Source organism: Thamnophis sirtalis, unplaced genomic scaffold (assembly GCF_051295495.1).
Source record: "Thamnophis sirtalis isolate CommonGarterSnake01/CBP01778 unplaced genomic scaffold, rThaSir2_p1.2 scaffold_13, whole genome shotgun sequence".
Lineage (NCBI taxonomy): Eukaryota > Metazoa > Chordata > Lepidosauria > Squamata > Natricidae > Thamnophis > Thamnophis sirtalis.
Window position 1 is genome coordinate 12,053,683 of NW_028261393.1, and position 249,393 is coordinate 12,303,075.

At 42.0% G+C, this 249,393-nt stretch overlaps 11 protein-coding genes across 15 annotated transcripts in view; 8 read left to right on the plus strand and 3 right to left on the minus strand.

Moving 5' to 3' along the window:
* Positions 1-8,377: 8,377 nt before the first annotated feature.
* On the plus strand, positions 8,378-15,490 carry LOC106548711 (trypsin-3-like). The gene is made up of 5 exons (XM_087728303.1): positions 8,378-8,667; positions 9,577-9,757; positions 11,161-11,411; positions 13,040-13,176; positions 15,311-15,490. Exons 1-5 carry the CDS (start codon positions 8,541-8,543, stop codon positions 15,488-15,490), a joined length of 876 nt encoding a protein of 291 aa, XP_087584429.1. The 5' UTR covers positions 8,378-8,540.
* A 10,828-nt stretch (positions 15,491-26,318) lies between these two features.
* Positions 26,319-37,302, minus strand: DBR1 (debranching RNA lariats 1). The gene is made up of 8 exons (XM_087727051.1): positions 37,054-37,302; positions 35,399-35,523; positions 34,925-35,005; positions 33,782-33,867; positions 32,335-32,559; positions 31,123-31,203; positions 29,481-29,626; positions 26,319-28,046 (listed from the first exon to the last, which is right to left on the minus strand). Exons 1-8 carry the CDS (start codon positions 37,251-37,253, stop codon positions 27,326-27,328), a joined length of 1,665 nt encoding a protein of 554 aa, XP_087583177.1. The 5' UTR covers positions 37,254-37,302; the 3' UTR covers positions 26,319-27,325.
* Positions 37,303-37,703: 401 nt separating this feature from the next.
* Positions 37,704-60,410, plus strand: IL20RB (interleukin 20 receptor subunit beta). 2 transcript variants are annotated; one of them, XM_087728198.1, is made up of 7 exons: positions 37,704-38,920; positions 43,395-43,521; positions 48,531-48,721; positions 51,401-51,525; positions 54,473-54,623; positions 55,350-55,495; positions 56,082-56,105. In XM_087728198.1, exons 1-7 carry the CDS (start codon positions 38,758-38,760, stop codon positions 56,088-56,090), a joined length of 912 nt encoding a protein of 303 aa, XP_087584324.1. In that variant the 5' UTR covers positions 37,704-38,757; the 3' UTR covers positions 56,091-56,105. The 2 variants fall into 2 exon arrangements, with proteins under 2 accessions (XP_087584324.1, XP_013924218.2); XM_014068743.2 differs by lacking the exon at positions 56,082-56,105 and adding an exon at positions 57,275-60,410 and having other exon boundaries at positions 37,705-38,920.
* Positions 60,411-61,158: 748 nt separating this feature from the next.
* Positions 61,159-73,642, plus strand: FBL (fibrillarin rRNA 2'-O-methyltransferase). The gene is made up of 9 exons (XM_087727129.1): positions 61,159-61,255; positions 61,415-61,477; positions 63,887-64,084; positions 68,354-68,448; positions 69,534-69,704; positions 70,842-70,974; positions 71,976-72,088; positions 72,282-72,427; positions 73,439-73,642. Exons 1-9 carry the CDS (start codon positions 61,246-61,248, stop codon positions 73,470-73,472), a joined length of 963 nt encoding a protein of 320 aa, XP_087583255.1. The 5' UTR covers positions 61,159-61,245; the 3' UTR covers positions 73,473-73,642.
* Positions 73,643-75,759: 2,117 nt separating this feature from the next.
* On the plus strand, positions 75,760-107,888 carry LOC106544526 (dual specificity tyrosine-phosphorylation-regulated kinase 1B). Of its 2 annotated transcripts, none has more exons than XM_014060818.2 (11): positions 75,760-75,919; positions 96,731-96,876; positions 97,349-97,468; positions 97,733-97,921; positions 99,643-99,790; positions 100,906-101,192; positions 101,462-101,608; positions 102,041-102,181; positions 103,371-103,674; positions 103,819-103,925; positions 104,052-107,888. In XM_014060818.2, exons 2-11 carry the CDS (start codon positions 96,814-96,816, stop codon positions 104,445-104,447), a joined length of 1,902 nt encoding a protein of 633 aa, XP_013916293.1. In that variant the 5' UTR covers positions 75,760-75,919; positions 96,731-96,813; the 3' UTR covers positions 104,448-107,888. The 2 variants fall into 2 exon arrangements, with proteins under 2 accessions (XP_013916293.1, XP_087584187.1); XM_087728061.1 differs by lacking the exon at positions 75,760-75,919 and adding an exon at positions 87,606-87,837.
* Positions 107,889-113,645: 5,757 nt separating this feature from the next.
* LOC106544528 (beta-1,4-galactosyltransferase 3) lies at positions 113,646-146,660 on the minus strand. Its single transcript, XM_087728416.1, has 7 exons — positions 146,504-146,660; positions 123,953-124,301; positions 121,898-122,133; positions 119,657-119,844; positions 117,153-117,275; positions 116,476-116,580; positions 113,646-114,207 (listed from the first exon to the last, which is right to left on the minus strand). Exons 2-7 carry the CDS (start codon positions 124,212-124,214, stop codon positions 114,057-114,059), a joined length of 1,065 nt encoding a protein of 354 aa, XP_087584542.1. The 5' UTR covers positions 124,215-124,301; positions 146,504-146,660; the 3' UTR covers positions 113,646-114,056.
* Positions 146,661-157,860: 11,200 nt separating this feature from the next.
* CTU1 (cytosolic thiouridylase subunit 1) lies at positions 157,861-161,527 on the plus strand. Its single transcript, XM_014060813.2, has 2 exons — positions 157,861-158,500; positions 160,438-161,527. The coding sequence occupies exons 1-2, from the start codon at positions 157,996-157,998 to the stop codon at positions 160,992-160,994; spliced, it is 1,062 nt and encodes a 353-aa protein (XP_013916288.2). The 5' UTR covers positions 157,861-157,995; the 3' UTR covers positions 160,995-161,527.
* Positions 161,528-164,965: 3,438 nt separating this feature from the next.
* RLF (RLF zinc finger) lies at positions 164,966-184,423 on the plus strand. Its single transcript, XM_087728302.1, has 8 exons — positions 164,966-165,161; positions 172,350-172,504; positions 173,317-173,398; positions 174,001-174,133; positions 176,088-176,290; positions 176,959-177,095; positions 178,001-178,142; positions 179,354-184,423. The coding sequence occupies exons 1-8, from the start codon at positions 165,006-165,008 to the stop codon at positions 183,971-183,973; spliced, it is 5,628 nt and encodes a 1,875-aa protein (XP_087584428.1). The 5' UTR covers positions 164,966-165,005; the 3' UTR covers positions 183,974-184,423.
* A 4,715-nt stretch (positions 184,424-189,138) lies between these two features.
* On the plus strand, positions 189,139-205,954 carry ZMPSTE24 (zinc metallopeptidase STE24). 2 transcript variants are annotated; one of them, XM_087728291.1, is made up of 10 exons: positions 189,139-189,370; positions 191,586-191,732; positions 192,668-192,754; positions 193,932-194,048; positions 196,384-196,536; positions 197,206-197,347; positions 200,012-200,151; positions 201,039-201,143; positions 202,150-202,293; positions 205,151-205,954. In XM_087728291.1, exons 1-10 carry the CDS (start codon positions 189,248-189,250, stop codon positions 205,373-205,375), a joined length of 1,383 nt encoding a protein of 460 aa, XP_087584417.1. In that variant the 5' UTR covers positions 189,139-189,247; the 3' UTR covers positions 205,376-205,954. The 2 variants fall into 2 exon arrangements, with proteins under 2 accessions (XP_087584417.1, XP_087584416.1); XM_087728290.1 differs by having other exon boundaries at positions 189,140-189,370; positions 200,012-200,199.
* A 2,783-nt stretch (positions 205,955-208,737) lies between these two features.
* Positions 208,738-238,478, plus strand: KDM1A (lysine demethylase 1A). 2 transcript variants are annotated; one of them, XM_014056038.2, is made up of 20 exons: positions 208,743-209,123; positions 211,291-211,456; positions 217,762-217,821; positions 223,966-224,099; positions 225,952-226,030; positions 227,378-227,470; positions 228,205-228,311; positions 228,678-228,759; positions 229,383-229,477; positions 229,945-230,087; positions 230,445-230,535; positions 230,906-231,040; positions 231,182-231,255; positions 231,849-231,960; positions 232,873-233,005; positions 233,740-233,927; positions 234,151-234,265; positions 234,901-235,028; positions 236,026-236,172; positions 237,878-238,478. In XM_014056038.2, the coding sequence occupies exons 1-20, from the start codon at positions 208,779-208,781 to the stop codon at positions 238,061-238,063; spliced, it is 2,613 nt and encodes an 870-aa protein (XP_013911513.2). In that variant the 5' UTR covers positions 208,743-208,778; the 3' UTR covers positions 238,064-238,478. The 2 variants fall into 2 exon arrangements, 1 of the variants encoding a protein (XP_013911513.2); XR_015698331.1 differs by lacking the exon at positions 237,878-238,478 and having other exon boundaries at positions 208,738-209,123; positions 234,151-234,209; positions 234,913-235,028; positions 236,026-236,162.
* Positions 238,479-245,956: 7,478 nt separating this feature from the next.
* The window catches only part of LUZP1 (leucine zipper protein 1), a 69,183-nt gene continuing 65,746 nt past the window's right edge, over positions 245,957-249,393 (minus strand). The window contains exons 3-4 of the mRNA XM_014056039.2: positions 249,323-249,393; positions 245,957-246,118 (exon numbers count right to left, since the gene is read on the minus strand). The exon at positions 249,323-249,393 is cut by the window's right edge and continues 102 nt beyond it. Of these exons, the coding sequence (XP_013911514.2) occupies positions 249,334-249,393 (60 nt within the window). The 3' untranslated portion in view covers positions 245,957-246,118; positions 249,323-249,333. The remainder of the gene's footprint in view (positions 246,119-249,322) is intronic.

Sequence of the window (249,393 nt, forward strand, 5' to 3'; positions counted from 1 at the left end):
TGCCATTTCATTTTGCCTCTTTTTCTACTCCTGATCTATTCAATCTTAGTTGGAGGAAGGAAGTGGAACCACAGTAATACTAGTAACAAGGGAATGTTACACACCTACACATTGCTGATCTCTGTCAACAATGCCTCAGTTTGCAATCCTAAATGCCACACACAGTTTTTGACCTCACTGGGACTCATGCTCAACTTCTGGAGAACAATGCAGAAAAAGGTTGCTTGCTATATATTCAACACTCTATCAAGCAGCACTGAAATGAGAAGCATCTCCAGGATTGTAAAAACTAGTTTAGGTTTAGGTTTTATTCAATTTGTATGCCGTCCTATTCACAAGGGACTCAGGGCTGCTAACAAAATCAGGGGAAGGGGGGGGGGGACAATACAAAAAGGAAGGCAACAGAAACAAACAACAAAACAAAACAGTTTAAAAGGTCTCAACAAACACACCAATTCGAGTAGGGGATGGAACTCAACAGCCCCAGGCCTGCTGGAACAGCCAGGTCTTAACGGCTTTACGGAAAGCCTGAAGGGTGGTGAGATCGTTCCAGAGGGCCGGAGCAGCCACAGAGAAGGCCCTCCTCCGGGTGGTCGACAGCCGGCATTGGCCGGCAGATGGAGGAGGCCTAATCTGTGGGAGCTAATGGGTCTTTGGGAGGTAATTGGCAGGAGGCGGTCTCTCAAGTACCCAGGTCCAATACCATGCAGTGATTAATTAAATAAACAAATAGATTAAAAATGTTTTCTACAATGAAAGCTCTCAGTTGATATGACAGCCAATTGTTAAAAGTGAATTTAGTGAGCCATAATCTCTTTTTATATAAGCTGATACTTCTTCAGTCATTATCAAGCTTGACTTCTTTGAGTCAACTTCAATGATTGGTTCCGAGGTGGGTTGCTCCCGGTTTGGCCCGGATCAGACGAACCGGTAGTGGCGGCAGCAGGAGGATCCGCCCACCCGCCCGGACACGAGCAAACCAGTAGCGCCGGGATTTGCAACCCACCTCTGGATTGGTTACTTCACAGATCTACCAACAGCATCTACAAATAGTAAAGAATATTTGTAACTCAGAGTTGAATTGTGGAGTCCTTGGTGCTCTCTGAGCTTGATTGTTTTCTTGCAAATGTTTTATTACTCAGCTAGGTAACATCTTCAGTATTGTACAGTTCAGTGCAGCACTGATGATGTTATCTACTTGGGTAATGAAATGTCTGCAAGAAAACCACCAAGCTTGATATGTGTGCATATACTTTTCTTAGCAACATTGTGGAGATAGTTTGTCCTTTTAACTCATTTCTGTCCTGTATTTTAAACTTTTTAAAATGCTTTTAAACTGTTTTTATGTAAGCCGCCCGGAGTCCTTTGGGATTTGGCGGCATACAAATCTATTAAAATTGGAAAAATTGGAATTGTCATTTTATTTTAGGATTACTTTTTTTTCAACTTCTCAGTCTAGCCTAGGGCCACAGAAATTCCTGGTGATGTTCCATCCAAAAATAACTATGACTAATTTATGTTTATTTTTTGTTCAAGATCAACAAAATTGGCCTGTTTGATGTATTATATAACAAAGAGGGAGGAGAGCCAGAGTTCAAGAATAATTTAAGAATAGTCAAGGGAGATGGAGATGCTTTATATTAATCTGAAAAGTCAGATGATATAGCAAAGATGCCATTGTAACACTGTCATCTTGCAGAGGTATTCTCACATGAGCTGAGCAGAGAGAAAAGGGATAAATATTGCAGGAACTTGATTGAGATGAATGAGTACGACTACATAGTTTCTGGGTGTGGCTGGGGGTAGGAGCAAGAGTGCTTGGAAATCAAGGCATGAGGATTTTGGAGGGAAAAAAACAACAAGGGCAAAGATGAAATGCAAATATAAATACGCATCCATGGAGAATCAAAATAGGATGGGTGTGTTCTTTTCCAGTTGTTTTATACCACTCCTCTCCAGAACTCCAGATTTGAGGAACTTTGACCTTTCTGAGCCAAGTTTTTGATGGGAACTTTATTTCCATGGAGGATTGGTGGGGGGGAGTCTCAACCAAGTGTCTATGGCAGTGTTCGGCAACCTTAAACACTCAAAGAGCCACAAAGGTCCTAACCGGAAGTTCAATTCTAGAGCTGACAGGAAGTCCGGTTTCCCCACCATAGAGTCTCCTCCTAGCATCTTTTTTCCTCTATCTGTCCTAACCGAAAGCCCTATCAATTGTGGAGCTGACCGGAAAACCTGTCCCTTGCCATAGAGTCTCCTCCTGGCATGCCCTGCTCCCCTCCCCAATCAGAAGCTCCTCTCTAAATTGTGGTGCCAACTAGCGACAGAGAGTCACAGCAGAGGAAAGAAAGAGTTGCAGGTTTCTGACCCCTGGTTCATGGAGACTCTCAGTCATCCAGGTCATAGTGACTGGATGGCGGGTGGGTGGAAGGATAGTTTCTGACAGTTATGACCAGGTGGGAAGCCACCTCCCCTCCTAGAAGAATGAAATATTTTGAGGAATTTTTTTTTAAAAAAAGGCAGGATAAAATATTTCCCCTAAAAGAGAAATAAACAAATCTTAAGGGAGACAGAAACTCATAGCCCCAGCTCCCTGCCCGCAAGCAGATACTGAGCTGGGGCAGCTTTTAGAAATGCAGATTTGATCATCCATTATTCCCTGCAGCAAACTCTAAACAAAGGCAGAGTGATAGGACTAGCCCTCACTCAAGATCCAAAGCCATTAAGCCATAATAGGAATTGTCCAACACCCTTTCAGAAAACAGAAAAACAGAGTTGGGAGGGACCTTGGAAGTCTTCTAGTCCATCCCATTGCTTAGGCTCTTTCATTGCATCATCTCACAGCAGACCAAATTTCAACCAAATTTAGCTCAGGCAACCTATGGAGCCAGCTATGACCCCTCCATAACCCCTACAACAGTCAATAGAATACATGTTCTTGCACAGGAACAGGAAGCTCAAGTGCAAAGCCCAAGAGAAGGTATATAAAAAAAACCCCACTCTCAACTCCATGAGGTCAGAACCCATGTGGTTCTGCTTCATCATTAAACCATCTTTCCAATCAGCCTCCATGTTTCCAGTGTCTTTCTCCCAACTTGGAACTGAACCAGGTGAATATTTCTTCCAACAACCGGATGGGAAGGTTGCATTTCTTGTTGAGGCACAGATAAACCCACAAGTGGCCTCAACGGCTCTCAGAGAGAGTGCTAATGATCAGATGTCTGCAAGGAAATACAATCCTTCCATCCCACCCACCATCCAATCGCAACTGACTTCTTCCTCAATAAAATTAAATAAATAAAAACCAGTCAAGTTGCCTCTTGAAAAAAAAACATATTTGAGTCCCAACCAAGTGTTTTTCTATGGAAGAAAACCCTTGCAACATCACACAGGGAGGATTTCAAAACAGAGATCTGCCTCCTAAAATATGTAATCTAACACCTAATCCAGATGAAGACTCTACTGTTATGTTCTGGGCTGTAGTGCTTTTCGTTTTGGCAACAGTCTTGGAAATGATTGGCAAAATATTATCACATGTTGCTTTCAGTTCTATAGCACATACCGTACCAATGAATGGTGAAGGAACACACTTATATATTAGAGTTATTTAGTACTTGCATAAATCTTATCTAAATACGTAAACTGGAATGTGTGTGTTTCCTACGTGGTCTACAGCATATATTTATATATGGTTAGCATAGACACATAAATGCATGCACAGATATGTTATGGGACGCTCCTAATGGTTTTCCTATGAAAGCATCTTGGCTAATGTTAACAGATAATGAGTCACGATAATGTTTTTAGGGCAGGAAATTATCTCCTATTTTGCATTACTTGTGCTCCTCAGAAGTACAACGAAAGAAAAGTAGATAAGATTGCCACCTAAATCCCATTTAATTTCACGGAGCTTATTTCCCTACAGAAGGCATAGATTTCACTGTAAGAAAATGCTCAATATTGGAAGTTTTTAAACAATGGATAATTAAACAGCCCTGGGTAGGAATAATTTTCTTCCCTCCAGGCTAGCCATACCCAACAGTTCCAATTGTTCTTCATACGTTTTTCCTTCCTGGTCTTATTATTTGCAGGAATAGTGTCTGCTAGAAATTCACATTCTTACATCTCATAATGCAGGGGTGTCAAACTCGGTTTCATTGAGGGCCGCATCAGGGTTGTGTTTGACCTTGGGAGGCTGGTGGGGCGTGGCCAGGGTGGGCATGGCCAGCTCAACGTCATTCGTGTCAGGGTTGCCTGTGGTGACCCGAGTGCTCGGCCAGCGAAAACGGGTTCCTGTGCTCCGTTTTCAGCTGCAACGGCCTCCTGCAACCCTCTGCCAGTGAAAACAGAGCTCTAGAGGGCTGCTCGTGACCCTCCTGAGCTCTGTTTTCGCTGGCGGAGGCATCATGAGCCGGTCCTTCGCTGTTTCCAGGGTGACCCCATGGGCCAGATCTAAGCAACGCATGGGCCAGATCTGGCTCCTGGGCCTTGAGTTTGACACCCCTGTCCTAATGCTCCTAAATTTCTTAGATTAGTGAATCAAATATAACTGAATTCTAAGATCCTCGAAGAACACATCTCCCCTAGTAATCTTTTACTCCTTGTATGGGGAAGGAAAGCCATTGTCATCCAGATGTTCTTATATTCCAACTTCAGGCATGAGCCATGCTCAACGGAGCGTCCATGCTCAGAGAATGGCATTCTTCTGTGATCTAGAAATATCATAAAAGAAAATTTGTTTTTTTTTTTAAAAAAGAATCCATCTCTATTGCAACAATGCAAAGCTTGCAATGCTTGTCATGCTTGGAGCTAAGTTCTATTCCCTGCCCATTTTATCTGAATGTATTGCTGTTTAAAAGGCCAGGTATAGATTCCCATTCGAGGCTAATAATTCTACTTGTGTTTTGAATGTAGTCCCTGAATCAAGACAAGTAAAGAACAATACATGTGTCCGAGATGAAATAGAGGGTTTGGATCTTGCTTTCTGATAAAGAATAAACCTTAGTTTGTCCTTGGAGCTGAACTGCTGGCATTTCAGGTTCCCCAGGAGCTGTGTTTTCTTTAAATCCAAATATTGGCCATCTAGTTTCCCCATTTCTCTACCACGGATACGCAAATCATGTATTGACATTATCAGAGAAAAGTACACTCTGTGATGTGGGGGGAAGCTTATTACATTTTCTCCATTATATTCTAGGAAGATCCTCATGTTTCTTCAAGAGACGATAATATGAAGAGGCGGAGGGCGGACCCAGGAGCTGGTAGGTTGGCCCATTCAGATTTTAATGTGGGTTTCTTGCTGGAAAAGAGATTGGATGGTATGCAACCACTACTTTTGAGTCACAGTGGATGCCCTGTGATACATCATGCAAGGACTCACATCCAGGACATCCTCCTTCTCCAGCATTTAAATGTTAACTCCTCCATTAGTTACTCACTGTTCTCTTTTAGACAACAGTGTCAAGATTGTCTTCCATCTGAAGATTTGTCAAGAACCCCAGGTGAGTGAGATTCAATTCACAGTTTCACTTCGGATATTTGACTAAAAGTCTCAAATTGGAACAAGAGACCATGCTACTGTATTTACTGTAATCTTTTGGAATGGGCTAGTTTGGATGGCATCACAACGCATATCGATATTGTACCCCTTCGTGGAAAGTTATCAAATTTTAAAAAATGGTATAGAATTTGCAACTTCCTTTCCTAATAAATTGTCTTCATGGGAGAGACGGAAGGTTGCTAAAGAAATTTGTTATCAAGAGGTTTAAACTAAATTGTTTTTGTAAAAGTTTTTTTTTTTACATTTTTGGGATCTATGGAAGTAGGACTAGGGGAGACATGATAGCAGTGTTCCAATATCTCAGGGGATGCTACAAAAAAGAGGGAGTCAAGCTATTCTCCAAAGCACCCGAGGGCAGGACAAGAAGCAATGGGTGGAAACTAATCAAGGAGAAAAGCAACTTAGAACTTAGGAGAAATTTCCTGACAGTTAGAACAATTAATCAGTGGAACAACTTGCCTGCAGAAGTTGTGAATGCTCCAACACTGGAAGTTTTTAAGAAGATGTTAGATAGCCATTTGTCTGAAATGGCATAGGGTTTCCTGCCTAGGCAGGGGGTAGGACTAGAAGACCTCCAAGGTCCCTTCCAACCCTGTTATTCTGTTGTGGCCGGATCATGGATCAAAAGCATGCAAAAGAAAGAGAAGTTATAACATGATTTCAAAGAGCATAATTGCTCTTGAATAAATATGTGAGACCCACCCCCTTTTCCTTTCTCCCCCCCTACCCTTTTAGATCATGCCAGATTTTAATCATCTCATGAAACATAATGTACACAAAATGTAAAAAGTATCTTTGAGATTTGGGCCTCATCCAGTCCACTATACTTTTGGCTCTGGATATCATGCAGAGTAGTTTGCAAAGATATATTTTAACTGGGTGTACAAACACCAGTTGAAATGTATGTCTTACTTAAGTGGCTGAAAAGGAAGCTATAAACCCATTGTCTAAAGTGGAAGAAGGCCGTGTGGAATCCTATTACTGGAAAGAGTTATTTAGGTAATTGAGTCTAATCCTTTGCTCAGACCAGCAATAAAGGGACTGCCTAGAATTTTTATTGGGATTATTTATGACTGGTTATTGAATTCTTTATGTGCAAAAACTCCTCTCTCTCTCTGTCTCTCTCTGTGTGTCTCTGTCTCTCTCTCTCTCATTGGAACAGGGTTTCTTGTCAACTGTGCATTATGCATTATGGATAATAATTATAAGAGAACTTAAATGTGTAAGGACTTTTTTCTGCTTTGATACAGGAATCCTCTCTCAAATATAAGTGATCTTTTACCCCCTATCAAATTGCATCTAAAGGTTGGAGGTAGAGATGAATGAGAAACCACACACACACACACACACGCACACACATATATAATTTGTTCAGTCGAAAAATGTGGGGAAGTGTTGAGATTAATAGATACAATAGCCAAACATTCAGTTGTCTGGGTTCATCTTTTTCCTTCCCTCTATATTAATTAAATATATATCAGAGAAGTATAGCACTGTGCAAGAATACAAAATTCAACATGCCAAATATTGAAATGTTAAAAAAATTATTATGCATCTTTCAATAGGGTTTTCTCTTCCAATAGGAAAAAATTATTTATATTTTGTTGAAAATGAAATTTGTTTTAGTTAGTACTCAGATTTTCACATACCTATTTATTTAATCAATTTTTATTCCCGCCAGTTGTGTGTTTCAAATTTTTTTAGAATCTCTTCTGTAGGTGTGGCCTGCTTTGTGGGAGTGGCTTGCCGGCCATGTGACTGGGTGGGAGTGGCTTGCCGGCCATGTGATTGGGTGGGCGTGGCCAACTTGTGCAATGTGGTGAAACTCACTTAACAACACTCTTGCTTAGTAACCAAAATGTTGGCTCAGAAACTCTGGCATTTGAAGCAAGCAAGTCTTAAAGCTGTCAAGTTACAAAACCCTTGCACCCCTAACCCTTTAGAAAAAAAACCCAGGGGTGTTCAAACTTGACAGTTTTAAAATTTGTGGACTTCAACTCCCAGAATTCCTCCCTTCGCTCTTCATCTTGATGATGTGCGGACGGGCGGGGGGAGGGAGCTGTAACCGGTTCTAAATGTCACGGTAGATTTGTGGAACCTCTTCTATAGAAGAGGTTAGAACTGGCAGGAACCCACCCCTGATTCCTGTTCATCTGAGATGATTTGGTTCCAGTAATAACGTGTCTCAAAAGAAAAGTTGGAAAGAGAAACAGCTAAAACACAGTGGTAGGTTAACTACATTTTACCCCTTCCAATTTATGGAACATTGTTCTAGCACTAATCCCATAATGCGTCTGTCATACAACACTTTGAATTAGTGGTGAAATTCAAAAACATTTACTACCAGTTCTGTGGGCATGACTTGGTGGGCATGGCAGGGGAAGGATACTACAAAATCTCCATTCTCTCCCCACTCCAGGGGAAGGATATGGCAAAATCTCCATTCCCACCACACTCTGAGGTCAGCCAGAGGTGGTATTTGCCGGTTCTCTGAACTACTCAAAATTTCCGCTACCTGTTCTCCAGAACCTGCTGAATTTAACCCCTGCTTTGAATGCTAAATGTTGTACTATTGATATGCTTTCTTTTATGTGTCTCATGTTCAAAAGCAACTAAGAATCAAAATATAAATCAGCCTCCTCCTTCATTTTCTCATCATTTCTATTATTTTATTATGACCACAGACAATGAGAATTCACTGTCACTGCTGTGAGAGAGGTGGCCATATAAATAATTTAAATAAACAAATAAATAATTGGAGTAAAATTTCCAACCTTCCCTGCCCGATTAAATCTATCTATGTCTCACCCACAGGAAGTGATTGCCAACGTTTCACAGCAGGACAAAATTAATGATAATGCATTATGGATAATAATTACAGGAGAACTGTTTACATACACAGTTACCGAGGTTAATGTTGGTTGGCCTCATTACTGCCACAGAGGAGGCCAGTAACCGTGATTTCATCTGGTAGATATCCATGCATTTGTTCTTTGCAGATCTCTTGCCCTGCAGCCAATTGTCCCAAGACTTTTGGGTTCCAGTTGACCTCACAAAACCTAGGATGAAACAATTATTTTGGGGGTTACTTCTGGTGAGCTCAACAGGTAAGGAAATTAACTCCAGGTAACCAACCTTTTCTTATTGGTAAGCTTTATTCGGATCTTTGCTATCAATACCAGGAGGTAAGTAGTGGAGGAGGAGACATAGTGCAATATTCCAGTTTTGCGCTCTACATGGGGCAGCCCTTGAAGAGCATTCGGAGACTTCAGCTCGTCCAGAATGCAGCCGCGCGAGCGATTGTGGGTGCACCTCGGTACACCCACGTTACACCTATCCTCCGCGAGCTGCACTGGTTACCGATTGGTCTCCGGATACACTTTAAGGTGCTAGTCGTCACTTATAAAGCCCTTCATGGTATTGGACCTGGGTACTTGAGAGACCGCCTGCTGCCAATTACCTCCCAAAGACCCATTAGATCACACAGGTTTGGCCTCCTCCAGGTTCCATCTACCAGCCAATGCCATCTGGCTGCTACCCGGGGGAGGGCCTTCTCTGTGGCAGCGCCGGCCCTTTGGAACGAACTCCCCGCCGAGATTCGGACCCTCACCTCTCTCCAGGCCTTCCGAAAAGCTGTTAAAACCTGGCTGTGTCGGCAGGCCTGGGGTTGATGAGTTCCCTTCCCCTCTCGATTGTGTGTCTGTTGGTTATTTTAAATGCTGTATTTGTAGTTCTTGTGTTTCCCTTCCCCTCTTGGGTTTGTGAGCCGCCCTGAATCCCGCTGGGAATAGGGAGGCATATAAATAAAACGAAACCTGAAACTTGAAACCTGCTGGACGAAGTCCTTCTAAGACCTCTTAGAAGAACAATTGCAAACAATGCAATGGAATGTAGAGGGACTTCATGCTCAGGTTGGCTTTAGAAAATATCAAGTGGAGATATCCAAGCAGTGGGCTAGGTTCTTGCAAATGATGCTCCGATGACCATCTTTTCTTTTGGTGTGCTTTTATCTCAAGTCTTGGCACAGGAAAGTAATGGTGACCGAATCATAGGCGGATATGATTGCACATCAAATTCCCGTCCCTTCCAGGCAGCCATTGTAACTGGAGGTAAAGGCAACTGGAGGATTTATTGTGGAGGAAGCTTGGTGCACCCGTGTTGGGTGCTGACAGCAGCCCATTGTAGATCCAAACAAAGGTAAGCCCAAAAAGAAATTATCATGAAGCAGCAGGGAGGAATGGTAAGCATATTTATCATAGGGTAAGAGCCTTGCCTTGTGAGCTAGTTGATATAGTGGTTAAGGTGCTGAGGATGGGGAGACCCAGGGGGTGACGTTCTCTCTTGAGCGTGGAAGCTAGATGGGAAATCATGAGACAGACAGTCCTGCTTTCTTAGTCCAAATCAGCATCAAGGTGACAATAGAATGGCCGAGCTGAAGGAGGAGTCAAGTGGGAAATTAGTCTGTAATCCTTACATGGGCATAAGAGGCCTGGCCCAATTGAATGCCATTGGACCTTGTCTAGTCTGGCCCAGGTGCAAACTGCCAGTCTGGGAAGATTCCTGTGAAATAGGCATTGGGCAATGAAGTAGCTAATTAAACTCTTCACATTGTTTATGCCTGACACTGAGACTGAAAAACAAAGAAACTCTCATCATATCACCCATGGATGGTTTTGTTGTGAAAAACAAAGGAACTCTCATCATATCACCCATGGATGGTTTTGTTGTGTGAACCAGGCAAGTGCAGTGCAAAAACAAGCAGACTCTGCTACCAGGCAAGACAAACGTTAAGAAAAGGAACAAGGATCTTGCTCTTTCCCAGGGAGCACAACAAGAAGCAGCCCCCAAAGTCCACGTCGATCCCTCCACCCCCAAGATTTCACAATCAACCCCAAATGAAGAGGCTCAATATAAGCATTTTAAGAACTGTCTGCTGTCTGTTATGATCTATTCAGCCTAAAATATCAGTACAATAAGAGCCGCGGTGGCGCAGTGGTTAGAGTGCAGTACTGCAGGCTACTTCTGCTGTCTGCCGGCTGCCTGCAATTTGGCAGTTTGATCCTGACCAGGTGGCAACTCGAGAGCAGGGGAATGTGACTGATGAGACACCAGGCTCAAGGTTGACTCAGCCTTCCATCCTTCCGAGGTGGGCAAAATGAGGATCCAGATTCTTGGGGGCAATAGGATGATTCTATAAACCGCTTAGAGAGAGCTGGAAAGCACTGTGAAGTGGTATATAAATCTAAGTGCTATTTCTATAATCCACCAGAGCCAATTTGATGTAGTAGTTAAGGTGCTGGCCTAGAAACTAGAAACAGGAGACGTGGAGTTCCAGTTCCATCTTAGGCCTGAAAGCAGACTGGATGAATTCAAGCCAGTCAATCTTTCTCCACCCAACTCACCTCCAAAATTGTTGTTGTGGGGAAAATACGTAGGAGGAAGGAGTATTATGTATGCTCACTATCTTAAGTTACCCATAAAGTAATAAAGAGAGGATAAAAACCTAATAAGTAATAATTTCTAGTTTCTACAGGGTGGTGTTACTCAGCCTCGTTCATGATTTTCTTGTGACCCGTTCTATTCTGTTTCGTTTCGTACAGGGTGAAAGTGTGTTTAGGAAAGCATAATCTGAAAAAGGTTGAACCCACGGAGCAGTGCGTGGATATCGCTGAAGCTATCCCACACCCAGGTTACAATAAGAAGAAAATGGACAAGGATTACATGCTTGTTCGGCTTAAACCCTGTGTAAAAATAACCAAAGCAGTTAATGTCACGCGGCTGCCTACCAGTTGCCCAAATGATGGGAAACGATGTACTGTTTCAGGCTGGGGCACGATCAAATCACCTCAAAGTAAGGGGGCAAAAAGGGATGGGCAATTGTTGTTTTCCTTTTGTCATCATTCATGCAAATATGGCCATGGCAATTTCTTACTGCTGTTTAACGTCCCACTGCTAAATTCTGTTTGCCTTATTGTACTACTAGCTGATCACTCGGCATTGCCCGGGTATTTATTTATAGGGGAAAAATGTTTGGAACAAATGTAATTTCTAATATCAGATTTTCCCCCTTACCAGAGGGAGCTCCCGTGTGGAATACTGTGAAGCCATTACCATGGCAACTCCACTGCGCTGTACAGTAGAAACCATCTTACTGCAGTGCAGTATAAGCCATTTTAAGGCACGACAGGCTGTATCTTGACAGAACACATACCCCGAGGGATGTTAGGGGTGTCTTATATATATCTCCAGTATTTTCTATATATTTCTATCTCTATCTCTATCTCTATCTCTATCTCTATCTCTATCTCTATCTCTATCTCTATCTCTATCTCTCTATCTCTATCTCTCTATCTCTATCTATCTCTATCTATCTATCTATCTATCTCTATCTCTATCTCTATCTCTATCTCTATCATCTCTATCATCTCTATCTCTATCTATCTATCTATCTATCTATCTATCTATCTATCTATCTATCTATCTATTTATATATTTAGTGTCACAACCCCTGGTAAGCCCCAATTATGGGAGGAAGCTAACAGCTTCCATTATCTGCCCATCGGCTCGTCACAAGAGTCCATCACGACAGAAACCCAATATTTGTATGGCTAGCTGATGTCTATCTATATCTATATCTATATCTATATCTATATCTATATCTATATCTATATCTATATCTATATCTATATCTATATCTATATCTATATCTATATCTATATCTATATCTATATCTATATCTATATCTATATCTATCTATCAATCAATCAATCAATCAATCAATCAATCTATCATCTATCTATGAATGATGTGCTGAGATAGACATTTGTGAAATGGCCTGTGTACTTCTAAAAAGGATGAGCTTAAAAGAAAGGAGAAACCTAGGTAGGGTTAAGATAAGGGGTTAGGGATGGGGTTGTGGGTTAGAGTTAAGGTTAGAGCTAGGATTAGGCTTGGGGTTTGGATTGGTTTTAGAAGGCCTTTTGAGTATAATTCATAAAAACTAGAAACACTCAAGGGTCTGGTGTAACTTGAAGTAGAAGTGCAACATTGGAGCCATATGTGAGAAGACAAGGTATAAATTCAATTTTGAAGTCTCAATCTTTAGTTTCCAGTCTGTATATGAATGGAAACCTAAGAACTGGCTCAACCAAACCATTAGACAATTCAGTCAACATTCTCCAACTTCATGTTCTCCAGAACTGTTATGGTTCTGCCTCCCATAATTCCCAGTCAATGTGATCAAATTTCTGATGTCTGTTCAGACATTCTTGGTTGGTTTCTTATAACATACTATAATTGGCTCAAGTTCTGCTTGTTGGTTGAAATCTGGCAATCTGTCCCAATTAGAAGGACCAAAGGTGGAATTTGAATGAATGTCTCTCCAGGAACATCTAAAAAGCCACAGATATGCCTGATGTTCATGCACCACTTACTTTCTTTTGGTTTTTGTTACTATTGTCCAATTGGTATGTCTTGCAGACAAACTTCCGGCCAAGATGCAATGTGGAAATGTCAGCATTGTTCCGTCCAATCAGTGCAATAAAGCGTATTCTGGTAAGATCACTTCACACATGTTGTGCGCCGGAGTACCTCAAGGAGGCATTGACTCTTGCCAGGTAAGGTGAAAGCTGGTGGCAGTTTCAGCCCTGTGGTGTACAGGCTTTTAAGAACATGTGAGAGTTACCGTATTTTTTGGAGTATAAGAGGCACCTTTTCCCCCTCAAAAAAGAGGCTGAAAATCTGGATGCACCTTATACACTGAATACAGCATTTTTTGCCTCCTGAAACCCCGCCCCTTCCCCAAAATGGCCATGTATAGCCTTTAGGAGGCTTACAGAGTGCTCCTGGGGGCTGGGGAGGGCAGAAGTAAGCGAAAAACGGGCCCTTTTTTGCTCAATTTTGTTTCCCTCCCCCCAGCCCCCAGGAGCACTCTATAATCCTCCTAAAGGCTATGCATGCCCCCCTCTCTTTTTTTGACAAAAATGAGCCTGTTTTCATGAAAAACAGGCCATTTTTTGCTCGTTTTTGAGGGGGCCCACCCCCCAGGAGCACTCTACAAGCCTCCTAAAGACTATTCATGCCCTTTTTTGAAAAAAAAAAACCTGGGCCTGTTTTCGTGAAAAACGGACCATTTTGGGGAGGTCTGCAGAATGCAAAAACTTTTTTTAAAATTTACTTCTTTAAAATATTGGTGTGTCTTATATTCTGAAAAATACGGTATATTTTTATATATTTTTATTTTATCGACAAAGACATAAAGGGTCAAATTGACATTCAACACAAAAGTAGTTTGTCGCAAAAGCGATTGCTTGCAAGGAGTCCTAGATTGGGGCTGAAAGGCGAAGCAGTATGCTCCATCCCACATTTGGGTGAACCAGATTGCCCTGATAAAAAACACTTTATGTGACAGTTATAATTGTAATGACTAGAGACGTGTACAGCTAGTCCTTGACGTATGACCATAATCGGGATTAGAATCTCCTTCGCTAAGCCAGGCAGTTAAGTCAGCAGTGCCTTTTTGGCCACGGTTTTAAGCAAATCGTTGTACTTGTCAAGTGAATCGTGCCATTCTTAATGCAAATCTGGCTTCATCCATTGTCTTTGCTTGTTGAAAGCCAGCCGGGAAGGTCACAAATGATGATCCCTTTCGGTAACTCCAGAATGCTGCAACTGTCATAAATACATGCCGGTTGCCAAGCACTCAGTTTTTGATCATTGTAAGTGCTGGTAGTAAATCACTTTTTTCAGTGCAGCTGTAACTTTGAAGAGTCACCAAATGAATGGCTGTAAGTCAAGGACTACCTATATACGGTTCCATAATGTCTAGTGGCATGTATTTCACTCTGCCAAGGGTGGGCAAATGTGCTGATGCTGGGGTCTGCAGTTAGTGGTTGGGCTGGCATGATAAGATAAAAATGAATTACCGCATTTTTTGGAGTATAAGATGCACTTTCCCCCCACCCTAAAAGAGGGTGAAAATTTGGGTGTGTCTTATACACTGAATGTAGTCCCGCCCACCCACTAGCCCCCACACTTTGGCCTTTGCCGCCAGCAATTTGCCTCCTTGCAGCAAACAGCAAACAGCCTGTTTCAGTTTCAGCTTCAGCACAGCTTGATTAGCACAAGCGGCTGATTGTCGGTTGGATCGGTCTCCTGACCATCAGCTATTTCAGGCTGCAGGGATTGCCATTGCCTATTGCCGCTTCCACGCCCCCTCTTTTCGGACTCTGCGCACCCTGTTTTCCACCCATTCCGATCCCCTCTGCCCAGAACAGGTGGAAAACGAGGTGTGCAGAGACCTAAAATGGGGTGCACAGAGGCTGAAAACAGGGCGCATGGAGATTGCAACAGGCCATGGCAATCTCTGCAGCCTGAAACAGCTGATCATCCAGAGGTCAATCCAACCGACAATCAGCCGCTTGTGCTAATCAGGTTGTGCTGAAACTGAAACTGAAACATGCTGTTTGCTGCAAGGAGACAAATTGCTGGGAGGCAGAGGCAGATTTTGTTTTTCCCTGTGCTAATCAGGCAAAACTGAAACTGAAACAGACTGTTTGCTGCAAGGAGGCAAATTGCTAAAAGGCAGAGGCAGTTTTTTTCTTGTTTTCCTCCCCAAAAGCTAGGTGAGTCTTATACTTCGGAGTGTCTTATACTCCAAAAAATATGCTAGTTCTTTTTCTTAAAGTTAAACTAGGATAGGATCAATATGGGAGTGTTAAGTGACAATTTCTGCTTTTCCCCCCCTTGTAGGGTGACTCTGGGGGCCCACTCATCTGCAGTGGGCTACTTGAAGGTGTGGTTTCTTGGGGGAAGTATGTGTGTGCTCAAAAAGGGAACCCAGGGGTCTATGCCAAAGTCTGCTGCATTGTGCCATGGATTCAGAACACAATCAAGAAGTGGATACGCTCGCTCTATGAAGGATTTGAATAGAAGGAAGACCACCATTTCTGAGAAGACCTTGGAAATGAATTGGCTACCTAGCATTACATTTTATCTCCCCACATTTCCTGGATGGGTTTAGGGTTAGAGTCTGCAACTACGAGGGACGTTTTATATATCATGGTATCTGGCCAAGGGCTCTGTATAGCTGGGTCAAGTTATTCAGTTGATTTAATGCAAATTTGTTATGCTATCCATTTCTTTCTTGGGCCCCCAACCCTGTCGTTCTGTATTGTGAAAAGAGATGAGAACAATTTTGTCTTGTACAGATAGACCTCAGCTTGCAATCATTTGTTTAGTGACCATTCATAGCACCGAGGGGTGTTAGGGGTGTTAGGGATGTCTTACCCAGGACAGTATTTATTTCCAGAGAGTAAGTCATCTGTGTACGTAGTTTGGTTGAAATTGCTCGAGGTGTTCCAAAGTTATGCTGGAACACACACACACACAAAGCCATTTTTATATATGTAGATTCAGTAGGTAGAGATTTTATTAGTTTGACGTTGATGAAGGTGGTATATCTCTGTGTAACACATCCCCTACAGTGCTGGCGCTACGCTTGTAAGGATACAACTCCTTTTACCTGCAGGCAGAACTCTGCACTCTCAATTCCTCTGCTGGACGGAGCTAGCTTAGTTCGGAGAGCTGTAGCATTTGTTACCCTGTCATTACAGAATCTCAAAGCAAGCCTTTCAACACCTTGCTGGCTTGCGACATTGCATCCGCTCATCAGCTATGAACCCCGATTTCTGCATCTACAGGAGGATCGTGTCTGTGAATGTATCCTCCAGCGCCACCCTTATCCACAATAGTCAAGGATTATGCCATCAGGAAGGGGTGCATATTCTTTCATATCCACCCTGCCCATTAGAAGCTCCTCTAAGTGACTCAAAACCAAAACAATGCTTAAACTGGAGCGGATTCAGTGACCTGATCAGGGTGTAATAAATCAGAGTGATAATAACCTTCAAGAGCCATCTCTGTGCTGCATCAAGTGTCCCATTGGAATGAAGTATGATTGATACATCATAACACGTCTACCATGGTTACTAACCTTCATTTGGATTCCTAAAAACAGAATGAGGAGGAACAGAGATTATCATCCAACTATCAGATGCACACATCCCAGAATTTGACATGTCCAATTCAATCGTTATGGGCAAGTTTTCTCAACCATGGCAACTTTAAGATAGGCCAGTGGTCAGCAATCTGAGGCTCTGGAGCTGCATGTGGCTCTTTCATCCCTCTGCTGTGGCTCCCTGTCACTCAAAATATGCATCACAACCGCCAATGTGTGACATCTGTCCACACGTGATTTATTGAGCTTTTCGACTCCCAGTAAGTCAACCATGGATAAAGCCAAGAAAAGAAAAGTTTCAGAAGGAAACAGAATGTTCAATTCAACTACATACGCTAGTTTTTTGGCCGCTCAGGAAATAGTCGGGCACAGGAAGGGTTTTGTGGCTCCCAGTGTTTTCTTTTCTGTGGGAAATGGGTCCAAATGGCCCTTTGAGCATTTAAGGTTGCCGACTCCTGAGATAGGTGGACTTCAATTGCTAGAATTTAGCAGACAGTTGTGGAATTCTGGGACTTGAAGTCCACCTATTTTAAAAATGCCAAGGGTTAGAAATCCTGGTCATGGGGTTCCATAAGACCAAACTGGAAGGAATAAATATGTTGCATTTAAAAGTCTCACTGGCGTGGCCAATGAACAGGGAAGTGGGGTGTTTGTGGCATGGGGGGTAAGGATCAAGAAAATCAAATGGGGGTAATGGGTATGTGATTGATGCTCTGCTGATTGATGCTCTGCTGATTAAACTAATCAAGGAGAGAAGCAACTTAGAACTGAGGAGAAATTTCCTGACAGTTAGAACAATTAATCAGTGGAACAGAAGTTGCCTCCAGAAGTTGTGAATGCCCCAACACTGGAAGTCTTTAAGAAGATGTTGGGTAGCCATTTGTCTGAAACGGTATAGTGTTTCCTGCCTAGGCAGGGGGTTGGACTAGAAAACCCCCAAGATCCCTTCCAACTCTGCTATTGTATTTGTATTGTATTGTATTTTTACATGCAGGAAATATTCATTCTCTGTAAAATAATGTAATTATATATTTAAGATCACATATACACCACTCAGTTGCATTTCTTCTTTCTGATATTCAAGCTAGTGAGGGCAAGTTCTCTTCTGAAATTCCATAGAAGTAACAGGGACCCCAAGTTCAAGTCTACTTACAGTCATGGAATTCATTAGACAACTTTGGTCCAACTGCCTTCACTCAGCTAAGCCTACCTCACAATGTCATTGTTGTGAAGATAACATCTAAGTCCCAAAGGTGCTTTTTCCAAAAGTCAACTGGACTTTCTTGTTTTTCTTTCTTTCTTTCAAAATGTTTCGTTTCTCATCTAAGATGCTAAGAATTTAAGAAACTTTTAAAATTCTACTGAAGAACTGAAGATGCTTCTTGGATGAGAAGCGAAACTTTTCAAAGAAAATAGCACCTTTGGGACAACCATGACTTGGGTGACTGAGACTCTCCATAGACAACTTCATGTAAGGGGGCCTTGAGCTATGTGTTGATGAAGTAACTTCTTGCAATTAGCTGATGTACAACAGAAAAAATAGATTCCACCTCATCTAAATAGTTCTCTTTTATGTAATCTTCTACCAGTAATCATAGAATCAAAAATGTTGATCTTTAGGTGGCGATTGTATTTGGTCATCATGAGGTTGTAATTGTCACGTACATACAGGAACGAATTCTGCACAAGTGGTCCTTGACTTACGAACACAACGGGGACCAGAATTTCCATTCTTAAGAAACGCAGTTGTTAACTGGGTCATGCCTGATTTTACAGCCCTATAGCTGTGGTCGTTGAGTAAATCCTCAGTAGGAACAGAGAAAGTCATGACTGCAGTTGGATAAAGGCGTTTGGCATGCCAACAATCAATAGAAGGCAATCAACAAGAACTGAAACAGTAAACTAGAAATCTTTAAACCAGCATGATAAAGAATCGGGAACAGAAGCACCATTAAGATGACTCTGCAGTGAATTTTTCGACATATTGATAGATGTCACTTCCTACACAAGGAATTTCTTTTACAAAGTGAATAAAATTCTGTCTAAGAAATGGCCGTACCTTGCACCAAAGAAAACTGTCATTGTTAAAACAAAAAGGACAAAGTTATGCAAGAATAATGAAGAAACTGTTGATATTTAAGCTTACCACATCCAACTTATGCAACGTAACTCTTACACAAACCATTTTCAATGTCTCCTGCAAAACTTGGTGCATTGAAAACTATAACCCCAAATGCAACGTAATAAAATCAGATTAAACGTGCAAGCAACCCCACTTAATAAAGTTATAGACCAGCCTGTATTGTCCCTGTCCATCCTTATTTTTCTTCAGATAAAGCAGAAGATGCTCAGGAGGTTGTCTCAAGCAAACAAGGCAATTGCTTTCTTCTCGATCTCTACTGAAGGTTCTTCTGCCAAAGAGTAAGATCAAGACAGGGATGACGTTTAGCAGGTTCTGACCAGTTCTGGAGAACCAGTAGCGGAAATTTTGAGTAGTTTGGAGAACTGGCAAATACCACCTCTGGCTGGCCCCAGAGTGGGGTGGGAATGGAGATTTTGCAATAGTCTTCCCCCAGGAGTGGGGAGAGCATGAGGATTGTGCAGTATCTTCCCCTGGCATGCCCATCAAGCCATGCCCACAGAACCGGTAGTAAAAAAAATTGAATTTCACCACTGGATCAAGACCTCTCTACAGGATTTGCTTCGTTTTCCTTTCTAGGGCCAGGTATGTCTCAAGGGATTGATTGATAGGACACAGGTTGTGTGGGAGGAAAGAGGAGTCACACAACTGGATCCTTCTGGTTCCAGACAAAGGCAAGGAAGGTGGGGCCAGGGGAGATTTAAGGATGGTAAATTCTGTGGAAATAAATTGCTCTTCATCTAATAATAGCACCACTGGCAAATGGGAAGACCCAGCCAGATGACACCTATTCTCTGCAGGGATGTGTGGCTTTTCAAGTTATTTCTACTTCTACTGATACTTACAGGTAAGGAAAGGAAACCTGGAAATAATAAAGAAGTGAACAATGGAAACAGGAATAGGTCAGCATCGATATGCTTCCATAATATCTACAGTATGTTTATTTGTAATCTGATGTCTAAGATATTAACATTTTAACACCAGGAAGCAGAATATGAAGCATGGACAAGTAGGGTCCTTCTCCTTCCCCTCCCTCCTCCTCCATCTTGGTCTTGGTCTTCTGAATTACACTGTGAGATTTGTTAGAAGTCTGGCCATACCATTAATCAAATGGAAGCAGCTGTCATGGCAGTGAATTCCAGGTTGGAGATGGGGCCATGTGTTCTGACCGAGGCTTCCCAAGAACATGAAGCAAACTCCTTGTCCCGAGAAAATTCCCTTTTATTAATTGACTGTGAATTCTTCTCATTCACATCCAGCAAAGTCTTTTGAGGGAGGATTTACAGTCACAGACCTTATCAGGCTTGGAGAGCTGACAGGCTGATATCTGCAAAACTTGGCAAGGAGTTTCGGAGAGTCACTAACCAATTAAGCGAACTAATTATCTCCTACAAACTCCACTCCCCTTTTGCTCCTCTTTTATTTCCTCTGGGAGGGGCCATTCATCATCCACCTGTGGCCTTACTCCCAAGTCGACCTCTGTTCTTTAGCTGTTCCCTTTGTCTGGGAACTCTGCACATGTGCACACTGGGAACAGGCTCCAGCTGTTCGTCTGCCTCACTGATGTCTGACTCTGAAGGCAGCTGATAACTGGCATACGGCTCTGTCCCCCTCTCTGCCTCCGATGCAGAGCCCTCATCAGAGCCTTCCCCAGACTCCAGGACTGTTCTCCTCAGTGTCCGAATCTTCTGCCAGCTCCACTGGCCGCTGGCTGGCCACAACACCGTGATATTGGAAGACCATAGGCTCATCATGATGCTTAGGTAGCCAGGTTCAAATGTTCGTCAGATCAATTTGTTTTCACCTAATTATGTAGCTGTGTGGCCCTATCTACTGTAATCTGTCTTCTTTTGATAGATGGGCAGTTATGCAAATTTGTTCAATAAATTTATCATCTATCTATCTGTGACTGATTCAATATTGTAAAGATCTCAATGTGTGCTGAAATAAACCTACAGCTCTTTTCCCCAAGATTTGCCAGGAAACAAGACTTGTGCTCCCACCATGTTTTTAACTTGGATTATTAAATTAAACCTGCTTTTGGGATTCGCATACTACAATGTACTACAAATTAACCAGATAGGCAGTGACAGATGTTTCTCCATCAGGGCGCAAAGAGAAAATATCTGCTGTGAACTTTGCATAGGCATCAGGAAGGGCATCCAGCCAGTTAATTGAGAGACCGTACTTGAGAGACCGCCTACTGCCAATTACCTCCACGTGACCTATTAGATCTCATTGATTAGGCCTCCTCCGAGTTCCATCTGCCGGTCAATGCCGACTGGCAACTACGTGGAGGAGAGCCTTCTCGGTGGTAGCTCCGACCCTATGGAACGATCTCCCCGTGGAGATTCGTACCCTCACCACCCTCCAGACCTTCCGCACAGCCCTCAGAATCTGGCTATCCCGTCAGGCCTGGGGCTAAGACTGTAACCCGCCCGAATGGTATGAATGTTGTGTTTTTAATTATGTATTGTCTTATATGTTAAAAGTTTGTCTCCCCCTCCCTTTTGGGTTGTGAGCCGCCCTGAGTCCCCCCAGGGAAAAGGGCGGCATACAAATAAATTTCTACATTCTACATTCTAATGCTCCGCGCCATTCAGTTTGCCCCAACCCCACTCTGAAACAAGGGATCACAGGGTCATGTGCGTGTGCATGCATATATCAAGTATTACACTTTTTTATTTTTCCCTAATAATTTAGGAACTTAATAATTATTATATAAATATATAGTATATTTACTATAAATGATAATTTCCATTTTTGTATGCAAAGTCTTCCAAATGCACAATTTGTATGCATGTTTTTTAACTTTTTTGCATCCGGCAAAGATTTTGAGATGGGATGACAATCTCTGCACTGTTGTGTTGTTTTAGCACGTCACACCATTCTGATGAAAAACGTGGATGCCTCGGACATTATCAAGGCTCTTTTTGCCAATCAAAAAATGTAGACGTCTAAAACAAACAGATCACCTATGTAGGACATGATTACAATTCTGTGCATAATTGAGAGTAAGCTTCACAGAATCCAGAGCTTCAGAACCTGTCAGTTTGCAATCTTTAATTACAATTTAACTATTAGTAAATCGTTCACTACAGTATTTAATTATTAGCCTGATTAAGCTGCTGCATACTAACGGGGGGCCTTTTCAAAGGGGATTTCTAAATTCCTTTCTTAATCAACTTCTTTCTAACAGCTTTTCACTTATGGATTTTCTACCATTGTTTTATTTCCCAGGACTTTCTTGCAAGACTCCCATGCTGCATGTATGTGAATGGTACACCTACCAGTATTGTATTGTTCCATGTCTTGGCCAGGTTTCCGCAGAGGTGTGAAGTTGGGAATAGAAATCATTTTAATGCAACAAATGAAAGGTGGGTTCCTACCAGTTCGCACCTATTCGGTAGAACCGGTTCATCAAATCTACGAACTGGTTAGAAGAGGTTCCACCAGTGGACCCGGAAAGCAGGCCACACCTACAGAAGAGGTTCCAAAATTTTTGAAACCCACCACTGGTCCTTGGATAGGATTATTCTACACTATCATGCTCATATTTATAAAACTCAGTTCCTCTGGGAAAGGTAAGGATGACTACTGCGTTTGTGGTGCAATCAGAACATTGCGTGTGTTGAAGTTGTTTTAACGCAAACCAAAGATGCCTTTTAAAAAACAAGTTGACATCATATTCTTATGCATGCCAGTGCTGTGTGTGAGGTAATTTAAGGTGGTTCTGACAAGTGTCGTCAGCATCTTCATATCCGGTCACATGGGCGGCAAGCCACTCCCATCCGGTCACATGGGCAAGCCACTCCCACAAAGGAGGCCACACCCACAGAGTAGGTTCGAACAATTTTTGAAACCCACCACTGCAACAAATGAACCGTTCTGTTCTTTGCTCTGCAGGGCGACTCTGGAGGACCCCTAGTTTGCAACAATAAACTCCAAGGGGTCGTTTCCTGGGGGATGCAAATCTGTGCCCAACCTGGGAAGCCAGGAGTTTATACAAACATCTGCCAATTCGCCAAGTGGATTCGTGATACCATGCAGAGAAACTCCATCAACCAAGCCTGCTGGCGCGATAGGAAGATGTCACCATATTGGGATGCTGAAGTCAGAATAAATGCTCCCTGAAATTCAATATTAGCTTTCTTTTTTTTATTAAAAAGTTTTAATAAGTTTTACAATTGTATACCTTTCCCCTTCCCTCCCTCCCCCCCAATCCCACATCCCTTCCCACCGTCCGTCCCCCAACCTCCCAGAGCAAATAAAGGGTATAAACATTTAACAATCATACACTAAAATAAACTAACTTTAGCATCATACCTTCGCTTGTACTTTTGTAAAGATAACTTTAGATATATTGTAACATTCCTTGTATCTTCATTCAAAAGCTAACTGAAATTTCTTAGTCCCATATTTATTTTGAATATAATCAATCCATCTTCTCAATATTAGCTTTCGACAGCTTCCATTATGCCCCTTTTCCTAGACATTTATACAACCTCCAAAATTTGGTGGTGAAAGCAGAGGCATCATATACTACCAGGGGTGGGATTCAGCCGGTTTGGACCAGTTTGGGCGAACCGTTAGCACTGACGATCAGCTGAGAGCGAACCGGTTCTGTCACGTTCTGAGCATGCTCAATAAAGTTGTGTTTAAGCGGGAGTTACTCGACAGCTGATTTGCCGGTTGTTTGACAGCTCCGGGTATAAAAAGGGAGCTGTCCAACGAACAGCTGTCGTTCCTGTCTGAATCCGGTTTCTTCACTGTAAGCTTGTACTGTTAGGGAATAAACTTGTTAGCCTCTTTATTCCGGTCTCCGCTTCAGTTATTTCGGCTCGATCCAAGGTCCTGGCACACAATAGATTCACTCCAATGATCAAGTGGCCTGCCCGCCCTTGAGCTTTACTTACCTATATCCTCTCAGCTGATTAGCCCGGCAGAACGGATTGCCACACCTTAGCTGTGTTACTCCCCAAGAAGTAATATGGAAGGTACGTTTTGGTAAAACTGCACGCGTGCGCAGCGCATGTCAGGCATGGGTGCGCGCAAAGTGCATGCACGCAACACGTGATCGCCAAACCGGTTGTTAAACCAGCAGGATCCTACCATTGTATACTACTATAACCTCTAAACTGAAAGTTTAGAAACAATAATCACTTCCTTTTATATTAAAAAGGCACATATATTACCAAAGCCTATTAAAAAAAGACTCCATTGTTTCATGATCCCACCCTGCACTCCCAGCAGTGGACAAGACAACAAGTTGTTTCCCCCCCCAAAAAGAAAAAGATTTTTATAAGGATGAATGCAGGATATGGTGAAAGCCAATTTTACCCCATGTGGCATTGCTTCCTCCGGATTCCATCTGCTGGTCAATGTCAGCTGGCGATTCCCCGGGGCAGGGCCTTCTCTGTAGCTGCTCCATCCCTATGGAACGATCTCCCCGTGGAGATCCGGACCCTTACTACTCTTCCAGCCTTCCAAAAAGCGATTAAGACCTGGCTGTTCTGGCAGGCCTGGGGCTATTGATTTATCCAGCCCCATTCTAAGCTGTATGAATGTTGTGAAATTTTAATGTCTGTTCTTTTTAATTTTTATATGTTCCCCCTTCCTGCCTTTATTTGTAAGCCGCCCTGAGTCTCTTGAGAGTGGGCGGCATACAAATCCTAATAAACTGCAAACTGCTTAGGTTTTTCAGCCACGTGAAAATCAGACATTTTAATTGGCAGAACTAGAATTAACCAATGGTTCCATTGCTGGGTACAGGATGCCCTCTTCTGGTACTTGGTCTCCCCAGCAGCAGCGTTTCAAATGATTTGCTCTACAAGCTGGTTTTTATACAGACAGTTCTCAACTTACGACAATTGAGCCCAGAATTCCAGTTTTAACTCGAGACATCCCATGACAGGATGTGAAGTTAACTTCGTTAACCGTCATTAAGTGAATGCCACGGTTGTTAGGCAAATCCATTTTCTCCAATGGGTGTATTTTGCTGGAAACTGGAAGTAAACGCCAAATAAAAATGGCAAACCATGGGTTATGTGACAGTGGGATGCTGCAAAGAGTTGTAAAGATGAGCCAGTTGTCCAAAATGCAATCACATGATTACAAAAAGGGCGTGTGGCCACCAAAACGGGTCATAAACCGCTCTGGGAAAGTTCATCATAACTTTGAACGGGTCATTTATTGACTGGTCATTAATTGGAGGACTATCTGTAAGCATCATTTCCACAAGTAAGAAATCTTTCTTTGCCCTTTCACTCATTGCCCCTTGTCAATGTAGTGCCTTTTCTTTGTCCTTCAGAAAAAGATACTTCACAGATGCAAGTTCAACAGTGAACTTAAGAGAGAAGTACATGGACACATTAACTTGTTACAGGAGTGAGATGCTACCTGAACTGGTAGTAAAAAAATAATAATGCTGGAAATGCGAATCAATACACGGAACATATCGCCATTTATGGTGGACCTGTGAGGAGGCTAAACATTTTTGGAAAAGGATCAAAAACTGGCTGGAGGCAATAACAGGGGTTAAAATAGAATGGAAACCTGAAGTTTTTTTTATTAGGAATTATATCTGTGAAATACAAAAAAGAAATCCAGTATTTAATACTACGTATAATTACGGCGGCAAGGATTGCCTTTGCCCAGAAATGGAAAAACAAATTAATCCCAAGCGAAATGAAATAATAAGAAAGGTTATGGACTGTGCCGAAATGGATAAACTAACTAAAGAAATCCAGGGAAAAGAAGAATCAGAATTCTACCAGATATGGGATAAATGGTATAGGTGGATGGAGGAAAGAAACAAAAATCAATGAAGGAATATAATAAAACTCAAAAAATAATAGTTATGAGTAAAATAAGAGGGTTAAGAATGGTGAAATCCAAATGAAATACAATAGAAGGAGAAATAATATAAGGTGAGCGGTATCGATTGATGATTGCTATTATAAAGAACAGGAAGTTCCTGTTCGTATTGTAGTGTATAAATGTGGCGTACGTCTAATTTTTGTGTGTGTTTATTTTACATTTGTTAATAAAAATCTTTTTAAAAAATGCTAGAAATCACGCAGCACAGCTGATTGTTCGAACTTTTTAAAAACCTTTTTAAAGCATTTTTTTACTACTGGTTCGCCTGAAGCGACTTGTTGTATACCTGAGCCCACAAAATAGGAAACAAAGTCAGATGTTTATTACTGTGGCAAAAAATACTGCTGCTTCTGTATAATGCTAAATAAATAATAAAAATATAAGTATCCAGAGAAGGCAATTCCTACTACTGTTGGTGTATGCAGGGAGAAAATATTTTTTTCAGTATTAACTGCTGTGCAACATCAATAAAATGGTATAATCTACATTGTCAGAACTGACCCAAATTACTTTTTATAATTAAAAAATTGAGTTTGCAACAGTCCAACCTTAATGGGGTGAAGTAATAGTTGGGCTTGCAAACAGAGTAAGTAATCTAGATTTATGTTGTGCGTAGACCACTTCATCCTGTGATATTGAACCAGCTGCATTTCAAGGTGTAATACAATCCTAAACTGCAGCCAATATTAACTAGACTTAGTAAAAACAAGAGTTGCATAAGCCATGGTTCAAAGGTTTCTTTATTCAGCCAACCCACAGTTAGTGTAATAATGTGGAGGAGAAAATTTTTTTACAAACATGTATGCTGAAGTTTATACTTGTTGCCTTAAATTATGGCTTGGCACAAATTCTAAACCAGAATGATAAAGATTCATGTTCCACATGCTGGGACAAAAACAAAAATACAGATGGATCTTCCTTTCCCAAACTGGAAAACAGAGTTGGAAACAGGTGTTGTTTTTGTAAAACAACATTTATACACACATATGAGCCTAGAATGTTATGTTACTAAGGAGAATAAACTTTCACTTCTGGCCCAATGCACAATTTTGCTTTTCCAATTTTCCAATTATTTTGCTTGGATCTTTCTAGAGATTACAGTATCACATATTATTCCAGAAGAACACACATGGACCTTCCACAATGCTCAACATATGTCCATAAGGCCTTATGGATATTGTAGTCCAAAACACCTGAAGGATACCAGACTAGTTATCGTTGTTTCAATTCTGGGACTTAATCTAGTCTGAGATCCATAATAAAGATAAGTGATTTGATTCTATGGCTGACTTGAACAAAGGAGGGAAACCACTTATTATTGCCGCAAAACACACCCAATATGGATGGACATAAAAGTAAACTAAATGATAAAAGAAAAACACGAGTTTTAATAAAAGTGAAAAGACTTTGAATCCATTCCATTAGGTGCAAACAATATTTTTTGTATCGCTTTTTTTGGTGGGGGGATTCATTAAAACAAATTCAGATTGTAGGGAAATCCATACAAAAATTCTAAAGTTTTCCATTAACTTTTGGTTCTCAAAAAACCTATAATTTCTTTCTTCCTAATCGATCTGCAGTTGTCAATAAAATACTTGATCTACTGTAAAAAGGACTTCTTTAAAAATAAAGCTTTTATTGCAACTGCAATATCAAAAGTATACAGAGCGCCATCATTTCTGAAGCTGCCACAGGTATGCCAGGAATATGATCCCATCGCTCAGTTCAATCAAGAAAAAGGATTCTCCTCCACAGTCTCATCTTCATCTTTAGAAACATAGATAGCCTGGTTCCGCCTTTTGATTTTCTTGGGGCCAACTGTCCCTCCTTTGTTCTCATCGCTTAGGCGCTTCAAAGACTTCTCATCGGGACTTGGTTCCTCGGCCTGATTTTCATTGCTGGATTTCTCCAGTTCATCTTCTACAATATCCAGGGTGTCGTTGGGGGACACTACCATAGAACTGGGCAGGCTTCTGATATCAGAAAAGATTTCCGAAGTATTGCAGGAAAGGTCAGAGGATGGTCCTTCTGAAATCTCCAAGTTGTCATCATCACAGCTATCATCATCGTCCAGTAATATTTCATCAGGGTTCAAAGAAATTAAACTAGAGACTTCGGCACTAGACTCCATCATCGATCCAGTAGTGTCTAGTCCTTCTTCTTCCCTTTCCTCCTCCTCCTCTTCCTCCTCCTCCTCTTCACCCCGATGCACATCAGCTCTGTGCTCGTCCTTCCGTTGTTGAATTTTAGCATTGATGTCCACAAGGCCGAACCGGGCACAAAACTCGGTCGTCTGGGGGCTGATTCTATGAATCAAGTCAGTCTTTTGCTGGGACTTGTTTGAATTGTAACAAGCCTCTGTGTTGCTGAAGTTCTGGGGAATCACAAGGTCATGGTTGGCCTCTTCCAAAAGCTTCTTAATATCTTCTTCCGTGACACTGTAGTCCCATCTGCAAAAAGGGAAAAGCTCAGAGTTTCAGTGAAATGAGCCCTCCCTATTCTGTAAAATCTCTACATGCTTTAATCAGGAGCGAAGAAATTATGGAACTCCATTCAGTTGTATCCATAACCAGCCGATAACCCGGTGTTGCCCGAGTATTTATATGTAGGGGGAAATTTCCGGACCTAATGTAATTTCTAACGTTGGATTTTCCTCCTTACCAGAGGGAGCCCCCTTGTGGAGTACTGTGAAGCTGCTACCATGGCAACTCCACTGTGCTGCACAGTAGAAGCCATTTTAAGGCACAACAGGCTGTATCTTAACAGAATACACACCCCAAGGGGTTTTAGGGGTGTCTTATCCCCCACAATATTTTTCTACAGAGGGTAAGTCATCTGTGCACCAAGTTTGATTGAAATTGCTCAATTCCAGAGATATGCTGAAACACCCCCCCACACACACACAAACACACGTAGATAAATAGATAAATAGATAGATAGATAGATAATAAATAGATATATAGATATAGATATATATAGATAATAGATAATAGATATATAGATTAGATATAGATATAGATTACTGGCCATACTTCCTACAGCTACCCAAAGTTGTAATTCAGCATCATCTGAAATAGGCTCCTAGGCTGTCCACTCTTGTTTTTTATTGTTACTTAACAGGGCTTTGACCCATATGGGCAGAAGCTGGTAGACACAAAGCACAGATAGTCCTCGACTTACAATAGTTTGTTTAGTGACCATTCAAAGTTACGACGGCACTGAAAAAAGTAGCTTATGGCCATTTTCCACCCTTGCGACCACTGCAGCATGGTCCCCATGGTCACCTAATCAAAATTCAGACAGCTGGCAACTGACTCATATTTATGACAGTTGCAGTGTCCCTGGATTACATGATCACTTTTCCCCACCTTCCGATAAGCAAAGTCAACGGGGCAGCCCGATTCACTTAACAACCGTCTTACTAACCAATGTAACGATATACGCTTGAACAACTGCGGCAAGAAAGGTTGTTAAATGGGGCAAAACTCACTTAACAAATGCCTTGCTTATCAATACAAATTTGGGGCTCAATTGTGGTCGTACGTTGAGGACTACTACCTCTATACAAAGTCTTTTAGTCCCAAGTAAGGCTGAGAAACCTGGTCTACACTTTTACACTTCTACAGATCCATGTCCCGGGCCCGGAGTTTGACACCCCTGGCTTACATGGTTGAATCTTCTTGTAAAAGCAACGGCATTTGGTACTGAACTATATTTTTTGCTTTTTATTCCAACACAGCGCTCGTGGCTTTACTAGGCACAAGTGCACGGACTGACCAGTCAGTCATGCGGCCCGGGAGTGGGCTGCGGCCCACTGGTTGGGGACCCCTCTTCTAGAACTTCAGACTGAATTTAACCAGCCCACAAGATTACGGTACACCTACTTTTCATGCAGTCCATTATTTTCAGGCATGTTCCAGTTACAAGGAGAGACGTTAACGAGATCATTAGTAGCCTTCAGGACAGCAATCCACTCGGGGTCATATTCCAGACAGGCGGAAGCAGTGGGGTTGTGTTCGATCTCTACAATCTTAAGAGAGGAATGAGAAATCAAGAGAGGCGTCTTGGTTCTCACAACAGAGAAAAGACAATCGCGAACTTCAGGCGGGGATACCTGAACGATACAAGTCGACTTTTAACAGTTCATTTAGCGGCTGTCCAAAGTTACAACAGCCCTGGAAAAAGTGACTTATGGCCGTTTTTCACACTTAACTACCGTTGCAGCCTCCCTGGGGTCATGCGAACAAAACGGAGACACTTGGCAATGGACTCATATTGATGACGGTTGCAGAGTGCCGGGGTCATATGATCTCCTTTGGTTGACAAGCAAAGTCGGTGGGAAAGCCCAGATTCACTTAACAACCATGCTATTAACTGAACAACCATGTTACTAATTTAACAACTGCAGTGACTCGCTGAAAATCAAGCTCATCAGATGTTACATCTTTTCTATCCTGCTCTACGGAGTAGAGAGTTGGTCTCAGGCAGCAAACCACGTGAAGAAACTAGAAGCATGTGAAATGTGGATTTACAGGCGGCTGTTACGTATAAGCTGGGCTGACAAAATCAGAAATGAGGAGGGGATAAGCCGCCTGGGAAAGCCAAGGGAGATCATCAAAACAATTAAAAAGCGAAAGTTAGAATATTTTAGACACGTGATGCGACACCTGGAAAAATATGGCATACTTTCACTTAATCCTCCAGGGAAAGATTGATGGCAAATGAGGTCCAGGCAGAAGAATCATGGCTTCAAAACCTAAGGGACTGGATGGGCAAAACTCAACAGCACTTTTTCATGCGGCTGTTGACAAAAATAGGATTGCCAACATGATTGCCAACGTCCGATGATGGATATGGCACAAGAAGTGACTCACTTAACAATGATGCCAAAAAACTTCATAAAATGGGGTAAAATCGCTAAACAACTATCTCAGTTAGCAACAGAAGTTTTGGGCTCAGCTGTGGCCGTGCGTCAAGGATTACCTGTACATCGGAAGCCGAACCATAAAGCAGATGTGCAGCATCTTTACTAGGGGCCAAAAATGATCTTAGTGGGTTTCAATCTGGACCTGTGAACCTAAAGGCTTTCACTCCAGGTTATTGATACTATTCGCTTCGCCCAGATTTGTGTCAAAGTATAAAGCTGGAAAGGCATAAATTGAGGAGGGAAGGCCTACGAGCAGAAATTCCCTTTGGTGTTGTTACTGCCTATTGAGCAAGACTCTCATATGTAAATTGATGAGCTACTCCAAGTATGTCATGCTCACAGTTAAACTCCTTCTCCCAGACTGGGTCAATCAAGTGAAGGGCAGCCTTCAACCATTGACTGATGAAATTAAGATCGGATGCACATGCAAGTTCAGATGAGGTTAAAAAACCAAAACCAAAATGAAAGCACACCCGCAAAGTGGTTAGGCTAATCATTTTGCTCTCCTCCCACAGAAGACTCCGTTGTATCTTACAACGGAGTTATTAGGACGCATTAATCCTAATGCGTCCAAACAGAAAATCTGAAAGTTGTTTTACCTGAAGGAAATCTCTGTGGGGCAGGCATTTATCCAGAGCCAGAAACTTGGTTGTTTTGGGTTGCTCTTCGCTGTTTTCAGCCTAAAAAGCAGGAACAGGGACAATCATATTGTGAGAGGCCTCCCCCTGCGGCATTTTTTAAGGTTCGATTTTTAAAGTTCAGGATAACATGATATGATTTCTAGCTTCTATTGCCTAAATACCACTGTACTCAGCGTCATCTGTATTCTATAATGTAGTGTTTTCCTCAACTTTGGTTTAGTTTAGTTTAGTTTGTCATTGCACATCGTACAACGAAAATGCCATCTTTAGTGTACATTGTAAGTATAAAAATAAAAACACAAACACGCATCCTTCACATGCTATATATTGGTGTCTTCTAAGATATGTGGACTTCAGCTCCCAGATCTTGTCCTTTAAGACAACAGGCCAGAAGTGGTGAGAATCCCACCATTTGAGTTGATATTATTTTACTATTGTGGATTTCCTTTTCCCCACAATATGGCCGTTCTTTACCGTTGCTTTAATTGATTTTATAACTGGTTTTAATCTACTGTAACCTGTCCCGAGTCAATGGCGAGTGGGTAACCTTTAAACAGTGAAATAATAAGTGAATAAGTAAGTAACAATCTTGGTATTCCTTTAAGAAGCTGGTATCTTTCAACTATTATAGTTTGAAACAGACGGTCTTTGAGTACTAACGTTATTCCTGTGATACATTTTGCAAAATTGGGAGATTATGTTCACCGTTAAAAGATCTCTCCAGCTTTCATTACATTGTACTCAATTTACAGAAAGCAACACACCCACACACCCAAATCCTGTACATTGCTCACCTCTGGAGGTCTCCAACCTTGGCAAATTTAAAACTGGGCTGTCGGTCTGAGCTCCGAGCTTGGCGATTTGGTTGCAAACGTTTTGTCACCATTCAAGGAGACATCGTGGGTGCCCTTTGAATTGTGCTCGTGCACTGACATCTTCTCGAACGGTGATGAAACGTTTGCAACCAAATCGCCAAGCTCGGAGCGCAGACCGACAGCCCAACTGCCAATCCAAGCTACTTATATTCAAATACATTTCGAATTTAAAACTTGTGGACTTCATCTCCCAGAACACCCCAGCCTTCTGGGAGATGAAGTCCACAAGTTTTAAATTCTGGGAGTTGAAGTCCACAAATCTTAATATTGTCCTGACTGGAGACCTGTGTCTTACCTGATGCTGCATTAATGCTGCAAACTTGACATGCAAATGAGCCGAAAACCAGTAACTGGGTTTCAAATGCTGCAGTAGTTCTGATGCCGCTGGGCTCCCTAAGGTGTTGCTCTCCACTTCTGAGCGGAAGAAGGATTTCTTCTTAAGGAGCAATGCCTTGTTTCCGTAGTGATAGATACGCCTAGGCCAGTCGTGGGACAAAAATACGTCCATGGGCTGCTTGAGCTGTCAAGCCGAAACCAACAACAGAAGTGAAGTGAAATTGTTGCCACTGATGCTCAAGGAAAGATAGCAGGGCAGGTGCAAAGAACTCTCAAGACAGTTTTATTTCACTATACTGAATCCTAGCAAAGTTTTATGGTTTTATTATCTAGAGCAGTGTCCCCCAGCTTTTTGGGCACCAGGGACTGGCTCCGTGGAAGGAGGTTTTTCTATGGACCAGAAGGGGCGTGGGTTTGTGCACTGCCTGTATCCCCCAGGTGTGGCTTCACTTGTTTTCACAGCCTGGTTTCTCACATGCCGTAGCCCAGTGCCGGCCCACGGAGTGGGGGTTGGGGTCCCCTGCTCTAGAGGGAGGCTTGATTGGTTGTAATTTTGATTTACTTCCATTGTTGCATTGATTTGCTTTGTAGTTGGCCGTAGTTGTCTTTTGAGTTGAGCTGGTTATAAAATCTGTCAGTCAACATGGGGATAAATACATTAAGGCTATTAGATCCTATTGAAGAATTCTTCTGAGGGAGATGGGCAATATAGAAATGTGGAATATAAATGAATTAATAAATTAAGAACACTCACGGAGAAGCAAAACATATGGACTTTGTTAAATATAAACCAGATTTGCACAAAGCATTTCACATTAGAATAGAATAACAGAGTTGGAAGGGACCTTGGAGGTCTTCAAGTCCAGCCCCCTACTTAGGCAGGAAACTCTATATACCATTTCAGACAAAACTAATATGATTCCAGCTTACCTGTCGAACAGCCATTATGGTTTGTAATGTATTGGGTTATCATGTAGTATGTATGCAACAAGTGATTAATTCAATAAATTATGGTTCAGCAAACCATGATTGGGCATAAGATATGAAAAGAGATACAGAGATCATCTTCAGAAAGAGACCTTCCATAATCAATCCAGATTTAATGCTGGAGTTTTGCAACAACTAGACGGTTGTGGTGTCCTAGGAGCTATGTGATCCCCTTTTGTAACCTTCAGACAAGCAAAATCAATGGGGAATCCAGATTCACTTAACAACCATGTTACTATTGACAAATGCAATGATTCACTTAACTAACCATGGTGGCAAGAAAAGTCGTAAAATGGGGCAAAGCCACCGTACATGTTTCACTTAGCTACACAAATTTTGGGTTCAATTGTGGTTGTAACTCAGGGGCTACCTGTATAAAGAAGAGCCCAATATATGACAAGGTGATTATTTAGATTTACCTGCTTCAGCTTGAAAACTTCAATATTCCTTACATGATAGATGCTTCGTACTGTTTCCTGGTTGTAAGGAGGATACTCAAAGTGACCTGAAACAAGTTCAGAAGCATCAACTTGAAACGTCAAGAAATGTCTTTAGTTCACAAAGACAGACCCTGGGTCATACCTGCAGAGCGGAATCCAAGACTCTAGGCTAAAGTACCAACTTAAAAATAAAATCCCAGAAAGGGGTAATTGATCAGCCACCTCTGTATCATGCCCAAAAAATTGCATAGATTAATCTAAGTTTGATAAAGTTGAATTCAAAGACAAAGAAGATGTGAATTTAACAGGAAGAGCAGCTAGACTGAAAATCGTGCTGCGCTTGAGCTTATCCCTCTGGTTTCAACAAAAATTGAAAAGAGAGTAAGAGTTGGCTGAGTCCAAGGAAAACAATCTGATAACAAATTTGACTGTTATCAAAATATGGGAGACATACAAACAGGGCCACTCAGGCAGAGGAATGGCTTTTGAAACATGGCGATCACTAGAATTCTTACATAATGTCTCTTTAGCTTTTCTACCTGATGAGAAATCATTCCATTCTTGTGTGTTTGTTTCATTAGTTCCAATCTAACTTCAGCAGTAGCCTGAGAGGGATTTTTGAGATTGCATTAGCCAAATAACCCAAGATGAAACTTTAATTTCAGATCCTATTTTGACAACCCAGCTTCCCAGTCTCCTTCTTGTGTCATATTCACAATCATGTTGGTGATCCTATTTTTATCAACAGCCACATGAAAAAGTGCTGTTGAGTTTTGTTCAAATCGATCCCTTAGATTTTGAAGTTATGACGTTCTTCTTCTGCCTGGACCTCATTTGCCTTCAATCTTTCCCCGGAGGTTTAAGTGAAGGATGCCATATTTTTCTGGGTGTCGCATCACATGTCCAAAATATTCTTTCGCTTTTTAAATGATTTTGATGATTTCCCTTGACTTTTCCAGGCGGTTTACATTACAGCTTCCCATTACAGTTATTCAATCCTAAACTTATATATCAATATATCAATAACAATAAAAGCAGTAAAAAGCACTAGAACCTCAAGCCACACAAATGTTAATGGTCCATTTGCTTAAAACAAGAGCTTGAAGAATCACTCACACATACCTCTTCTGTAATCATGACCTTTGAAAATACCAGAGAGGCCACCAATTCTCAACCCTCGGTACCTGACAACTCCGGCATAACCTGTAGAGAATAATAAAACAACCTTGACCAAGAGATGCAGGAAACATCACCTAGGCAAAAAGCAACCATTTTAAATCCAGAACGTCCAGATAAACAATTGAACAGGAAGGCTCCTCCCTAATTCTCAAGGCTCAAAATATCTTAAAAAGTTGCACAGCGGTTAAAATGTCCCATGGAAAAAAATAAAGAGGGGAGAACCTGTTACAACATCCCGAAGCAAACTGCTGTAGTTAAAGTGTTTTTATGATGTTCTGCGTGATGGGCAGATGTATAAATAGATAAATAAATAAAACAGAACCACCACGTTGTCTCATCCATGTAGGATTCCACCCTTTCTCCCTTTCTACATCAAGCATTTGATACTATCAAGCCAGAAAGCAAAAGGAACAATACCAAGGTAATAGATGTTGGGGGCCACCCATCCACCATATGGTAACTCCTGCAAGTGGTTGGAGGCCTCGTGGTTGCCACCAATGAAGATAGTCAGGATAGGTGCTTTCTTCTCTCCAGAATAATATCTAGGAAAAGACAGTTGGAAGTTTGAGCTCCAGGTTAAAGATCCAGGTTTTTTATTTTATTTTGATATCCTCTACTTAGGAGAAGTCACAGAAACACAATTAATTAACCCTTTCAATAGGAACTGAAGGGAATGGACTTGCCAAATAGGTATGGCTGGTAGGCATAAAATTATAGCTGTGCTAGTCAAGTTCAGCAGCTCTGTGGGCCCCCACTCTCATAGAATAGAATAACAGAGTTGGAAGGGGCCTTGGAGGTCTTCTAGTCCAACCCTCAGCTCAGGCAGGAAACCCTATGCCATTTCAGACAAATGGTTGTCCACTCTCTTCTTTAAAACTTCCAGAGTTGGGAGCATTCACAACTTCTGGAGGCAATTGTTCTCACTGTCAGAACATTTCTCCTTAGTTCTAGGTTGCTTCTTTTCTTGATTAGTTTCTATCCATATTGGGAGAAAACTCTAAACCAGATCCCCGTCTACTAATCTTGTTTACTACTCCCAATGTTGCTTCTCTCCTTGATTAGTTTCCACCCATTGCTTCTTGTCCTGCCCTCAGGTGCTTTGGAGAATAGTTTGACTCCCTCTTCTTTGTGGCAGCCTCTGAGATATTGGAACACTGCTATCATGTCCCCCCTAGTCCTTCTTTTCATCAGTCTAGACATACTCAGTTCCAGCAACCGTTCTTTATTTTTATTTTTTATAAATTTTCTTCATAAACACATTTTTGAAAAACAGTGCATTGTCAGGCTATACCATTTACAAATAAAAAAGACCCCAAAAAGAAGAGTGGTGTTAAACATTGACATACAAGCTAACAACAATAAGTGATATAGTAACTATTGTAATAATATAACCCAAAAGCTTTTAGCTAAGTTTTTTCTTACATTATAGCAATAATGAAATTATAGCTGTGCTAATCAAGTTCTGTGGGCCCCCACTCTCATAGAATAGAATAACAGAGTTGGAAGGGATCTTGGGGGTCTTCTAGTCCAACCCTCAGCTAAGGCAGGAAACCCTATGCCATTTCCGACAAATAATAGTAATACAGTAACAACAGTGTTGTTGGGTTGAGTAGGGAACCCTGTCTCACCCAGGGAAATCATTGCCCCCACCCCCACCCCTCTTTGGCCCTGAGATGCCAAAATAATTCTGCGATTCTGACTGGGAAGGGAAGCTGAGGGTCCCCCCCCCCCCGTCTTGTTCTCGAGATCCCCGGCCTGTCTCTTTGCTGCTTCCAGCAAAAGGAAGGAAAAATAAAAGTGCCTTTCCTCCCCACCCAAAAAATTGCTCAAAACTGGTGCAAAAATAACTTTTCCTATCAAGATTTTTGCACAACCCCGCGTGTACGATAAAGTGTTCAGAGAGCTTGCACGCGTCTACACGTCATGCACACTGCGTTCTAAGAGTCGCCACGTCTTTTTGTTGTTGTTGTTGTTGACATCGTGGCGCCCCACAACTCACAACGTTTCGCTCGGCTCTCCGCCTGCAAAGGATCTCCCCACCCCCCCCCGCCCTCCCCAGTCTCCCCACTCACTTGGCAAAGCCTCCCAACTGGCGGTACTTGGAGGGCACCGCCATGCAGCGCAGGTCGGCCGCGTTGCGCACGGCTTGGAAATCCCCGGCGCAGAGCAGCAAATCCGGCCGGGCGTCGCCGTGGCGTTGCTCCAGCAGCTGCAGAGTCTCGTACAGTTTATCCAGCGCGCCATGACAGCAGCCGGCCACCGCCACCTTCATCTTTCCCCGCCGGGACGGGACATGCGCGCTTTCGTCGGCCGGCCCCTCTCACGCAGGCGCCCGGAAGCAAACCGTCGCTTCTTGCTGGGCGCAAAATCATGCGCCCAGCCCGGGGTTGCGCGCTTGGAAAGCGGGCGTGGGGGCTGTTTTGGAGCGGGGGGGGGGTTATTTTTTTTATTATATTTTGACCCGTCTGCTTTCCTATCTTCCTGCCCTGGAGCTTTTTTTTTTCCCGGATCGGTTCCTCGGGGAAATGGCATGGAATCGAAGGATCCACGCGAGCAGCGAGCAGCGTGCAGCGTGAACTCCTGAAGTCGCTGCCGCCGTCGTCCCGTTCCGTCTAACCCAGAGGCCTTCAAACTAGGCCACTTTAAGACGTGTGGACTTCAACTCCCAGAATTCTCCAGCCAGCATATCATAGCTGGCTGGAGGATTCTGGGAGCTGAAGTCCACACATCTTAAAGTGGCCTAGTTTCGAGACCTCTAACCCGTGGAAAAATTGGCTTTTAGAAACAGGACCCGTCTTTGAATAGAATTTTTAGGGCGCCTTTCCTTTCCCTAAGGATGTCTATGCTGTTATAGGCGAGCCAGTTTGGTGTAGTAGTGAAGGGGCTTGGCGTAGTAGAAACTAGAACAGTATGAATTCTACTCCCATCTTAGAAATGAAAGCTGACCCCCAGATTTTGCCATTTATCTAGCTCTAGGTGATAGCCAAAGTCCCCCCCCCCTGTACTGTTTTGTGTCTCTTATTTGCTCATTTCCCAAATTTTATACAAAAAAAAAAGAAATGAAAGCTGGCACAGGAGGCTTTGCTCTTCTCAGCCCAATCCAACCCGCTTCACAGGGCTGTTGTGGGGGAAAATAGGACATACGTTTGCTGTCCTGAGTTACTTATAAAGTAATAAAAGGCAAGATAAAAATCTAATCAATACAAAAATGGCCACCACGGATGGGGTCCCTAAGGCGATTAACTCTGGACTCCTGTTTGCAGTTCGCCCCCTAAGCCTGCCATTTAAGGTGCCATGGGAAAGATGAATGAAACTGGCAGAAATGTGTGTTAAGATTCAGAAAAGGGTGTTGGCCTCATGTTGGGCACTTGCCATAGACATGACTGAGACTGTTGGTGGGTAAAGCAGAACAAAAACATACGAAAGGGTTGGCGTTTCCCAACACCCTTGGAAATAAAAACTTCCACTCCAGAATCCAGAGAAACTCAAGTCACTCTTAAAAGTCAGTTTTCCCCCCTTGGGTTGTTGATTGCACCACCAACAGGCCTCAATTGCCAAATGTTCTCTTCCCTCCCTCTCTTCTCACGAGGTCAGTTGCATAACCTGTAGGAAAATACCAGAATGGAGTTGCCCAAACGTATTATTGAACCCAAATTAGCTCTAGCCACACCTTTCCAAGCAATGCAGAGGAACATGGAAAAGGAGAAGCCGCCGACGCTGCGTAAACACCAACAGTAGCAGTTGACACCCCGTGGGATCAACATAGGGTGCCGTGCATGCAACATCAAGCAACCCTTTTTGAGTATGGAGTTGCTCCTGAGGCAGGAGCGGAAAATGCCGGATGTGCTTATAGCTTGGCAACGTCCCTAAACCGCAGGGAAATGGCCATCTGCTTCCTCTTGATGATCTGCCTCATTTGGATGCCATTTTTCGCTTCAGGTAAGGTGGTGATACCCCCAATTCGGGCAGGCCCTTAAAACAAAGTGAATAAATAAAAGTAATATTCCGAGGAGTATGGATTTAGAGCCAAAGAAGGCAGAGTTATTTTTGACCGGAGTTGCAAAAGTTCAACAGATCCTTCTGCAGCTCAGTTTGGTAGAAACCAGATACGAAGAACAGACAATGTCGATCCAGCTTTCTTAACCAGGTGTTTCCCCCCCCCCCCCCAGCAACCGGATTTAGGGAATCGTTTTGTTGAGGCTCGTTTGTAATATGAAACTCTTTGGGCAACATTAATGTGTAAAACTGAGAATCTCTTTAATATTTAAAAACAGGTATTTTTAACACATCGCTCAAGTAGAATTGACAGTTGGACATTGGTTAGAAAAAAAGAACGGTATATTAGTATAAATTGATAAATTGCTAGAGTGATGAAGGTGCACTGTATTAATTTTAGGCATGTTTAAATCTAGACTACTCTGCCAACAGCTAAGGAGAAAAATCATAAGACTTTTCCTTCATATATATCGTAACAGTGACTGAAAACAATTGTTTGTACTGTAATCATTTCCTGTAATATCTGTTGTGGAATAAAGTGGAATACCTTAGAACGATGGGTCGATCGTAATTTTCAGGCAGGAGACAGGATACAATGGGATTAAGGAAAATTATCTTTCAGTTTGTGTATAGTGTTTGATGTTGGATTCAGTCCGGAAGTGTCAACGCAAGGCTACCAAGAGTTATTTTGGAACTAGGTGGCCTTTGTTAATAAATAAATAATAAACAAGACAGCTTTTCCTAATATGCAATTCCAGCCACATTACTCCAATAAATAGGATAGGAACTATAGCTCTTTTTTTTTTACTTATTTTATTTATTAAATTTAAATGCTACTCATCTCACTGTCATGCAATTCTGGGTACCTGACTTAGAATCACTTGTTTAGCGACTGTTCAAAGTTACAGAGACCATGAGGAAAATAACTTACAACTAGTCAATACAATACAATAGCAGAGTTAGAAGGGACCTTGCAAGTCTTCTAGTCCAACCCCCCTGCCTAGGCAGGAGACCCTATACCATTTCAGACAAATGGCTATCCAACATCTTCTTAAAGACTTCCAGCGTTGGGGCATTCACAACTTCTGGAGGCAACTTCTGTTTCACTGATTCATTGTTCTGTCAGGAAATTTCTCCTCAGTTCTAGGTTGCTTCTCTCCTTGATTAGTTTCCACCCATTGCTTCTTGTCCTGCCCTCAGGTGCCTTAGAGAATAGTTTGACTCCCTCTTCTTTGTGGCAGCCCCTGAGATATTGGAAGACTGCTATCATGTCTCCCCTAGTCCTTCTTTTCATTAAATTAGACATATTCAGTTCCTGCAACTGTTCTTCATATGTTTTAGCCTCCAGTCCCCTAATCATCTTGGTTGCTCTTCTCTGCACTCTTTCTAGAGTCATTTTTTACATTGTGGTGACCAAAACTGGATGCAGTATTCCAAGTGTGGCCTTACCAAGGCATTATAAAGTGGTATTAACACTTCACGTAATCTTGATTCTATCCCTCTGTTTATGCAGCCTAGAACTGTGTTGGCTTTTTTGGCAGCTGCTGCACACGGCTGGCTCATATTTAAATGGTTGTCCACTAGGACTCCAAAATTGCTCTCACAGTTACTACCATTTAGCAAGGTACCATCTATACTGTACCTGTGCATTTCGTTTTTTTTGCCTAAACGTAGAACCTTACTCTTTTCACCATTGAATTTCATTTTATTAGATAGTGCCCAATGTTCAAGTTTGTCAAGATCCTTCTGTATCTTAAGCCTGTCTTCTGGAGTGTTGGCTTGCACTTACACTAATGGCTATTGTGGCATCCCCATGGTCACATAATCAAAATTTGAACGCTTGGCAACTGGCATGTATTTACAATGGTTGCAGCATCCATTATGGCTCCATTCTGATGGAACACTTTACCATTGGAGAATTGTTCCCATCCTTTTGGTTTTCTGTGAGGGTATTAAAACTTGGCTTTGCTGATTGATCTAGGGCAGTGGTTCCCAAACTTGGCAACATTAAGACTTGTGGACTCCAACTCCCAGAATTCTCCAGCCAGCAGAGTAGAGCTGGCTGGAGAATTCTGGGAGTTGAAGTCCACAAGTCTTAAAGTTGCCAAGTTTGGGAACCACTGATCTAGGGCTCTGACAGAGGTGCTCACCACTGGAGGAGGTTGACAGGGTAATAAGACCTCATCTCTGTGCTGTCCGAATCCTGGTTTTTGTACAGTTTTAATATTTTAATATCCATATTTTAATTAATTTTCCATTTGTCCTTTATAATCTATAAGCCACCCAAAGTCACCTTATAGGGGAGGTAAGTAGTATAAAAATAAAATAATAAATAATAAATAATAAATAATAAAATAATAATAAAATAAAAAAATAAAATAATAATAAAATAATAAAATAATAAAATAATAAAATAATAAAATAATAAAATAAATTAAATAAATTAAATAAATTAAATAAATTAAATAAATTAAATAAATTAAATAAATTAAATAAATTAAATAAATTAAATAAATTAAATAAATTAAATAAATTAAATAAATTAAATATAAATTAAATAAATTAAATAAATTAAATAAATAATAAAATAAATAAAATAAATAAAATTACCTACCCCAAATTATTGTCCTTGAGTTGTGTTGGGACTGAAATGTTCCGAGTTTGTGAATAAATCAATTGCTATAGGGTAGCATCTTGGAACCAGAAATAACCATTTGGGTTATTTCTGTACCAGAGATCTGATTTGGTTATCCCCTCTCTCCAAAGAAAGTAGAGAAATGTAACTGATGGATTGAAAGGCATATGTGAATGTTTTGCAAATATGGACCCTCTGTTTGCAAACATGTTTTCTTTATTTTTGTGGGGTGGGAAATAGCTAAGTGGTCACCATTATGGAGAGCAAGGTAGGCATCTCCATCATCAAGACTGCGACTATGTGCTCAGTGAATAGGTGGCAGCAAACAACTATGGTACTTCCTTTGGCACTACCAAGTGGTCATGCAGCTTTGGCAACTTAAGATATGCTAGTCCTACAACAGAATCTTAGCAGTGATTAGCACACATCACAAACGCTAAGAATTTTCGGGAGCAAACTATAATACACATTTGCAACAATGGTGGGTTTCTTTTTTTTTTTACTACCGGTTCACGTGTACTTGCGCATTTGCGCAATGTTTCTGTGCATGTGTAGAAGTGCCTGGGCAGGTGGACGGAGCCTCCCGTCACTACCACTACCGGTTTGCACGATCCGGACCAAATTGATAGAAACACTCTGATTTGCGACCCCATTCTAATTGACTAAGGCAAGATAAAAGATAAACAATCTATAGTTATACTGCATTAACTCTGATTTAATACAATGTTTGAATATAGTCGCTGTCTTCAGAAGAATACATTCATACACTACAGAGCTGCCATCTTGAGTGAATGCAAAAGGGATGGATCTCTAAAGACAGGAGCATGTAAAATGTGTGCTGAGAAAATGTAAAATTCTCACAGCAGGAATACAACTTAAAGGCAAATATTTGAATTATGGACAAACATATATTTATAGGTTTAAAGAAAAATGAATTGATGCAAAGTCTTCCTCATGCTTAAGTAATATACAAGATCTGATAAGACACTTTTTCTAACCTGCATCTTGTAAAACAAATACTAAATTGCATACTATTTAATTTGAGTTCTATTAAAAGCATAATTTGGGGCGTATCTTTTAAGTAAATGCCACTGAATCCCATGGTCCTCACTTCTAGTTAAGTCAGCATAGTCTTTCAGCTTAACTAAGCTCTTCAGAGCTGTTAGCAATTGTATAAAATTACAATGGCACTGAAAAAAGTGACTTATGACCGTTTTTTACACTTACGACCATTGTGGCATCCCATCGGTGACATGTTCAAAATTCAGATGCTGAATACAACAGCACTGAACAGCACAGTACAACAGCACTGAAAAAAGTGACTTATGACCGTTTTTCAGAATTACGACCTTTGCAACATCCCCATGGTCACATGATCAAAATTCAGATGCTTGGCAACTGATCCATATTTATGGCGATTGTAATGTCCAAGGATCATGTGATCATCTTTTGCAACTTTCTGACAAGCAAAATTAATGGGGAAGCCAGATTCCCTTAAAAAAACGTGTGATTAACACCTGCAGTGATTCACTTAACAACTGTGGCAGGGGAAGTCGTAAAACGGGGCAAAATTCACTTAACTGTTTCACTTAGCCACTTAAAATTTAGGGCTCAATTGTAGTCGTAAGTCAAGGACTACCCGTACACCTACATCTGGTAATTGATTATTCAGTAATAAAGGATGGGATGTGATTTCCTAGTAATAACCTCAGTGTTTCTAATCTGTGAGGTAATTTCTGTTTTTCTCTCTTTATATGTCCTTTTGATGATCCCTTCATGAAGCTGCGTTATTAGCACCTCCTCAGAATATTACAATTCTGTCCACCAATATGAAGCACTTTCTCATTTGGAGCCCAGTTGCAGAGATTGAGCCTGGCAAGGTTGTAAAATACTCGGCTGAAGTTCAAGGGTAAGTTCTTTCATCTTGAATACTTGTTGCCTAAAGACAACTCAGCATGACTGAACTAAATATGTGCTCCTAGACATCTTCGTCTTATACCAACCAAATACGTTGGACTAAGATATGACTGGTCATACCAGCTGCGAATAGTAGATGTTACAGTCCCACAAGTCGAGATTACAAAACGAAGGAAAGCTGTAATTATTTGCTATACTCAATGCAATAGTTAAGTACTAATGAGGAGGCACCACAGTGGTTTATGAAGTTATGTATGCTATGAAGAACGTGGACAAGGTGAATTGTTCTCCATTTGGTCTCGTACTCACAGCAGATGAAAGCCTAGTAGGACATTCAAGAGAAATAAAAAGAAATGCCTCAATGGTGCCAAGTTAATCAATGAAATTTGGTTCCATAAAATGTGGTTGAGGGCCACCATTTTTTTTTTAAAGGAAGGTAAACTAAGGCCTTTTCTTCGTTGACAGTTACAGCACCCAAATGGTTTGGCAATCCCATTTTGCCCCTTGATCACATAATGCTGACCTTAATTTTGTCTTCTATCTATATTTTTAAGAAGCCTTAGGCAACAGTTTTTATTTTACTTTACTTTTCCATAGTTATTGAACTGCCCATTGTTGGGGGTGGGGGGAAATTGACTGGTTAAGCCTTTAATCTGATTCAGTACGCCCTCTTACTAGAAAGGCTCCCAAGGTGAGATAATGTTTTTCCATTAGGCATTTCTGGGGTAGGAAGGACAGGCAGCTAGGAAAGATGGACATATGTGTTAACACTACAGCACAAAACCACCAGTTGCATCCTCTGTCATTTCCACCCATGCAGTAAGTTCAGAAAAGTCCACTGAGAAAAATTGGAAAGAAATTCTCAAGCACCCTGACAATTAGGTAGGAAAATAGGAGCCTTTTTGAACGAAGAAATCATCTTAGAAACTGCAAGGCAAATTTTAGATAAGATTCGAAGCATCTTGGTTTGTGCATGGAGGATGGGTTTACTTGTTCCAAAAGTTGAGCTCCAAAATTCCTCCTAATCAGGGTACAAAGGCAAAAATATAAACTAGAGAAATCTCCCAAAACATGATCACTTTGGACTACTAGAGAGTGATACTCTTTTCTTTACATTCTTTTAGAACGATTAATCAGTGGAACAACTTGCTTCCAGAAGTTGTGAATGTTCCAACACTGGAAGCTTTTGAGAAGAGCTTGGACAACCTTTGGTCTGAAATGGTATAGGGATTCCTGTTTAAGCAGGGAGTTGGACTAGAACACCTCCAAGGTCCTTTCCAACTCCTACTCTACTCTACTCTACTCTACTCTACTCTACTCTACTCTACTCTACTCTACTTAAGAAACCAAATTACAATTAGAGAAACATTGGGAGAAAATTCTACAGAATAACAGAATTGGAAGGGACCTTGGAGGTCTTCTAGTCCAACCCCCTGCTCAATCAGGAAACCCTATACCGTTTCAGACAAATAGTTGTCCAATCTCTTCTTAAAAGCTTCCAGTGACGGAGCACCCACAACTTTCCCACAAATCGTACCACTGATTAATTGTTCTCACTGGCAGGAAATTTCTCCTTAGTTCTAGGTTGCTTCACTCCTTGACTAGTTTCCATCCATATTGGGAGAAAATTCTAAACCAGATCCCCGTCTGCTAACCTTGTTTTCTACTCCCAAGGAATTTAAGACTAGCATTTCGAATGTTCTATCTGGAGTGACGAAATCTCTTTTCCCGCCTCAAAACTTTGTTGTGGCATTCAGTTGCGTGTATAGGCAAGCTAAGCATGCAATAGTATTGCAACAAATTAACCCATGCATAGTTGGACTAGTATCCCCTGCCAGGTTTACATGCCTTTGGGCTTCATCACATTGTAATACAGCTGTGAGGTTGCAGGTTGGGGGGTGGGGAGAAATGCTTTTATCTAGAAAGGAGATTCAACTATAGTCTTTACGTTCGCCTTTCTCTGTGACATGAACAAGCACAGCGACCATGGGACAGGTGAACGCCACAGGTAGATCATCATCTCCAGGAGGCCATCCAAAGCAATGCTTTCTTCTCATTCTTGAAGGCATGTTGCTATGTCCTCAACAACAGCTCTTCTTTGCTCCAGGGCAAGGAGGGTTGGTGGATTCGATTTTTGTCAATAACATCTGTAGGGCAAAATGAATTCTCTTTGAATTTAACATCTCAGGCATCTAAGCCCTTCATGGCACGTGTCCAAATTACTTGAGGGATTGTCTCATCCCATTGGATTGGCCCGTCCCACCTGTGCTGGCAGAGGAGGCATGCCGCGGGCTCCATCAGCCACAGTATTCCAGCTGGCGGGGTCCAGGAGAAGAGCCTCTGTCATTGCACCTGCCCTTTGGAAATCTCCTCCTCCCCCAGGGCAGCTCCAACCCTCTTGACCTTCCATAAAGTCCTAAAGATCTGGCTCTCCCAGTTAGTTTGGGGTTCCAATGGAAAAATTTCACATTGGAGCGGCTTGATAGATTATCCCACCTCCCCTCCTTCTCATCCTACTCCGTCCCTCCCTGTCTTTTAATTTGGGCCTCAGTAATTGGATCTTTACAGTATTTTATTTATGTCTTTTAGGTTTTGTACAGTTTTTATTTTTTTAAAGATTATAAGCTGCCCAGAGTTACTCAGTGGTAAGATGGACGGCCAGTAAATTTTACAAATCAATCAATCAATCAATCACAGGCAGAAAAGTGGGAAAATATATTGAAGGAGAGAAGGAAGAGGATGAGAAGCAACTATAGAAAAAGAGACAAATTAGAAAGACTGCTATGAACACACATTGTTATGTATAAACACATATAAACAACATTAGGCTAAAATGATATTTCATTTATTTATTCATCTATATCCCGCTGTTAATTTTTATAAGTAACTCAGGATGGTGAAACATATCTGAAACACCTTCCTCCTATTTTTACTACAACAATAACCCTGCGAGGTGAGTTGGCTGAGAGTGACTGGCCCAAAGTCACTAAGCTCGCTTTGATGGCTAAGGCAGGACTGGAACTCAGAGTCTCCCACTTTCTCTCCTGGTACCTTAACCACAAGACTAAACTGACTCTGTATACAATTTAACATTAGCTTAATGTGTGAGAATCTAGCTTTTGAAAATTATAAACCATGATCTATGACTTAGAACTTGGGTAGACTTGAGTTTATCGATGAATTAAACTTTAGGCATCTTTATAAAACAATAACAATACAAATAGAAGTAAAATAACTTTTAGCTGAAGGGTACAAACCTTGTGGTCTTCCAGAGGTGATAAAATGTGTGTTTCCAATAACACTAGGCAACATTAACCAATAGTGATAAATTTGGAATTGTAATTCAGCTACATTTATTCATTTGTTAAATTTGTATACTGCCTGACTCCATAACTATGGGTGGTTCACAAGTAAAAACATTTTTAAAAAACTAACATCTGGAGAGCCACAACTTTCTTTTTCTTCCATTAGATCCACCAATGGGAGCCAGTTACAAGAGAGAGGCTGAAAGCTCTCTCCCAGGGGTGTCAAACTCGATTTCATTGAGGGCCATATCAGGATTGTGTTTTACCTGGTGGGGGGGAGTGGCTAGGGTGGGCATGGCCAGCTTGACATCACATGTTGAGGGCACCTGTGGTGGCCAAGTGCTAAGGCAGAACTTTCCTCAGACTCTCCCTCACTCTCATTATAATATCCTTCCTTCCTTCCTTCCTTCCTTCCTTCCTTCCTTCCTTCCTTCCTTCCTTCCTTCCTTCCTTCCTTCCTTCCTTTTCTTCTTTTTCCTCCCCTCTTCATTCTCCTTTCTTCTCCCTTCCCCTCTTTCATTATTTTTCCTTCCTTACTCTCTTCCCATCTTTTTCTTTGTCTTTCCTCTTTCCCTTTCTCCTTTCCTGTCCCTTCTTGCATGCTCAAATGCATAAGGGAAACATTTCTTGGTGTTTTTTTTTAGTTTGTTTTGCTAGCCCTCTGCCAGTGAAAACGGAGCCCAGTGCGGGAGGGGGGGGGACGCATGCAGCTCTCCCAAGCTCCATTTTTGCTGGCAGAGGCACCACAGACCGGTCCTTTGCTGTTTCCAGGGTAGCCCTGTGGGCTAGACCTAAGCACCCTACGAGCCAAATCCAGCCTAGGGTCTGATCCAGCCTGTGAGCTTTGAGTTTGACACTCCTGCTCTATCCTTAGGCTCAGGAAATGAGTTACTATACTTATTTCCAGCATACTCTGAGTCATCTTTGTCTACTAGGGCTTAGATATTCTATCAGCCTAAAGATTGTTAAAAGGTTAACGATTTTGAATCAGATCTCATTGGTAGGCTGCATATGAGACACATTAGTTGTTCTGTCCATTTTTGAACTTTACATACATCTGAGGCAGAGTTGGGTTCCTACCAGTTCGCACCAGTTTGGTAGAACCGGTTCGTCAAATCTACTGAACCGGTTAGAAGAGGTTCCACCAGTGGATGGGGACACACACACACACACACACACACACACAGACAGACAGACAGATAGACTCACACACAGAGAGAAAGGAAGAAATAAAGAAAGAAATAAAGAAAAAAAGAAAGAAAAAGTGAGAGAGATGAAAGAAAAAAGGAAAAAGGGACAGAGAGACAAAAGGAAGGAGAGGGAGAGAGAGAGAGATAGAGAGAGAGAGAGAGAGAGAAAACACATGGCCGGCAAGTCACTCCCACTGGATCACATGGCCAGCAAGCCACTCCCACAAAGGAGGCCATACCCACAGAGTAGGTTCGAATTTTTTTTGAAACCCACCACTGATCTGGGGATACCTAATCTCAGAGCTGCAATTGCAGTTACAAATAGGCTACCAAGGAAATCATGTTGCTTATGAGCTGGCCCTTGCTATTTTATTTATTATATTTATATGCCATTGAATCAAATGACCAGGTTCTTTTTTTTTTCCCCTGGGGCAATTCGAGGAAGGTCCGATGTTCTCTGTATAGAAGCTGGCATTGTTTGTTTTATTTTTCCTAACTATATCTAGGGAATACGAGAGAGACTATGGCAAAGACAGGTGGCTTCCCACTGCAGAATGCACAGATGTTAGTCTTACTCAGTGTGATCTCACAGAAGACATCTCATCTAATGTGCCATATAATCTACGTGTTAGAGCATCTACCGGGACGCAGACCTCCCCTTGGGCCACACTCAACGGCTTCTTCAATCGTGCCACAAGTAAGTCTGGGCCCTCTGTTAGCAAATCTTACAATCCCAGCACCTGTCTGGATGAGCCCAATCTTGAACCTTGTTTTGTTGATATTGGGGCCTAGCAACTCTTTAAAGCACCTGCACTGGGTGGGGCAGGCAGCATTTCTGACTGGAAATGAGGCCTTACACTTCTACTGAGGTGGTGATTCAGCCTTCCTCAATGGGAAGTAAGCTTTTTAAGCCACCATTCATATTTAGGAGAGTGCTTGGGAGCAATAAATCAGAAACATTAAGTCAGCATAAGGTCTCTATTTAAAGAAAAGGCAGCTGAAATATATAAATTTATAATGCCTTGGAATATTGCATTAAGTTTTGGTCGCCACAATGTAAAAAGGATGTGGAGACTCTAGAAAGAGTGCAGAGAAGAGCAACAAAGATGATTAGGGGAATGGAGACTAAAACATATGAAGAACGGTTGCAGGAACTGGGCATGGCTGGTTTAGTGAAGAGAAGGACTAGGGGAGACATGATAGCAGTGTTCCAATATCTCAGGGGCTGCCACAAAGAAGAGAGAGTCAAGTGATTCTCCAAAGCACCTGAGGGCAGGACAAGAAGCAATGGGTGGAAACTAATCAAGAAGAGAAACAACTTAAAACTAAGGAGAAATTTCCTGACAGTTAGAACAATTAATCAGTGGAACAACTTGCCTCCAGAAGTTGTGAATGCTCCAACACTGGAAGTTTTTAAGAAGATGTTGGATAACCATTTGTTGGAAGTGGTGTAGGGTTTCCTGCCTAAGCAGAGGGTTGGACTAGAAGACTTCCAAGGTCCCTTCCAACTCTGCTATTCTATTTCTATTCTATTCTATTCTATTCTATTCTATTCTATTCTATTCTATTCTAAATAATGCATTTTAAGACTCCATTCACTCAATGGAAAGAGGAAAAGGCTAATATTGACCACAGGGGAAGGAATTGGGCTACATCTATTCAGCATAAAGTGCCATTGCAGTTATCTTGTCTAGTTAGAACCAGAGCACAAGTAACAGATTATTTATTACTACAGAAGGCACCTGGGGGCAAATACGACATTCAAACAATCCAGGTCCAAGCAAGATTGCTGGCTTTAATGATAGAACTCAGATTCAGATTCAGATTTAGTTTATTTGTATGCCGCCCTTCTCCGGGAGGGACTCAGAGCGGCGAACAACTCAAAGGGGGAAAGGGGAACATAGAACACAATACACGTGATTAAAATAAACAAGAATCATACAGCCATACAGGTCGAGAGGGGAGGGGAACTCATCAACCCCAGGCCTGCCGGCACAGCCAGGTTTTAACGGCTTTCCGGAAGGCCTGGAGAGAGGTGAGGGTCCGAATCTCCGCGGGGAGTTCGTTCCAAAGGGCCGGAGCTGCCACAGAGAAGGCCCTCCCCCGGGTGGTAGCCAGGTGGCATTGGCTGGTGGACAGAACTCAGCTTCTACCCCTACCACTTTAGCCCTAAAGGTTTTCTAACAAAAAAAAAATCAGGAATAGGTCAGGAGTAATAGAGGATACACAAAAGATGCTAGTCTCAGGAATGCAATTAGGGGATCCTGCTTTAAAAAATTCAGCACACTGTCTTTAAATTGGGAGGTGTCCTCTGATGAAGGGCTGGACTTACTCCTGATAGATTCTTGTCTTTGATTTACTTACTTACTTACTTACTTACTTACTTACTTACTTACTTACTTACTTACTTTAAGACAGGATGATGTCTTTTGGGGGGTCAGACATCTTATCAGATGTCCAGTAGCCTAGTATCTAAAACAAAAAAAACCCCAAACCTTAACTTCCCAAGTAAAACCAACCCTTCTCCAAATCTCATTAGATTTGGACAACTGCAACATGTCTGTAATTTTGAAGCTTTTCTAAATATTCATTTAATAGAGTATCTTTTCTGAAACCAGGGGATGCCCTGATAGTCACAATAGCAATAGCACTTAGACTTATATACCGCTTCACAGTGCTTTTACAGCCCTTTCTAAGCGGTTTACAGAGTCAGCCTATTGGCCCCCAACAATCTGGGTCCTCTTTTGACCCACCTCGTAAGGATGGAGGGCTGAGTCAACCTTGAGCCTGGTGAGATTCGAACTGCTGGCAGCCAGTGATCAGCAGAAGTAGCATACAGTTATGCACTCTAACCACTGCGCCACCGCGGCTCAACAATGTTGAGTTGATGATACCTGCTGTAAAATATACCAACATAAGGCCCAACTACCTATTTAGGTCCTTCCTGTTTGATCAGAGCCACGTGGTCAGGTCCACGGGGTGGCAAATCACGCCTCCCTTGAAGGAGACAGTGGTACAGCCCTTCTTCAAGAATCCATTCTTGGACCCAAGAGTTCTGAGCAATTTTTGTCCCGCCTCCAACCTTCCCTTTTTCCACCTGCCGTGTTTCCCCGAAAATAAGACAAGGCATGTGTGTCCCCCCCCCCCAAAAAATAAGCATTTGGCCTTATTATTTTTGAGGTGCAGGAGGCGCCAAGTATGTTCACCTCATGGCTGCTGCTGCTGTGTTGCAATATTTTCGGGGAGGGCTTGTTTTCGGGGGAGGGCTTATTTTAGCGCATGCGCTCAAAAGCCCAATTGGGCTTATTATCCAGGGAGATCTTATTTTTAGGGAAACAGGGTACTGAATATGTGAATCCCTTTTCTTTTTTTATAGCATCCCTCATTCCGCCAAGGTTGACCGTCACCACTGATGGATATCACTTGCTAGCAGAATTAGAACACCTGGGACCTTCCTTTGAATTCTGGATATTTTACTGGAAGAAAGGCCCAGAATCTACAGTAAGTTCTGATCTTGTTTCTGATCTGCAATTGTTCATTTAGATCAGGGCTTTTCAAACACCTGGCCCATGCTGGTCATGCCCAGTTTAGCAAAGTGGGGGAGCAGGGGAGTCCTGATATGTCACATGATGCCACCATGACAACTTGAGTTTCACCCCCCTGATTTAGATGGATTGAAACACAGTTTCTTTACTAGGCAAGGTTGAATCATTACGCCACCCTGAGCTTTGACTGAAACTCTGAATGCCCCGCCGTGACTCATCTGCCTTTCTTTGAGATTTCCAGTCATATACTGCTACCTGCACAAACACGGGATCATTTTGGTTCCTGCATGTGGCAATTCAACTATCTTGTTTGGAAACATGAGTTTCGAGTTTCATTTTATTTATATGCCGCCCTATTCCCGGCAGGACTCAGGGCGGCGCACAAACCCAAGGAGGAGAAGGGAAAAACACAAAAACTACAAAAATACAGGGCATTTAAAAACAACCAACAGCCACACGATTCGAGAGGGGAAGGGAACTCATCGACCCCAGGCCTGCCGACACAGCCAGGTTTTAACGGCTTTTCGGAAGGCCTGGAGAGAGGTGAGGGTCCGAATCTCTGTGGGGAGTTCGTTCCAAAGGGCCGCCACAGAGAAGGCCCTCCCCCGCGTGGTGGCCAGGTGGCATTGGCTGGTGGACGGAACCCGGAGGAGGCCTACCCTGTGTGATCTAATAGGTCTTTGGGAGGTAATTGGCAGCAGGTAGTCTCTCAAGTACCCAGGTCTAATACCATCAAGGGCTTTATAAGTGACAACTAGCACCTTGAAGCGTATCCGGAGACCAATCGGTAACCAGTGCAGCTCGCGGAGGATAGGTGTAACGTGGGTGTACCAAGGTGCACCCACAATCGCTCGCGCGGCTGCATTCTGGACGAGCTGAAGTCTCCGAATGCTCTTCAAGGGCTGCCCCATGTACTCACCTATTGCCAGCCTTCTCAGGTAGACAAGACAGGAAAAACAATCGGCTGAACTAATTCGATTTCATTGGAAGGCTACGTTAACAGAAGCTTGAAAGAATTTCTCACTGTCTCCTTTGGTGGTGGAGGAAATCTCTTTTGAGCCTCTTTCTCTGCCCATTATACGGTAGGTAGTCCTCAATTTACAACAGGTCATTTAGTAGACCGTTTAAACTTACAACAGCACTGAAAAATATTACTTACGACAATGCCCCAAAGAATCCGAGGTCTGGAGAATTTAAAGAGATTTGGAGAGCTACTAGAATCAGCTACTTGATGCTGCTTGTAATGTTGGACCAGAAAGAAATGGTTTGATGGGCGGGAGAGCCATCAAAATTAGAGGCAGGGTTCCTTGCCAAACACCCAAGTTGTTGACTAATTTAGGAAACCCAGTTGGATCTCTTCTTTATTGGTATTTTAGTGTGGTGCTAAAACATTTTTTGATAGGCCACATTTTTCGTGCATGGTTTAGGCTTGTTCTTTTTGTTTTTTTCTCTGTCGTTCCTTTGTGATGCTTGGGTTTTTCTCTTCACCCGTTCTTTCTTTTAACCGTTGTACTGATTGCAAATTGCAAATCAATAAAGCAGTATATTGCAGCACAGAATGATTTAACTTCCCCGAGCTGCTTAAATGGCTATCAGGCCCAAGAGACGTATAGCAGTTGGGTAACCTGAATTTGCCTACAAAAATTCCAATGTGTACTTTCCTCACTCCTTGTGACTGCTCTAAACCTCCAAGTTGAATCTCATACTCAAAATATATAGTCCTTGACCTACGACCACAGTTGAGCCCAAAATTTATGTGGCTAAGCAAGACAGTTATTAAGTGAGTTTTGCCCTGTTTTAGACCTTCCTAGCCACAATTGTTAAGCGAATCATTGCAGTTGTTAAGTCAGTAATATGATTGTTAAGTGAATCTGGCTGTTGTGACCTAGGCCTCCCAAGAGCATGAAGCAAACTCCTTTAATTAATTGACTGTGAATTCTGCTCATTCACATCCAGTAAAGTCTTTCGAGGGAGGATTTACAGTTACAGACCTCATCTGGCTTGGAGAGATGCCAGGCCAATATCTTCAGAACTTGGCAAGGAGTCTCTCAGCCTCACAAACCAATTAAGCGAACTAATTGTCTCCTACAAACTCCACTCCCCTTTTGCTCCTCTTTTATTTCCTCTGGGAGGGGCCATTCATCATCCACCTGTGGCCTTACTCCCAAGTCATCCCCTGTTCTTTAGCTGTTCCCTTTGTCTGGCAACTCTGAGCATGCGCACATGGGGAAGAGGCTCCAGCTGTTCCTCTGCCTCACTGCTGTCTGACTCTGAAGGCAACTGATAACTGTCAGACGGCCCTGCCCCCCTCTCTGCCTCCGACACAGAGCCCTCACTAAAGCCTTCCCCATACTCCAGGACTGGCCCATGTTCCTCCCCAACCTCCTCACTGTCCAAATCTGCTGCCAGCTCTGCTGGCTGCTGGCAGGCCACAACAGTAAGGCTTCTCCATTGACTGCTGGACAGAAGCTTGCAAAAAAATGATCACATGACCCTGGGACACTGTGATCATCATAAATGCATGCTGGTTGCCAAATATCCACATTTTGATCACGTAACCACGGGGAGGCTGCAATAGTCGTAAGTGTGAAAAACGGTCAGAAATCACTTTTATCAATGCCATTGTAAGTTGAAACAGTCTCTAAATGCATGGTTATAATTTGAGGACCACTTGTGTATAACAACATTTCAATGTGTGAAAACCCATTTGCTTTCCTTTGGATTTTGGAGGTATTGTGCAAAACAATAACAACAACAACCCACTGCGATTGTTTTTCTTGTTTAGCAACAGAGATCCGGAGAAGGGCAAACCAATCTAGTTAAGCAGATTTTTTTTTCCACCTAACACGTGCAAATTCCCTTCAGCCTGTATTTGTTTTTCGTTCCGTGTTTTACACCCCTAGGTTTACCGCAAAGTGGTGAAAGAAAGCAGCACCACTGTGCATCTGAAAACGATGGAGGCTGGAGCTGAATATTGTGTCAAAGCTCAAACCTATGTGCAAGTGATCAATAGGAGCAGCAATTTCAGCGAGGTGCAGTGCGTGAAATCAGAAGGTGAGAACAAGGTGGACGAAAGGGGTGGGATGGGGTTACAGATTTTGCTAAGCTGTTGACTGCGTGGACTCTCTAGAGCAAGGGTGTCAAACTCAATGTCCGGGGACCGGATCCAGCCCACGAGGCGCTTAGATCTGGCCTGTGGGGCCACCCTGGAAACAGCAAAGGACCACCACCCCTCTGCCAGCAAAAATGTAGCTTAGGAGTGCCGTTTTCGCTGGCAGAGCGCTTGGGCCACCACAGGCACCCCCAACACAAGTGATGTCCAACTGGCCATGCCCAGCCTGGCCCCGAGGTTAAACACAACCCTGATGCAGCCCTCAATGAAATCGAGTTTGACACCCTGCTCTAGAGAAGTGTTTCTCAACCGTGGCAACTTTAAGATGTGTACTAGGGAATTCTGGGAGATGAAGTCCATGCAAGTTGTCAAGCCTAAGAAGTGCTGCTCCAGAGAGAGCAAAGGCAAATGATTTAAACTACTGCGGGAAGATGGGTTAGGGTTTGATAATAATGCATGTCCTGTCCAGAAGGTATCTGCGGAAGGAACTTGCTCAGGTGAAAAGCAATTTGGAGAATGCTTAAAAGCTATTGAGAACGCTGATTGCAAAATGTACCTATTCCATTTGTTTATTTATATTAAATTTTTACGCTGCCCGCCTCTCTTGTTTCTAAAAAGTTTCAATGCAAAGCCTTCACTGAGATATTGGTGTTTTTTTCTGCCTCTAGATGCCAAAGTCATAATGTTGACCTTTGCCCCACTCTTCCTGATTATTTTTTTTGTGGCTGTTTTGGTCCTTCCTTTTCTTGCTTGGAAGACCTGTCGGATCTGCCAGTATTCCTTCTGCCCAGACGAGGTCCTCCCAGATACTTTGGTAAGAAGCTCTGCTCGGTGTCTCATTTGTGTTTCTGAGCCCATCTACCTGGAGTCCAGGATACTTGCTATTAGTCTTTAAGGACATGTCTTTGAGACATGGCTTCCATATGAGCTGAGGTGGCACAGTGGTTAGAGTGCATAACTGCAGGCAACTTCAGCTGACTGCTAGCTGCAGTTCAAATCTCACCAGCTCAAGGATTACTCAGCCTTCCATCCTTCCAAGGTGGGTAAAATGAGGACCCAGATTGTTGAGGGCAATAGGCTCAAACCACTTAGGGAGGGCTGTAAAGCACTATAGGTTGGTATATAAGTATAAGTGCTATTGCTATCTGTTTCCTAGCACAAAGCGGAGATGGTTCCCTTTCATATTTCTCCCATTCAGTATTGAAATGTAGTCATCTATCTCCCAACACAAACCTTGCTACACAGTATGCATGATCGGCAGGAGTTCAGCAGCTCCTATTTCTTGTTTTTGGCTCCTGTGATATGTGTACTCCCTCTTTCTCTTTCCCCTCTCTCCCCCCTCTCCCCCTCTTCTAATCCCATTTGGCAACATCTCTGAATATCCATCTTATCTTGAGCAGCAGGTGTGATCAGGCAACAGTGTTGAATAAAGAAGGTAATCAATGAATCATTCATGGGATGAGTGGGAACAGCATTGCTTGATCTGTGTGGTGGGTGGGGGTTGCGCAATAAAGCAGGAAAAAATAAAGCAGGAAAGCCCCCACCCCCTCAATTCCTACTTGCAGGATCTTTCCTGCAAGTAGGAATCCCACCAATGATTTCCTTCAACTTATCTCCTCATTAAAATTATCAGGGCGGCATTACTTTCTGCCTTTTTAAGGAGGTGTAATAGAAGTCAGCTGGCAAGAAAGGGCAAATTATGTCATCTTTCAGACTGGAGGAAGACTTGTTAAACCAGCTATCTTGCTGTGTACTTAATAGTGTTATACTGGAGAAGGTGCACTTTTATAAGTGTAGGTTCTTCTGTGTAATAGGTGTTTGAGGGATCATTAGTGCTCTCTGAGTTGGTTGTTTTCTTGCAGACATTTCATTACTCAAATTACGGTAGGTAACATCATCACTGAAGATGTGGCCTAGTTTGGGTAATGAAATGTCTGCAAGAAAACAACCAAGTTTTTAATTAGCATTTATAGCCCACTATTTTTCTAGGAAGATTTTGTATTGTCCTGTTTCCCTGAGAATGTATCTGAAATCCCATTTAACAGGCACCCAAACATGTTTTATTCCAGTCCAGGCTGTTGATGCTCAGAGGTTTCACCTTCTGAAAGGATTCCCAAGATGATTAGGCATTGCGGGATCTCTGGGATCAGTTTGCAACCTGGTTTGGCCAATGCAAGATTTAGATTGGTGGAAGCTGGGTGGTTAGATTAACAGAGCATTTGATGCTAAGCATCAGAAGATAACTTACAGAAATTTAGAGTGCAAAATAACAAAAGACAGAACCTGCATAGTTTTATATTTATTTAGTTTTACCCAAATTGGCTTTCTCCAAATCCTTTGGACAAATATTTACAGAATTCTCAAACTTCTGAGCTAAGAATTCTGGAAAACATAATGTGATAGATATATCTTAAGGGCAACATCTTGGGAAAAGCTGTGGTATCATTCCAGTCCAGGTTGTTGATGCTTAGTGGTTGCATTGTATTTATATTAGAACGTTAGGTACATCATTTTCTCTGTGGGTGAATTGATTTCTGCAGTAGAAATGATATTTCTAGATATTCTCTACTTAGCTTACCTTTTTTTCTTCTAGAAACTAACGGCATCACCCGCTAAGATACTAAAGGAGAGGGGAGAAGAGATGGAGAAATGTGATGAATCAGTGCAAGTGTTGCCTTCCGAAGAGATTTTGCTTCATTTTTGGATCCATGAAACTCTTTAATATCACCCTAATTGCAAACTGAGATGAGCAGCCTTCCTCTCCTTCTTGAACCCCTCTTCAGGCACACACACGGTTTCTACTGAGAAGGACAAACTGCACAAAGATGGGAACCAAAATATATTTGGTATCGGGGAGGGGTTCCAGCAACTTGGATTTCTTCATCCTTGCTTGACAAAGAAGTGTAGACAGGTTGAGGTTTGCAAACAGACCATCTTTACAGCCACTTACTCAATTATTGTCTGTTTCATTGGGATGTAAGGATCTTGAGCCAATCCCATTCCTCTGGTTCCTTAGAAAGGTAATATTGGAAAGAGGTACAAGTCCAAGTCTTGTTTTCTGATTCATGATTGCAACCCAGGAGGAATAGAGGAAAATACCAGGAGGTATTCTGTCTTAGTCGTACAGTATATTCTATAAGAAAGCAAGTTGCATGAAATGGCTCCTTTTGGGGGATTATTTATTACAATCCTTGTGGGCTTTAGCTACAGGCTCTCAAGTCTTCCGAAAGCAATGGTGATCTAGTTGCCACTATATTTCCACTTTTTACAGAAAGGCAATCAGTGAGAGCCCAAAACGCAGACATTTGGGTTGAGATTTAGTGGATCATTCAATCAACTGTTCAAAGAAAGGCTCAATCATAAGCATTCCTAGGCATTATGGCCTACTCTGACTATTTGTTGTGACACTGTCATTCCACATATGATGGCAAATCAGCTTATCTAGATAAGGTCCTCTTTTTCATGTGAGTTCTAGAATCAAGTACAAAACTCATTAACTCATAGCTGGCTTGTGGGCTGCATTTTGGAGTAATTTCTTTCCTTTTCGAGGTTCCTAGGTAGCTGTCTTATTTCCAACTGCCAAATCTTAGTAAAACATAGCTGCTTTCCACAAGCTGAAATGCTTACTGCAGAATAGGAATTCAAAGTTCAGAAGTTTTCTATTCCCGGGTGAGATTTTAAATATTTTTTTTTCTTTGCTTGTGCTTTTTAACATGCAAGCACTGAAATGCTTAAATGCATATTTAAATTATGGAGCTGAGTTTTTATTTACTTTTTGTCTGTACAGGTGAATTTTAAGTGCAGTTCACATACTTGGAGGTTTAAGATGGGTGTAAACCTTTGTATATTTCTTAATATCAGCCATACAACAGCTACATATCTCGCTGTGCATCTGTATTTATAGCTGATCACTCCTAAGATTTGCTATGGCTAAAAACAAATGTATGGGAAGACATCAGATAATGCAAAATTGTGACTATTGGGCTGGGAGGGGAACCAGGCTCTGGCAAATTCACATAAATTAAGTGGCTTGATTCACACTTCATACTAAGCCATGAGGTGATTTGTTTAGTTTTCAGCTTATTGCATTGTGAAAATCCAGGTGTTGTGACTTATAGGTAGCTTATGCCTTAGCATGAGATGCTAAGAATATTATGCATCATATTCAACAACTCTAGCAAAATGAGATTGTATAGTGATATCCAAGATCCTTTTAGATTTCGTAACAAAAAATTCCCTTATGTGTCTGCCTGAACTTTTAACAAGTGCACAAAAGGCAGAATCTTAAATCAGCCCAGCATTTTGTGCCACCAACTCTGCAGGCAGGAAAAAAACTGCACCAGGAAAATCTTGGGTCTGTCATGCAGCTATTAAACCATAGTCTTCATCTATTAAAAATCAAAGGCAACCTGTTAACGGTAGTTTCAAGGAAGGTTGAAGGGGGACAGTTAGAAATTGTAGCTGATCCTTTTTTCCCCCATCAGTCAGATTTTTCTTTCACCCTTAAGGCAATTAAGTCTGTCATTAAGAAAATGAAAATGTTAGAGGATTGCTGTGAACATTGCTGCCTGGTTCAATAGCAATGGTTTGCAATAATAGAACAGAATCAGAATGTGTTTATGATTCATGATTTGAACGTTGGACCTGATTTAAATATATACAAAATAATCCATAAGTAAACACTTGTTATTTACAATGGATTTATGGCAACTTGTAGTAACAGTAACATAAATTTGACAGAATTGTTCCTTCTTTATTACTGTAAATCTATATAATTCAATATACCTGTTTCAGGTAAAAGGAATGTATAGATAGTCCTCAGCTTATAACCAGTTGGAACTTCTGTCACTAAACAAGGCAATAGTTAAGCAAGCTACATTCAATTTTGTCTTTTTTTTTAATGCAGTCATTAATGGGGAATCTGACTTTCCCCATTGACTTTACTTGTTGGAAGTGACTAGGAAGGTCATAAATGGCAATCACATTATTCCAGGATGCTAGTTATCATAAATACATGTCCAACTTTTGATCATGTGACCACAGGGATGGTGCATTAGTTGTAAATGAACAGACTTTTTAGTGCTGCTGTAGCTTCAAATGATAATTAAACAAATGGTCATAAGTTGAGGACTGCCTATATAATGTTGGCTTTAATTCCATTACCAGGAAGAGAGTCTTGCTGAATTAAATAAAATGTATTAAGAACACAAACAAAAACTGAAGTAGTATTGTCACACCTTTACATGTCTGAAATCAGAAAACTCCAATATCTCAATACTCAAGAGTTCTTTTCTGTTAAAAACTTCAACTGCTAATGATCAAAAATACTTTCTGGAAAATCTTTGATTCAGTTGTTAAAATTCTTCCTAATAATTTTTTACTTCCTGGTGTGATAAAAAATAATTTGGTGAAGCTCACTAAGGCGAATCTCTAATTATTTTACATGTGTATACCTCAAGCATGTACAATGCACATCCAAAATTGCAGAAATGCAGGTATATTAAAAGGAGAGCTAGAGGCAGGAATGAAGCTATATGTGTTTATTCAGTAATATGAAGCAAAGGCATTTTTTCAGAGATAAAAATGTTACATATATAATATTGAATTGATATACTGTTCATCTTTATTCCATTACAAATATTATTTAAAGATTACTTCTAGGTAAACCATGCAAACATTTGTAACCTAGAATTACATTTTTAAGAACAATAAATATTGTATTAAATTTGCTGAATTTGCAGGTATATACTTTTAAGTAAATACAGAGATTACATGTAGGACATTTTGATTTGCTAAGTGTATCTGGATGAATTGGGAAGCCAGAAGCACTCTGTACAGCTCCCTTTAAAGCATAAAAATATATATATTACAAACTGCAGTTGACAATCTTCATTAATTCCGTGCTACGGAAAGAAAAATCCAGCTCTAAAAGCAAACTCTGCGGCAACATAGAACCCTTTTTTCTTTGGAACATTTCTCCCCCCCCCCCCAAAATCTTACACACATTCTTGATTTTAAGACCCGAAACGACCCACTAAAATTTTATTGAATCGGGTGACAATCTTAACGGTGATCTCACGTGCCTGGAAAGGCCATAAATTATATTTGTGTGTTTTCTCTCTGCATTTCAACTGACAGGAGAAGGATGATTTTCCTAGCCAGCCCTGGGTTTTCATGCGCCAGGACTTAAAATGTCGCCATTTGCTAGTCCTCCTTCCGCAATAAAATGCCTTTAGCGGCATCTAAAGTACATCCACAGGGATCAGCAGCTCCGCTCCTAATCCAGCCTCCGCTGGGGAACAATTTTTTTTTTTAATCGTTTTGAACGTGAAAGGAAAGAAGCGATGAAGACCAGGAACCAAAAAAAGAAAGAAAAGAAAAATCACTGCAGCAAACTGCATTCCCCAGAAATCCCCGGGGCGCGCATGCGCGCCGGGCCTCGCGTAGTTCCTGTGCGACCCGCGGCGTGTGACGTGTGAAGCCCTGCGCGCTTGAGTTTCCTGTCCCCGGAATTTTAGGCGCGTGGAGTAGGAGGTGCCCGGCGTGCTCTCGCTCTCTCTAAACATGCGGCCCGGTAAGGCGCGCGTGAGGAAACCTCTTCGGCGCGGTCGAATTGTTTTCCGGCGGTTATGTGGCGACTAAACGGCCCAGCTGTTGGGGGAACGGAGGGGATTCGGGCACAAGGGTTGCTGTGACCATTTCTGACTGGGACTCTCTGCCTCTCTGCCTGCAGGTTTTTCCCCTCGCGGAGGACGTGGGGACCGTGGAGGGCGTGGAGGCTTCCGAGGAGGACGAGGTCTGTTACCCCTACCAGTTTCTTCTCCTTTCCTCCTCTTTCTCCGCATCTCATTGCCATTGGTCAGAAATGGTGTAGGATCACCTGCTTAAACGGAGGGGTTGGACTAGATGACCTATAGGGTCCCTTCCAACTCTGTTAATCTGCTAACTCTCAACATTGGCTTGGAATGGCAGCCTGCTATCCCACCGGTACCTAGATCTCAGTTGAGGGAGTGGGGTGGTTGTATGGGCAAACTTACAAGATTTTGTGAATGGAAGTTTCCAGTAAAAACACCTAAAATTCTGGTTGTGCTTCATGTGTGGACTATCTGGCAAAGCTAATTCTTGTAAGTCTGAAAGTACCCCTCATTCTTACTCTTCTGAAAACTAGGGGAAGGTCTTTTCTGGGGTACTTTCTGCATTCCTCCTCTTTCGGACTTGAGTTTTGTCTGTCAGACCATGATCTTGGCTGCAGATCTCTCCTGTGTCCCAAAGCCATTCCCACATAATCATTAAAGTAGGGGAGACCAAAGATACTGGTAGATTTTATTTATCAAAAGTATGTAGCCTCCCCCCCCCCCCCACAAAAAAACTTACTAACATGACTCTGAGTGGCATACAATAAAGCGAACAGTTAAAATGACTCAAAAACAACCCTGAAAACAGTTAATAAAATATAAGTAAGTTCAAAGAAGAATCTGCCAAAATCTCACATTTAGTGCAACCACTTTGGTGAGCTGAAGTCAAAAATCATTGTTTACCTGAAAGTTATGCTTAGTTGCATTTTCTGTTGATAGTTTGGTCAATATGCAACTGGTGTTCATCTGATGTATTAACTTTTTCCGCTGAGATTACATGTTGGCCCTTGTTAGTGTATTACTTGAAGCACAATCATGAAAAGATGTTGTAATGCCATTACCACACCAACAAATATAATGGTAGAGATTTCTGTTGCTTAGAGCATGCTTTGTCTTATTTTGAATCTAATGTTGCTTTTTAAATTCTGGTCGCAGTAACGGAGCAATTTACTGAAGAGCTAATGGGTAATATAATGATATTGATTAGTAGATATCTGTTGCAAATAGTTGTACCAATAATTGTATACAGACAGTCCTTGCTTAACCATCATAATTGGGACCAGCAACTACATTGCTAAGCAATACAGTTATGTGAACACATTGCATAACTAAGACTTGAGATTTTACTGCCAGTTTCTCCACGGAATCTACTTGTCAGAAGACAGCTGTGAGACGTACAAATGATGGTCATGTGACAATAGGACACTGCAAAGGGGCATAAGTGCAAGGATCAGTTTGTAAAGTTATGTTTTCAGCACCATTGTAACTTCAAATACCGTATTTTCCGTAGTATAAGACGCACCAAGGTTTTGAAGAGGCAAACAAAAGAAAAGTTTTTGCACTCCGCAAACCTCCCCAAAATGGCCCGTTTTTCACAAAAACAGGCCCGGTTTTTTTTTCTTTTCCAAAAAGGCAAGAAATAGCCTTTAGGAGGCTTGTACAATGCTCCTGGGGGCTGGGGGGAAGGTGCAAAATTGAGCAAAAAGCAAGCCTTTTTTTGCTCATTTCTGCTCTCCTCAGCCCCCAGGAGCTCTCTGGAAGCCTCCTAAAAGCTATGCAAGGCCATTTTGGTGAAGAGGGGCGGGTTTCTGAAGGCAAAAAATGCTGTATTCAGTGTATAAGACGCACCCAGATTTTCAGCCTCTCTTGAGGGAAAAAGGAGTGTCTTATACTCTGAAAAATATGGTAGTTGCTAAACAGGGCACTGATTAAGTGAGGATTACCTGTACACCTTTTCTTTTACCTATTCTGTTGCTTGTCAAAATGAATATAGGTTTATGGTTCTTACTTAAATTTGCTTTTAATATATTAATAGAAAAGAGTATCTGTGGATGAGGTTGAATTGTTCTTGGTGCTCTCTTGAGCTTATTTATTTGCTTTTGATGTTACCTGGTTGCCCAATGAAACATTTGCAAGAAAACGGCAAAACTTAAAGATATTTCTCTGGAAATCTTTTTTTTAAAAAAAAGTCTGTGGTCCTGCAGGCCCAGGTTCAAATCTGTATTTGTCACAAATAAAGGTCCAAACCTAGTATAACTTATTGGGTTATACTAGGTTTGAGTCTTTTCTGTGCTTATGGGTTTGTTTTAAATAGAAGTGATAAGACGTTGCCAATTATGTAATTTTGATTTTTAGGAGGGAAGCTAGGTTGGAAATACAATGTTAAAAAGGTCTAATTTCCACAGAACTTGTGTTTTGAGGGGAACACCTTGGGCATAAGTGTTGAGCTAATATCATCAATCTCAAGCTTTGGCTTGGTAAAGGTTTTATCTTGAAGTCAATTTTGGGGGGTGCCGTTTAATACTGACCAGGTGACTGTCTATGCCATCTCTTTCCCCCATTGTTCATAGGAGGTGGATTTAGATCTCCTGGAGGTGGACGAGGAGGTGGTGGAGGTGGCTTCCGAGGTGGACGAGGAGGTGGTGGTGGTGGCGGCTTCCGAGGTGGAAGAGGAGGTGGTGGAAGAGGAGGAGGAGGTGGCTTCCGAGGTGGACGGGGTGGCTTCAAAGGAGGCAAAAGGGTGACTATAGAACCCCACAGGCATGAAGGTAAGACTTGCCCAGCATGTCATATAGTGGCTCAAATGTAAGGATATAATTTTATTTTTTTTAGCTTTCTCTGCTAAAAGGTTGATGGAGGAATAATAGAATAGAATAGATAGAACAGAATTCTTTATTGGCCAAGTGTGATTGGACATACAAGGAATTTGTCAATGCTATCGGTCTAGAAAAGGCACAGGCAGCCTGGAGCTCCACACGGAATCCAATCCCAGAAGCTTTTTTTTTTTTCCTTCAGCTCCAATAGCGGTTGAAAATTTTTGATACAATTTCTTATTGATTTGAAGTGAAGAAAGACTAAAAAAAATCACCTGTAAATTTTCACAATGTTGGCTTTATATCCTTGATGCTTCTTGATTATAGAGTATTGCAATATTTCATGGGACTGCCTTTGCGGATCAAGGACGGTGGGGGAGATTGGTTAGCAGCCAAGATCACGTTACATTACTACTTGAGACCTAAATTAGCTACCAATAGGTTTCTATGGGCAATTTGAAATTTGCTTTTGACCTAAAACCCTCTGTGGCTTGGAATCTATCTGCAGAACCGTCTCTTCCTTTTGAATTGGCCCTTCCTGCATGATTTTCCTGGAAGATGGCTAGTGTTCAGCTTTACTTTCTCAAAATAAGGGAAACGATAGCCAGAAGGTACTATTGCTCAGTGGTGCCTCCAGCCTTCCGAAATAGTTGATTAAAATCTATTTTAGTCAGATTGACATTATAGCTTATGGTAATACACTTCCCTTAGAATTCCTCCATTCTTTCTAACAGAGTGGGAGTTACATATGATGAAACTCCGCTGAAAAACATGTATAATTTATATTTCCTTTTCTTTGGTTGCATTTATAGTGATCAAATGGTTTGCTATTTCATTTTAATACTTGGTTCTGTTAATTTTGATTACTTTTCATTATTATTGTATTTATTGCGAACTTGATTAGTAAATTGGTTATTTTTAATTTGATTGGCACTTACTGTGGACGTTTTAACCGTTTATGGATGTTTTCTATTGACTATTTTGTAAACCACCGCAGGTCTGTATTGATTTGGCAGTATACAAGTAGGAAAAAAGCTAAATAAATCGTAAACTAGACTTAATAGTGTTTTTAAAAGAAAGAGAAATTTCCTTCCTCAAATCTAAGAATTATTCCCTGCAAAAATTCAGGCATCACCATTTCGCATCATGAACTTATTTCCTGTAAAACACTGACTACCTCAAATAACATTAGGTGTGCCCTTAACCGTCAAAATGTTGCCTATGTTCTCTTACTCTCCATCAGGACATAGTAATGGTGTTATGTCCAGAGTATTCACATACATAATTTTAAAAATACTGTAAATCACACTTTGAAGCCCTGTTTCAAAGGGCAGCATAAATTTTTGAATACACACAAAAGCACACAAACGTTCAGCAAATTATACTGCTTTATATTCCCAATGAAAAGTTTGTTGTAATGGTCAAGGTACTAGACTAGAAACTGGGAGGCTGTGAATTCTAGTCCCATCTTAGGCAGCTGGCCAGGCACTCAACTTTTAACTTTTGAGCCGAGGTGGCGCAGTGGTTAGGGTGCAGGCCACTTCAGCTGACTCTTATCTGCAGTTCAGCGGTTCTAATCTCACTGGCTCAAGGTTGACTCAGCCTTCCATCCTTCTGAGGTGGGTGAAATGAGGACCCAGACTGTGGGGGCGATATGCTGACTCTGTAAACCGCTTAGAGAGGGCTGAAAGCCCTATGAAGCGGTATATAAGTCTAACTGCTATTGCTATTAACCCTAAGAAGGAAGCAATGGCAAAACATTTCTGGAAAAAAAATCTTGCTAAGAAAGCTGCAGGGACTTGTCCAGGCAGTCACCAGGTGTCAAGACCAACTCAAAGGTTCCCCAAAATAAATAAAAATACATTACCTTATACCTCTTAATAGAGAACTCTGTGCATCTGATGAAATGAACTGCAGCTCAAAAGCTTATAGTTACAATTTTTAGGGCTGTTGTAACTTTGAACAGTCACTAAACGAACTGTCGAGGACTACTTGTATCTTTGGATAAAATGTGTTAATCAAGAAAAAGCACTCTACACCAGATTCAGATTCTAGATATTTATTTATTTTTGCTACCGTAGACTAACATGGCTCTTCTCCAACAATACCTTGTTAGCTGGGACCAAAATTATTGCCAGAATAGATTCTTTAGCTCCGGGGTGTTAAACACAAGGCCCATGTGCCGGATTCGGTCCGCGATGTGATCAGATCTGGCCCACGGGGCTGTCCTGGAAAATGTATGGGGCCAGCCAGCGTCACTTTGACCAGTCTACCCAATGCAAACGGGAAACATGGCGTAAGGTGGCCACACCCACCCAATTGGCCACGCCTACATCCCACCTCCAGGTCAACCACTGCTCTGATGGGGCCCTCAATGAAATTGAGGATTGACAAGCCTCTGTTCATTGTAGAATATTGGTTCATGGAAAGCTGCTTTGTTTTGTTTTGAACCCAAAGCACATTTCCTCACAGTAGCTTGCTAGGGTATGCTGGTGGTGAGCAAGGTTGTCTCCACTATACCTCTCCTTTGACCCATTTTATTTAAAGTCCATCTTCTGAACAGTAATTTGCTTCCAAGGAGGGAAAAGTCACATTCACGTTCTTTCCTTAATAAATGCTTAGAATCTTTGCAAGTACATGACTTTGTAGAGTACTAGAAAGTTTGGTTTTTTAATTGTACGGGTAAGACTAGTTGAGCCCAACATTTCTGTTGCTAAGTGAACCATTTGTTAAGTGAATTTTGTCCCATTTAACAAATTTTCTTGCCACAGCTGTTAAGTGAATCACTGCAGTTATTAAATTATTAACATGTTTGTTAAGTGAATCTGGGTTCCCCATTGAGTTTGCTTGTCAAAAGGTCGCGAAAGGTGATGATCCCGGGACACTGTCATAAATATGAGTCAGTTGCCAAGCGTCTGAGTTTTGATCACATAACCACGAAGATGCTTGTAACAATCATAAGTGTGAAAAAATGTCAATGCCTCCCTTTTTTCAGTGCTGTTGTAATTTGAACGGTCACTAAGTGCACTGTTGTAAGTCAAGGACTACCTATATTTACTGGGGGGGGGGATTGTATATTTGTGAGATGCGTTTTTCAAATACTAAGGCTTAATTCTAGCATCTCATTGTGCATTGATTGCTTGAAACTGTGCTCCAATTAGATTGGGCTATTTATCTGAAAATAAATCACATATTTTAGTCCAGATAGAGCCTAATCTGACTAATATTTTCTTCATAGTGGTGTTTTAATTTTTAAAAAAATGTTTCTTTAAATTTTAAAGACAGGCAGTAATATCATAGGAAGCCATTGTTAAGCCAAGCAAGTACAGAACTTGGATTGTTGGTTTTAATAACATAAAAGAAATATAATGCCTTTCTTTCCCCACTGGAAAGTAATACATCTAACAAGATCGTGAAGCTGCTAAATCTGGAAATATTCTAGTTGTCACTGTTGTAAATAAGCCCTTTAAAGTTATTTGCTCTGTCCCTCTCAGTGTTGAGCAGGAGAGGCAGGGTTTCATCCAGTTTAATTTTCATGCCAGGTTTTGAGGGGGGAGAAAGAATGCTCCCCCATTTGGCCTCTGCCCTGCCGGCTCGTTTGCCTGTATAAAATTCCATGCATGTGTCTCTGTGTAATCCCTTGTTACCAATGGCTACTGCATGAGTGTTTAAATTCCGAGCTATAATAAGCTGAATGCGTTACTCGGAATACAAATAAACACAGGCTGCATAGTATGTATATTACAAATTCTTGGAAAGAGAGTTCACGAGCTGTTGACATAGACATGTTTTAAAGAGATGGTTGTTTTTCCTGTTATGTTATTTGAAATTTCCATCTGGCTTCTTGACAAACTTAGAAAGTTGCAGCAATAGGACGAAATAGGCCCAAGGTCCCCTTGCTGTTGACTGAGATGATGACTGTAGTCTTGTGCTTGCTTTTCTGAGAATAAATCTAGTTGAACAACATAAGGGTTGTTTTTGAATAACCAGCCATGGGGTCTAAGTTATGGATCCACGATTAGGGTTTTATTTGTATACTATTGGTCCTTTTCAATAAGGAAGAATTGCCTGGGAATAATTGAAGGATGGGGAAACAGCAACTACATTTCCTCCCTCTGTGTCATATTCTACAAACTCTGCTCTTAGAATGTTGACTAAAAGCCAAGGCATTTAAATCTTTAAATCTCTATGACTACTATATTAATTAATCTTGTGTATACTTAGGCATCTTCATCTGCAGAGGAAAAGAAGATGCATTAGTCACACTAAATCTGGTACCCGGAGAATCAGTATACGGAGAGAAGAGAATATCAGTAGAGGTGAGTATCAGGGAATGCTTTGGAAAATTATAGGACAATGGAACACCTACCAGAAAGAGGAAACATAGAATAAGAGTGTTGAGGTCCTTGGAAGTCTTCTAGTCCAGCGATCCTCAACCAGGGAGCCAGGCCACACGCGCACAGCTCAACTCTTGTGAGTGGTGAGTCAACACGCATACGCAGCTTGACTGCAAGTGGAACGGTGCATGTGTGCCTGCTGGCCCACCGTTCCCATGAGTCAAGTTGCATACGTGCACGCCAGTCCACAGCCCACTTGCAAATAGACCACAGCCTGATAGTGGGCCGGGAGATGGGGACTCCAACACAATGCTCAAGCAGGAGACCCTAAACCTTTCCAAACAAGTGGCTGTCCAATCTGCTCTTCTTAAAATCCTCCAGAGATGGAGCATACTACTCCTGAAGGCAAACCGTTCCACTGGTAGTTTTTACCGTTAACAAATTTTCTCCTTAGTTGTAGGTTGCTTCTCTCCTTGTTGAGTTTCCATCCATTTCTTTTCTTGCCTTCTGGTGCTTTGGAAGCTAGGTTGAAACACCCTCCCCTTCTTTATGGCAGCCCCTCAAATATTGAAACACTGTTATCATGTCTCCCCTAGTCCTTCTTTTCACTAGATTAGCCGTAGGATTTTCTTTAAGTGCCGTTGGGGATACAGGTAGTCCTCAACTTACAACCATTTGTTTAGAGACAGGTATAAGTTACAGTGGCACTGAAAAAAGTTATTTACAACCGCTCTTCACACGACAGTTGTAGCATCCCAGGAGTCATGTGATCACCATTTGTGAGCTTCCCAGCCAGCTTCCCACAAGCAAAATCAATGATGGAAGCTGGATTTGTTTATCAGCTGCACAATTCTCTCAACAGCTGCAGTGATTTGGTTAACTGGCAAAAGGATGATGTTAAAATCAGGCCCAACTCCTTAGTCACCTTGCCTAGGAATGAAAGTTATGGTCTCGGTTGCGATCATAACTTCAGAGCTACCAATGGTCAAGTTAGAAGCATGTCCCAAAGGATCCTTTCATTTTATAAAGGCTTTCTCAATCCAGGATGCTTTGCTTTTCAACTCCAGGAGGGTGAAACCAAAGTGGAATACCGTGCCTGGAACCCCTTTCGTTCTAAGTTGGCTGCTGCCATCCTCGGAGGCATTGATCAGATTCATATCAAGCCAGGAGCAAAAGTGTTATACTTGGGAGCAGCTTCAGGAACAACAGTGTCTCATGTCTCCGACATAGTGGGATCGGTAAGAAACTGCTCAGAAGCCAAAATAATGACGATAACTTGAGTAAATGTTAAGAGTGCCTTATCCTTGCCATAGGCTCCTCCTCCTGCTGCTGCAATTGTATCACAGTTAATTCCTGTTGAATCCTTAGGCAAAACAATTTCCCTAAGCCTTAATGCATTTCCATGGATTTTTCAAAAAAGTTTTTATTGTAGATTTTTCCTCATTTTGCATCACAGTTTCATCTTTGCCACAACAATATACTGGTAGTATCAGCTATTTTTACAATATACAATATACATAGTATTATACCTGCTAGTTCCCACCATTTATCTCTTATTTATACACACATATTCATACATATTTATATATATTGTTTCCATGGTTCTAACATAGTTCTCTATATATTTATCATTCTGTTTATTTTATTTTACACTTTTATACAGTCGGTGTAGTATTACTTATAGGAAGTAAGATGATTAACAAACTAGAAATAAATAGAGGTATAAGGTTAGATAGAAGAATACTTACCATTTCCATGGCCTCAGTATCAATCAAAAATTGCATTGGGCCTCATTTTTAGATTTTTTGGATGAGCGGAGACAATCTCTTCCTCAATGGCCTATCACAAACGAGATGAGGGAAGAGGAGAAATGGTTACCAGTTGGGGATCCACCATGAGGGCCAGTTTGGTGTAGTTCTTAAGATACTGAGCTGGAAACCATAAAAGCCAGCTAGATGACCTTGGGTCAGTCCTTCCTCTTTCAGTCCAATTCACCTCGCAGGGTTGTTATGGGGAAAAATAAAGCTGGAGTATTAGTTTATAAATTATTAGTTTGCTGCCTTGAGTTACTTATAAAGTAATGCTGTAAAGGCGGGATAAAAATCTAATACTGAATCAAATATAATTGTGAGGATGAGCCACACACGTCTCTATTACAATAATACCTAGCTAAAGAAAAAGATCAAGGGAAGAAACACAGAGAAGACTTACTTGCATAGGATTGAACATTACTTTTCCAAATAATTAACTTTTAAATAGTTTCATTTACCAGCACTCACAAAGATATGAATACTTTGTCTGTTAGCCTCCATATATATATATATGTAGCCAAGCAAGGCACCGATTCTCCTTCCTTCCTGTTTCTGGTTAAACAGGAAGGGCTTGTGTATGCTGTGGAGTTCTCCCATCGCTCAGGTCGTGATCTCATCAATGTAGCAAAAAAACGGACCAACATCATTCCTGTCATTGAAGATGCACGACACCCACACAAATATCGCATGTTGATTGGTAAGAGATGTAGAGCTATGATTCCTGCCCAAAGACACCCATGTGTGCTAATTTAAGAGTTTCTTAGAGGGGAGTCCCTATATTGCTTTCTCGTAGCATAGTCTTTATTATCATTGTACATCATGTATATAACAATATTGGTTTTAGCCTCACTGGTGCAATCCATGACAACAAATACAAACAACATAAATAGTATAAAGAATAATCCCTAGCAAAGTAATTAGGGGGGGGGGAGAAAAAGAAAAACTAGTCATACGCTTCCGCGTGAGTGGAGTGACTGTGATTGAGTTTAAGAGTCTGACAGCCCAAGGATACAAAATATTTTTAAACCTATTTGTTTGGCTGGCTATGCTTTGATGTCTTCTGCCCGATGGTAGAAGTGTGAAGAGACACTGACCAGGATGTCCTTTCTTCTTCTATTCCGGGTTTTGGGGTGGAGGTGGGTGTAGAGCAACTATAGAAACCCTATGACCTGTGGATTTCATCTCACAGAATTTCCGAGCTATCATTCTGGGAGTTGAAATCCACGTCATAAAATTGCTTTAGTTGCCCACCTGTGCTCTATCCTACGCTTTGAACAAAGGAATAGCAGAATTTTAAGAATATAAGAAATCAGTAGGAATCTTCAAGACCTGTTTTTCCCAGAACAAAATGTTCCAGGATGTTCAGTGCCCAAGCTGTGTTTTGCAGATACGTAAAATTCTGTATCTTCATTGTTGGCGTCCATTTTGCTTAACTGCCTACACTTGACAAAGTTGACTTACAATTTCCCCAATCTGGGTGGGCGTTGTAATAAGGTCATTTCTTCTAACCCTCAGTGGCATGCTGCTTTGGGAATTCTGACAGTTGAAGTTCACACAATGTAAAGTTGCCAAAGTTGAGAAATACTAAGCTAGATTAATAGTTAGGTATATGATTACATACTAATTGTAACATAAGCTATAAATTAAAGGCTTTGCATGTAGCCTGTAGATGTTCTGATATATGTGTTCTCTTTGCAGGCATGGTAGATGTCATTTTCGCAGATGTAGCTCAGCCTGATCAGTCACGTATTGTTGCCTTAAATGCACACAACTTTTTGAAGAACGGTGGTCATTTTGTTATCTCCATCAAAGTAAGGCTTTCATCTTGATTTAAGTTTTATTTTCTGGCTGTAGGATCTTGGGCCAATATGGGGAAATCTTATAGTATGATTGTTGTTAGTGATCCCTGCTTTGTATCCCAATATTTGATGGGAGTGGTAAAGTGTCCCTTAATCTAGTTGGAGTTGAGGATTTGGTGTGCTTATCCATTCCCCTGTCTTTCAGGCCAACTGTATTGATTCAACAGCGGCCCCTGAAGCAGTTTTTGCATCAGAAGTAAAAAAAATGCAGCAGGAAAACATGAAACCCCAGGAACAACTGACTTTGGAGCCATATGAGCGAGATCATGCTGTGGTGGTTGGCATATACAGGTATGGGGAGACCAGAGGCCGCTGGTGAAATTCTGTGTGCTTCCCTGGATTTGGGAAGGTGGTATTTAATTGCCAGTAAAATATGATTTGTTCTTCCATCTTATCCACCCTCCAACAACAACAGGTATTGCTTAGCCAGGATCATTCGGAATGTTGTCCCAAAGGTGCTTTTTCAAGAGGCAACTGGACTTTCTGCTTTTCTTTGAAGACATTTTGCTTTTCAGAGCCGAAGAAGCTTCTGGGATGAGAAGCAAAACATCTTCAAAGAAAAACTAAAACATTCAGTTGCCTCTTGAAAAAGCATCTTTGGGACAACCATGACCTGGATGTCTGAGAATCTCTGTAGACAATTCAAAATATACATTATCTCATTCAACCTTCAAACCTGTAGAATCCCTATGTCAACTTTGTTCCCAATAATAGCATTTCTTCTCCATCTAACCTAGTATGTGTGGATTGAAGAGAAATATCTCTCCAAGTGCCTTTTTTTTTGTTAATGCTTCTCCCTTTCATTGGATGATGTCAAGAAAGATTTACTCTTGAGACTTGGCATATAGTGCATTCGGTTGTTCTTGAACCTGCAACATTGGGTGAATCAAAGACATGTTTTGGCCTAACTTGATTCATTCAAACTTGAGATAAGCTTGTGCATTTTTTATTTTTTATTTTGCTCCCTGTCCTGCCTCCTGAAAAACCAGCCTCTACTATTGCTGTTATATCTCTGAGTCTTTCTTTGCAGCTACAGCAAAGTCTGAAGCATGGGATAGTTGTTCAAAGATTACCTCTGAAATTGTATAAAACTGGGATTCAAGTAGATATTTTTAGGAATGAAGACTTTATTAAAAGTTTGGTAGGCAAAGCCTGAAAATATTGCATTGTACATTGGATAGTTTTGCCACATATTAAGGATTGGGGTGTCCTTGTTTAGTTCCAATTCAGGTAACAGATGCTCTCCTTTCTATTGTGCTTATAAACGTTAAAAAAATTAATCTAATCTTCCTTCTCTTACAGGCCACCACCTAAACCGAAGAAGCAAAACACATAAAAATAATTGATGCCTGTTGCAATAGGGGCAAAAGGACTTTTCTTACTTCTTTTTATGTCAGGATTCTTGCTACTGCCTGGGACTCAACAGTCTAAGATGCTGTATTGCATCTATGTTCCGTGGCATTCTGAAATGTGTACATTTTTTTATTAAAATAAGTAATATAGAGACCTGCTAGATTGTTTGTAGTTTTGAGAGCGAGGCAAAACTTGCAAAAATTAACAAAACAGACTGGTTCAAGGAATGCTAGCCCTACTCTTTCATTCATTAACTGTGCTTACCTCCTGCCCAATCTCTGCATCCACCATTTTAAAATAATGTATATGTGAAGTATTAAAAACACTTCACAATATTAAAACAATATTAAACAAAGTAGATTAGTGAAATGTGTATACAGTGTTGGCAGTTAGATGCTAAGGTGATTTATTTCCATTTTGATTTTTGGTTGACCATTTTCAGATTTCCTTATTTTTGCTTCCCAAGTCTGTTTCGACTCTTGGCAGCTGCATGAACTCCCTGCAGTGTTTGTGGCAATGTTGTGTAGAAGTGCCTTGCCATTGTCTTCTTCCTGAGACAGAGAGACTGACTGGCTCAAAATCACCCAAGCTGCTTCATGTCTGAGGCAGAAGAATTCATGATCTCTTGGTTTCTAGCTGGATGCCTTTTTAATACCAAACTGCCTCTCATCTCCAATTTTAAAGCCTTGCCAAAAATATAAAAATAAAATCCCAGTGCCTTGGATTCAGGAACAGTTCAGATTAACATTCAAATTGATAACAAGGTGGGGAAGAAAGCCAAATTGGAATGTAGGAGGAACTGTTATACTGTAAAAGCCTTACAAAAGTATCTCCTTTTTTTTAAGTGACTTATATAGACTTTTTCTGGAAAACAAATCCCAGATTTATGGGAATTACAAATCATATCTGTGGGTCCTTGCTGATTATTGTTAAGTTTTAACAGATTTTCAGGGTTGATGTGGTAGATACTGTACAGTGTATATGATAGCTGTTTGACAATTCATATTTCGAAACATTTACTATCTTAAGAGGAAAGAAACCTGAAATCTGGATTCTAGGGTTTCTGTAATAAACTAACAAAGTGAGCAAAACCTCAGTTCTTTGTAAGTAGCCAAAGAATTGTAAAAAGAATAGCTCTTTTTCCCCCTTTTTTAAAATCCTCTGGTCCAGATGCACTAGTTATATCCAAAGCTTCCCTGACACACAACCACTGCATGTTGCAATGGCACCATCCATAGGTAACTCCACCAGATTCCATGCTACAGCATCTTTATGCCATTAAGGTAATGTCAATTCCAAGATTTCAGGCTAGGCGGTCTTAGCTTTCTCATAGCATTCAATTCCTCAAAGTTGTTCAGCAGTGGGGATGTTGAAGGGTTTTCTTTTCTTTTTTCTTTTTAAAAAAATGCTTTTATTAAATGCTGTCCAGAAAGGGTTGGGGTCCTGTGCATTATTTCATGTTCGTGTTACGGAACCTGGATGTCTTTTGGAACCTGGGAGTTTTTTTTTTTAATTTAAAAAAATGGCTTAATCTTCGCCAGCAAACCGATTGGGGTGGGGGTCGTAAGCGGGGGGAGGGGGAATGGGAAAAAGACTTCCCCTGCGCTGCTCCTTTTCAGGGGTGATACCAAGGAGAGGGATCCGGTGCCTGCGAAACTGAAATGTGCTAATCCTACCCATCGATTTGCCAATACCGTTAGGGCATTGCAGAGCGCGTTGTTCCTTCCTCCTCACCAAACCTTGAAAAATTAGCTCAAGGAAAAAAAAATCTTCCCTCCAACGCGGCAATAGATCGCTTTTCCCCCGTATTTCCACCCACACCTGGAAGACCATTTTTTTGGGGGGGGGACCCTAAAGGGAGTTTTTCTTCCCTCCCCCTCCTTCCTTCCCCCCCTCCCGCTCGCTCTTCAATGGTGCAGCCCATCCTGCTACCCTTTCCTTCTATGTCACGTAGAAAATGTTCTAGGCTTCGCCGATGCCATTCTGCAAATGGGGCGGGGGGGGAGGATGCCGGGATGCATATACGCCCAGCTGCACGGGCTGCAGACTCCGGCGCATGCGCATCCTCGGCAGGGAACACGCACCTTCCTAGCGGGCGGGCATCCATTTCTTTTTCTTCGTACCCCCCCACTTTTTTTTCCCCCTCTCTCCCCATCCCCCGTCGTTTCTCTGCTTCTCCCGGCCCGCTGCCTCACGTGGCTACGCCGGCGGGGCGCATGCGCTTAGCGGCGACAGCGGAGGCGGTTTGTTGTGGTCGCCATTTTTTGTTGCATTACTGGGAAATCCCGGCGCCGGAGCAGCCGCCGGAGAACGCCCCTTGCGCTGGGGGTGGGGGCGCAAGACGCCCGCCTGCCGCGCCCCGCCCCCAGCGCGCTTCTCCTCCTCAGCCCCAGCTTTGAAACACGCCGCGGGCCGCAGCCGCCTCCTCAGGTAAGAGACCCGCCCGGCTGTCGCTCCCTCGCCTCCCGCCCTCCCGTTCACCTTAGGGCCCTTCCCCAGCGCGGAGCAGGGAGCGGGAGCGGGGCAGGCGGGGGAAGAGCCTCCGGGGCGCCTCAGCCTCTTCCCGCCCGTTTTCCCCTTTTTTCTCACATCCCCCCCCCCTCAAAGCAGCCGGGGCTGCTGCGGGCAGCTTCGCCCAGCGAGCCGGGTTGCCTCGTCAGGCCCCGCCCCTGTCCGGCTCTCCGGCTTCGCCTCGGGCGGAACCCCGCTCGGCCTCCCGCCCGTCCCGCCCCGCCCTCGTCCCCTCCCCGCCGCCCGACCCCACCCTGATTCCCCCGCCGCCCTCGCCCCCCCTTTTTTCCCTCCCCCGTTCCTGAAACCCCCCAAACTTCTGCCCGCCGCAATCTCTCCCGGCTGCAGGCTTCAGAATAGGCCCGGTCCGCTGGATCGGATTCGCCGCCGCCTCCTTTTTTTTTTTCCTTCTTCCCTTGCGCGCTGCTGCTGGTGGTGGTGCATGGATGGCCCATCTCTCTTCTCCCTCTTTTCCCTTGCCTTCGTGATAGTCAGTTTCCACCGGGCTTCTCTCTCTTTTTTTTTCCTCCCTTCCTTTCTCGACCCCCCCCCCCTTTTCCCCTCTCTCTCCCTTTTGGTACCTTTTCCAAAAGGAATGAGATCTGCTCTGGCATTCATCCATTTATTTCTCTCTCGGAGCTTGCTTGCCTTTTTTTTTTTGTTAAATGCCATTATGATTGCTGATGCTGTTACAGTTGGGAGTGAGAGAGAGAGAGAGTCATTGCTGCTGAAGCTCAGCGGTGTACTAGTAAAATTGAGATTCCATGCAATTCTGTGGTCTTTTAATAAGATATCACTGGATTTGTTAGTGCTTCCCTATCCCCCCCTTCCCCCCCCCTTCTTTCCAGAATTTGTGATGGGTAAAAAATATCTCTGGGTGAGCTGACTGCTCTGTACTGTACTTAAAAAAAACCCCACTAGCACAGGTTGTGTCTTTGCTATGTGTGTGTTTGATGATCCTGTATCACAAATAAAATCCATTTGTAATCCTTCAACCATTATTTCAATGTTTGGTATTCAGGATACATGAGGAAGAAGATAGTTAGCTCTCCTAACTTTGGGCAAGTTAGGATCTAAAGGCCCTTGTTTTTCCAAAACTAAATTGTGCTTCCGTGTGCCCCATTATTTTTAGGAGACTACTGCTGGTTGAAGATTTAAGTTGGACAAGCCTGAACCTTAAAATAAAGTGTCATTATTGATCTTAATGGGGTGAATTGATTCCTGTAGAATTTATCTTTAGGGAAGCAAAATTATGTTTCCCTCACATAATCATTTAAATATTGTGGCATGTAAGTACATTTGCTTCTGTTTCTGTCACATCTTGAAATACATGATCTTCAAATGCTTTCCTTGCTTAATATATATTGTATTTTCTCCATTGCCCCCAACCAAATGATTTTTAAAAAAATGATAATTGCCATCTTTGCCTCAGTATTACTAATTCTAGTGTGACCTGTTTCTTATCTCCTGTCTGAGTTTCTTATGTTAAATATAAATGCCACCATAAAAATGCTAGCAGCTGTAATGATATAATTCAGAATAGTTATGAATTGTAGGAGCAGAGAATGGAAAAGCTCCTTGATGCCAATAACTTTGAGGAGAAATTCATGGTGAACCTATTAGTGCTTCTCAGAAATAAATGCCATTGTGTTCGGTCAGGCAATGCAAAGCTGCAATCCATTTTTGCCTGATATAAACCATAAAAAATACAGCGGGACTTACTTTTGACTAAACATTAATAAAATTATGCAATGTAGATAATTCACAATAATGCTAGGGAAATAAATTTCAATACATTTCTGCCAACAGTAAGTGATAGAATTTACTTAATTCTCTAATCTGGATAGGTACTAGCATATATAAATACTGCTTTTGTGACAAAAATGTTACAAAAAGTAGTGTGTCAATCAATATGGTTTTTGACTATTATAAAATAAATGTTTAGCAAGTAACTTGGCTGTTGAGTTCAAAAAAATGCTGTATTGGTTTGTCAAGCTGTAGTAGCACAGAATGATTTTGTTTGTTTGGAAATATTGTGGCTGTTGATGGTAAGTTGGATTCCTGGAATTCTCAGCTGTTCCTGAGTTGAATCTGATGTTATTCATTGATGTTGGGATTGGCTGATGTGGTGTTGTATATAGATCCTTCATAATTCTCTGTTAGTATCCAATTTGTACAATAATATATCATGAAACTCTTTGAAAAGCATAAATAATTATGGTTTCAGACTAAATTGTTGTGCTTCTTGTTTAGTCTAATGCTATGTGCTTTAATTTGTGAAGATTTAGTTTGATTTTTGTAGAAGTCAGTTCTTGATCACGTTTTGGCCTGGATCATTGAAAACCTGGAAGTCTTTGTGACCAAAAGCTCATCCAAAAGAAATTGGAGGAGCTTTTGGTCACAAGAATCAACCCTGAGTGATGTGTGTGCGTGCATATCCCAATATTAAATTTCTTGTGAATTATGAATTTCTAAGATCATAATACCCTATATAACTATAGTAGTGGTATTGGGTAGTGGAAACAAGTAATGTAATTATCTGCTCAGAGGCAACAAAAAAAAGCATAAGTGAATTCTGTTATGCAAAAGTGAATGTAAACCAGGAAAGCTCAGAGCAAGTTAATTGATGTGAGGCAATGGAAATCATTGGCAAAGGACCATGGGATAATATGTTACACAGTCCATGAACTCTAGCAGGTAGAATAGGCAGCTGAAATTTTGTTAGGAGAGAAAAGCAGCCTTGGAAGTTACTTCTGAAAATGAGGGGCTGGATACTTCAACTTGAAAACCCAAGTAGATAATTTATTTAGCTTACTGTGCTGTTCAGGTATGCTTTGCTTATTTTTTGTAGTTCTAGAACCTTTCATATTTGGGCAAAAGTTCAGGGTACTTTCTGCACTGAAAGAAATGAAATTGCCCCAGGGAGCATGTAAAGGTTACCACATTAGAGGCATTTCCTGTTGTTGCAAACTGATACTATGACATTTGCTGATATGTTGATAAACATAATAAAGATAAGTTACAGTTATGTCTGTGACAGAGCTGAATGATTTCATAAACCCTGTATATAATGAAAGGTAACATACTTGAGATTCTTTAGCCCAATATAAATGATTATGAATAACCAGCTATTGTTTCATTGCCCAAAAAAGTAATTTGGATTTTTCAGTGGGTATGAATAAGAGGCTAATACTTTTACATGTTATTAACAAGAAATATCTCTAGTGTATAGGAGACATCATTTCTGACAATCACGGAGCTGAAGCAACAACAGAAAACTTAATTACTATGTTAGAAAGGGTTAATTCACATGTCAGTTTAAAGTTAATCCTTGAATCCACAGTGTACCATAAACCAAGAATTAAAAAGGTCCTGTAAGAACATCTAATTTGGTAATTTAACAAGCAAGTCAAGATATATACTGCAAATTCATAATGATTACATTTTCCTTTAAAGTGAAATATTTTGTGCCATGGTTCACATTCAAGAGTTTAATTCACTGGATGTAATCCCCCCCCCCAAAGTGTTACCACTTTTGCACCGATTCTCTAGAAACTAGTTCATGGAGGAGGCCAAACCATAATTTCCCATAAGCAGCCAGGGTAAATTGCTGTAGACAATAAAATACAAGTGTCCTGCAATGACATTTGTAGAGTATGGCTGAATTGCAGCCACCTGTATGTCTAACCTAGAGTATCACTGTGTTGTGTACAAATAGCTTGGATGAGGTCTTAAATTTGAATGGAACATGGAGTCATATTAGCCAACTCTTTTCATTTCTAAAGAAAGACTAAAATGCCATAGGATATGTAACATACAAACTAATATTAAGCTATACTTTTATGTTCTTGGGAAATTATTATTTTCTATTAAATGTAAGCATGGGCAAGGATATTATAATCTGAAGTCAGAACTGTTATAATTGAATCCATGACTTTCAAAAAGTAGTTTCAGTTTCAGTGGTAGGCTGCTTTAATTTTCCTGGATACTGTGAAAACACAAAATTCTTAGCTGCTTGATTATTCTAATACTGTATAGTTTTAAAACTTGGCTCAACATTGTATGTTAATTTAATAAGGAATTATAGACATTTCAGAATTGGGAAAATGTATATGGTTTGCATATAATTGTTAATAACCTATTCTTTATTCATATTTCAGGCAAGAGGTTGGATATTATGGTAGATCTTATTTTACTAGTCATAGTATAATATTTCATATGTTAGGATCAATCTTTGTCTTTGATAGAGAAAAACTACAATCCTATTAAACTTAGAAAGCCTATATAACTTGGAAACACCATACAGGTACTTCTGAACCAACAATTCACAGAGCACATAGAGCAACATGAGAATAAGGAGTTAGTAACATATAGCTCCAATAAACATTGGTCATTTACCATCTTAGACATTTCAGATTCAGTCGAATAGGTCATTTGTGTTTTGTTATTAATAACAAAATGAAATGAAATGAATTATTTCGCTAAATTCTATTCTGAATCATTTCTCCAGCAACTTAAACCATTAAAACTAATTCCTAACCTACATCACCTGACAATTCGTGCTTATGGATGTTTTGAGGGTGTCTTTAGCTCCAAATCGGTGACATAGATTCAAATTTGCTGTAGAGACTATGCAGAGAAGAATTACTGTCTTCTCCAAAAATCTAATCCTATTATATTTAGAGTCTATGATATACTTTCAAATGTTCTTTTTTTTCTACAATGTAACTTTTCATTGATCAACATTCCTATGTTCTGTTCCTTGTATGTTTAATTTGGGGGCTCTAAATTCTTTGGTAATGATTTTCTACCTGTTTTTCTGATGCCTTCTAATGTCTATTTGCTGGTATTTTTTATATTTGATGCCTTTTACGGTTTATTAATAATAATACATTTAATGTGGGAAACTTGTTTCAAGAGGAGGATTAGACTAAAACTTTGCAATTATCTTTTTGGACTTAATTTCTGGCTACTCCAACATCTATCAACATTGTGAACAAAACTTTGCAGTTTCATTAGATAGGAACATAGAATTTTTTAATTGAAAAAAGGATTTAAAATGTAGATTTTTTTAAAAAGTCTTATGAGCCCAAAAGAACTTTTATAACATAGTAATTATTCAAATTCTTGTAATTTAAGATTAATTTTGTAATATTTCAGATGTAGAAGAAAGAAGTGTGTATGACTCCAAGTACATTATGATTTATTTTACAATTAAGATGTCAAGAGCAGGTAATTTCTGGTATTCTAAAAGGAGCAGGTAAATTCAGGTGCTTGGTTTTGGTTATTTTGAATGTAGTTCGGAAGATCGTGAAAGTTATTCCTATAAATGTCACCTTGAGACATCCTGTATCAGATGGGTGGGGGAAATAAAGATTTCAACTTTAAGCTTAGGTAGAAGAAAATCCCTAAAAATAGACTTTAACATGACTCATGTATGTATCCACATATTTTGCTGTGAAAATCTTGGCTCACTCACATCTAAAAATGTGATCAGTTTTATCCATTTCAGTGTGCTAAAAATGTTAGAACCCTCTTCCCTGAAAGTGCTAACAATGTGATTTAAAAGGCAAATTTGGAATGAATTTTGTTCATTCACAAGATAAAACTTTCAGGAAAGTTCAGTTTTGATCCGCTGAATTCAGTTACATGAAATGCAGAAATGATTTTAAAAGATTCAGCTATAAATGTATGGAAGTATAACAGTAAGAAAAGGGCTATTCCTTTAGCACCTTGAGCTATTAAAATATATTGGCTACTTTTGCCCATCATCAGTGTATATTATCTTTAGCACACTAAGTCCAACTTATGTGTATCTCCAATATACATGTCTTCTCTCCTTCCTATGAAGTTATCAGAATTGGTTTTATTCCATTTTAGAACATTAGAGTTGAGTTTTGTCAGAACTCAATATACTACTTAATTTTAACTATGATTCAATTTAAACAATTCATCTTCAACATTTGAGATAATGAAGCTGGCTTGTGATTTATTATGCCATCTGAATGTTGTCTTGTTAACACTCAAATGTAATTACTGTTGGCAATGAGTTACTTGGCTGATAAACCTTCAGTTTATCCCAGAATGGCTTGTCTGCTCAAGGTTTCTGCAAGGCAGGATCTTTCACACCCAAACATGGCTTGTAGGTTAATCATGTCATCTATGTTACTGCCAAGTCTGCTGTACACACTTTTCCTGCTATAACTAAACTCCATTCATTGGATATTGGAGCTTTCCATATACCTTATTCAATAGGAAAGCTGGCAGAAATTGTAGGTACTGTATTTTCATTTATATAGTTTGTTTTCTGCTGTATGATATCTTCCTACCTTTTTTGTGATGCATTGAAAATATTTTGGGGGGCTTCTGTAGATCTTGGAGCTTCTGATGTGTGTCACAGTGCCCTGAAGTCATCTCTGTACAGTCTACCTTTTACTCAGAAGTGTGGCTCATAAGAGTTCCCAGTAAGTGTGCTTAGTGTTTCAAAACAGGCTGCTCTCTTAAATACATTTGGAAGTAACTTCTGTTAAAATCCAAGAGGTGAACTCAGATTTGGAAACATCTTTTTTTTTTTAATTCTTCTACCTAGTCTTTCCTATTTTATTTTATATTTTATGGCACTGTTGAAGAGCGGGGGTTTAGGAATGACTTTCTTATATAGGTGCCATGTAATTTAATAATTGTGTGATTAATTTTGATTTCCCCCAATATTTTATAAATGAGGCAGGTGGGTGTGCTTTGTTGTTGATTTAATTGAAGGTGAGAAATTTAGAAGGTGAGCTTACAAAAAAAATACTATGACATATAAACTTGGTTTACGTATTGTAAAGTAATAATTACATATACTTTTAATGAGTTTTATACAGTTTCCTGTATAAAAGCATCTCAAAGCAGTGTACAAACTATTTATATTCTACCTATTATTGACAGGTTGTAATATATTTGAAATTATTAAATAATGGGGAGTGAAACTGTTGTGGAGCATTGGAATGAACTTTTCCTTAAAGAAGGAGATATTTCTCATCATTTAAAGTAAAACGTACAGTATTTGAAAGCTTTCAAGCTGGGAATAGTCTGTGTAGTTTTTTTGACATAAATTATAATCCATAACTTCAAAAAAGAAAAAACCAAAAGACTATTTGGCATCCTTCCTCATGAGATCATACGCCCTTAAAATGTTCTGCAAGGATTTTGCTTGTTTTAATTTTTCAAGGTGTTTCTGAGAGGCACATTTAGGACTGCAATTGCCTGACCTTTGGGGGCTTTTCCTCACCTCCAGTGGGTTGCAGTAGGTTCCCAGGTGCATAATTCTCTTGGCCAGGAAATAACTACAGTGTGTCGGGGGGGGGGGGGGGGAACTGCTCTTTCTGGCTAATTAGGACAATCCTAGAGTCGAAAGACTTGGCTTGATCCAGACCTTGATTTATCTAAAGGAAAAGGTTCACAGTTTATTCCAGTGGCCTTTGGCTACAGTCTCAAGCCTGTAGAATATATAGTAATGCTTTTAACTGCCCAGTTTTATAGCACAGCTGTTTCCTGTTCGTAGGGCCATTCATTTTGACCACGTATTTTCCTTAACTATATGAGACTCTCGTAAGTTTCTGATCTGGCACTGAGCCCCTTCTGAGAAAGATACTGGATGCCTTGTGGTTGGCACAAAAGAATGCAGGACCTGCTAGGGCATTGTGGCCAAACCAAGAAGCCCTTTATGATAGAGTTGCTCGTTACACTGAAGATGGAGAAAGATAGGAAATGTGATTCAAGCACCACTTGGGATTGGGGGGGGGGGGGGCTTTTGACCCAGCTGGCTGTAAGAGTCACCACGCAAGAGAGATCACGGCTGCAGTGAGTGGCTATGGCATTCTGCCAGCACTGTGAACCCTGTTGTTGCTGGGTCTCCCTTTGCAGGTTATTTCTAGCCCCTGTTCCTGGAAGGAGAGCCAGTTCTTCACCGAGGTATTTTTGGAGACTCTCGCCTTCTCTTTCTTGCTTTGTTTGGGCATAATCAGCCCATTGCATCCCGGAGAACCTAGCAACACCGCCTGGCTTCTCATTGGCTCCTCGGCAGCTCTCATTCTCCAATGAGAAGCTTGTTGCCATGGCAGAGATAGCATTGCACAGAAGCAAATGAAGAGGCGGGGATTGAATTTGCTGCCTGGTGGAAATCTGCAGGGCAGAATAGGGACCAGGCAGAGGGTTAATGCGTAGCCTGTGGCCTGGAAGCAGAGTGCAGGCTTGGCCCAGTGCCAGTGACGTACAATGCCAGGGTGGGCTGACAGACTGAAACTCCCCTAGGTAACCCTGCATACATGGCAGTACGGCTCCTTGGCTAATATTTCCTCTGCTGCAAAGTGCCTGTAACATGCTTCTCTTTCCCTACCCCTCCTCTGTCTCCTTTTCATGTAAGCTAGCTCTCTGTCTTTCTCTCCCTCCCTCCCTCCCTCCCTCCCTTCCCACCCCACCCCCATCTACTCTGAACAGCAAGAGTGTTCTGACAAGAGACATATGCAGCCTCAAAAAGCTTGTTGTGCATTCTCCTTGTGTAGGGGCCATGCAATTGTGCTAGCTATACAGTTCCATCAGAAGCCATTGCAGCAGCAGAGCTGGCAATGTTCATACGTATAGAACTCACCGGCAGCCATGAAAGTCTGAAATTTTGAATTTTTACTGCTATGCAGTGCAATTTTTCAGCTTGTGCTGGCATCAAATGCTTATCTCTTTAGATGTGATTTGTTTAATGCAGCTGTTTTTAAACCAATCATTTTTTTACACTAGTATATATTTGTTTATTGATGAATGGAGCACATTCCAAAATTGCATCAGAAGAGTCCCCTTTCCTAAATCTAATTTGCTAAATATCAGATTGCTTGCATCCACTTCCTTGTGGGATTATATGGTGGCCCTAGCATAGGTGTAATTTTTAATTACCACTAGTTAGTGCTGCGTTATAGAAAAAGTCAGGAGTTAGGATCCTCAATAGAATTGCTGTGATAAACTGCATAGATTCATGTACTGCATAGATTCATATACAGGGAACTCAAATGATAAGCAGCTTATAGAGAATAGAGGGTTGAAAAAGAAAGATGGAGAATTTAGTCTTTCTGTTTCCAGCTAAGGGCATCATGCATTATCTGGGCAAAAATCCAAATGACCACTAGATGGCAACAGTGGCTTTTCTGTATCATTCTTCTGCTATCCAGGAGTCATTTGGGTGTAGCTGTGATATAGTTACCTTACTTTTTGCAAGAAAAGTGATTGTTATCTTCCAACTTAAAAGAAAGTTTCTTTTCCATTTTTTCTTGTCCCAGTAATTAACCAGATTACATTGAGAAAATGTACAAAAATAAGAAAAAAAATTAAAAGTAGATTTTTTGATGAATCCATGTCTTCTACTAAATTTTATGTTTTTCTCAAGCTTTGAACTACCTGCACAAGTTGTATGATTGGCTCTCCAAGTTTTTGTCCCCAATGCTTCAAAACCTGGTAGAGATTGACGTATAAACAGGTAGAAAGCAAATAGAGGCCTCCAGGAATGACAACTGTACTCCTTTTGATTATGTGTTTGGAATTCAATAGGCAGCTGGGTAAATTGTGCGGTCTTTGCATTCAACTTCAGGTTCTTAGTTGATTTCATCATATTTCCAGCTCAAATTGTATAACATGCAAGTTTAATCTAGAAAGCATCTCTGAAACCATTAAGATGGCAAAATAATGTTAATATCAAATAAACATGAGGTTCCGTGTCAGTATCTTTCCTAAAAGCTATTCCTTACTATTCAAGTGGAGCTTTTACAGTGCAGTACATATATTTTCTCAGTGATTCCAGGTAGTAGTTGCTTCCTCCAGTTAGTAGCAGAAGAAGGGGCAAGTACTTGGACACAGCAAAAGTATGGACGACACAATTTTGAAAGCTGTCAGGAAAAACACAGTGCCCTCTCAAGAATTACAGAAATGCCTTAAGGGACCCAGAAGGTAAGGGAAAAAAAAATACTGCACCTCCCCCCCCCCCCCCCCCAAAAAAACAACCAGAACCAAAATAGTCTTCATGCTTTCCAGGAATGTAACTCAGACCTTTTTCAGTGAACGTTCTCTAGACCAGTGTTTCTCAACCTTGGCGACTTTAAGTCCCATGGACTTCAACTCCCAGAATTCCCCCAGCCAGCTCTGCTGGCTGGGGGATTCTGGGAGTTGAAGTCCACAGGACTTAAAGTCACCAAGGTTGAGAAACACTGCTCTAGACTGCTCTCTTCCCAATAGGTGAAGGTGCTTCCGATCCTTAGAGTAGCATTGAGTATTAACTACAGAAATTATTTCATTTTTATTTGGTCTCTTCAGAGACTATATCAACATATACTGTAATTTGCTTATCATTGGTAAGATCTTATTTCAGAGTCTGCATTCTAGATTTTTAAAAAGAATGTATTAATATACTAGAAGGAATTAATAAGAATAAAAAGGCCAGTTATATGAGGGATAATCAGGTGGTATTGGGGTAGGAAAGACTGCAGGACCTTTTCTTAATATGCAGATGGGGGGGGGTGTACATAATTTACCCCATGCACTGATGGTTGGATAGAAGGTACATAGTATTTGGTTTCACAGGGTTAAAACAACATGAAAAAGTATAATTTCGCCTACAGCTGCACTTTTTTCTTTTTCCTATTTACAAAGTTTTTTTTTCTAGTTTTATCTCCCTTTAAGAAGGTATTTCACCAATGCTGTGACCAGCAAACTTTATTTTGGAAATTTTCAAGATACCGCCTCAGTCATTTCTATGTGCCAGGCATAGAAATTCTTCAGAAGTTAGGATATACATAAATTGGTAACAATAGTACATCTATACCTTTTGGCCTTAAGTCTCTGCAAACATCTTACACTAATCATTTGAATAGTGCTTTTACTGACAAATCAATCATTAAAATTTAGAACTGGAGTAGAACAGTTGCTTAAGAGCAGCCTTTGTCTTTTCATGGATAGTAAAACTATCAACCCTGTTTTTATGGGAGGCAAAAGATCTGATGCGACCAATCAGATTAAATTTGAAGTTGTTGGAAAACTTTCTGGGCTTTAGTCAAAGTTGCAAGATTTGTGCATTTGGATGCAGCAGTTTGCTGTAAATTAATAGTGTAAAAATGAGTACGGCAAATATTCATTTATACTGTTCCAAACTATTATTTGTCTTGTTTAACCATGGTTTGTTGAATACAATATAAGCTGAACTTGCTCAACACATTGTCAAAATACATTGAAACAGCATGCTGTACTGTATTTCGGCAGAAAAAAGTGGGTGGTTATATTTATACACATCTAAAATCTTGTGGCCCAGGCCTTTACCAACAAGTGGGGAAACTCACTCAAGTGGTAGCCTAGAGGAAGCATTTGTTAGTGGAGTTGAGAATTGGCACATTTCAGCCCTTTCCTTAGTGGCTTCTCTGGACTGCATTTAGAAATCTTTTGTCAGCTGTTCCTCTGATCAGTTTCCACTTGGCCATGGCATGCAACCAGCTGTTTGCTTTGATCCAGGCAAAAGAGCATTCCAAGCCCACTGACCTTCCATAGCCTTTGCAATGACAGCTGTGTGACACTGCTTTCTGGGTTAGCTCACTTTGGCTTTAAGACTCACTCGGGCACAACCTGGGTGAGTACCGTCCAAAACGCCCGGCTGTCAACTCCGTGGATTGTATGTAGTTGAGTAGGGGTGGCCTTTCCCTATGGTGATCTTCTCCATCGCCAACACCTATCTTGTACAATGCTGCTAACATTGCAGAGCCATTGGGCCCGGCAAGAGCCTTCCTGTTTTCTGCCTTCCACTTGCTATAACAGAAAAATGGTTACAGGTAAGATCTGTTTGTGGTTAGAAGGACTCTGCATAGCCATTTAATAATATCCTTCTCCTAAGCGGGCAATATGGAGATGGGTGAATGAGGTATACAATTGTCTACGATCATAGGGCAAAAGAACAATGGATTATTTAGAGAAGGAAAAGGCACTTTGTTTTACATTTGTAATAGATAGGAAAGGAAGTTGTAATGTGAGAATATTTTTCCAGCCATATAAAAAAGCAATGTGAGAAACTGGAAGCATTCTAAGAAGAAAAGTCTAACCAAAGTGTTAGTTTATTTATTTATTTGGTTTATATCCTGTCATTCTACTCTGACAAGTACTCAAGATAGTTGAGAAAAGTTAAAAATATAGAGGAAGATAAAAACATAGATTAAAATTAACAGCAAAAGTGATATTAAAAATTATTTAACAGTTAAAATCTAGGTTAGGATGCCTTTTTATTCTTGAAGATGAAGTGACCTAGTTTCTTGAAATGCAAGGAATAGATTGTCTTCAGTGTAATGAGAATGAAAATCTTATGAATCATAGCAGTGCATCTTTTGAGTTTCATAAATTACATTTCTGAGTTAGGAGTAACATGGCTGAGTTTGAATGAATTTCTAAGACTCAACATGATGAATTCTATACTGATGCATCATAAAGACCATGCTTATAATTAGTGCTATAATAGAGGAGTGTTCCATATATGGAAGTTTTTGAATCTTATCATGGTTATAGAATTTTATTTGTTTGTTTGTTTGTTTGTAGTTTATTTATAGGCCGCCCTTTTCCCTGAGGGGACTCAGGGCGGCTTACAATCAAAAAAGGAAGGGGAGTGTAGGACAATACAAGAAAAGAAATGTGCACAAAGTAAATTAAACAATAAAACTCAACATTCACTCAGCATTCGGGAGGGGCAAAATAAGATTATCCCCAGGCCTGACGGGTTAGCCAGTTCTTGAGGGCTGTACGGAAGGCCTGGACGGTGGTGAGGGTACGAATCTCCACGGGGAGATTGTTCCATAGTGTCGGAGCCGCAACAGAGAAGGCTCTCCTCCGAGTAGTCGCCAGTCGGCACTGACTGGCGGATGGAATACGGAGGAGGCCAGCTCTATGCGATCTGATGGGACGCAGGGAGGTAATTGGCAGAAGGCGGTCTCTCAAATAGCCAGATCCACTACCATGGAGCGCTTTATAGGTGGTGAGTAAGACCTTGAAGTGCACCCGGAGACCAACAGGTAGCCAGTGCAGCTCGCGGAGGATCGGTGTTATGTGGGCGAACCGTGGTGCGCCCACGATCACTCGCGCGGCCGCATTCTGGACTAGCTGAAGTCTTCGGATGCTCTTCAAGGGCAGCCCCATGTAGAGCACATTACAGTATTCCAGCCTAGAGATCACAAGGGCTCGAGTGACTGTTGTGAGGGCCTCCCGATTCAGGTAGGGCCGCCACTGGCGCACCAGGCGAACCTGGGCAAATGCCCCCCTGGTCACAGCTGAGAGATGGTGGTCAAAAGTTAGCTGTGAATCCAGGAGGACTCCCAAGTTGCGGGCCCTTTCTGAGGGGTTTAAATTTTGTCCCCCCAGCCTGAGTGATGGTATGGTGATCAAATTTTTGGGAGGGAAACACAACAGCCACTCGGTCTTGTCTGGGTTGAGTATCAGCTTGTTCGCTCTCATCCAGTCTTTAACGGCTTCCAGTCCCCGGTTCATCACGTCCACCGCTTCATTGAGTTGGCACGGGGCGGACAGATACAACTGTGTATCGTCCGCATATTGGTGATATTTTATCCCGTGCCTTCGGATGATCTCGCCCAGCGGTTTCATGTAAATGTTAAATAGTAGGGGGGATAGGACCGACCCCTGCGGCACCCCATAAGTTAGGGGCCTCAGGGACGATCTCTGCCCCCCCACTAACACCGACTATTTAGACTGAATGAGCAGTGAATTTTGTGGGAGTTGCATATTATATTGCTAGTTATCTTTGTCGATTATCTGATGGAAACACTTTTCAATCTGCTTAGTTAAGATGATCTGCTGAGTTAAGGTGGTTGCAGTGTTTTCTTTAAAATGCTACTGTATAAATCATTTCTTGTGAGAAGAAAAGTGCTGTAAAGAAACAAAATCTTTGTTTAAATGCATGAGCTCGCATCCTCCTTTCAAGTTATGGAAAGATACCTGTTTTACTCAAGGAAAAGAAGAAACGCCTTGAGTAACTTTTATTTTACAAACACAAAAAGCCCTTAAACTATTATAAGGCTATAAGACATGGGCTTCAGACTCAAAGACAATGCATGCTGAATATGAAACTCAAGAAACCATTTGCAGTTGCATTTAATAGCAGAACATTGGTTAAGCTGGACTTAACAATAAAATACTTCCAGGTCTAAATTATTCTTACATTTATTAATTTCATGCCCAAGCCCTGGTTTGCAAGATAGAGAAGTCTTTAAACAGTACTGGTGCATCCAGAATTGTGTTTCTGAGAATTTATTTGTGGCTATCCTTTTTTTAAAAAAATTAAGGAAAATTAAAGATGAAGGGATTGAGGTATCATTGGAGAGAAAATAAGAATACAATCCATGTGGGTGGTGCATCTCATGACTGGTGGAGAGACAATGCCTCCGTAGCTTTAAAGGGTTTGATCATCAGTTATTTAAGTCATAGAATCTGTACTGTTTGGAATGCCATATTCCATAGTACATAATAAAGCCAATCAGGGATGGTTATGGATGGACCATTTATAGCAACTAATAAAGAAATTAAGAAATATATCTTAATAAAGATACATTCATCCTGGAGGATCAAAAGATGTTTTAAGTTTTAGCTTATTTTTGAGAAAGATATGCAATTAACCATAGGATTGGACTGAATTCTAGATCATTTCTGCATTAAGCTTAGGAAAGACTTGTCACATACTTTAACTGTACTTTTAGTTGAGAAAAGAAGTTGGCTGTCTTAGTTAAGCAAATGTTTCTGAGTAGGAATTGATGGGGCTTGCTCTGTCTGACCAGAATTGTGAGCTCGAGTTGTCTGCACTGGGCAGAAGCACAGCACCAAAGCCCTGCTGCTAAGGGTGCAGCTATAGCTAGCGCAACATTATAGAGATGCTGTTCTGCTAAGAATTGCATGTAGCTGGGCTGAACTTGCCAAGACAGTACTGGATTTTGTGCTTCAGTGGAGCAGAGCTAGGAATAGAAACGGCTAGCTCTCTAACATCTTCACTACTGTATCCCATTCCAGCCACTCTTAAAACATCCCTTCCACTTCTAAGAATAGCACTTAGTACTTTGAGTGTTGCTGGGGCACCATCCTTAGTAATAATACATTCTGTTTATTATTTATTTATCAAATTTATATGGCCACTGATCTTACAAGGATTCTGGGTGCCAAACAGCAAAAAAGTATAAGACAATAAACACGACACACACAGTCATATTTTAAAAGTTTTTTTAAAATAGCACACACAAGAGATTTGACCAGTTACAGAGCCATCGCGAGATTGAACCTCATAAAATTGAATTTGATGTGCAAAAGTGAAGAGTGACGTAGACTTGAAGTATCTATGTTTTGAGGAAAAGCAGAATTTCTTCAATGGAGAGAAATCATAAATGTAACTTAAGAGATAGCCTGTAACTTCCGTGCCAATTTTGAAGGCTCCCCAAATCTTAATATTAGTGGGTTCTGCTGTTCCTTTGGTATCAACCATTTATATTAATATGGCACCTTAAGAGGCATGACCATTTGATTCAAATCCTTGTCCAATTTATTTAAGCAACCATACATTTAAATGCATTGCAATTAATTGCATTATAATTAATTCCCCCACAGTGTAGAACCTACATGCTGTGTAGACATAGCCAGCTCCAGCCCACTGTTGTGACTACTGACTAATATGACATGTCACTGGCTTTTGTTATTTGTGGGTCCTCTTAAGGCAAGGCTGCATTTTAAACTCAACAAACAGCCCTGCCTCCTAGAATTGCAGCAGATGGTCTAGCTGCACATTTTTCATGTTGAGATCAAGTCCATATCAGCTCAAATCCATGGATGGGACACCACCGGGCCGAATATGTGCAATACGTTAAAAATCCTTCATAGCTTATGTGACATCAAGGCATTGGAAGGACAGTAGTTGACAGAAAGTCTTAAAATGTTCATTGAGATCCTTGTTCCTGCAGCATTGCTCTGTGGAACCCATTCTTGGACTAGTTTTAACCTCACTTCGAAGTAGCAGAAATTAACCCCAGCCATTATTTTATAACAGCAACACTATATATCATGTGCTGAGTGCCCTGGGTTCAGTTCCCAGCATCGCCAGTATAAGGTCTTTGGTGATAGGTCTGAAGAAAACATCTTCTGAAAGCCCAAGAGAATTGCCATTGTGTCAATGTAGACAATGTTGGCTTAAAAGTGTTACAAATCTAGCTCAGTTTCCAAAGAAACATTGTTCACACAATTACTTCCTCCCCCTGATACGTCCCTGCTTGAGCTTATTCCCCTCTCAGCTATGTCCCATGTCTTCTTCCAATGGCTCTTTGGAATATACCATCAATCATTAAGAATAGAATTTGAACTTAGATTTACAGTTTTAGTCTGGAAATGTTTCTTGTGAAGAGGGCAGGTCTTATTGTAAAGGAGAACTAGTATACTGTAATACCTCCTAAGGTCATTGTTAGGTTATATTTTTGGGAATCTTTGAAATCTGATAATATATAAATATGACAGATAAAACTATTTTTACCAGTATTGGTGCATATCAAGGATGGGTTTGTGTGTGTGTGTGTGTGTGTGTGTGTGTGTGTGTGTATGTATATTTATATGTATGTATGTATGTATGTATGTATGTATGTATATACATACATACATACATACACACACCCATGAAAATCTATGAAAACATACACACACACACACAAAAAAAAAAATACAGAGGAAAATGAAGTCAAAATCAGATTTCCAGTACATATAAAACTAGAATTCTGTGACCTGCACTACCACTTCTCATGACTGGTAGTGTGTGTGTGTGTGTGTGTGTGTGTGTGTGTGTGTGTGTGTGTGGAGAGAGAATGCATGAACAAAATTCTTCTCTTGGCACATAATTATATTAATATCTTACATTACTAAATCTTTCATTTTTTTCATAATTAGTAATGCTGGGAGAGAGAAAAGTATCCTGTAGGACTTTTCTTCTTTGAAAAAAAATTGGTAATACTGTAGAAATCTGGTCTGGTCCTGCAGAAGTTTTCATCTGTAAGTTAAAAATTAGAGAAGGCAATTTATATATACTTACAAATAATTAGAAAACACCATGACTTCCTTATTAATATAACATGCAAACGAATGTAAGTTATTTGAGCAATAGTTACGTTATTTCAAGTTTTGGGGTTGTTTGAATACTTTGAAAAAAGTGCTGCGATAGGACACGTGAATCTCTGCAAAGGAATCCACAAAAATAGAAACATATATCCTGGAAAGTAGTAGAATAAAAGTGATGATCTGATGATATCTTCAGGGTTTCAGAAGAGTGCTGCTCAAGTTTCCAGAGCAAAATTACAATTGCTGGAAAAGAAATCAGAGCTGTCCTTCTTCAGCCAAACATGCAGGTGTGCTAGAATTCTTACTGGATCACCTGGGTCACCTGGATCACCTGGATCACCTGGATCACCAAGAACTAGTTGAGTGAAATCATCTATAACAGAGGGCTTCAAACTTGGCAACTCTAAGACTTGTGGACTTCAACGCCCAGAAAATTCTGGCAGTTGAAGTCCATAAGTCTTAAAGTTGCCAAGTTTGGGGATCCCTGATCTATAATATCATGTGGAGGCGGTAGGTAATTCAGAACAAAATATTTGCCTATAGCTGTACTATATTTTTTAGTCCAAAATTGTATAAATTCTTAGTGTTGGTTACAGCAAACAAAGATTCTGCACCTTATTGCCTTTGAGGCTTGAACCATGTGAAGATGTCCAGATCTTTCTGACTGATCTAGAGAAAATAAATGGACAATTCTTTTCAAGTCCCCTGGCCACTATAATTGGGGCTGAGGCTGAGAGCTAGAATAGATCTTCCAGCTGAGGGGAGACATGGCCTCTTTGCACAGGGAATATGGTTGACTTGCCAGATTGTAAACATCCTGCAACAGCTTCAGAATGAGCCCTTGGCCTTCCTCTTTATATCAGTGTAATAGGGGGAAGTGCATCTAGGATATAATGCAGCATATACAGTATATCATGTGTGACATAGATTGAAATTAGAAGCAAGCAAGATGGACAGGTGCCATTGCCAGATTATTCCATGAATTCTTGTTCATTACTTTTCTAGTAAAACTTCTAGTAAAACTCTAGCTCACTGTGGTGTTTTATCAGGACCTTGTCTGGAGCTATTTGTAATAATTGTGCGTTAGGAAAAGTGGATTCTACACATTCACATTGATATGTTCTTGCACTGAGAGTAAAAAGTTATTTATTGTGGAAGAAGAGTAATAAATAATAGTCTAGAATCTCAAGGCAGTGCCAGCAACGGTTAAAAATTGATTACCCCATAAACACTTGGGAACTCTTTTACCTAACTACCGTATGTTGAAAAAGTGATTTTATTTGTAGTGGTTATATTGCTATATGGTTTAGATTTAATGATAAGCTTAATGTCTATTACTTGTATATAGGTATTTATAATTTACAGTTATTTCTGTTATTATTTATGATTACATATAGATAATTTAAAATATTTTAAGATACTTACCTTTTTGTTCACTATGTAATCACTACACATGATGTTAAAATGTGTAGGGGTGCATAAAACAACCAAAATGTGATATGAACCCAAAATTTAGTATTTGAAAATGGCAGGACTTGATTTTCATGTAAGATTCAAGATTTAGAAGCATCAAGATTAGATTTGAACCTATTCAAAGTTTTGATAGTTGGTTTTTGTTTTGTTTTTTACTTAAAAAAGAGAAGAGCTCTAATGGAGAGGAATTAAAACTTTTCAACTACTTTATTTGCAGAGTGGGATGTAAATAGCTTTAATGATAGAACTTTTAGAGGACACTAACCCTGCAAAATTTTGTCTGGCTACTTTAGAGGATTTAATTGCAATATATTTTTGAACTATTCCCCTTTCACTTGCTAGAAGGGATGAGAAAACAAACTATAAAGAATTTGCCGGAATCAATTGAGAAATAAAAACATCAAAAACCTGTTTGTAAGTTTGTTACGATTAAAGATCAATGAGTTCACCACTCTCAGACCACCTGTTTTGTTGGCATAGGTCATTGTCCAGCTATTCATGTCACCGTCAGGGAATCTAGCCCCTTCTACTTTGTTCTTCAGCTTTGTCATTTTATGGAAGGAAAATTATAATAATATTTAAAACTCTGAAAGCCAGAAACTGCAAGGAATCTTTGAATCGCCATCAAATCACTCCAAAGCTATTTGAAGACACCTCAAATCATAGGCTTGATTTGAAAGGGCATTCAATTGAATCTCATTTGGAATAAGTCACCACTTCAACATTTTGCACAGCCCTAAGCAATTTGGTTTGGCTGCATGACAAAATTTTGCTTCTTGCCTAAGCCCCACCTAATCATCTGTTTCAATCCTTGTGGTCTCAGCCTACCCGAAAATGTATCCAAGGAGAGGTATTCACCGAAAACTAATGCAAATGCCTTCTTCTCGTTTTCCACTTGTTTCCCCTCCTTTATGCCTTTCAAGCTTGGGCCCACCTTCGTTTCTCCTCTTGCTTCTCTTGCCTGCATCTGTGATCCTGTTATCTTCCCTTTCCCAAATCCCATTACAGTATAGTGATAGGACATCCTCAGGAATGCATCCTTGGTTCTAAAAGAGAAAGAGAAACTTTTTCCCAGACCGAGAATTGATTGCATTTCTATCCTGTCCTTCCTCTAAGAAGCAGAGGGCCTCCCTTTGGGTCTCCCTTTGTTTGATCTTCTGAACAGACCTCTAGGACAGGGGTGGGGAACGATGGCCCTTTTATGACTTGTGGGCTTTAACTTAAAGCCAGCATGGCTGGCTCAGGAATTCTGGGAGGTGAAGTCCGCAAGTCATAAAGGGGCCATAGTTCCCCATTCTGCTCTAGGAGGATTGACTGAATGATAGTTATTGTTCTGAAGGTCACCCAGTAACCTTCAGGACTGAGCATGGAGGAGTTTGAACCCAAATCTTAGTGGACAGAGTCTTAACACCAGACCTGCCATGCTGCATTGCTCAACAGTTGAAAGCCCCCCTTGAGAGTTTACATGTACTGAATGAGGGATTAAAAGTGTTCTGGGAGGTATCCTTAGTTTTCTTTCTCTTTTCCTTTTTCTGTGGTTTTAAATCTCGGTGCCAACATTTCATTCATCTCCTATTTGGCCTTCAGTTTTCCATTTGGTGTTGTTCAGTAGATACTTCCACAAGCACTAAGTCTGAAAAATATTATGAAATGCATTCCATTTATTTCTTAACGCAATACCTTGTAGCTGCGCAAATAAATTCAGTGGTCTTCTTATTTGGCAAATATACAGAGAAGTCTAGGTAAATAAAGTAAATGCTAGGACATATGAGCATTAAAATAGTGGATTGGATATGTTTGACCCTCACTTGGTGGTTTACAGTATTACTAAAGAAATATACTTAATAGTGAAATACAGACAGCAATTTGATGTACTTCTGTTGTCATTCTCGGCTATTTTAGGAAATTAGATCTATTGTCAGCTCTCCTCCTTTCCTACAGAGAAGCTGGGAATAGAACCGAATTTCTGGGCCATATCTTCATTCTAAATTGTAACAGAGTTACCTGACCCGTTCTTAAACTGGAGTTCATTTTGTGGTCAAGGCATAATGTTATTTTTGGGGCAGTACAACTATGTTTTGCAATATTTCTCACCTAGGCTCTTTTTTTGTCCTCTAGGTGGCAGCAGCACCCCACAATGCCAGCTGCCTCCCTGCAGCCAGGTTGCCTCTCTGGGCCGCTCTCTTCCTACTGAGACAATCATGTCGAGCCAGCACAGCCATGCTCCCTTCTCCAGCATCCAGACCATGGCTGAGCATCAGCAGGTAGTTCCCTGGAAAATCCTGACTCTGCCTTCCTTAGCGATCTCCCATTCAGCTCATCTTCAAAAAGCATGCAGTTAAAATGTTAAGCTGTTTTCCCCGCTTTCGACCGTTAGCTATTCCAACCAAAATCTGCATGCATATCTTGCAGTTTTGAAGCCCTGGTTTTTAGCACCTGCTATTAGAATCCAGGCACTCATTCAGACTGTAAACCATGGAACATGGATAGAAATTTCAGAGGAATTTGGCTTCTATAATATCAGCTACAACCTCCAGGTGATATCAAACTATTGGTCAAGCCTTTAAAGGAAGCTCAAATTTGGTTGACAGGCTCTATATTCCAAAATCAAAATACAGCCATCTTAACATCACTACTGCACACTCTTTTCTTTGTGGAACTTTCCCCCCCAAATTCCATGGGAATTATGCCTACAGTATATCTGACTGTTGTCTTTTCGTTATTTCTCTTCCATAGATCATGCCAGACCTGGCCATTCTTCAGAGAAGGATCCCACTTACATTTCGGGACTCTGCCACAGCCCCACTGCGCAAGCTCTCTGTGGACCTCATCAAAACATACAAGCATATCAATGAGGTGAGTTCTTTTGAGGGCAACAGATTAAAATATGAAAGGAGGAAGAGCAGTAAGGTCATAAATACCAGCCTCATTTTTCCTTCATTTTATATGTTGATAGTACCGTTTCATGTTCTCTCAGTAGACATTCTGAGACTTTAGTTGTTGCCCTGAAAAAAAGTAACTTTCATTTTTTTAAGGAGCACAGCACACGCACACATTTTCTTTTTGCTTGGGTGGTTGGTTGGTTTTTAGTTACACCCTGATCTTTACTATAATTGACAGGTCTACTATGCTAAGAAGAAACGCCGAGCTTTGCAGGTGGCACCTGAGGACACAAGTACCAAAAAGGAACGGAAAGTGCACAACGAAGGCTATGATGATGACAACTATGATTACATTGTCCGCAATGGCGAGCGCTGGCTAGAACGTTACGAGATAGACTCCCTCATTGGCAAAGGATCCTTTGGACAGGTCAGAGGATGGGAGCAGCAGAGAAAATAATGTTGTATCTGATCTGTAACCATATGTTGTCCAAGATGGCAGTGGTGGCGGTGCTGCATCGGTGAAATGTTCTCTAATGTTTTCTCTCTCTAATGTGGGGCTGTACTCATTTCCATTGTGAACATGGGCTGGAAACCTTCTTTTGACGCAGATAATGTTTTAAATCAGATGGAAGACAGTGTAGATATAGCAGCCAATTATCTTCAATCTTCAGAAAGAAAGAGCCACTGGCCAGTGGTAGAGCATATGGTTTGAAGGCTACATAAAGCCATTTTGCATTCCAAAGAAGGGCATGTAAGCATTCTGCTTGAAATCCCACAGACTTTTCGCATGTCAGGAAACAGTACTATATTATATGGACTGGTCATTTGTCTCTGTAAGGCTGTCTCCTATAAGTAATTAGGAATTGTATTTCCACCTCATTCTAAGCTAAGTTTCCTTTTCCAATTCCTAAAGAGTACCATTGTTGGCAAATTTGACTGTTTTCCTCTTTTGACCAATGATTCCACTTGTTAGTTTACCATGAGAGTTAACTGCTGACATCATACATGGTGGAATTGTGGTCTTAGAGCTTGGTGACAGGCTAGGGATATTGACACTATTGGACTCCCTGTCACCAGATTTATTCCTACTTAAGCTTGTGGTAGTGGAATTTCAGTTTTCCTTCATTAGGAGATGGGGCTGCAGCTTCTGAATTCATGACTGCCATGACATTCATGGACTTGTTCAGGATTGTGGCCCTAATACATATGGTGGTTTACATGTTCAGTTTTTTACTTTTGGTTTTTGTTTTGGAGCACTAAAAGATGCAGTCTAGGGGTAGGATCACTCTCTGGTTACTATGGAATTGATTGGCTCCCCACATTTAATTGAGGAAGGACTTGTTTGATTTACCCAACCCAAGTGCCTAATGATTCTTGCTGATTTCCAATGGACAGTATTACCGAGTATTTGCTAAACTGGGGGGGGGGGGGGGAAGGGTGCAGCTGCAGGGGTTGACAGAATTGCTTCTGAGTGACCCATCTCTGGCCATCAACTTAAGAGAGCGTATTGGAACTCTGAGAAGCTCTGGGAGATTATATGATTTAAAAGTCAAGTAGAGCAAATGTGGTGTGAAAAGAAAAATATATGGGACTGAACATAGGGAAAGCCTCAAATTCATGCCTACATTGGGACGTAAGAGCAATGAAAGATATTCGCCACTGTTACTGAATAGTGGATAACCATCCAGCAGTAGCCCTATTAGGGAAAACCAAGCCAGATTGTCTGTAGCATTTAAAGGACCAAATCAGCCTACTTCGCTCAGTTAGATACAATCTAGGCAGGATCATCTGAGTTGATAGAGGCCTCATTTTGCATGGTTATATGAGTTATATGAGTGAGGTTTGTGCCAGTGAATCCTAAGGAGTTTAACAGGATGTTGGAGAATTCTGGGAGTTGAAGTCCACCCATATTAAAGTTGCTGAGGTTGAGAAATACTGCTCTAGGGGGTGCTTTTGGGGAGATTCTGCTGTCCAAATGATGACACACCAAGGCCCTTTCATTCTGATACTGACTGATTGTGCTTTCATTTTATGTGGTTACTTGTAAGCTGCTTGGGGTCTTCAGAAACGGTGGCATATACCAAAGTAATAAATAATAAGCTACTGAATACAAGGTAATTATATTATGTTTTTTTTCTGCTCCTGAAGGTAGTGAAGGCCTACGATCAACAGGCTCAGGAATGGGTAGCCATCAAGATTATCAAGAACAAGAAAGCATTTCTGAGTCAGGCTCAGATTGAACTGCGGCTGCTGGAGCTCATGAACCAGCATGACACTGAAATGAAATACTACATTGGTGAGAGTTTGTGGGAGTAATGTCAGCATCTGCTTTGCTTACTTGCTATCGGCTGCCATAGAAACGGGTGGGGGTCATGGTATTTGGGATGGGAATAAATGGTACTGGAGGTGATATGGTAAAGGGAGTTTTCTTCTCACCATCTTCTGCCATGCTGATGGCCGGTATTTGGACCTGGTCAAGGCCCAACCGTCCTGCATACCAACGTAATGATGCTGTCTGGAGATGCAACCCACATGACACCTTAGAGAGTTGCAGATTGGACACAGAGGTGGGGGTCATTGGGGGGAGGGAGTTGGGAAATTGATTGATATGTCTGGGTTCGCACCTTTCTGGCTCAGATCTTGCTTTACTTTCGCTGCCATCTTTTCCCAACCAGTGAAAGTATTTTAATTCCACTAACAATGGATTTAGAAGTTTTCTTTCTTGGTTATTGAGGGAGGCACGCCTGACATTTAGAGTCTCTTAACAGGAGGGAGAGATTCTGGAATTGGTCAAGAAACATTAAATAAGATCTAGCCAGGACTGGAGATTGATGAGAAGTTTCCATGCATTGGAGGAATTAATTAAAGACAGGATGGAGAGAAGTGGCCAACAGCATGCCTTTTAATAAGAAGACAGGATTTCATTGGCATGATACTCCAGAGCAACAGTCCCCAATCTTTTGGCACTGGGGACCGGTTTCGTGGAAGATACTTTTTCCACTGGTGGGGTGAAGGGAGGAGGAGTGTGCAAACTAGATCCCTCACATGCACAATTTACAGTATGGTCTGCACTCCTATGAGACTAATGCCAGATGAGATGAGATGGGGCTGAGGCTGTGATGGTAGCACTGGGAAGCAGCTGCAAATACAGAAAAAGCTTTACCTGCTTGCCTACCACTCGCCTCCAACTGTATGAACAGGCCATTGACAGGGACCAGTGTGTGGCCAGAGGTTTGGGAACCCCCTACTCTAGAGAGGAATTTGTCAGTTGAGGTGGTATTTATTTACGTACTGAACACACACACTTTATGAACCAGGTTCTTTCAGTGGGACACAGTCAAAATGATCACAGAGGATTGTAGCAGGCAGGCCATGTTATCATAGCACTTTGCTTCTTCTTTACGTCTTCAGTGCACTTGAAGCGTCATTTCATGTTCCGGAGCCATTTGTGCCTGGTGTTTGAGTTGCTGTCCTACAACCTCTATGACCTGCTTCGTAACACCAACTTCCGTGGCGTCTCTCTCAATCTCACCCGCAAGTTTGCTCAGCAGCTGTGCACTGCGCTGCTCTTCCTGGCAACACCTGAACTCAGCATCATCCACTGTGATCTCAAGCCTGAGAACATCCTGCTCTGCAACCCCAAGCGCAGTGCCATTAAAATCGTGGACTTTGGCAGCTCCTGCCAGTTGGGCCAGCGTGTAAGTGACTCTCTGACTCTAACCTGCCCCCTGAAATTGTCTCCCAGGGCCTCATCCCGCACCTCACCTTGGCTCACCTTGGCGCTTTTTGAACTTGAAGAGGTCCCCTCGTTCTCAGGTCTTCAGCACATTTTGCCCTTGGCCTAGTTGGGAGTTTGTTTGGTTTGTTTCAGCCATTTGACAAGAGGACCACAGAGAGGAATCCCACCTGCCTTTCCGAGACACTCAGTACAGACGTTTGATCATCTCTTTTATCTTTGGCCTTGCAGATCTATCAGTACATCCAGAGCCGATTTTACCGCTCGCCCGAAGTGCTGCTAGGCATGCCTTATGACCTGGCGATCGACATGTGGTCCTTAGGCTGTATTCTGGTGGAGATGCATACAGGAGAGCCCCTCTTTAGTGGTGCCAATGAGGTAAAGTGATCTTTACAGTTCAAAGAACAGCTCAACAGCAACTGGAATTGGAACTGTGTTGGGAGGGCCACCAGTCCCTAGTCAGAGAGCTGAGGCCAAACCTCGGTTGTTTTGAGTCAAAAATACTGGATGTGTCTGAGCGTCGTGAGCACAGTTTTCTAAGTCAGTAAGCATGTAGATCAGGGGTCTCCAAACCTGGCAGTTTTAAGACTTCAAATCAGCTATGCTGCCTGGAGAATTCTGGGAGTTGAAGTTCACAAGTCTTACAGTTGCCAAGTTTGGGGATCCCTGGTATAGATGGATCCCTGAGGTCATTGAGGAAATGAGGAGACCAGGAATTAATATCAGGGGGAGGTGGGGAGGAGAAGGTCTGCAAAGTTGTGTCTTGTCACCTGCTGCCCCTGATCCTGTGATTTCCCCTTTCTCTTGCAGGCGGATCAAATGAGCCGGATTGTGGAGGTGCTGGGACTGCCCCCACCTCACATGTTGGAGCAGGCTCCCAAGGCTCGGAAATACTTTGAGAAGATGCCCGAGGGGGGCTGGGTCCTCCGGCGGGGCAAAGATGGCAGGAAGGTAATAACGCTGCACAACTCTTTGGTCTTGGGGGGTGGGAAGGGGGTGGGGAGAAGATTCTTCTGACTCCTAGTTCTGCTGCCTTTCAAGAAAATGCAGACAACTGCAGTAAAGGTCTACCTGCTATGTTAGATCAGTGCCCTCAAATGCATCTGAAGTGAGGATGATGATGATGATGATAATCATCATGGACATGGCTTAAGATGAGAACTATCAAGAAAGAAACGGAAGGTTTAATACTGGCTGCTCAAGAACAAGCACTACAAACAAATGTCATGAAAGCGAAGATACAAAAATCCACTGACAACCCAAACTGCCAACTTTGCAATAACAAAGTCGAAACTGTTTCACATTTAATATGTGAATGCAGCAAAATCGCACAAACTGATTACAAAGCTAGACATGACCGAGTTGCTAAATTAATCCACCGGTCATTATGAAATATTGCGACCTGGCCATCGAAACTACACGGCTATGGATGAAGCATGTAACAGTGATACCCATTGTCATCGGGGCACTTGGCACCATGTCCAAGAACTTTTTCAAGATACATCCACAAATTGCAGCTTCCTGCAATAACACCAGCGGAACTGCAAAAAACTGCGCTACTTGGAACAGCTTACATTTTTTAAGAAGGTCCTTGGTTGATACCTAGGACGCTGGCAGCAAACCGTACCAACCATTAGCACCAGTCAATGGTATTTGTGATGCATTTTTAAATGTTCAGTTGGCTGAGTTTCATGTTTAATGAATAACGTATATAATAATAATAGTTGTAAGTCTGCTCTAATATACCCTGTTAAAGGCGAGCACTGAAGAAATGGGTTTTCATGATGAAAGTCTTCATTCTGGCATGTTTCCTGTTGAGCACTATCTAAAATGGACATACATGGACTCTTTTGTCTGCTCTCTTTCTACTCACATTCTGGTCTTTTTTTCCCTTCGGACTTCTTGCACACCAAAGGAAGTTGTAGGAAACAACTTCAAAAATGCTTACCTGAGGAATAGCCATCATGCTGTTTTTTGGGTTGGCTTTTAGGGTCATGCTAAGCCTTTTGCTCGAAGGAGACAAGGAGATTATTTCCGGTGGAACTTACGTTAAAACATTTTGATTCTGTACCGTAATGAACATTGCATATTCTCTCCAGCTTCCCATTAATTTTCCTGCTGGTGTCTTGATGTCTTTTAGGACTACAAGGTTCCAGGGACGCGGCGGCTGCATGAAGTATTAGGGGTAGAGAGTGGGGGCCCAGGCGGACGCCGTGCAGGAGAGCAGGGCCATTCGCCTTCTGACTACCTGAAGTTCAAGGATTTAGTGCTGCGCATGCTGGACTATGAACCCCGTAGCCGCATCACTCCCTTCTATGCCCTGCAGCATAACTTTTTCAAGAAAACTGCTGATGAGGGCACCAATACGAGTGCCAGCACCTCACCAAGCCTGGGAACAGAGCATAGCCACTCCACCAGCACCACCAGTTCTGTCTCCAGTTCGGGTATGTCTCTCTCATTCCCTTCCCCTCCCCTTCTTTCCAGCTCTCCTTATGTTCCCAGCACTCCTGCTCCATCTTCAGCTCGGGAGAGTTCAGGCTAGTCCATCTGGTGAGTATTCTGTTCTCCACTGTCCTGTCTTCACACAGGTGGTTCCAGTGGTTCTTCCAATGACAACCGTGGTTACCGCTACAGCAATCGTTACTACAGCAACATGGGCACAGTGCATGCTGACTGTGAGATGCAGAGTCCCCAGGTATGTTGGTTGCCAGTTAGGGCTGCAGTTCTTCTCTGAAACCCTTGTCCTAAAAGGAACAAGGCTACCGCCTTCCTGTGTCCATCCGCTCTATCATGATTCCTCTTTTCTCTTCTTTTCCCGCAGGCGCTTCCTCAGCAGCAGATGCGTCTCTGGGCCAGCGGTGACAACGAGGGTATTCCTCACATCTTACCTCATAAGCCCACACCTAGTCAGGCCATGCCATGTTTCCCCCCGAGCGGGCACCCTCCATACCAGCGCCCTCCACTCCCGCTATCTCCTCCACTCCCGGAGGCCATGGAGGTGTCTCTGGGCCCTCGCCATCTGGACTGCAACCCCACTGGGCTGGGCTCCTCCGGCTTGCACTTGGGCGCCTCGGCCTTCCGGACTAGGACTGCTGGCGGCTCACGCCCTGAGGGACTTGGCCTCAACTATCCACTTCGTGGCCGTGGGCACCGAGACACTGACGAGACTGCACTGATGGGCGTCTGTGTGCCCCAGGGCACAGCTGCCAGCTCCTGATGATGGACTGGCCCGGCAGGCTAGGAGCCGGTGCCCAGCGAGAGCACTCCTTTGTTGCACCAGAGCCTGGACGGGCCGGGACTAACTGTAGGGCAGGGAACTAGTGCCCATAGAGCACTTCTCCACATGCGAGAATCTGAGTGGGCCAGGATTTGGGGTGGGATGGGTCAGGTTGCCTGGCTGTGGCCAGTCTGGAGACCAGGTCCTGTTACTACCCAGGACCCTGCTGCCAGTGGTAAGCATTACGGGGTGGGAACGAGGGAGGGAGGGGGGATTTGAGAGGGGGAAGCATGTGGAGCCAGCATCCTGCCGCCCTTGCAAACTGGATGCTGCCTTCCCCCTTTTCAGTCAGTGCTTTCTCTGACCTGCGGTCCTTCCTGGCCACAGCCCCTCTTGATTCACTCAGCGACATGTGGCCTGCCAGCCATTCCCTTCCCTGGTGCGAGAGATTTCAACATTCTGTGCTTGGACGGACAGACAGACTCCTGTGCACTACATGGACTGATGGGCTTGGTGGCCTGTGTGGTCCCATGGGAATTGCTGCTAAAACTCCCTCCCTGCTTGGAAATAAAGGGTTGCCCCAACCAGCGAATGTTTATGCTGACTCATGCGCAGCCATCTTGGACCTGCCTCTTGTTATGTGTATGCCAGGGGATAGTGCCTAGGTCTGTGCTCTGACATCCTTGGGTGGAACCACACGTGCCAGGCTACCTTAGGAAAAGGTGGCAAAGTGGGACCTGAGCTGGACCATGGCTGTGAACTGTTAACTCTGCCTTACTTGAGCTCTTGCATCTTTGCACAGTCGTCTGATTCTGCTTTCTTGAATAGGAAGTTTGGAAGCTGTGCAGAGAATGAGGGATGTGACCCGATATCACTATTCATTGTCACTTGAGATTGGTCCTTAACCTTAGCACCCAAGCATGCACCAATATATTAACTTCATATGGGTATTCCCCCCTCCCCCTCCCATTCCCTCCCTTTCCCTGTTGGATAGGCAAGAAACCGATGCACCAAGGCCAAAGGTCTCCTGGAGAGCAGATCTCCACTTTCCACTTGCTTCTTGTTACTCACCAGGTGCTTAGTGCTATCATACTATGCAGTCAAGAAAAGTGCTAGTGTCTGACCAGAGTTAGAGATGTTTTGTGTTAGTATTGTAGCACCAGCAGATTGCTCTGGAACGAGGTGTTCTCCTCTTTGTTCTCTAGTGCAGGACACATAGTTCCAGGCCTGGCTAAAGTCAGACCAAAGGTGATGCCTCAGTGGAAATACCAAGTGGTTGAATGTGGCTTTTGTCTATGGCGCACAGCCTTTTTTAGTCTAGAAACTCATTCCAGGGTTAAGAAACTTGTGACGTTCCCATCCCATGGGCTTTCAGCCATTATTGTCCAGAGATAAATGACAGTTCTAATTTAGCAATATCCGGAGAGCTACAGGTTTTCACACTCTGTGTTAATATTAGCCTTGCGCTTAGCTGTCATTACACATAACACACAGGTACGTTGTAGCTTGACATTTGATATTAGGATCCAGTTTCCTGAAAACCTGCCATAAAGGCTAGCTTTAAAAGTGTGCAAACAAGACCTGGTGAAGTAGGGAGGCAGCTCATTAGGTTTCGGATGGTTGGAGTGAGGGCGCTGCGGTTTTCCCTGTAGCGTCCATTGCCACCTAGAGAAAGCTGAAGCAAAGCATCCTTCGCCATCGACACAGGTTTACGGTATTTTAAGTTTTCTCAAGGCTGCAAGGCTTTGTTGTGCTATTTACAACAAGGGTACATAACCTTGCACAGGTTGCTGCTACTTAAAGAAGTTTGAAAGACGTATTACTGCAGAGGTGGAGTGGCATGGATAGCCAGTTAGGGAGGAGGGCTATGGAGACAGCAATAGCTATAGGCAGTCTAACTCAGTCGTACTTGAGAATAATTTTCACAGTGGATAAAAAAAATTAAATTGGCACTCAGTGATACTTGTGCGAAGAACTTTCTGCTGGAACCAGAATCCTCAGGCACTGCCACTCATCAGCAAGCATCCCAAAAGTTGCCCCCACCCTGCAGTTTTGGATGCTGATTCTGAGCTGACGTTAGTTAGAATTTAAGCTAAACTTGGGAATGTATTGTTAGCTAGCAAGCCCTCCTTAAATGATAAATGTTTAGAGATGAGCATCAAAGGATTCTGTGTTCTTGCTTGCCTACCTGTTGTCTCTCCCTCCCCACCATGGAGTTCACATTTTCACACCTTTGTCATTCATCCATCTATATTCTTCAAAATGCACACAATTTACGAAGGAAGGAAATAAGTTTTCATCTTCTGCAACTTGCCTCTTATGTGATTATCTTGGTACCAATTAACTGAAATGCTAGTTGCCACAGGGTAGCTGTAACTGCAAATACAGTTCTTGTGCTGTGTTTTAACAAATATTTTACAAGCCGAAACGAACCGCAGCAGTATGTAGTGCGTGCAGGTGCACGAGGGAAGGAAATGATTTCTCGGTTCTGTAGATTTTTTAAACTTTCTTGAATTTTAACTTACCCCACCCGAGGAATGGTTGTCATTGCAAAAAATAAAAGTCACTGTTCATTCCAGTTAGATACAAATCTAAGAATAATATATGGAAACCAATGGAAACATGGACTTTCCTGTTTCAGTGGTTTAATTGCAAATTGCCTGGATTAGGCCCAAGTGTTCATGCCCGACTTTTAATTGGGGTTTTTAAAAAATGACAATGGCGATTGGTTTTAAACAAGATCAAATTAGAGTGGTGGGGGATAAAAGCTGCTGTAAATACAATCCCTAACACTACAAAGTTAATTCAGGTAAGCAGGGAGACTTGTAGCATAAACTTGTGTTTAAAAACCCATTTGGATTTAAAAAGTGATATAGGGCTGTTAACTTCCCCTGGGCTGATGTGATTAAAGGCAAGGTATTACTAAAAATCATAGGAGAGGTTCATACATTGTACTAAGTCATGATATGATTTGTTTAGATTTGGATTAAGGGTAGCATGTTGGGTTAACCAGTCACACACCATCTACCTTGTCAGTCTTTCACTGTAGATCCCCACTGGGTTTATGCCATGAGACCTGTATTTTGCTTTGGTGAATAGGTAACAAAAATGATAGCGTATTTTTGGTTCTTGAGGAGAGCTATTTTACCATCTTGTACCTCAAAGTGACAAATAGGGAAGAAAATGGAAATTTGCAATTTGCCTAGCTTGTACAAATCATAGCCTATATATAGGGTTGCTGAGGATATTAATGTCTAATCTGCTCAAGTCCCTTCATTTTTAATTCACCATTTTGACTAATGGGTGACATCCCCGGTGTTTCAGGGTGTGTGTTTGAGATAATTACTGTTTTGATTGGGTTAGCTTGATTTTCTCTTTCCAACTTCTAGTCTTGTCTGATTATATACAGTGAAAATACAGAATTCCACATGTTGGACTCCGCTATCGTTACTCTTGATGTATTGCTGTGGTCGCCAATATAATGTTATTTTCATTCTGAGGATATTACATGAAAATGGGATTAGTTTAATCACAAGCAGGTTTTTCATGGGGGGAAAAAATCAGAAACTTCACACACACACACACACACACACACACTTCTGATCCCCATTATTTTTGACAACCCCAGGTTCTCTTCCTGTTAATAATTTTATGCAATACATGGCCTAGGATTATACAATGTGTGCTACTTTTTTCTAATTCAGTCTTAACGTCTTTACAATAGATCCGTAAGAACAGCTGTTCTGTGTATCCTTATAGGCTCACACACCCTGATGTGAGGGTATTTTTTCCTCCTTCACCTTTCCCTCCCTTTAAGTTTATTATGCTCAGCCATGAACTCTACAACTTGCTTCCTGATCCAAGTCAAATGCGGTAATTTTTTGATATATTCCGCACCAGGTCTACCTGTGCATTTGGGTGTTGAGAAAACGGGTTGTATACATTATTAAAGGAGCACAGAAAAATATCTGCCTAGATAACGAGCTAATTGGATTAATAAGTCTCAATGCAGCCAAACAGCCATTCATTTATCGAGCTCAATGCAGCATAGCCATAGCTAGGCCAGTTTGGAAGGCCGTCCTCCCAGTAGACATTCCATCCTCACCCAGTTTCTTCTGCAAGTCCGTGGGAAAGCCAATGTACATTGCTAGGTGGGGGAAATGCGACCTGCCAAATGGTTTACCTTCTCTCTCTCTCTCTCTCTCACACACACACACACACACACAGGTTTTTAGCAGAGATCAGTCCCTGCTACCAAATTAATGGTGCTGTTAACTTCTATGCACTTTGAACAGGGGAAAGGGGAGATCTCTCTTCAAATTACGGCAATTTCTCCCCCTTCCCCTATTCTGGTGATATTAGTGTGGATTTGGCTTGCTTGGGATTAGCAGATGGTTTTTCTTGGGAGGATATGAACAAAAACTGAACCATATCCCAAACAGTAATGGGGATACTAACCCTAACAGAACCTTGTGAGGAGTTAGTTACTCGTTAAATGTGTGTGTCATTTCTGGCAATTTTTCCATTTCTTCCCCAATAAAAAGACCCTTGTTTTTATTTGAAATGCCCACAACAACGCAGAGGCCTTTGGTTACCATCAACTGAAGTCACAAGTCGTTGTGCAAGTAGTCTTTGATTTACGACCACGGTTGGGACCAAAATTTCTGTTTCTAAGTGAGGCGTGCTGCATTTTACAACCATTTTTTTGCCAGGGTGTGTGGGAAAAAATGACTGCAGTCTTTAAGTGAATCGTGGTCATTAAGCTAATCTGGCTTCCAGCTTTGATTTTGCTTGTTGAAAGCTGGCTGGGAAGGTCCCAAATGATGATCACGTGATCCCCACCCTGGGACGCTGTAAGCATCGCAAATACAGGCTGGTTGCCAAGTGACCGAATTTTGATCACGTGACTGTAGAGATGCTATGGTTGCAAGTGCAAGGACCAATCCTTTTTTTCAGTGTTGTAACTTTGAACAGTCACTAAATGAATGGTTGTAAGATGAGGATTACCTGTACATACGTATTGGGAATGCTGCATTGGTATGAAAAGACAGCAGGGCAGGAGTTTTTAATTGGCCCGGCTACCTCACCCCTCCAATTTCAAACTTGTGTCAATTAGAATGTGCGATACCATTTCTTTATGTTTATTTCTGCCTGCTGCTTGTAAACACCTTTGGAGCGCCATCCTTTTGTCCCATGAGCAAGCAGCGTTTCCACAGGAGCTTTCAATCTTCTGAACCACATGCTTACTTAACGTGCTCAAAACATTTAAAAGCAAAAACAAATAATAGCAAGGCAAGAAGTTGTCTTTGCAGAAGCAACAATCATTCTTCAGCCAAACTTGTCCTGTTCATTTTAAGATGCCAAGGAACCATTGGGGAACCATTGGTTACTTTCCAATTTCCATCTGCAATAAATGATAATAGATAGAAGCAGGATGGATATTTGGGCTCCATGTTTTATTAAAGATCAGTACATACCAACACAGCTCTACCTTTTATTCACCACCTTTTCTGGAAACTCCATCCTGGAAAGGTCTGATGAGAAATAGTCTTTTTAACAGTGACGAGAGTTGAGGAATTCTGTTTGTCAACAGTCTACAGGAATCCAAAAGGGTCTCTAGCTGTATTTTTAAGGGCATTTAAAACACAACACAGCAGGTGTGTTCAGAAAACCCTCTAACCCAAAAGCAAAGCAAGCCACATTTGGCTCAGGCCAGGATTCAAACCACAATGTTAAGTCTTTATGCAGGTGGTATTCCCCAAAGATTTCCCCCCATTTCCCTAGCCACCAAATTACATTTCTTGCACCAGGTTATTCCCTCCTGCCCTCAATTTCAGTAATGCCGTTTTTTTTTTTTCCCCCTGAAGGAAGTTTTCTTAAGTTTTATTGCTTCCTTGATGATTCATCACCCTGGTGTCCTTTCAAACTTCCCTATTTTGAAGTACAGATGATATCCAAGTTTCTGTTTCGATTTCCTGACTTTGTTCAGCTTCAAGCTATCCTTTTGTTGTTGTTGTTGTTTTAAAAAACTTTCCTTTTGGAAAATAAATATGTAAACACCATGGAAGCCACTTAGCAGGATAGCGAACTTGCTTCTATCCTGCTATAGAACCGCGGCCCCCAACCTTTTGGGCACCTGTTCCCGGTTCCGTGGAACAGAGAGGGCGTAGTTTCTGCATCCTGTGGATGGGGCTTCGCTTGTTTCCGCAGCCCCGTTTTGGCACGTCACAGCCCAGTGTTGGTCCATGGGCCACGGGGTGTTGGGGACCCCTGCTGTAGAGCTAACAGAATTCAGACCGCTTCTCCAGTTAGGCTACATTGCTGCTCCAACTATGACAGAAAAGGCTCTCCTCCGTCTTCGCTCTCTCTCTCTCTCTCTCTCTCGCATCAGTACCTGGATGATATATGGTCCTTGTGCCTCGGCTGGTGTATCTGCTGGTCTACAGCAAATTGATTGATTGATTGATTACATTTATATGCCGCCCTTTTCCCCGAAGGGGACTCAGGGCGGCTCACAATTCAATCAGGGAAGGGGGTACAGACGGGGATAAAAAAGACAAGACATAACAATACAAAATTTAAAAACACACAACAATCATACCATTCGAGAAGGGGGGCAAAAACTCTTTAGCCCCAGGCCTGTCGGAACAGCCAGGTTTTAAGGGCTTTGCGGAAGGCCTGGAGGATGGTGAGGGTTCGAATCTCCACGGGGAGCTCGTTCCAGAGGGTCGGAGCAGCCACAGAGAAGGCTCTCCTCCGGGTAGTCGCCAGTCGGCATTGGCCGGCGGATGGAATTCGGAGGAGGCCTAATCTGTGGGATCTAATTGGTCTATTGGAGGTAATTGGCAGCAGGCGGTCTCTCAAGTACCCAGGTCCAATACCATGAAGGGCTTTATAAGTGACGACTAGCGCCTTGAAGCGTATCCGAAGACCAATAGGCAGCCAGTGCAGCTCGCAGAGGATAGGTGTTACGTGGGTGAACCGAGGTGCACCCACAATCGCTCGCACGGCTGCATTCTGGACAAGCTGAAGTCTCCGAATGCTCTTCAAGGGCTGCCCCATGTAGAGCACGTTGCAGTAGTCCAGTCTAGAGGTCACAAGGGCGCGAGTGACTGTTGTGAGGGCCTCCCGGTTCAGGTAGGGGCGCAATTGGTGCACCAGGTGAACCTGGGCAAATGCCCCCCTGGTCACAGCCGACAAGTGGTGTTCGAAAGTCAGCTGTGGGTCTAGGAGGACTCCCAAATTGCGGACCCTGTCTGAGGGGCGTACTGTTTGACCCCCCCCAGCCTGAGAGATGGAAAACTTGACCAAATCTTTGGTCTTCTGAGTAAGTACAAGCTCCTCTTGCCAAAACTGACCTGCAGAGTTTTTGCATAACTTGAGAAAGGCTAAAAAGACGATCTGTTCATAAAGGTCATTGCTGTGTTCATTGCAGGACAGTTTTTTGGGGGGGGGAGCGGGGAGGGGGAATCTGTTAGCAGCAGAAGAGGGAGGGGAAATGGAAGGTGGCCACGAAATGCTAACAGATGGAAGTCTGCAGTGCAAGATTATTGCCACCCACTCCCTTGGGAAGTGCAAACTGGCCTATTCGCTGCTTTTCAAGGGCGACAGAACAAACGGGAGTTAACTCAAATGAGAAAAGCTAGAAATTGTGTGGGTTGGTTTAAAAAAAAAATTGCCGAGTTACAGTTAGGAACTGTAGATATCCTGCATGTTTGACCAGATATGTTGTTAATGGCAGGAATCCCCTCCTATTTACTCCTTTGAAACTTACCATCTGAAAGTCTATGGAGATTCTCCGTCGTCCAGGTCATGGTTGTCCCAAAGGGGTTTTTTTCAAGAGGCAACTGGTGAACTGAACTGATATTTCACTTCTCATCTGAGAACATTCTTCAGCTTTTTTCAGGGACAGAGCTGAAGAAGCTTCTTGGATGAGAAGTGAAACATCTTCGGGGTGGGGTGGGGGAGTCCAGTTACCTCTCGAAAAAACACCTTTGGGATTACTATCTGAAAGGAGTAAAACCGAACCAGAGTGCCATATGCAACACAGGTACAGATGAATGAAAAACGGAAGGCTTTTTCTGAGCCACAGTGTTTTAATTTTTATCGTGCTCATCTGGACCAGTGGCTCTGGACCAGAGCCAAGGTGGCGCAGTGGTTAAATGCAGCACTGCAGGCTACTGCTAGATCAGCAGTTCAGCGGTTCAAATCTCACCGGCTCAGGGTTGACTCAGCCTTCCTTCCTTCCGAGGTGGGTAAAATGAGGACCCAGATTGTTGGGGGCAATATGCTGACTCTCTGTAAACCGCTTAGAGAGGCCTGAAAGGCCTATGAAGCGGTATATAAGTCTACTGCTATTGCTATTGCTATTTCTCAACCACAGCAATTTTAAAATGGGTGGACTTCAACGCCCAGAATTCCCCAGTCAGCATGATCCACATCAAGCCATTGAGGTTGAGAAACACAGATCTAGACCCTACTGAAGGTGTGCAAGCAAGTCTACTGTTCCTCTGGCACCACTTGGCAGAAACTACCCCTATGTCCGTGATGGCAAATCTATGGCACAGGTGGCACACAGAGGCCTCTCTCGGCACTCCAGCCGTCGCCCCAGCCCAGCTCCACCTCAGATGCGCGCATGCCTCCCACCACATCCTTGTGCCCCGTTTTGGCTTCCAGGTTGGTGCAGGAGGTCTTCCAGGCCCAAAACGGCACCGGAGGGTGGCGGGGGCTGCTTCCATCCATTTTGAACCTGCACCAACCTGGAAGCCAAAATGGGGCATGGGGGCGCCATGCAAGACCCGTCCCTTTTGGGCCTGGAAATCCTCCCGTACTGACCTGTAAGCCAAAAATGAGTGGGTGGGGGAGGGGAGGTCATGTGTGTATGTGTGGGGATGGAGCACACGGGGGGGGGGGGTTTCCTCGTGCCTTCAGCACGCAACGACAGAAAGGTTCGCCATCACTGGCCGATGTTAATGTGTCGACTTGCAATCCAGCTCCAGAAACGGAGCCCCTCGTGTGCTGGGGCTCTCCTCCAATGTCTCTCGCTCTCTAGCCAAACGCAGCCCAGCTTCTCTTCCGGCAAAGATTGCCCCTCGTTCAGGAGATCTGACTCCCAATCATTTCCTTCTGGAACCAGGCTCCGGAGGGGTGGAGGAATGGGAGAAAAACATCATAATAAACCGCCACTGGGCCATTACGTTTAAAATAAATTGCACTTTAATAAGAAAAAAGCCAACCCCCGCACAACAGCTCTGAAAATTCGGATTGCTTAAAGGGAGCCCCTTTAATGACTTCAGCGCCGCTCCTCCAGCCAAGGTTCGGAAGGCATCCCAGGAAAGGTCAGGTAACCCACCTCAATCCCCAGGGTTAAAAAAAGGCCCAAACCTGGGGGTAAAGGGGTGGGGTGGGCAGTGGGCTGTGTAAAATCCTCATTCAGTCACTGCAAGTTCTGTTGCTCACAGCACCCTGGCTGGAATCTGCAGTCAGAATATGATCACAGCCACCCGACGACTCTGGGCAAGATCTCCCCCACTGGAATCTTTGGTTTCGTCCATCCAGAAGCAGTGCAGGGTGGGGCTCCTGTCCCCGCGCCACTCTGTCGGATATGCCTCATGTGGTGTGCTTCATGCCCTTCTCAGTCCCAATGAACACAGTGATGTTGGTATAGAGAGGGTGGAGTTCCTTGGAGAGCAGGTCATACTCCAGGGTGTTCATACCATCTTGTTTCCACGTCCTCCTCGTCTTGGCCAGCAAGTTAAATCTGCAGGAGACATTTGGGAAGAAATGAGGCCTTAGCTTCTCCTCCTCTCTCCTCTTCCCTCCCCAAGAAGCCTAGACAGCCATTTGACATGAGGTCTCCTGCCTTGAGTAGGGGTGGGTGGGACTAGAAGACCTCCAAGGTCCCTTCCAGCCCTATGATCTACGACTAAGATCAACAGCTTCCCGTATTTACAAATTAAGAGAAGCTTTATGCATCCTCTATCACAAATTCCTAATGCTTTTAACAGTTTGCAACAAAAGCCAGGAACAGAAGCATTCATTTTTAGCAATAAATCCGAAAACAGTCATGTTAGTATTCCCCTGCCCAACTCCAAGGACGACCGTTCGGGATCTGAAAACACATCACAGCTGAAGTTCAGGAACAATGAAGGAAAGGGAGTGACGATACAGGAATCAGTGGCTAGGAAATGGGAGAATTGATACAGGTAGTCCTTGTTAAGTGACCATAATTGGGACTGGCAATTCAATCACTAGGCAAAACCATGATTGTTTATCACCCTTCAGCTTTACTTTACTCCAAAGTTTGTAAATGTGAGGGTTAGCCATAAAGTTACTATTTTCTTACCATTGTAACTGTACTATCACTGAGCCGTGGTGGCGCAATGGTTAGAATGCAGTATTGCAGGCTAACTCTGCCCACAGCCAGGAATTCGATCCCGACTGGCTCAAACTTGACTCAGCCTTCCATCCTTCTGAGGTCGGTAAAATGAGGACCCAGATTGTTAGGGGAGATATGACGACTCTGTAAACCACTTAGAGAGGGGTGTCGAGCACTGTGAAGCGGTATATAAGTCTAAGTGCTATCGCTAGTGCTATATTGCTATAGCTGTGAACAGTCACTAGACCAGTGTTTCTCAACCTTGGCCACTTGAAGATGTCCGGACTTCAACTCCCAGAATTCCCCAGCCAGCATTTGCTGGCTGGGGAATTCTGGGAGTTGAAGTCCGGACATCTTCAAGTGGCCAAGGTTGAGAAACACTGCACTAGACAAGGCAGTCACTAAACAAGGACTACCCATACTGGTAAAGCAGAAAGATGGCTATAGTGTTACTGCTTTTAGAACCTGACAGACGATCACTGCCAATTATGACTCCTATTATTATAGACAAAACATACAAAGAAGGCCAAAGTTTTAAATTTACTTAGTTTCACATTTGCTGTTCTAATGGCAGTCTGGCAGATCTGCTATGCAGGAAATAATATATATTAAGTCAAGGGAGATTAAAAAACACCTGTCTGTCGGTCTGACTACCCTCTCCTGTCCTTCTATTTTTCTGCAGATTTCTTCACGGTGTCAGTTTATCCTTACTTCAATTCTCGACAAGCTGACAACTTTCCATCGGTTGCACAGAGTACGGATTTGGGAATAAATCAGCAACTGAATATTGGGCGCTACCTGACCAGTTCACTTCACTGCTGCCTCTACACAACAAAATTGTTCCTTGCAAGTTATTCATGGCGGTACCTATAGGGGGTCTATATCCAGGCTCAGAAGATTCTGCATATGTCATGGCTTTTATTGGATTGGATTTATTCAATTTGTATGCCGCCCTATTCCTGGGAGACTCAGGGCGGCTAACAATCAAAGAGGGAAGGGGGTACAGAATAAAAAATAAAAGACAAACACATTTTAAAAAACAACAACAGTCATACCCTCGAGTGGGGCTGAGAGATTCAACAGCCCCAGGCCTGCCGGAACAGCCAGGTCTTAATTGCTTTGCGGAAAGCTGGAAGGGTGGTGAGGGTCCGGATCCCAATGGGGAGGTCGTTCCAGAGGGCCGGAGCAGCCACAGAGAAGGCCCTCCCCGGGGAGTTGCCAGCCGACACTGGCTGGCAGATGGGATTTGGAGGAGGCCTATTCTGTGGGATCTAATAGGTCTATGGGAGGTAATTGGCAGGAGGCGGTCTCTCAGGTAGCCAGGCCCGATACCATGTAGGGCTTTAAAAGTAACGACTAGCACCTTGAAGCGTGTCCGAAGACCAATGGGCAGCCAGTGCAGCTCGCGGAGGATAGGTGTAACGTGGGTGTACCGAGGTGCACCCACAATCGCTCGCGCAGCTGCATTCTGGACAAGCTGAAGTCTCCGAATACTCTTCAAGGGCAGCCCCATGTAGCCCCCCCCCCCATTTATGAACAGAAGAATGACCGAAAAAGAAGAGGAGGAATTGTATGGAACAGGCGAACTGCACTCGATGGCGGGAGCAGGTTCCGTCTACAAATTCTCCTTAAATATTTCTTTCTGCTCACCTCTTGGGATTCTGTTCATTGCCCTTGTCGTGTCCGTGTTTGATCATGCGGTAACGGCCATACTGAATAGACGGGCGAGAGATCACCATTCCACTTAGGGCTACCCTGCAAGGAGGGGAAGGAGAAACATTAGCAGAAGCTAGCAAGTGATTGCAACAGGGATGGCTGCTTCTAGAATCAAAGATATACTCAGGGATTGCCCCACTACCACGCTCCAGATGGAAACTGGCTTTTTAATCTGCCTAGGAAGAATGGGAGCACACAGACAAAACATTTGCTGCCTTAACTGCCTACGTGAAGGAGTCTCACGTGGAAGTAAGAATACATCTTTTATCATTTTTTACTGACTTAATACAGACTATTAATGAGTGGTTGGAGATTGAGCCACGGCGGCGCAGTGGTTACAGTGCGGTACTGCAGGCTGCTTCTGCTGCCTGCCGGCTGCCTGCAATTTGGCAGTTCAAATCTCACCAGGCTCAAAGTTGATTCAGCCTTCCATCCTTCCGAGGTGGGTAAAATGAGGACCCAGATTGGGGCAAGAGGCTGACTCTGTAAACCGCTTAGAGACGGCTGTAAAGCACTGTGAAGTGGTATATAAGTCTAAGTGGTATTGCTACTGTCCTTCCTTGGACTATTTCCAGCCCAGGTTGCCACAGACCTGTCCATAAAAGTCATACCTGACGGCGATGTCATCATCTTCACCACCCCAGCCCCAGTAGTTGTTAGGAAATCCATTCATCTTCATATATTGCTCTGGACTAAGTGCCGAAACCCCTCCAAAATATGTCTTGTAGGGAAGCCTGCCGGAAGAACGATGAAGGAGAACATTTGCTTACAAGAGAGGCAGCATCCACGCAACAACGAGAATCTTTCTGAAAACTTAAAAAACACCCTGCAAAACAGAAACCTGTGGGCTGACATTCCTACCCCCAACGCACAATTTTGTTAGCGAGAAGGTTCGTTGAGAGTTGGTTCCCACCAAACGGATAAAAGGTGAAAGGCCTTGCATTTGTACCATGGAGGCTTTCAAGGCAGTCTCATCACACGCTGCCAATCCCAGATGGCACCTGACTGTCCCCTGTCTTGCGGCTGATTGTAAGGTGGATAGGCTGATACTCATCTTCCAGGATATCTAAAAATCCCTCCTCCCCTTGTTTGATGGAAAGCACCTGCCTTTCCTCTCTGCTAGTCAGACAAGCCAATACAGTCAATAAGATTTCCCATCTAACAAGGCCTTGCTTTTAATCACCTTTCCTCTAGAGTTCAAGGCTATACCGATGGTTCCTATGCCACTATTTTAACACTCTAGAAACTGCAGCCGATTCAAAATATGGAAGCACAGGCAGTTAGGAGAGCCCCTCGGCATCCACATGTTACACCTCTGCTCCGCAAGCTGCACTGGTTGCTGGGATTTTTCTGGGTGCAAATGAAGGAGTCGGTGACCATTTCTGAGACTGCCTCACCCTTATTAGATCTTGCAGAAGAGGCACTTCACAGATCCAGCGGCTAAAGCAGGGCTGTCAAACTCCCGGCTTGCGGGCCGGATGCGTCACACACTGGCCACTCCCACTTCCAATTTAGTGGAGGGGGGAAGTCCCAATACATCATGTGACAATGCCACGATGATGTGGGTTTAACACCCCTAGGCTAAGGGTTAGGAGGGTCCGCCGAGACCAGGAGAAGAACCTTTTCTGTTGTTGTACCTGCCCTGTGGAATATGCTCCTTGTTGTGGCCCACCAGCGGAGCTGGCAGTAGATTCGGACAGCGAGGAGGTTGGGGAGGAACCTGGGCCAGTCCTGGAGTCTGGGAAAGGCTCTGATGAGAGTTCTGCATCGGAGGCAGAGAGGGGGCCAGGGCCATATGTCAGTTATCAGCTGCCTTCAAAGTCAGACTTTAGTGAGGCAGACAAACAGCTGGAGCCTGTTCCCAGTGTGCGAATGCGCAGAGTTGCCAGACGAAGGGAACAGCTAAAGAACAGCGGTCAACTTGGAAGTAAGGCCACAGATGGACAATGAATGGCCCCTCCCAGAGGAAATAAAAGAGGAGCGAAAGGGGAGAGGAGTTTGCAGGAGACAATTAGTCCACTTAATTGGTTTGTGAGGCTCCGAGATTCCTTGCCAAGTTTTGCAGATATCGGCCTGTCAGCTCTCCAAGCCAGCTAAGGTCTGTGACTGTAAATCCTCCCTTGAAAGACTTTGCTGGTTGTGAATGAGCAGAATTCACGGTCAATTAATAAAAGGGTTTTTTGTCGGAACCAGGAGTTTGCTTCATGCTCTTGGGAAGCCTCGGTCAGAACACTCCTTGTAGAGATCAGCTTCTTCACCCTAATTCTATTTTTTTCTTTTTTTCACGACTGTGTTCCTGGATTTGGGGGCTGGATTGTCAAGAATCCATTTTCATGGGAAGCCATATAAAAGTAAAAAGAATCAAGCAAAGGGAATAAGCTGGGAAACAATGACTGCCAGCAGGTACATTTTATGGTTGAGCAAGGATTTAAACCCAGGGTTTTCTTGGCAGTTATTCAAATTGCACCCTATTTTCAAAATGGAAATGGAAAGAAATTTAAAAAAAGAAATGAAATAAGCTGGGGAAACAATGACTTCCAGCTGCTGAGTTCTATGCCCGAGGAAGGATTTAAACCCAGGGTTTCTTGCTCTTTAATCACTCAAATTGCACCTTATTTCTAGATGGAAAGTGGAAAGCAAGCTCCCTTTCTGAATACGATTTTCTCTCAGAAAAGTGTACTAGAACAGGGGAAGGGGAAGCAGCTGCATATTTAAGAAAGACATATTGCTAGTCTTAAGCTTAACACTTAAAGGGTTCCCCTCACACATATGTGCTAGTCATTCCTGACTCTAGGGGGCGGTGCTCATCTCCATTTCAAAGCTGAAGAATCAGCGCTGTCCAAAGATGTCTCTGTGGTCATGTGGCCGGCTTGACTCAACGCCAAAGGTGTACAGAACACTGTTACCTTCCCACCAAAGGTGATCCCTATTTTTCTACTTGCATTTTTACATGCTTTCGAACTGCTAGGTTGGCAGAAGTTGGGACAAGTAACGGGAGTTCACTCCGTTACATGCCGCTAGGGATTCAAACCCGCCCAACTGCCGACCTTTCTGATCGACAAGCTCAGCGTCTTAGTCACTGAGCCACCGCATCTCAATCAAGCTTGACACTTACTTGTAGCCAAACTTGTCCATGGCAACAGCCACATGTTTCGGAAATCGATCGCATGTATAAACATTTCGATCATCCTCTGGAATGAGATCCACATCGTGGAAGAATACGCAGTCCCAATCCTCGTCTTTCATGGCTTCCTTGAAGCCCACATTCAAAAGCTTGGCCCGATTAAAAGTGTAACTTTCAGTCTGGGAAAGAAAAGATAACAAAATAATTGACATGGATAAGCAACAGCCGTGAGGCATCACATCAGATGAGTTGCATATCCACCGACCACATTTCCACCAAAACGGGGGCCATTTTAGACCAATTTCATGCTTATGGAATTCCACTTGACAGCCTGACTACTATTGTCTGCAGCTCAGATTACAGAGTTTCTGTCTCCTCACTTCAAGGTAACTAGAAGAGGTAGTGCCTTGGTACTCAACTGCTTTGAATTTGATACTTGACACATTTTGATGTGAAAACTTTGTCCTGATACTCATTGTTTGTTTAGTACTCAACACACAAGCTAGGACTTCTCACTGTCGCTTGCCTTGTGACTCATTACATTATTCCTTATGGGAAAAATGTGTTTAGCACTCATTTTTGGTACTCATTGTGCCTCCCGGAACCAATTAGCCGAGGTGGCGCAGTGGTTAGAGTGCAGTACTGCAGGCCACTTCAGCTGACTGCTATCAGCAGTTCAGCGGTTCAAATCTCACCGGCTCAAGGTTGACTCAGCCTTCCATCCTTCCAAGGTGGGTGAAATGAGGACCCAGACTGTGGGGGCAATAATATGCTGACTCTGTAAACCGCTTAGAGAGGGCTGAAAGCCCTATGAAGCGGTATACAAGTCTAACTGCTATTGCTATTACTAATTAACATTTAGTACCAAGGTGCTACTGAATTAGATACTGAATCTTAATTTTCATTCCTGGTTTCCCTTGCAGTCCTTGCCTAGTTCTAGTTTCTTTAACAGCTAAGTTGTTAAAAGTTCTGCACAGCAGAAAAACATCACACACTTTGGGGTTTAGAGGAGTAACTCCTGCAATCTTCTGCTGTTACTTCTCATTGCAACCTAATTTTATACAAGCAGCTTTGTGTGAATGCTTGCTTCCAACTGTCAAGTCCTTCAAGGCTGAAAACTCAGAAACAGTTGGGTTTCTAGAACGATCTTTATGGCTAGTAGGGTAGAAAGCCTGCCAAGGCAATTTTCCAGATCAACTTATACGGTGTTTTCTCAACTTTGGCAGCTTTAAGATATATGGACTTCAATTCCCAGAATTCCCCAGCTAACATTTTAAAGGTGCCAAAGTTGAGAAACGCTGACCTAGCAAAATTAAAGCTGAGTTACTAATCTCCTTTTTTACACTTTCTCTGTGCCCAGCACTAAGGAATCTTAGAGCAGTGGTGGTGCAGTGGTTAGAGCAGAAGCAATACTGCAGGCTACTTCTGCTGACTGCCAGCAGTTTGGCAGTTCAATCCTGATCGGCTCAAGGTTGACTCAGCCTCCCATCTTTCCAAAGTTGATAAAATGAGGACCCAGATTGTTGGGGGCAATAGGCTGACTTTGTAAACCGCTTAGAGAGGGCTGTGAAGCGGTATATAAGTTTAAGTTTACCAGCCAATGCTATCTGGCTACTACCTGGGGGAGGGCCTTCTCTGTGGCAGCTCCGGCCTTTTGGAACGAACTCCCCGCAGAGATTCGGACCCTCACCTCTCTCCAGGCCTTCCGAAAAGCCGTTAAAACCTGGCTGTGTCGGCAGGCCTGGGGTTGATGAGTTCCCTTCCCCTCTCGACCTGTGTGGCTGTGTGGCTGTTGGCTATTTTAAATGTTTGTATTGTACTTTGTGTTCCCTTTCCCCCTTGAGTTGTTCGCCGCCCTGAGTCCCCCTGGGAATAGGGCGGCATATAAATAAAACAAATCTCAATATCTCAATCTCTTAAGTGCTATTGCTACTCTTGGTAATGGTCCTCCACCTCCATATTACCAGGTGGGGATGTGCTGGTGGACATTCTATCAGAACAGCCTCCTTCCCACTGATTGAGGCACAGAATCCTGGGCCACAGGTGTAGCCCACACATCGAACTGGAGACTATTGACTGCCAGTACTTCCACAAGGGGAAAAACTCTGCCTCCTGCACCCCTGCTCTCCACTTCCTGGCTTTCATCTCTAACGCTTGTCTCCTTTCAAGAACTGTGCTGACAAATGTAGGAGAGTTTGTCCCCAGCTTCTGGGACTTGAACCAGTGCCATACCTGATGGATGATATAGATGCCATAGCTGAGCTGCTGTCGTTGCAGGAAAGGGTGCAAGTAATACAGCAGGTACTTGAGGTGCTGCTCCCGATTACGGTGGGGGATGATGACGGCCGTTTTGTGAGTGGCGTCACAGTCGGGAGGACGGTAACGCCCCCCTTTGGTCACATAGGGATTCCTCCGTAGGACATCTTCAAGCGTCAATCCCAAGGGAAGCGTCACTCGAATGGGCCCTCCTGCACGCGAGCAGAGATGTATTAGTCCGGTTTCTTTCCTACTGTCCCATAGATCAGTGAATTAGAGCAGTGTTTTCCAAACTTGGCAACTTTTAAGATGGGTGGACTTCAACTCCCAGAATTCCTAGCCAACACACCAAGGAAGAAAATGGGTCAGGCTGCAGCAGTTCGAGGTTTTCTAGCCTGACAGAACAATTAATTTCCTGACAGTTAGAACAATTAATCAGTGGAACGGAAGTTGCCTCCAGAAGTTGTGACTGCCTCAACACTGGAAGTCTTTAAGAAGATTTTGGATAGCCATTTGTCTGCAACGGTATAGGGTTTCCTGCCTAAGCAGGGGGTTGGACTAGAAGACCTCCAAGGTCCCTTCCAACTCTGCTATTGTATTAGGTTTAGGTTTAGGTTAGGTTTATTAGATTTATATGCCGCCCTTCTCCCAAGGACTCAGGGCGGCGTACAACATTAAAAGAAACACATAATACCAAAGTTAAAAAAAAAATTAAATAGAATATCCCAAACCCAATTAAAATTGACAATGACATTTAAAAAAAAAATTCGAATTAAAATTAACAGTGATCAATAATTTGTTTTGTTTTGTTCAGGCCAGGCTGGCTTGCTGGAAAAGCCAACTTTTTAGGGCGCGTCGGAAGGACCGGAGGTCGGGGATTATACGAAGCTCCGGGGGCAGCTCATTCCAGAGGGAAGGCACTCCCACAGAGAAGGCTCTCCCGCTGGGGGTCACTAGCCGACACTGTCTGGCTGATGGCACCCTGAGGAGGCCAACTCTGTGGGATCGCAATGGACAGTGGGAGGCTACCGGTGGCAGTAGGTGGTCTCTCAGGTATCCTGGGCCTATCCTCTCTTTGAACCAGCAGACTCAAGGAGTGACCCAGCGTCAACATATGAGCGTCTGGGCTTTTTTTTTCCTTCTAAAAAGGAAAAATATTGGAAAGCCTAAAAAGGCTTTCCAATATTCTATTCTGTGCCTGAAAAATAACCTGGGTCCGAGGCAGAGAACGTAGAAGGGAATCTGTTGAGGCAGACCTTGATAAGAGTAATTCCAGCAGGGCTCTTCCTGTGCAGGCTTCTCGTGGTCTTCTCATATTGGCTGCACTACCTGCCTCTCCCGCCACCTTCTTCTTCTTCTCCAACCCCATTGCTGCTCTTTCAACAAAGCGACCTTTAAACTTGCCAGCCCTGAGTATAGTCTAGAACAGTGATGGCAAACCTGTTTGTCCTCGCGTGCCAAAAGCCTGCCCGCAGGACAGTGCATGCGCGTGTGCCCACACCCATAATACAATGCATGTGCAGCCCCCCCCCACTCGATTTTGAGCCTTGCAGGCCTCCCTGAAATCTCCTGGGCCCAAAAATGGGGCGTGCCCCCCCCGCCCCGTGCATGCCTACGCTATTACAGGAGTTATGTCAGCCTTCTATGCCGTTTCATTCCTCTCTAGCATTCATCTCCATTGTTCAGTGATGCATTTCCTGCCTCTCTAGGATTTACCTCTATCTGCTCCTGCGAGGCCCTTCCTGTTCCTGTCAGATGTATATCTATGGCTTGTATAGTGTTTTGCAGAGACCCGAAAATCAGCTGGCCGGCGGTGCATGCTTGGTGGAGCTCAGCTGGGGCTCGCGTGCCGCTGGCAGAGAGGCCTCCACATACCATACACGCCACAGGTTCGCCATCATGAATCTAGAACTAATGCTTATTTTTGAGGAAGCTGGCGTTTCCTCTTTGCCACACACTTAAGCCACAAAACTCAAATTCTAGGTCCAAAGGTTATGAGAACCGATTATCGCAGAGTTTTGGTTCACTTACCAAGAAAAGGCGAGACTTCAGGGCAGTAGGGAAGTTCCTCGGGGGGCACAGGTGGCCGAGCAATCAGGCTGAGGTTGGCATAGACATCCCCCGGCAGGGACGCGTTGGGGAAGCCGTTCAGCATAGTAAATGTGCCCCCTTTGCAAAAAATGCCTAGGAAATAAGCAACGCGTTTCCGGTAGCCCTCGCGGTACAGCAGGGCCATCACCACCAGCTGCACTCCCAGGAAGAGCAGCAGGTAGCGGCCACGCATCTGGAGCATGGCGGCGCAGAGCCAAGATCATCTGTCCATGGTGTCCCTGGTTGTGGAAGGCGGGGTCACCAATTAGGAAGACGGAGGGAAACCAACCTGTTGAGAGATGAAACGAGGGAATTAGAGAGCTCGCTTCCCAGAATCACCCGTTAAAAATAGCATCCACATTTAAGGAAAATAAAGGTTGCTCCCTACTGAAGCACTCTCAGATTTAAACATAAATAAATTATTCATACACACTCATACACACACACACTCATACATACACACAAATCTACATATACATACATATATACTGTATACACATACACACATATATCCATCTCTCTCTCTCTCTCTCTCTCTCTCTCTCTCTCTCTCTATCATCCATCCATCCATCCATCCATCCATCCATCCATCCATCCATCCATCCATCCATCCATCCATCTATCTATCTATCTATCTATCTATCTATCTATCTATCTAATCTTGTTGTTGTTAGTTCCGACTCATCGCGACCTCATAGACAATGTTCCCCCAGGACTTCCTGTCCTCTATCGTCCCCCGGAGTCCATTTAATCTCATGCCTATTGCTTCAGTGACTCCATCCAGTCCCCTCATTCTCTGCCGTCCCTTTCTTCTTTTGCCCTCCATCATTATGTGGCCAAAGCATTTGAGTTTCCTCTTCAGGATCTGGCCTTCTAAAGAGCAGCCAGGGTTGATCTCCTCTAGGACTGACCGGTTGGATCGCCTTGCAGTCCAAGGGACTCGCAGGAGTCTTCTACAGCACTAATCTACCTAATCTATAGGTATCTATATCTATATTTATATCTAATCTATATCTATATACCTCTCTCTCTCTCTCTCTCTCTCTCTCTCTCTCTCTCTCTCTCTCTCTCTCTCTCTCTCTCTCTCTCTCTCTCTCTCCCTCCCTCCCTCCCTCCCTCCCTCACCACCCAAAAACAGATTCCTTCCTCCCACTTCCCAATTAATTTTTCTTAGGAGAAAACGCATGGAGATTTGATCGTTTCATTGTCTTCTGTAACTGGCCCTAGTTAAAACCCTGGATTAGTGTCAGATATCTACTCCACTTTGGACTTCAACAATTACAGTGTCCTTTATCCTGCGGTTCCTATCCTTGGGGTCCCTGCTGCAATCCCAGTCCATCCTTCGAAGAGCAGTAATATGGTACTGATGAGATGAAATCTCCTTAGAGCACGCTCAAGGGAAGAAGCACACGCACGGCTGAAGGGCCTTCCTGCTTTGTCAAATGCATAATGCCCACAGGGAAAAGAGAGGAGGGCGGAAATGGATAGACAAGCACATTATTGCAAATAGGGGCACCGAAGAGGGGGAAAGGATGCTAAACGGCAGAGGAACAGAAAAACCTTGGTTCTTTTCGGGGTCATATTTCCTAGCGCCTTACTTACTGGTGTGCAGGCTAGATTTGTTTCCTTCTGGACTTCTCCCAAGTTGCAGTTTGGGTGCAGACAGGGGTGCCAAATTCAAGGCCTGGGGGATGGATCCCACCTGCAGAGTGCTTAGATCTGGCCCCGGAAACAGCGAAGGACCAACCTGTGGTGCCTCTGCCAGCGAAAACGGAGCTCAAGCGGGCTGCCCGTGGCTCTCCCGAGCTCAAATTTTCACTGGCAGAGGGATGGAGGAGGCAGGTGCAGCTGAAAACAGAGCTTGGGAGCCCATTTTCGCTGGCAGAGCGCTTGGGCTACCACAGGCGCCCCCTGTAACACTGGTGACATTTAGCTGGCCACGCCCCCCGCCCCGAGTTCAAACACAACCCTGATGCGGTCCTCAATGAAATCAAGTTTGACACCCCTGCTTTAGGATGAACCCTTCCGTACCAAGCTCTTAACTTCAGTTCTTGCTTACTCACTTTCAGGAGCCCAGGGACACGACACGGTTTCTACTCAAAGGACTGGATTGCAACACAGAGGGAGTGCAAATTCCTTGGCTGCAAGCATGTTTTCCTGTTCAGCACAAAGAGACCCACTAGGATTGCATGGTTACACCTATCCTACTTGACACCACAGGTGTCTTGACCTCATGCCAGTTTGCAACAACTAAGAAGGAACAAGGAAATGGCAGGAAAGATTTCTGAGTAAGGACGTCACAGGATTAAGTGGGGGGTCAGAGGAACAAGAGTACTTCTAAAGGGCTTTGTTCCCTTAGGAGGAACATTACCTGTAGAAAGAGTTCGCTATAGAAACAGCTTGTCAGCTGTTTTGAGATCTCAACTCCTGGCTCTAAACCTCTATTAAGAAAGCAGCTGTGTTCCAAACTTACTAAGGGACTTAGCATACAAAGTATCTTCTTTCATTCCAACGAGATCCTTTTTCATCTTCAAAAATTGCTATGCTATCCCAAGCTAGACTTCTGTAGAATGTTTCACTTCTGTCTGCTTTTAGTGTTTTTTTAAAAAAGTAACGTTCCAGCATTAATATGTAAATACATGATTTCCTTCCTAACCGGCAAATTTTTTTACAGTCGGTATGCAAATACAGAAAAATATTTGCTTCTAATTAAGGAGAGGGGAGGGGAAGGAGAGAGATACATTGTATATGTATTGCGTAACAGCTTTTTATCTTGTTTCCTATTAGGAAACAGTAGATTTTTATTCATTAGCTATTTATTGATAGTCGAGATAAACTTTAACCTGCCTGCATCATATGTGCCAAGTCATTGGGAACATGAATGCAAAATAAATTCCACTTTCACAGACATCCATTTGGAAATGGCAACCCCACTACTTGAAGTGGGGTAGTTAATGAGTAATTTTTGGAGCCTACGTTGTTCTCAAGTTTGTTGGGTGACAAAAATCACTTCAGATCCCGCAGATATGCGAATTTCTCTCTCTTTTTTTCTCCCCCCACCCTCTCTCTCTCTCTTAGCACTTAAGACTTACATACCGCTTCATAGTGCTTTTACAGCCCTCTCTAAGCAGTTTACAGAGTCAGCATATTGCCCCCAACAATCTGGGTCCTCATTTTACCCACCTCGGAAGGATGGAAGGCTGAGTCCACCTTGAGCCTGAGTTGAATCGAACTGCCAAACTGAAGTTAGCAGTCAGCTGAAGTAGCCTGCAGTACTGCACTCTAACCACTGCGCCCCCTCGGCTGCTATCTCTCTCCTACATATAAAATCTTGGTTCATGCCCCACACAAAGGAACGGAGGGTTGTAGCCGGATACTGGCATGCAAAATGTTGAGCATCCAGCATTTGAGCAAGATCCATTCAACTTTGCTCTGTGCCCTGACATCGCTTCCTGTCTACAGCACAGTGAAAACCCTAAATCCAAACTTTCAAAAGCAGAGAGGGGGAAAGAACAGGATGCAGGCCAAGTAGTGGTGATCAGCAAAACCAGGCGAGGAACAGATACAAATAAGATAATGCTCTTTTGCAGCTTCTAACACAAGTCCCGGCTGCTCGTAAAGAAAAGATAAAGGCTCCCTTAAGTCAATTAGATCGATCAATGTTCGATAAAGATGATCTCAGCGCTATCACTGAAACTGAACATATGTTAGAGAAACTGAGATTCGGAAAAACGAGACACCGGGGGGGGGGGGGACAGGACCCTCAAGGTTGGAAAAAGCATCTTCTTCCCCTTTCAGAACAGAACAGAAGATTTTGAGGATTTGGATACTTTGGATCATGGAGGCAGCGAATTGTGTCCCTTCCTTCCCATGGAAGGAATAGAATCCAATACTTGTGGCACTGAATTAATAGCAGTTAGAATTATATACCACTTCATAGGGCTTTCAGCCCTCTCTAAGCGGTTTACAGAGTCAGCATATTCCTCTTACCGTTGTTCCCCGAAAATAAGACAGGATTTTCTTTTCCTTTGACCCCCCGAAATAAGCGCTTGGCCTTATTTTCTGGGAGGTCTTATTATTTTTGAGGTGGAGGAGATGGGAGAGTGTAGTCACCTCATGGCTGCTGCTGTGTTGCGCGTCACTGGGCCTACAGCTCTATTGGTGGCAGCCATTTGTGTGACAGAAGAGGCGCGGTGTCTAGGGTTGCGGGAGCGGCCGTTAGGTAAGGGCGTGTATGGAGCATGTTCCCCCTTCCCTTCCCATCCCCCACCTTGCCTCCTCACATCATGTTGTTTGCGTGGCAAGCAACCAAAGGAAATGGTGGGGTCCAACTGCGTATGTGTTGCAATATTTTTGGGGAGGGCTTATTTTAGCGCATGTACTCAAAAGCCCGATTGGGCTTATTTATCCAAGGAGGTCTTATTTGGGGGGAAACAGGGTATTACTCCAAGCTCCCTGCAAATTTCTCTTCTTATAAATATCACAACCCAAACCAATTAAGTGTATTATCAGGTATTTATTGCAAGCCCGTTTTGGACTTTGGCGTGGAATTTAAAACGGCCTGATAAAACTCAGGAAACATGTCGATCTTTATGAAATAAAGCTGACCGATTCGACGCAATAGAACAGGATGTAGCTCATTAACTGGTAATAAATTAATAAAGTCCCAATGGGGCTGCTGCCCAAGTTAAGACAAAGGCTTGATAAAATATTATCCATGGACTCTGTGTTCACGCTTACCTTCCTGATCTGCATTTATCTCCCCAACCTTCCTGCCCTGCGCTCCAAACACAAAGCCAACAGGTAGAACTGTCGCAATAGCTAAAGCTCCTTGGAAATCCCCAAAGCCAATGCCTTTGCCCCCTTTCTATGGCTCCTCTTCCTCTTCCCCTCCCTTCGCCATCTTTTGCCAGCTTCTTCCTGGGATCTCCACCAGCACATCAATCCAAGCACAACCAAGAGTGTCCAGAACACTGGCCAGTCCTGTTAAGAGAGACCTTATTCCTTGACCTTACATTCTGAGTCTTCAAATAGAGGTAATATTGGAAAAAGAATAATATGGGACAGTGGGGAAAGTCTTCAGGGATAAAGTTCCCCTCTAGGGATTGCCCAACCCTGACCATCTTCTTTGATCAGTGAGTAAGAAAGAATGAACTCAAAAGCGTAAAACCAAACGCTTGACAAATAGTCCTCCCCGGTTCTTTCATATTTCTTCACCTCAAACACATCATCGTCAAGGAATGAAAATTGCAAAATAAGAGGTTTTTCACTCGCTGAAGCAGCGTCTGCTCCTCTTCCACTAGCAGAGAAACGAGATCGGAAGGACCCAGCTCCCAAAGGCTAGGCCAAGAGTACCCGTCTTACAATTTCCTTAATGGTCATGTTTCATGGGTGGTATGCAACTCAATCTGGTTCTTATGGAAAAAAAACCGTTCTGCTTGGGATTTGACTAATCCCCATAGGAATGTTTTAATGTTACTCTTTCCACTATGAAAGGCCTTTATTTCTGCTTGGCAAGACTTCCTAAAGCATTGAGAATGGGAGGAGGCAAGGAGATCAACTGTGTGTGATTTGTGGTAGCCTGGAAGTAACATATAGATATGCAGTCATGGTTTGTATGTGGATCATATCTCCAGCAAGCTTTGTAGGGGGACATCCATCCATCCATCCATCCATCCATCCATCCATCCATCTATCCATCTATCTATCAATCATCTATCTATCTATCATCTATCTATCTATCTATCTATCTCTATCAATCTATCTATCTATTTATCTATCATCTATCTATCTACATATCTATCTATCTATCTTTATAATCTATCATCTATCTATCTATCTATCTTTATAATCTATCTATCTATCTATCTATCTATCTATCTATCTATCTATCTATCTATCTATCTATCTATCTATCAATCATCTATGGCAAATACCACTCACTCATCACAAAATCTCCAGAACCCTAAAGCTTACAAACTTGAAATTCGACACATATGTTCCTCTTGGATTTTTCGAAATGACCATCAGATCATTAGAATTTCTTATACAGTAATTAACACACTCTGATGCTAAGGAGTTCTACTCCCCTTCCCCACCTGAAAAGAACTCTGTTCCAACTGCCAGTTGTCTCACATTCCGTTACCTCAGTTCAAACTGGCAGACGTTCTGTTCTTTCACTCAGGAGTGGTCTGGGGCTCTTTAAAGTACTAAACGTCGGTACCTCACCAAAATGTCTATGCCTTCCACCTATGGAACTGCTTCTGGACTCAAGGCGGCAGGAGCGATATTCCCTTATGTGTTTCAATCACCGACCACCACTGAGCCAACAGATTGTAAACTGAATTTCTCCTGCATAGCCCGATCACATAGTTTTGTCGCGAAGCACGGGTATCCAGCTAGTATTACATATGACTGTCAAAAATTGGAGGGAGTCTTATGGCATCTTTTCAAACTACTGAAATCAGAGTTTATTAAAAGGTATAAGCTTTTGTTAGTTACAGTTCTATGGCCACTCCCTGAAATGAAGTGAGCTGTAGTTCACAAACCACTATGGCTTTTCATTAAATGTGTAAGTCTGAAAAGGTGCTGCCACACTCCTTCTGATTTCTGTATGAGCTTGTGTAGATTAATAGCTGATTCACTCTTTGCCAATTGGATTACAGTTTGACTTGGTTGGTCATACAATTCTGGTTTTATAGAAATATTAATAATACTGACTACAAACAAACAATATGACAAAGTTGAAACAACGATCAATTGGAATATCTGCAAGAAATGTCTATTTTAGAATTCAAATGGACAGACCTTTGCCACGTAACACCCCAGACTTGATCAGAAAGCTGAAAAAGTCTGAATAGTGGCGTGACAGAACCTGGAGGCAGCAGAATACAAGAGAAATTTGCAACTTATCACTAATACTGCAAAAAGAAGTAGAATGACTGCGGCAAAAGAAAGCAAAGATAGTACCAATACACTTTGGGTGCAATCCTAAAACATCTGAATATCTGTGGCATTAACAAAATCATCAATTCCATTCAGTGGTGGGATTCAAATAATTTTAACAACCGGTTCTCTGCCCTAATGAACGGCTGGGGTGGGCGTGGCTCAGTGGTCATGTGACTGGGTCGGTGTGGCCCGTGACCCGTCAAAACCGCGGTCCACAAAAGCGCGATCGACGAAAGCGCGCATTTGACGTCATCACAGCGCGACGAAAAAAAATTAAAATTGAAATAAAAATAAAATTAAAGCAAGCCGATTCACATAAAGGTAAGGGTTAGGTTTAGGGTTAGGGTTAGGGTTAGGTTTAGAGCGTTAGGGTTACGTTTAGCGTTAGGTTAAGGGTTAGCGTTAGGTTTAGCGTTAGGTTAAGGGTTAGGTTTAGGGTTAGATTTAGGGTTAGGTTAAGGGTAAGGGTTAGGGTTAGGTTTGGGGGGGTTAGGGTAAGGTTTTCGCTTTATTTTTACATTTTTCGATCACAGCGCGATGTTTTCGTCGCGCTGTGATGACGTCAAATGCGCGCTTTCGGCGACCGCGATTTTGTCGTCCGCGGTTTTGTGGTGGAACCGGTGTGGCCAACTCAACATCACTCATGTCAATGGGCGCTTCGCCTTAGCAGTTACAATGTAATAAGGGTTAACGGGAGAGGCAGTTTCTGTAAGCAGGGAAATAAAGATGAGGCTAGAAACAACACCAGAATGTCTCCTTCCTGCCTTCCTTACAGGATTAGCCCTGTAAAGTGGGGAAAAAAAACAAAAGGAGATTTCTTCCAACAATCGGTTCTCCGAAGTGCTTAGAAAGTTACCAACCGGTTCTCGCGAATAGGTGCGAACTGGCTGAATCCCACCACTGGTTCAATTGCAAAAGGCAATTTTACTCGGTCCACGATAGAAAGTGTCCTCACATACTGCATTACACTGCTTTAATTGCTGTGGACAGGAAGGCACTACAGAGAGTGATCAATTCAGCACAAGAAACCATTGGTTGCCCTCTGACACCACTGGGTGACAACCCCAGGTCTCGCAGCTTTAGCAGAGAAATACTCAAAGATGATTCACACCCTGGTCAGTGTCTCTTCGCACTTCTGCCATCGGGCAGAAGACATCAAAGCATAGCCAGTCGAACAAATAAGGTTTAAAAATAGTTTCTATCCTTGGGCTGTCAGACTCTTAAACACAACCACAATCACTCCATGCACATGCAGAAATGTATGACTAGTTTTTCTTTCTTTTTCCCTCCTAATGACTTGCATAGGGATTATTCTTTATTTATGTTGTTTGTATTTGTTGTCATGGATTGCACCAGTGAGGCTAAACCAATTTCGTTGTATATATGATGTGCAATGACAATAAAGTCCTGGAATGGGTTGATATTGTTTGATGGGGTTAAAAGGGATTATTGAAAGATGTCTTAATCCCTTTTAACCCCATCGAACAATATCTCCCCATTCCAGGTCTTTGGAAAGGGCTTGGGAGATGGCCCCAAAGGGTTTCCGAACGAGGGCAAATGACCAGATGACGGCAAGAATATAAACCCTTCCATTCCCCACCATTCAGTCAGAAGGGAAGAAACTTCTTGGATGAGAAGCAAAACGTCTTCAAGGAAAAACAAAGCCCAGTTGCCTCTTGAAAAGGCACCTTTGGGACAACCATGACCTGGATGGCTGAGAACGGCCGTAGTCTCGACTTGGTAGGTAGATAAAGAATGCCAAACCCAGTCTGAACATTTGGCTGACTGTGGAACCAACCATGAAAATGATTTTGCAAACGCGAATGCTGCCTTCCCGTTGTAAAAAAAAAGATATTAGCAATAGCAGTTCGACTTATATACCGCTTCATAGGGCTTTCAGCCCTCTCTTAGCGGTTTACAGAGTCAGCATATCGCCCCCACAGTCTGGGTCCTCATTTCACCCACCTCGGAAGGATGGAAGGCTGAGTCAACCTTGAGCCAGTGAGATTTGAACCACCGAACTGCAGTTAGCAGTCAGCTGAAGTGGCCTGCAGTACTGCACCCTAACCACTGCGCCACCTCGGCTCATATTTTTCTGTCCCTACCAAGGAGCCGCTTCACACATCCAGCAGGCGAGAACTAAACCATCCAATCTACCAACAAAGAAGAAAGTGAAACACAGGAAGCATTGCACAGAGGTGGCTTTAAATCCATATGTAAACCTAAGAGTAAGAACTACAAGTGTTGGCTAAAATGTACCCAAACATTAAGCCGACCTGCTGGAAGTAAAAGTACAAGGGACCTATTATCACATATGGTGGACGTGCCCGGAAACACAAAAATATTGGACAAAGATTTGGAAATGGGTGCAAAAAATTACAGGAGAACAGATAAAATACAAACCCAAAATCTTTCTACTGGGAATAATCAAAGGGAGATATACAAAGAAAATTAAGTACATATTAACACATCTGCTAACTACAACTAGAATAGCATTTGCCCTATGCTGGAAACAAAATAATACCCCCTCGGATGAATTAGTGATAAAAAAAACTTTGGATTGTGCAGAGATGGACAAATTAACACTGAAATTAAAAGATAAAGAAGAGTCGGAATATTATGAAATTTGGAACAATTGGTACAAATGGCTGCAAAACAAGAATAAAATTAATTAAGCCAAAAAACTATATATAAATATATATAGAACTCTGTATAAAGGTGTGTAAATATAGAAGCGAAATATTATATACATGTACAGGTATGATGACATAACAATGTTGATGTAATGACTGTAAGGTGTTGTAGAAGGGAAAAAATAATAATAAAAAATCTGCTATTAAAAAAAAAAAGAAGTACAAGTGTTGCAAGACTTGCGAGGGTTATAACATGAACATGTAAAAGAAAGTGTAAAAAGCGTTTCGGTTTAATCAACCTCTCCACCTCTGTTTACAAACCGCAGAGGAATAAAAAGGCATATAATTAATCCCTTAGAAAATAGGTACATCAATATCTGCCCCATTTGTAAAAAAATAACACCTGGTCCTGAGGATCTCTTCGTCTACTGTAGATGATTTTTTTTTTCATCTGCAATGAAGAAGACAGCTTCTACAAATAAAAATGCGATTACCATATTTTTTGGAGTATAAGACGCTCTGAAGTATAAGACTCACATAGCTTTTGGGGAGGAAAACAAGGGAAAAATATCTGCCTCTGCTTCCCAGCAATTTGCCTCCGTGCAACAAACAGTACAGGCAATATACACTGTTTGTAGTGTTACATTTCAGACGATACTTGTACAGATGCTGTTAAAATTGATGTGCTTTCTGGAAGTATAGTTATTCTCTGCTATTTAAAAGAAGATTCAAGCGTACTGGGCCTCTTCAGATCAAGCATTTATTTTTAAAAATAAATGTTAAGCTGTCTAGAACAATAATAAAGGAGTCTTTAAAAAAATAAGTCCAATAATTTGAACATTCTATAGGCATTTATAGTTATTGACTTACCTCCTAGCAGAAAACAGCCTGATTAGAACAATTGGGCCATGTGGAGCAAACAGCAAGTTTCAATTTCAATTTCTCCCCCTTTTGCTGCAAGGAGGAAAATTGCTGAGAGGCAGAGGCCAAAGGGTTGGGTGGGTGGGGTTGTATTCAGTGTATAAGACCACCCAAATTTTCATCCTCTTTTAGGCGTCTTATACTCTGAGAAATACGGTAGCCACTTTTAAGAGATGAGCAAATTGTCACTGAAGCGTTAAGTAAAAATTGTGAGGGTTTATAGAAGACCTGAGCCTCATAAGGTTTTCATTGAGCTATATCCTGGACAGCTATTCCTATAAAGCCCAGTCACGTATTTACCCAGTGAAATATCTCCTTCAAAACATGCAGAAATATGCATATATCTACTTCTTAAACTTAAATAGCTTCCATGTTTTGTAAAGGAGGTGCAAGTAACATCACCAATATAAAGGAGGAAATCTAGGAATGCAAAGAACCAGCTGATTTGTCTGATAAATGCTCAAAATATGAAAAAATAATCTAGTATGCAGTTTCTTTTCACAATAGAACTACAGAATAACAGAGTTGGAAGGGACCTTGGAGGTCTTCTAGTCCAACCCCCTGCTCAGGCAAGAAAACCCTACACCATTTCAGACAAGTGGTTATCCAATCTCGTCTTAAAAACATCCAGTGATGGAGCATCCACAACTTCTGGAGCCAAATCTTTTCACTGGTTAATAGTTCTAATTGTTCTCCTTAGTGCTAGCTTGGTTCCCGCTTTGATTAGTTTCCATCCATTGCTACTTGTCCTGCCTTCAGGTGTTTTGGAGAATAGGTTGAACCCACCCCCCCTTCTCTGACTTTTAATGTTCAAAAGACAAAAATAACCCTACACAATGACCACAATTGTACTTGAAGCAGTCCCCATTTCAGCTGGAGTAGCACCCTGGTTATTTATTTATTTATTTATTTATTTATTAGACTTATATACCGCTTCATAGGGCTTTCAGTCCTCTCTAAGCGGTTTACAGATTTTTAGCAAATTGAGTCAGCAAATTGCCCCCACAGTCTGGTTATTTATTTATTTATTTATTTATTTATCTATCATCTATCTATCTATCTATCTATCTATCTATCATCTATCTATCTATCTATCTATCTATCTATCTATCATCTATCTATCTATCATCTATCTATCTATCTATCTATCTATCTATTTATTTATTAGACATATACCGCTTCATAGGGCTTTCAGTCCTCTCTAAGCGGTTTACAGATTTTTAGCAAATTGAGTCAGCAAATTGCCCCCACAGTCTGGGTCCTCATTTCACCCACCTTGGAAGGATGGAAGGCTGAGTCAACCTTGAGCCGGTGAGATTTGAACCGCTGAACTACAGATAACAGTCAGCTGAAGTGCCCTGCAGTACTGCACCCTAACCACTGCGCCACCTCGGCTCCTGTAATCTGTAGACAGCATTTTTTCAAGTCTTCCATCAGTCCATTCAGGAATAAGAAATGCTTCATATTAAGGATAAAGCAATACTGCACACACACACACACACACACACACAAACACAGATTCCAAAAAAATTACTACAGGTTCTGCGGGTGTGGCTTTGTGGGCGTAGCAGAGGAAGGATACTGCAAAATCCCCATTTCCTCCCCCACCCCATTAACCTGCTTTCCAGCTCCCTTCTCCTGTTCAGGGCAACAAAAGAAGATCAGCTGAGAGGTAGTCGGGGCATGGCCAGCCTGTTTGCCGGTTCTCCGAACTACTCAAAATTTCCACTACTGGTTCTCCAGAACCTGTCAGAAATGGCTGAATACCACCTCTGATATACACACAGACACACACACACACATATGTATGTATATATTTACATATGAAATTGCTGCTCTTCAGAGAGAGAAACGAGGCCTATCCAGCTTGTTAACTCCTCAGCTACGTGGCCACCTGAGAAATCTTTTAAAAAATAATGTGCCAACATACATTTTATATATTGGTTAAGCAAATGTATATGGCTGCCTGATTCGTATTAACACAGCTTTGTTTATTCAGCAGAACTATGGCAAAACCTTTGTTTCTTGGAGTGGAGGATTTGCCTGACTCCAATTTCAATAGTGTTTCTGCAATGAATCAGAGACACTAAAAAGATGTGATCAGTTAGAACCAGGGCAGGCAGCCAGGCCAAAAAGCCCTAAGGCAGACCGACAAAACTTGGCATTTACTCAGAGTAATATATAGTCCTTTCGAGCCAATAGCATTCAGCCAATTTAAACAGGAAGTGGAACGCTGCTGGTGCAAAAGCAAAAACCAGGAAACTGGGAGGGTGGGTGGGTGGGTGGAAGGGAGGGTCACAGGTCCAGAATGTGTAGTGCCTTCAAAAGAAGAAGGGTAGAACTTAGTCAACACTAGATATCACTTCTCCAACAGATAACAGCTCTCTGAACTAGCTCATGTCATTTGCTAAAAGGTAAAGGTTCCCCTCACACATATATGCTAGTCATTCCCGACTCTAGGGGAGCGGTGTTCATTTCCGTTTCAAAGCCAAAGAGCGCTGTCCGAAGACGTCTCTGTGGTCATGTGGCCGCCATGACTCAACGCCAAAGGTGCACGGAACCTTCCCACCAAAGGTGGTTCCTATTTTCCTACTTCCATTTTTTAACGTGCTTTTGAACTGCTAGGTTGGCAGAAGCTGGGACAAGGAGTAGGAACTCACTCTAGGGATTCGAATCGCCCAACTGCCGACCTTTCTGATCGTCAACCTCAGCATCTTAGCCACTGAGGCACCGCGTCCCGCATTTGCTAAACGGTACCAATTTGTTTCCCCCCCCTCCCAAAATGAGCCCAGCATCCACTACAATAAACATGGACAGAATGACACAGAATAATTCCAACTCAAAACAACCAAACAAGAGATTTCCTCTCAAGAACCGAACCATTACTTTGGATGTTTTTCCGTAGCTCCTAGATGAATTCTTGGCTGCCTATTTTACTTATTATTCTCTAGGGAAACAGACAGAAGCCATAGGAGAGTTAACCAATGGTTCATTAACTCCAATTCCCAGAGCACAGTTTGCATTCTGTTGCTTAGACAACAGATAGGTTACCAAGATTCCATCCTTGGATCTAGTCTTTCTTAAAGGGCTATCTGATCTTGAAGGAAGTGTTTTTTTTTTTTAAATGACACAGCTTGCAAACAACATCCAATCTATTTTGACAACTTAAATTCAAGGGCATGTGTAATGCATTCTTTTTTTAAGCCCACAGATCTTCATTTAATGCATTCAAAAGACAATCAAGAGGCTTCATCTGAATCCATTAATTCTTCTAGGAACTTTTTTTGGGGGGGGGGGGTCTTCTCACAGAGGGAGTAACCTTGGCATGCAAATCCAAAAGCCTTTTAGAGAGATTCCAACTCTCGAAAAGTTGCTGCGACGTAATTTTTCATTTGCTGGTTTTTTCCATGTAAAAGTTTTAGTTTTTTTTTTTTACAGATAAAAAATGGCCAAGAGAATTTTAAAAAGGTAAAACATACAGGAGGTAAAAGTACAGGAGATTTAAAAACCTGTAAGTCGCTACCATTTTCCTTATCATTAATTAGGAATAATTGAATGTGTTACGTTAAGGAACTCAAAAAATCAAAAGTTCAAAAGTTAACGTAGTATGACTCACCAAATCTTTTGCTGATAAACACACTCAGCTGCAATTTTTAATGTAATAGGAGAAAGTATAAACATATGATTATAGTGTAAATAATAGATTCCCTTCCTATTTGTATTTGATACGATTTGATTATAACAGTTGAATCCTACCATTTCATATACCGCATGCTCTCAAGTTACAACCTACTCATTCTCTTAAAACATGAGGTCGTGGTGCCCGTTTTGGGCTCACGTAATTTTTATTGTACAACATAATTCATTTCACCTTTCATTCTACCAAATCCTTTTCAGTGGTCTCCAATCTTGGCAACTTTAAGACTTCTGGATTTCAGCTTTGCTGGCTGAGGAACTCTGGGAGTTGAAGTCCACAGGTCTTAAAGTTGCCAAGGTTGGAGACCACTGCTTTAGATAATTGATAGGAAACTATCTTAGAGATCATCTGATTTAGCATCCCTTTTTAATCCATTTAAGTTGTGGCTGCCCCAACATTGGAGGTTTTTAAGAAGCGATTGGACAACTCTTCATCTGAAATGGTATATGGTTTCCTGCATAAACAGGAGTGGATGGGTGGAGTAGAAGACCTCCAAAGTCCCTTCCAATTCCGTTATTCTGTTCATACAAGAGCTGAATGTAATGGCGTTCTAGCCTTTATTTAAATAGCTCTAAAGAAAGGAACATCCCTCTCAAATTTCCAGAGATCACCTCCTGTCAACCAATTTCTGTTAGTTCCCCCCCCCTTAAATTTTAGTTAAAAAACTGCTTTCCTTCCATTTCTGTCTCCTGGGCTCTAGTCCTAAAGGCCCAGTAATGAAACACATTTTTGTTTGTGTACCTGAAGAAAGAACTGTTGCAATCTGCACAGAAGGAAAAAAAAAGTGCAATAAATCTGAGTTAGCTATTAAAAAGTATATGTATGGACAAGCAAAGCTAAGTTTTGTCCACCCTGATTCAGAGATAAGAAGCTACACAGAAAATGATTAACCAAGCTGATCCAAGTGTTGAAATGTGTTTTATATGGGGAACACTAAAACAAAGTGTATTGCTTTTCCTTGGAAAAAGGGAATAAGATAGTGGCATGAAAATATTGTATTTATCATTGAAGGAAGCTAGAGAGAACTTTTTGTTACTATAATAACCATTCAGAATCTCCCAATGAAAAGGAGTCAGTTATAGATGCAAAAGAAACTACCTATGTATTTCTCCATGCAATGCACAAGCTATCCAATGCAATTTGCTTATCATCAGGAATGGCAATGGCCACAGACTTTGGTAACTTTCAAAGGTAATCAGGCGAACGAACAGAAAAAAAAACTGAAATTAATGGAGCAAAACTCATCTGCTGCCATGGCCACCACCACAGAACACTAAGTCTATGTTCAGAGTTTACCTTTTTTTTTTTTAAATTAATTACTGAATTTACACCCTGCCTTTCTGTTCAAAAATAAACCTTATGGCAGTTTGCTGCCATTAAAAGCAGGTGGAGTGTAAAATTATTCCAATAAAATCGGTCATTAAAATTCAAGTGTTGGGGGAAAACAACCAGAGGAAAACACCACGTTGCTTCTGAACTTTGGACTATCGTACTTACAGCTTTTGAAAAGTTTGCTAGTCTGGAGTTCAGAAGCAAGATGTACACTTCTGTGTTTTTCTTCCCCAACAAGGAGAAAAATCTGATTCTAATAAGGAGAGTCAGACTTGATTTGCATTTGGATGGGAGATTAAATGCTATCTCAAAATCCAGGACTGGATCTTAGTTTGGTAAATGCAAAAAAAAAGAGAAAAAAACCTGCATTAGAAAGAAGCCAATGGCAAATAGCAGCTTTTCTGCTGTTCCCAGTATCAAGGACCTACCCAGGAATTACAGGTAGTCCTTGACTTACAACCACAATTGAGCTAAACATTTTGTTGCTAAGCAAGATATTCAGTAAGCTAGTTTTGCCCCGTTTTAAGACCTCTCTTGACACAGCTGTTAAAGTGAACCACCATTGTTGTTAAGTTAGTTGCACAGTTGTTAAGTGAATCTGGTCGAAAAAGGGAATCACACAATCCCAGGACACTGCAAACGTCGTAAGTATGAACAGGTTGCCAAGCATCCAAATTCTGATCATGTAACCATGGGGATGCCACTACGGTTGTGTGAAAAATGGTCACAACTCACTTTTCCAATGCCGTCGTAACTTCACACGGTTACTAAATGAACTGTTGTAAGTCGAGGACTACCTATAATCCAATGATTCTCAACCTTTTCTTCACCATGGACCCCCTTTAAATATGTTTTGTAGCCACAGACCATGGCCACAAACCCACAAGACTTAACTTGAGATTTAAATCATAGCAGGCTCCAAGATCACCGCAGAGGGGGACTGCAGCCAAGAAATTAACAGACACTTGCTCCTGGGGAGGAAAGCGATGGCAAATCTAGGCAGCAGACTAAAAAGCAGAGACATCACCCTGCCAATAAAAGGGAGTATAGTCAAGGCTATGGTTTTCCCAGTTGCAATGTATGGCTGTGAAAGTTGGACCAAAAGGAAGGCTGAGCGCCAAAGAATGGAGGCCTTTGAACTATGGTGTTGGAGAAGACTCCTGCGAGTTCCCTGGACTGCAAGGCGATCCAACCGGTCAGTCTTGGGGAGATCAACCCCGACTGTTCTTTAGAAGGCCAGATCCTGAAGATGAAACTCAAATACTTTGGCCACCTAACGAGAAGAGAGGACTCACTGGAGAAGAGCCTCATGCCGGGAATGATGAAGGGCAAAAGAAGAAGGGGATGACAGAGAGTGAGGTGGCTGGATGGAATCATTGAAGCAGTCGGCGTGAGCTTCAATGGACTCCAGAGGACAGTAGAGGGCAGGAAGGCCTGGAGGGACGTTGTCCATGGGGTCGGTCGGGATGAGTCGGACACGACTTCGCAACTAAAACCAACAACATTCTTCAAACCTCCCCAGGGGTCCACAGACACCATAGGTGGGGAACCAGTGAAGTAATCAATTAAGTCCAGTTCCTGAAATGTTTGCCCTTTTCTGGATTTGACGTCACCCTTAAGAGGATACTTTAGAAGAAGCAAAAGCAGGGAAATTACTTTCCAAGACTTCAGGAGAAGGTAAGAAACAGGAATATTATTCTCTCCCCATCCCTGACATTTTCTTTTTGCTATTGTTTCATCACTTTTTTTTTTGGAGTCTGGTTGGGTTGAAGGTTAGGAAGCCTGATGGATCAGACAAAAAAAAACCCAAAACACTTTTCAAGCCCAACAGCTGAAGCCATCATGCTATTTTATTTATAAAGCATCTAAAATTATGAGGTGCTGAACAGTAAAATGGAGAGTTCTCTGCCCACAGACTCAAGTCTAAAATTAACCAACATCTTTCCTTCTTACAATGAAACAAAAGGAGGGGGGAATGTAGAGAAACAAAAGGAAAGACTGAAAAATCTTTGCAAAACCACCTCTTTGCTCATCTCTAGTAAAATCCATTTCTCGATACCTATATAGCTGTTCACTGGAATACAGGTATTGTTCTGACCGAGGCTTCCCAAGAGCATGAAGCAAACTCCTGGTCCCGACAAAAACTCCTTTTATTAATTTACTGTTAATTCTTCTCATTCAATCCAACAAAGTCTTTCAAGGGAAGATTTAAAGTCACAGACCTTATCTGGCTTGGAGAGCTGCCAGGCCGATATCTGCAGAACTTGGCAAGGAGTCTCGGAAAGTCACAAACCAATTAAGCGAACTAATTGTTTCCTGCAAACTCCACTCCCCTTTTGCTCCTCTTTTATTTCCTCTGGGAGAGGCCATTGATCGTCCACCTGTGGCCTTACTCCCAAGTCAACCCCTGTTCTTTAGTTCCCTTCCTCTGGCAACTCTGTGCATGTGCACAGTGGGAACAGGCTCCAGCTGTTCATCTGCCTCACTAATGTCTGACTCTGAAGGCAGCTGATAACTGTCAGACGGCCCTGGCCCCCTCTCTGCCTCCGACACAGAGCCCTCATCAGAGCCTTCCCCAGACTCCAGGACTGGCCCATTTTCCTCCCCAACCTCTTCAATCTCCAAATCTGCTGCCTGCTCTGCTGGCACGCCACAACAGGTAATCCTTGATTTAGGATTACACAATTGAGACCAGAAAATTCATCGGCAAGGATTCCGGTTGTTAAGCAAGACATCACATGAAATTGGATCCGATTTTATAATAGTTTTGCTGTGGACAATTAAACAAGGCATCACGGGATAGCAATTTATGAGCTTCCCTGCTCTCTTCTCCATTGGCCCAACTAGGAAAGCCACAAATGGCAATCACGTGATCCCGGGAATGCTCCCACTGTCATTATAAATGCGACCACTTGCAGGTGCCTTGATTGCGATCAAATTACTGCAGGGAGACTGTAAACAGTCATAAGTGGTAAGACTGGTCCGACATCATTATTTAGCAATAGCAGTTAGACTTATAGCAGTTAGACTTATATACCGCTTCATAGGGCTTTCAGCCCTCTCTAAGCGGTTTACAGAGTCAGCATATTTATTTATATTTATTTCAGCCTCGCTGAAATTTCAAATGTTTTGCTAAATGAGTGGTCGTAAATTGCGGATTATCTGTTTTTACCATAATGATAACAGTTTATTTGCAAAACTCACAATGACATGGAAACCCCATTCTAGGATATACACACTTCTACTTAGAATTATAAAATAAACTGCTGTAGTGCAAGCCATGATCCAATTGGAATATCACTGCCTTAGGGATGTATAAGGTTTGTGTTGGATGAGAGTCCTAGGCCTGGACTACACCAGGAGTGGGTTCCTGCCAGTTCTAACCTCTTCTATAGAAGAGGTTCCACAAATCTACAGTGCCCTTTAGAACCGGTTCCAGCTCCCTCCCCCCGCCCATCCGAACATCAAGATGAAGAGCAAGAAGAGGAATTCTGGGAGTTGAAGTCCACAAGTCTTAAAGCTGTCAAGTTTGAACACCCCTGGGGTTATTTTTTTCTAAAGGATTAGGGGTGCAAAGGTCTTGTAACTTGACAGCTTTAAGGCTTATGTGCTTCAAATGCCAGAGTTTCTGAGCCAACATTTTGGTTGCTAAGCAAGAGCGTTGTTAAGTGAGTTTCACCACATTTTACAAGTTGGCCACACCCACCCAGTCACATGGTTGGCAAGCCACTCCCAACCAGTCACATGGCCGGCAAGTCACTCCCACCCAGTCACATGGCCAGCAAGCCACTCCCACAAAGCAGGCCATACCTACAGAAGAGGTTCTAAAAAAATTTGAAACCCACCACTGGGTTGGGACTACAGCCATACAGACAAAAATTGCCCAAGCCTCTGGGGAATTAATTTGTATGTTGTTCAGAAAAGCTCCATCCAGAAGCCAATATTTAGGATTGGCAGACAAAAGGAATATCCGAACATTATGGAATGCATGTAAAGAATGTTGTACCTTACAAACTGCCAACTGATAGTTAGAACTGCAGAAAAAACAACTGCAACCAGCCTGCCTTCCACTGTGGACTTACTCACTGCAGGAGCCAGAAAGAGGGATGAGAAAATGTCTACACATCCCCTAACATCCTGGACATAAACCGTTTCAACTCTTCCCCCTCCGGATGCAGCTACAGGGCATTGCATACCAAAACTGCTAGACACAAGAGACAGGTTTTCCCCCATGCCATCACTCTGCTAAACACCTAATTCCCATAGCCGTCTTATGCCTAAGAATATTTACCTACAGTATATAGTAGGGAGTAATTTGATTATCCTTCTCATCTTTCCTATTACCTTCTCCTATTGGTAACTTATGATTGTATTACCTTGTTCTTTGTGTGTACTTTGAGAGGTTAAGCACCGGAGACAAATTCCTTGCGTTTCCAATCACATTTGGCCAATAAAGAATTCTAATGCAGTGGTTAGAATGCAGTATTGCAGGCAAAGTCTGCTGACTGCTAGCTGTTCAATCCCGACCCGATCAAGGTTGATCCTGCTAGCAGTTCGATCCTGACCCTCTCAGCCTTCCATCCTTCCGAGGTCGGTGAAATGAGAATCCACATTATTGGGGGCAATATGCTGACTCTGTAAACTGCTTAAGAGACTGCTGTGAAACACTATGAAGCAATATATATGTCTATGTGCTATTGCTATCTATTCTATTCACAAAAGGAATGGCAATCTGCAACCTCTAATAATATACAAATGAAGGCTCACAAGAAAAAAAATCTAATTTCTTGTACCTTACAGCATAGAATTTCAGTCTTGAAAAGTACTAAACATTCAAGTTCAAAACATACTGTAAGAAAAATCGAGATGGTCTCTGCTGAGAACCTCCAAGATAAAGCAAGGAAAAGATGTATTCATTTAAGGATTTGAATGAGCCAAAAAAGCTCTTCAATTATGAAGAACATTTATATAATCTGGAAATCTTGCTTAGGTAGAAGATAAAAGGTTACAATCTCTCTTATATTAGCAGCAACTGGACGTCTCATTATGCAAGTTTTGTGTATTACCTAGAATTGTGGAATAGGCAACAATTGTTTTGGTGATCGAACATGTAAAATCCAAAAGAAGCCACCCTTTATTATGATTCTGCATGACATATAAATGCTTTCACACACTTTCTATACCAGACTTGCCAACCTAGGGGTTTCAACTTCCATATGGAAAGGCCCTTCCATTTATGGTGGCTTCAATAACTACCTTTTCACAGCAAATATGTTTCCAGTGGATGGAAGAGGTACCCTAAAATATGAGTCCTACCTGTGCAAAAGTTAAGATGCAAGCTTTTCATAGTATTTGAGGTAAGGGTCAATGATTTCCCTTCAATTGGAAAGGAAAAATCGAAGTCCTAGGGAGCTCCAAATGCAGCTTTCATGTTTATAAACCCTGGTTGGATTCATATATTAAAATATGACTTGTCCGTTTGTGGCATGTCATTAATGCTGCCAGCAAGAACAGTTTCGTATCTGTTTAATATGTAATTTAGTATCTAAAATTTTTTTTCCATACATCTAGCCACTTAGGTTAAATCAATAGGGTGGCCTTCTGCTATCTGGGAAGCCTTCAAACATAAGGCATTAATTAATTTGATTGTCCTGCCTTTATTACTTTGCCTTTCTCTTCCTCTTTTCCACACCACAATCCTGGGTGGTGGTTTGGGCTGAGAGTGACTGGACCCATATCAGTAAGATAGCCTTCATGCCAAAGATAAGACTAAAACTCACCCATCTCCTAATTTCTAGGCCAGCACCTTTAACACACCACCAGCCTGGCTTTGTTTTTAATTCCCCATCCATAACAACCACAGCAAAAGAATTCGGAAAGATGAAATCTGTACAACTAAAAGAGGCCGGGTGTAGGGAAAGCTGGGCGAACATATTGTGTGAATGCGGATTAGTAAGCCCAAAGGAAGTTCATGCCACTCTCTCTCCCTCTTTTCTAGCCCTGCCATTTGTGAACACATCAAAGATGTCAAATTGTGGTTTCCTTTTAAAATTTTCTCTAGGTTTACAAGTAGAGGAGGAGGAGGAGAAAACAATGCCACCACATCTACCCACCCCACCTGCATTGTACAGAAATGTACACATGTCCCCATCGCATAATAAACGAAGAGAGAAACCTAACAACTTTGATCAATTTCTTCCTCTTAGGATTGGCAGCAACATTTTTTCTTCTTCTTCTACTGCTACTGATTTTTCTTTCTTTCTTTCCTTCTTTAAAAGGAGAGAACCCACGTGTCCCCACATCACTAGATTCTCCCCCCCCCCTTCCATATATGTTATTATTATTATTATCTCTCTCTCTCTTCCTTAATTGGGAAAGTAGCCCATTTCCCCAAAGTCCAATTCTTCCTCCAGCCAAAACATCTGACATAGGTTCACTTAAGGGGGGGGGGAGGAAGAGGGCAGGAAATGAATACTTGCGAGGGGGGAATCATCAACCCACCCACCCCCTTTTAATTCCCATTACCCAACTCCCCTCCTTCTCTTCTGACTTGTGGGGTGGGGGGAATAAAAGGGCGCCTGGACCTCCTACTCTTTTGGGTGGGGGAGACACGGCTTGAGGGGGAAGGCGGAGAGAAGCCGAAAGGAACCCATCACCTTCCCAACGCGCGTCGGCGGGTTCTCACGACAACACGGCCAGAAACCGGACACGCGTGTCTGGAGCTGCTCGTGCGAACCCAGCGCGGCGATCGATCGCTTGATTGAGTGGGTGGGTGGGTGGGCGACTGTGGCGACTCCTGCCCAGCCTGTTGCACGGGAGCACCCCAGTCGGGGTGGGGAATCCCGAGGAAAGTCGAAGCCCTTCCGAAGAACCCCCATCCCTCCATACGCCACAAGCTGAGAAGAGACCAGCTCCTTCCGACGCTCCGGGGGTTTCCTCTCGAGGAAGCCCAGCACTTACAGCCGGGGCGATGCTTCCCCTCGGGAAGATCCGCCGCTCGCTCGCTGCCTTCCGGGGCTGCCGCTGCTGGGTCCTCGTCCTCCGCCGCCACAGCCGCCGCTCCCGCGATCGTCGATGGACTGAGGGCGCCCCTCCCGAACGCGGTCTAAGAGGCGACGCGCTGGAAGCAAAGAGAAGGCGAGGCGGCGCCGGAGCAACGGAGGTCCTCATGACCCGCCCCCTCTCACTCCCCTCCCTCCGCCTCCGAGCACAAGACGGTCCTCAACTCGAACGCCTCGGCCAATCGCCTCCCGAGGCGAGAAAAAGGGGCGGGCCGAGCGCGAGGTGGGCGGAGGCGCAGCCCGAGCCGGCCAATCGGAACGCGGACGCTCTCGACGTCGTTGGGCGCCGAGTGGTGGCAAATTCACAAAACCCCGGGAAAGTGGGCGGGGCCGCAGGCCTGGGTGGGAGGGGGGAGCGAGCAGGAGCCGGAGAAAGCAAAACGGGGTTAGCTTAGTTCAGAGGTCTTCAAACTTGGCCACTTTAAGACTTGTGGACTTCGAAGCTCTGCTGGCTGGGGAATTCTGGGAGTTGAAGTCCACAAGTCTTAAAGTGGCCAAGTTTGGGGACCCCTGGTTTAGTTAGTGCCTGCATTCCTCTGCCCTGGTGACAGTAGTTTAACTGTGGTTTGTTGGCCGAGCAATGGGCTGAAATCAAGCCTTCCCCCCAAAAAATCTTGATTTACTCGCTTCAGTGAATGGGTTTGTCCGTCTGTTCAAAGGGGTCAGTCAGTGTGGAATCCTGGGTGCTGTGTGAGATGTATTTCTTTGCCTGCATCCTCTTGAAAACCTTTGGGTTTCCTTGCAGACATTTCATTACCCGAGTAGGTAACATCACTGATGTTGTTACCTAGTCAGGTAATGAAATGTCTACAAGCAATCGGCAGCGCACCACGGACTCTACAGCTCAATCTAGAGTATTGTCCACTCCTCTGCTCACATTAGAATTCCTTATGCCACCAGGCTCAAACTTTTGGCCTTGGACAATCTGGAACTGCACCGCCTGCGATTGGACCTAAGCATAGTACACAGAAATTGTCTGCTACAACGTCCTACCTGTCAACGACTACTTCAGCTTCAACCACAGCAATACAAGGGCAAACAATTGATACAAACTCAAGGTAAACCGCTCCAAACTCGATTGCAGAAAATATGACTTCAGCAACAGAGTGGTCTAAGAAGTCCGTAAGGGTAAATGCATAAGCACACCAGCGTGCCTACCATCCCTGTCCTACTGTCCCCATTTACTTGTATTCATTTCCTTTGTCCATGTTCATACCTGCACAGGTTTGACAAACTACCGGTAATAGATAAATAAACGTACATTCTTTTCTATTAGTCCAGAAATTTTCTGAACAAAGCCAGCAGGAAGTTGTGAGGTTAGTTTAGGGCTTAGCACATTGCGCAAACCCCTGGAAAATGGATTAATAAATAAAACATGTGGTTAACCTGTGCATAGGTTGTGCAAACACTATACGTTGGAGGACCTCAAGATTCGAATATTACTCAAAGCAGACTCTGTGCCAATTTTCCACACCGGATCTAAAAAAAAAAAAAACCCCAAGCAATGCAGGTAGTCCTCACTTACAACCACAAGTGAGCCCAAAATTTCTGTTAAGTGAGACATTTAAATGAGTGTCGCCCTCATTTTATGATGTTTCTTGCCACAGTTGTTAAATGGATTACTATAGTTGTTAATGTGGTTGTGAACTGAATCAGGCTTTCCCATTGACGTTGCTTGTCAGAAGGTTGCAAAAGGTGATTGCATAACCCTGGGACACCGCAACATGACATCTCATCATAAATGAGAGCCAGAAGAGCCGAGGTGGCGCAGTGGTTAAATGCAGCACTGCAGGCTACTTCAGCTGACTGCAGTTCTGCAGTTCGGCTGTTCAAATCTCACCGGCTCAGGGTTGACTCAGCCTCCCATCCTTCCGAGGTGGGTAAAATGAGGACCCGGATTGTTGTTGGGGGCAATATGCTGACTCTGTAAACCGCTTAGAGAGGGCTGAAAGCCCTATGAAGCAGTATATAAGTCTAACTGCTATTGCTATTGGTAGTTGCCAAGCCTCTGAATTTTGTGCACGTAACCATGGAGATGCTGCAACAGTCATTAGTATGAAAAATGACCATAAGTTCCTTTTTTTAGCGCCGTTGTAACTTTGAATGGTCACTAAATGAACTGTTGTAAATGGAGCGCTACCTGTACACCCTGGGAATATAAGAAATATTTGGTATTTGGTATTTATTAATATTTGTATGCCGCCCTTTTCCCTGGGGGGACTCAGGGTGGCTCACAGTTCAGGAGGAGAATAATCCTCAGTAAATTACTTCAAATGTTGGAATTCATTGGCTGAATTAATTAATTTTTATCTCACTTTTGTTACTTTTTATAAATAACACAAGGTGGCAAACATATCGTATTCCTTCCTCTGCCTATTTTTATATTTTATATTCCTTCCTCTGCCTATTTTTTTTCCCCCACAACCAAAACCCTGTGAAGTGGCTGTGAGAAAGGAACTGCCCCAAAAGTCATATAGCAGATTTTTATTCTTCATTTGTTTGAGACAGATAGCTTATCCCAATTCTAACCCTCTTGTTAAACCAAACAATCAATGCATAACAATTTCCAATATATCAACATCTTTTGCCTTTTGGTTTCTTAACTATCCGCAAGTTCCATAGCAAGAAAATGACTCTTGCTATCAGTTTTGCTTTGGCTCTGGATAAGAGATGCTATCTACTTTTTTTGCCAAATCTGACCCCAAAGATCACTTGGAACAGGGAGTGACAGTAGCATTCAGAATATCTTCAGGGCTCATTTAAGATGGGATATCGAGTACAAAATCATTTTATCTAGTTAATCCCATTTTTCCTCTAGGGGAGGCCTTCTTCTTCTTGTTCCATATCCGTCACCGAACATTGACATCATGTTGGTGATCCTATTTTTATCAACAGCCGCATGAGTCCCTTAGATTTTGAAGCCATGATCTTCTTCTTCTGCCTGGACCTCCTTTGCCTTCAATCTTTCTTTGGAGGATTAAGTGAAATATGCCATATTTTTCTGGGTGTTGTATGACATGTCCAAAATATTCTAACTTGCTCTTTAATGACTTTCATGATTTCCGTTTGCTTTCCCAGGAGACTTATCACCTTCTCATTTGTGATTTTGTCAACCCAGCTTATACGTAACAACCGTCTGTAAATCCATATTTCAAATGCTTCTAGTCTCTTCAAGTGGCTTTCTGTCAGAGACCAACTCTCCACTCCAGAGGAGGCCTAGGACTCACTATTTCCTGGTTTCTGGGCTAGTGCCTTCACTAATCCACCAAACTGTTTGTTGGCTTCATTAAAAGCCAACACTCCAGAAGACAGGCTTATGATACAGAAGGATCTTGACAAACTTGAACATTGGGCACTATCTAATAAAATGAAATTCAATGGTGAAAAGAGTAAGATTCTACATTTAGACAAGAAAAACGAAATGCACAGGTACAGTATAGGTGGTACCTTGCTCAACAGTAGTAACAGTGAGAGGGATCTTGGAGGACTAGTGGATAACCATTTAAATATGAGCCAGCCATGTGCAGCAGCTGCCAAAAAAGCCAACACAGTTCTAGGCTGCATAAACGGAGGGATAGAATCAAGATCATGTGAAGGGCTAATACCACTTTATAATGCCTTGGTAAGGCCACACTTGGAAAACTGCATTCAGCTTTGGTCGCCACGATGTAGAAAAGATGTGGAGACTCTAGAAAAAGTGCAGAGAAGAGCAACAAAGATGATTAGGGGACTGGAGGCTAAAACATATGAAGAACAGTTGCAGGAGCTGGGTATGTCTAGTTTAAGGAAAAGAAGGATTAGGGGAGACACGATAGCAGTGTTCCAATATCTCAGGAGTTGCCACAAAGAAGAGGAAGTCAAACTATTCTCCAAGGCACCTGAGGGTAGAACAAGAAGCAATGGGTGGAAACTAATCAAGGAGAGAAGCAAGTTAGAACTGAGGAGAAATTTCCTGACAGTTAGAACAATTAATTAGTGGAACAACTTGCCTCCAGAAGTTGTGAATACCCCAACACTGGAAGTCTTTAAGAAGATGTTGGATAGCCATTTGTCTGGAATGGTATAGGGTTTCCTGCTAAGGCAGGGGGTTGGACTAGAAGACTTCCAAATCCCTTCCAACTCTGCTATTGTATTAAAACCCCATTCCATCTATCCAATCCACCAAATTATGGACACAGGATATGTTATGGATCCCTCCAGCAAGGGATCCCTAGTGAAATGGTACAGGTTCTCCTGCTTGAGCAGGCAGCTGCATCAGAAGACCTCCAAGGTTCCTTTTATCTCTATTCTGATTCTTAGTGCATGGCTCAAGAATTCTGGGAGCTGAAATCCACAAGTCATAAAGGGGCTATACTTCCCCACTGATCTAGTGGAATCAAGAAAAAGAACCTTTTCTGTCATGGCTCCCACCTTGTGGAACATCATCCCTGTGGAGATAAGAATGGCCTCCATCTTGATACACTTCCAAAAGGTCCTGAAGACATGGTCTTGCCAGCAGATCTGGAGGATCCCAAGTGGACATAAAAGGTAAAGGTAAAAATTCCCCTCACACATATGTACTAGTTGTTCCCGACTCTAGGGGGCGGTGCTCATCTCCGTTTCAAAGCTGAAGAACCAACACTGTCCAAACACATCTCCGTGGTCATGTTGCCGAAGACGCATAGAGCACTGTTACCTTCCCACCAAAGATGGAGCCTATTTTTCTACTTGCATTTTTACTTGGCTTCGAACTGCTAGGTTAGTAGAAGCTGTGACAAGTAACGGGAGCTCACTCTGTTACGTGGCACTAGGGATTCGACCCGCCGAACTGTCGACCTTTCTGATCGCCAAGCTCAGCGTCTTAGCCACTGAGCCCATCAAATGGTTTGTTGGAATGTTGTCACTGAGGCAGTGGAGGGTACGTATTGATTTTTTTAAATTTGGGGTTTTATTCCTCTAGGCCAGTGGTCCCCAACCTTTTTATCGCCGCGGACCAGTCAGCCTTTGATTTTACCGTGGCCCGCTGAGCGCGCGCAGGGGTGGGGGGGCGTCTTCTGAGCGAGGCGTTTTCTGTAGAGCCGCAGGGAGACTGGGGAGACGTCTGCAGGGTCGCAGGTACACGTCAGCTTTGGGCCACACGTGCGTACCTGCGCGGGGCTCTCTTCCCTGGAGCCTTTGCGCATGGCCCAGGAGCTTTTGCGCACGGCCCAGGAGCCTTTGCGCTGCAGCGATCATGTCCCCCGGCCGCTGCAGCGATCGCGGCCCCCGGCCGCTGCGCGGCCCGGTGCCAGGTACTCCACGGCCCGGCACCGGTCCGCGGACCGGGGGTTGGGGACCACTGCTCTAGGCCGCCTGGAATCACTGTGAGTTAGGCAGACATATGTATTTCTTTAATAAATAAAAAATAAATTTATCCGCCCCCAATGTGTGCATTTAAGTCATCAAGGGCTGTGCTGCTTCCTAATTATTATAATTATTATTAAGCACACCAAGGGACTTAAACTCTGTACGACTTTCAAGATTATTTTTTTTCAAGGGCAGAGCCCATTCTTGTAGTACAAAATGTATTATTCACACAGATAGACTCTTGAGGTGCTGTGCCTTCCCAGCAGATGGTGACAAGTTAGTATATTTATTTTATATTTTTTTGGCTTCAAATGACGTGTGATCAGGATGTGATGGTAAAGGCAAACCTATATAAAACGTAACTCGCATTTTAACAATTTGATTGACGCTACCGGCCTTTGATACAAATAGTTTTATTTCTGTGTAAACATTTTTATGTTTGCGCCATTAGAGGTGGAGTAAACCTTGACAATGTTCTTGATTAAACGGAAATGTTCCTTTCTGCACTACTTAATGTTTAATTAATGATCCAGGATTACCTTGAAGTTGAATGACTTAAGGTTACTTTTTCCACTACTGCAATTCCAGATGAGCCATACCAACCATAAGAAGCATGATGGGTGGCACACATCATTCAAAGCAATAGGGCTGAATTCACAGAGACATTTAACCTGCTTGTGGAATAACCAAGCATAGAATTAATCAATGTTAAGGGACTGTACCAAATTAAAGATTTGTAGCTGATCAGGTTAAACATACCAAGATATTTTCCAAACTGCATATTGTATAATTTTAAATTAATACTTTTAATATGTTAATTATTTTTTCATTTATCTTTTATCTGTAAGTTACCCAGAGTCGCCTTAAAGGGGAGATGGGTGGCATAAATATTTAATAACTAAATAAAACCCACAGATTATATCTTAATTTCTAAGGTATAGTTCAGTTTCTTATAAATGCTAGAAATCACGCTGTCCTCCTTCACCTATCCCCAAAACCTCAGCCTCACCTTGAAAGAGAAGGAAGTTAAAAACAATATATCAAGACTTCCCATCGCCATCTGATCAAAGATAACCACGATGGAATGTTGCAAAACTAGGTCTACAAGTGTTAAGAACATTTTTATAAGTGGTAGAAATTGCCAAAAAACTGTTGGTCTGGAAAGCATGTAGCTCAGTATAATGAACTAATGAACTAAAACCAACTTACAGCACTAGTTACAACAAAACTCATGTGAAATCATTGGGGGGAAATGCTGTATTTAGAAAGAGCATATCAAACACTGAGATCCAGGATCCTTGAGTGAGCCAAGATAGTGATTGTCCACTGGTCAGATGGTTGTTAATTTAGCCCCAAGTTGTCTGTTGAATTTCTGCTACATAACTCTTCCTTCCTAAAGGAGATCAACCCTGGCTGCTCTTTGGAAGGCCAGATCCTGAAGAGGAAACTCAAACATTTTGGCCACCTAATGAGAAGGAAGGACTCACTGGAGAAGAGCCTCGTGCTGGGAAAGATGGAGAGCAAAAGAAGAAAGGGACGACAGAGAATGAGGTGGCTGGATGGAGTCACTGAAGCAGTAGGTGTGAGCTTAAATGGACTCCAGAGGATGGTAGAGGACAGGAAGGCCTGGAGGAACGTGGTCCATGGGGTTGTGATGGGTTGCACATGACTTCACAACAACAACAAACTCTTCCTTCAGTGGACCTCAAAGCTTTTAATCCTCGGATATTCATAAGGACTGCATAGGCTTGGCATGGCATGTTCATAACGGCCTCCCAGAACTGGAAAAGAGAATTTGAAGAGTTTTAAAGGGTGTACAGCTAATCCTCAACTTACAACCATCCGTTTAGTGTCCATTCCAAGTTGCAACAGCACTGAAAAAAGGTGATTTCTGACCATTTTTATGACCATTGCAGCATCCCCATGGTCATGTGATCAAAATTCAGCTGCTTGGTAATTGGTTGATATTGATGTTGGTTATAGTGTGATCCTCTTTTATGATCTTCCAGCAAGCAAAGTCTATGGGAAAGCCAGATTAACAAAGGTGTTACTAACTCAACAACTGCAGTGATTCATGTAACAATTGTGGCAAGAAAGGGCATTAAAATGGCGCAAAACTCACTTAACAACAGCCTTGCTTAGAAATTTTGGGCTCAATTGTGGTCGTGCGTTGAGGACTACTTGCACTGCTTATGTACAATTCTTTTAAAAATATATTTCTTTTTTAAGATTCCCCAGAATGGAAACTTTCGCAAGTTTCGTGGAAGCTCCGGAAAACTTTTTGTTTTTGTTTTCCTTCCTTCCTTCCTTCCTTCCTTCCTTCCTTCCTTCCTTCCTTCCTTCTTTCCGAGATCAAAGTGTCCCGAAGTAGCTAAAGCCCAAGGATAGTTAGAGGTGTAAAGATCTTCTGAAGTTAGAATAAGAGACGTGTTTCCCAGGCCAGAATATCCAGAAGAACAGGAACAAAAGTTCATTGTAAGGAAAGGTCAGAATCATTTTTTTATTTGTTTTACTTAACGGACTGAAGAAACACATAACAGGCTTATGCTAAATTTGGAGGACACTTGCAACACCTGTTTTTTAAATTTTAAAATCAATAAAAGAAAAACAGGAAATATTTAAGGCTATAGGAGTATGTTATGTACATGTGGCACCTTCTGTACAATGCTGACTATTGCAGAACATCACAGAGAGGGAAATGCTCTTGTTTTACCAACAAGGATGTATCGTCAACTAGGATGTACTGAAACACCAGGCAAATATGGCTAATGGCAAGGGACACTGTTAGTTAAGCAATATCATATCTGTATGTTGTCAGCAGCAAGAATGCTTTATGCACAAAAATGGAAAGATACTTTAATTCCCACAATGGCTGAATGGCTAGAAAAACAGAGGGAACGAGCAGTGATAGCTAAATGCACTGCTTTAATCAAAGACAAGAACACATCCAATTTTGTTTCTGTTTGGAAACCACTTCTGGGCTTTATGCTTGGGATGAGGAAAAAATGCAACTTGGGTTTTGCTGATTGGATAAGCTTCTTGCTACAGAAAGGGCTAGCATATAAGGAGTATGTAAAAATAAAATGTTGAGATTGCAATGTTACTATCTTAATGAAATTAATTATCTTAATGAAAGAAAAGATTTGGTCTAGCTTTCTTTCTAAATGGAAACCACTTTTGGACTTCTTGCTCGACGCTGAAATAAATGCTATATTAATTTTGAGATTCTATTATTCAAATTGTTTAAGATTATAGCAATACCAGACAATATTGAATTTTAGATCAAAAGATTGTTTTATATCTGTATTGAAGAAAGTTAGAAATTACTTTTTTTCTTTTCACTTTGTATTTTCCCCTTCCCATTTATTCCTGCTTAATTTCCTTGTTCTATTATATTTAAACTTTTCCAGAAATTTAATAAACCATATTTTAACAATTCTCTTTGCTCTGGAATGTAGCTCTCCTTTTCCAAAACCGCAGTACTTAAAAAAAAACAAAAAACAGAAAAGTTATTTGATCAGAAAGTTTTCTCTGGGCCTCTTTGCGAATGCAGTTGCGAAGAAGACAGGAAATTAAATTCTTTTGACCCCAGGCAAAGAATAATGGAAAAATAACAGGAAGCAGATTTTGCAGCAGAGTCCATCTACATTCCTACATAATGCATCTCTATAACTTAAACGGGACGCGGTGGCTCAGTGGCTAAGATGCTGAACTTGTCGATCAGAATAACAAGAGTGAGCTCCCATTACTTGTCCCAGATTGTGTCAACCAAGCAGTTTGAAAGCACGTAAAAATGCAAGTAGAAAAATAGGAACCTCCTTTGGTGGGAAGGTAACAGCGTTCCATGCATCTTCGGCGTTTAATGCCGGCCACATGACCACAGAGATGTTGTCAGATAGCGCAGGTTCTTCGGCTTTGAAAGGGAGATGAGCACTGCCCTCTAGAGTCGGGAAAAAGTAGCACATATGTGCAAGGGGAACTTTTACCTTTATAGGTTAAACAACCATGACTGGGCAAGTCCTTGAGTGCAAAACAGAGCTAGACAGAGCACAAACATTGGATGTCACAGGGGTCTCTGGAACTTGCCCAATGTCACCCAATATGTTATTGGGTTAAGTGTTCAGGAAAGGTAAGAGGTCCCATGATCTTCTGAGAAGAGGTCCATGTTCCAGAAGATGCTTAAGATGAGTCTGCCCCCTAGTGGCAGTGTCTCACCATCTGAATCAGTGTTTCTCAACCTTGGCAACTTGAAGATGTCCGGACTTCAACTCCCAGAATTCCCCAGCCAGCGAAGTCCGGGCATCTTCAAGTTACCAAGGTTGAGAAACACTGATCTGAATGAAGCATTAAAGGCAAAGGTTCCCCTGGCACATATGTGCTAGTCTCTAGGGGGCGGTGCTCGTCTCCGTTTCAAAGCCAAAGAGCCAACGTTGTCCGAAGACATCTCCATGATCATGTGGCCAGCATGATTAAACTCCAAAGGCGCACGGAGCGCTGTTACTTTCCCACCAAACCTGATTCCTATTTTTCTACTTGCGTTTTTATATGTTTTCGAACTGCTAGGTTGGCAGAAGCTGGGACAAGTAATGGGAGCTCACTCAGTTATGTGGCACTAGGGATTCGAACCGCCGAACTGCCGACCTTTCTGAGTGACAAGCTCAGCGTCTTAGTCACTGAGCCACCGTGTCCCTTTATTAGGCGGCTTTATTAAGCATTAGGTTGGCAAAAATGTTTTGGCTGGGATGAATATTATCACCTAACTTATTTTATTTATACTTATCCAACCTTCATTTCTATTAAATAATTCAAGGTGACAAATGTACCTAATGTTCCTCCATCCTATTTTTCCCCATAACAACAAGCCTGTGAGGCGAGTTGGGCTGAAAAAAAGTGACTGGCTAGTTTTCATGCTTAAGGCAGGACTAGAACTCAAGAGTCTCCTGGGTTCTAACCTGGAGTCTTAACTACTAGTGTCTCTTATCCTTGTGATGATGCTTACTGTTAAATCACAATAATATTCTAATTAAGCAGTGTTTAGGAGAGTTCAGAAATCACTAGGGAGAAAATTGGCAGCATTTTACAATTTGCTTTTAAGAACCATAGTTATAATTGTACACCGTAGTTACTGCTCAGTGGGTAAGACGCTGAGCTTGTCGATCAGAAAGGTCGGCAGTTCAGCAGTTCGAATCCCTAGCGCCGCGTAATGGAGCGAGCTCCCGTTATTTGTCCCAGCTTCTGCCAACCTAGCAGTTAGAAAGCACGTAAAAATTGCAAGTAGAAAAATAGGGACTACCTTTGTTGGGAAGGTAACAGCGCTCCATGCACCTTCGGTTTTTAGTCATGGCAGCCCCATGACCACTGAGACGTCTTCGGACAGCGCTGGCTCTTCGCCTTTGAAACGGAGATGAGCACCGCCCTCTAGAGTCGGGAACGACTAGCACAAATGTGCGACATTCTGATTGACAAGTTCAGCGTCTGTATAGTGTATATACATACTGTATAGTGCAATGTTCATTCAATATCGAGTTTTCAAGTCAATTGTATAGAATGTGAAGAATGTGTTCGTGTTTTATTTTTATAGTTATAATGTACACTGAAGATGGCATTTAATTTCGTTGTACGGGGTGCAATGACAATAAATTAAGCTAAACTGAGCTCAGCTGAGCTGAGCTAAACTAAACTAAAAATAAAGTAAAGTAAAGTAAAGCTGTTCTAATGGGTCAGCGGTTCCTAGAAGGCATGTAGTGTTCGGTTTATCCGTTCCACTAAACCACGACCGATTTAACCCTGGTTTGAGGGGAGGGACCTAGAGGGAGCCGTCTTGGCAGCCCCAGGGCCAGCTCCCAACCACGGTGCACGAACCTCAACAGCTAGGATGGCGCATCAACTCAACCCCTTAACGCTGCGCAGAGCGTGAGAACTTGAGTTCTGGCCGCCGCGGAGTTCGGCGAGAGGAAGGGCAGAGGCCAAAGCGGAGCATGCCGGGAATCGTAGTCCCTCCCGCGGCCTCGCGGGCGTCACCAGCCGGGCGGCCGGAGCCCCTTCTTCTCCCCGTCCGGCGGAAGGATGCCGCCGGTGCCCGTGCTCTGCGGCAGCTGCGGGGAACAGCGGGCTGCGCTCCGCCGCCCCAAAACCGGCCAGGCGCTTTGCCGGAGCTGCTTCGCGGCCGCTTTCGAAGCGGAGGTACACGAGACCATCGTGTCGGCGCGTCTTTTCCAGCCCGGCGAGACGGTGGCCATCGGGGCGTCGGGCGGCAAGGACTCCACGGTGCTGGCGCACGTGCTGCGCCTGCTGGACCAGCGCCACGGCTACGGCCTGCGCCTCTTGCTGCTCTCCGTGGACGAAGGCATCGCGGGCTACCGGGACGACTCGCTGGCCGCCGTCCAGCGCAACCGGGGCCGGCTGGGCCTGCCTCTGCACGTGGTCTCCTACCGGGAGCTCTACGGCTGGAGCATGGACCGCATCGTCCAGCACACGGGCGCCAGGAACAATTGCACCTTCTGCGGCGTCTTCCGGAGGCAGGCGCTGGACCGGGGTGCCGTTTTGTTAGGGGCGGACAAGATAGCCACAGGTAGGAGGGCTGCGCTCTGGGACGGGGTCGCTGGACAAGGGTACAATAGCAATAGCAATAGCAGTTCGACTTATATACCGCTTCATAGGGCTTTCAGCCCTCTCTAAGCGGTTTACAGAGTCAGCATATCGCCCCCACAGTCTGGGTCCTCATTTTACCCACCTCGGAAGGATGGAAGGCTGAGTCAACCTTGAGCCAGTGAGATTAGAACCGCTGAACTGCAGATAACAGTCAGCTGAAGTGGCCTGCAGTGCTGCATTTAACCACTGTGCCACCTCGGCTCTTACAAATAGCCCTGTAGACATCAGTGGAGGTCAGAGGCCTTCAAACTTGGCAAATTTAAGACTTGGGGACTTCAACTCCCAGAATTCTCCCGCCAGCTGTGCTAAGCAAGCACAACATCTCTGTCGCTAAGCAAGACATTTGTTAAGGGGAGTTTTACCCCGTTTTAAGACCTGTTAAGTGAATCACTGCACTTGTTGTCTATGAAGATTGTCCTGGACAAGGGTACAAAAACACCTGTAGACATCAGTGGAGGTCAGAGGCCTTCAAACTTGGCAAATTTAAGACCTGGGGACTTCAACTCCCAGAATTCACCTGCCAGTTGTGCTAAGTGAGCCCTACATTTCTGTCGCTATGTGGAACATTTGTTAAGGGGAGTTTTGCCCCGTTTTACGACCTAAGTGAATCACTGCACTTGTTGTCTATGAAGATTGTTAGCTATGCTGGCGGGAGAATTCTGGGAGTTGAAGCCCACAAGTCTTAAAGTTGCCCTAAAGCTTTAGGAAGGATAATAAGGGGGAACATTAAGTTTGGTAGCATTATGGCTACGTTCAAACTTGTAATCTCAACAAGTTTAAGATGTGTGGATTTCAACTCCCAGAATTCCCCAGACAGCCTTGAAATCCACACATCTTAAACTTAAGAAACACTGCCTTATTACTCAAAGTGATATCTAACTAGAGTGTTTCTCAGCCTTAGCTATTCCTAGGAGTTAAGTCTACCACCAAGGAATAATTGAGACTGAGAAACACTCTAGTTAGATAGCTAGTTTGGTTTGGATTGAGCGTGTTGTGCGAATGCATCTTGATGTATAGGTGAGGAATTTTTGAACCTGGCTAACTGTCTCTCATTGAACAAACTAGCAAGAGTGATGCTGAGCATGTGCAGAGTCAGGATCTTCATTTTCAGCTTCAGAACCGACCCGAGCATGCTTATTAAAAGACCTGAAATGCCTTCATTCTCAACGTTGCACCTTAATTTTGAAAATCTTCTAAAGGTCTTTGAGCTGTTAAAATGACTATTTCTAGTGGTGGCGCCATGGTTAGAGTGCAGTACTGCAGGCTACTTCAGCTGACTGCTAGCTGCAGTTCAGCAGTCCAAATCCCACCAGGTTCAAAGTTGGCTCATCCTTCCATTTTTCCGAGGTGGGTAAAGTGAGGAGCCAGATTGTTGGGGGCAAGAGGCTGACTCTGTAAACCACTTAAAGAGGGCTATAAAAGCACTTTGAAGTGGTATATAAGTCTAAGTGCTATTATAGCAATAGAAATAGCAGTTAGACTTATATACCGCTTCATAGGGCTTTCAGCCCTCTCTAACCGGTTTACAGAGTCAGCATATCGCCCCCACAGTCTGGATCCTCATTTCACCCACCTCAGAAGGATGGAAGGCTGAGTCAACCTTGAGCCAGTGAGATTAGAACCGCTGAACTGCAGATAACAGTCAGCTGAAGTGGCCTGCAGTACTGCACCCTAACCACTGTGCCACCTCGGCTCTATTGCTATGTGTATCAGTCAAGGATTTGCTAGTAAACCCAAGCCAACTTTCTGGCAGTTTCTGAGGAAAAGGATTGATTTTCCAGCTGACTCCTGTCAAAGATAACCCAAAGTCTATTTACTCCATTTCATTCACCTGTTGTGCTTCTCTTCGCTTCCTAGGTCATAATGCTGATGACGTGGCTGAGACAATCTTGATGAATTTCCTGCGGGGTGACGTGGGCCGGCTTCAACGCTGCGCCGAAATCCTGACGGGCGGGGAGGGAACCCTGCCTCGCTGCAAGCCGCTGAAGCACGCTTACGAAAAAGAGATTGTGCTCTATGCCTACTTCCAGGGCTTGGACTACTTCAGCACCGAGTGCGTGTACGCCCCCAATGCCTACCGGGGCCACGTCCGCGCCTTGCTGAAAGACCTAGAAGCTATCCGGCCAAGCTCAGTGGCTGACTTGGTGCACTCGGGGGAGCGTCTGGCTATCCGTAAGGACGTACGCTTGCCTGTCCAGGGCACCTGCCGGCGTTGCGGCTACTTCTCTAGCCAGCCGCTTTGCAAAGCTTGCGTGCTGCTGGAGGGGCTGAATCGTGGACTCCCGAAGCTGGCCATTGGCAAAACCAACCGCCTGCAGAAGGCTTTGCTGGAGGGAGAAAAGCCAGAGGCTGGCTTAGAAACAGAGGAGAACTCAAGGAAACCAAGCCGGATTGGAAGGACAATAGACTTCTGAACTCCCTCTTGTTATGTTCTGAGGTGGGATGGGATTTTTTTAAAAAAATATTCTTAAGAATGAATTGCATAGATCCTGGAGTTGGGAAGAAGTGAGTCCCCCATCCCAGTTGCTGGACAACATGTCCCAGCAGGATGGTCAAGGGTGATGGTTCTTGGGCAGCCATCTTGCAAAAGTCACTGGATTCCCAGTTGTGGTGGTGGTCCCTGTTAGTGTGTTTGCACTAAAAGGGCGGGGACCATCTTCTGTACTGTCCTTCCCTGATAGGGAGCCCTCTTGGGTGTGATGGGCTTCAGGCCCCTTCCTCCTCATTCAGCCTTTGCTGCTGTTGGCTGGGAATTGTGGAGAAGCCCACACATCTGGAGGAAGGAGGTTGTGAGGAAGGTTGCTTTCCTGTGCATTGCTGCTGTTCCCAAAGTGGTGATTGCAGCCACAAGGTTAAGGGTGGTCTCATCCTTCATGGAAAGGAGTTCAAGGTTGGGGTAGTGGATGACCATTGTTTCCTTGGCTTGTTGTTCTTCCCCATCTTCACACATCACTAGAGTGATCTAGAGCATCTCCAACCTTGGCAACTTTAAGACTGGCAGACTTCAACTCCCAGAATTCCCTAGCCAGCAAATCTGGGTTTAATACTATATTGTTATTTTTACATTCAATAAGTATAAATATTGTTTTAGCAGAAAATAAGCCCACTCTCACCTATAATGGAGCCAAATTTTGTCTTGCTGCCACAAGAATGAGGCCATTAGCATCACCCAATAAAACTGTATTTTCATGACATATTTACAATTTTCTATTCATTCTCTTTTCTTCTTTTAAACTCTTTAAATTGTTATTTTTGTGATGTATATATAATGTTTACTGGTATAGCAATAGCAATTGCAGTTAGACTTATATACCGCTTCATAGGGCTTTCAGCCCTCTCTAAGCGGTTTACAGAGTCAGCATATTGCCCCCCAACAATCCGGGTCCTCATTTTACCCACCTCGGAAGGATGGAAGGCTGAGTCAACCTTGAGTCAGTGAGATTTGAACAGCCGAACTGCAGAACTGCAGTCAGCTGAAGTAGACTGCAGTGCTGCATTTAACCACTGCGCCACCTCGGCTCTTAATATGAGCCGAGGTGGCGCATGGTATATATGGTATAAATATAAGGGTATATATGAGTATAAGAAATATACACACAGGCTTAGATAAAACTTTATATGCCTACCATTTATTATAGCACACATATCTAGATTTTACAAAGCATTGTATAAAATCCACCGGATCATGATAGTTCAAGTTCCTACTACATACAGTTTATGTAACTGTAGATATCACGTTTTATATAATTTTAGGTATTATCTCACAAGCAGACATATATTGGATTACTGTACATTTATGGGTCCAAATCAGGCTGTTTTATACACACATTTTAATTTGGTTTTAATTTTTTATTTAATGATTTCTTAAGATAGACTATTTTATAGGTGTCACTGCTACATTTCTTGTATTGGTCTAAGACTCCAATAAAATGACATACACCCGTACCAATGTTAGCTACAGCATCCTTTCCTGTGGAGGTCAGGAACAACACTGTTCAGGAACTGTTCTACAATAACATGGCAAACAGGCCAACAAGGGAAATTTAATGTAATGCCTGCTGCCACAGTTCAAAATGCATAGTTAACAAAGGAATGAATACTTCTCTGTATTGACTACCCTAAAGCTTTCAACATTCCTGTTTGATTTGCATCAAACCCTTCGCACTGAACCATTAGTATAACACCTGGGTGTGAAGCAAGCATTTTAATGAGTCAGAAGGTAGAGAGAGGATTAGCTGGGCAGTGGCCTGGATTCAGAATAAAAATATGGGAATGAAATACGAGGTTTAAGATTGTTTCAAGAGTGACTTCAGCTTGGATTTAGCCTGGAGTGTGTCTTCTCATTTTGCATACCACATTGAGTTGCATCAGTAGGAAAAAATGAGAAATAAGCATAAATAAGGTCCAGTAAAATTGTATGTGTGGGGAAATTCATTTTCCTCCCTCCCTCAGCTGGGTGTTTTTAGGAAAAGTGTTGCTGTGAGATCCTCATTGCATGAATCAGCTTAAGGATCTCAACACAGGAAGGGTTAGGCCTTTATTCTGACTTTAATTGAGATAATTATAATTTCTTCTGCCCTAATGAGAATAACTATTAACAAATCCTATAAATTTGATTAAAAGTTTATTTATGGTCAACTCTGTCCATGAGATGAACATTCAGTTAATTCATACAATAAGCTAAAGCTATCACTCAAATTAACAAACATCCTATGTTCCCTCCGTTTTGCAATAAAATAAAAATATCATGGTTTAACACGATCTGCGTCTAGGTTTGCTGCCAAAAATAAATCCCAAAACTATAAAATATACATACAGGTATATTATTAATTTGTTTAGGAATACCATATAGGAATAGGGTTTTTTGGAATATTTGTTTAAGAATAGTTTTGCTAGTATGGTACTTCATTGGTAGTGTCTGTTGTGCACTATTAATGTAGAATCATCTCCCTTCTGAAATTTGGAAGGTATTTGCTATATAACTTTTTTAGTTGCCTGTTAAAAATTCATCTCTTCATTCAGGCCTTCCTGTTATGAATATTTTAAGAACATTTGCCCTCTCCAGTGTTTAGTAAATATTTTATTTACTAAATATTGTTTCATAGCATTTTAAAATATTGTTTACTTTACTGTTTTAATTGTAAATCATTATGAAATACTTTGGCATAGGAAGCAGTATAAATATGACACATTTGATATTTTATTCTCTCTTTAAACCTTGCATTTTAAAAGGCTTTTCTAATTACATTTGCTTGTTATCTAGAATAATATAAAAGCAGGATAGTCTAGTGGTTACAGTGCCGTTCTTTGATGTTGGAGATTGGGGTTCTGATCCTGGCTGGTACTATTCCAATATACCTGTAGAGATCCTTGGGCAAACTTTTTTTTAAAAAAATCACTGAGTAGCAAAGATTTTCAGAAATCAGCAAAAAAAAAACACCCCGATTTCTCCTAAAAACTTAAATAAATTAATAGTTAAATTAAACACTTAAAATATTTTAATTAAAAAACAAAGTATTTTAATATAGTTAATATATAGATATATAGATAGCTATATAGATGGATATAGAATAGAATTCTTTATTGGTCAAGTATGGTTGGACATACAAATAATTTGTTTTTTGTGCATATACTCTCACTGTACATAAAGAAAAATAAAATAGAATACATTCATCAAGAATCATAAGTTATAACAGTTAGTGATAGTTATAGGTTACTAATAAGCAATCAAATTATACTAGGAAACAAATAAAATAAATTTTAAAGATAGAAGTAACCTGGTTATAGTAATAAGTGGAAAGAGATAGGTACTAGGAAGGAAGATGATAATGATGATGATGATAATAATGATAATAATGTCTTGGTAGATAATTTGACAGTGTTGTGGGAATTGGTTGTTTAGGAGAGGGAAAAACTGTCCTTGTATCTAGTTGTCCTGGTGTGCAGTGCCCTATAGATATAATATATATATATACATACATACATACATACATATATATATACACACACAAAAAAAAATTATTTCCGGATCATAGCTTAGCCTATTCAAAACGTTAAAAAAATAACCCACAAACATTTTTTTAAAAAAAAGAAAACGGTGGATCGCATTAGATCTTTTTGCTGCAGCCCCACGGCCCAAGGCTTCCTGGACCAGCGCCCTGAAGCAGAAGCTCCGCCCCCCCGTTCCATTGGCTCGCTCGAGGAGGAAAAGCGCGATGTGTTGACGTCACGGTTTCGCGAGAGAGAGCAAGCGGCCAATGGGACTTACCCGCTCGCGGGTTCCCGATCGGGCGGCAGCATGTGCAGGAAGCGGAAAGGGGGCGGGGCCCCGCTGAGAGTCACGTGACGCGTCCCCGCCGATGTGGTCAGCGACTGGGAGCGGAGTCACGTGACCCGTTGCCTACGCGCAGTGGGGCCGGGTGCAGATGGCGGACGCCGAGGCTGACGCGGCCCTGCCGCCGGAGATGCAGCGGCTGGCCGCTAGCCTCCGCTCCCGGCTGTGGCAGTTGCAGGCGGAGTTGCCTGAGCAGGGGGCGGCGGAGGCGGCCTCTTCCAGCGCCTATTGCCGAGGGTTCTGTCAGGTAAGCGGGCGGGACACACACAAACACACACACACGACGGGACCTTCCCGGGGCGGGCCTTGAGGGGGGTGGGAGGGGGAGGACGAGAACGAGAGAACTGGACCGGACCTGGGTACCCCTCGGCCCCGGGAACGGCGGGGGGCTGTGCGGCAAGCGAAAGTGGCAGCCCGCTGTTGCCTGGCGCGGGAAGGCGGGGCTGGAGAGATCGCCCACCGACGCTTCCCTTGGTCGTTGCCGTCCGCAGGTTGGGCTGCGAATCCCCCTCCCCGCCCCCTCCTCTTGGGGGGGCTCCCTTCGAGTCCTCCCACCCCTCCCCCCTCGCTTTCCCAACGGCTCCAGGACTGGCTTTCGGCGAGGTCCATCCCGGATCCGCCTCCTTTCCTCGCGGGGGCGGGAGCCACCCTAATTTCTGGAAGAAGGGGTACAATTATATTGGGTGAAATCCAGCTCTCCCACTCCGGAGGGGTCTCCCTTTCTTCCCACTCACCCCAGTTTTGCACCCTCCCCCCCCCCCCCAAAATCCTCGTCTCCAAGCCGACCGCATCGGGAACTGACTCCCGCGCGGGCTGGTTGGCGGAAACCGTCTGTTTGAACTGCCCGCATGTATTGCGCGCTTGGCCTCCCACGGAAAAGCCCGGATCTGAGCCGGAGGATAGTAACCAGGCGATGTGGGCTTATATAGGTCCCTCGATTCGGGTGCAGCGTCCCTGCTCTTGTATGGCTGGATTGATTGGTTGATGGATGGATGGATACTTCATGGAGGTAGGAAGTTAAATAATTTAGGGTAGAAGAGGAGAGAAGCAACTCAAGAAGTCCCAGTTCAACTGTCCTTGGTGTGGCTTTCCCACAGACTCATTAACCAACTGGGTAACAACATCAGGGCACTGACAGTTAACAATTGACCTGAATGGCGAATGAAATGTCTGTAAGCAAAACAACCAAGCTCAGAGAGCAACCGGGACTTCAAGTGTGGTCTGTAGGTTTGGGCAGGAAGGATGGAAGAGTAGGTTGGGTGACTTGAAGTACAGGTAATCCTCGTCTTACAAGAGCTCAGTTAGCGACTGAAGTTAACAACAGCACTGAAAAATATGTCTTATCCTTTTTCACACTTACAACCATTGGAACATCCCCATGATCAAACTTCACACACAAGGCAAGGGATTCTTATTTATGACAGTTACAGTTTCCCTGGGGTCACATGATTTCCTTTTGTGACCTTACAAGCAAAGTTAATAGGGAAGCCAGATTCACTCAACTGTGTTACTACCTTAACAACTGCATTGATATACTTAGCAACGGTGGCGGGGAAGATCGTAAAATGGGGGGAAATCCACTGAACAAATGTATCGCTTAGCAACAGAAATTTTGGGCTCAATTGTGGTCATAAGTCAAGGACTACTTGTATCATTAGTTGTTTCAGTTTTGCTTTTGAGGTCTGTGTCCTCACCTTGATGGCAAACTTCTTAGAGATCTTTTCCAATTCTTGAATTGAGTAGAAGGGAAAAATGTATCTTGAAGGATGCTTGAATCCAGTCTCCATGTAAGGGAATCTGTGATTTATTTTCTTTCTGTACTTGTCCTATTTTATGGAACAAAATTTATATTGACTTTGAGCTGCTTTAGGAGTTATCTGTAGTCTCTCCAGAACTGAAAAAAGTATGTTGGAATCCTGCTTTTGGGGGTTAGATGGATGCTTGTTGGTGGTAATTCCTGAACTGGGATATCTTCTTCAAGAATATTTAATGGATAGTTAGTTTGGGTTCTTTTAAATTTCGCGTGATTACTGTGCATTTTTAAAAAAATGAATGCTGTAGGTGTATTAGAGAGCAGTTGGCTTCATATGCGTTTGTTATAGATGCTTTGTATTTTAATCAGGGCTTTGTATGATTTTAGTTATGTTTTTATGCTTTGGAAACTTCGATGACTAGCAGTTGATACTTGTAAGAACAAAACTAGTGTCAGTGGAATAATAATGGAATCTGGGTTCAAATATATGTTTGTCAATGATTTGTAAATTAAACTTTGTACAATATTTTTCTGGAGATTTAAATTTTTAAATAAGAAAATGGGTTTGCATTCTTTTTCTTCATGCTAATTTTGGCAGTGCAGGTATGATCTCTATGACTTACAGAAAAATAGTATGATACTGAAAATGTGAACAGTTTATGTATGCAAAAATATAAACAAATATTACTTTGTTGCTGAATAATTTCAAAGTCAATGCCTACATAGCTTGGATTACTTGACCTGCTTCTTATAGTTTGTAAACTTTTCAGATAACAAGATTTACCTTAACTGTATTTACAAGCGAAGGGCGAGCCTAGAAAGGATTGGAGGGTGAAAGAGGTTTTTATATTAATATGTGTGAGTTTTCAGTCAAAAACTTCATTGGACTAGAGACTAATAGAAATGTGATGACACTGAAATTGCTGACCTTTTAGAGAAGTTTACAAATGGTATCTATTATTCTGTAGTGTCAAGAAAGTCCACCTGCTCCCATTAGCTTTGAGTAGAATTGGGAGTCTGTTAAGGATTCCTAGTTGAGTTTAAAAATCTATCTGCTGTTTTTATTGAACAACATATAATAGAATAATTATTTTATGCAGATATTTATTGAACAACATACAGAATAACTATTTTACGTAGATATTAAAATGCAGTGGGAACATCTAGAATATAATAAGCTATTTATAAGTAAGACCACGGTTTCTCTAAAATATTCCAATGGATCCTACAAGCGCAATCCCAAAATTTGGCTGCTTATTTGTAAACTTTATTTACAAATAATCCATGTCACACATGCAAATTCATTGGAGAAGCCAGTATTTCTAAGAATGGTTAGTGGATTAAGAAGAAGGGGCAACAAAGAACTTGCTGGTTTGATACCATCACAGTTGATAGAAAGGGAAACATCCAGGGACTGAAAGAAGCTGTGCTTGACAGGGTAGCATGCACAGCACTTGTCTGTAAAATTAACAAGAGTCAGACACGATTGAATGGTTAAAGTATGAGTATTATCTTTATTGTCATTGTACTTAAATACAATGAAATTGGTTATTGTATTTGTAAGATTATCTGCCAAAAGGAGAGAAACCTAAATTTCTGGATGCTTAGGAACAGGTAGTATATAGAAGTGAAATTAAAAGTTGTGAAATATAGCTCCCAATGGTTATGCTCACATTATATACCAAGCCAGATCAATTATAAACTAATTACTGCTTTTAAATGGCATTCTAAGTCTGATTTGTTTTAAAATTGGTCAACCTTTATGGCCAAAAATGAACCCAATCCCTTCCATTAGATTCTGATTCAAAATATTGTCCAAATAGTTGACTCAGTTAGGTTAAGCACAATGTTTGATGTGATTATCACCTGAATTCTTCACATTTGCAATTCCGACAAGTACTTTGAATATTGTTAATGTCTATTTTATTAACAGATCACATTATTTATATACCTGCTTATTATTATTCATATGGCTCTATCTAGTCCAAAGAGATTAGTCTTAAAATGGATATAAGGAAGGAAGGAAGTAAAAGATAAACAAGGGAAGAATTTATGACCGTTCCACTTACACTTACTTATGTTTATTTACTCTTTTGTAGGGGTTATTTATTCTAAAGACTTTAGTACTTGGCCTGTGATTCATTCTAGCTGTATGGATCTTGTTTCGTATTTGCATGGATCCTACATGGATGCGATGTTTGCCCAGTCTCTTTCCTGAATCTCCTTTGTGTCCAGGAAAAGCCAGAACACAGTCAATAAATTGACAGTGTTTCTAGATTTGGAATTGACCACTAGATGTTCACTAGAGCTATAACTTAAACCTAAGAGTTTGCTAAAGTGAAAGACACTGGTTTATCCTCCTCCAGTTCAGCAGGAGGAGGAGAGAAAAGGAAAGCTAGAAAATTACTTTCTACATATGTATATACAGTTTGTGTGGTGGGAGTTAATGTAATTTGCTTTACCAGACCTGTGAGACTCGGACATTATCATTGCCCAGGGAGGCTGGGCAAAGTGCACACTGAAAAGGTGAAGAACTTTAGAATAGAACTCTTCAAGTTTATATTTGATTCTGTATGTTGACAGAGTGGTTTACTAAGTAATTTCTGGACAAATGTTGTAAAATGGACCTCTGTTTTCACTAGCTTCCTAATATTTTATTTTTTTTCTCAATATTTGGAGAATGCCTACAAAGCATCATAACATATTTACAAATAAATAAAATACCATGTTTTTCCAAAAATAATATGGTCTTATTTCCCCCCCCCCCTCAAATAAGTGCTTGGCCTTATTTTGGGGGCAATCTTATTATTTTTGAGGTGTAGGAGACACCAAGTGTGGTCACCTCATGGCTGCTGCTTTGTTGCAATATTTTCCGGGAGGGCTTATTTTAGCCCATGCATTCAAAAGCCCGGTTGGGCTTATTATCCGGGGAGGTCTTATTTTCAGGGAAACAGGGTAGATTTCTAGTTTAAAATAATTTGATTGAGTAGGATTAATTTACTGAAGTGTTGGTGTTGTGTCCATAATTCAGAAGACAAACTCCTTTGACTGTCTTTGGAATTCCCCTTGTGTGATAAGTGCGCTGTACAGCTACTTTTAAAAAACATAATTTTAGATTTTTGCCTCTAACACAATAGACAAAAACCTATTAGATTTAGAGTTGAGAGTATAGCAGGTGCCTCATACAGTCAGATTCTCTGTTCCTGTTTCTAATTAATCTTAACTCTCAAATGGCTTGGTGAAGTTCAAGCTATGCTGCCTTTTGCCGAGTATAACTGTTTCTCTGGATTCAACATAATTTGGTATTTAAACCATGAGATTGAGTTTCTTCAGCCATTCTATTTCTCGCCTTTAAGCAGTTCAGCTATTTCTAGGTATTCTAGCTTTGACATTTGAAAATTCAGGGAAAAGTGCTTTGGTTTAAAAAGGCAGGAAAAGGGCAAATGTGAGCACCTCGCTTTACCCAAGCTTCATTTAACTTATCCTTCCAGCTAATCAAGCAAAGAATTCAACTATTAAGTTAAGTAGCAATAAGAAATTGCAGTAACTTCTACAATTCACTGATGCTCATTGTGATGAAAGGCACTATATTATGTGCAGCTTCAGTTTTCCTAGATGGCTTGACATACCTGGAAATTCCTGAATTTTCCCAACTCATTACATCATAGTCTTTGGTCAACTCTTGGATCCAGCTACTTCAAATGAATTTCAGGAGTCTGTGCTTTTGGGTTTTTGACCACAGATCCTCACACATTCTTAATAACATTGCAACTGTTTTTCACTTCTGACTGGTTTACTATTTGCACTAGTCACTTGAGAAAAATGAAATCCCAGATCCCTTTAGCTACGGCAGACTGGCATTTTAAAGAATTGTACGTATATTCCCAGTGCAGGGCACAACATATAAAGCATGCCATTTAAATTCTGTTTACAGAACATGCTTACAAAGAACGACTTAGCCGTATTGCTTTCCAAGGTTTGATGGATTCATGTAGAGTGTGGCAAATATGCTGATGTATCTTGCAGAGTAATGTACGAATTAGCAGGAGAACATAAGTAGGACACATTTGAGCACTCAAAGCAACGTAGAAAGGCTCATTAATGCTTTCCATTCATAACGTAGCTGTAATCTGGTGTGCAATTCCAACACCACCTGTTTTTGCGTTGAAGTATTCCTCCTTGTGGGCAGAACCGAGGTAATGATATAAGTCATGGGAGGTAGCAGAAAACATTTCTTATATGATACAATCTGAAATGGAAGTGGAAATCCAACCAACAAAACTAAGAGCATTGATACTTCTCCCTTCCTACCCAGGTGTGAAAACAGCTCACATGAAAAGATCAAGACTTAAACATTGGCATCTTCAGGTTTTGTTAGGTTGTGGCAATTTCCAACATAATCATGATTTGGGTTGAAGTTTTAATAAAAGGACTAAACTTGGGTTTTGAGCAATCTGTGGAGGCCGCTTTGCACATAATACTAAACGATAATTGATGAATTCACACATTGTACAATGCCAAAACCAAGCTGCTTAGTTTGGCATGAGAACCAGCCCTAGATCTGATCATTTAAAACAGGGGTCTCAAACTGGCGGCCCATGGGCCAGATGCATGGTGCATAGATTATGCTCATTCCAGCTTCGTGAATGGGAAAAACATCACGAAACATCATGGCAGCGTGTTGCGGTGAGTTTGAAACACATGATTTAAAACATTTATATACAGTTGGTTAAATATACAGTATATCACAGAAGTGAGTACATCATCTCACATTTTGTAAATATTTAAGTATATCTTGTCATGTGACAACACTGAAGAAATGACACTTGGCTGTAATGTAAAGTAATGAGTATGCAGCTTGTATAGCAGTGTAAACAATGGTTTTTCTTACCTACAGCTGTCATGGCTAGATTTCACAAATCACAACAAGCCAAAAACAAACAAACCACAGTACACATCAGTGAGATGTGTGAACTCAAATTTGTAATCTAAATGTCATATGAGAAATCCAGGAGCAAATTTCTTGAAGAGTTTTTCCTTGCTTAAAAACATATCTCATTCCAACAGTATCACTAGGCTAGAATAATAATGAAAGAAATACAGAATATATATATAGAAACCTTAGTCCAAATCCTTCCCAGTAACATGGATGCTTTTTACATTTTTTAAATATTTAAGTATATCTTGACAGCAGTTTAGACATGAATGGCTGTATGTTGTGTTATATTGAGGGGGAAGCACATTTTGTACGGTTTGTGAAATTGACCAGTATGTTGGGGGGAAAAACATTGTTTATTTTGTGTCAGCGGATGTGACTGTACATGTGAAATACATATATTTTAAGCAAGCTAAAACATTTTCTGAAAATACAGTTGTAACGTTATAGTCCCGTTACATCACATTACCATGATTCAGAAAGCAGGTCCTGTGATTCCAGTAGGCTACAAACGAAGATTTTCTAATTCATAAGCTGCTTCTGGGTCCACAGAGCTCTTTCAAGATTTACCTTTTCAAAAAATAAACACCACTTTCGGTTTTGTTTTGTTTTTTGGCTTTTAAAACAACTCAAAATGTCTAATTCCCTCAGTGTGTTACTATAGAACCCAGTATTGCTTGGCAGCCAGAGTTTTCAAATTTCCAGCTGATAACCAAAATTCTTTTCTGATCTGTTTTTGTTTTTAGACCTTGCTACAATATGCTGGCGATCAGGGTACTTCGGAGCAAGTTTTGCCTTTTTTGGAAGTCTATCGAGTTGCCATTCAGAGTTTTGCCAGTGCCCGACCTTACTTGACTACAGAATGTGAAGACGTTCTTCTGGTACTTGGCAGGCTAGTAATGTACGTTTGGTTCCAGGCATTCTGTTTTAATTGACATTTTGCTGTGTGGTGGTAAAATCTTCTTTTCTTATATGTTACCTGTGGCCTATTTTATTTCTAGACAGTATGGTACCCTCCAACTCTTCTGGCCCCAATGGGGTGTCTGTTGTAGGAATTGCAGTCCAAAACATCTGAAAGGCACCAAATTACATATCCTACGTGGAATTTAAAAAAAAAAAACTTTGAATGGTGTCCATGGGATCCTAAGAATCTTAGGAGGAAGAATTGTGGAAAGTCATAATCAGGAGGTTTTTTTTTTAAAGAATCCTACATTGATGCTAATATATAAGAATAGTTACCAAGAATCTTGATTTTTATTTTTATTTGCTCATGAAAATAAAGGTGTGTGTCTGTGTATCAATAGGAGTTATGTCGTTATGCTGAAACCTCAAATTAATGGAGCTCAGCATTATGGATTTTTCATGCAACGGGCCAGATTTCCACAGTGATTTACATTGTGCTGTAATGCCATCGCACAAATGATGTTGTTACACAAATGTAGCAGGTTGTGAAGTGTCATCCTTTAGTACTGAATATGCATTTTGTGAATAAAGAAGATACCTTCCCACAACCAGTCTAATTGTGGGGAGGCATGTTCTTTATACACAGATTGCTAAAACAAAGCTTCAGATTATATTTTTGCTAAGTAAAAAGTCCTTGAATTCTTAGCTTGCTTGTACATCTTTTTGGCTTGGTTTGACCAAAAAGCAAAGTACAAAATGATTCAACAACAGTTGTGACTTCCTGTCTTTCTAACAACCTGATTATTTCAGGAGCTGTTTTGAACAACTGCTGTCTGTGCCTGAAAGTGAAGAGCTGTCTGAACCATTTTTAAGATTGTGTCAGTCCATACAGGCAAGTATATTGACTGTTTTATCTGCAAGGAACATTGTTCTAACATCTGTCATTTGTAATCAGAGAGTCCCATGTCTGTGCGTGATTATTTGAATAATATCAAGGCCTGGTTGGCATATTTGGGTGAAACCACAGCTTGTTCAATCCTCATTAATTGGGTAGGTAAGGTCTGTATAATCCCCGAAGCTATAAACTGTGGTTTAGAAAGTAAACTGTCTGAACACATCACCTGCTAAACCAACACCAAGCTGACCACATTATGTTAAGCAAAGCATGTGAATCCAGCCTAAGCATATAATGTTTGTGTTTATTAATTCAGAGATGAAATCTAAGGGCACGTTTTTGTGCTGTAGTATTAATTTGCTCCTATCCTGTAGCATCCTCTGCCTTTGGTTGAGTTGATAAAAGAAATAGAAGGATGGGTAGACAGGGATTTGAAGAGAGCAATGTGCAACCTCCCAAAACATACAGAACGGCAGTGTAAAAAAATGCATGTAATGTGTTTGCACATTTTGCCCTTTTAAAATTCAAATTGAGATGACACAAACAGCAGCGAAACCAAGGTAAACATAACAATTTAAAGGGCTTTTCCCCTCTTGTAGGACTCCCATGATGCTTTACTTGAGTTTGGAGATAATAGCCTTGGAATTCTAGCTGATATCTCAAAAGAAGGTGTATGGAAGAATCCAGTTCTTTTAAAGATCCTTTCACAGCAGTCAGTGGAAGCAGAAGAAAGTAAGTTGTTCAGCTGCGCTTTGGAGCATTCATGTGACTTTGCTGACTCTCCAGTGTAAACCCAATCTCTCTTTTCACAATGGATTTTATTTTGCCCCTGAGGAGCCGAGAAAGAAGATAGGTGCTGAAAAACCTCTGTGTGTAATAAGCACAGTGGTTCTCGATCTTTTCTTCATCAAAGAGCCGAGGTGGCGCAGTGGTTAAATGCAGCACTGCAGGCTACTTCAGGCTACTGCAGTTCTGCAGTTCGGCTGTTCAAATCTCACCGGCTCAGGGTTGACTCAGCCTTCCATCCTTCCGAGGTGGGTAAAATGAGGACCCGGATTGTTGTTGGGGGCAATATGCTGACTCTGTAAACCGCTTAGAGAGGGCTGAAAGCCCTATGAAGCGGTATATAAGTCTAACTGCTATTGCTATAGACCCCTTTTGTGGCCATGGCCCCCCAAGAGTTAAGTTGAGATTTAAATCACAACACTTCTTCAAGCCTTCGCAGATCCCCTGCGATGACATTGTGGGCCCCTCCAAGAGCCTGCGGACCACAGATTGAGAACTTCTGTCCTAAGAAACTTGAATTAATAATTGAGCTGTCATTTTAAGTCTCTCAACTTACACTTAGTTCACCATTTTTATTTAGATTGGCACCTTCTTCTATTGTTGTAAAAGAATCCCCCTTGGTGATCTTTTTTACCTTTCCAAAGCATTTTTATAACAGTCTGCAAACATCTCAAATATTAGTGCTTGAGCAACTACAATAATCAGATCATGTTTCTTTTATGGTTGTTGCAAATTAGCCACCCCCCTTTATTTATTTACTTTTCAAATCTATTGTTAAAATAAGTTATAGTGAAAACAGATAAGCCACATTGTCTTACATTGTGGTGGCAGGGATGGAGGGAATTCCTGTAAAGTCCTTGCCTTAGACCGGGTATCGGCAACCCGCAGATCCAGAGCCACATGTGGCTCTTTGACCCCTCTCCTGTGGCTTCCTGCCGACCCAGTCCTGCAATTGAGAGAGAGAGAGGGAGAGGAGAGAGAAACGAGAGAGAGGAGGAGGGAGAGAATGAGAGAGAGGGAAAAGAGAGGGAAACAAATGAGAGAGAAACGGGGGAGAGAAAGGAAGAAAGATAAAAAAGAAAGGAAGAAAGAAGAGGGAGGGAGGGAAAAAGAGAGAAAAACAGAAGAGAGAGAGAGAGAGAGAGATCCATTTCCCACAGAAAACACTGGAGCCACAAAACCTGGGTAGGCATGGTGGTCATGTGACTGGGTGGGAGTGACATTGAGTTGGCCACATCCACCCAGGTTTTGTGGCTCCAGGTGTTTTGTTTTCTGTGGGAAAATGGTCCAAATGGCTTTTTGAGTGTTTAAGGTTGCAGACCCCCTGCCTTAGACAATGACTAAATGCCATGGGGTAGTTTCTTTTGCAATTCCCCCCCCCAAAAAAAAAAAATCACTTGCAGAGATGATCCACCATTCTGCCCCAATGTAGGGCTAGTCTAGATATGGGAATTTCGACTTTTCAGGAAAGAACAGTGGGGAAGTCACCTAGGGAGACTATTGTGGCCCCTGTGCGATAATCATACCTTTGTTCATTGCAAAGCCATGGGCCTTGGGTGGCATTATGGTCTATTCTGTTGGCTCAAATATTGCTCAAAGTTGAAAGACAGGATGGCAGTCTTCCAAATCACAAGATGTATGAGCAAGCTTGTAGAAGAGACTTGGTGGATCATACAGTCTCGCTCCAGAGCCACAAATATTTGAGATGTACTTGTCTAGTTGCAGCAAAATAAGGGCATGCTGCGAATCATTTTTCTAGTGAATTTCATAATAAACTGAAAGTAATGTGGAGGACATTCAGGAATTCTTAGAGAGCAGTCGCTGTCGAGATCTTTCCCTTGAACTTGTAAGCCTTCATAATAAACTAGTACTTAATAACATTTTATCACCTTTTTTCTAGTGAATCAATTGATTAAACGCGAAGGGCTGGCATTTCTGCAAATGAGAGTAAAACATTTGATGAAGACAAATCGCCTTCCTCAAGCCGCTTCCTTGTCCAAATTGTGTAAAGAGTCTACAGAAATTCCAGATGTTTCTCCTTTTCTTCAGTCCTATATCACATGCTTGTGCTCCATGCTTCCAAATGAAGAGTCCATCAAAGAGGTAAATGGCCAAACACTATAGCTTATTACTCTTAAAGACAACTGGTATTAATTTTAGTATCTGAACTAACGTGATCAAATTTGGAAAGGATGGGAGGGTTGGCTCTGATCTCAGCAGGGGGTCTTTCTACTCTGCAGAAGCGGGTGGGGGGAGACACTCCTAACACCACTCGGGGGGGGTGTTCTGTTAAGAGCCTGTTGTGCCTTAAAACAACACTGTACTGCCTTAAAATGGCTTCTACTGTACAGCGCTGTGGAATTGCCATGGTTTCACTGTACTCCACAAGGGAGCTCCCTCTGGTAAGGGGGAAAATCCAACATTAGAAATTGCGGCGACATTTGTGGAAGGAGGGTTGGGATAAATAAATACCTGGGCAGCACCAAGTTATCAGCTAGTCAGAAATAAAATAAAATGTGTCTTCTTGTTTGGCATCAGAAGCTTCCAACTTTTGCAATGTTTAAGCGAATGCATGTAGGAATCCACATTAAATTATTCTTATTGTGATTATCCATCATGGATTTTAAACAGGTTACCATATGATCTCTCAGTATTAAAACAGAACGCAGAGGTTTTCCTGGATGTGTGTGTGTTATTTTGTTTAGCAAGAAAAGAGGTTTTGTCTTAAAACTACTTATCATGTAATTCCCCCCCCCTCTTGTTTCAAAAAGATTTCAAAAGTGGACTGCAAAGAGGTCCTAGATATGATATGCAATTTGGAAGCTGAAGGCCAAGACAGCACTGCTTTTATTCTCTGTACAACTTATTTCACTCAGCAGCTTCAAACAGCAAGCATATACTGCTCTTGGTAAGTGTCCTGTCCAAGAATTGGCTTTCAGAATTTCCCATCCTGACAAAACAGCTTCTAAAAGTTTCTAATTCAACAGCTGACAAAAATACACTATGGTGCATCCTGGTCTGTTGATGAGAAGCATTAAAATTGAAAAAAGAAATCAAGTGTTTAAAAATGTTAAAGTCTGTTATATTTGCTGCTATATTTCAATAAGTAATAATGTGTTGATAACAAAAGCCATGTCTTACACACATGGTAAAATTAGCTGTATGCAACAGGTGTGCCGGTCCTTTTCTTGCAACTTACTCCACCTACATCATTAAAATTCAAGAACAATTTTCCAGGTTGTTTTAAGTATAAATAAGTGGATGAAGTGTGTTCAATCCTTGATAGCTGTATCATTTCAGGTTTTTACTTAAACACAAAGGAGACTATGTTTTGGGGTCCTTAAATGACATCTTTTTGTGCACTCAATCCTTGGATATTCAGTTTATTCTAAAATAATCTGTGGGTCCCATTAAAAGAAGGTGAAATGGACTCAATGATAAAATTGACTTAGATGTTTCCCTAGATCAGTGGATCTCAACCTTCCTAATTCCGCGACTCTTTAATACAGTTCTTCATGTTGTGGTGACCTCCAACCATAAAATTATTTTTATGTTTGCCGTATTTTTTCAAAAATATGTGTTTTCCGATGGTCTGTGAAAGGGTCGTTCAACCCCCAAAGGGGTCCCGACCCACAGGTTGAGAACTACTTCCCTAGATCCTATTTTCCAGGTTTGGCACTACATAAATGCGTTGGGTTATATTTTCTCATCATGTTTTGGCTGGGGTTGATTGGCAATTGTGGAAGTTGTGTGAATTATCTTACATTCCCTCTAATTCCTTGGGTTTTTCCCCCCCCCCCCCAACTTCTGCAGGGAACTAACTCTGTTTTGGAGCAAATTACAAAGAAGGATCGACCCATCCTTAGATTCCTTTCTGGAGCGATGTCGGCAATTTGGCATCCTTGCTAGAACATTGCAACACTTGTTCTTCCTTATAAGAGTCATACAAGCTGAAGTACGTATCCATTTGCAGTTTACTAACATCTACTGCTTGATTTTGTGGAGAGTGAATATGTATCACATAATGAAGACTGTAGATAGAAATTATTAGAAAATACATGTTGGAGGTGCGTTCTTGCCTTGACTTCAGAAAGCAGGGTGATTGATTGTACTTTGGTATGGATAGATTCCATAAACTGAAGATTCCACTGACAGTTTGTCACATATAAGATTACATATATTTTTCTCCACTTTAAATTATAGCCTGCTGCCTTCTGGCTTGCCCAGCTTTCATTTCTATTCTCATTCAATCTGTGACTTTAAAAGTTTTCTTTACTTTTGCTAGCTGAAGTTCCCTCTGTTCAGGCTGCTTTTCAGAGAATTCTTGCAGGGTGGAATTTCCTATCTTTCAAGGCCTCTTTATCCTAGTCTGCAAACTACATGGTGGAGCATAATAAATGTAAAGCCCAGTTCCTTCAGTCTTCTGCTCTGTTTATGTTGCTCTTCTGCTGATTTTTCACAGTGTTTCTGTTTGAAAAGATAAGAGAAATAATTCAACAGTGTAAGAGCCTGGAGCTGAAACTGGAAGTGATAAGGAGTTGCACAGAAATTGAGAGATTCTTCTTGTTTTGCATCAGAAGAGAATATAGAAATAGATGTCTAACATCTCTGGCCAACCATAGCTGAGTCCTCTACAAATTTAAGTGCCCACTTCCTAAGTATACATAATCCCTAAGAAAGCTAAAATCCATATACTATTATTATTAATTAAATAATTAATAATTATTAAATAATAATTATTAAATAATAATTATTAAATAATTATTATTAAATAATTATTATTAAATAATTATTATTAAATAATAATTATTAAATAATTAATAAGTGATTTGACCTGCAGCTTTTCAAACCTCCCTTCATTCAGTTTGGGAGAACGTTCTTGTTTATTTCAAAGGCAGAATAAATTTAGAACATCCCATTTTTCCTCTTAGGGTTGTTTGATTTACATTTCACTCGTGACCACCTCTCATTCCACAGCAGGTTTATTTATTTCTCATGGTACAGTAAGAATGGCTTTATTGTTGGATATTGAACGTTGCAGTTTGGGAAAAAAAATAGAGATTAGCCTTCTCCAACTTGTTGTCCTCCAAAAGTATTAAGAGAAAATCCAGAGGAAAAACACGTCATTGATTTGTCTCTGTTTTTTTATTTTCTTCATTTTCCTAGGCAGAAGAAGCTGGCCTTGCTGTGTCCATCTTGCTGTGTGTAAGAGCTCTGCAGCTCCGGTCCAACGAAAATGACGATATGAAGAGCTCTGTTTGCAAAACAATTGCATGTTTGCTGCCAGAGGATCTTGAGGTCAGAAGGGCATGTCAGCTCACCGAATACTTACTGGAGCCAAGTGAAGCTGGATACAGTCTACTAGAAGAACTGCATGTACAACCAGATCAGAAATTTGATGAAGAAAATGCACCAGTTCCAAATTCACTCCGCTGTGAGCTTCTGTTAGCTCTGAAGGCATACTGGCCCTTCGATCCAGAATTTTGGGACTGGAAAACCTTAAAGCGGCATTGCCTCAAATTGTTGGGGAAAGAAGTTTCCGAGTCGGAGGATGACCTGAGTGGCAATGAAATGTTGTTAGTCAACGAAACCGAGCTGTTAGATAGCCTCCCCAGCGACTGTGAAGAAAGTAGGGAAGAGAATAATTTCGGGAGTCCTTATTTAAATCGGCCCAAAGAGAGAGTAAGAGTCAAGAAGCCGATTGGTTCCTCAGAGAGATACCAGAGGTGGCTTCAGTACAAGTTCTTTTGCGTCATTTGCAAACGGGAGTGTATCGAAGCTCGAATCCTCCACCATTCTAAGATGCACATGGAAGACGGCATTTTTACATGCCCGGTATGTACCAAAAAATTTAAGAGGAAGGACATCTTTGTGACCCACGTGATGGAACATGTGAAAATGCCGCCCAGTAGAAAATGCCGGGCAGAGAAGAAATTGCTGCTGAAGAAACGGCGGCTGGCAGCCCAGAGCAACCTCTCCAGAATCACCCTCGATGGAAACCGCCCTCTCAAAATCATCCATTGTGAAAAGCCCAGAAGTGACCCACAGGACTACGTAACGTTTAGCAAGCTGGAAAGCTGTCACCTGCAAGACCGAGACCTGTACCCCTGCCCGGGCACGGATTGCTCCAGAGTGTTCAAGCAGTTCAAGTACTTAAGTGTTCACCTAAAAGCTGAGCACCAAAACAATGACGAGAACGCAACGCACTACTTGGACATGAAAAACCGGCGCGAGAAGTGCTCCTACTGCCGGCGGCATTTCATGTCTGCCTTCCACCTGCATGAGCACGAACAAGTCCACATCGGCCCTCTGCCTTACATGTGCGTCTCCGTGGGCTGTTACGCTCGGTTTGGCTCAGTGAACGAGCTGCTCCATCACAAGCAGCAGCATGACGACCTGCGTTACAAGTGCGAGCTGAATGGCTGCAACATCGTTTTCAGCGACCTGGGGCAGCTGTACCATCACGAAGCCCAGCATTTCCGCGACGCCTCTTATACCTGTAGTTTCCGCGGTTGTAAGAAGTTCTACTATTCCAAAACCGAATTAACGAATCATCTCTCCGTGCATATGTCAAACGGTGAAATGAAGGAGGCGTCCATAAAGCGGGAAGGTAACGTTTCTCAGGACGGGCTCCCCTGCCCTTTGGATTCGGAGGCGTTAGAAAACAAAGAACCTCCTGAGCAGCAGGAAAATCTTAGTTTGCCTTCTGGATCAACAGAGAGAGAAGGAATGCTGGGCGTGAAGCAAGAACCACTTTCTGACGGAGAAGAGGGTGGCCAAAATAACGGCAGCTTGGAAAATCACGCTTCATCCCTGGCCAATGAGAATCAGGTGTCCTCGGTGACTGACACTGTGGATCGGGGCCAGGCCTTTTCAGGGGCTGTGCTACCTCAGGAGAGAGCCTGCCTTCCCTCCAATCTGAAAGAGCGCTACTCTAACGTGGCTGTTTACTTTGATGGGAAAAAGTTCACCTGTGGTTTTGAAGGCTGCGGATCAACCTACAAAAATTCAAAGGGGATGCAGAAGCATCTGCGAAGGGTCCATCCCTACCATTTCAAACCAAGAAGGAAAGATAAAGATATCAGTCAGCTGGAGAGCCCTGCGGGAGAGAATAGCTCAGACTCTCAGGACGTTGCAGATTTTAGTGATGTCTGTAAAAGCCGAAGCTGTTTTAAGGAAGAACTGTGCCCTTCTTCCCCAGAAAGCTCGTTCTATGTACATTCAAAAATGTCAAGTACCGAAGACAGCATGTTTGAACTTCTCCTGGGCTTGAAGCACTTAAGTTTAAAGAATTCCAGCGGTCACACTTCTCCCAGATTCTTGCAGTCCTATTCCTCCAAGTGCCCCAACTCTGAAGATGAATCTACCTCGGACCATTTCACCGAAGAACAGAGAAGCAAGCTCCCGACTCAGTACCTGACCCAGTTGGCTGCCAAGCCATTTTTCTGCGAGCGTCAAGGCTGCACGTGTGAATTTGTGACCAGAGAGGCACTGCTGACCCATTATGTTAGAAAACATAATTATTCGAAAGAGATGGTGCTTCAGCTGAACATGTTCCAACATCGCTATTCACCTTTCAAATGTCATATTTGCCAAAGATCCTTTACAAGAAAAACGCATCTTCGGGTTCATTACAGGAACAAGCATAAGCTTGGCAACATGTCGGTTAGCCAGAAACTCTTTGCAAATGAAAGCTTTGAGGATCTGAATGAATGCGGCGAGGATAGGCTGAACAGCACAGAAGATTCCATGTCTGCTTTCTACACCAGCACAGATGGAGAACTCGACAGCAAAACGAAGCTGGCGGTGGATCAACACTGCCATTCCAAGGAGGACTTCAGTTCCGACAGCGACTTGGACTCAAGCGAAGAGGCAGAAAGCTGCATCCCTGGAAAGCAAGCTAAATTATCATCGCTGGACAGCCACCGAAAAGAACTGGAAGCCAATGAAGGGAGGGGAAGTAAAAGAACCGTTGCCAAAGGGAATTTATGCTACATTTTGCATAAGTACCACAAACCGTTCCACTGCATCCACCGGAATTGCAATTCGGCATTCACCAATCAGAAAGGGCTGATCCGCCACTACAGAACTGTGCATCGCTATAACAAAGAGCAGCTCTGCCTTGAAAAAGACAAAGAGAGAACCAAGAGGGAATTTGCCAAATGTAAAAAGCTCTTTGTTTGCAAACACAAGGCCTGCAGCAAGCGCTTCCTGTGTTCCAAATCGTTGGCGAAGCATTGCGTTGACTCGCACGCCTTCGATCACGAAGACGATTCCAAAGTGCTTTCGGAAACCGTAAAGTTTCCTTGCCATCACCCTCACTGTCCGGCTGCATTTTATTCTTTCCACAAGTTAGAGCACCACCTGATGGAAGAGCACGAAAAGGAAGACCTGAACAAAGGCATTGAGATCCATTGTGACCTGAACGGCTGTAACAGAGTGTTCACAACTTACAGCAGCTATTCCCAGCACGTGTATTTTCGGCACAGCGATTACGACGGTGTCTTGGGAGGAGCCAAAGAAGAGGAGCAAAGGTGCTTGAAGTATCGGTGCCTCAGGCAAGATGGAAGTGAGAAGAAGAGGCAGAACAGCGAAAAAGGCGAAAGGGGCGGCAGCCGAAATAAAGGAAAGCAATTATATGCCTTCAGAACAAGGGTGGAAGCCCTGCAGATGTGCAGAGACAATTGCAACCAAACGCAGTACCCTTGCATGGTTCGGGGATGTCCCTCTGTGGTCAAACTGGAAAGCAGCATTGTGAGGCACTATAAGCGCACCCATCAGATGGCGGGGGCTTATATCGAGCAGCAGTACGATGAGCTTGTCCTGTGTGTTGACTGTGGCACAGCACTGAATGACCTCTGCATGGAAGCAAATTCGGAGCCGGAGGGCGACTCCGACTTTACACCAGACGTCACAGGGCACCCTGCAAACGAGCACAAAAGGGAGAGGCATCTTCCGAACTCCAGTTGCGACGAGAAGGGCGGCCAACTGGGTCGGTATTCTGAAGGGGAGGAATCCCAGGATGTCCTTGTGTATTCAGGCACTTTAAAACATATCCATCCTCATCCCAAAACCAGGTGTTCAGAAGATTGCGATCGAGGGGGGTCATCCCAACAGTCTGAGGCCGGGAGTATCCTGAGAAATCATGGACAAGAGAACGCCTCTTACTGTGCGAAATCGAACCTGCCGTTATCTAGAGAAAAGGATGCTGGTGACTGGCAGTCCTCCTCGCAGGAGGAGACAAAAAAGCTTCCGTTTGCTGTTCCAAAAGAGAAAGCCCAGAAGCCCTTTGATCTAAAGTCTTTCAAGCCCATGGGCTTTGAATCTTCGTTTTTGAAGTTCATCCAGGAAAGCCAGGAGCGAGAAGAGGAGGAGGAAGATGACGAGGACGATGACCTTGAGAACGAGTGGCAGCCAGTTGGACCCTATGGGATGGGTGGTGGGATAGAGAAGGCTAAAGACTCCAGACGGGAAGTGTCGCAGGACAGGGGCTTGTATACAAATGTCCCCCCTGCAGCCATTTCCAAGAAAAATAGTGGCACCAAAGCTCATGGGCACCTGAGAGGAATGCAGCCCCTCTTATCCGCGGACTCTCCTTCCCTCCCTTCTCTGGAGAACCTGAGGGCCATTTTGGGCAAGGCGTTAACAGGCTGTGGGGACCACGCCTTAAAACAACTTCATTACTTGCGGCCAGTTGTGGTTCTCGAAAGATCTAAATTTTCCCCCTCCCTCATAGACTTTTTTCCAACAAAAAAAACAGATCACCTTTGTGTGGGAAGTTCATAAATAGTTGTGTTTATTTAAAAAAAAAAAGGAAGGAAGGAAGGAAGAATGAAAGAAGAGACTTGGGGGAAATGCTAAATCTGATTCCGTGCACATGTTGTTGAGGTTAGATTAGACTGTTCAGTTCCATGAATGTACAACATCTGTCTACAGTATTGGCTAATATAGCTCCCCGACTAAATTAAAAGAGAGAGAGAGAGAGAGAACTGATATTTTGGTGCTAATTAACAGAATATCATATGGGGGAGGGCCTTCCTCTCGCAGATTCAACGTGCATGATTGTATATGGAACAAGTACTTGGGGGTACCAAGGTGGGGTGGGAGTGGGTGGGGAGATGATGATCTTACTTGACTTGAATGTGCACCTCAGGGTGCTTTGTGTAACATATTGTACACTACAGCATCTTATATTTTTTGAGTTATGAGTTTCAATAAAAGGAATTTTTTCACCCATTTTGGTTGACTTACAACCACCTGTCAGCAGCCTAAGAACCTTTGAATCGAATGTAGTGAGAAGGAATTCTGGAGGTTGTGTTTTATATCTTAATACTGATTGGAGGAAACTCAGTCAAGGTGAGATAATCTATTGCAGAAAAAAAAAACATGCTGGGGAAACTAGTGAAATTAAATGTAAATGGAAGTTTTTATAAGAGATGTCAAAAAGGAACTGAACAGCTCAGTAAAGATATTGAACATTACCATGACAAAACTGGAAGCCAGCTCCCATCATTATGGAGTCTTGTCTGTAAAAAAACCTAAATATAAGCAAAAACCAATAAAGATTGTTCCTGGGAGTAAAATTACATTTCAGCTGGAAAAATGAAACTGATTTAAGAAGTTTCATTGGCAGTATATATTCTGAGCATTTGTTCTCCCCCTTTCACTTTAAAACATTAAGGGTTTTTTTTTCAATCCTTTTCAGAGGTCCAAAATCAAGAATACGTCATTTTCTTTACTGAAACTATCAAGTAGATTCAGTCAATAAATTACTGTTACTGTATGGGTACAGGTTTCATTTGTAAGCCCTAAACCTCCTCTGATAAACTAATTTTTATAAATTATATTTTCTAATCTAAGATTATTCTCAACGGATCTGTATGGCAAACTTTCAGTTCTTTGCAAATGCTCCTTCCTGTCCCCTTTCTAGTCTTATTTTTGTTGCTAATCACTAAATGCAGTACGTATGAAATAAGTGACAAGAATTGCGTTCTAGAATCAGACCAAACAGCTTTTACATCCTGTGTGAACAGCTGCAAGCAGATACCCAGAGTTACCTAACTCTGAAGAAGGAACTTAAAAAGCAAAGATGCCAGCATATATTTGTCCCAGCTGGCATTAGCCAGTCATAACTTTTGAAGACAAATGTTGGCTCCTCTTCAAGGAATTCTAACTTATTTTGTTCAGAGCACAATGACTAATCTGCCGCCTTAATCCAAAATCTGTCCATTGTATTTGTCACAAATTACATGGAGCTTCCAGGCCCAATCTATTCATCGGAATTTACTAGCTTTAGCATAATTACTCACTATTTGGCCAACACTCTGCTTTAAACCTGATATTTAACTGAATATTTCTACGTAAAACTTCTGTTTATGAAATATTCTGCTACTAAATTATAGGTCATGAGGTTGAAAAATAATCACTGTGGTACGGTCTCCAAAGTCATCAAACTACCTTTTAAAATACATTATTTCACAATGCATTTATCTGTTTACTAGACTATCTTTATCTGAATGCAAGAAGGCTTCCAGTAAAAAAAGTTTTATTTATTTTTTTTCAAAGAATTTTTATTTTTTTATTCTCTTAACATACCCTTTTTAAGTATGCATTCACATAATTGTTATTCTTTACATTTATCATTCTTATACATTCTTTCATTTAATAAGTTATAATGTACAATTTGGGTTGCTTTATTTACCATCCCTTCCTCCTTTTGTAACACCTCCTTGTTTTCTCTTTCTTTTCTCTTTCCTTAGAGAAAGTTTCTTTTCTAGTCTATTTGCAGCTGGTTCAACAACTGACTTTCCCCCCGAGAATTTCTGGTGTTTTAAGGGTAACATTGAACAGGCAAGATTGCACATTGGGAATTATAAAACAGAATAGTGGACCTAATCTCTAGGGAATTTGGCAAGGATATCCCCATTTTAATTTCAAAGGTAGAACTGCTGAAACACCAACAGGTATACTTTATATTTTTTAAACTAATAGTATATAAATATATCATTTGTTTTTTTCCTGATTTAATATAGCACAGAATCTTTTTTACATTTCTAAATACATAAGTGTTCTGACCCCCCCTCGTCCCACACCAACACACACTCCGAGCCAAAGATAAGTTACGGCATTTAATTAACAGACAGATAGGTCCTTGGCAGCAAACTGGCACAGATAAGGCATGGCAGCAATCCAGCCTGCCAAGCTCACAAAAATGTTCTCTGACATTAGTTCCTGCGTTGACTACTGCAAAACGGGCGTGTGCACAAGCAGTCCTTTTATAGTCTGGAGAGGAGCCTAATGACCACCAGCTGAGTGCAATTACCTCCTGTAATTGCGTAATTGTTCCTTACGCCTATTAGCTCTCCTGTGCCGGGCATCTAGGAACAACTCCCTTGGCTCTTCCCCACTGCTGACATCCGGATCACACTCCCTTGTCTCCTCCCCACTGGTCCAAGGCTCAGGCGCCTCCTGGTGGCCAACCAGCCTCTCTGCGCCCTGCTCGGAGTTGGAACCCTGTCCAGGGTCCTCCACTTCCTCCAAAGCCGACTCAGGGCCCCTCGCTGTCAGAGTCTGGTGGAAGCTCCAACGGCTCCTGCTGGGCCACAACACATAAGTAGATATCTACTTGAAATGTGGTGAAAGCAAATATCCCTGATAAAGCGTGCAGAAGTTAAATAAATCCGAGTTTTCAAGATCTATTTCCAAAAGCCTTTTGACAGGCCAAGTTCTAACATAACTTCTAAGCAATTTTTAATTATTGTTTATAGCTGCCTTTAAAAACAATCCTCCTTGGCTTATTTTATATCCTTGTCTGTGGTAACTTGTTAAAATAAATGCACTATTGGTGCTCTTTGAGCTTGGCGATTTCCTTGCAGACAATACATTACCAAACTAGGCAACATAATCAGTGCTGTTATCCAGTTAAATCGCTTAGGATAAACTTCCACTACATTAGATGATATCCATTAAATTATAATAAATTTTTGTACTGGTGTTCAGGCCTGTGGTGTGCATTTTTGTTCTCTTTACATTTTGCACCTATTTTGGAAGTACTGCATTTATAAAGTAGCAGAAAGTTAGCTATGCTACTATATCATGTGACATTCTGAAGCAGCTAAATAATATTAATTGAAGCATGGGGCAGGCAACTCAGTTTTTTTAAAAATGGGGTAAAGCAAAGGAAGTATCAAGGCTGTAAAAACATACATGGTGGAATGGAAGATTGATTTATTACTGTAGTGATTCATCTAGAGCAGGGGTCCCCAAATTTGGCGACTTTAAGACTTGTGGACTTCAACTCCCAGAATTCTGGGAATTGAAGTCCACAAGTCTTAAAAGTTGCCAAGTTTGAAGACCTCTGATCTAGAATGTGCTTTTTGTGTTGCATAATTAACTGCTATGCAGGTTGGATTTGAATATTTGTAACCTTATAGTTTTGTAAAGGTTTTTTTTTAATCTCTACTGAAAGAAAAGGGGGCAAAAACTGTGAAGTCCACTTCACATGTGGACTGAAAATGTCATGTGGAGAAAAAAAATCCAAGAGATGGCAGGGACTCTGCCCTCTCTTTCTGCAGTTAAACCCAAGAGGAAGTGAGGTTGGGGTAGAAGGCAAAATGCAAAAATAACAAAGTCCTTTGCTGTAAACTTTAGGGGAGGAAATGTAGTTCAAAATAACAACAGCTAGATTTTCTCCCCTGGAAATTATTTATTATACTTCTCTACCTCACCATAATAACTCTTGGTAGTTTATAAACTATATAGGCTTTTTTTGACTGCTATTTCCCTTTTTAATTAGGAAATCTACTCATAGTCCTTAGGAAGTTGGCAGCCTTTCAAGTCTTTTTTTTAAATCCATCCAGGTGGCTCTCAGAATCCCAGGATCTTAGGTTTTAAGACTGCCATGAATTTAGTATACAGAGTCCTCACTTAATGAAATTAATTAGAACTGGCAACTCTTACTAAGCAATGTGATTGTAAAGTGCGATGTCACATCACTGTACTGATGATAGCAATTGGGGCAGTTTCTAGTTGCTATTCTTAATTTAATCCCATGCAGTGACAATGGGCAACAATTACGAGAGCCATCACTATTTGCAACCTCCTGCTGGCTTCCCCATTGACTTTGAGGGACACCAGCAGTGAAGGTCACAGATGATGTGACACTGCAATGCTAGTGTCATAATGATCACCTAGATGCCAAGCGCCTAAATTGCAGTCACAGTGGCTGGAAACTATATGACCACATTTACAAGAATCAGTTGCAAGTTCCCCTTGTTCAGCGTGGTGTAACTTCAAACTGCCCCATGTTCTTGGGGAATCCTGGGAGTTGCAAATCTGCACATTTTTAGAACTATTAAGATTTGGTAAAGAGCCAGTTTGGTGTAGTGGTTTAAGGCACCGGGATAAAAAACCAGGAGACTGTGAATTCTAGATCTGCCTTAGGCATGAAGCTAACTGGGTGACCTTGTGCCAGTCAGAGACCTGGGAAGGCAAATGGAAAAACGACTTCCAAAATCGTGCCAAGAAAAGTGCAAGGGCTAGTCCAGGCAGTCGCCAGAACAAAACACTGACTTGAAGGCACTTTTTTATTATTTATTTATTTAAATGTTTTATAAATGGCAGGTTACAAACATCAATAATACCACACACACACACACGTGGCATTTTGAATGTTTGTAACCTGCCGTTTATAAAACATTCTTATAATATTTATAAGAATGTGCCTTTTATATATGTGTGTGTGTGTGTGTATATATATGAGTCAGCGCGGGGCGGGGAGGAATGAGAGAGGAGAGGAGAAAAGGGGAGGGAAGGTATATATACCCTCCTTCTCTCTTCTCTCTCATTTCTTCCCGCCCCGCACCTGGCTGACTCTCAGCTTTTCCGGAAACGGAAGTCCCGCGAACGCAATGCAAGCGCTTGCCTCGGAAGTTCTTTGGGAGGAAGTGCTTCCGGGTCTTGCTCTGCTAGTCTGTGTGTCACTGCAGCCGGAAGCCGGCTGAGAAGGACCAAGCGTGCTGGCCGGCGGCTCTGTGGGAGAGCGGCGGATCGAAGCCGGACATGGCGATGCCGCTGCTGGGCGATCTGTGGGCCGAGAGCCCCGTGGAGGACCGGATTTTCTGCTCCGTGCTGCTCTTCTCCTGGGCGGTCTACCTGTGGGAGGCCCTGCTCGCCTGGCGGCAGGTCAGATCCTTCCCGCGCGCGCTTGACAGCCCCGTCAAGTTTCAGGCCGTGACGGGAAGAACCTGGTCATCCCCGCCGCCTGGTGCTGTGCCAAGCGGCCCTTCCGTCTGGGGGTGCCGGGTACCGTTGGGGACTCGGGCGGGGGATGGAAGGCTCGGTTTCTAAGCCGGCGGGTTTCTAAACCTCCGCAGGGTGCCGCCGATCTCGACGTGGGAGACGGCGCTTTTGTTGTATCTAGCTATCTATCTAGCTATCTAATATTTATGTTACATTTAATTATGTAAGGCGGCTTACATAATTTAAAAACATATTAAAAAGCAAAACTAATATAATAAATTCATAAAATCACACACACACACACACACACAGAGCGACAGCCGATCCACACGAGCCATTTAATGGGCTCCATCCTACTCTTCCCCAGGCCTGTTGGCAGAACCAGGTCTTCAGCTCCTTCCAGAAGAGTGGGGGCCGGTCTAATCTCTGGGGGGATGATGTTCCAGAGAGAGGGAGCTACCACAGAGAAGGCCTTCTTCTGGGTCCCACCAGGTGCATCTCCCTCGGGGATGGGACCTGCAGCATTCCCTGCTTCCCTACTCTAATGGGTATATCTCTTTTGAATGTAACGGATCGGCATGAGAATTATATTTCCATCCATGTTACATTACTGTACGTGCAAGCTTAGATAGGTACAAGCTATAGGTACAAGCTATAGGTACAAGCTATAGGTACAAGCTATAGGTACAAGCCGTGCTCGGCCCAGGACAAACAGAACATTGGGCTGGGCAGAGGCTTGCTTGGATTTGGCCGGTAGGACTGCAGTCCGTGTACGCTTAGGGAGGAGAATGCCTTGTGAATTACTCTGGCCTAAAACCGTTATAGGACAGGTGTCTAATGGAGATTCTCAGTCATCCAGCTCATAGTTGTCCAAAGGTGCTTTTTCAAGAGGCAACTAGACATTCTTTGTTTTTGCTTGAAGACGTTTTGCTTCTCAGCTTCTTCAGCTCTGAACTGGATGGTGGGGAATTGAAGGATTCCGTCATCATCCAGTCAGAGTTGAAGAAGCTTCTGGGAAGAGAAGTGAAACACCTTCAAGCCAAAGCAAAGGAAGTCCAGCTGCCTCTTGAAAAAGCACCTTTGGGACGCTATAAGACAGACTTGTTTCCTTAAAGTGTCTTCATTGGCATTAAGGCTGTGGTCAAGGCTAGGCTGTCTTTGTCATTCAACTGGCCTTTTCCCAAGGGGTATTTTCAGATTTTGACTCCCATAGGTGCTATGAAGGAGGGAATTGGGAGTCCAGTGCACAGTGGTGTCCTATATTTTCAAAAATCTAAGTAACTAAGAACATAAGGAGATCCTTGCCAGATCAGCGGTCACCAACTGGTGATCAGCGAGAAAATTTTGGTGGTCCGCAGAAAAATTATTTGCATTTTTATATTGCACTAAATACTATTTTTTTAAAAAAAAAATCATATTAGTGGTCCGTGGGATTTAAAATTATGAATTTAGTGGTCCCTGAGGTCCAAAAGGTTGGTGACCCCTGTGCTAGATTATAAAGGCTGTTTCCTGAGGTGTTACCTGCACGATACTGGTTCTACAACGCCCCTCGTCCTCTTCCCCCCGGCAGAATTGCTGGGTGTCTTAGTTTGAAGTACATCAAAACACATGCATGCCTCCTATTTTTAATACCTGCGTTTTATCTTCAGCACTGGTATTATTAAGGCTAATATCATATTATGAAAATTACATGCCTTTCCCTAGAATATTGAGAAGAGCCTCTTAACTGGAGTCTGTTTCTAGGGTGGATTCTCTAAAATTTAATTAAAAACAGGCCATACTATTGTAACTTGAGAGTGTTTGACATTGGGATATTACAGTAGAGCAGGACTTCTTTTGTCACATAGCTTCAAAAACAAATTTTGATTGGTTTTTCCAAGTAGTTTTGTGTCTAAGCCTTAAAAGAATTGATCAGATCTATTCAGTAAAAGCTATCAGGTAAACTAAGGAAGATTCTTTCTTTATCCACTAAGACAATTCACAGAACTTGGATCCATTGATTTAGAGATGTATTTATTAGTCGCACATGAGTGCTTTTGTAATCATGGTATCATTAAATTATCACCTATCTTAGCTGTTGGACATTGAACTTCCAGTGGCACGTGAAAACATTTTTGAAAATGCAAGCTAAATGACTGCTTATATTTAAATATTTCAGAGGACCGTCTACAAGACAACCACCCATGTCCCACTGGAATTAGGGCCAATCATGGACTCAGAAACGTTTGAAAAATCCCGTCTTTACCAATTAGATAAAAGTGCATTCAGCTTCTGGTCAGGACTCTACTCGGAGTTAGAGGGCACGGTAGGTATCTTTCATACTCTTCAATTTTGTCTTTTTTTTTTAGTGAGTTAGACTGTATTCTAACATGTATTTTTGCGACTGTGTGTGCATGCACGCACAAGAATATTGACAAAGGAATTGTACAAAAATTCAAGAAGGATTTATTCTGTGATAGATTGTAGAAATCCATAGAGCTTTTTATCTTCATAGAACGTTGAATAAAAGAGCCTTTGAGCCAGAAGCAAATGCTATGAAAAAACCGAGATAAATTTCCTTCAGGCAGAATTGAGAGTGGCTTTTCCTCCTCCTGCTAACATTCCTGAAGTTATCCCCTTCAAGGGCTGTATGTCAATAGTAGAGGAGGACCCAATAGATCGGGATGGGCCAACTGTGACTACTTTATGATCTATGGACTTCAGCTGGTTTAGGAATTCTGGGAGTTGAAGTCCATGAGTTGTAAAGTTGCCCACTCCTGAAATAGATGATAGAGCAAGAGCTAGTCACAAATGTAAGAATTAGCCACGAATGCTACAAGTGTATTAGCTAACACAAGATTAGCTTATGCTCTTGCATTCCCTGTTACCTCATCTTTCTATCTTATGCAGCATTTTGTCTATAATGCTCCATTTCTCTCTCTCTCTACAACCTGCATGCAATTCAACTTTAGCTCAGAAGTTCCATGTCCCCTTTTTTCCTAATGTTTAGAGAATGGGAAAAAAATTCAATGAAAGTAGTGCTCAGGTGATTAAACTATAGCATTCAATTATTTGCTGGTACATGAATGAGCTTTGGGCTCACATTAACTTTGGCTGTTACTTTATTGACACCCAATAAGATTTACAGTTAAATACATGCAGCTTTGAATCTGTACCTCTTTGATTTCTGGAATCCCACAATTTAAAAAGGTTATATCATGTTAGCCTTTTCCATAAAATTCCATATTTTTGTTCTTATAGATAATTCTTCTTTGTGGAGGAATTCCTTTTCTTTGGTCTGTATCTGGAGACATTTCAAATCGTGCTGGTTTTGGACCTGAGTATGAGGTAGGTGTATTGGTTTGCTTGATTCAGATCAATACTAACCTGATAAAATGCTAAGTAATCCTTTAATAACTTTTGTTTAAATGTTTAGATATGTAAGAAAAGGTGTGCTAAAACAAATCAAGGAAATATCTGGTTTAGAAGGTGGAATAATATTGCCATCTAGTCTGGATTCCCATTTAGCATCTCTAGCTAGCTATGGTAGTATCTAGATTGGATAGTAATTCCTTAATCCCTTTCAAGCTAATTGAAAGAGCCATGGTGGCACATTGATTAGAATGCAACATTGCAGGCTAACTTTGCATTCCACAGTTCAATCCTGACCAGCTGAAGATTGACTCAGACTTCTATCCTTCTGAGGTCAGTAAAATGAGGATCCAGGATCCAGATCCAGAACTGATTTCTGGATCATCTTTAGTATGGCCAGGTTCGTAAAATCGAGGGGGGGACAGAAAACACAAGAGTTTGCCAGAATGTTCTTTTCCTGGATTTATAGATTTTGCCGATTTCTATCTGATATTTTTCATAATGGCTTTCCTTGCTAGTGCCTGCTTCTTGATAATGCCAGCTGGGCAGCTCAACTCAGTGGCATTGACTTAAATAAATGTGACAGCTTTGTAGTTTGGCTAGTGCTATAAATGTATCAAATACTTTGTTTCGTTTGTGGCTTACGTGGAGAGAACCCAATGTAGGATCCTGGTTTGTTTGAACGTACAGCCTGTGGATGGATGTACTTGTGATTTTTTAAACTATTTTTCCCCCTCAATCCTGGCAACTTTAAGCTGTGTGGACTTTCAGAATTCCTCAGTCCGCGTGGGTGGGGAATTCTGGGAGTTGAAGTTGCCGAGGTTAATTTAATTTAAAGTTGCCAAAGTGTGAGAAGCATTGGATTAACTACTTCCAGTGGCCAGAGGAACTTCAAACAGTTTGCACCAGGATATAATTTCAGGGATTTGGCAGAAGCCCTAAGCATAACTCCAAAGTGCATAAGAATTATAGGCTGTAATTCAGACATGGTCATACTTAGACTAAACCATTAAAATCAAGATAGTTGTAACAAACTGATATCCCGCTTATATTTTAGGGAGACTTTGCAAGTAGGACTAAGTGTCAGTCTGACTCTATTATGTAGCTAATACTTATCTGTAACAATTCCCCTCTTCATTATTCTGACACACAGATTGTCCAGTCATTGGTCTTCCTCCTGCTTGCTACACTTTTCAGTGCGGTCACAGGTCTTCCTTGGAGCCTCTATAATACTTTTGTCATTGAGGAAAAGCATGGTTTCAATCAGCAGGTATTACATCACTTCTACCTTCTCTTCCCGATAGAATGCAATATCTTCCTGTGGATGTTTTAATGCTGCGTTTGTTTGAATTCTCCTACTCATGTTTTATAGTTCCTTATTGTGGATGTTTCATGCTGTACACTGTTACGGGTCAACTTACTGAAATTAGCCGTGGACAAATTTATTAAATCATAAGATATCCATGACTGACAACCCTGCCTAATGGCTGATGGAAACTATACTCCAGCTAATCTTGAGAAATTGCTATCCTACATCTATTAACAGACAAGAGCTCTCTCTGCCTGTAACAATAAGAAGATAACCTTTATTGTCATTACTCTGCAGCACACATTAAAATGAAATTCCAATGACCTCTCTAAAGAAGGAATGCCACCCACTAAACAATGTCACCACCCCAAGGATAGCAGTAGTAATAATAATAATATAACAGCAGCGTCACCAAAAATGCTAAAAATGACACCAAAGCATCTATAAATCACAGTCCATTTTGAATACATAGTGGGGGGGAAAAGTCTTGAGAGTGAACGCGGTTGATTCTATATGGAACTGAGCTGCTACAGAAACTAGTGCAGGAGTGTCAAACTCACGGCCCGCAGGCCAGATGCATCACGTGCTGGCCACGCCCACGCCCGGTTTAGCGCAGGGGGAAAAGTCACAATACGTCACGTGATGTTGCCATGAACCGGGAGGCTCTCACAACAGTCACTCAAGCCCTTGTGATCTCTAGGCTGGAATACTGCAATGTGCTCTACATGGGGCTGCCCTTGAAGAGCATCCGGCGACTTCAGCTAGTCCAGAATGCGGCCACGCGAGTGATAGTAGGCGCACCTCGATACGCCCACATAACACCCATCCTCCGCGAGCTGCGCTGGCTACCTGTTGATCTCCAGGTGCGCTTCAATGTGCTACTTACCATTCATAAAGCCCTCCATGGTAGTGGATCTGAGTACTTGAGAGACCGCCTTCTGCCGATTACCTCCCTTCGTCCCATCAGATCGCACAGAGTGGGCCTCCTCCGAGTTCCATCCGCCAGTCAGTGCCGACTGGCGACTACGCGGAGGAGAGCCTTCTCAGTAGCAGCTCCGACCCTTTGGAACGATCTCCCCGTAGAGATTCGCACCCTCACCACAGTCCAGAGCTTCCGCACAGCCCTTAAGATCTGGCTGTCCCGTCAGGCCTGGGGATGAGATCTTCATACACCCCACCCGAATGTTGAATGAATGTTGTGTTTTATTGCTATTTTTATTTGTACCCACATATTATTTTACGTTCTGTCTTGCACTCTCTCCCATGAGTTGTAAGCCGCCCTGAGTCCCTTCAGGGAAAAGGGCGGCCTATAAGTGACAATAAAATACTAAAAAAAAAAAAAAAAATACTAAAATACTACTGCGAGTTTGACACCCCTGATCGAGTGGTTCTATTTCAGATATCGTAGAGCCCAAAAGGCAACCATGAACATGGTTCCATTGCCATGTTTAATTGCTGAAATATGAGCCTCGAGAACAATCAAAATGTTTAGTGTACTTTGCTTGTATTCTCTCTCTCAGGAGGTGTCTGTGGGAGTTGCCCATGTCCTTTCTTTTCTGTTTTATTTTAGCTATTTCCTGGTTACATGTCTAAGCACATTCTCTTTCAGTGTCATCTTGAGTAAACTTTTTGCCCCTTGGGTTTTTGGATGTGCTGCTTTGTCATACTTGGGGAAGTAGTACTAGTAGTAGTACTTTATTGTCATTGCACCTCGTACAATGAAATTAAATGCCATCTTCAGTGTACATTATACATAAGAAAACTATAAAAATAAAACACACATCCTTCACATTCTATGCAATTGAATTAAAAAACCCTGATATTGCATTAATATTGCACTATACAGTAGAATTCAATATAGTTACTGCTCTGGGATAGAAACTCTTTTTCAGCCTATTTGTCCTTGTTTTTATTGTCCTGTATTATCTGCCCGATGGTAATAGTTCAAAAAAAAATAACGGCCTAGGATGAGATGGATCTTGAAGAATGTTTTGAACTTTTTTAAGGCAGCGGGAGCTATAAAGCTCTTCCAAAGAGGGGAGAGGGCAACCAATGATCCTCTGAGCAATGATGTGAATCCTCTGGAGCCCTGTGCTATCTGCCACTGTGCAGTTGGCAAACCATACACAGGGGCAGTAAGTTAAAATAAAATAAAAGGGGTGTTTTTAATGTTCTGTCAATTTTAGCTGGACAATTGTGAAATGTAACTTAGGTGCACGCAATGTAAAATCCGTGGTATTTATCCAGTCCATTTCAGATTTCCTCCCAGCTTGTTATGTATGCTTCTCTTTAACAGACCCTGGGATTCTTTTTTAAAGATGCCATCAAGAAGTTCATTGTGACACAGTGTATTCTCCTGCCAGTGACCTCGCTCCTACTTTATATCATCAAAATAGGTGGAGACTATTTCTTCATCTATGCCTGGCTTTTCACCTTAGTTGTTTCCTTGGTGAGTTCACAACATCCGGATGTTTGGTTTAGAATTATTCAAAATTCAAAAATGGTCTTCCGCTGTTAAGGATTTTCTCCTCTGTTAAGGTTTTGCCCTTGATGATAGTGAGTTTCCTTTTTTTAAAAAAATATTTGAATTTTACAATAAAGGTATAAAAAAATGAAAAGAAAAGGATGAGGAATGAGAAAAAAGTGAAAAAGGAAGAAAATGTAGAATGTTGACTTCCTCCTTTCTGTTTAATAAGGACCATCTTATTCTTTCTCCTCCCTCCTAAATCATCAATTCAGTCTTTCCTTCTTTCAGCAAAAACTCCATTCTGAGGTTTCCACTTTTTAAAACAGTCTTAATTGTTTTTTCCCTGGGCCAAACTGGTCAGCTTTGTCATTTCTATGATCTCCATCCATTTTATTATCCAATCCTCTGCTATCGATGTTTCCTCTAACTTTGTGCATATAATACAGTACTTTTACCTCAGTTACTATATAAAAAATTGTCACCCATGTTTCTTTTTCCCTAGTTCAGCACCAATAAAATAATAATTATGACTTTGTTGGTAATGTCTTTCCAACTTGCTCTGTAAAAGTGCAAGCTGGATTTTTTTAAAGTGAACAACAGTATCTTTATCATTGTAAGGGATTTGTGTTCTATCTTTTTGCTCCATTCTAGGTTCTTGTCACAATTTATGCTGACTATATTGCTCCGTTGTTTGACAAATTCATTCCACTTCCCGAAGGAGAGCTCAAGCAGGAAATTGAGGCAATGGCAAAGGATATAGACTTCCCGCTCACCAAAGTTTACGTTGTGGAAGGTATGAGAATAGAGTGCTCAGGTTCTGATTCTGAAGACAGATAACCATGTTTCCCTGAAAATAAGAGAGGGTCTTATTTTCTTTTGACCCCCGAAATAAGCGTTTGGTCTTCTTTTTGGGGAGGTCTTATTATTTTTGAGGTGCAGGAGGCAGTGAGCATGGTCACCCGATAGCTGCTGCTGTGTTGCAATATTTTCGGGGAGGGCTTATTTTTGGAGGAGAGTTTATTTTAGCCAGGAGGGCTTATTTTCAGGGAAGCAGGATACAACCATTTGTTTAGTAACCGTTGAAAGTTACAACAGCACTTTAAAAAGGGACTTATGATCATTTTTCACACGATGGCGATCATGGGATCAAAATTCACTTGGCAACTAGCATGCACAATGAAATACAATACAATAGCAGGGTTTTAAGGGACCTTAGAGGTCTTCTAGTCCAACTCCCTGCCTAGGCAGGAAACCTTATACCGTTTCAGACAAATGGCTATCCAACATCTTCTTAAAGACTTCCAATGTTGGGGCATTCACAAGTTCTGGAGGCAACTTCTGTTCCACTGATTGTTCTAATTGTCAGGAAATTTCTCCTCAGTTCTAAGTTGCTTCTCTCCTTGATTAGTTTCCACCAAGTGCTTCTTGTTCTACACTCAGGTGCCTTGGAGAATAGTTTGACTCCCTCTTCTTTGTGGCAACCCCTGAGATACTGGAACACTGCTATCATGTCTCCCCTAGTCCTTCTTTTCATTAAAGTAGACATACCCAGTTCCTGCAACTATTCTTCATATGTTTTGTCTCCAGTCCCCTAATCATCTTTGTTGCTCTTCTCTGCACTCTTTCTAAAGTCTCCAAATCTTTTCTACATCGTGGTGAGCAAAACTGAATGCAGTATTCCAAGTGTGGCCTTACCAAGGCATTATAAAGTGGTATTAACACTTCACGTGATCTTGGTTCTATCCCTCCGTTTATGCAGCCTAGAACTGTGTTGGCTTTTTTGGCAGCTGCTGCACATGGCTGACTCATATTTAAATGGTTGTCCACTACGACTCCAAGATCCCTTTCACAGTTACTATTGTTGAGCAAGGTACCACCTATACTATACCTGTGCATTTCATTTTTCTTGCCTAAATGTAGAACCTTACTCTTTTCACCATTGAATCTCATTTTGTTAGATAATGCCCAATGTTCAAGTTTGTCAAGATCCTTCTGTATCTTAAGCCTGCCTTCTGGAGTGTTGGCTATTCCTGCCGGCTTGGTGTCATCTGCAAATTTGATGAGTTTCCCATGTATTCCCTCATCCAAATCATAGATGAAGATGTTGAAGAGTACTGGGCCTAAAACAGAGCCTTGAGGTACTCCACTGCATACTTCCCTCCATGTAGATGCAGTTCCATTGAGGACTACACATTGAGTGCAGTTGGTCAGTCAGTTACAAATCCATCTGGTGGTGATGCTGTCTAACCCAATGTATTTATGTCAGTTGCAGTGTCCCGGGGTCATGTGATCCCCTTTTGCGACCTTCTGAGAAGCAAAGCCAATGAGAAAAGCCTGTTTCTCTTAACAATGGGGTTACTACCTTAACAACTCTAGTGATTCACTTTACAACCATGGCTAGAAAGGTTGCAAAATGGAGCAAAACTCACTTAACAATTGCCTTATTTATCAGTGGAATTTTTGGACTCAATTGGGGTCATAAGTCAAGGACTACCTGTATTGCCAAACTATACGTTGGTTTTCTGAAATTGGAGAGGCAACCTTAGCTTGCTGACCGTGGAAACCTGCTGCAGCCATAAAGGAAGAACATGATTTCCTCCTGGTTTGCTTACTGGGATCTGAGCCCATTATTTTGCAGCTGATGATATAATAAAGCAGGGAATTGACTCAACATTTTGATTTGTCCAAATGATTGTAACAATCATTAAGCAGTAATGTTCAGAGCACTTCAACATTGGCAGTATAAGCCTTACAAGTATCTCCAACAAATCTCAGCCCTTGAACAGGTACTATGTAGCCTGGACTTCTAGGTCTTAACCCAGCTTCCTCCAGTCTGGGTATCCTCTAGACTGCTACTGAGCATTCTGGGATTTGAAGTCTGCTTATCTGGAGGGTGTCCAGACTGAGGAGAGTTGCCTTAAGTGCTTGAAACCTCACAGTCGCATTAAAGGTTTGAGATGTTGCCAAGATGGTCCTTCGCTCTGTTGGTATACAAAAGGATGCTCTACAATCGCCATCAAAGTTTGCTGGCACACAGTGCCGCCTCCTTCCTTGGGTTAAGCAGTTTGATCCTGCTCAGTGTCTAGGTGGATGGTCTCACCAAGACTCACAAGGGAAGACAGGTATGGTGTTTACACCCTATTCTGCCTGTGCCATTTTTCTCCAAGCTTCAGGGAAACTATTCACTGCAGCTACACAGTTTGAAATAGCTTCTGTTTAGCCCTCAACCTTAAAGAAATGCTGGATGCTAAACTTGATTTCAGACCTTCCCAATTGCACTATAGTCCATGTGATTGGGTCACCAGCTGTGTGCATCTGGAGTAAGTGAACAGTTTCAGCCAAGTTTACTGGTCTCTAACAGGAGGCACTAGCCGATGCTGAAAGCCGAATACTCTTAAGCCCTCTTGCTTATAAAATCTAGAATGCTGTAATATGACTGAATTTTCTTTCTCCCCAGGATCCAAACGGTCTTCCCATAGCAATGCTTATTTCTATGGTTTCTTCAAGAACAAACGTATTGTGTTGTTTGACACTCTCCTGGAAGACTATTCTGCCCTTAACAAAGACCATCCCGAGGAGCCTGGTGTGGACACGCAGGTAGCTGAAGGAAATGAGGGAGGACCCGAGACAAAGACTAAAACCAAAGTGAGCCCTGATTTGTTTGTGTTGCTAGTATTGACAGACCTGATCCAAAGTTTCTAAACAACAGAGATGGCTTGCCTAAAAGGAAAGCCCAAGCAGCAATTAGAGGAACACCAGCATGTACACTTAGAATCTTTGGTTATTAAAGCTAAAATGAAAACAAATTGCCAAGAAAGAAAAATCAATGTGGTTTATTGTTTTGGGATATATTTGGACATATAGGTTACATATATATGGATATATATTTTTGGATATATAAGTAACATATAAATTAGATAGATACATACAAGAGAGAGAGTGAGAGAGAGATAATAGGTATAGATAAGGCAGATATAGAAAGATAGATGAATGAGATGATAGAGGAGATAGGGAGGGAGGGAGAGAGAGCATTTATTTGTTTGTTTGTTTGTTTGCTTTCTACTCCAGTCCTGAATTTGGAGAAAGTTACCTTTGTATATACAACAAGAGTAGGCAGTGTTTTATTAGCTGAAGGTTATCGCTTTTGTAGCCTAGTGGGAATCATAAGAGGCATGGCCAGTTAAAAGACATCAGACTGGCTAAAGCTGACAATTTTGGCCTGGGTTTGGGGAGGTCTAGTTTTAAGTAGTAAAATAGGCTAATTCAACAGTGTTTTATTGACCTGTTTATTTTAACATTCAGTTCTTTAAAAAAAGCAATTATTTCACCCGTTTTAAAAGGAGCTAAGAGCATCTTGGGTCCTGCCCCTTTAAAACCCTTTTAAAAAATCCATCCAGACCTGGTAATCCAAACAAGAACATTGTGTCCTATCCATTCGTATGTGTGTTAAAGAGATGGATTAATATTTTTCTTCACATGTCTAGAGTAAGAAGCAAGGTTGCAAAAATGAAGAAGTTTTGGCTGTGCTGGGACATGAGTTGGGACACTGGAAACTTGGCCACACCATTAAAAATATTGTCATTAGCCAGGTATGTAAGAAATAATTGGGTACCTATCTACTGTTACTATTCACTCAGAAAATAAAGTGGTTCCATTTTTCTGCTTGCTTTCTGCTTTTTTATCTCTCTGTTGTATAATTGGAAAAAAAATGGAATGAGGAGATATACAAAATTTGGGCAACATTGTTAGAACAGACTAAATGACACATTACGTAGGAAATCGGAATCTTTAAACTTTTTTTAAAAGTTATAAAAACTATCATAGAGAAGTGTATGGTAGGTATCAGTGCATTTGATCAAAGCTGAAGAGAGGTTACTTTCCGCAACTCCACTGCACTGTACAGTAGAAGCCATTTTACGGCAGTACAGTAGAAGCCATTTAAGGTTCAACAGGCTGTATCTTAACAGAACACACAAACACCAAGGGGTGTTAGGGGTGTCACCCCCACAGTACTGTATTTTTCAGAGTATAAGACGGATCTTTTTCCCTCAAAAAAGAGGCTGAAAATCTGGGTGCATATTATACACCGAATAAAGCATTTTTTGCCTCCCGAAACCCCGCCCCTTCACCAAAATGGCCGTGGATAGCCTTTAGGAGACTTCTTGAGTGTTCCTGGGGGCTGGGGAGGGCAGAAATGAGTGAAAAATGGGCCGTTTTTTTGCTCAATTCCCCCCCCCAGCCTCCAGGAGCACTCAATCAGCCTCCTAAAGGCTATGCGTGCCCTTTGTTTGACAAAAAATGGGCCTGTTTTCACAAAAAAATGGGCCATTTTGGGAAGATCTGCAGAGTGCTAAAACTTTTTTTAAAAATTTGCCTCTTCAAAATCTTGGTGCGTCTTATACTTTGAAAAATACGGTTTTTTTTCCCCAGAGAATAAGTCATCTGAGTACCAAGTTTGGATAAAATTGCTCAAGATGTTCCAGAGTTTCGCTGGAACATACACACACACACAACCAGTTTTTTTTTATATCTCTCTATATATATTCAAGGTGGTTAACAGTTCCTAACAAGTTCCACTGTTTTGTTTTCTCTCAGATGAACTCCTTCTTATGTTTCTTCTTATTTGCGGTATTGATTGGTCGAAAGGAGCTTTTTGCTGCCTTTGGATTCTACGAAACCCAGCCTACCCTGATAGGATTGCTGATCATCTTTCAGTTTATTTTCTCACCTTACAATGAGGTAAACTTCAGTTTTGACTGGCACTTTGCTCAACTGATAAGGAGTTTGCTTTCCTGGAAAAGTTGCCTGAGTTCCGTGTGGAAAGTTTGGGTCCTAAATCACTGTTACAGATTGTATAAATGGGTTGTCAGAGTTCCACGTAACACCCCTAACGAAAGAAGACTCCGAGGCTTTGTGCAATTGTGCAGGTTCTCCCACTTAAAAGGATGAGAGAGGCCTGTAATTGACATCATAGGTAGACCTCAACTATGAGAGACAAAATGAGAAAACAAATCCAGACAATCACATTGTCTGATCTGGGAAGAATTTTTTTTGCAAATTATGGTGGAAAATAAGTATTTGGTCAATATCAAAAGTACATCTCAATACTTTGTTATATATCCTTTGTTGGCAATGACAGAGGTCAAACGTTGTCTGTAAGTCTTCATAAGGTTGGCACACACTGTTGCTGGTATGTTGGCCCATTCCTCCATGCAGATCTCCTCTAGAGCAGTGATGTTTTGGAGCTGTCGCTGGGCAACACGGACTTTCAACTCCCTCCAAAGGTTTTCTATGGGGTTGAGATCTGGAGACTGGCTAGGCCACTCCAGGACCTTGAAATGCTTCTTACGAAGCCACTCCTTCGTTGGCCAGGCGGTGTGTTTGGGATCATTGTCATGCTGAAAGACCCAGCCACGTTTCATCTTCAATGCCCTTGCTGATGGAAGGAGGTTTGCACTCAAAATCTCACGATACATGGCCCCATTCATTCTTTCCTATACACGGATCAGTTGTCCTGGTCCCTTTGCAGAGAAACAGCCCCAAAGCATGATGTTGCGTGCTTCACAGTAGTTTGTAATTTTTTTTTGGGGGGGGGGGTGGACATCTGGGGCCTGACAGGAAGGAAAGAGAGCTAGTTCCTTTCGGTCAACAAATATCTATACTTAAGAATTACTGTATTTTTCGGACTATAAGATGCACCTAGATTTTAGAGGAGGAAAACAAGGAAAAAAAATATTCTGAACCAAATGGTGTAGTAATATATTATTTAATAAAATACCAGTATAGCAGAATAATTTTTACCACCATATATCCTTTTTATAACTCTTCAACTCTGGCACTTGAAGTGCACAAGTCTTACAACTGTACCCCTAACACTTAAAAAAAAAAACCAAAATAAAACTTTACTTTTTAAAGCATTTTGCACCCGGGGAAAGTTGGAACAAGGCACACACCACCTCCACTGACTTCTCTTGCGCTGCCAAAACCCCTCGGCACTCTTCGCCTGCAGTCGCCCCTCCAACCTCCCAACCATGGGGGGAAGCAAGGTGGTCCTCCTGCCTGGCAGCTGCTTGCTCCCCCCCCCCCCCAGTAGCATGGACGCTGAGGAAAGGGAGAGGGGAGCTGTGGCGGGGAAGGAGTCTCTGCAGAAGTGGTGGTGGCTGGAGCACAACCCCGGGCTGCCAGCTCCATCTCTCCCTTCCCCGAGCACGTCCTGTTGCTGCTGGTGCCTGCGGGGCTCTTGCCATCGCTGCTAATCTCCAGTGGCAGAAGCAATAGCAAGAGCCCCGCCGCCCAGCTGCAACCACCATGGGACATGCTCGGAGAAGGGAGAGCCGGAGCTGGTTGCCCGAGGTTGTGCTCCAGACGACGACGACGCTTCTGCTGCTGTTGCAGCTATCAGAGACTCCTTTCCCGCCACCGCTCGCATGGGATACGGTATGAACACGGGAAAGGAGGAAAGGGCCCCCGGCTCCACGCAGTGGGCAAGAGAGATGAGGAGCAGCAGCTGCTGCAAATTTGGAGGCAGAGTGGGGGGGGGACGGGAGGGACTGGTTCATACTGGGGAACATCCTGGCCATCACCGTCGCCATGCTGGAGCCGGCCTTTGGGGTGAAGGGGGATAGGTCTCCCTGATACGCTCCAGCCTTCCCTGCCTGCCCCCCCTTTCACTCCCAGTATGAGTAAAGAAAGAAACGTGCAGGAACTGAACCCCCTTTCCGCCCGCTGTCCCCCCAAAAGTCGGGACTGATTCAGGCTGGGGTGTGTGTGTGTGTGTGTTGTCTCTGCTTGTGGGCAAGCGGGCGGAAAGGGGATTCAGCTCCTGCACATTCTCCTACAGCGCCCTCATCCTCCTTCACAGACTCGCCTTCTCTTGTGGCCAGATCCGTTTCAGGCGGCAGATCTGGCCAGAAAAAAAAGAGAAGGTGAGTTTGCAGAGGAGGAGGAGGGTGCGCGTCTCTTTCCTCCACGATCGCTTTTCAGGCAGCAGCTCCTGAGGGGGGCGAGCCGCTCGAAATGTCTTCACCCTGAGGACCTGCATGTTCCAGGCAACCAGCAGGAAAGCCAGCAATCAGCCGGCTCCGTCTGATCTGTCTGCCCTGTGCCGCGCACAGCTCCTGAGCCCTTGCCGGACCATGTTGCCCGCTCGCTTTTCTCCCCGCCTCCCCTGGCCGACGGTGCTGGCCAGGAGAAAAGACAAGGCGGAGGAGGACGAGGGTGTGCGGCTCTGCGATGTAAATCAGGGAACCAGGGAGGAAAGCATTTTCAGGTGGCAGCGCATGCTTTCAACGCAGTTTCCGGGGCAGCTTCGGGAATCAGGCTCCATGTGGAAGTAGAATCCCCACTGCCTGTGACGTGTGAGTGGGTGGGCGGTGCTACATTCAGAGTATAAGATGCACCCAGATTTTCACCCTCTTTGTTGGGGGGGGGAAGTGCGTCTTATACTCTGAAAAATACGGTAACCCCAAACGTGGCCTACTTCCTCCTCCCTTTTAGACTTTGGAAGGTTTGATGAGATTTGGAGAAGTAGTTTTGAAAGACCGTGAAACTCCTTCTGAAATTTCATTCCGTGTCATCCTCTTCTTTTCCACTGCAGGTGCTTTCCTTTTGCTTGACTGTATTAAGTCGGCGATTTGAATTTCAAGCTGATGCATTTGCCAAGAAACTCGGAAAGGCAAAAGATTTGTATTCTGCGTTGATCAAGTTGAACAAAGATAACCTGGGATTCCCCGTTTCAGACTGGTTGTTTTCAATGTGGCATTATTCTCACCCTCCACTGTTAGAAAGACTTCAAGCACTGAAGGAAACTAAACAGGACTGAAGGGAAAGAACTGAGGAAGCCAGAGGAGAAACCTACTCTCCCCAAATCGGTTTTTTTTTAAAAGAAGTAATTACAGTATACCCATTTCATTCCTACACACAGCATCCTGCATAGCTCTATGCGCTGTTCACTTGATTTGAAACGACCTCCCCAAAGTCCTGTTTCTGACTAACAAATGAATTGTAATGAGGAATTGAGGGAGAAATGTAATGTGTAACATTTATCTTAAATCACAAAGCCATGCTTGAAAGGAAAAATAATTTGTCACAACCGACATGCCCCTGCCTGAATCTTTGAAAGCTTTGAATGTACCTTTTAAACACTTTCTCCAGATGTTTTTAGACAGTATGGGAAACTCTTACTCATCTGTGGCAGGGCTGGAGGATAAAGATCTGAAAAATAATTTTGGGACCATTGGGATTTTACATTTCTAAACCCAATCGCTATCCAGATGGGAACAGTGGGATTTTCTTCCACGGTTCAAGTTCTTATCTGCAATGAAATGCAGAGGTGATGAAAACACCTCTTTCCCCGAATAGGGGAAACAGAAAATAAACAGAAAATGAATTACAAATTATATATACCTTAGTTATGTGTCCTATATACTGTATATTACTATTGCAATGGTTTGGAATTTGGCTGGCCTTGTCTCCTGTAGCTACTTTTTCCTGGTAGCAAATAATTGAAATGTGGTTTTCTGAGTGTCCCAAATATCACTTATACCTACAGATACCCCTTTGGTTTCTGTTGTCTGTCTTAGAGCAACTAAGATGATCGAAGTCCTGGAAACTAAACCATATGAAGAACAGCTGCAGGTTTGGGATCTGGCTAGTCTAAAGAAAAGAAGAATTAGGAGTGACATGATAGCAGAATTTCAGTATTTGAGGAGCTGCCACAAAGAAGAAGGGGTTAAATTATTCTCCAAAGCACCGGAAGGCAGGACAAGAAACAATGGTTGGAAACTAACCAAAGAGAAAAGCAACCTGGAATTAAGGAGAAACTTCCTAACAGTGAGGACAATTAACCAGTGGAACGGCTTGCCTTCAGAAATCATGGGTGTTCCATCACTGGAGGTTTTTAAGAAGAGACTGGGCAGCCAGTTGTCTGAAATGGTATAGGCTCTCCTGTTTAAGCAGAGGGTTGGATTAAAAGGTCCCTTTCTATTCTATCCGTCTTTCTATATAAAAATGGGAAGCTGACACATTCCAGATTAAAATTTCAGTCTCCCTAATTGTATCTGTTTCCAAGAAAGAATTGATGAAAGAAATGTCCTCCTGGGTTCGGCTCCAAGTGGGGAAAAAGACACTGGAGACATGGAGGCTGCTTGGAAAGATGGTTTATTGGTGGACAGGACCACATGGCTTGAGCCCTGAACAGAAAAGGTGATCACATGCTTCAATGTTGGTGGAGAAGAAGAGACGGGCTGAGGGAGGTGCTTGCTAGGCTTTTTATAACCTGTTCAGTCCCACTTCTCTGTTTCCTGTTCCTGTGTAAGAAATATATTCTGATTGGTTGTCAGACTCCCATGGGGCCATGCAGGGGCAACTCTAGGCTGTGTTTTGAATCCAGGTTTGGTTGAGTTCTCAGATGCCATGTGGTGAGTTGGGGCCAATATTATCGTGCCTTAATCCCATTCCCCTGGAGCTGCAGTGGAGAACTCTTTATTATGTAAAGTGGACTAGCTTGGCCTTCTTAATGGCCCATTGACAAAGTGGGGATGGGCAGGAAGCTACAGGCAGCTATTCTGTCTTTTAAAACATGTTTCTTTTCACATCTAGAGAAATATTCTGCCTTTTCAATATTTCCTAGGATATTTCATTTTTCTGGGAGAGGGTTGGGTGATAACTTCCTACACTATCTTAAGACTGGAGAGTCTTTTTCTGTTTGGAGCCTTTTGCAGGGTTTAATATTAGAAAGGATGTTTATTAAAGCTAAGTTTGCAATAAAAACTTTTACTGTAAGGAGTGAGTATCTCCCATTCAGGACTATTACTGCATTTCCATACAGTGTTGCTGTTTTTCCCCAGGAGGGGAAAAAACCAATCCAAAATGACTCTATCCTAACATAATCCTTAAAGTGAACCAATGAAGAAAATATTTCTTAACACAAATATTTGAGAAGTATATTGTGTGCTGACTCTGGATTCACAGTCGTCCCTTTGCTACTCAAGCACTAAACCAGTGTTTTTCAACCCTGGACAGTAAGATAGCAATAGCAGTTAGACTTATATACCGCTTCATAGGGCTTTCAGCCCTCTCTAAGTGGTTTACAGAGTCAGCATATTGCCCCCACAGTCTGGGTCCTCATTTCACCCACCTCGGAAAGATGGAAGGCTGAGTCAACCTTGAGCCAGTGAGATTAGAACCGCTGAACTGCAGATAACAGTCAGCTGAAGTGGCCTGTAGTACTGCACCCTAACCACTATGCCACCTCGGCTCTTGCATGCTGGCTAAGGAATTCTGGGAGCTGAAGCCGTTGCATCTTCCAAGTCGCCAAGGTTGAGAAATACCACACTAAAAGTCTGTAGAGATTCTCAGTCATCCAGGTCGTGGTTGTCCCAAAGCTGCTTTTTCAGGACACAACTGGACTTTCTTGTTTTTTTGTTTGAAGACGTTTCGCTTCTCATCCAAAAAAGCTTCTTCAGCTCTTGACAGGATAGTGAGGATTTATATTCCTTGAAGACAGCTGGTCATTTGCATCCTTTTTGAAGGACTTGGAGGTTCATCTGTGTCCTCAGGGTAACCTGAGTAGTGCTTAATGGTTCCTGTAGTCTGCAACCTTTCCGAAAATCAGTTTATACTCCCACACCATTCTAAGGGTGTTCATCCCACATTGCATAGCTATTTCATAGATCAGAGGAATTCAAGCTTGGCAACTTTAAGACTTGTGGACTTCAACTCCCAGAATTCTCCAGCCAGCATAGCCATAGCATGGCTGGAGAATTCTGGGAGTTGAAGTCCACAAGTCTTAAAGTTGTCAAGTTTGGGGACCCCTGTCATAGATACAAATCCTTCCATTCCCCACTACCATCCAGTCAGAGTTGAAGAAGCTTCTTGGATGAGAAGCGAAACGTCTTCAAAGGCGGGGACAAGAAAGTTCCAGTTGCCTCCTGGAAAAAAATCACCTAAATCCTTTGGTTTTCCCATCCTCATCCATCCAGGCGCAGCGGCAATTTAGCAACCCACGGCTTTGCACGTGCTGCATTTACCTGGGACTGAGGCTACGGCGCGCGCGAAGGGACAAATAAACCCTTCGTTCACTCTACTTCTCGACCGTTTCTCAGCAGGGCGGAACCGGCTTCGGGCGGGGCTAGAAGGGCGGTGACGTAGCCGTGGGTGGGCGGGGCTTCCGGCGCGCCCGGCCTCCTCCGAGCGGACTCCCCTTTGTCCCTCAGGCTGAGGCGATGCTGTCGTCGAGCAAGAAAGCGGCCGCCGCGGAGGCTCCGGTAAGCGGCGGCGGGAGCGGCGCGGGGAGCGATGGAGCTTCCGAAGCGCCGGCACCCCCGCCGCCTCCGCCTCCCCCGCCGCTCCCGGCTCTCTCCGCTTCTTTGGGGGCCGCCGCCACGGCCGCGGAGGCCGGCGGCGCCTCGGAGCGAACGCCCCGTAAGAAAGAACCGCCGCGCGCCTCGCCGCCCGGGGCTTTATCCGAGCCGCCTCCCGCCGGCCCCGGCCCCGCCGTGGGCTCCGAGACGACTGGAATCGCCGAGACCCCCGAGGGCCGCCGGACCAGCCGCCGGAAAAGGGCCAAGGTGGGTTGCTGCGTCGAGTTTCAGGGTCTGCCCCTGAGGGGGGCGCTCCCAGAGGAGGAAAGGAGCGGAGGTCATGGTCGCCTCAGGCCTCGCCGAGCCCCCTTTCCTCAGAGTCCCCCTCTCCCCGGTTCGAAATATAAAATTAGGACGGGGGGGGGAATGGATGGTACTTTGGTGACCTTCATCTTGACCTTTTGGGCAGGCCTATATTGCAGGGTTGTTGTGAGGGCAAAATGGGCGGGAGAACGGCGTTTCCTCATGAGTCAGGCACGGGGCTTCTTTAGCCCCTGCCATTAGTCTGCAGATGTTTTCCCTCATAATGTATTTCTTACAATACATTCTTCCTCGGTCCAAGAGGAAGCTTTAAATAAAAGTCGCCTTCCCTTAGAGCAGAGGGTGGCTGGAGAATTCTGGGAGTTGGAAGTCCACAAGTCTTCAAAGTTGCCCCGTTTGAAGACCTCTGATCTATGAAATAGCTATGCAATCTCCACTGAACTGTACGAGTGATAGGCGAGTAACAAGGCTAAAGCTAAACTTCAGAAAACTCAGCCCCAAATCTGCATGTGCTGCACTAAGTTGAACTAATCTTGCACAAGCAATCCAAAAGGAAAAGCAGAAAAATAAATACTTTGATGACTTTGAAACATTAGATGTAACTGGCGAGCTATTATTGTAGCCCAACAGAGCTATTCTCCATCAGCAAATTCAAATTAGGAGCACCAGGATTATTCAGAAAAAACATCAAGTGATGAATACTATAATTTACTTGATAAATGCTTCTGAATTTTTAACAGGGGAGTAGAAAATTTAAAAAGAACATGGAGGGGAAGAGAAATAGAACCACTCTCTTGTTTGCCAAAACAGGAACAACTATGCTCTTAATCAGAGGTCTTCAAACTTGTCAACTTTAAGACTTGTGGACTTCAAATCCCACAATTCTCCAGCCAGCAAAGCTGGGACTTGAAGTCCACAGGTTTTAAAGTTGCCAAGTTTGGGGGACCCCTATCTTAGAGAGAGATACATTTGTTTTATTTCATTCATATTGAAATGATTGAAAGCTTATCTAGAAAGCTTATCTAGCCATGGTAAAGCTTGATATTCGAAAGCTTAGTGTTGAAAGCCTTATATGGTTTCCAAACACACTTTTTGCAGTTTAAATTTTCAAAGGGCTATAAACCACATTTCACTGAAAGCAAATTTTATGTTTGCTCAATATAAAAATTGTATTGCATTCCCCAAAGCTATTTTTGCCTCTTTTGTGGGGTGGGGAGCTGGCCTGCTGCATACCCATTCTAAAATCCTTTTAATGTCCCAAGCTCATAAAGAGGTAGACAGAGATGTAGGATTTTTTAGTTCTTGGATTCTTCTATAACTTCATAGCTTTATGGGTGGAGTCATGATACAGTTGTTATTCCCATTTTCCTTTTTCTTTTTGCCATTTGCAAAATATCTTATGGAATGTTATTATTTGGCTAGAAGAAAAAAAGTGGGAGCTTCTAGACTTCTTCTGTTCTTCCTGGGAAGAAAAATATGACTATTTGCAAAATTACTGAAATAGTTCTGAGAAATTATGTAATTCCATATTCTTTTGCTATCTTGTGCTATATCTCTTATGATTTCTGATCAGTTTTCCTCTGTGCCAGGTTTGAGGGAAAAGCTTAGTTGTGAATCTGAGGTAGAATGTGTGTGAGAATATGACAATGGATAATATAGCATGAGAAGGGAGTGACTGTGTATATTATCTTTCATAATAATAAGCTCCACTCCTAAAATTAAACTCTGTTGTTGAACATTATTTTGAATAAATATTTCAGAATTGTATAGAATATTGAATTTGCAATAATTGTGGAATGAAATCAAATTCTATATCAAAAAACACTGGTATTGAACAGTTTTGAATTTGTAATCAAATTACGAAATAATTTATCTTGCCCTGCTTTGGAATCTGTAATGACTATGTGGATTTCTTCCAGAACACATCATAGGGTTAGATAATCTTATACAGATAACTCTGTGACTTTTTCTATGATGTATTGCATCTTTAATTTAAAGCCTGTTCAGATTATTCAATACAATTTGCATTCATTGTTTTTGGTATTAATCGCCTCTCCCATAGCAATTTACTTGATTGGTCAACTTTTTTTTTTCTGTCCAACTCCAATTACAGGTGGAATACAGAGAAATGGATGAGAGCCTTGCTAATCTTTCTGAAGATGAGTATTACTCTGAGGAGGAAAGAAATGCTAAAGCAGAAAAAGAGAAAAAGCTACCGCCTCCCCCTCCTCCTCCACCTCCTGAGGAAGAGAATGAAAGTGAGCCCGAAGAACCATCTGGTGAGTGGAAGATCCCCATCCAGCAAGGGAACAATTATTTTACTCCTGATATATTTGTGTTTTTTTCAGGACAGCACAGAGAGGCACACACCCTAATCCTTGAGTTCACCATAGGTTTTGCTGTGAAACAAAGAAAAAAGGTTATTTCTATTGATTTCCTTTTTTCTCTTTAAATATAGTCAGCTATATCTTTAAGTATTGCACGTTATCATTTTTAGTTACTCAGCAAGATAGAATTGTTAGACATTGTTTAGTATAATGGTTTACTTGTTTTGCAACTAAGACTTATATAGATTTTGTAAATAAAACAAGTTAAATTTTTGTGAGAACTGTTTATATTTTTCCCTCTGCACTCTATTAAATAATGACCAGATATTTCTATTTCAGAGAAAGAGTCATCCTGGATGCTAGGAAAGTTTCTAGCATCTTGTTTTGCTAAGGTCCAACTACATGTACTGTATAGTGTTAACATTGTGTCGTGCCTTATGGAAAAGGAGTTGACATCTGCCTTTAAAAAAAAACACAGTTAATCTTGCATGGCACATGGTTGGAATTGTTTCAATTAAGAAGATGGCATCAGATGAAAAGGTATAATTTAGAAGATACCACAGTTTGGTTTTAGACAGTTGAATAGATAGATCCAGGTTTAGCCATTTTTGGATTGTTGAATAGATCCACTTGGAGTAATGAATGAACTTTATAACATTAAATAACAAGCCAGTTTGTTTAAGTGTATTTGGAGTTGTGTAAGTAGGTTAAAGATTAGTTTTGTGTTTCTTGACTATATTATTTGTGGAAGAGACATGGCTTGATAGCATTTCTAATCTATATATTCTCTAACTTTCAATCTTAATTTGCTGAATTGTGCTAGGCGTTTGTGTTGCTATTCTTAATTAAGAGATGCAAGCTTTGGCTTTTGCAGCTAGATATTTTTCCCAGTGTTCTCTGAACTAGAAATCATTTGTATCCTTTTTTCTATTTAATACTTAAGTGCTGGGAATGTTTTCCTCTGATGCCAAAAGTCAATAAAATTTGTCAATTGATATGAGTGCAATTATAAAGATAGCAGAAATAAAAATCCAGTTATAACCTGCACTTATATGGGTAGTAGATAAATACAGTCTTCTCATATAAGCATTCATTTCAGGGTTACCCAAGCTCCTTATTTCAGTGTGTAATATAGGGCAGGCTATTGGGAAATAATTGGGGTTCTTGTTGATCTGTTGCAAACCTACCAGAGCTCTATCAGTAACTGTCTTATTCTCATCCATGTTCTTTGTATTCTGTGTTACATACATAGATAGTTCAGAGAGAGCAAGAGGGAATTCACAGTTAAACCTGAATATTTTGAAGGTGCAGATGTATCTCCAAATTGCTTATCTAGGAAGCAATACATTAGCATTATTTGCTAATTTATGTACTATATGAATCATAGAATTATACAGTTTATTTGAATTCACTTCTTTACCTCAAGATAAAAGGAGGTACAATAATTGCATAAAGCAAATACATTTCTGCTAATAGGAAACTCTCATTGACAGTTTAACTTCATTAATTTCATTAATTAGGAATTTTAATGTTGGTCTTTGAAAAATGTTTTGACTACAGTGCATTCTGGTGCCTTACTACTTTGTCATAATCTTATTTTTTTGGGAAAAAATATGTTTCTACTGACTGCAGAGTTAGCAAAACAGTACACTGGCTTCAATTTCAAGGCTACAAGGTATCTAGTTTTTATCTTTATTCATTCTTTAGCATTTATTTTCAATCTATTTCTGCTGTCAGCTTGTTTATGATACATCAGTATAAATATATATTTCAAATTTTGTCAGCATGCGTGTTCCTTTTCCGGATCCCAAGTATTTGTTTCATTGATTGATTGCCTTTTGTTCTAGAGCTCAAGGCAGTACGCATAGCATTTCCTTCTCTCCTTTTTCCCATAGCAACATTCCTGTGAGGTAGGTTGGATTGGGAGGTCTTGACCAGTCCAAATTCACTCAGAAAGCTTTTATGGCAATTAGTGGATTTGAATGTGGATTTCTTTAGGGCTAATCCAATGCCGTAACGACTGCAAAGTCAGGTTTTATTTTCACTTCTAGAAAAGTTCTATTACTTCCCTCAGATCTATTCTAACAAACATATACCTCCTTTTTTCAATTTTTTGTCATAGATATTTACAAGTTTAGTACAAGGTTTAGAATGCTTCTTGATTGTTTTCTTTGGAATCTTTAGAAGAAGAAGATTAAACTGTTCATTAACCACTTTTTATAGCAAGTAACGATACTTACAAATTTTAATTGCTATAATCAAATTTCACTGATCTTTATATTGGGTAGCAATTTTATTTAAAGTGCATCATTAAGCACATTTATCTCTTCATGTAAGACTTGATTGTTTTACAGATTGGTGGGACAGCAAGGATTTGATGTTAATTTTTCATAGCAAAAATCTGCTTTTAATTTGTTCAGAAAATTGTACCAGAATATCTGAATAAAACATGTTACAATCCCCCAATTGTAATTTCTGTTATTTTTTTTAGATTGCAGCAAAATGAAAGCTTTCAATTAAAATAAATTCAGCAGCTTTGAATATATCTCTGACCCATAAATATTTCATGAGCTCTTCCTGCACATGAATACTGGTTCAGAGAAAAAGGTTCTACTACTTTTTTATTTTTGTCAGCAAAGAAGGAGAGTGGTGCTAGGGTTACACTAAAGAATGTTGTAATAATCTTGCCATAGAAAAGGGATGCAAAATGAAATAGGCTGAATTACTTTCAAATATCTTGCAGTAAACATGAACTGCACAACACAAAAGACTACTGTTTTGAATGTATTTTGTAGAGAGTGAAAATAACAGCATGTAGAAATGTAGGAAGAGAAAGCTGAGTTCAAATGCAGCGAAGTGCCCTGGTCGTGAGTTACCCTATTTTCGGAGTATAAGACACACCAAAATATAAGACGCAGCAAGGTTTTGAAGAGGAAAATTTTAAAAAAAGGTTTTGCACTCTGCAAACCTTGCGAAAACGGGCCCGTTTTCCCCCCCAAAAAAGGCATGAATAGTCTTTAGGGAGCTTGCAAAGTGCTCCTGAGTGGTGGTGGTGGGGGCAAAAACAGCCTGTTTTTCATAACAAAAAGGGCAATGATAGCCTTTAGGAAGCTTATAGAGTGCTGGGGGGGGGAGGTAAAATTGAGCAAAAAACGGGCCATTTTTGGTTCATTTCTGCCCTCCCTTTCTAAAAGTTTCTAGAGGCTATGCACGGCCATTTTTGGGGGGCGGAGTTTCGGGAGGCAAAAATTGCTGTATTCAGTGTATAAGACGCACACAGATTTTTCAGCCTCTTTTTTGAGGGAAAGGGGTGCGTCTTATACTCTGAAAAATATGGTAAGTAGTATAGGTGCCATGCAAAAACACAGTTTGAGCATTGCCCTCAAAAGCAAAAGAAAGCAATTTACATGACTTTTACCCAAAAATACAGAATAAATTATGTTTTTTTTAAATAATTATCTGCAAGTGGGTTACAAAGAATCAGTACGTGTATAATTCAAAATCATAATCTTGAGAAAAGAGAGGTATACACATTCCTGAAGTTAAACTTTAAATTGTCTTACAAGGAAAAAGACGGGCAAAAGGCACAGTACAAAAGTTATTTAATTTAAAAAGAGGCTTGAGTGTCTCTTCAGCTGCAAATATTGTTCTAGCATGCATCTCTCTACATTATCTGTTAAACAATTAAATAGTCTGTCATATTTGAAAAATATGTTTTAGTTCAATGTACTCTTAATTCTTATTTATACAGTAATCATACAACTTTATGTTTTACTGAGGTTGCTGTAAGATGTGAAGGGGAAATCGATATATGCTAATGTTTTTGTTTGGAGGAAGTATAAAGCTTAATTTTCCTACAGTACAGATTATCTACTAATTTGTTTTTCTACAACAGAAAGGGTATACTCTACCAAGCTTGAGATTACTACAACTCACATCATCCCTCATTGGTGGCCATGCTGATCGTACAATTATACTTAATCTACATTTAGAGGGCTGCAGAATTCCCAGCTGTGTCATACCTATCCACTAAATAATTCCATGTTTCTCTTGATAAATAGAAACCTTGTTATTATACAACCATCTCCTTCCAGGTCTTAGCCATTCCCTCAGGTTTTTGTTCCTTTGTAGTACTGTTAATTGTGCAATCCCTCTTTCCTACACATTTCTTTGCTTGCCTTGTCCCTTACTGTAGCACTTGGTGTGCATTAAAGGGGATATAATGTTAAAAATCTCATGCCTTATCGCATCCCCCCCTTTTAGATTCATATGTAACCTTTCTGTTTTCTTCTATGTCCGTTGTCCCCTTCTGTACCCAACTCCTGTTTAATAGCTACGTAAAGGTTGACTTTTTAATAGGACACAGATGAGCTTCAGTAAGCAATTCATTTTTCTATAACACCTTTAACTCCCTCTGCATCTTCAGATGTGAAAAAGTGTTTAATCCCATATAGGTGGCTCCTTTTTGCAGATGAAAGGAAATTAGGAAGAATTGAGGGAAGATTTCTTCAAAGTAAGACAAATTTTGAAGAAAGCTTTTCTTAATTCTCTCTTAGTAAGGAGGCTCTGCTGGTTATGTGTTCTTCAAAGTTATTTTACTCTGAGTTAGGATCCCCTCCCCCCCAAAAAATATTCCTTACTGCTAATGAGGAAAAAGAAAACTAATGGCACAAGAGGGAAATTATCTTTTTCTGTCTTTTGGCTTTATGGCAAAAAGAATATATTACTGCCTTTTGTTTCCATTTGCTTTTTGGAAGCGGCAGTAAGAAAGTTGGTAGTTCAAGTTCAAGTACAAATGATCCTTCCTTCTGTTGGACATGCCATAGGTTTCCGGAAAGCATATATATATATTTGGGGTGTTCTAACAAGACAAAATGAATTAACACAGTACAGTGTGGTATATTTATTGTAAGATACTTGTTAACTATTGTTAACTGTTGCTCAATAGCCCTTAACTCAGCAAAAGTGGGTGAGGTTGTATTGTGTTTTGGCTGGACCATAATCACTAGCTGAGTCCTCATAGTTTCTTGTATTTATCAAGGATGCTGTGCTTGAGTCTCTTCTACTGACAAGACTGGATAGACCTTAAATTATCCGTAGGGGTGGAACTTCTAGTGTAAAACTACTTTGATAAAGACTACTAATAAATATCTGAATTACATAACTCTATTTGCATGGGATGTTTTTAAAATTAAGGTTTATTATATTATAAAATACAAATAAAAATTTGAGAAAGTTAGAGAAGAAAAGTGCAAAAGATAATTACATCACTATATTTCTAAGTCTTCTGAAATGAGACATATGGTAGAAGAAGCAGTGCAAATTTTTTTCCAGATAAACTTACAGTTTAGCCTATGGAAAAATAGGAGGAAACTCTGTTAGGTATGTTTGCCCTCTCCAGTTATTTATAAAAACAATAAAAATGTGATTCAAATAAATAGATAGTATTCTGTCCTGCAAGGTGAAAGTTTGATTTATTGAAACAACCCAAACATTTCTTCTTCAGAGTTGTTTCAACAAATTATTTCTTGAAGTGTTCACCATTATTTAAATACCTGTTTTCTTCTGGTATTGGTGAAAAGTAGAAATGAGAGTAGAGGGAAGATTAAGGCTTCCTTCAAGTATATTTACTCCCTGCCTCTTTCTCTGAATAAGTCGAAAGGTTTAACAGGGATAATTCAATGAGGCTTGAATATGACAGCATTTTATATGATGTGTATTCTAGTAAAGGCTACGTAGCATTTAAGTACTTCAAGGTGCACAAAGTCAGTCTTAGAAAGTAAGAGATTATGGGAAAGAAAAAAAGTATATCAGATTTCTAGCCCTTTAAGTAATATGTTTCCAAGGACATCCCAACCAAGACTTTAAAAATCCTTGGTGTTTCAAACCCTTGGTTAGACTACTCATCTAAATGGCCTTCCTAATTATAATGGGAAGTATATTTTTTATTTTGTCATAAACTGTTAATACATTGGTTCATGCGTATTTACCCACCAGGTACCCTGAAAATACTGTGTATATCTTTTCCCTATAAGAGTCTGACAAAGGGTTCCAACAACAAGGATGAAGCCTTAGAAGACTGGAGAGTATGTGAAAACCATGACTCAGATTTCAGGATTTGGAATTCTCAGAAAATGTCTTCCCTTCATTAGTTGGTGAACTTCTAAACTTGAATCGCCAACTATCAGGCCTTCCTGTCCCCAAATGACTTGAACTTATGGAGAAAGGTCCCTGAGATCTCCTCTTTCCTTCCACAGGGCAAGCAGGAGGACTTCAAGACGACAGTTCTGGAGGGTATGGAGACTGCCAAGCATCAGGTGAGGGTGGCGTTTGATGCTTGCCACTTAGTAGCAAGAGCCCCCAAATCAGGGATTGATGCTTGCAAGTGTCGGTGGGCGGGTGGGCCAAGACTTAATATGAAGTACAAGGGACATGCATTTGCCTGTTGAAAAAGGAAAGTAAAACTTTATATCCCAGCTGGTGGAGACATGGGGAAAGAAAACATTCTGAATTTTTTAGGCAGAATTCCCAACCCTCTGCTCTTCCGTGAATTTGATGGAAATCAGAGGCTTATGTTTATACAATTTAAAAGGCAGTTTCCCTCCCTCCTTTCAGAGCTGTAGGCCTTTTCCGTTACATACTGTAATTCTGCATATGAGTCTCAAGAACAAACAACTCCTTAGTTAGATGCCCCACACTTTGACCAATTTGGCTTACACTTTCTGGTTTTATATCCCACTGAGAGTTAGACTTATTTTCAAATAAATATACATAGAATTGTGCTATTAATTTAGAGATTGATCACAAATCTCTTAGTCTCTTGCTTTGACCACCTTTTTGAAAACCTTTGATACAAATGATACTCTTCAGTTCCAGTTCATGCATGCAGGCTAGAATGTTTGTATCTAAGGACAGAAGTGGTCAGTTTAAGGTGTAAATTATTTCTCTTTGGTCTGCTTTTTAGAGCAATTTATCATGTTTAATTTTTTGAAGCCTTACCTGTTTGAGTGGTTATTTTGGATATACATGCTGAAGATATAAAAGTATAGACCTTGAAATAAATTTATTTGGCATGTCTTATTATTTTGAAATATGGGTTGTGTTTCAAATTTTGAGCAGACAGCTCTGTTAAGTGCTGCAATGAAGAGGAGTCTTGGCAAGTCTGAAAAGAATTTAAGGTCCAACTAATAATGTACTAGATGAGACATTTTGGGTTTTGGTGGTTTTTAAAAAAAAACATCAAGAAGGTGGTATGCATATATGTTCTGGAATTTATTTTATTTATCAGTGGTTCAGTAGAGAATAGAATAGAATTCTTTATTGGCCAAATGTGATTGGACACAAAGGAATTTGTCTTTGGTGCATATGCTCTCAGTGTTCATAAAAAGACAAGATCAGTTGGGAAATATTATCTTAGCCAAAATATCTAGATTTTCCAGCCAAGCTCAGGTACTCAGGAGACCCTTTATAGCTTAAAAAAGTGAAATATACTTTTGTATAGTTTTCTAGGCAACTCTGGGAAAGGAAAAATTCCAGGTTAATATAGATTTGGACCACAAGAGTGTCAACTTCCAATCACTATATTCAAAGTACTGCATATTTGTGTCAGGGACAGAGATGGAAGGTTCTTCCCGCTAAGCCCCGAATCTTCCTTTCAGCAAAATTTCAGTCCAGGACAATGTGCTTTCATGGCCTGCATTTCCTTTGAAAAGAATATAGTTAAGCTATTACTTTGACTTGTGGCTTATTTACAGTAATGATATTTTATTTAGTTGTCTTATATCATTAGGCAGTCATTCTCAGTTGAAATGGGAAAACTGATCATATTATAGGACAACATATAGCAAAAGATGATTTGTGAGACAAATCTATTTTTGTTTGTACAATTGGTTGTATCTGTTACATCCATGGATTATGTAAATGTCACTACACTTAAATCAAATATGCAGATTTACATTCATACATATAATGCACATTTCAGTTTCTACTTTATAATTGCAAGCTTTTGTCTACAGAAGAGCTAATGATAGAAAATAACATTTAAGAGAATCAGTGTTACGTGCTATGTCATTATTCAGCTCTTGCATTCATACTGTGGCTATACAGAGATCTAATGTTTGTAAGAATATGCACGATATCAGTTGTGTTTCCTGTAGCTGAAAGTGCTGCTGGCAGACTTTTGTGAATAGAGACAATTTATAGAACGCAGTACTGGATGAATTGCCCCGTGGATTTGGTCCAGCGTAAAGCTAATTTTGTTTCTATAAAAAAGTTCATTACCCCATCCAAACTGCATTTGAATCTCATGGTTTGTTTTTAAAAAATTACGGTAAGATTTATTTGCACTTGGCATGTTATGAATATTTAATCAATTTGTAACTGCAGCATAAATGTTCCAAGGGCAGTTCAGGATTTATGTTTTGCCCAAAGCAAAAATCCAGCAGGAAGAGAAACATCAGTGCCCTAATTCTCCCATTGGTTGCTGACCATAAATAATGGGTAATATTAACCCAGACCTCCATTTATGCAACCTCAAGCCTCCATTTATGCAATAATAATTGCAATTATGCACATTTGTTGTAGATCAAGTATCCAAATGAGCATATGTAGAACCTTAATACTAGGATTTTGTACAGAGATAGAGGCTGCTTCAATGTGATTTCCTCTTATGTTCAACTCTAGTAAGTGCTCAGGCACAATTGTTTTCTAGTGATACATAAATCATAACTTCAGTTTGCTGCTGTTTTTCTAGTGCAACTAAAATATCTGTGGTTTTCATTCTGAAGTTCTAGAATTCCTCAAGGGTTAGAATTTAAAATATACAAGCTTATATATTAGGCATGTTGGCATCTGATATTAGAAATTAATTTCCCCCCCCCAATAATTTAGCTTAGTGGACACATTTAAAAATGTGAGAGAAGTAGCCAAAAATATGCTTGGGTTTTTCACCCAGAAGTTAGAAGGTAGATTAAGTCTGGTTTATATAGTACGTGAGGAGCTTGTGTGATCCTGTCTTGATTGTATCTTGCAAATTATCTTCTTGGTTGCATGCCATAGAAAGACACAATCTTGACTAGATTTAAAGGGAGCAGCTGATAAAACATTTCATTCTATTTCAGTGTGACTAATATTTTAGGCATTCCTGAAATTAATCTGTTAGTATGCTTTTATTTTGTGATGGTACTTTTATGTGAGAATGAAATCCCAGATTTTTGCAAAACTGCCCACCTCCTCCTCATCTCTTCACTAGCTTATTTTTTTAGCATGAACATTAGATTCTCCCATGCTATGTATCATATGGGGCATCAAGGGATCTCCAATATTTTCGGGTTTGGGAGACATCTTCCCCTGTTTAGATTCTTGAAGTTGTCTAGGAATGTTCTTCACCATGTATTTCGAGGGTTTCCTTTGGTCATTTGACATTAGGGTCCGGTCCATCTCATTGCCATCTTAGGAATTTGGTTGTTCTCCATAGTATATGACCTGCAAGTTGGCCATTGCCCATCACAAGCCCAAATGAAAAAGGAGGAGGGTTGGACTCTCAAGAAATTTAGTCAACCAGCTTACTGGGCCAGCAGAAATGTATAGATAGTCCCTTACGTATGATCACAATTGAGCCCCAAATTTCTGTTGCCAAGTGAGACATTTGTTTAAATGATCACATGACCAGGGACACTGCAACCATTGTAAATAGGAACAAGTTGCCAAGTGTCCTAATTTTGATCACATAACTATGGGGAAGCTGCAATGATCATAAGTGTGAAAAATGATCAAAAGTCACTTTTTTCAGTGCTGTTGTAACTTTGAACAGCATTAAATGAATCATTGTAAAATGAGGATTACCTGTAGGAGGAAAGGGAGAATTGTATGGGGAAAGAATTAGTGTAACTATCCAAACACTTTATCCTATAACCCAGGCTAAATAAAGCTTCCTTATTAGGTAGGTGTGACCTGCTGTGAAATCAGTGTCAATCAATCAATTTTCTGTATCCTATTTTGCATGTTAAATGATGTGTAATAATTTTTAAAAAGCATCATTATAGTTCCAAATGTCATTTATTCTTTAAAAAGAATAAAAATGGAATAACATGAGGAAAGCAAGTAAAGAACTGGAACTCCATTGCATATTATATCTCAACATTTCCTTTTCCATCATCTAATAATGCTTACTCATCTCTAGTATTTAGTGATCCTGAAGATGAAACCATCACAGAGTTTGTGAGATATTGTTCCTAAAAAAGGAACATATTCTTGGATTTTTCAAAAGAGCATTATGGAAGACCTTTTGCTTTTGCTCCGATGAAGTCTTTTCAAGGCCAAATGCGATCAAATACAGGCATAGACAATATAATTTTAGGCTCAAATCTATGCCTTCCTAATATGTAATTGTCCTATGAGATCAGGAAACATAGGGAATTATAAGCGCCGAGGTGGTGCAGTGATTAGAATGCAGTATTGCAGGCTAATTCTTCTCACTGCCAGGAGTTTGATTCTGACCAGCTCAAGGTTGGCTCAACCTTTCATCCTTCCAAGATCGGTAAAATAAGGAACCAGATTGTCGGAGGGCAATATGCTGATTCTGTAAACTACTCAGAGAGGGCTGTAAAGCACTGTGAAGCAGTATATACAGTAAGTATAAGTGCTATTGCTGTTGCTAAAAATGAATTGGAGGCAGTGGCACCACTTATATGACTTTTATAGAAATCAGTCCAGCCTCCCGATGTGACAAACATATTGGAATAAAGACTTATAATAAGGTGTTAGAAAGTTTATAATGGGCTAATTTTCTAAAGCTGGAATCAGCATAATTACAAATTGTGGGCCTAATAATAGTGGCGGATTACTCTTGCTCTAGAAATTTTTATTGCAATGCGTGCATAATTGGTGCCATTATAGTACCATAATACAAACTTATGTTTCCAAGTTTGTGAACTTGGAAAGAAAAGGTTGTTAGTTCTTTCCAAACTACTGAGGATTGAAAGAAAGTGTCCCAAGTAATTTTTCAATGGAGAATTGATTAATTTCCAAAGAGGAATGGCACCTGCTTGGTCTTTTTCAGGAAGCAACTTTTGTCATAGCAATTTACACCTTCCCACTTTATAATAGGAGGCAAATGCTTGGAAACTCTGTTTCGAGCCCACATGAGTTGTCAGGCGGACAGCCTTATCATTAGTATAAAAAAGAAACTGAATCAGAGTTACTGGCTAGCTTTTGGTGGATGAAACTCAAGATTTTATTAGGATGAAAAATGAATATAGAAATAGAAAAAGGAAAGAATGTTTGTTCTACCTCTTTGTAGATAGGAACTGAAGAGGGAAAAAAATAAGCAGTGCCACAGTGGGACAGCATAAATATATTTCCATGAAAATATTGATTAATAGAGCTGACAGCTTCACCTTTAAATCCATAATACATAACATTTTGAGAACCTCAAGAGTAATTGATCTAAAGGTAGTCCTCAACATACAACCACAATTGAGCCCAAAATTTCTGTGCTGAGATATTTGTTAAGTGGATTTTGTCCCACTTGATGACCTTTCTTGCCACAGTTATTAAATGAATCACTGCAGTTATTAAGCTAGTGACACGGTTGCAAAGTGAATCAGGGTTCCTCATTGTCTTTGCTTGTCAGAAGGTTGCAACGGGATCACGTAACCCAGGAACATTGCGACTGTCATAAATATGAGCAACTTGTCACGTGTCTGAATTTTGATCATGGGACCATGGGGATGCTGCAACAGTCGCAGGTGTGAAAAACATTTCACTGCCATTGTAATTTTGAATAATCACTAAACAAGCTGTTGTAAGTCAAGGACTACCTATACTTTTGTTTATTTATTATTCATAGTTATTTATAATTTCCATTTTTAAGCCCTGTACCCAAACATGAATGCCTTTGTGAAATATTGCCTGCTTCTTTTAGCAAGCCTCTTCACTTATTAGCAGGATCCTAAGGGATGATTGACTTGATATACAAATACTTCATTAGGATTGCCGTGTCTGCACGGAAGTTCAGTAGTACATTTGACTAACGATGTCTAAGACTAGACTGTATGCTGAAACTTTGCTTTTTAATAAGTTTCCTGAGATAAGAACCCTGTTTCTAAGTAAACTAGGTTAGGTGCACCCTTGCCCAAAAGTGGAATAGTGTTTAGGAGGATTGTCATCCAGCTCAGTTAACAAAACTCTGAGAGATTGAATTGATTTTCATTGCTCAGCTATCCTTGCAGCATTTTCCAAGGTCTCAACCAATAGTTTCAAAGAAAAAGACAAGTTGTATTTAAAAATGGGTTCCGAATATATTGTCAATAGTCATTAAAAGATGTTCTTTCTGTGAAAGAGCGAAGAAAATATATCATCCGAGTCTGCCTATTTCTGTAGTTTTTGCATAGTGTGTGTAGTAAGATTTGTTGTTTCTGGTACTTTTGCATACTTGTCACATGCTTGTTCTTTCATTGTAGGCGTGGAAGGCGCAGCTTTCCAGAGCAGGCTTCCACACGATCGAATGACATCACAAGAAGCAGCTTGTTTTCCAGATATTATCAGTGGGCCCCAGCAAACTCAGAAGGTTTTCCTTTACATCAGAAATCGAACGGTATGCTAATTATTTCAAGCTCAAATACTTTTTTTCCTAGGATGATAAGGTTTTCCAAGTAGTTTTGGATCTCTCAAGCATGCACTTTGTAATTTTTGTGTTTACTGGATTCACTTTCTCTTAGTCCAACTTATCTCAGAAGGTTCTTGTTGTGGGGAAAATAGGAAGGAGTATTAAGGTATTTTTTCTGCCTCAAATTATTTATTAAATCAATAAAGGTGGGGTATAACTACATATATAAATTCAGCTGAAGATGTGATTTCATAATTGGTTGCTCAAAAACAACTTAGAAAAATATTTTCCATAATAAAGACACAGTGCTGTGGACTTTAAGGTGCAAGTAAGCTTAAAATGTGGTTTAATGACATTTTTTTATCAGACATTTATTACGATTTATAGGCCGCCCTTCTCCCTGAGGGGACTCAGGGCGGCTTACAATCACGGGAAGGGGGTGCAATAATACAAGACAAACAGTGAGTAAACAAGATAGATAATAAAACACCAACTTGCATTCAACAGTCAACCAACACTCGGGCGGGTAATTTAAAAACTTATCCCCAGGCCTGCTGGGAGAGCCAGGTCTTAAGGGCCGTGCGGAAGGTCTGGATGGTGGTGAGGGTACGAATCTCAACGGGGAGATCGTTCCACAGGGTCGGAGCTGCAACAGAAAAGGCTCTCCTCCGTGTAGTCGCCAGTCGGCATTGACTGGCGGATGGAATCCGGAGGAGGCCCAATCTGTGCGATCTAATCGGTCGAAGGGAGGTAATCAGCAGAAGGCGGTCTCTCAAGTATGATAGTTTAAATAAATAAGTCCACTCCTTCCAATATTTTCTTCCTCTTCTTTGATACTCACAACTTCCTCTTAGCCACCTGAACTTATGCCTTGTCTGCATTTCCCTTTTTTTTGGTGTGTGTGTGGGGTGTCTTAGTTTTTCTTCCAGTTTCAGTTTAGGGTGCCAGCTTATATAATAAATACATTGCTTTTCTGATCAGTTGTTTTGAGAAAGAAGAGGTGCGTTTATCACAAAACTCTGCAGGCTTGGTTCACATGAGCTTGCTCACAGCCCATTCAAACTCTTCCACTGGCATGATTATGGGTTCAGATCAATGAATATTTGGTTTCTTCTGTTTTTGAAAGCCAAGTGAATTGCTGCCAGTGTGAGTTACATGCAACCTCTACCTGAAACAACTTTCTGTAACCTTGACTATTCTTGAGCAATTTGTTTCCTCTTTTGATATTCTACAAGAATACATTTAGTGACTATTCAAAGTTACAACAGCATTGAAAAAAGTGACTTATGGCTGCTTTTCACATGTCCAGTGCAGCATCCTCATGGTCACGTGATCAAAATCCAGACATTTGGCAACGGACTCATATTTATTTTTATTTTTTTTCCAATTTGTTTTTATTTTTAAAAAAACAACATAAAAAAAATCTCATCCGTTACATACAGCATGTCATTTGGTTACAACGGACTCATATTTATGACGGTTGCAGGGTCCCTGGGTCATGTGATCCCCTTTTGCAACCTTCTGACAAGCCAAATCAATGGGAAAGCCAGATTCACTTAATCACCGGGTTACTAATTTAACAACTGCAGGGATTCACTTAACAATTGTGACAAAATGGGGGAAAACTCACCCACATAACAAATGTGTCACTTAGCAAGAGAAATTTTGGGCTCAGTTGTGGTCATAAGTCAAGAACTACCTGTATAGATGGATCCTCATATTTCTTTGATGTTAAATGCATGTAAAATTGCAATGCAAACTCTACATTTAAAATTGTTAACACCTGTATTAATGTCAGCCTAGATATTGACCACAACATTTTGTGTGTGATTAAACACAGTTGCAGCTCTGGTTGGATAACCCAAAGATTCAGCTGACCTTTGAGGCAACACTACAGCAATTAGAAGCACCCTATAATAGTAAGTTGCTGATGTGGGGGATTTGAGTATGTCATAGATAGTTTTTTGACTGGTGGTGATAGGAATCGAAAGAGCTCAAAATAATAACAGCAGAAACACTGAAGCTGAAGAGATGCTTCATATGGTCACATCTCCATTCCAGCCTCTTTTCCTTTGTATCTTCCTCCTGCCATTTTGCCTCTCACCTTTTGACCTTGTTTGTGCTTTGGGCTGTGACATGCTGCCATTTCTGTTCTTTCTATACAGGATCCTACTTATTTCAGCCATATTTTACAAAACCTCTGTGCCAAAACAAAAGAGATTTTTCATACTGCCTGCAACTTACAGAGACATTTCTTACATCCCCCCTTTTATGTTTTTGCTCTCATACTAATGTTTTGTCAATATAGGTGAATTCTTTTTCATTGTCTATTGTTCTATTACTTCTTTTCTGTTTACACTTTTTTCATTTCTTCCTTTTTATTGTCGTAAGCTGCCTAGAATAGCCCTATGGCAAGATAGGCGGCAAATAAACGTAACAAATAAATACCACAGATACTCTAATCACAGTCCTTTTGGGTGCCTCTATTTCTTGAGGTTTCACTGTGTTATCAGTCAATTTTCAGACTCTTTGTGCTAGCATGTGTGGGGCAAGTAAGTTTTCAGATGAATTGAGACCATTTAAACCAAATGGAAATCTAAAGAATTTGCCATCGCCTCGGAACTGGCTCACACCTGTCTGTTATAAGACTTATCAGAACCCATGAGCCTCCTCCTTTTCATCTGTTTTTTCTCTCTCAGTAAGACGATTATTCTGCTTGATATTAGGTAGTAGAAAGGCAGGAAGTAACCCAAAATTATTAGTTATGAATATGTACGCTTGCATCATCTAATGCTTATGAATGCTTATGCTTGCATCATTTTTCCCCTTTCCTGAAATCTATAAATATCAGCGCATTTCTTTGGTTTGCAGGAGTGGCTCCCTTCGATGGGGTCTCCTTCCGTATGTACTGTTTATATTACAACCACTGCAGTGAGCCTTGATTGTTTGCTTTGGGTCCCGTGTCCTTTTCACACATGGCAACTGGAGAAAAGGGCTGTGTTAAGAAGGAAAAGTCACGGGTGGACTGTGAAATATTTGCTTGTGGAGATTTTTAGGGAAAAGGGTTTCTTGGTTTTTTCCACTATGACACTTTTTTCATTAGCTTGGTAAATCCCTCTGACCCGTCCTTATTTGTTGGAGTTTGTATGGGCTATTAATGTGGAGCAAGTGTGTAATTAGAAACAAAGACTGGAGTGACACTGTCAAGTCCTATACAAATACCTCGCCTCCATAATGTTCATTAAAAGATATTTTTGTTGTTGTAGGTGATACGGTACTTGTCCATCGAGTACATAGCTACCTGGAACGGCATGGCTTAATCAATTTTGGCATCTACAAAAGAGTGAAACCCCTACCAAGTAAGAACTTAAATTGCTTTTTTAAAAAAACTTCAAGATATATCATTTCATCTTTTAAGTTAAGGCCAAGTGATTTGTAACACGTGCAGACAGTGCTCTAAAACTGTAACGCTTTTTCTAGATTCTTCTTTTTTTTTCTCCCAAGGAAGTAGTTTATGCTCACACATCCTTCTAAGCCATGCTTGTTTTAACATAGTTTGGCACACAGTTTATATTAAATGCTAAATCATTGCTTGTAAAACACTGTAGCTAAATTTGCCTATCAGTAGCTCCGAATGAGACAAACTGTATTGCAGCCAAGTGCAACGTAGATAGCTGAAGCTTTGAAGTTTAAAAGAAAGACTATTATTGAGTTGATAACTCTAACCACTGAACATGGTTCACTTGTCTGTCAACAGTGATATCCCACCTCAAAATAACACAACAAATACAGTATCCCAGTAGATCAAGCGACGTGGTTGATCGCTTTCGAATTCAGGAAGTGGCCAGATGGCAATAGGAAAGAGCAGGGTAATGTCCAGTTCCCGGGCTTGAGCTGAGCAGCAGAATGCTCCGCTATCAGTCAGGCTGGAGAATTCAGTTCTTATTTAGGTATATTTTATATTTTATTATGCTTTTATTGCATTCAGAGGATCAGCATTTCTGGAAATCACTGTCCCTTTTGGAAGGATGGTGTGTTTTAGTCTCTCTGTTCATTTGCTCCCTAACGCAATAGCACTTCTTGATGTTTCTAGCAAAGAAGACTGGCAAGGTCATCATAATTGGTTCTGGAGTTTCTGGGTTGGCAGCAGCTCGGCAGCTCCAGAGCTTTGGAATGGATGTCACACTGCTAGAAGCACGGGTGAGTGGGCAATGCCAAAGTGTGTCAACCTTGTATAAAGTACCCTCTCAAAAGCCAATTTTCTCTATTAATCTTGGCCGGAAGGACTCAAAATGCATAAAAGGGAGGCTAAGATTCTTTATTCCCCTTCCTAGATCTTCATTTTGCGTACTAATTATGTAATTTCCAGTTCCTTTTATTTATGTAGAGCCTGCCTTTTGCAGAAGCGTAAGAATGAGGCTGAATAGACTTCCTTAAAATAGCACATATTGTATGAGGTTTCTCCTTGCCTAAGTTTTGTAGTATTTCAGAGGTCTTGCTGATATGTTTACAGTGAGAACCCCGAGGTTGTCAGTCTTAAACCTTGTTGTTTTTTTTTTTTTTAAGGATCGTGTAGGTGGCAGGGTTGCTACTTTCCGCAAAGGAAACTACGTTGCAGATTTAGGAGCCATGGTAGTAACAGGACTTGGTGAGTCTTACCTTGAAAATGTGTCTGAATTCAATTTCCACAGACACATGCTTATGCAAAATACAATCTCTAGGTTTTGGTATTGTGTTTTTTCACACAGAATTAGAAGTTGACTCTTTCTAACTTTCTCTTTCCTTGTTCTTTCTTCTCAGTCTTGTGACCTTAGAGCTCGCTCACTTTCACATCTAATCTATATAATAATAGATCTTCCCAATAAGAAATGAACATCTTGATTGCAAAGTCCCTCCTTTTGGACCAGATAATTTGAATAAAGCTCAGAATGTACTGCAGCTTAGCACATGTTTTCTACAATCCTATTTTCTTTGCATTCGTCAGACCATTGGCCATCCTGGCTGGGATGCTAAGAGTTGTAACTTGGCACACCTAGAATGTTCTGGTTTAGGAAATATTAAATTAATCTGTTCTCTTATAGGAAAAAAACTGTGCAAAAAAGCTTAAGGAAGAGATGAGTATGCCACTTCCTGCCCAGTATACAAAATACATTATTATCTAACTTTTGATTAAATGCTTAGCTTTGATCATTATAGCTCTAGGTCCTTCCATATTTGGAGCCCTTGTTTTGCTAAATTTATGTATTTTTCTCTGTATAAAATCTTTTGCAGGTGGAAATCCAATGGCTGTGGTAAGCAAGCAAGTAAACATGGAGTTGGCCAAAATAAAACAAAAATGTCCACTTTATGAAGCCAATGGACAAGCGGTAAGTCTAGTTATTCTTGGAAAGCAGTATTGAGGAAATAGTTTAGTTGAAAATACTGTGATCTGTTGACTGGGTGCAAAAGTCTTTGCCAAGATGGTTTCCAGTGTTAAACTCTCCTCCCTAAATTTCCATGTTGCATGCAAAGAGGAAATATTTTCCCTGATAATGTTTAAGTTTAAATTAAATGTTATTCTCACATCACATGCATTTTAGGAGCTCATCCATTAAATCTGATGTTGGAAATGGCTGGGCCATAGTAACTTTCTGAACCTCAGTGATTATTTAATCATGAAACAGAAGTTAAATCTTACACAAGTCATTCTCTCCTGAATGAGTACTCAAAATAAGCTTCTGGCAGGGTTTGAAATGCTCATTATATGGAAAATGTACTTTTAGGCTAAGGGCTTCATTGAACCTCTCCATTCTGAACTGTCTGCACCTGTTTACTTCCACTTGCTAACCCACAGGTTCCAAAGGAAAAAGATGAAATGGTAGAGCAAGAGTTCAACCGTTTGCTAGAAGCTACCTCATACCTCAGTCACCAGCTGGATTTCAATGTCCTCAACAACAAGCCTGTTTCTCTTGGCCAGGCCCTGGAAGTTGTCATACAGTAAGTAACGCTAAATGTCACGTCAAGTGACGTGCCAAGCGTTAAGTCTCCATCCAAGTGCATCCATGTGGTGGTGGTGGCACTGTGCGTTACAGCCTTGCGCACAGCACATTATGGCCTAGGTGCTGATAAACAGCTTCAAATTCCTCCTTTTTATGCCTCCATAGTTCATTGGCTTCTTCTATTTCATTTTATTGCACTTTTTTTTCTACTTTGAGAAAATTGGAGACCCAACATCTTGCACGCTCTGGAGAGAATTAGCGTGAGAAGATGTTTCCGTGTAGTTTTCCTCACTGAACTACAGCAGCATCTTTGCTAAAGGTCTGTGGCAGTTGCTGACTTCTTTCCTTTCCACAGATTACAGGAAAAGCATGTCAAGGATGAACAAATAGAACATTGGAAGAAGATAGTGAAAACTCAGGAAGAACTTAAAGATCTCCTTAACAAGGTTAGCATTGTTTTTCACGCATGACTTTGAAAAAAGTTGACTTGCTTTTAAGGAGTTGCCTTAATCCAAATTATAAAGAAGCCAGAGCTTTTTTTCATGGAACTCCAAAAACGGTTGGTTACTTAAAAAAAAAAACCAGATGGTTTTGTGCCTATACTTGTGCAAAACCCAAAGTACTTTCTTTGAAATCATCTTCGAAGTATTCACAGTCCTAGTATTTCTGAATGCAGATTAACCAGTGCATTAAAAAATGGGTTTCTGTATCGTCAGTTTTTATTTGTATTTGGCTTTCGTTTTCCTTAAAATTCTGCAGAGGTCAGGAAATGCTTTGCTTCTCTTCATTGGCCAATGATTTTCCTCCCTGTTACAGATGGTAAACTTGAAAGAGAAAATAAAAGAGCTTCACCAACAATACAAAGAGGCCTCAGAAGTAAAACCACCTCGAGATATTACTGCAGAATTCCTTGTGAAGAGCAAACACAGAGATCTTACTGCCCTTTGTAAGGTATGAAGTAGAGGGTCTAATTGGATATTATTGAAATGCGTAATTTAATTTACCCCGTTCTGTACACTTAAGCACTTTCTACAAATATTGCCTTTTAGTAACCATCTACATATTTGTCTCCTTACTTTATTTTGTGATTAGGAGTACGATGAGCTAGCCGAAACACAAGGAAAACTGGAAGAGAAGCTCCAGGAACTAGAAGCAAATCCTCCAAGGTAAAATCTTAGGAAAGAGACTGGATGTTGATGGTCAAGTAGATCAATGAACTAATTGCAAAAAAACCCCTACATTGACATTTAATCTACATTCATAAATTGTCCTTCAATTATTATGCCAATAAATGCAATCAGAAAAGTTGCAGATTCCTTCGGAGAGTAGTTTGCACTTCAATTCAAATGGAATGAATTAGATTTTAAAAATTGATTTTTATCTCATGTGAGAACTCCTGTAAAATTCTTTCCTACATGGTCACCTTGCTAGGGAATAGCAATGAAGAACTAATCCAGTACTCAGATTTCTTGCCAGTATTATTCATACTAATTCATAAAGAATAAGTTTTTAATATCGGTGGCCCTCTTTTAGCAGTTGCCTCATTTAATAATCATTCAGTTACATAATCATTTAATGCCCAATTCTCTTATTTACAACCTACAGATTAATCTCTATTGCCTTGCAAAATAATTAAGAATGTTTTTTAGACTAGCTTTGGGTGCAGGAAATTTAAGTAACACTGTTAAACGTCTAAGGAAGAAAAATGATGAGAGCGTATATTCAGTGTTTTGTTTTGTTTCCTCTCAAAAATGTGCAGCGATGTGTATTTATCATCAAGGGACAGGCAGATTCTCGATTGGCATTTTGCAAATCTTGAATTTGCAAATGCCACACCACTTTCCACTTTGTCATTGAAGCACTGGGACCAGGTAACTATTCCCTCCCTCTCCCCCCGCCATTACTAAAATTTCAATGGGGCTAAATGAATAAAGACGAATGTCAGGGGAATCGAAACATTCTTCTCCATTGAACTGTACAAGTGATACAGCAAGTAACAAGGCTAAAGCTAAAATTCAGAAAACTCAGCCACGAGTCTGAATGTGCTGCACTCTTAAACTAATCTTGCACAAGCAATCCAAAAGGAAAAGTAGAAAAATAAATACTATGACGACTTTGAAACATTAAATGTAACTGGCCTGAAGAGCTATCGTCGTAGCCCAACAGAGCTATTCTCCATCAGCAAATTCAAATTAGGGGCACCAGGATTATTCAGGAAAAAAACATTAAGTGATGAATACTATAATTTACTTGATAAATACTTCTGAATTTTTTACAGGGGAGTACAAAATTTAAAAAAAAACATGGAGGGGAAGAGAAGTAGAATCACTGTCTTGTTTGCCAAAACAGGAAACGACTATGTTCTTAAACAGAGGTCTTCAAACTTGTCAACTTTAAGACTTATGAACTTCAACTCCCAGAATTCTCTGCTGCCTGGAGAATTCTGGGAGTTGAAGTCTCAGTTGACAAGTTTGGGGACCCCTGCTCTTAATGATGGAAAGCTAGGGGAGGAGGGATTTAATTGGGCAGCCCTACAATTTCTGAATATTAAGAGACTCAAGGTTGGAGAAAGTTTGACCAGGACTTTGTGTAACAACAAATAGATGGACTTCTTTTTCCATTGGCTGCCTATATTCAAGCAGTATCCTTTTGGCCTGTCACCCATAGAAATTACTCACTTCCTTTATCCCTAGAGAACATGAAACAATATGAGGGAGAAATTACTGACTTGTTACAAATGCTTTGTACTGATGGGTTTTCTAAATCTTCTCCCCCCATTTCAGGATGATGATTTTGAATTCACAGGCAGTCACCTGACTGTGAGGAATGGCTATTCTTGCGTGCCTGTGGCTCTGGCAGAAGGATTAGATATCAAACTGAATACAGCCGTTCGGCAGGTTCGCTATACTGCTTCAGGTAAGCAAAAACAGAGTTCTCTCTGATTATCCTGTTGGCTCAAATGCCTCTTTTGGTATTGTCTTCAACCAAGAGCCCTGGCTGGATTTGAACACATGTTCACCCACAATTTGTCAGTGCTCAGAGGTTGTATTTTCTATGGGTGCAAAACTGATACACAAACCTGTTTTCCCATGGATCTCCCGAAATAAATAAATGCAATAAGGGAATGGTCGGATAATGGATGAAAGTATGGATGCAAAATTAATATTTTAATATCACCAAAGTATTTGTATTTATGGTGAACCAGTAAGTATAAGCAAAAAGTAAGAAGTCTGAAATAGGCCAACTCGTTTCAACAGGAAGTCAAGATGTGCAGGCAAAATATAGTGCACTTGCTTGGCAGTATAGAAAGCTTAGTAGAAAATAAGAGAGGTAGAATTAGTAGAAAATAATAAAACTTCTGAAGTGGTTTTAGAGAAGGATAATATGGTTCCAAACATTTTGGCTGAAACAAATCAGGTTTAAATCTCTGCAGTGCCAGTGTTTATTGACCAAATCACATGGAAAGATTGTCAAGTAAAAGAACTATAGATGGAAATCATGGCATTGAGAACTGGTAGATTCCAAATTCATTTAATTTTTAGAAGCAGTGAACAGAAAACAGTTACTTACAGTAGCCACTTAATTTAGCCATTTATTCTCTCTCCATCATTTCTTCATGACAGCCTCTTTTCTCTCCATTCTTTCACTAGGATGTGAAGTGATAGCTGTCAATACTCGTTCTACTAGTCAGACTTTTATTTATAAGTGTGACGCCGTGTTGTGTACCCTTCCTTTGGGAGTGCTAAAGCAGCAGCCTCCAGCAGTCCAGTTTGTTCCTCCTCTTCCAGAATGGAAGACATCTGCTGTACAGAGAATGGGATTTGGAAACCTTAACAAGGTAAGATGAAAAGCACAAAGACTGTTTATTTAGCAAAACTGGTCAACTCGTGGATGGTCAGCGTGACTCTGCATGCAAAATGCCTTTATCAATGCCTGAAGTATTTTCTGCAAGAATAAAAAGGCATATCTTTTTTTGAAGTTCTGTCATCTGTTAAACCACTTAAATTCCTAAAGTAGGAATACTTTAATTGGCGTTAATATTTTCCTCCTTTGCTTAATAGGTTGTGCTATGTTTTGATCGCGTGTTTTGGGATCCGAGTGTGAATTTGTTCGGCCATGTTGGCAGTACAACAGCGAGCAGAGGAGAGCTTTTCCTGTTTTGGAATCTTTACAAAGGTAGTTGTGTGAAGGCGTGTAACACTCATGTTCCAAGGAGCAAACTGGAATCCCTGAATACACAAGGTCCTACATTGGGATTGTAAACTATGTGCTCAAAGTACATAAAATATTAAACACTGATATCTGTTTAAAGATTGAGTACAAAGTTGTTGAGCTTCATTTTTAAGAACCGTGGAGCCTGCAGACCTGGAAAAGTTGAAAGTGGCAGTAAATTTAGGAGATGCAAGAGAGGTCTTCAGGTTGCATGGGCCTCAAAGGAAAGAAACTGAACTATATTAAGCGAAAAATGGTTCCTTGATCCCTGAATAACTCTCATGGGCTCCCTGAATCTCCATAACTGGAAACACCAATGTTGGCCAATGTTTCAGCATGCGCTTTCAGCAGAGTATGAGAGCTTTTCTTAAATCTCTTTCTTTTTTGGACGGATCTGATTGAACAAAATAGATCTAAATTTAGCCACTTTCAAATCATATTCGGCATCATCATAAGAACTACCTTAACTTCAACCATTTACATGTCTAGGAAATCTGTTTCATTTCTCGTCTGTTTGCAAACATTCACAAGGTGGGTGAAGCTAATACCTCTTGGACTTGCTCTCTGTTAATGCCCCATAAACTTCTTTCCCTAAACAGCACCGATCCTTCTGGCTTTGGTGGCAGGAGAAGCAGCAGGAATTATGGAGAACATCAGCGATGATGTCATTGTTGGACGCTGCCTTGCTATCCTCAAGGGTATTTTTGGTAGCAGTGCTGTCCCACAGGTATCACATCCTTCATAATGCAGGAAGTTCTGTGGGATGCGTAGCTTAGAAGTCTTTTGCCTACATGGTTCCCTGTCTGTCCATCATAGCAAAGCCCTGCAGCTTCCTTCAAGGGATATAGCAATAGCACTTAGACTTATATACCGTTTTACAGCCCTCTCTTAAGCGGTTTACAGAGTCAGCCTATGGCCCCCAACTATCTGGCTCCTCATTTTACCCACCTCGGAACGATGGAAGGCTGAGTCAACCTTGAGTCTGATGAGATTTGAACTGCTGAACTGCAGGCAGTCAGCAGAAGCAGCCTGCAATACAGCACTCTAACCACTGAACTACTGTGGCGCATATCCTTTGTGAAGCAAATCTACCAAACTAGAAAGGAGCTGCTACTAAACCTGATGTATTTAGAAAATGGGCTGTTTTCATCAATACAGCCAACTTTGGGTAGCCTTGATCTTCTGGGATGCGTAATTTAAGACAGGGACTGGTTCGAAAAAGTTATTTTGATTTCACCACCCCCTGCTATCAAGTTTTCTCCAGGGCTGGGAATTCTCTTCTCTGCTTCATGTTTTATGGATCTAAAGAAGAGTTATGATTGTGGAATACTCCATATTTTAAATGATTTAATGCCATCCTCATTGCTGTGTATTGTTAATCTGATCGGTTTTGAGGCTTTAGTACAAGAGGAAAGTGAAAAATCCTAACAGCCCATCATTATGGCTTGGCAAATGTCTCTCTCCATTTTGCATTCTTTGTGAAGGAGATGCGTTGACAGAAATCTCCCCTTTGCTTGTCCTTTTTTGGATGTTAAGCAATCTTAAACCTTTTGTGTAGGAACCTCAGAAGTTTTCAGGTTTTTGCTGCTTGCAAGGCTTTTACATTTTGTTGTAAGCTTGATTTGTCTCTTCATACATTCCCACCCAACCCTTATCCCAAAGACTTCATAAAAACCTTACTTTGGCAGTGTTCCCATTGAATTTCTCTTCGGCTTCTTTCTCAGCCCAAAGAGACGGTGGTATCTCGATGGCGGGCTGATCCGTGGGCCCGAGGCTCTTATTCCTATGTAGCAGCTGGTTCTTCAGGAAACGATTATGACTTGATGGCTCAGCCAATTACTCCTGGACCAGCCATTCCAGGAGCTCCCCAGGTGAGTCTAAAACATCCTTTGAAGAACAGCCAAGTTTAAGCATATCCTGTTGCTAGGATGTGACTTAGCATAAGGAAGCCAGCGACTTTGGCTTAATTCTGGCCCTTCCAATGAGGTCTTTTACTTCTTTGAAACAGATGAAGGTTTGCTTCCTTACGTGTCTAATAGTTGCATGAAAGTTGTCTTTATGGTTTTACCCCAGTTTCTCTCCAAGAGAGCCCACTTAGCCCTTGACATAAGACCACAATTGAGCCCCAAATTTCCACTGCTAAGCAAGGCAGTTATTCCTTTTATTTATCAAATTCATTGGCCGCTCCCCCCCCCCATTTTATGACATAATTCAGTGTGTCACTGCAATTGTTAGTGAATCATGTGGTCATTAAGCGAATCTGGTTTCCTCCATTGACTCTGCATGTTGGAAACCAACTGGGAAGGTCACAGATGTTGAACACCAAAACAGAGTGAAATTGTCATAAATACATGCCAGTTACCAAGGGCCCAGACCGTGGGAATGCTGCAACCGTCATGTGAAAAACAGATATGAGTCACTTTTTGGAGTGTTTTTGTAACTTTGGTCACTAAATGGAGGATTGAAGGTCTACTGTTTTCTACTTGAGTCCTTGGATCACCTTCCCCCTCTTCCAACCATAACAACTTTTGAGTTCATATTAATAAATGCAACCAAACTTAGGGCTGCGTTGTCCATAGAAGTCACCTGGACCCTGCTCTGCAACCTTATCAACCCGATTCTCACAACACACTTGACTAGAAGATAAGAGAATTGGGTAATTCTGTATGCTGGGGAAAACCCAGCCATTGCCTTACACTGGGTGGATCAGGCCATCATGATAAACAGCTGTGTTATTGCAACTGTGTTTTGTTAAGTGAGGGGGCAGAAGTGAATGAACTCGGACATTAAGAATTATGCCATGTGGGAACAAAGAAAGAGATTGTACTCGCATGGGGCTCTGTAGGAGTGCTGTTAATGATGGCAGAAAAATCAGGTATTTAGTGGCATCTTTTCCAACTAACAAAATTTTATTAACTGGCATCAGCTTTCATGATTTGTAACTGTCAATTACATAAAGTGGCTAGACCAATGTTTCTCAGCCTTGGTGACTTTAAGATAGTGAAGTTAAACTTCAATAATTTTCCAACTAGCATGCTTGCTGGCTGGGGAATTCTGGGAATTGAAGTCCATGCATCTTAAAGCTGCCAAAGTTGAAAAACACAGGTCTAGCTAGACTGATGTAGAATTTAAGGTTTTGGTGTAGGGCTCTGGGTAAACTCTAGAAGGAAGATGACAGGCTGAATGCATGTCATCCTATGGAGGAGGTTAATGCTTGTTACTTGGTTTGGAAGCCGGTTATGAGTCCCCATATCTTCCAACCATGCTTTAAAAAGTTTTTGATCTCAACATGTTTTGAGGTTCACCATTATCATTTGCTAAATTTAAATTCTTGTTTTTGTATCAGAGCAACATTGTTACTTCCCTTTGCCCTCTTCATCTGTGCAATAAATGTGACACAACTTTGCAATTATTATTGCTGCTTCTGCAAAATTTACAAATAATTCTCCCATCCAGTTTCCATTTCCGAGGACCTCACTAAAAATACAACTGCTTCGCCATCTTTATTTTACCAGGGTCCCATTACCTTCCTCAGAGGATCTCAAATCATTGCCCACTGCTTTTTTCCCCCCCCAGCCAATTCCTCGTCTCTTCTTTGCTGGAGAACATACAATTCGTAACTACCCAGCGACAGTTCACGGAGCGCTGCTAAGTGGCCTGAGAGAAGCTGGGCGTATTGCAGACCAGTTTCTTGGTGCGATGTACACTCTCCCTCGCCAAACGACCCCTGCGGCAACAGCACAACAGACACCTCCTATGTGAAGATGCCAATGCTAGAAACAGTGCCGTGGGCTCAGAATCCTTGGCGTGAACTGTTCGTTACAAGCAAGTAGAATTGTGTTCTGTAGCACTACCAGTTGGAGGGCTTAATCCAGAAGTTGGAAAACATCTGACCCAACGGAGAAGCCCTTCGAAGGTATCCATCGTTTGAAAATGCTGCTCTTGATTTGCCAGCCCAATTCAGGCCCACCAGAGTAGTGTTCATACTACTCGGAAAATAAACTCTCTTTCTCTCTCTCTCTCTCGTTGGAACATTTTAGGTACATATGTGGCTTTGGTTAACTTTCTTCCTATGGTTTAGAGTATTTGTAAGATAGCTGTTAGTAATTAAGGTAAGTTCGTTTTACATGGATTTGGCTTAGAAAGCAAAAATAAATCTAATTTTTTTTAAAAACTCCCAATGTGTTTTTTGTGTGTGTGTGTTTGAATATGGCATGCTATTGTGTTGTGGGGTCCTTGGTGCTAAGTTTGGTTGTTTTCTTGCAAACATTTCATTATCCAATGAGCACTGATAATATTACCAAGTTGGGTATTGAAACGTCTGCAAGAAAACAAGCTCAGAGAGCACCCAGGGCCCCACAGTTCAACCTTGAGCTACAAATAGCCTCTTCTATTGTGTGTCTCTTGTTGGTTTAAAAAAATTTTTAAAGTTCAACTATGGACCTAGTCAGAAGAGTGAGGTGAGATGCAGGCTTCGCAATCACCGTGATACGCTTTGTGATCCATCCCTTTGTTAACGCATCACAATCTGTTGCGTGGAAGGGGCTGGATTTTCTTTCCTGTGGATGAAGCAAAAGGACTTTTCTGCCTCACAAGTTGCATTAACATACAAATAATTTTATTGATTATGTACTGCAGAACAGATAGCATTAGTCAGAAGATAACATGCGGACCAAAAAAATGTATTTAAACATAGCATGCAGACTCGTTGCTCTGTGTAACTGGCAGGTTCCCACTGCCTGCTGTCCAGTGCATAGGCGAGTTTGGGAAGTGAACGAATGGGGAGCCTTTCCCCAGCCAGCATGCTAGTACTCTAGTGCTTCCTTGTGGGTCAGGGGGAGCGTGACCTGAATAGTGCCGGTCATTGGCTGAGCATGTGGCGGGCTGGGAGCCGAGGCGCTCGAGATAATCGTGGGCTTAAATTGCACTTGCTTATTTATTTTTTTTCTTCACCTGAAAAGGAATAGAAGGCAGGCGATGCCCATCTGCCTTAGAACACATAACATTGTCTGGCTTCTGCAGTCCCTTTTCCACCCCGTCCGGACATTAGCAAATAGAAAAAATATATTTTCATCTCTTAAAAATACATTCCACAGAAGTTGAAAGATTCTCAAGTGTTTCATACGGCAGGAAGACCAACATGCCTCTCCCTTTGTGCAGGTATGGAAGGCTGATTTGGGGCTTCCAACAGCCACAAAAAAAAAAAAAAAAAAAACGAAGTAATTCCTTTGGTCTCTAACCAAGAAGACAAAAGGAAGGGAGAACTTCTGCACAGCAGCCTCTCCCTGCTCTTTTCCTTCGTTGGCGATCAAGTTGGGCTTTTAACTAAAGCAGCAAAACTCAGCCTCCCCATTACATAAATGTGAGTGGGCAAGGGAAGGGGCATCGTTTCAGTGCTTCAGGGGCACTGCCCTTCTGCTGCATACATGCGGGGGGGGGTCTTTCTGACCGACCCTATGGCTAAAACCCTAAGTTCTTGGCACTCGGATGTCAGCGTCTAGATCAATCTTGCCTCTTAATGGCACACTGAAGGATGAAGCGAAGTATGCTGAGCGCTCTCTGGCTGGCAGCGGCTTGCATACAGTCTCATAAAGTTTGGGACTTCGTGCGCACAAAGCTCTGATTTGGTCAACAAGGTGCCTGGCTCTCCCATCAGAGCTGCAATGTTGCTTCAGCAAGTGATAGGAAAGGAGCAAGAAGGTGGTCACGTTCCTTGTTAAGAAGCGCAGATCTCCTGGTGGGAGAAGCTGCTGCATGTTTTTAAGTTTCTTGAGTTTAAAGAAAGAGAAGAAGAAAATTCACGTGCATCAAATACAATTTACAATGCTGCATTAGTTTTTGTTCCTTTAAAAAAAACCCACAATTTTTCAGCATCGGAAAGTCCGGGTGGGAGGGGGGGGGAATTCCCTATGGTAGTTACATATTACAGTTTAAAACACAAATTAATTAATTCACCCCAAACATAGGCAAAATATTTACAAATACACTTTACAGTTGTTTTTCGTTAAAAGTGTGCAAGCTGAGCCAATCTTCATGAAACCCTCACTTGTGTTCACAAATACAACCAGCTCTTATTGCACCTCAGGGTTAGCCATTCCGTAGGGTTTGTAATCCCGATTTTACAGAGCCATTCACTGAACAGCCCTCCTTCCCCTCTCTGGCAATAAGGATTATTTATTGCTCTACATCTAGTTTAATATAAGATGATTGATGGGGAACTGCAAAACTGAGAATGGAAAGTCGATTCCCTGATATATAACAACGAAGACAAGGCATTCATATTTAATTAGGGGAAATACATTTCTTCGGCAGAATCTGATTTCTGCCCTGCCCCACAGATCCCTAATAAGGATGAATATGGTAGCTATCAATTCAATGGATTTTATAAATACAGAGAGCAAAAGAAAACAAGGACAGACTTGTGTCCCAAACTGTTCTCAGTAAAACCTACTCTTCTTCCCAGCTGTTCAAGTATATTCTAAGGTAGGGGTGTGTCCAAACTGGACCACTTTTAAGATCGATGGACTTCAACTCCCAGAATTCCCCAATGAGCTATGCACAGCTGGCTGCGGAATTCTGGGAGTTGAAGTCCAAAGTTGCCAAGGTTGGACAATCCTGTTCTAAGGCCTAAGAAATGGAAACTGATCACCCCCACAACCCCCAAAATAAAGGGGTAGTGGAGAAAAAAAGATGATCCTCTCGGCTGAGCCAGACCTGTGATAGGCTGTTGGCAACTTGATAGAGCTAGGAAGGGATGAAGAAATGAGAAAGAGTCTCTACTAGTGGAATACAGAACGCTTATATTGGGGCTTGGACAAGTTAGCTGGAAGACATGCTGTTTTTCACTTCCTCCGTAGATAGAAAGTGAAAAACTGCAGAAATTCTGTAGAAAGCTACAGAGTTCTGAGCAGTTAAGTGAAGTAATCTTAGAGGGGGAGAAGAGATTGTCTCTGCCTTGTTGAGTTGAAGATTGAAAACTAGCCCTTTCAGGGGCTGTTTTTGCATGTCATAGTAAAATGACATCAACACATTGAAACTGGTTCCCAAATTAAGCTATTTTCTGCATTTGGATAATGCACTGAACTGTAATTTAATCCAGGGGTAATTTAATCCAGGGAGTTGGGCCAGCCCAGTAAGGAAAGGATTCACATCTTTTTAGAAAAAAAAAGTTATAATCTATTTAACAATCAGTCTAGCACAGGTAGACAAATTAAAATTTACTCTTCCCTTTCTCTATACACTGCAGTTTATAACTGCCTCTGATATGCTGCCTGACAATAATTCAAAGCAAGCGGAACATTTATTTCTTGCTGAAGTCTACCCTCAAGTTGAATCAATTATTGGGAGACGATCTCACAAAAAAAATATCATGCATTGTTTTTAGAAAACCACTGAAAAAAATTGAAAATCCCTGAACTATCCAAAAAGACTTGGATCACAACAACACCCCAAGACCAACCAGCCTAGCTGTCAAGTTTAAGACTAATTGAGCTTCACACACCACTAAATGGTGCTAAGCTTTGCATAACTGACTTCGCGAAGGCTCTAGTGGGGCTGCCGTTGATGAGGAACAAATGAAAAAACGACCACATTAGCCTACAATGTTAGCTGACTGAGGAACAAGTCACACCTGAAATTCCATGTCTAAAAGGAACATGCTTTAGGAAGGGATTTAAACACCCTGTAGGAACCAGAATTAGAGTGAAATGCTGCAATTCCCCCTCACCCACCCATCCATGGGCACTGCAGCATCTCTGACCCAATTGAAGGAATGGCTCAAGTAGCAGCAGAATCAATGCAGGTTTAATTTTCAAGTAGCCTGAGATCAAGAAGAATGGAACGGTTTAGATCAGGTTTTATACGCTAAAGTGCTTTTTTAAATTCATGGTGGAATGGCTTTTGGGGGGGGGGGGGTTTAAAAAAAGCATCCTAATTTTGGGATTAATCCACAAGCCTCATCTTATTACTAGATCAGGCACACAAAGCACGCCAAAAAAAATAAAATACTTATTAAAATGGCTACTACAGATTGGTTTACCACACAGACCAAATAAGACTTTCATGTAAACTTGGCACCCGTCAGAGGACACAAATCGATTTAAGGTGTTTTTTTTTCCTCTTCATTTCCCTACCTATCCACCCACCCACACAAGCTGGAAGACTTGCCAAAAATTGGAGAATAAAAATAGTGTTACGTTATGACAAGCATCCAAAAAGTGCTGGAGCGTGAAATAAAGGCTTATTAGATTTTTTTTTTTTTTAAGGGGGCAAAACTGGGTAACCACTCTTTTGGTGGTACTCCATCAAAGGCTGAGCTGGTAACTTAGTAGAGATGGGATGTATGGCTTCAGAATTGCCTGTAGCTCACTGAAGTAACCCTGGTTATGCAAATACAAAGCACAGAAATGTCATTTTGGAAGGAAGGCATTCGGTCTTTTGACTTCCTCCCCAGATTTCCCTTTATTTTGCTATAAGAACCAGCACTGGCACCCTTTTATAAGCCAAACCAGCGGTAGGTTGCCTCAGATTCACGCCTGAAGCTTTAGCAGATTCCTTGACGTGCCTTAGGCTTCCTAGACCTTTTGCAACAGAAACCAAAACCCCTTCCATCTCCTTTGTTCCTGTTGCGCTACAGAAAATGTGGCATGCAAAAAGGGAGAAACGAACCGCTTCCATAAGGAGCATCAGTTTAGGTTCGTAATATTACAAGGTAAAGGTATAAATGCCCTTCGTGGTTCCAGAACCTGATTCGTGTTGAAACCCTCAAAGGGTACCTAAAAGGCTGGTTTTTCAACAGCAATGAAAGAAATGACAATACTGGTGGTGTTCCCATGATATGTGGGGGGGGGGGCTGTTCCCCCGTTTCCGGTTGTGCATGACTTTTTAAATGAAGTCTGATCGTGTTATTCAAATCTTGGTTGGACGTAAAGCAGAATGTGGTACATGCTGCATTCTCTGGCTATAATCTCCTGTTTCTGTAAGTCTTAACATGCTAACGACTCCAGGCATGGCTGCCACAGGAAGTCCAAACTTTTCATTAAACTCATATTCGGTGGGAGTAAGATGGCAAGGAACACAATGCACTTATTTATGAAAAAGACCCATGGAGATGTGGGTTCTTTTCCCTTGAGCCAAGATATTCCAATGGAATTTCCTCTTCTACGTGGCTGAATAGGGTGACTTAGAGCAGGGGTCTCCAAACCTGGCAATTTTAAGACTTATGGACTTCAACTCCCAGAATTCCTCAACTAGCCAAGGAATTCTGGGAGTTGAAGTCCACAAGTCTTAAAATTGCCAAGTTTGGAGACCCCTGCTTAGAGCAGGGCTCCCAAACATTTTCCTTCATTACCCAAAACTGCTTATCAAAAAGCCTTACTGAACTTTTGGGGACCTGTTGTAACTCCCTTCCTCCAGCACCATTGCAACTTCAAACTGTCACTGAATGAATGGTCGTAACTTGAGAACTACCAGTATTATACAAGCAATGATCACTGAATGATCATTTCAGCCAATTGCCAATTGTAATTTTATCAATCTTCGTCTTAATAAGGAATGCTTTGGGAGATTTTTCAAATATATTTTAGTACACGTGGCAATCTAAATCAATTTTAATATCCCTATTCTGATTGGTTAATGGGGGTCACACGTTGTTGCACAAAGGAAAAACCAGTCTTGCTCAGTTTTGGGTAACATCCTCCTATTTGGGAAGCACTGGCTTAGAGGGAGGCAAATCTTGTTGAAGCGCACAGTGCTACATCCTGACGCCTAACACCAGGCCCCCTTCCAATGATTTTAGAGGAAGAGATAGATGGTGGATGGTGACAGTAGGTGATGATTGACAGTGAGGAGCTGATGGTGCGTTATGGTTGACGGTGAAGAGGTGACAGTGGATGATGGTGCTGATACAATTCTCCCCTCTTCTCCCCATTAAGCCAGCTACTATGCATCTGAAGCAGAAAGACAGCAGAAGGAAAGGAATGGCAGACCCTTCCTGGGGATGGGGACGAGGGGTGAGGGGAGAGCTTCCCAATGTGTGGATGAAACAACTTGTAGGAGAACACAGGAACAGGAGAAACAAGGTACCCATAGATTCTTGCACCTCAAAACTTTCCCCACGTTTGCTCCCAGCTAGCCAGACAACACAGAGGCTTTGCAGGTAGTAGCAGGTGAGGGAGGTGTGCAGGTGAGCAGACTCAGCAACCCACTGGCTGATTCTCCTCCCCCGACCCATTATTGTCATCCGAGCCACATGGACTGGCTGCCGTAATAATTGCATTTTTAATTAACTCTTGGAACCCATCTCTTCGTCAAACAGCTGGAGGCTGGAGAGGGTGTTACTTGCGAGTGTGAATGACAACTCACAGCTCACATGCTCTAGAGAACCTCTGGATTGGTTCTCACCATTCCAATGCTCGGCATGATTGTACATGCGCATGAGAGACATTCCTTTAAAAAAAGGGAAGAGCAGCTAATTCTGATCAGTTTTTGGAGTCCCACCTTGGACTCCCACTTTGGAGTCCCACCTTGGCAAAACAAGGGCAGAGGCAGATAAGAATTCTTACAATGGAGCAGCATCTGAACAAGACGCACAGAATACGATGAAAAACAGACCTGGGAGGGCGGGGATGATTGTGTGAACCAAGTTCGGTTTTTGCTGTTTCAGAGGGAAGAAGAGGGCAGCCGCTGGGTCTCCGGAAGATCCAAGCTGGTCCTTCTGTCCAAGCAAGTGGTGAGGTAGCAGAAATAAAGGAATGTGTCCCTCCCCTCCCCCCAAGGATGCGCCAAGGTGCTGGAGAAACCCGACACCTTCAACTGCCGGCCACACTTGAGTCTTCTAGGGCTCGGTTCAAGTGACGTTAGAATAGCCTCGGCGAGCATGCTGGTCCCTTAGGATCGGGGTGCAATTTGATGGGGAGCAGAGCGGGAAGATTGCCGATGAGATTTGTCGTTGTGGGACCCCAAATCTGGCTGGGTTTGCAAGGAGTGTGCTGTGCCAACAAGAAAGGAAGCAGCTGTTTTGAGGCCGAAGAGAACCCAGAAACCGCTCCAATCCCTGCCGGTGGAGCAGGAGACGGTGGAGGAGATGCATCTCAATTTATTGCTTCTCTGGATGGCTCAATCAAACATCGGTATGAGAGGCCAAACTGTTGCAGTCCGAGTGAGGAGGAGGAGGAGGAGGAGGAGGAGGAGGAGGAGGAGGAGGAGGAAGAAGAAGATGCTGCTACAGGGAAGCAATGGCCCATGAACCCCCACTAGGCCATTCTTCAAGAGCTGTGGCCACGAGGTGTCAGGTCAATGGCTCTCCGAAGCTGAGGACCAGCAGGCAGAGGCCCAAAGTGGTTTTCCATGGGACTTTCAAGTCAAACCAAACCAAAAGCTGCTCCGGGAATGGAGTCCATAAACACCCAAGGCAAATGTCCAAAGTTCTTGAATGCTTCCAAGAAGTTGCCAGCTGAGGGTCTCCATTGATTCGCGCTCAGTAAAAGTCCCGGAGTGGGATTCCCCTGAGCAAAGTCTCCACATCCTCCTTCGTGGAGGAGGAGGAGAAGGAGAACGCAAAGCCTTCGTTAAAAGAAAAGTCCATCTGGGGTTGGGGTGTTCTTTTTTTGTTTGGTGTGTGTGTGTGTGTGTGTGTGTGTGTGTGTGTGTGTGTGTGTGTGTGTGTGGAAGAGGGAGAGTACTTGAGCACTGAAAGGGGGTAAAAGGTCAGGCACCGAATCAGCCCCCATCCCCCCCATGGTGGACTGGCATCAGCAGCAGCGGGAGAAAGATGGCATTCCAGGTCTGGAAGTCATGCAAACTGCAACAGGAAATAAGCTGGGGATACAGAGAGAGAGAGAGAGAAAGAAAGGACAACATCAAATGTCAGTTTTAGAGCTAGTTTGGTGTAATAGTTAAGATGCTGGCCTAGAAACCAGGAGACTGTGAGTTCTAGTCCCGCCGTAGGCATGAAAGCCATCTGGGTGACTTTTGGGCCAATCACCAGGAGACTGTGAGTTCTAGTCCCGCCTTAGGCATGAAAGCCATCTGCGTGACTTTTGGGCCAATCACCAAGAGACTGTGAGTTCTAGTCCCGCCTTAGGCATGAAAAGCAGATATGTGCCTTTGGGCCAATCACCAGGAGATTGCGAGTTCTAGTCTCACCCTAGGAATAAAAGCCAGCTGGGCCAGTCATTCTTCCTCAGTCCAACCCATTTCACAAGGTTGTTGTTGTTGTTGTAGGGAAAATAAAAAGGGGTAGTAAGAGTTGTGTTTGCTGCCTTGGATACGCTACTTCAGTCACATTGGACAAAACCTCAAACCTACATTCTGAGGTGAATCTATTCAAGAACCTCAGGAGGCCATTAAGGGGCTTCCTTCCACACACACAAAAACCTCCATTCTGTATTCAGGCCAATTCAGATGCTGCATACGAAGGTCTGAAACTGGAGAGCTGCATGCAACGTAATTTCATTTTAATGTATGCTGATTAGTGTACATTCAATGTGACAATAAAGTTATTCTAAGTCTAAAGTCTCTTTTGAAAGCCATATATTAAAAATTCTTGAGGGACAATTGTGCAAGGCCCAGCACGGAAGCCTCACAGTAGTTTCCACATGTAGAAATTTTAATCCAGGACATTTTCATGTAGATTCTTATGATTTATGTATGCCCTGAGCTCCATCAATATGTCCTTAAGCAGGGGTCCTCAAACTTTTTGAACAGGGGGGCTGATTCACAGTCCCTCACACTGTTTGGGGGGGGGGGCCGGCAAGGAGGGCATGGCTAGGTGGTCATGTGACTAGGTGGGCATGGCCAATTTAGCAGCCCATTTTGCCTTTGTGCTCAGGGTGCTTGTTCAACCTAAGGAATCTATTTACTTAAGATCCCCCCCCCCCCAAGGAAAAACAGCGCAAACTTTCTTGCCACTTGCCTAACTTCATTACAACAGCAACTTCAGGCTCCTTAAAATAGGCCATTAAAAAAAGAAGAAAACAGGGATTTCCTTCAAAATAACTTCTGATCGTAGGTTTCAGATGACCACACAATAAACCAGACTGAGAATTGCACTGATTAAGACTGCAACTAAAATCCCCAAGATGGGCATTGAGACATATTGGAAGCAGGAGGAAGAAGGCGAGAATCAACACACACACACACACACACACACACAAACTCCAATGGTGAATTAAGGAGGGATAATGGTCCCTCAGACTGTTGGGGGCTGGACTATAGTTTGAAAATGAACAAATTTTTATGAACGCTGCACATATCTTCATATGTAGTGCAAAAAATTTTTTTTGAACTAATACAATATTTAAAATTAAGAACAATTTTAACCAACATAAATATACTACTAATTCAATGGGAAGCATGGGCCTGCTTATTTTGGATTACAGGGCTAAAGGTCTTTTGAGCCTGGAGGAGAATTCACAAATTGATTTGCTTTTTGCCACACTTGTGCAAGTGTGTATATATACACACATGAAAATCTACCAAAATTGTTCAGCCACCAATTTGGTAGATGTACTTTATATGTGGGAAAAATCAATGCATTTGAATTAGTGTTAGCCAACTTCAGCTGATTTTGAAAAAGCTAGGAAATGTGGAGACATTTTACAGTCTTAGTACACCTCCTTATTTTGGTATGACTTCCGGCAATTTCCAAGTAATTGGAGTAGTTTAAGAGTTAACAAGAGCATCACATTTCTATCAGAATAGAGCTGGAAGGGACCTTGGGGGTCTTCTAGTCCAACCCCTTGTCCAAGCAGGAGACCCTATACAATTTCAGACCAGTGGCTGTCCAGTATCTTCTTAAAAGCATCCAGTGATGAAGCTCCCACAACTTCTGAAGGCAACTTCTGTTCCACTGGTTAATTGTCCTCACAGTTAGGAAGTTTCTCCTTAATTCCAGGTTGCTTCTATCCTTCATTAGTTTCCACCCATTGTTTCTTGTTCTTGCCTTCTGGTGCTTTGAAAAATAAATTGAACCCCCCCCCCCCTATTCTTTGTGGCAACCCCTCAAATACTGGAACAGTGTTGTCATGTCACCCTAGTCCTTCTTTTCTCTAGATTAGCCAGACCCAAATCCTGCAGCTGTTCTTCCTATGTTTTAGTCTCCAGGCTCTCTACATGGGGCTGCCCTTGAAGAGCACCTGGAGGCTTCAACTGGTCCAGAATGCGGCTGCGCGGGTTATCATGGGGGCACCTAGGTGCTCCCATGTTGCACCCCTTTTAGGCGGCCTGCACTGGTTGCCGGTTGTCTTCCAGGTGCGATTCAAGGTACTAATTATGATCTTTAAAGCGCTCCATGGCTTAGGCCCAGGGTACCTGCGAGACCACCTACTGCCACAGGTAGCCTCCCACCCTCCAGTGCGATCCCACAGAGTTGGCCTCCTCAGGGTGCCGTCGGCCAGACAGTGTCGGCTAGTGACCCCCAGGGGGAGAGCCTTCTCTGTGGGAGCGCCTTCCCTCTGGAATGAGCTGCCCCCGGATCTTCCTATAATCCCCGACCTCCGATCCTTCCGACGCGCCCTAAAATGTTGGCTTTTCCAGCAAGCCAGCCTGGCCTGAACAAAACAAAATAAATTATTGATCATTGTTAATTTTAATTTGAATTTTTTAAAAAACAAATATGTTATTGTCAATTCTTATTGGGTTTGTTTGGGTTATTCTATTTAATTTTTTTTTTAACTTTTGTATTATGTGTTTAATGTTGTACGCCGCCCTGAGTCCTTGGGAGAAGGGCAGCATATAAATCTAATAAACCTAAACCTTTGATCCTCTTAGTTGCTCTTCTCTGCACTCCCCCCCCCCAAAAAAAAAGTCTCAACATTTTTTTTTGTAAACTGGACGCAGTATTCTAAGTGTGGTCTTACTAAGGATTTTGTACTTATGCTTCAGGTGATTTGAGACAGCTTTCCTTCCCAATCAAACTTGCAAGGTTGTTGTGGGGAAAGGGAAAAGAAAGGAACCCCGTCTGGGCTGCCCTGAACAAAAAGACAGAACAAAGCAAAGGAAAAGATTCAACCTGTGCCTTACCCTCAGCCGCTTCAGTGGGCTTCCGAGTGGTCTCTGGACCACCGTCTCCGTTCCTCAGCCCTGCTGCTCGG

What these genes read in the sequence shown, in the direction of transcription:
- LOC106548711 (XM_087728303.1), top strand. Translation starts at nt 8,541, where the DNA reads ATGCATTTGTTCTTTGCAGATCTCTTGCCCTGCAGCCAATTGTCCCAA. An exon ending in CACGATCAAATCACCTCAAA is followed by an intron (nt 11,412 to 13,039) that starts GTAAGGGGGCAA and finishes TATGTCTTGCAG; the next exon opens with ACAAACTTCCGGCCAAGATG. An exon ending in GAGGCATTGACTCTTGCCAG is followed by an intron (nt 13,177 to 15,310) that starts GTAAGGTGAAAG and finishes CCCCCCTTGTAG; the next exon opens with GGTGACTCTGGGGGCCCACT.
- DBR1 (XM_087727051.1), bottom strand. Translation starts at nt 37,253, where the DNA reads ATGAAGGTGGCGGTGGCCGGCTGCTGTCATGGCGCGCTGGATAAACTG. An exon ending in CCCCAACATCTATTACCTTG is followed by an intron (nt 35,006 to 35,398) that starts GTATTGTTCCTT and finishes TATTCTCTACAG; the next exon opens with GTTATGCCGGAGTTGTCAGG. An exon ending in CAGCATTAATGCAGCATCAG is followed by an intron (nt 31,204 to 32,334) that starts GTAAGACACAGG and finishes CCTGCTTTTTAG; the next exon opens with GCTGAAAACAGCGAAGAGCA.
- IL20RB (XM_014068743.2), top strand. Translation starts at nt 38,758, where the DNA reads ATGCAACATCAAGCAACCCTTTTTGAGTATGGAGTTGCTCCTGAGGCA. An exon ending in CTTCTTCAATCGTGCCACAA is followed by an intron (nt 48,722 to 51,400) that starts GTAAGTCTGGGC and finishes CTTTTTTTATAG; the next exon opens with CATCCCTCATTCCGCCAAGG. An exon ending in AGGTCCTCCCAGATACTTTG is followed by an intron (nt 55,496 to 57,274) that starts GTAAGAAGCTCT and finishes TTTTTCTTCTAG; the next exon opens with AAACTAACGGCATCACCCGC.
- FBL (XM_087727129.1), top strand. An exon ending in CAAATATCGCATGTTGATTG is followed by an intron (nt 70,975 to 71,975) that starts GTAAGAGATGTA and finishes TTCTCTTTGCAG; the next exon opens with GCATGGTAGATGTCATTTTC. An exon ending in ATTTTGTTATCTCCATCAAA is followed by an intron (nt 72,089 to 72,281) that starts GTAAGGCTTTCA and finishes CCTGTCTTTCAG; the next exon opens with GCCAACTGTATTGATTCAAC.
- LOC106544526 (XM_087728061.1), top strand. Translation starts at nt 87,750, where the DNA reads ATGCTGCTAACATTGCAGAGCCATTGGGCCCGGCAAGAGCCTTCCTGT. An exon ending in TAACAGAAAAATGGTTACAG is followed by an intron (nt 87,838 to 96,730) that starts GTAAGATCTGTT and finishes TTTGTCCTCTAG; the next exon opens with GTGGCAGCAGCACCCCACAA. An exon ending in CCTGCCAGTTGGGCCAGCGT is followed by an intron (nt 101,193 to 101,461) that starts GTAAGTGACTCT and finishes TTGGCCTTGCAG; the next exon opens with ATCTATCAGTACATCCAGAG.
- LOC106544528 (XM_087728416.1), bottom strand. Translation starts at nt 124,214, where the DNA reads ATGCTCCAGATGCGTGGCCGCTACCTGCTGCTCTTCCTGGGAGTGCAG. An exon ending in GCATCTATATCATCCATCAG is followed by an intron (nt 119,845 to 121,897) that starts GTATGGCACTGG and finishes TTTCTTTCCCAG; the next exon opens with ACTGAAAGTTACACTTTTAA. An exon ending in ATGGACAAGTTTGGCTACAA is followed by an intron (nt 117,276 to 119,656) that starts GTAAGTGTCAAG and finishes TTCTTCCGGCAG; the next exon opens with GCTTCCCTACAAGACATATT.
- CTU1 (XM_014060813.2), top strand. Translation starts at nt 157,996, where the DNA reads ATGCCGCCGGTGCCCGTGCTCTGCGGCAGCTGCGGGGAACAGCGGGCT. An exon ending in GGCGGACAAGATAGCCACAG is followed by an intron (nt 158,501 to 160,437) that starts GTAGGAGGGCTG and finishes TTCGCTTCCTAG; the next exon opens with GTCATAATGCTGATGACGTG.
- RLF (XM_087728302.1), top strand. Translation starts at nt 165,006, where the DNA reads ATGGCGGACGCCGAGGCTGACGCGGCCCTGCCGCCGGAGATGCAGCGG. An exon ending in GTCAGTGGAAGCAGAAGAAA is followed by an intron (nt 174,134 to 176,087) that starts GTAAGTTGTTCA and finishes CCTTTTTTCTAG; the next exon opens with TGAATCAATTGATTAAACGC. An exon ending in TAAGAGTCATACAAGCTGAA is followed by an intron (nt 178,143 to 179,353) that starts GTACGTATCCAT and finishes TCATTTTCCTAG; the next exon opens with GCAGAAGAAGCTGGCCTTGC.
- ZMPSTE24 (XM_087728290.1), top strand. Translation starts at nt 189,248, where the DNA reads ATGGCGATGCCGCTGCTGGGCGATCTGTGGGCCGAGAGCCCCGTGGAG. An exon ending in ACTCGGAGTTAGAGGGCACG is followed by an intron (nt 191,733 to 192,667) that starts GTAGGTATCTTT and finishes TTGTTCTTATAG; the next exon opens with ATAATTCTTCTTTGTGGAGG. An exon ending in AGACAAAGACTAAAACCAAA is followed by an intron (nt 200,200 to 201,038) that starts GTGAGCCCTGAT and finishes TCACATGTCTAG; the next exon opens with AGTAAGAAGCAAGGTTGCAA.
- KDM1A (XM_014056038.2), top strand. Translation starts at nt 208,779, where the DNA reads ATGCTGTCGTCGAGCAAGAAAGCGGCCGCCGCGGAGGCTCCGGTAAGC. An exon ending in TCACACTGCTAGAAGCACGG is followed by an intron (nt 228,312 to 228,677) that starts GTGAGTGGGCAA and finishes TTTTTTTTTAAG; the next exon opens with GATCGTGTAGGTGGCAGGGT. An exon ending in GTAGCAGTGCTGTCCCACAG is followed by an intron (nt 235,029 to 236,025) that starts GTATCACATCCT and finishes CTTCTTTCTCAG; the next exon opens with CCCAAAGAGACGGTGGTATC.